Raw genomic sequence first — 225200 nt, forward strand, 5'->3', positions numbered from 1 at the left:
TGGGTGGATCTCTCGTACAGGCTGCCTCATCTGTTGTTGGATTCCAGTCCTACATCCACATTTCCTGTCTTTAACACTTCCTATTGTACTCCTTACATAAAGTCGTAATGAGTCCTAATTTTAAATGCAAAACCACCATGGGTTATGTTCATGGAGAGAATACACTTGTATTCTTCCGTATTACGGAACAGTAGCGTAGCTAAACTCATAATAAAAGCTCTCCTGCCCTATACTAGTCAAAAACCGGTCTCCCGTTGACTACCTCTCGTCATTGAGATAACAAGTCCCAATGAGAGTAACTTTTGAGTAGAATATACTCAGATGCGAAGTGAACTAAGTTAAAATCTTCTCCGACGTGCAGACGTAGAATCGTAGTAAGAGTCTCTTCCAAGAGTGAGAATCAGAATTGGACAACCATCTTCAGGGCTGCTGACAGTGGGATTCGAAACTACTATCTCCCGAGCGCAAACTCAGAGCTGCACGCCCGTAACCCCTACCGCCACCTCGCCCGGTATAATTACATAGAAGTACGGCATGATTATGTAATTAAAAATAATTTAGTATTTGAATACTCACTAAGAAACTAACAGACACTAAAGAGACTGCCAGACTGATGAATGCGCGCGACAAGTGGGTGAATTATAACTCAGTGGCCACGACCTCGGGAAACAATATATACCCCTACTACCCTTCCTCACAGCACAGGCAAAGTCTCAATTACTTGCCGTAGTGCTATACAAATTGGTTAGCGGCGACGAACAGCATTTTGTGCGTATTTCCGTCAATAATTATGTTAATAATTAAAGAAAATAAACGAAGGAATTAGCAGATAAGATAACAAGGTTTGTACAAGCAGCTTTTTAAAATAATTCCTAGTTCCAACTGGCTAAAGTGGAATGAAAATGTAATATGTACTCCACAAAGTGGAGGGGGGAGGGGGCGACTATCCCTCCTCGCCGCACCCCCTAATCGCCGCTACTGTTTGTAGACACGCCAAAGGTGTAGAAAACGAAATCTAATAACTTATTTATTTATACACATGTAGACATTCCACTCGATGGAAGAAATGCATGTATGAAACAAAAACTAGTACTGTTCGGTGAAGTACGCATGTAGAAGGCATACGTCTGTTTGGAGCTTCTGTTGCATTCCGACCAGATTTTCCAGACTAAAATAATGTCTGTGTATTCACCGCTGTTGATCACACTAGCTACTGCCGATATGCAGACAACAAATATCGTGCGGCTGTACCATACACCAGCCTAGAACTATGCGGTCGAAAACGATGTTTACTAATGCAAGGGTTGCATTCGACCGGCAGCGCTGAGTAACATGCTGCGAGTGTGCCTCTGTTACTTATCTCTTCATATTCTGACGTAACCTGCCCGCTGGCAGTAGTTCCCCTGTTAAAAGCAGTTGGTAGAAACCTAAGCCAGTATGTGAAAACGGAAGCCCGTCGGCAACCGCTGGTCGTACTACGGAGATCTCCGAGGCTATTAATTTTATACTTCACTCCCTTTCCATCCCCGCCAAAAGGAGTGCTACGAGCGTCTTACACAACAGTTTATTTTTCCAGATAGTAAGTCATATGTGTATCAATTTCGGTTGGCAGCTCTGCCCAAACGTATATGCATAATCTAGCTGCTGTAGAATCCTGGAGCTGACGTTGCCATGGTTACGGCCGTTCGCTTCCTTATCCGATTCCAAGATCAGGGGTAATATGGTTCCAATTCCTCCATAACGGTTGGTTTTAGGGCCTTAAAACATAGTTTTCGGGCCCGAATGATTTGCCGAGTTTTGTTCTTTGCGTCAAAGGGCTTAAAAAGAGCTTTTTCACGTCCTTGTACGACTAATTCGATTTCACCTATATTAGCCTATTATTTTAATATTTTATATCTCCCCCCGTCGCCCCCCTCGAATTGTTTTGAAAATAAAATACAGCCCATGTTAATCACTGGCATTGTAGCTTTCTATAGGTGAAGTAATTTTTAAAATCGTTTAAGTAGTTTTTGAGTCTATCCGTTACAAACAAATATACAATTTTTTCCTCTTTATAATATTAGTATAGAAGTATAGATTTCATCACTACACATACAGTTGCCGTCAGGAAGGGCATCCAGCCGTAAATCAGGGTCAAATCCACATGTGCGACACAGTTCGCATCCGCAACCCCACAGGTGTGGGCAAAGCGATAGAAGAAGAAGATATTCATTTTAAAAATCACATCTATTTTAAAGCCTGTACCATCTTCATTGTTTGAGATATATGCATCCTCATATAAATAATTCAACTCCTTCATCAATTCTTTTCATACAACCCCCCACCCACCCCACCAACCCTTAAGTGGATTTTCTGAAAATGAATATTTGTATTCTTTTATTTTTAAAGGGGTCTCCAAATATCAATTTTTAGGTCTGTAACATGTTAGGTTTTTGTGATTTATCTTTTTCTTCTATGTAAATAAAATCGTAACGACCGTGTGTCTGTACATTGATTATTTTGGCGAAATTTCCGTACAGTTATCCGTTGCAGGTGTAATAATGACCATCTGCATAATGTTTAGCTTTGGTGTCTGTTTGTCTGTTTGTCTGTCCTTCTATAACTTGAAAACTACGGGATATATTTCCACCAAACTTCATATTTAGAATTCACCCGTCCTTGGGTAGGTTTTAGCGCAAATATCGTTTCTACATCCCTGAACTGAGTGGGGATTTTTACGAAACCGAAACCGTGATTTTGCACTCCCTCAAAGTATACGCAACCGAACTTAATGGAAATCTACCTGCCTTAATGAAAATAATTTCTAAACTTTTTTCTCATGTGCATCATTTCGATACCAGGATTAATAACGGAGATATCATTAACGGACCGTTTTTCGGTACAAGTCCCACCGGACTTAACGCAAGAGTGGGTGCGCGTAAAGCGTATTTCTACAACTTGAAAACTACTCAGATATTTAAACCAAACTTTATATTTAGCATCCACCCCTCCAAGGGTAGGTTTTAAGGTTTATACCATTTCAAATTCCCGGAATGGACTGGGGTTTTATAGGGGACCGAAATGGTGATTTTTGCCCTCCCACAATATATAAAGTACAAGACCAACCTGAATGGAAATCGATCAAACTGTTTGGAAATTAAATTCTAATTTCTTTTTCTCATGTGCATTTTTCAACGAGAGGATTAATAAGGGAGATAACATGAAAGGTCGGTTTTCAGGCTAAGTCTAGCGGACATAGCCCAAAAGGTGTTATACGTGGAGCAGATTCCTTATCTATCTAGATAAATCATATCGTAACGACCGTGTGTCTGTGCATTGACTATTTTGGCGAAATTTTCGTACAGCTTTCCGTTTAAGGGGTAATAATGACCACCTGCATATTTTTAGCTGTAATTTCCTGGAAGTCCTACATTTTACCCCCACCCAAAATCAAGATTGCCTCACAATCTGTCACACGAGCTGAAAAATTGAAATTAAGCAAATTTATACGTTTTAGCCGGTAACCTACGGAAAACTTCCAAGATCTTTAAATGTTTCACTTTTTATGCCGAATAATATCGAAATATACGCAATTTAATGACGTTGCAGACCTTCGTTTCGAGGTATTTCGCGGCTAAACGGTAAGTCCTATCACAAAACGGATGGCACGATCTCCGTTCAATTTCGAGTGATCTACAACTTTGGTCCTGTGATATTTCGTCGTCTCTCTCCCTCTCTCTCCCTTATAGGGTAGATTTGGCTGTATATTTCGATGGTTCGTAAATTTTGTGCTTTTTACACGTGTATTACTTAGTTTGACACACTTATAGGAAAGGTAGAGTCATCGAATTTGGCAAGCACATTGACACGACAAATGGCTATATGCGAACCCAATTTCATGGTTCTAGCTTCCACATAAGTATGTGAAAAATAATATAAAATGATAAAAATGTACCCAAATTTCACCCCATTCAAATATCGTAACTCAATCGAACCCATAAATATGTGAGATACGAGAAAATGTTTAACACCAAACATGTAGAGCGATAAAAGGGACGTCTGAGGGTGCAAACCGTTTGTTGGTATGATGTACCGTTTAGGAGCAGTAAATCTCGAAATGAAGGTTTGCACTTTCAAACGTGCCCATGCTTATCTGTCATCGATATAAATATAATCGCAACGACCGTCTGTCTATACATTGGCTATTTTGGCGAAATTTCCGTACAGTTATCCGTTTCAGTTGTAATAATGACCATCTGCATATGTCTTAACTTTGGTGCCTGTTTGTCGGTTTGATTGTGTGAGTTTTTATAACTTGAAAACTACTGAATATATTTCCACCAAAGGTGATATTGAGAATCCACCTGTCCTTGTGTAGATTTTAGGGCCAATATTATTTCTGTATACCTAAATTTACTGGGGGTTTATCCGAAACCGGAACCATGATTTTGCACTTCCTCAAAATATGCACATCCCAAATTAATCTAAATCTATAATCCTTAATGGAAATCCATTTCTAAAACTTTTGTTCTCATGTGAATTTTTCGACAGGAGGATTAATAAGTGAGATATCATGAACGGTTGGTTTTGCAGGTTAAGTCCAGCGGACGTAGACAAAATGTGTTGTATGTGGAGCAGATTCCTTATCTATCTATATAAATAAAATCGTAACGACTGCGTGTGCCTATACATTGACTATTTTGGTGAAATTTTCGTACAGATACCCATTTGAGGGGTAATAATGATCGTCTGCATATTTTTTGGTTTAATTTCCTGAAAGTCATAATTTTTACCCCCTCACCCAAAATCCAGATAGCACCATAATCTGCCAGACAAGCAAGAAAATTGAAATTTAGCAAAATTATACGCTTCAGCCTGTAACGAACGAAAACTTCACAGATCTTTATTTTTTTAATTTTTTATCCCCGAAGAATATCGAAATATGGAAGCAATTTTAATGATGGTGCAGACCTTCGTTTCGAGGTATTTCGTGGGATAAACGGGAAGTCCTATCACATAATGGATGGCGCAATCTTCCTTGAATTAGGAGTGATCTTCAACCTTGGTCTTATGACTTTTTGTCGTATCTGTATCGCTTATACCTTAGATTCGTCTCTATGTCTCGATTCTAAGTAAATTTGGACTTTTTACCTATATAATTCACACTTTTTAGTCACTTACAGGAAAGATAGTATGATCAAACTCTACACGAACATTGGCCCACCCAGTACCCATATGTGAGCCAAATGCTATGTCACATAATTATCCGAAAAGTAATGCAATGTAAGATAATCTTACACAAATTTCAACCTATTCAACGTTTCTGACTCAATCTGACCCATGAATAGATGAGATGCGAGAAAATATCATAGGACCAGCCACTTAGATCGCTAAATATTGCGCCTTACGGTACAATCATTTGTCAATATGACGTACCGTTTAGCAGCAGTTAATCTGTAAATGAAGGTCTGCAATATTGTAAACATGCATATACTTTCATATGTCCATCTATATACCAGATGGCTCACGGACGCCGTACTTTCTACTTATAACTGTCCCGCATGCACAAGTGATGTGTGGGGTGTCTTCCAACTGCTTTTAACAGGGGAACTACTGCCAGCGGGCAGGTTACGTCAGAATATGAAGAGATAAGTAACAGAGGCACACTCGCAGCATGTTACTCAGCGCTGCCGGTCGAATGCAACCCTTGCATTAGTAAACATCGTTTTCGACCGCATAGTTCTAGGCTGGTGTATGGTACAGCCGCACGATATTTGTTGTCTGCATATCGGCAGTAGCTAGTGTGATCAACAGCGGTGAATACACAGACATTATTTTAGTCTGGAAAATCTGGTCGGAATGCAACAGAAGCTCCAAACAGACGTATGCCTTCTACATGCGTACTTCACCGAACAGTACTAGTTTTTGTTTCATACATGCATTTCTTCCATCGAGTGGAATGTCTACATGTGTATAAATAAATAAGTTATTAGATTTCGTTTTCTACACCTTTGGCGTGTCTACAAACAGTAGCGGCGATTAGGGGGTGCGGCGAGGAGGGATAGTCGCCCCCTCCCCACTCCACTTTGTGGAGTACATATTACATTTTCATTCCACTTTAGCCAGTTGGAACAAGGAATTATTTTAAAAAGCTGCTTGTACAAACCTTGTTATCTTATCTGCTAATTCCTTCGTTTATTTTCTTTAATTATTAACATAATTATTGACGGAAATACGCACAAAATGCTGTTCGTCGCCGCTAACCAATTTGTATAGCACTACGGCAAGTAATTGAGACTTTGCCTGTGCTGTGAGGAAGGGTAGTAGGGGTATATATTGTTTCCCGAGGTCGTGGCCACTGAGTTATAATTCACCCACTTGTCGCGCGCATTCATCAGTCTGGCAGTCTCTTTAGTGTCTGTTAGTTTCTTAGTGAGTATTCAAATACTAAATTATTTTTAATTACATAATCATGCCGTACTTCTATGTAATTATACCGGGCGAGGTGGCGGTAGGGGTTACGGGCGTGCAGCTCTGAGTTTGCGCTCGGGAGATAGTAGTTTCGAATCCCACTGTCAGCAGCCCTGAAGATGGTTGTCTGTGGTTTCCCATTTTCACACCAGGCAAGTGCTGGGGCTGTACCTTATTTAAGGCCACGGTCGCTTCCTTTCCCTGCGTAGCCCTTTTCTGTCTCATCGTCGCCATAAATACTATCTATGTCGGTCCGACGTAAAGCCGATTGTAAAAAAAAAATTATTCAGTTGTAATCGTATTTCAACAGGAGCTAATACCAACGTTCCTAAGTTATTTCTTTGTGTTATATTATTTATTAAGTAAGTGCTCCGTAGTATGTTTGCGAGACCTGGTGAAAATTTTATTATACAGCATTGAATCAAAATCTCAAAAAAAACTATTATTACGAATTGGCCTAATCCACGGGGCTGATTAATTACATTTACTTATAAAAAAGCATAATACAAAGGAAATAATTTAGTCCGGTGAATGTAAAGTTGGTATTCTCTCGCGTTGAAATTACAATCTATATAAATAAAATTGTTCGTGTCTGTTTGTTTGTCTGTCTGTTTGTCTGTTCCACCATCACGTCGAAACGGCTGGATAGATCTCAACCAAACTTCATATTTAGAGTATACTCATCCCGGGGAAGGTTTCGATATGCATATCATTTTAAAATCTTTGAATACACGGGGGTTTTATAGGAAAACCAGAATGGTTTTCCCACCATCACGTCGAAACGGCTGGATAGATCTGAACCAAACTTCATATTTAGAGTACACTCCTCCCGGGGAAGGTTTCGATATGCATATCATTTTAAAATCTTTGAATACACGGGGGTTTATAGGAAAACCAGAATGGGTTTTCCACCATCACGTCGAAACGGCTGGATAGATCTCAACCAAACTTAATATTTAGAGTATACTCATCCCGGGGAAGGTTTCGATATGCATATCATTTGAAAATCTTTGAATACACGGGGGGTTTATAGGAAAACCAGAAAGATTTTCCACCATCACGTCGAAACGGCTGGATAGATCTCAACCAAATTTCATATTTAGAGTATACTCATCCCGAGGAAGGTTTCGATATGCATATCATTTTAAAATCTTTGAATACATGGGGGGTTTATAGGAAAACCAGAATGGTTTTTCCACCATCACGTCGAAACGGCTGGATAGATCTCAACCAAACTTCATATTTAGAGTATACTCCTCCCGGGGAAGGTTTCGATGTGCATTTCATTTTAAAATCTTTGAATACACGGGGGGTTTATAGGAAAACCAGAATGGTTTTTCCACCATCACGTCGAAACGGCTGGATAGATCTCAACCAAACTTCATATTTAGAGTATACTCATCCCGGGGAAGGTTTAGATATGCATATCATTCTAAAATCGTTGAGTACACAGGGAGTTTATAGGAAAACCAGAATGGTTTTTCCACCATCACGTCGAAACGGCTGGATAGATCTCAACCAAATTTCATATTTAGAGTATAATCATCCCGGGGAAGATTTCGATATGCATATCATTTTAAAATCTTTGAATACACGGGGGGTTTATAGGAAAACCAGAATGGTTTTTCCACCATCACGTCGAAACGGCTGGATAGATCTCAACAAACTTCATATTTAGAGTATACTCATCCCGGGGAAGGTTTCGATATGCATATCATTTTAAAATCTTTGAATAGACGGGGGTTTATAGGAAAACCAGAATGGTTTTTCCACCATCACGTCGAAACGGCTCGATAGATCTCAACTAAACTTCATATTTAGAGTATACTCATCCCGGGGAAGGTTTCAATATGCATATCATTTTAAAATCTTTGAATAAACGGGGGGTTTATAGGTAAACCAGAATGGTTTTCCTCCATTTTCTCTTATACTATTGATTTTCTGTAAAATTCGTTTACCGTACGTGAAACGTCTCTTCATTATAAACAACTTTCGTTATGTTCATAATTTACCTTACTCTTTACATGACGGAGAAATTTACAATTTTCTGCTGGTACCATGCTCTGCATTGAGTGACCGACAGACCGACAACGAACCTACAGGTTACCATGGCAACGTCTCTGACTGCATGTCAGCAGGGAAGTAACGTATTGCCATTTTCCTCATCATGCTTTTAAATTCGTGGTTGTTCCTTAGGTAGAAGGCAAGAGAGGCGTCAATCGGCCTATCTGCGGGGTATTGGCGGAATATCGTTGGATGTTATAACCGCCTTCGAATAGATTAAGTAATAACACCATTAGTCATCTTCTTATTATTTGTTTACCTAGGAATCAATGGACCTAAATTTCTCCTCTGTTACCGCTTTATTATATCCATAACTCACACTAGCATAATTTATTGAGGGGCTTTTGATTTTCCAATACATTAACTTGGCATTTACATATTTGTCGTTATCCGGCTGTCCTCAATTATAATCCATTTTCTATTACTTTCAACTTTCTTAACTGTATTATTTTCTTCCTTAATTACGCCGTATGTACGCGAGTGCTACAAACTACTGGATGTATTTCCACCAATACTCATATTTAGAATACACCTGTCCTTGATAGGTTTTAGGGAAAATATTGTTTCTAAATCCCTGAACTGACTGGGGGTTTATACGAAACCGAAACAGTGATTTTGCACTTCCACAAAATATACACAACCAACGTTAATTTAAATCTACCTGCCTTGGTAGAAATTAATTTCTAAACCTTTTTTCTCATGTGCATCATTTCGATACGAGGATTAATAAGGGATATATCATTAACGGACCGTTTTTTTGTACAAGTCCCATCGGACTTAACTCACGAGCGGGTGCGTGTAAAGCGTATTCCTTACAACTTGAAAACTACTGAAGACATTCGAACCAAAATTCATATTTAGCATCCACCTGTCCAAAGGTAGGTTTTAAACGTAAATAACATTTCATGTTCCGGAATGGACTGGCGGTTTATAGGGAACCGAAATGGTGATTTTACTCTTCCACAATATATACAGAACAAGACCAACCTGACTGGAAATCGACCAAACGTGATGGAATTCCACCTCTAAACCTTTTTTCATGTTCATTTTTTCGTCAGGAGGATTAATAAGGGAGATATCATGAATGGTCACTTTTGCAGGTTAAGTCCAGCGGACATAGCTAAAAAGGTGTTTTACATGGAGCAGATTCCTTATCTACATAAATCAAATCGTAACGACTGTGTGCCTCTACACTGACTATTTTGGCGAAATTTTCGTACAGCTTTCCGTTTAAGGGGTAATAATGACCATCTGCATAATTTTTGGTTTAGTTTCCTGAAAGTCCTAATTTTTACCCGCCTCACCCAAAATCCAGATTGCGGCATAATCTGCCAGAAGAAAAAGAAGATAATTGAAATTTGACAAAATTATACGTTTTAGCCTGTAACGAACGGAAAACATCCAAGATCATTAAATTTTTCACTTTTTATCCCCGAAGAATATCGAAATATGCAGGCAATTTTAATGATGGTGCAGACCTTCGGAAATTCCTATCACATAACAGATGGCACAATCTCCGTTCAATTTGGAATGATCTACAACCTTGGTCTTATGACTTTTTGCCGTATCTGTATCCCTTTTACGTTTGATTTTTCTCTATTAATGGATGTTAAGACAATTTGGAATTTTCACATGCATAATTCATACCTTCGATTACTTATATGAAATACAGAATCATCAAACTCTTCACGAAAATTGGCCCACCCAGTAGCCATATATGAGCCAAATGCTATGTATGTAGCTGTCACATAATTATCCGAAAATTAATGTAATGTGAGATAATCTTACAAGAACGTTACCCTGTTCCACGTTTCTAACTCAATCTGACCCAAGAATAGATGACATATCATAGGACCAGCCATTTAGACCACTAAATCCGGCGTGTCTTATGGTGTAATCCTTTGTCGATATGACGTACGTTTAGTAGCAGTTAATCTGTAAATGAAGGTCTTCAATATTGTAAACACGCATATACTTTCGTATGTCGATCTATATATATTCACTGATGTCGATTTGTAGCGATCGAGAAAGGGTGGGTCTGCTATTGTAATCAGTACTCCCCACACCGACTTTGACTGGCAGTATGAAAGGGTTCCTTCTCCAACTCCTGTGTAACTGTCATTAGTAAGGAAGGTCTACAATTGTAATGAATAGTTCACTTCTCGATTTGACTTGCAGAAGGCAAGTGAGCATGCAGTTTTGTTTAAAACTCCCCTACCCGATTGTGTTTGGCAGTAGGCAAGGGTGCCCGCCATTATAAAGAAATGTCCTCATCTAAAATGTGACTGGCATTAGGCATAGTGGCCTGCTATTTTGATGGAAACTCGCCAACTTGGTGTGACTGGCAGTAAGCTGGCTGGAAGTAGGAAAATGGGCCTGGCATTATAATGATAACTGCACAACTCAATTTCGAGTATAGTAGGGTAATTGCCTGCCATTATAATAAAAACTGTAATCTGTCTGGAAGTAGGAAAGGGGGGCTGCCATTTTAACGAAAACTCCCCAAATCGATTCTGTCCGCATAGTAGGCAATGGGGCCTGCAATTATAATGTAAACTTCCCAACTCGATTGTGAATGGCAGTAGGCAAGTGAGCCTGCCGTTATATCACAAATCCATAACAAACACTTTACATTGGAAACAACATACGGGGACCTCCCCATGCTCTTCCTCGGATAACGCTAAGAGACATGCAATTTTAAAACAATCTTATTGACTGCATGCACACTATTTACTTCGATATTCGAATACAATGTAGAATACCGTAGTGAAGCACGGGTACATTCGCTAGTTACAATTAAATATATCTGTTTTTACAATAGACTTTATGTCGCACCGACACAAGTAGAACATATGGGAATGAAAGAACCGTGGCCTTAATTAAGGTACAGCCTCAGCGTTTGCCTGGTATGGAAATGGGATACCACGGAAAACCATCTTCAGTGGTGTCGACAATAGGATTCGAAACCACTATCTCCCGAGTGCAAGCTCACAACTGCGCGCCCGTAACCCCACGACCAGATCGCCCTCTACAATTACATAGATGTACGGCATGATTATGCAATTAATAACTGTACCGGGTGGTACACCTCTACGCCGCACATTCGAATTTTCAGCCTTAAAGTACTCCTCTACAGGAGAAACGGTGAACTTAAAACTGGATCTACTTAAACCTTTCCTCTGAAGATGTCACTGTGTGAATTTCGACGGGTTTTGTTTACTATTTATCAAGAAGTTTAGACATTCTCTCATAGATATCACTGCCTAAACACTGTGATCATGCACCCTGGTGCGAAGTGAAGGAACTTTCTAGAATAAATTTTGTACTCATAAGTTTTTGTCCTTACTAAATTTCGTTCTTTCATTTGTGGGTCGGCAATATTAATCTTTTCTTTCCGCCAGTTTTGAAATTAGCCAATCAATAATTTCTGTAATTAATTTTCAGCCAATCCCGTATTTCTTCATCGATGTTGTGTGTAACTGTATAATGTAGCCAATAAAAGCCTGTGGGTGTGTCTTAATTATTCATGAAAGGTCTCGAAACTTCCCCAAGGGTATAAAAACTACTGATTTTCTTGTCTCTCGGCAACTTCATCAACATCTAACCTAGCGTATGGACGTGTAGCAGGAGGCGGGAAGCGCCTCTTCCATCAGGCAGCAGTTCTTCAGTAAGGTAATGGCCGCTTAACATCTTTATTTCTTGCTAGCTCAGCAGTTTAACCCATGGGAAAGGTCCAAAACCTTTACCATGTAACCCATCTTTACAAATATGTAAATTTCTACCAGTTTATGTAAAAACTTAAGTAAATTTGTAACTGTAATTCGGGGATAGAGAGTGATTTACCCTCTCGAGCTCCCCTTCATATTGGTCTGAGGTGACTACGTTTTGGTAACTGATTTTCTTCTTTTCCTTAATGTTTTAAATTTTGTCCTTATACCAGTCACCTCCATAGTTTGGGAATAGTCCCTGTTTCATCGGCCTAGTGTCTTTTTTTTTTTTTTTTGCTAGGGGCTTTACGTCGCGCCGACACAGATAGGTCTTATGGCGACGATGGGATAGGAAAGGTCTAGGATTTGGAAGGAAGCGGCCGTGGCCTTAATTAAGGTACAGCCCCAGCATTTGCCTGGTGTGAAAATGGGAAACCACGGAAAACCATTTTCAGAGCTGCCGATAGTGGGATTCGAACCTACTATCTCCCGGATGCAAGCTCACAGCCGCGCGCCTCTACGCGCACGGCCAACTCGCCCGGTGCCTAGTGTCTTTTAGGTTTTAAAATTTGTATTTAGGAGTGCAAGTATACGCCTCCATTCTTTTTGGTATTCCGGGCCATTTACTTAACCTGTTCTTTTCCTGCTAAGGCCCAGTAGATTGGGTACAAGATACCCCCGTGTCATTGTTGTAAGTCGTGCCTTGATGGCAATCAATGGTAAAGTCTGATATTGCCTTTAATAGGCGTGAAACACTGAGAGTGTGTTAGCTCTTTTCCAGTGTATAAAAGTACCTCTGGGAGGCTTGAGGTTAAAAGTTGGGAGCAAGTGCTCCAGGTATGAGGGTTTTTCTGCCCTTTGGTAAATATATGTTTGTGAGCTGAGAGCTCAGAAAATGTAAAGGGAGGGCTTAAAGCCCAAGTTCTGTTTATACCACCAATCTTATCTTTTCTAGAGTTAATTTTTGCTACTTGTACCTATTGCATTGTTCTTGTTGTTCAAAAAAAGGAAGAAAAAATATAACCTTGTTACAGTTTTAAATTAACATTGATTTTGGTAGTTAGACCCATTCACCCCGGCACCTTCTTTCACCTCTGCTGATCCACCAAACCGCGGTAACAATAATCATTTAGTATTTGAATACACACTAAGAAACTAACAGACAATAAAGAGACTGCCAGACTGACGAATGCGCGCGGCAAGCGGGTGAATTATAACTCCGTGGCCACGACCTCGGCAAAAATTTGTACCCCTACTACACTTCCTCACAGCACATGCAACGTCTCCACTACTTGCCCTAGCACTATACAATAAAGAAAAGATTTAACATATAAGACAACAAGGCTTGTACAATTAGTTTTTAAAAATAATTCCTAGTTCCAGCTGGCTAAAATGGAATAAATGTCATATTTACTCTACAAAGTGCGGGTGGGAGCGACTGTCCCTCCTCACCCCACCCCCTAACCGCCGCTACTGTTTGTAGCGTTGCCTACGCTATAATACAAGGCCGTGAAATGTAGTAAAGAAAACGGGTGCCATCTTAGTTCACCATTCAACCACTAGGATCGCGTTCTTGCCCCCTACCTTGTGTTCGTATGACCGTGTATGTCTACAAGTAAATTATATCCGAAATAAAAGAGAGCTGAAAGTCGTTTTGAGTATTTACAGTACTTTATTGATAGAGCTGTGCTTCATTGGCTTGGATAGGTCTCAAAAGTTTTAAAACTTTCCTACTCAGGGGCTTCTTATCAAGTTTCAAAACATTCTCACTTCTACTTGAGTGGCTTGAAGCAATGTTGTTTAATAGAGGTCTCAACAAATTTAGGAGTATAAAAAGAGGTAGTTTGTCGTCTTTACACTCTTCACTTAATTTCACTGATGAACCTGGCTTTCAGAACAAAAAGTACACATTTTTAGTAACAGTTGTCGGGGTAAATACTGCACAGCAGAGGTGACAAATTCCGTCATGCACTGTAAAAGAGCCACGAACGATTATTTCGGGTATATGAGGGCTCCTCGATCTTGAAAGCGAATAAGACACAATGTTGGACTTTCACTAGCTAGAGAAGAGATATGTTCTAAACAGCCTTCACAGTTTGTTTGTTCTTCTGCCACACGCAATAAGTATCCTGCTATCATAGCTAGAGAAATACCAGGCATTGTAGCTGTTGAAACTGAAACAAATTAATCATATTTATGTACTAGCGAACACTTAACAATAAAGCATTGTTCCCACAGATCGGATGTAATTTACCTTGCAAGGGTTTAGTAATGATAGACATTATGTGTTCAGGAAGCTGCGGAATTTGCACATCCTAGCGACTTTCATTCCTTCTATATTTTTCATCCATCTGGCACATTCTTGATTATAGTAAACTGGTTCGTACATTGCAGATCATATCTTCATCCCTCAGCTCAACATTGTCATGTTTTGATAAAATGCTCCATAAAACAAATTGTTTCTTTTAAACTGTCCCTGTCTTTAATGCGCTCGGGACAAACCACCTCCATACTCTTCAAACCAGCGATTGTTTCAGGGGAAAATACAATTTTGGCTCTTACTACATTCATTTTCTCCAAATTCGCCTGGTAAACTACTTTTCTGATTAGTTTCTTCACCGGCTTCATAACTGAAGATTTCTGAAGTTTAAAAAGACCTCTCAATTGATCGCAGGTTACGGTATTATTGTTTACAAAAAAGTCTCGTGACAAATATTGGGATTGCACGTTTTTTATGACGTGACTGGGATCAAAACTTAGGAACAGAGACCTAGTTTCATCATCTGGATGTCGTATCTCGTGCGTAATGCTTCCTCCGTATAATGTTTCGAACATCGAAACATTTATCTGGGAATTGTCGGTCACAATTCTGAACACTCTGAAACCACTCTTCAACAGCACTTAACGCATCGAAGGTTATTTTTTCAAGTTGTGAGTCCGTAACGGATGAAGTGAAACAGAAAAACACCGGTATTCTGTAATATGTAGAGAGTCCCTTGAACAAAATGCAGAGTAATTTATTGGCCAACCTATCTTCGATTCCAAGGGCGTCAATTTCAATGTCATTCATTCCAATAAACATATCTAATATCCTGTCATACATTAGTCTCGGGTTTATGGACATTTCATCTATTATAAGGGAACCAACCTTTTCGTTATCGTTAGCTAACGACAGCTTTTCTGCCAGTAATCAGGCTTTAGTTAGCAAAGTTATACCCGTTTCCCCTTTTGAGTATCCAACATACGATTTCAATGTTTTTGGATGAGGAAGATGCAAAATATCGAATGTTCTGAGGAGCCAATAACCCGTTGGCGACCTCGAAGATAACAGCACGAAAATTTTAACTGTAGTCTCCTGGTATTTACATTTCTTTTTTTCCAAAGCTCTGAAGTTGCTCTAACAAAAAGTTTGCTTTCATATTACCTCCCTCAGCTTCCTTCTGAATTTTAGAAACTCGACTTACAAGATTTTCGTGATCCTTCTTTACCTTACTATATTTGCTTCCAAGTCGCGGATTTTTACGCGCAACTTCTTAATAATGGTCACGTGCTTTCTATTTCTTCTGATCTCCTTCCTCAATTTCCTGGTGATGTATTTTGGTACTGTTGGTTTTAGAACGGGAGAAAACTGTGTACCTACTGTTGTGGTGCCTACAGTCATCAGGGCAGATTCTCCAGTATTATCAGGCACAGGAGAATCCGAAGTTCCTCACATTTTCTCTTATTTCTTATATATTCATTTTCACTTTCAGGTTTTTCAAGTTGTCGTTTCTTGGGAGCTTTCCTACATTTTAAAGTGACTTGTTTGTGGTTGGGAAACTTTATTAGCAGGAGGGACTTTATTAGCAGGAGCGTCTTTTTAGATGTACATATACTAAAGTCTTCTTCTCTGAAATGTTTACTGTACACCCTCGATTTTTATGTAGGAACCCAGAGAGATCCCGGTATGTCTCCTCAGCGGATATAGCAACAAGCCACCGTTCTTTTAAAGCACTATTCACTGGAATCTTGTGAAGTGAAATTCCACTACCTTTAATTTCTCGATTTCTCGTGAATGACAATAAGGAACACAACAATAAACCATGATTGAAAGTGCGAGTGCTTATTATCACAAGAATACACACATTCACAACCAACTCAATAAACACGTTTAAGGCGCGAACCTGGTAAACAGGGGGCAAGAAAGCGATCCTAGCGGCCCGGTATTGAACTACAGTGTAACCACTTCGATAGCGTTTTACGGGCTCTATTTCCAGGCCTTGTATTATAACGTAGGCAACGGTTTGTAGACACGCCAAAGATGCAGTAAATGAAATCTAATAACTTATTTAGACACGTGTAGATATTCAACTCGATAAAAGAGATGATTGCATGGAACAAAAACGAATACTGTTCGGCGAAATATGTGTGTAGAAGGCGTACGTCTGTTTGGAGCTTCTGTTGCATTCCGACCAGGTTGCCCAGCTCAAAATAATGTCTATGTATTGACCGCTGCTGTTCACACTAGCCATTGCCGATCTGCAGACAGCAAATATAGTGCGGATGTACCATACACCAGCCTAGAACTATGCGGTCGAAAACGATGTTTACGAATGCAAGGGATGCATTCGACCGGCAGCGCTGAGTAACATGCTGCGAGTGTGACTCTGTTTCTTATCTCTTCATATTCTGTCTTAACCTGCCCGCTGGCAGTAGTTCCCCTGTTAAAATCAGTTGGTAGACACACATCACTTATGCATGCGGGACAGTTATAAGTAGAAAGTACGGCGTCCGTGAACCACCTGGTATATTCATTGATGTCCATTTGTAGCGATCGAGAAAAGGTGTGTCTGCTATTGTAACCAGTACTCCCTACACCGACTTTGACTGCTAGCAGTAGGAATAGGGTCCTTCTCCAACTCCTGTGTAACTGGCATTAGTAAGGAGGGCCTACCATTTTAATGAATAATTCACTTCTCCATTTGTCTTGCAGAAGGCCAGGGATCATGCAGTTTTGTTCCAAAGTCCCCTACCCTATTGTGTTTGGCTCAAGGCCAGGGTGCCCGCCATTATAAACAAATGTTCCAATCTAAAATTTGACTAGCATTAGGCCTGCTATTTTCATGGAAACTCACTAATTCTGTGTGACTAGCAGTAAGCAGTAAAAAGGGCCTATCATTAAAATGATAACTGCACAACTCAATTTTGACTGGTGGTAGGGAAGTTGCCTGCTATTATAATAAAAACTACTCAACTGTAATCTGTCTGAAAGTAGGAAATGGGTGTGCGATTGTAACTAAAACTCCCCAAATCGATTGTGACCGCGCAGTAGGCAATGGGGCCTGCAATTATAATGTAAACTTGACAACTCGATTGTGAATGGCAGTAGGTAAGTGAGCCTACCGTTATCATCACAACTCCGCAACCCTCACTTTACATTGGAAACAACGTATGGGGACCTCCCCATGCTATTTCTCGGAAAGGCTAAGAGACATGCAATTTTAAAACAATCTCATTTACTACACGCACAGTCTTTACGTAGATATCCGTATACAATGTAGAATACCGTAGCGAAGCACGGGAATATTTGCTAGTTGTAAACAATCTCACCGCTGCAGAATCCTGGAGCTGACGTTGCCATGGTTACGGCAGTTCATTACTTTATCCGATTCCTAGAGGAGGGGTAGTGTGGTGCCAATATCTCCGTAACGGTTGGTTTTAGGGCCTTCTTCTTTGCATCAGGGGGATTCAATTGAGCTTTGCCTCGTCCTTATACGACAAATTCGATATTTTGCCTATATTAGCCTATTATTTTTATATAGTCCGACGTGCCCCCCACCTCGAACTCTTTTCAAAATAAAATACAGCCCATGTTACTCACTGGCAATGTACCATGTGAAGTAATTTTTAAAATAGGTTGAGTAGTTTTTGAGTCTATTCGTTACAAACAAACAATTATTTCCTCTTTATAAGAGTATAAGTATAGATTTATTTGAATATCATACACAGTAACATTACATCATACACGTTACCCCGCACTGATCTATGTTACGAGTTCGACTTCTTGGCTGAATAATCAGCGTAGAGGTTCTTGACTCAGAGGGGTCCCGGGTACGATTCCCGGTAGGGTCGTGGATTTTTACATCGCCTCATTGATTCCCGGGATATGGAGACTTTGTGATTGTACCAACACTTTATTCTTCATATTCAGGCTGATTTATATAATGACAAGTGACAGTGATTCGTGAAATCGCTAAGAAGGGAAGTGGCGAACAATATTATTAGTGTAATCGTATATTTTCGTCTTGTGTTCTTGTAAAACTTACTACCTGTTAAAATCTCTCTTTATCTCTCATGATAACGGTAACGGCAACAGAGAGTGTAGAGGGCCGATGACCTTCGATGTTAGGCCCCTTTAAACAACAGGCATCATCATCAGAGATTGTAGAAATAACAGAGAAAGCGAAAAACCTGTCTAGCATTGAGTTTATAACGCAGCTTATACGTAATATGCAATTTTCCTAGTCCGGGTGGACAAAGAAGAAACAGATAAACGATCAAAGAAAAAGAAAGTAGGAGAAAAGACAGTGAAAATACAGTGTGGGTCAATATTATATCATTTATGAGTAATTAAACCCGAACTGCATTCCATCGAACCAGCTAATTTTGCAAACATGTCTAATATCATCAGGAAGAATGTCCGCCTTTGTAGCGTAACAGTTAGTGTCATTAGCTGCCGTCCTCGGGGGCTGTAGGGCTGGTATGTGGTTGAAATGGTACATGCAGCTCACCTCCAATGGAGTGTGCCTGAGAAGAGCTGCACGACCTCGGGATGAGGACACGAGTTTACTTTACTTTATCACAATGCCTTCCCAAAGCTTATATGCAATGTATGTCAAACTGACTGGCCTGCGATGTTCAGCTATATGTCTATCACTCTTTCCTTTGTACACAGGGGCTACTATAGTAACTCTCCATTCATTTGGTATAGCTCCTTAACGCAAACAATAATAAAAAAGTACTAGATATGGTCATATATCCCAACCCATTGTCTTTAGTATACCCCACAGAACTTACCAATTCGAGCCACTTTTCTAGTTTTCAACTTTTGTATCTTATTGTAAATGCCATTGTTATCAGAGGTAAATTTTAATACTTCTTTAGCATTAGTCACCTTCTCTATCTGGACATTATCCTTGTAACCAACAATCTTCACATACTGCTGACTGAATACTTCTGCCTTTCCTCATATGCACATTCTCCTTGTTCATTAATGATTCCTGGAATGTCCTTTTTGGAACCTGTTTCTGCCTTAAACTACCTGCACATACCCTTCCATTCTTCACTAAAATTTGTATTGCCCCCTTTATTCCCAGTCGGCTCAGACGGAGAGCGAGATTCCCAGTCGTGGACCGTTCGCTGTCAGGCTTTACTTATTTTAAAAGGGCAGGTAGGACTTTGTGACTTACGACAATTGAAAAACAAACACTTAATACAACAGGTTTGACTTTTATTACAACTAGCATTTCATATAACACAAAATAACAAAATTTAACTATTTAATCTTGCTGATACTGGTCCTGATTTCTTCTTCTGAGGTTGTCTGATACACTACAACTTCCTTCTCCAATTATAACGAAGCCTGAATTTTACTCCAATGTAAATTAAATAACAATTAGCCCACATCTGGCTTGAATAAAATAATAAAAATTATTATGGGAGACCCCCCCAATACTGGTTAGATTATGAGCAAATTAAAAAATTAAACAACAGTAAGCTATCCCATGCTCTCATAAACTATCTTAAGCTATCGCGATATCATCTACCTTTACACAAGAAAATTCATAAATTTTAATTGAATGAAGAAAATTAATTGATAATGGCGACATTCAACTTTGCAAAACCGAGCGAGTTGGCCGTGCGGCCAGGGGCGCGTGGCTGTGAGCTTGCATCCGGGAGATAGTTGGTTCGAATCCCACTGTCGGCAGCCCTGAAGATGGTTTTCCGTGGCTTCCCATTTTCACAACAAGCAAATGCTGGCTCTGAACCTTAATTAAGGCCACGGCCGCTTCCTTCCAACTCCTAGGCCTTTCTTATCACATCGTCGCCATAAGACCTACCTGTGTCGGTGCGACGTGAAGCCAGTAGCAAAAAAATTTTGTAAGTATTATCATAAATATCACATCATTATCTTTCTTCTTCCTGGACAAATTCCACTAATATTATTTCGTCTTTCTGGTGTGAATTCCACTGAACTAAACTCTTGGAAATATTTCCATTAACGTAATTTTATTAATCGTGTCTATTCAAGACCTTACAAAATTAATTACGTTCACGAGAATTATTATTTCTATGAAAATCCTTCTAAACTGCTTTGAATAATATATAACATTGTTACTCGACACCTTGAAAATGAATTTTACAAGATTTACAATTTTGGTACGTTGCTCATACGATTTTGAAATAATATGCACCTATTCATTTTTAACTGGTACGTTAATGTCAACTTTGCGTAAAATTCAAATAAAATTCACTAAAGGCGTTAATCCTATCAAAATAAGTTATCACAAACAACCCTGAAATAACCTGGGCCCAACATGATGAACACGCGGCCAGGTCAGAACCACACTGCAGTCATTCCACACTCACACGAATGGCACACGATTATTATTTATATATTTACAATCGGATTCTGGAGTTTAAATTTAAGTTTTGAGTTTTATTTTCCTATCCATGGAATATTCAGATGACGGCACCTGATAAAACGTTGCCCTCGACACTTATAGAAATGTGATTGAATCTGGGCAATCACTTGGGAAGAAAAATAGCAGAGTTATCACAGCGTTCAGAAGATTTGGTCGACAAATACCGCGCACATACATATTGGTCAAACGTTAACGACATCGGACATGTGGTTCATAAGTGGGGATAAATCTCATCCACATTATTTAACACGTGCTCCAAATTCACAGAAGGCATGGTTCTCTAGACACATGCTTCACCAAACAAATTTGCACAATCAATCCCTCAGGATTCGCCGTATTCCAGGCTCATAATCCACTAATAGAGCACACATCAAACATAACACAATAATAGCAAATAACATTTACCACTCATGACCATTAAATTTCAGTTTAACACGACCTTCAAATTTATTATTATTATTATTATTATTATTATTATTATTATTATTATTATTATTATTATTATTATTATTATTATCATCATCATCATCATCATCATCTGTTTACACTCCAGGGTCGGCTTTTCCCTCGGACACAGCGAGGGATCCCACCTCTACCGCCTCAAGGGCAGTGTCCTGGAGCTTCAGTCTCTTGGTCGGGTACAACTGAGGAGGATGACCAGTACCTCGCCCAGGCGGCCTCACCTGCTAAGCTGAACAGGGGCCTTGTGGAGGGATGGGAAGATTGGAAAGGATAGGCAAGGAAGAAGGAAGGAAGCGGCCGTGGCCTTATGTTAGGTACCATCCCGGCATTCGCCTGGAGGAGAAGTGGGAAACCACGGAAAACCACTTCCAGGATGGCTGAGGTGGGAATCGAACCCACCTCTACTCAGTTGACCTCCCGAGGCTGAGTGGACCCCGTTCCAGCCCTCATACCACTTTTTCAAATTTCGTGGCAGAGCCGGGAATCGAACCCGGGCCTCCGGGGGTGGCAGATAATCACGCTAACCACTACACCACAGAGGCGGACTTTATTATTATTATTATTATTATTGTTATTATTATTATTATTATTATTATTATTATTATTATTATTATTATTATTATTATTATTATTAATTCTTCCAAACAACTGAATTCGTCACTGAAACTGATGACACTACATTGCATAAATTCCAAAAAATGCGTAAGGTGGAATATACTCTGAAATTTAACATGGCAAATACGACATAATTTCGACCCACACGAGTTCGCATATTTTCACAAAAAAATATATATATATCGGAGAGGTCTAGGATTTTTAAATAGTATTCTAAGCATTCGGAGGGACATTTAGAAGAATATTAGAAGACATCCAGTGACTAATTACGCTAATAGGGTCCAACTAATCATTCACACACAATGTAACAACACTACCATTACCCCTTTAAGGAAGAAGAATGGAAATATTGCCAAAATGCCCTAATCTAACAAAAATACTACCATCAATGAATAGGACCGTACTACTTGTACAAAGGTGAACATAGAAATTTACTTCAATTTCTGATGAAATTAGATCTCGCCGTCGATGAAGGAATCCGATCACATGGTTATCTGCTTAAATGGCGATCTGCGTCCAGTCGTTATCTCCCCCATGGTGGCTACATTTTTAACACTGCATGTTGACAGCAAAGTCCATTTCCAAATTCACGTAGGTCGCTCTTCCAGAAGATTGGTGAGACATCCTGGTGGAGATAATTGAGTATGTAAAGGTCCTCTTCTTTCTTGCCACGATGAGCGCTGAAACTGATACGAAAGCTTTTAGAATGTGGCCACACACACGACCACGTGGAAATATTCGTAGAAAAATGCGTACCTTGTCCTTGAAAATCTACTCACTCGGAGAACGTCGCAATAGGAAGCCACGTCGAAATATCAGCGAGGATAAGAGCGTCGAAGTAGAAGAAAAGCACGTCGAAGTAGAAGAGAACTTTTATTCCTAAAGCACAGGTATTTATCCACTTACACTTGGATGTGTGGCCTTAAATTGCCTCGTAATTGGACATAGTACTTTCACCCGATAGATTCACATAATTCGAGAACGTATTACTTCGAGAACATTCGCCGCGTGATCTGGCTGGTCACATGACTACGACGAGACAGTCAATTGAAAAATCAATACACTGTCCACCCTACCTGTTCAAACCGGTTCTCCGCGCGAAGACACGACTGGGTCAGAATAAACTTGTAAAATATTACACGTCCGCCTCTGTGGTATAGTGGTTAGTGTGATTAGCTGCCACACCTAGAGGCCCGGGTTCGATTCCCGGCTCTGCCACGAAATTTGAAAGGCGGGTCGAGGGCTGGAACGGGGTCCACTCAGCCTCGGGAGGTCAACTGAGTAGAGGAGTTTCGATTCCCTTCTCAGCCATCCTGGAAGCGGCTTTCCGTGGTTTCCCAATTCTCCTTCAGGCAAATGGCGGGATGGTATCTCACTCAAGGCCACGGCCGCTTCCTTCCTTCTTCCTTGTCTATCCCTTCCAAACCTCCCATTCCCCCCCCCCCCCGCCCCAAAACCCCTGTTCAGCATAGCAGGCGAGGCCGCCTGGGCGAGGTAGTTGTCATCCTCCCCAGTTGTATCCCCCGACCCAGAGGACACTGCCCTTGAGGCGGTAGAGGTGAGATCCCTCGCAGAGTCCGAGGAAAAACCGACACTGGAGATTAAACTGATTATCGAACATACTACACCATCCATTTACCACATATAATAAAATGTTCATTATAGGCAATTACGCCAATTATGTTTGCCGTCATCTTATCCTTAGCTGACTTCTTTGCTAGATTCAATTTCCTAATAAGTTCCTTCAATTTCTCCTTACTTCCACAGCCATTTCTAACTCCAATTCATTCCAATCTGCACCTCCACAGTCTCTTTATTTCATCATCATCATCATCATCAGTTTACCCTCCAGGTTCGGTTTCTCCCTCGGACTTAGCGAGGGATCCCACCTCTACCGCCTCAAGGGCAGTGTCCTGGAGCTTCAGACTCTTGGTCTGGGGATACAACTGGGGAGTATGACAAGTACGTCGCCCAGGCGGCCTCACCTGCTATGCTGAACAGGGGCCTTGTGGAGGAATGGGAAGATTGAAAGGGATAGGCAAGGAAGAGGTAAGGAAGCGGCCGTGGCCTTAAGTTAGGTACCATCCCGGCATTCGCCTGGAGGAGAAGTGGGAAACCACGGAAAGCCACTTCTAGGATGGCTGAGGTGGGAATCGAACCCACCTCTACTGAGTTGACCTCCCGAGGCTGAGTGGACCCCGTTCCAGCCCTCGTACCACTTTCCAAATTTCGTGGCAGAGCCGTGAATCGAACCCGGGCCTCCGGGGGTGGCAGCTAATCACGCTAACCACTACACCACAGAGGCGGACTCTTTATTTCTCTGTTACAATAAAAGGAGTCTTTACCATTCTTTACCACCTTTAAAGGTACAAACCTGTTTTAACATTCCTCAACAATTGCTTTAATGCTATCCCAGAGTTTGTTTACATTTTTATTTATCGTTTTCCAGCAATCATAATTACTTTTTTTAAACTCCCTCATGTCTGTTCTACCAACCATATGGCACAGCCTAATTGTCCTACTTTTAAGACCTTACACTCTATCACATTTATTTTTAAGTGCGATCACAAATACCATCTATTACTTCAATTTCTCTATAGAGCTCATCTAGTTTTATCAGCACCACGTCCCTTATATTCTTCCCTCTAGTTGGTTCCATCACTTTCTGAATCGGCTGTCCTCATAATAACTTATTTTTCACTTGTTTGTCATGCTTCCGCCGCCTCTGTGGTGTAGTGGTTAGCGTGATTAGCTGCCACCCCCGGAGGTCCGGGTTCGATTCCCGGCTCTGCCACGAAATTTGAAAAGTGGTACGAGGGCTGGAACGGGGTCCACTCAGCCTCGGGAGGTCAACTGAGTAGAGGCGGGTTCGATTCCCACCTCAGCCATCCTCGAAGTGGTTTTCCGTGGTTTCCCACTTCACCTCCAGGCAAATGCCGGGATGGTACCTATCTTAAGGCCACGGCCGCTTCCTTCCCTCATCCTTGCCTATCCCTTCCAATCTTCCCATCCCCCTACTAGGCCCCTGTTCACTATAGCAGGTGAGGCCGCCTGGGCGAGGTACTGGTCATACTCCCCAGTTGTATCCCCCGACCAAGAGTCTGAAGCTCCAGGACACTGCCCTTGAGGCGGTTAGAGGTGGGATCCCTCGCTCAGTCCGAGGGAAGAGCCGAACCTGGAGGGTAAACAGATGATGATGATGATGATTGTCATGCTTCCTGTCGTTCGCATTACCTTCCAAATTGACATTTAGTAAATTGCGATCTCCCGCTACAATCACATTCCTTACATTCGTTTCCCACATAGCTGATTATCTTATCAAATAGTTCTGAACCAGCGTCAGCGCTTCCTTTCCCGATCTGTACACTCGAAAGACACCAAATTGTCTATTATCTTCGGTCATGATACGCATTAGACTACTAGCAGACAAGCAATGAACAAAATAAAAATATATGTGTCTAGAATTGATCAAACTTAACGCTGTTACCACATAGCCTCTGTGGCGCAATCGGCTAGCGCGTTCGGCTGTTAACCGAAAGGTTGGTGGTTCGAGCCCACCCGGGGGCGGCAACTTTTTAAAGCACAGTGCAACACTAGACGGTCCTAGAACAGATGTTTCACTGCAGAAATATGTGGGCCCCCCTCTGTGGTGTAGTGGTTAGCGTGATTAGCTGCCACCCCCGGAGGTCCGGGTTCGATTCCCGGCTCTGCCACGAAATTTGAAAAGTGGTACGAGGGCTGGAACGGGGTCCACTTAGCCTCGGGAGGTCAACTGAGTAGAGGTGGGTTCGATTCCCACCTCAGCCATCCTGGAAGTGGGATGGTACCTAACTTAAGGCCACGGCCTCTTCCTTGCCTATCCCTTCCAATCTTCCCATCCCTCCACAGCATAGCAGGTGAGGCCGCCTGGGCGAGGTACTGGTCATACTCCCCAGTTGTATCCCCCGACCAAGAGTCTGAAGCTCCAGGACACTGCCCTTGAGGCGGTAGAGGTGGGATCCCTCGCTAAGTCCGAGGGAAAAACCGAACCTGGAGGGTAAACAGATGATGATGATGATGAATATGTGGGCCCCTACGATAGTCCGGACGGCACACCCTGGAAACACCGCAACGTGACGAATGTGTGCATGTCCTTTGTTCTTATCGGTATGGAGATATACAGATGAATACAAGGCATCATCTGATCAGGAGTAGGATAGCGTCACCATGACCATACAATCTTTCCAGTTCTACAAGGATCTGTACTATATTGCAAACAAGGAAAATACTCATAGAGTTGATATTCGTAAATCTTCATAGGAGACAGTTCGAATTAAAGTGAAGTTGCTCCAGTTAGGCTCAACCTACAGGAATCCAGTAAGATATGCCAGATATTTTCGATTCCGGAGGTCAAATCGACTGCATCACTATTTATCTACCGAAGGCTTTTGTTGTGGTTCAAACGCGGCTGAGGTAGACAGATTTTTGAAGGGTGCGATGTCGACATAAAAAAAACTTCTTTTTTCCTTCTTACTTAGTCTGTTCACCGTCCAGGGTTGATTTTGGGGCATATCTCTGTCCAAGGAGATTATAATATCACCTTTTCCCTCGCTTCATGCATAGCAGACCAAGAGAAAATTGAGTGGCAGTGTCCTGGATGTGGGACATTTGGTCGGGGAAGCACCAGTACCTTGTCTTGGCGGTCTCACATGCTATTCTAAACAGGGGCCTTGTGGGGGATGGGAAGATGGGAAGAGATAGGGAAGGAAACGGTGATAGCCTTACGTTCGGTGCCATTCCAACATTTGCCTGGGGGAGAACTGGGAAGCCACAGAAAATCACGTCGAGGATGGCTGAGGTGAGAATCAAACCCCCACTACTCATTTGATCTCCCGAGGCTGAGTGACACCATCCCAGACCTCGTACCGTACCACTTTCCAAGTTTCGTAGCAGAGCCAGGATTCGAACCCGGGCTCCCGGGAATGGCAGCTAATCGCACTAACCACTACACCACAGAGGCGGACAAAGCTCAACAATCAAGAAATAATATTAACAGATAAAATCTAAATAAAATATACAAGATTAGCAACTGCATGTTGTAAATAGTAAATAGGCATACTGTATCGTATCGTATCGTATCGTATCGTATCGTATCGTATCGTATCCTAATCTGTTTACCCTCCAGGATCGGTTTTTCCCTCGGACTCAGCGAGGGATCCCACCTCTACCGCATCAAGGACAGTGTCCTGGACCGAGGCAATGAGACGAGGGATACAACTGGAGAGGATGACCATACCTCGCCCAGGCGGCCGCACATACTATGGTGAACAGGGGCCTTGCGGTGGGATGGGAAGATTGGAAGGGATCGACAAGAAGGAGGGAAAGAAGCGGCCGTGGCCTTAAGTTTGGTTCCATCCCGGCATTCACTTGGAGGAGAATTGGGAAACCACGGAAAACAACTTCTAGGATGGCTGAGGAGGGAATCGAACCCACCTGTACTCAGTTGACTTCCCGAGGCTGAGTGGACCCCCTTCCAGCCCTCGTACCACTTTTCAAATTTCGTGGTAGAGGCGGGAATCGAGCCCGAGCTTCGGGGATGGCAGCTAATCACACCAAATACTACAACACAGACGGGTCCTCTAGTAACTTAATTAAAACTTGCGATAGCAGAGCACTCTCAGAATATAATGTATTAAGTACATGCGACACATGAGCACATAACTGGAAAACGTATACACTGTTAGAGAGATGCTGGCATCATTGAACAAAGAAATGTAGAGGGGTCGACGTACCTTCACAAACCAGTTCTGCCTCTAAACACACCTTAAATATTACACAGGAGTACTGACACGTTCTGAAACACATACACAGTAGTGTATCAGGACCGGGCGCATCAGTAATAATAAAATAACAGTAAGTCCTAATACCGTATGTACATGATATACTGGTACTTGCCGTCACGACGAGGTGGCCGAGTGGTTAAGGCGTTGGACTGCTAATCCAATGTGCTCTGCACGCGTGGGTTCGAATCCCATCCTCGTCGATTGTAGAATTTTGTGTCGAACCACATATGATGCTTTTGAAGTATAAAAGTATAATAGCAAAAAAATGTTTCTAATCGGTGCCGTTAGGGTGCAGACACTACTAGGTGCATAGGTTCTTATTCATTCATATTGATACGTGCTGCCCGCCTCTGCTGTATATTGGTTAGTGTGATTAGTTGCTACCCTCCCTCCCCCATAGGACCGGGTTCTATTCCCGGCTCAGCCACGAGATTTAGAAAGAGGTACTAAGACTGGAACGGGGTCCACTCAGTCTCGAGAGGCAATGCTGCTGGAGACGGGGCTCGATTCCCACTTAAGCTATCCTGGGAGTGGTTTTCATTGGTTTTTCTCCTCTCCTTCAGTCTAATGCCGGTTGGGTACCTAACCGTAGGCCACGGCCGCTTCATTGCCTATCCCTTCCAATCTCCCATCCACCGGCAAGGCCCTTTCAGCATAATAGGTGAGGTCGCCTTGGTCAGGTACTGTTTCTCCTTTCCAGACGTACCTCCGGTGCAAAGTCTCACGCTCCAGGATACTGCATTTGAGGCGGTCCAGGTGGGATCTCTCGTTAAGTAGGAGAGAAAAAGCAACCCTCGGCGTTTAACGGTTTAAGAATGAAATGAGAATCTGGAACAATACTCAATAATCAAAGTAAAAGAACGTTGTTTTGATTGTTTAGTGCTTCAACCAATGTCCTGTATATATTATATTAATATTGTATCTTCTTCTTAATCTGCTTACCCTCCAGGGTTGGTTTTTCCCTCGGACTCAGGGAGGGATCCCAAATCTACCGCATAAAGGGCAGTGAGACATTGAGTCGGGGTATACAACTCCTATGCTGAACAGCAGCCTTGGTGCGGGATGGGATGATTTCAAGGTGGAGACAAGGAAGAGGGAAGGAAGTGCCTGTGGCCTTAAGTTAGGTACCATCCCGGCATTTGCTTGGAGGAGAAGTGGGAAACCACGGAAAACCACTTCCAGGATGGCTGAGGTGGGAATCGAACCCACCTCTACTCAGTTGACCTCCCGAGGCTGAGTGGACCCCGTTCCAGCCCTCGTACCACTTTTCAAATTTCGTGGCAGAGCTGGGAATCGAACCCGTACCTCCGGGGGTGGCAGCTAATCACGCTAACCACTACACCACAGAGGCGGACCGTACATAATATATTTATTTGAATATCATACACAGTAACGTTACATCATATAACGTTACCCCGCATTGAGCTCTGATACGAGTTCGATTTCTCGGCTGAATAGTCAGCGTAGAGGTTCTGGACTCAGGGCGTCCCGGGTACGATTCACGGTCAGGTCGAGGATTTTTACCTCGCCTCATTGATTCCCGGGAGATGGGGACTTTATGATTGTACCAACACCTTATTCTTCATATTCAGGCTGATTTATTTTATGACAAATGACAGTGATACGTGAAATTGCCAAGAAGGGATGTGGCAGAACTGGTTTGTGAAGGTACGTCGACCACTCTACATTATTATTATTATTATTATTATTATTATTATTATTATTATTATTATTATTATTATTATTATTATTATTATTATTATTATTATTATTATTATTATTATTATTATTATTATTATTATTATTGTTCCGAGGTATCTGTGGAACAGCAGAGGTGAAAGAAGGTGCGGGGGTGAACAGGTCTCAGAATACGAAATTAAAGTTAACATAAAATTTAACAAGGTTATATTTTCTTAGCAAAATCAAGAAATAACAAGAATGGCAGGTACAGAGTAGCAAGGTAACAAATGTACAATTACAGTATTCACAGGATTTGGGCTTCGAGCCCCGGACTCACAATTCTTGAGCAATTAGCCCAACTTTACCCAAAAAAAACAAGATTCGACAAAGGGGCAGAAGACCCCAATCATGTTCAGAAGCACTTGCTCCCAATTACAAGGTAAAGCCTCCTCGAGGCACCCAAAATCAATTTCAAAAGAGCGATCCGCTCTCAAAGTTTAAGCCTAACAAAGTCCACACCAAACTCAACTTTCAAGCTGTCCTCCAAGGACATAGACACAGGGGTAAAAGATACCCAACCTACTGAGGCCTATTAAGTGAAGAAACAGAAATATTACATGGCCTCGACAATACCAATTTGAAAGGAGGCGAAGTTGCACTCCTAATACATTTTGTTTAAAACCTACTTGGCACTAGGCCGTTAATGCAAGGGCTAATCCCATACTAAGGAGGTGACTTATATGAGAAGACAATTTACATTACGCTAGACAGGAAGAAACGGTTGAGAAAATAAGTTCACCTCGAAGCAAAATGAGTGGGAGCTCGAGAGGGTTAAGCACTCTCTATCCCAATCAATTTGTAGTTAAAACAGAAAGAATTGATACAGAGTGTCTTTACATTTTTAAAGGAAAGTTACATGGAAAAGGCTTCGGACCTGCCCCGAGAGTTAAACTGCTGAGCTAGCAAGAAGAGAAGTTATTAAAAGGCCATTACCTTGTGGTTGAACTGCTGCCCGAAGAAAGAGGCGCTTCCCGCCCCCTGCTACGTACTTTACACACTGATCGATGTTACAGAAGTGGCGCGGAGACCCGAAAATCAGCAGTTTATATACTCTCGCGGAAAGTTCGAGGCGTTTCAAGAATGAGAAACCCTCCCACAAGAATTTTATTGGTTAGGGTTAAGCAACATATCCAAGTTGAAGAAGATACACCTGATTGGTCATAATTTAATTAAAGAAATTCGCGATTGGCAAAATTCAAACCTGGCGGAAGGAAGGGGTTAATATTGCCAACATAAACAATAATTGAAAGAAATTTGACAAAGAACAAACTTATAAACTCAAAATTTCTTCAAACACATAGTTCTTTCACTTCGCACTAGGGTGCATAATTGTATTTCTTCAGTAGTGCCATCTGGAAGAGAATGTCCACAATTCTTACTACAGGCAAAACAAAAATATATCGAAAACGACCCAGTTCAGAAACTTCAAAATTTACAAGTAGTGACATCTTCTGAGAAACTTGAAAATTTACGCAGTAGATAAAGTTCAGACTTCTTCCAGTAGAGGAGTTTCAACTGGCGCAAAGTTTGAATTAGCGGCATGGAGGTGTACCACCCGGTACAATTATTATTATTATTATTATCATTATTATTATTATTATTATTATTATTATTATTATTATTATTATTATTATTATCGTCAGTATTTCATTTATATATTTTGTCATTTATATTTGTAAGCTGGGAGATCTCCACATATGTAGGTATGAGTAATTTGTTTTGAACAACGAGTGGGAAAACACTGCTATATTGGACTCTGGTAATTTGTATGACTCATGCGGACATCCCTGTGTTTGATGAGATGTACTTGTTGTTGTCGTAGGAATGTTCTATGACGCATGTGAAACACCACAGAGAGTTTGTTTATGTCTTGGGACCAAGAAGTAGTTCAGGGCATGGTCTTGACAAGAGGATCACTCATGATTGGCTTGCAAGGATGAATCTCGGCGAATCATGTGAAAGATGAGGTCTTTATATACTTCGACATCACAGCGGAAAGACAACCACGACTGACACACTGTACGAGAAGGAAGTAGTGCGGACACACGGTACGGGATTGAAGTAGTGCTGATACACGGTACTGGAGTGAGACTGCTGTACTATACTGGACTGGACTTCAAACGTACGTGGAACGTAGTCTTGTTATGTTCGTGGAAAGTGGATGATCGACAAATTGCGGAATGCTTACGCATTAGGTATTGTAGCACTTGTGGCGGCCTGGTATTATATGTTTGGTGAAAGCTATCTCAGACTTTCCATAATTTATGTTCAGGATCGACAAGCGTGTGTTGCTCAAATGTATATTTCTTTACAACAAGTGTTAAAATCAGTGAACACAGTATTCTCAGGTACAGTATCTGTGTGATATTATAAGTGCCGATTATGAGACTCGGCAAGTCGTGTTGATACAGAGAGAGTGAAGGGTATTTATCAGGGGCGGTGCGTGGTATTGTTGCAGGTTTGCACAACTCCCAATAATTTTACGCTTGATTTGTCGTCTTTTCTTCCTATTTTGCAGTTTAATAAACCTAACATGTACTCTAAAATGTGTTAAAACCAAGCACCTTTTATCGTTCGATGTACTAATACTTCGTAACGAACCATTAAGCTCCGCCGTCTTCAAAACAAACTCAGGGGGTTGACTTTCCTACGCCAAACTCCCTAGCGCCCAGCGCGCCGCTATTTAGTTTCAGTAGGGTCAAGCCTAAGCCTGTATACGATGTATAGCATCAGGTAGCAAGCCCGCCAGTATCGGTCCTAGGGAGTTGCATGAGACCAGCAAGTCCCCTATCGAAAAACAACTCCAAATGTCCCCGTTAGATTGCACCACTCTGCAGAGATGACTTCATCCCTGCTTTCTCTCCACTCGCAACGGTAATTTCTTTTCCACGCCACTAGGGTAAGGGTAAGCTGCACCGCACCATTCACAATGTTACCAACATTGGTAATTCATGGGCAATCATAACCTTTTATTAAATCCCAAAATTTGTTTTGAGGATATACTTTCGGAGGAAACGTTTTCTCATCAGCATAACTTCATGTTATGCATTTGCCAACCGTAAAACGAGCTTTGTGCCAACATGTCACATGTTGGTAAACGGCTGGACTATTGCGACATGGAGTTGTTGGTGTTTATGTAGACGTTATGTTTACATTTCTCACGTGCAGGCCTTGGTGTGTTTTCAGGTGATTGAGTATTTTGGTTCTAGATAATTTTTCTGTGCGTTATTATTAAAACTGATGGATTCTAAATTGTGAGTAAGAGTTCGTCACAAAGCTGCCGGTGTTTGTGTAGTTTAGTTTCAACAAATAGTGTATACGGTTTTGGACAAACTGAAACTACGCCATGAACTATCGTCCATCTATTTAGCACAAGAAAGCAAAGCAAAGTCACCTACGTACAGGCCATGAAAGCCCTTGTAGGAGTGGAAGGTAATGGCTTCCACCATTGTTAACCTCGGCACATGATGGGGTAGAGTGGTTAGCTCAACGCCTGGCCACCTTTGCCCCTAGAAATTAACCTGGTACTCATTTTTGGTGTAGGCTGAGTGAACCTCAGGGCCATATGCACGTCCGGAAGTGGAAATCTCGTTTCTTAAAGTTTACTACTTCCTGACGGGGATTCGAACCCACGTCCTTCCGGGCGAACCGAGCACGCCTTTACCGCCTCGGCCAGACAGCCCCTATTTAGCACAAGAATTCAGATCATTGTCGGGTCCTGTTAGTTTAGCAGAGTTTATAATAACCAACAACCTGGAGAGGACGTTCACTGAACTGAGTGCTCGAAACTGCTGAAGTTTAATTTTACAATCCCTATGACGTCTGTCGAAGCAGAAAGATGTTTTTCTACTTTGAATAAAATAAAAACTTCCTTAAGGAACTCTACGGCCCAGGAAAGATTGTCGGCCTTGGCGATGCTTTCTATAGAAAGAGATCTGCTGATGGAAATCGCGGACTTCAATCAACGGGTGACTGACAAGTTTGCATCAATGAAAAACAGGAGGGCGAATTTTCAATTCAAGTCAGATAAGAATAACTGTAGTTATATTCTTATTTCCTGTGTTTTAATTGCTGGATATGTATTTCAATTTTAATATGAATGCAGTTCATTACATACGGATACGAGGGATTCTTGTTATTTCTATTAGATTCTCATTTAAAATTGCAACATTGAACATGTTGGTGCAACACCCAGCCTCAGATACGACCAGCCGCCACTGGTATTTATCTACATATATATGCATTGTTCAACGGACTATCTGCAAATGGTGGCATAGTTCTCGCTTTCGTTTTCCAACTGTTTTCTTTGTTGTTGTTGTTGTTGTTGTTGTTGTTGTTGTAAACATGGAGTCTTCCGGCAATCTTTTGTTTGTGTATTATAAGTGTATTTGGTGTGTTGATGAGGTCCTCATGCACGGATTTGATTGAGAATATAGTTAGACATTTTAGAATCAGTGGTGTTATTGTTGAACCTAGGTGCTGTTCCTACCTATTTAGTCGTTTTCAGAAGGTTAGGTAAGGCCTGAAGCAGATGTACCAGTACGCAGCATTATGTACACGCCCTGGGATGTAAAGAATCATCATGCTCTATCGAAATTCAAGGTATCAATCCTGGTGAACTCTGGCGCCCATACTACGGACATTTCGATTGACTATTTTATTAGATTAATTTATTTTAATTATTTTATTTATTTATATATTTTTATCCATGACATTATTTATCAGTAGTCACAAAAAGTTACAATGTGCTGCACGCCTCTGTGGTATATTGGTTAGTGTGATTAGTTGCTACCCTCTCCCCCCAGAGGACAGGGTTCCATTCCCAGCTCTGCCACGAAATTTAGAAAGAGGTACTAGGACTGGAACGGGGTCCACTCAGCCTCGAGAGGTCATGCTGCTAGACACGGGGCTCGAATCACACTTCAGCTATCCTGGGAGTGTTTTTCATTGGTTTTTCTCTTCTCCTTCAGTCTAATGCCGGTTTGGTACATAATCGTAGGCCACGGCCACTTCATTGCCTATCTCTTCCAATATCCCATCCACCGACATCCGACAAGGCCCTTTCAGCGTAATAGGTGAGGTCGCTTTGGTCAGGTACTGTTTCTCCTTTCCAGACGTACCTCCGGTGCAAAATCTCACGCTCCAGGATACTGCCATTGAGGTGGACAAGGTGATTTCTCTCATTAATTCGGAGCGAAAAAGCAACCCTCCGCGTCAAACGGATTAAGAATGAAATAAGAATCTGGAACAATACTCAATGATCAAAGTAAAAGAACGCTGTTTTGAATTTTTTAATGCTTCACCCAATGTCCTCTACATATTATATTAATATTATATCGTCTTCTTAATCTGCTTACCATCCCGGGTTGGTTTTTTGTTCGGACTCAGGGAGGGATCGCAAATCTACCGCATAAAAGGCAGTGTCCTGGAGCGTGAGACATTGAGTCGGGGGATACAACTAGGGAGAATGACCAGTACCTCGCGCAGGCGGCCTCACCTGCTGTGCTGAACAGGAGCTTTGGTGGGGCGTCGGAAGATTTGAAGGTAGATACAAGGAAGGGAAGGAAGTGCCTGTGACCTTAAGTTAGCTACCATCCCGGCATTTGCTTGGAGGAGAAGTGGGGAAACCACTTCCAGGATGGGTAAAGAATGAATCGATGCCACCTCTACTCAGTGAAACTCCCGAGGCTGAGTGGACCACGTTTTTTTTTTTTTTTTTTTTCGTAATTGTGACGCAATGACGGTGTCAGTCAATATTCTTCCCGTAATATGACAAGTGTCCGCCTCTGTGGTATAGTTGTTAGCGTGATTAGCTGCCACCTTCTGAGGTCCGGGCTCGATTCCCAGCTCTGCCACAAAATTTAATAAGTGGTACGAAGGCTGGAACTGGGCCATTCAGTCTCGGGAGGTCAACTGAGTAGAGTGGAGGTTCGCTTTCCACATCAGCCATCCTCGAAGTAGTTCTTCGTGGTTTCCGACTTCCCCTCCAGGCAAATGCCGGGATGGTACCTAACTTACGGTCACGGCTTCATCCTTCCCTCATCCTTGCCTGTTCCTTCCAGTCACCCCATCCCTCCACAAGCACCTGTTCCGCATAGAACGTTAGGCCACCTGGGCGAGGTCCTGGTCCTCCTTTCAAGTAGTATCCCCGACCCAACATCTTACGCTCCAGGACACTGTCTTCGAGGCAGTGGAGGTGGGGTCCGTCGCTGAGTCCGAGGGAAAAGCTAACCCTGGAGGGTAAACGGATGAAGAAAAAAAGAATATGAAAGGTCTCAACGGTCTAATAAGCGAGTAATACGTACATAATATATTTATTTGAATATCATACACAGTAACGTTACATTATATAACGTTACCCCGCATTGATCTCTGTTACGCGTTCGACTTCTTGGCTGAATAGTCAGCATAGAAGTTCTTGACTCCGAGGGGTCCCGGGTACGATTCACGGCCGGGTCGGGGAATTTTACATCGATTCATTGATTCCCTGGGCATGGGGATTTTGTGATTGTGCCAACACCTTATTCTTCATATTCAGGCTGATTTATTTTATGACAAGTGACAGTGATTCGTGAAACTGCCAAGAAGGGATGTGGCGAACAATATTATTAGTGTAATCGAATTTTTTTTCTTTCACCCTAATTCGTCTTGTGTTCTTGTAAAACTTACAACCTGTTAAAATCTCTCTTTATCTCTCATGATAATGGTAACGGAAACAGAGAGTGTAGAGGGCCGATGACCTTCGATGTTAGGCCCCTTTAAACAAAAAGCATCATCGTCAGAGATTGTAGAATAAGAAAGAAAGCGAAAAACCTGTCTAGCATTGAGTTTATAATGCAGCTTATACGTAATATCCAATTTTCCTCGTCCGGGTGGACAAAGAAAAACAGATAAACGATAAAAGAGAAAGAAATTAAGAGAAGAGACAGCGAGAAAAGAGTGTGGGTCAATATTGTATTCTTTATGAGTAATTAAAACATTTCATCTTCATCACTGGCGCGACAGCTCTTTGGGGCTTGGCCTTCTGAAGACGTTTTTCCCATTCTTTCCTCCAATTCTTGATTCCAATTATCTTTACACCCTCTCTCACCCCTTCTTTCCACCTTAACTTTGGTCTACCAACTTTCCTGATTCCTTCTGGCATTGCTTTAAATATCTTTATCATTCTGTCATAAGCACGCAGCACATGTCCTGCCCTCTCCAACCTTCTGATCTGTATACAGTTAACAATGTTTGGTTCGTTATATAAATGATACAATTCATGATTATATCTTTTTCTCCAGAAACCATTTCCTTCCACTGGTCCAAAAATTTGCTCAAAATCCTTATTTCAAACATACCGAGCTGTCTTCATTAGATTATGAGAGTATCCAGGTCTCACCACCATATGTTAATAGAGGCTTTACTAAAACTTTATACATCACGACTTTAGTTTAGCTTTCCTGAACAGCAGTTAAGACTTGAAATGTTTCTGAGGCAATGACAGCACGTGTTAGCAGACAGTACACGTTTTTGGATTTCAGAACTAACACTGTTCTTGTAATTAACTTCTCATCCAAGGTAGGTAAAGCTACGCGCAACATTTAAATTATACGAGCCAATTTCTATTAATGTAGACCCACTAGGCTAAAATTTCTTGGTTACGGGAATGTACGTAGTTTTTCCTTCATTAATCTGTAAATTCATCTTGCTGCATTCTCGAGGCTTTTGAAAGCTTCTTTCCATGCTCTTGGTGGTCTTACGATTAAATCAATATCATCTGCATATGCCAAAATTTTAACTGATTTTTATACACTAATATGATTCCCCTTGTGTTGATACTCGCGTCTCTAATAACTTCCTCTAAAGCTATATTGAACGAAAACATGATACTGAATCTCTTTGCCTAACTCCGTTCTTGGTCGTTACAGCACTTGATAACATATTCTGGATCTTAATTTGATCCAGAGTGTTTCCCATTGTAGCTTTCAAAAGGGCGATCAATTTCTTATGGATTTCAATCTCTTCCACTGGTACCTAGAGATTACTTCTATCAATGCTGTCATAGGCTTATCTGAAATCAATGAAGAGATGGTGTGTATAAATTCCAAATTCTTTACATTTTTCAACTATGTGGCGGAATGTGAAGATCTGATCATTAGTAGATCTTCCTAGGCGACATCCTCATTTCAAGTAGTAGGCATCTTCCACGTAAAGCACCAATCTGCTAAAGAGAATATTGGAAACTAATTTATAAGCAATAGATAATAATCACCTTTCTTATGTATCGGGCAGAAGATACCTACGTTCCATTCATTAGGGATTGTTTCAGCTACCCATATCTTTGCCACTGCTTAATAAAAGTGGTTAAGAAATCCTTTTCCAGCATTTTTTGTAAGCTTTGATTGTAATGAATCCAATCCCGGGGCTTTGTTATTCTTTCACTTCTTAATGCCAAACTCAACTTCCTCAGTAGTAGGTATCGGTACTTCTATGTCTAATATTCTTGTATTTACAGGAGGTAAGGTTTCTTGGTTTTCACCTGAACGTTCATTCAACAGTTCATCAAAATATTGAGGCCATCTTTCTAGTATTGCTTCCTCACTGCCCAGTTATGTGCCATCTTTATCTCTACACATACTGGTTCTAGGTTGGAAATCCTACGACTTTTATATAATTTCTGGTAGTAATCTCTCACATCATTCATCCCTTTCAACCGTTCCATTTCTTCTAATTCACTCCTCTCATACTGTCTCTCTTTCTTCTTGTGCAATCAATTTTCTTCTCTTCTGACAGTTCTACATTCTACCACTGCTTTTCGGGGGTGGTTTCTCTGTTGCATTCTCTAGTATGCTTTATTTTTCTAAGTTTGCTGTCAGGCTTCATGACTAAATGTTTAGCGTGCTTGCCTTTGGTCACAGGGGTACCGGGTTCGATTCCCGGCAGGGTCGAGCATATTAACCATCTTTGGTTAATTTCTCTGGCACGGGGACTGGGTGTGTGTGTGTCGTCTTCATCATCATTTCATCCTTATCTTGACGCGCAGGTCGCCTAAAAGAGTCAAATAGAAAGACCTGCACCTGGCAAGCCGAACATGTCCTCGGACACTCCCGGCACTAAAAGCCATACGCCATTTCATTTAAGGTTATTGCTCATGCACGATCTTCATCAAACCAATTGCTGTGCAAGAATTTCGCTTCCCTTCCTAAAACTTAATTTGCAGTTTTTAACAGTGTGTCTCTAAGATTCTTCCAGATTTCATCAATACTCTCACTATTAGGCAAATCGGTCAGGGCATCAATAAGCAATCTAGCATATTTGTGAGCAGTTTCGGGCTCCTTCAGCCGAGCACTGTTGAACTTTTTGCATTGGATCCATGTACCTATCTTGGATTAGATATTCGGCTTCTAATAGTTGCTACCACAAGTTAGTGGTCAGAGACAATATTGGCTCCCCTATAACATCTATCATCCATCGAGTTAGAGAAGTATCTTGGATCAATTAGGAGGCGGTCAATTTGTTTAAAAGTACTTCCATCTGGAGACTTTCCTGTCATTTTATGTATCTCCTTGTAATGAAAATTCGTGCTTCCCACTACCATATTTCTCGAGGATGCAAAATGTTTAAGCCTGATTCCATTATTATTAGAAATATCGTGCAGGCTGTATTTTTCAATACAAGGACTGTATTCGTCTTCCTTTCCTATGTAGTATTCAAATCCACGAAGATTATTTTACAGTCTGCTCCTGGGTACTCTAGTTTGCAGAGATCTTTACCCTTTATTTACAATCCTATTTATGTGATTACCCCAATGAAGATCTTTCCTTATATTAACACCTAGATGCTTACAATGATCCCCATATGGAACTTTCATCCCATCACCGCAGTAATAAAAAGTGAGAGGACTTTCCCTATTTGTAAAACTCACAACCTGACATTTAACCCTGTTTATCATCATTACAATAATAGGGTCCAACAAATCATTCATACACAATGTAACAACACTACCATTACTTCTTTAAGAAAAAGAATGAAAAAATTGCCAAATGCTATAATCTATCAGAAATACTACCATCAATTAATAGGACCGTACTACTTGTACAGTCCGCCTCTGTGGTGTAGTGGTTAGCGTGATTAGCTGCCACCCCCGGAGGCCCGGGTTCGATTCCCGGCTCTGCCACGAAATTTGAAAAGTGGTACGAGGGCTGGAAAGGGGTCCACTCAGCCTCGGGAGGTCAACTGAGTAGAGGTGGGTTCGATTCCCACCTCAGCCATCCTGGAAGTGGTTTTCCGTGGTTTCCCACTTCTCCTCCAGGCGAATGCCGGGATGGTACCTAACTTAAGGCCACGGCCGCTTCCTTCCCTCTTCCTTGCCTATCCCTTCCAATCTTCCCATCCCTCCACAGGCCCCTGTTCAGCATAGCAGGTGAGGCCGCCTGGGCGAAGTACTGGTCATACTCCCCAGTTGTATCCCCCGACCAAGAGTCTGAAGCTCCAGGACACTGCCCTTGAGGCGGTAGAGTTGGGATCCCTCGCTAAGTCCGAGGGAAAAACCGAACCTGGAGGGTAAACAGATGATGATGATGATGATGACTACTTGTACATAAATGAACATAGAAATTATTATAAAAAGGTACTTAAAATTCTGATATAATTAGATCTCGCCGTCGATGAAGGAATCTGTTCACATGGTGATCTGTTTACCTGGCGATTAGCGTCCAGTCGTTATCTCCGTCATGTCAGATGTTGCCTACATTGTTAACACTGCATGTTGACAGCAAAGTCCATTTCCGAATTCACGTAGGTCGCACTTCCAGAAGATGGGTGAGTCATCCTGGTGGAGATAATTGAGTATGTAGAGGTCCTCTTCTTTCTTGCCCCGATGAGAGCTGAAAGTGACACGAAAGGTTTTTAGAATGTGATCACACACACGACCACGTGGAAATTATCTTAGAATAATACGTAACTTGTCCTCGAAAATCTACTTCACTCGGGGAACGACGAAATATCAGCGAAGATAAGAGCGTCGAAGGAGGAAAAGAGAACGTTCATTTCTAAAGCACAGGTATTTATCCACTTACACTTGGATGTGTGGCCTTACATTGCGTCGTAATTGGACATCGTACTTTCACCTGATAGGTTCTCATAATTCAAGAACGTATTCCTTCGAGAACATTCGCCACGTGCTATCAATTGGAGCGGCCTTGAGAAATTCCTGGCTGGTCGCATGACTAGGACGAGCCGGTCGATTGAAAAATCAATACACTTCCACCCTACCTGTTCAAACCGGTTCACTGCGCGAAGACAGGACTGGGTTAGACTAAAAATTGTAACATATTACACTCAATGAAAGAATGATACAATCTATTTAGCACTTATAATAAAATAATCATTATAGGCCAAATTTGAAGGGGACAGTATGACTGCCAGTTATGCTTGCCATCATGTCATCCTTAGCTGACTTCTTTGCTAGATTCAATTTCCTTGTATGTTCCTTCAATTTCTCCTTACTTCCAGAGCCATTTCTAACTCTATTTCATTCCAATCTGCACCTCCTTAGTCTCTTTATTTCTCTGTTATAATAAAGTGAGTCTTTACCATTCCTTGCCACATTTAAATGTGCAAATCTGTTTTAACATTCCTCAACAATTGCTTTAAAGCAATCCCAGAGTCTGTTTACCGAGCTCGATAGCTGCAGTCGCTTACGTGCTGCCAGTGTCCATTATTCGGGAGATAGTGGGTACGAACCCCACCGTCGGCAGCCCTGAAGATGGTTTTCCGTGGTTTCCCATTTTCACACCATGCAAATGCTGGGGCTGTACCTTAATTAAGGCCGGGGGCGCTTCCTTCCCACTCGTACACTCCTAGCCCCTTCCTGCCCCATCGTCGCGATAAGACTTATCTATGTCGGTGCGACGTAAAGCAACTTGCAAATAATAGGGGTCTGTTTACATTTTTAATTATCGTTTTCCACCGATCATAGTTACTTTTTAAACTCCCTCATGCCTGTTCTACCAGCCATGTGGTACCTATTAGTCCTACTTTTAAGACCTTCTGAAAACGAAAATGAAAACCTACAACCTGTTTTCCAGTCTTTGACCGGGTCAGGAATGTGATGAATGAACCAGATATAGGCTATTATTACAATGGGGTCGCCACTCCCAAGGTGATATTAATGACTGATAAATGCTATGAAATGAGGATGGAGAGTGTTGCTGGAATGAAAGATGACAGGGAAAACCGGAGTACCCGGAGAAAAACCTGCCCCGCCTGCGCTTTGTCCAGCACAAATCTCACATAAAGTGACCGGGATTTGAACCACGGTACCCAGCGGTGAGAGGCCGACGCGCTGCCGTCTGAGCCACGGAGTCTCACCTTTAAGACCTTCTACTCTACAATATTTATTTTTAACTGCGATCATTAATACCATCAATTACTTCGGTTTCTCTATAGAGCTCGTCTAGTTTTACCAGCACCACGTCCAAATATTTTCCCTGTAGTTGGTTCCATCTCTTTCTGAATCAGCTGTCCTTCTCAAATTAACTTATTTGCCATTCGTTTCTCATGCTTCCTGTCGTTCATATTATCTACCAGATTGACATTTGATAAATTGAGATCTCCCGCTACAATCACATTCCTTTCCATGTCGTTTTCGTTTCCCACACAGCTGATTACCTTATTAAACAGTTCTGAATCAGCGTCAGCGCTTCCCTTTCCCGATCTGTACACTCCAAAGACATCAAGTTGTCTATTATCATTAGGCATGATAAGCATTAGACCACTAACAGACAAGCTTTGAACAAAATGAAAGTGTGCGTGTCAAGAACTGATCATACTTAATGCCATTAGCACGTAGCCTCCGTGGCGCAATCGGCTAGCGCGTTCGGCTGTTAACCGAAAGGTTGGTGGTTCGAGCCCAGTGTCACACTAGATGGTCCAACAACAGATGTTTCACTGCAGAAATATGTAGCCCAGGCCGCCTCTGTGGTGTAGTGGTTAGCGTGATTAGCTGCCACCCCCGGAGGTCCGGGTTCGATTCCCGGCTCGGCCACGAAATTTGAAAAGTGGTACGAGGGCTGGAACGGGGTCCACTCAGCCTCGGAAGGTCAACTGAGTAGAGGTGGGTTCGATTCCCACCTCAGCCATCCTCGAAGTGGTTTTCCGTGGTTCCCCACTTCTCCTCCAGGCAAATGCCGGGATGGTACCTAACTTAAGGCTTCCTCCCCTCATCCTTGCCTATCCCTTCCAATCTTCCCATCCCCCAGCAAGGCCCCTGTTCACGATAGCAGGTGAGGCCGCCTGGGCGAGGTACTGGTCATACTCCCCAGTTGTATCCCCCGACCAAGAGTCTGAAGCTCCAGGACACTGCCCTTGAGGCGGTAGAGGTGGGATCCCTCGCTGAGTCCGAGGGAAAAGCCGAACCTGGAGGGTGAACAGATGTTGATGATGAATATGTAGCCCACTACGATAGGACGGCACACTCTTGAAACACCGCAACGTGGCAGATGTGTGCATGTCCTTGGTTCTTATCGGTATGGGGATATACTGATGAATACAAGGCATCATCTGATTAGGAGCAGGATAGCGTCACCATGACCATACAATCTTTTCCAGTTCTGCAAGTATCTGTACTCCCCTGGTTGTATGGATGGTCCACCTAGGATATATTACAAACAAGGAAAACACTCTTACAGTTGACATACGTAAATCTTCATAGGACACAGTTCGAAATTAAGCGAAGGTGCTCCAGGTAGCCTCAACTTGCAGGAATCCAGTAAGATCATGATCATCATCATCTGTTTACCCTCCAGGTTCGGCTCTTCCCTCGGATTCAGCGAGGGATCCCACCTCTACCGCCTCAAGGGCAGTGTCCTGGAGCTTCAGACTCTTGGTCGGGGATACAACTGGGGAGAATGCCTAGTACCTCGCCCAGGCGGCCTCACCTGCTATGCTGAACAGGGGCCTTGTGGAGGGATGGGAAGATTGGAAGGGATAGGCAAGGAAGAGGGAAGAAAGCGGCCGTGGCCTAAAGTTAGGTACCATTCCTGCATTCGCCTGGAGGAGAAGTGGGAAACCACGGAAAACCACTTCCAGGATGGCTGAGGTGGGAATCGAACCCACCTCTAATCAGTTGACCTCCCGAGGCTGAGTGGACCCCGTTCCAGCCCTCGTACCACTTTTCAAAGTTCGTGGCAGAGCCGGGAATCGAACCCGGACCTCCGGGGGTGGCAGCTAATCACACTAACCACTACACCACAGAGGCGGACATCCAGTAAGATATGCCACATATTTTTGATTCCGGAGGCTTTTGTTAGGGTTCAAACGCGGCTGAGGTAGACGGACTTTTGAACGGTGCGATGTCGACATGTAAAATACTTCTTTCTTTATTTCTTACTTTTTTTCTGCTATTTGCTTTACGTCTAACCGACACAGATATGTTTTATGGCGACGATGAGATAGGAAAGGTCTAGGAATTGGAAGGAATGGGCCGTGGCCTTAATTAAGGTACAGCCCCGGAATTTGACTGGTGTGAAAATGGGAAACCACAGAAAACCATCTTCAGGGCTGCCGACGGTGGGGTTCGTACCCACTATCTCCCGAATAATGGACACTGGCCGCACGTAAGCGACTGCAGCTATCGAGCTCGGTTCCTATCACTCTTAGTGCGTTCAACGTCGAGGGTTGATTTTCCCTCTGGAGCATATCTCTGTCCAAAAAGATTATAATATCACCTTCCGCCTCGCTTGATGCATAGCACACCAAGAAAAACGTTGAGTGGCAGTGTCTAGATGTGGGGCATTTGGTCGGGCATACAACTGGGGGAGCATCAGTACCTTGCCTCGGCGGCCTCACCTGCTATTCCCATCTTGTGGGGGATGGGAAGATGGAAAGGGATAGGGAAGGATGCGGCCATAGCCTTACGTTCGGTGCCATTCCGACATTTGGCTGGGGAAGAACTGGGAAAAACACAGAAAATCTCGTCGAGGATGGCTGAGTAGGGAATCGAACCCACCTGTACTCAGTTGACCTCCCGAGGCTGAGTGGACCCCGGTCCAGCCCTCGTACCACTTTTCAAATTTCGTGGCAGAGACGGGAATCGAGCCCGGGCCTCCGGGGATGGCAGCTAATCACACCAAATACTACACCACAGACGATTCCTCTAGTAACTTAATTAAAACTTGCGATAGCAGACCACTTTCAGGGATGCTGGTATCATTGAAAAAAAAATATAGAGGGGCCGACGTACTTTCACAAACCAGTTCTGCCTCTAAACACACCTTACATATCACACAGCAGTACTGACACGTTCTAGAACACATACACAGTAGTGTATCAGGACCGGGCGCATCAGTAATAATAATAAAATAACCGTAGGTACTAATACCGTATGTAAATGAGATGCTGATAGCCGGCGCCACGAAGAGGTGGCCGAGTGGTTAAGGCGTTGGACTGCTAATCCGATGTGCTCTGCACGCGTGGGTTCAAATCCCATCCTCGTCGAGTGTAGCATTTTATGTCGAACCACATAGGATGCTTTTGAAGTATAATAAAAGTATAATAGCAAAAAAAACGTTTCTAAGCGGTGCCGTTAGGGCGCATCACTACTAACTGCGTACGTTCTTATTATTTCATATTTATATGTGCTGCCCGCATCTGTGGTATATTGGTTAGTGTGATTAGTTGCTACCCTCTCTCCCCCAGAGACCTGGGTTCTATTCCCTGCTCAGCCACGAAATTCAGAAAGAGGTACTAGGACTGGAATGGGGTCCACTCAGCCTCTATATATTCTATTAATACTATATCTTCTTCTTAATCTGCTTACCCTCCAGAGTTGGTTTTTCCCTCGGACTCAGGGAGGGATTCCAAATCTACCGCATAAAGGACAGTGTACTGTAGCGTGAGACATTGAGTCGGGGATACAACTGGGGAGAATGACGAGTACCTCGCCCAGGCGGCCTCACCTGCTATGCTGAATAGGAGCCTTGGTGGGGGATGGGAAAATTTGAAGGTAGAGGCAAGGAAGAGGGAAGGAAGTGCCTGTGGCCTTAACTTAGGTACCATCCCTTCATTTGCTTGGAGGAGAAGTGGGAAACCACCGGAAACCACTTCCAGGATGGCTAAGGAGGGAATAGAACCCACCTCTACTCAGTTGACCTCCCGAGGCTGAATGAACACCGTTCCAGCCCTCGTACCACTTTTCAAATTTCGTGGCAGAGCCGGGGAATCGAGCCCGTGCCTCAGGGGGTGACAGCTAATCACACAAACCACTACACCACAGAGGCGGACCATTAATGATATATTCACGCTACAAAAGGTTGTTTTCGTAATTGAAATTTGCCGTGATGCAATGACGGTGTCAGTCAATATTCTTCCCGTAATATGAAAGGTGTCTGCCTCTGTGGTATAGTTGTTAGCGTGATTAGCTGCCACCCCCTGAGGTCCGGGTTCGAATCCCAGCTCTGCCGCGAAATTTAATAACTGAAACAATGGCTGGAACAGGGTCCATTCAGTCTCGGGTGTTCAACTGAGTAGAGTGGAGGTTCGATTTCCACCTCAACCATCCTCGAAGCAGTTTTTCGTGGTTTCCCACTTCTCTTCCAGGCAAATGCCGGGATGGTACCTAACTTACGGCCACGGCTGTTTCCTTCCCTCATCTTTGCCTGTCCCTTCCAGTATCCCCATCCCTCCACAAGCCCCTGTTCCGCATAGCAGGTTAGGCCACCTGGGCGAGGTCCTGGTCCTCCTTCCAAGTTTTATCCACGACCCAAATCTTACGCTCCAGGACACTGCCTTCGAGGAGGTGGAGGTGGAATCCGTCGCTGAGTCCGAGGGAAAAGCTAACCCTGAAGGGTAAACGGATTAAGAAAGAAGAATATGAAAGGTCTCAACGGCCTAATAACCGAGTAATACGTACATAATATATTTATTAGAATATCATACACAGTATCGTTACATCATATAACGTTACCTCGCATTGATCTCTGTTAGGAGTTCGACTTCTCGGCTGAATAGTCAGCGTAGAGGTTCTTGAATAAGAGGGGTCCCGGGTACGATTCACGGCCGGGTCGGGGATTTTTACCTCGCCTCATTGATTCCCAAGGCATGGAGACTTTGTGATTGTACCAACACTTTATTCTTCATATTCAGGCTGATTTATTTCATGACAAGTGACAATGATTCGTGAAATTGCCAAGAAGGGACCTGGCGAACAATATTATTAGTGTAATCGAAATTCTTTTGATTTCACTCTAATTCGTCTTGTGTTCTTCTAAAACTTACAACCTGTTAATATCTCTCTTTATCTCTCATGATAACGGTAACGGCAACAGAGAGTGTGGAGGGCCGATGACCTTCGATGTTAGGCCCCTTTAAACAACAAGCATCATCATCATTAGAGATTGTAGAAATAACAGAGAAAGCGAAAAACCTGTCTAGCATTGAGTTTATAATGCAGCTTATACGTGATATGCTCTTTTCCTAGTCCGGGTGGACAAAGAAGAAACAGATCAACGATAAAAGAAAAAGAAAGTAAGAGAAGAGACAGTGAAAATACAGTGTGGGACAATATTGTATTCTTTATGAGTAATTAAAACATTTCATCTCCATCACTGGCGCGACAGCTCTTTTGGGGCTTGGCCTTCTGAAGAAGTTTTTCCCATTCTTTTCGCTTAGGTGCACAGCTCCTCCAATTCTTGATTCCAATTATCTTTACACCCCCTCTCACCCCTTCCTTCCACCTTAACTTTGGTCTACCAACTTTCCTGATTCTTTCTGGCACTGTTTTAAATATCTTATTTATCATTCTGTCATTAGCACGCAGCACATGTCCTGCCCACTCCGACCTTCTGATCTGTATACAGTTAACAATGTTTGGTTCGTTATATAAATGATACAATTAATGATTATATCTTTATCTCCAGAAACCATTTCCTTCCACTGGCATAAACATTGCCTCAAAATCCTTATTTCAAACATACCGCGTTGTCTTTCATTAGATTATGAGAGTATCCAGGTCTCACCACCATATGTTAATAGAGGCTTTACTAAAACTTTATGTATCACGACTTTAGTTTAGCTTTCCTGAACAGCAGCTAAGACTTGAAATGATTCTGAGGCAATGACAGCACTTGTTAGCAGACAGTATAAATTTTTGGATTTCAGAACTAACATCGTTCTTGGAATTAACTTCTCATCCAAGGTAGGTAAAGCTACGCGCAACATTAAAGTTATACGAGCCAATTTCTTTGAATGTAGACCTACTAGGGTTAACTTTCTTGGTTACGGGAATGTACGTAGTTTTTCCTTCATTAATCTGTAAATTCATCTTTCTTGCTGCATTCTCGAGGCGTGTGAAAGCTTCCTTCCATGCTCTTGGTGTTCTTACGATTAAATCAATATCATCTGCATATGCCAAAATTTTAACTGATTTTTATACACTAATATGATTCCCCTTGTGTTGATACTCGCGTCTCTAATAACGTCCTCTAAAGCTATATGGAACAAAGACATGATACTGAATCTCTTTGCCTAACTCCGTTCTTGGTCGTTACAGCACTTGATAACATATTCTGGATCTTAATTTTATCCCGAACACTATCCAAGGTAGCTTTCAAATGGGCGATCAATTTCTTATTGATTTCAAACTCTTCCATTGCTACATAGGGATTACTTCTATCAATGCTGTCATCGGCTGATCTGAAGTCAATGAAGAGATGGTGTGTATAAATTCCAAATTCTTTACATTTTTCAAGTATGTGACGGATTGTGAAGATCTGATCAATAGTAGATCATCCTTTTCGACATCCTCATTGATAGTCACCAACCGCACTTTCCACGTAAAACACCAATCCGCTAAAGAATATATTGGAACATATTTTATAAGAAATGGATAATAATCACCTTTCTTATGTATCGGGAAGATGATACCTACGTTCCATTCATTAGGGATTGTTTCTGCTACCCATATCTCAGTCACTAATTTGTGAAAGTGTTAAAGAAATTCTTTTCCAGCATTTTTTCCGAGCTCTGATTATATTAAATCCATTCCCGAGGCATTGTTATTCTTTATCTTCTTAATGCCAAGTTGAACTTCCTCTGTAGTAGGCATCGGTACTTCTATGTCTGATTTTCTTGTATTTACAAGAGGTAAGGTTTCTTGGTTTTCTCCTGGACTTTCATTCAACAGTTCATCAAAATATTGGGCCCTTCTTTCTAGTATTGCTTCCTCACTGCGCAGTATTGTGCCATCTTTATCTCTACACAAACTTGTTCTAGGCTGGAAATCCTTACGACTTTTATTTAACTTCTGATAGAAATGTCTCACATCATTCATCCCTTTCAAACGTTCCATTTCTTTCCTCTCATACTGTCTCTCCTTCTCCTTGTGCAATCTCGTTTCTTCTCTTCTGGAAGTTCTATACCCTACCACCGCTTTTCGGGTGTGGTTCCTCTGTTGCATTCTCTTGTATGCTTCATTTTTTAAAGTTTGTTGTCCGGCTCCACGGCTAAATGGTTAGCGTGCTTGCCTTTGGTCACAGGGGTACCTGGTTCGATTCCGGTGGGGTCGGGCATTTTAAGCATGATTGGTTAATTTCTCTGGCACGAGGACTGGGTGTATGTGTTGTCTTCATCATCATTTCATCCTTATCTTGATGCGCAGGTCGCCTAAAAAAGTCAAATAGAAAGACCTGCACCCGGCGAGCCGAACGTGTCCTCGGACACTCCCGGCACTAAAAGCCATACACCATTTCATTTAAGGTTGTTGCTCGTGCACGATCTTCATCAAACCAATTGTTGTGTCAGACTTTCTCTTCCCTTCCTAAAACGACAATAGCAGATTTTAATAGTGCGTCTTTAAGATTTTTCCAGATTTCATCAATACTCTCAATATTAGGCAAATCGGTCAGGGCCTCAATAAGCCATGTAGCATATTTGAGAGTAGTTTCGGGCTCCTTCAGCCGAGCACTGTTGAACTTTCTTGCATTGGATCCATGTACCTTTCTTGCATTAGATATACGGCTTCTAATAGTTGCTACCACAAGTTAGTGGTCAGAGTCAATATTGGCTCCCCTATAACTTCTATCATCCATCGAGTTTAAGAAGTGTCTTGGATCTATTAGGAGGTGGTCAATTTGGTTAAAAGTACTTCCATCTGGAGACTTACCTGTCATTTTATGTATGTCCTTGTAAAGAAAATTTGTACTTTCCACTACTACTTTTTCCGAGGAAGCAAAATGTATAAGCCTGATTCCATTATTATTAGAAATATCGTGCAGGCTGTATTTTTCAATACAAGGTCTGTGTTCGTCTTCCTTTCCTATTTCGTATTCAAATCCCCGAAGTTTATTTTTCAGTCTGTTCTTGGGCACTCTAGTTTGGGTCTTGCCAGAGACTTATGTGCCCTCTCCTTTACATCCTTACTACAACCACTAAACACCCTCACAACCATATGCAGAGATCTGTCCCCTTTATTTACAATGCCATTTATGCGATTACCAAAATAAAGATCTTTCCTTATATTAACACCTAGATGCTTACAATGATCCCCATAAGGAACTTTCACCCCATCAACGCAGTAATTAAAACTGAGAGGACTTTTCCTATTTGTGAAACTCAAAACCTCACATTTAACCCTATTTATCATCATTACGGTAATAGGGTCCAAAAAAATCATTCATACACAATGTGACAACACTACCAAGACTCCTTTAAGAAAAAGAATGAAAAAATTGCCAAAATGCTCTAATCTATCAGAAATACTACCATCAATTAATAGGACCGTATTACTTGTACTAAGGTGAACACAAAAATTATTATAAAAAAGACCTTAAATTTCTGATGAAATTAGATCTCGCCGACGATGAAGGAATCTGCTCGCATGGTGATCTGTTTACATGGCGATCTGCATCCAGTCGTTATCTCCCCCATGTCAGATGGTGCCTACATTTTTAACACTGCATGTTGACAGCAAAGTCCATTTCCAAATTCACGTAGGTCGCTCTTCCAGAAGATGGGTGAGTCATCCTGGTGGAGATAATTGAGTATGTAAAGGTCCTCTTCTTTCTTGCCTCGATGAGAGCTGAAAGTGACACTAAAGGTTTTTAGAATGCGATCACACACACGACCACGTGGAAATTATCTTAGAATAATACGTAACTTGTCCTCGAAAATCTACTTCACTCGGAGAACGTCGCCATAGAAAGTCATGTCGAAATATCAGCGAAGATAAGAGCGTCGAAGTAGGAGAGAACGTTTATTCCTAAAGCACAGGTATTTATGCATTTACACTTGAAGGTGTGGCCTTACATTGCGTCGTAAATGGACATCGTACTTTCACCTGATAGGTTCTCGAAATTCGAGAACGTATTCCTTCCAGAACATTCGCCACGTGCTATCAATTCTAGCGGGCTTGAGAAATTCCTGGCTGGTCACATGACTACCGACGAGACGGTCGATTGGAAAATCAATACACTGTCCACCCTACCTGTTCAAACCGGTTCTCTGCGCGAAGACACGACTGGGTCAGGATAAACTTATAACATATTACACTCAACGAAAAAATGATGCCATCTATTTACCACTTATAGTAAAATATTCATTATAGGCCAAATTTGGAGGGGACAGTATGACTGCCAATTATGCTTGCCGTCATGTTATCCTTAGCTGACATCTTTGCTAGATTCAATTTCCTAGTAAGGTCCTTCAATTTCTCCTTACTTCCACAGCCATTTCTAACTCCATTTCATTACAATCTGCACCTCCCTAGTCTCATTATTTCTCTGTTATAATAAAGTGAGTCTTTACCATTCCTTACCACCTTTAAAGGTACAAACCTATTTTTAATATTCCTCAACAATTCCTTTAAAGCTATCCCAGAGTTTATTTTCATGTTTATTTATCGTTTTCTACCGATAATAGTTGCTTTTTAAAAACTCCCTCATGTCTGTTCTACTAGCCATTTTGTACCGCTTAATAGTCCTACTTTTAAGACCTTCCACTCTATCACATTTATTTTTATCTGCGATCACTATTACCATCTATTACTTCGGTTTCTCTATAGAGCTCATCTAGTTTTACCAGCACCACGTCCAATATATTCTTCGCTCTAGTTGGTTCCATCACTTTCTGAATCAGCTGTCCTTCCCATATTAACTTATTTTTCACTTGTTTGTCATGCTTCCTGTCATTCGCATTACCTTCCAAATTGATATTTGGTAAATTTCGATCTGCCGCTATAATCACATTTCTTCCCATGTCGTATCCCACATAGCTGATTATCTTATCAAATAGTTCTGAACCAGCGTCAGCGCTTCCCTTTCCCGATCTGTACACTCCAAAGACATCAAACTGTCTATTATCCTCAGGCATGATAAGCATTAGACTAGCAACAGACAAGCAAAGAACAAAATAAAAATATACGTGTTTAGAACTGATCATACTTAACGCCATTAGCACGTAGCCTCCGTGGCGCAATCGGCTAGCGCGTTCGGCTGTTAACCGAAAGGTTGGTGGTTCGAGCCCACCCGGGGGCGGCAACGTTTTAAAGCCCAGTGTCACACTAGACGGTCCTACAATAGATGTTTCACTGCAGAAATATGTGGCCCCCTACGATAGTCAGGACGGCACACCCTGGAAACACTGGAACGTGACAAATGTGTGCATGTCCTTAGTTCTTATCGGTATGGGGATATACTGATGAATACAAGGCATCATCTGATCAGGAGCAGGATAGCGTCACCATGACCATACGATCTTTCCAATTCTACAAGGATCTGTACTATATTGCCAACAAGGAAAATACTCTTCGAGTTGACATACGTAAATCTTCATAGGAGACAGTTCGAATTTAAGTGAAGTTGCTCCAGTTAGGCTGAACTTACAGGAATCCAGTATCGACTGCAACACTATTTATCTAAACAAGGCTTTTGTTAGGGTTCAGACGCGGCTGAGGTAGACGGATTTTTGAAGGGTGCGATGTCGACATGTAAAATATTTCTTCCTTCCTTTCTTACTTCCTTACTTTATTTTTTATTTTATTTTTTTGATATTTGCTTTGTCCGCCTCTGTGGTGTAGTGGTTAGCGTGATTAGCTGCCACCCCCGGAGGCCCGAGTTTGATTCCCGGCTCTGCCACGAAATTTGAAAAGTGGTACGAGGGCTGGAACGGGGTCTACTCAGCCTCGGGAGGTCAACTGAGTAGAGGTGGGTTCGATTCCCACCTCAGCCATCCTCGAAGTGGTTTTCCGTGGTTTCCCACTTCTCCTCCAGGCGAATGCCGGGATGGTACCTAACTTAAGGCCACGGCCGCTTCCTTCCATCTTCCTTGCCTATCCCTTCCAATCTTCCCATCCCTCCACAAGGCCCCTGTTCAGCATAGCAGGTGAGGCCGCCTGGGCGAGGTACTGGTCATACTCCCCAGTTGTATCCCCCGACCAAGAGTCTGAAGCTCCAGGACACTGCCCTTGAGGCGGTAGAGGTGGGATCCCTCGCTAAGTCCGAGGGAAAAACCGAACCTGGAGGGTAAACAGATGATGATGATGATGATGATGATGATGATATTTGCTTTACGTCGCGCCGACACAGATATGTCTTACGGCGTCGATAGGATAGGAAATGCCTAGGAATTGGAAGGAAGTGGCCGTGGCCTTAATTAAGGTACAGCCCAGGCATTTGCCTGGTGTGAAAATGGGAAACCACGGAAAAAACCATCTTCAGGGCTGCTGACAGTGGGGCTCGAACCTACTATCTCCCGATTACTGGATACTGGCCGCACTTAAGCGACTGCAGCTATCGAGCTTGATCTCTTTCTTTCTTGGTCCGTTCGGCGTCCAGGGTTGATTTTTCTTTCTGGAGCATATCTCTGTCCAAAGAGATTATAACATCACCTTCTCTCTCGCTTGATGCATAGCACACCAAGAAAAAGTTGATTGGCAGTGTCCTGGATGTTGTTCAATTTTGCGCAGCCTGGTCAAGCAGGCCCAAATAATACTGTCTTCCTTGCTGGGGAACCACTGAAATGAAATGGCGTATGGCTTTTAGTGCCGGGAATGTCCGGGGACAAGTGAACAGTGTGTTCGGAATGTTGTTGTTGGGGACGGCGTTGACGAAGCACCGAAAACAGTCGATGAGGAATATAAAAGTGCATTAGAAATTATAAACATTCTAAAAAAGGACAATGAGACTCTTAAAGTTGAAAATCAAGAATTAAAAGAAAGACTGCGATCGCTAGAATTTGGGACTGACCATTCTTCGAGTGATATACCAGTACAAGTAACAAACTCGAGCACGTGGTGTCAAGTAGTTCGTGGATGGCCGGCTAAGAAGAAATCTACAACTGAATTTCCGGAAATAAACATCAGAAATAGGTTTTCTGCCCTAAATAATTTAATTCTGGAAGAAAGTGATCGCGCGCGTGAAACCAAATCATCGCGATCCGTTGCCGTGCCGAGTTTAAAATTTAGGCCTAGAATTCAGATTCAAGACCCAGTTAGGCCTAAGTCAGCGAAGGTAGCTGTGTTTGGTGATAGCCAAGGAAGGGGAATTGCGGGAGTGATTAACGACGAGAATATAGCAGCAACCGGAGAAATATATCCAGGAGCTTCTATCAGCAGTGTTGTGGAAAACGTAGAAGAAGCAAGTAGGAACTTTGGGAGCGGTGATGCAGTGCTTATTATCGGTGGGACGAACGACGTAGCTCGCGACGACGCCAAGAATGTAAGATCACAACTTAAACATACACTAGGCAAGCTGACCCACACTAACGTTTTTGTAGTGAACGTGCCCCACAGGCATGATTTGAGTAGAGACTCGTGTGTGAACATTGAAGTGGACAAGGTCAATACAGATATTGTTAAAATTTGTAAACATTTTCGGAATACTCAGGTTATTGAATGCAGCAGTTTTGAGAGATACTGTTATACAATACATGGCCTCCATCTAAACAATTCAGGTAAACGAAAGATAGCAAATATTGTTCTAGATTTTATTAATCTTAAGATATGTACTGTAAAACAGGCAACTCCCTTGAGTTATAATACTGACCAGGAAAACTAGTAGAAAGAGCCAGCTGTACTTCAAGCTGGCTCAGTCAACTAGAAAAAGAAACTCAGGATAGTAAGGAATTTCAAGTTACACAATTGCAACAGTCAAGTTTTAGGGAGGAAGGGGGTCTGAGATTGCTCTTGGTAAACTGTCAAAGTGTAGTAAATAAACAATTAAAATTCGGTACATTGATGGAATCTTATGAGACTGATGTGGTGATAGGAGTGGAATCGTGGTTGAAAGAAGGGGTGGGTAATAGAGAAGTATTTCCAGAAGGGTACACAGTCTATCGTAGAGACCGAGGAGATAAAAAGGGAGGGGGGGTGTTTATTCTGGCGAAGGAAACTTACTGTTCACATGAATGGTTTACCGATGAAAGGGATGAAATATTAGGGATAAAATTAGTTTGTGATAATATGAAGGAGGTGGGAATTATAGGAACATACAGGCCTGGAAGAGAGGAAAGAGACATGGAAATCTTTGAAAAAATAATAGATTATACTCGTAAAAACAATAATAATGATATGGTAATAATTGGGGGAGATCTAAATTTGCCTGAAGTTGAATGGAAAGGAGCTGCAAGTGAAGCCCATGAACAGAAACTGGCAAATAAGTTAATTTGGGAGGGAGGATTTACACAAGTAGTACAAGAACCGACTCGTCTCAATAACTTACTAGATGTATTCTTGGTTAAACCATGGGAAATTGTTGATAAAACTGAGGTAATTGAAAGAATAGGAGACCATAAGGCTGTAATAATGGATGTAGGACTCGTACCAAAAAGGCTTAATAAGAGGGTTACACAAGACAAGGAATTGTACAGAAAAACTAAAGTTGATGAATTTGGGACTTACCTTAAATCACAATTCAGTTGTTGGTTAAGTGAAGGGAGTAACGTGGATACACTTTGGGCTAAATTTAAAGGAATTATTTGGGAAGGAGAGAAGAGATTTGTACCTGTTAAGAAGGGTAAAATGACCTCAGACCCTGTTTATTATACAAGGGAAATTAGAAAATTAAAAAGAAAATGTAGAATAGTAAACAGGAAAATCAAAGAGGGTAGAGAGAGTAGAGAAACTAGAAAACAGCTAATGAGGGAACTGAATAGAGTGAAAAAGGAAGCAAAAGAGAATTATATGCATGGCATACTTCAAGAGGGTAATGACCACAAAGGGAAATGGAAAAAGCTGTATTCATATATCAGGAATCAGAAAGGAAAAGGAATCCAAATTCCTACAATGGTGGGAGAAGGGGGTGAACACTATTTAACAGATACTGAGAAAGCAAACCTACTTAGTAGGGAATTTAGAGATTCGGTAGATGATTGTCAAGAGTTGGAAACCGAAACAGAAGATAGAGAGGGAGAGAGACAGAGGGAAACAAGAAGCTTCTCATTCACAAACGAAGATATTTTCAGAGAAATCCAACTGCTTCAGCAAAGAAAAGCAGCAGGAAGTGATCAAATTACTGGGGAGATATTAAAGACAATGGGGTGGTACATAGTGCCTTATTTAAAATTTCTCTTTGACTATGTCATAAATAATAGTGTAATACCAAAGGAATGGAAGGAATCTATAATAATACCAATTTATAAAGGAAAGGGTGATAAAAGGAAACCAGAGAACTACAGACCAATCAGCCTGACCAGTATAGTTTGTAAAATTCTGGAGAGTTTAATATCGAAGTACATCAGAGGGATATGTGATGATAAAAATTGGTTCATGAAGAGCCAGTATGGATTTAGAAAGAAATTTTCTTGTGAGGCGCAACTGGTGGGATTTCAGCAGGACATATCAGATCAGTTGGATTCAGGAGGTCAGTTAGATTGCATAGCCATAGATCTTTCCAAAGCCTTTGATAGAGTGGAACATGGAATATTATTAAAGAAATTGGAGGGAATAGGATTGGACGTAAGGGTTACACGTTGGATAAAAGCATTTCTAAATTCAAGGGTTCAGAAAGTCAAAGTAGGAAATAATGTATCTCAGGAAGAGAAAGTTTGGAAGGGAATTGCTCAGGGTAGTATAATCGGTCCGTTACTTTTCTTAATATACGCAAATGATTTAGGGAACAATATAACATCAAAAATAAGATTGTATGCAGATGACATAATTGTTTATAGGGAAATAAACAACATTGAGGATTGTTCAGAATTACAAAGGGACCTTGAAAGTATCCAACAATGGGTTCAAGAAAATAATATGAAGGTTAATGGAGGCAAATCAACTGTTACAACTTTTACAAACAGGAGCTTTAAAACTGAATTTGAATATACTTTGGATGAGGTAGTTATCCCAAAAGATGGCAAGTGCAAATACCTAGGTGTGAGATTTGAAAGTAATTTGACTGGAAGGGTCATTTTGATGACATTGTTGGGAAAGCATACAGATCATTACATGTTATAATGAGGCTACTTAAAGGATGCAACAAAGAATTAAAAGAAAAAAGTTACTTGAGTATGGTTCGTCCATTATTAGAATATGCAAACAGTGTTTGGGATCCTCACCAAGAATACCTAATAAAAGAAATAGATAGTGTGCAGAGGAAAGCAGCAAGATTTGTAACAGGGGATTTCAGGAGAAAGAGTAGTGTATCAGAAATGTTAAAGGAACTTGGGTGGGAAACTTTAAGTAAGAGAAGGGAGAAAACTAGACTTATAGGATTATATAGAGCCTATACAGGAGAAGAAGCATGGGGAGATATCCGTGAGAGGCTTCAGTTGGAAAATAATTATATCGGCAGGACTGACCACAAATATAAAATTAGAAGGAATTTTAGCAGAAGCGATTGGGGTAAATTTTCATTCATTGGGAAGGGTGTGAAGGAGTGGAACAGTTTACCAGGGGTACTGTTTGATCCTTTTCCAAAATCTGTACAGATATTCAAGAAGAGAATAAACAGCAACAGAGAAGTGTTAGAGGGCATTCGACCAGTGCAGGTTATTGTAAACAAAAAAATGTGTGTGAATAAATTAATTCCATCCCCTGGTCTAAGGAGTTTGGACAGCCAAAGTAGGGGACTGCCTGTAGGGGTGAAGTACAGTGGGGACTTCGAGGGCCCTGGGACCGCTACGGTAGCTGTGAAGGCCCTTCAGGAACTCTGAAAAGTGGTGGCAAAAGGGGCTCTGGTTATGACGCAGCAGGTCGTTATGCTACTTAGGATCCAGAACGGGTAAAAAAAATTTTTAAAAATTAGTAAATAAATAAATGCAATGTAAATATTAATGTTATACCAGTTGTATAGTATCATTTGAAGTAATTCCACATACTGTATATCAGTTGACTATATTTGTAAGTAGTACAGGAGATATTATAAGTAGAATTTTGTAAACAATATAAATTTATTAAGGATGAGCTGTGTGTTTAATAGAAAACATTGTTAGCGTAAATTGTATAATATTGTATTATAGGAAAAATTTTCTTCTCTTGTTAATTTAATATTTAGTGCTTGACAGTAATGTATTTTAGTGTACCATTTGCCATCGAGGTAGACACCTCATTTGCAAATAAAGAGATTTTGATTTGATTTGATTTGATTTGATTTGAAGTTCGGCTCGCCAGATGCAGGTCTTTTGATTTGACACCATAGGCGACCTGCGCGTCGTGATGAGGATGAAATGATTATGAAGACGGCACATACACCCAGCCCCCGTGCCAGCGAAATTAACCAATTAAGGGAGTCGATCGTGGGACCCCTGTGACCAAAGGCCAGAACGCTAACCATTTAGCCATGAAGCCGGACGTAGAACTACTGAAGATGACCGACAAGTTCATGTATCTGGGATCAGTCATCACAATTGATGGTAATATCGACACAGAAGTCAAGCACCGGACCAGTGTTGGTTGAACGAAATGGCGGTCTCATATTGGTGTTCCATGTGATGTTAGGCAATTTGCAGGGCAAAGTGTACAAAAACCCTATCCTACCTGCCATCATGTAAGGCTCCTGCATGACAATGCTTTTTATTTTATTTTTGTGCGAATAGTCATGTGCGAGAATCTTATGAGTGAAAGCTCTACTATCGAAGAACCGAAGAGAGGCAAAGGGCGTTTTAGTGTAACAAGGAAACTAATTTTTGAGGCTACTATAAGGGAAAGTAAAGTGCCGCTAAATCTAATGGAAGAACGTCGGACGAGCTGACCCTGAGTGAGCTCGAGAGTGCCCGGCCAAGAAAGGAGTAGTCCATTTTCCTGTTTATTAAAAAGGATATTCCGTGTGTTAAATAAACTTAAACATTAGGTGAGTGGTTAGTAATCTTATCAGTTTATGAAATTTTCCGTAGTGTATGGCACAATGCATTTTAGCTTATCCTAAACTTATGTCACGGTATGTTTGTACACCGTAGCAGCACGAGAATCGCAATCAAAGGGAAGAAAGTTAGACCCCACAGTAAGATTCGAAACACACTCCAACCAGACGAAGTGGACCAAGAAAAGAAGTCTATCTACCAGCCTGCAGTACCGTATTATAAGAACAAATACGAACTGGACGACATAGAGAAGGCCAGTTCCAAGCACTACGCCTACCATACACGGACTTCCAAAGCCACATCAAGAAACAGGCTTACAAATAATGGTCAAATCACTGGGCAACAACTCAACTCATCAAGGGCAAGCATTACGCCGCTATCCAGAGAGACATCCCACAGAAACCATGGTTCAATCTACTATCTCTAACTCGCCGCCATATCACATCAATTATCAGAACCATGGTTCAATCTACTATCTCTCACTCGCCGCCATATCACATCAATTATCAGAATGCGACTTGGACACGCATCTTACCCCAGTCATCTGTTCAGACTCAAAGTTATAGACTCTACAAATTGTCCCTCTGACCCCAATCAAGAAGCAGACCTCAACCATACAATTTTAGGATGCACTAGATACAAACTACAAGTAACCAATTTATATCAAACGCTTATACAACTCAAAGTTCCACTTCCCACTTCCGTTTCGTCGTTGTTCAACAGCTATGACATCCGTATATATCAAGCAATAGCCAATTTTTTAAGTGAAGCCAGTTTAACATTGTGATACGTTTGTTCTATAGTCTGTAGTTAAACTGTTCTCATCCAAACAAAGTTCTTGTACCGTGGCTTTCTATCACCAATTAGTCACAATGCCATGAACGGTCCCATGTTGTAAAGATGGTGTTCTTTGACCTTCCTGTTTTCTAAATGTACAGAGCTGGCAGCATGGTCTTACGGACCAAATGCCAAAATGTTAATAATATATATAATAAGTGAGAGGTCTCATGATCGGTGCGAGAGGGACAGTCCCTAAGAAGACGATAGAACTGATGAAGACCTTTAAGATCAGTACCAAGGAGTTCAGCGCTCAGGGGTTCTCCTTTGATACTCAGACACCACTTATACTCGCCAGATTGAGACATAATTTACTTATTTTATTTTTCAATGAATTGTTTGTGTATTCTTTGTCTTGGGCAGCCTCCAAGTGGAGGAAGATTTTGAAAATTAAAAAAATATTATATTCAGGGAGAGAATCGGTTTAGGGTACTTTTCAACCCGAGTATTCTCTCTTACCCCGAAGTATTGCACTGAAAGTATTCGCCAGTGACTATAAAATAGTTAGTATACTGACCAATGAGCAGAGGAGAATACTGAACACTTTTGAATTTGGCAATGTTACTGGAAGTTAAATAAAATGGTTTTCCTGTAATTTGAGAAATAGTAGTCTGATTTCTCAATAGAACTCACGTTATTAAACTTCAAAAGTTGCAACATTGGTTAAGCTTCTCAGGTAGTAGGCCTAAAGCTTAAAATAAATATCGAATTTAAGCAATGTTTTATTAATTTACAGACTTCACTTATTTTTTTTAAGTCACATTCAATTCCTCATTCACATGTTTTCTTTACTTTCCTGATGCGGTGCCACACATTTCACCTCGTGTATGTATTTTTCTGTCAAAATCCACTACAGCATATGATCGAACATAGAAGAAGTGTTCAACAGTGGGTTTTTAATCGCAGCATATAGGAAGAGACGTATCATTCACAATTTCTTTCGTTAAGAAATACGCGTACACAGCAATATACAAAATTCTTGTACTAAGCGCTTGGTTCTGGGCAACCTGAATGTTTTTCCACGTGTACTCAAATATTGAAAAACATCTTCTACACATGCCATCGATGATTATATCCCAAAAACTTTATCATCATCATCATCATCATCTGTTTACCCTCCAGGTTCGGTTTTTCCCTCGGACTCAGCGAGGGATCCCACCTCTACCGCCTCAAGGGCAGTGTCCTGGAGTTTCAGACTCTTGGTTGGGGGATACAACTGGAGAGAATGACCAGTACCTCGCCCAGGCGGCCTCACCTGCTATGCTGAACAGGGGCCTTGCGGGGGATGGGGGAAGATTGGAAGGGATAGACAAGGAAGAGGGAAGGAAGCGGCCGTGGCCTTAAGTTAGGTACCATCCCGGCATTTGCCTGGAGGAGAAGTGAGAAACCACGGAAAACCACTTCCAGGATGGCTGAAATGGGAATCGAACCCACCTCTACTCAGTTGACCTCCCGAAGCTGAGTGGACCTCGTTCCAGCCCTCATACCACTTTTCAAATTTCGTGGCAGAGCCGGGAATCGAACCCGGACCTCCGGGGGTGGCAGCTAATCACGCTAACCACTACACCACAGAGGTGGACCCAAAAACTTTATACGCGCCGAAATAAAGAAAATGAAAAATAAAATACGCTGTCTGACAAAAAAATGGAAGCACCTAGAAGAAATGGTCGGATGTCAATGTAACTTCGTACACGTACACACCAACGGAGGATATGCAAATGATTGTCCAGTTCCGTGGCTAAATGGTTAGCGTGCTGGTCACAGAGGTCCCAGGTTCGATTCCCGGCAGGGTCGGGAATTTTAACCATAATTGGTTAATTTCGCTGGCATGGGGGCTGAGTGTATGTGTCGTCTTCATCATCATTTCATCCTCATCACGAAGCACAGGTCATCTACGGGAGTCAAAGCAAATGACCTGTATCTGGCGAACCGAACTTGTCTTCGGACACTCCCGGCACTAAAAACCATACGCTATTTCATTTCATGCAAATGATTAGAGTTGCAATTCTCTGTGATAAATAGAACGGCCACTAGAGTGGTTTAGTGTCGTTACCAGGCCTGGTAGGGTATATGACGGGCGTGAACAGAGTCAGATACTGGGTGATTACTGACAAGGACACGGAGATGCCGCGTAGTCGTGTGAGGCAGTGTAATCAGCACCTGATAGAGTTTAAAAGAGGCCTCATTTTGGGTCTCCATTTGGCCGGCTGGAAGAATCGTGCAATATCCAGATTTGTGGGGCATTCGGATGTGACAGTGGTCCGATGTTGGACTGCATGGGAACGTAAGGGCAGGCATACTCGTCGTCAAGTTTCCGGTCGACCACGTCTGACCACCACAAGAGAGGATCACCACATTGTGCACCATCTTTTTTTTTTTTTTTTTTTTTTTTTTTTTTGAGAGCGAGTGTATGAGAGTCCCAGGGCGAAAGATATGTCCTTCTACTCATCTATTTCCACGAAGTGCCGATGAGTCAGAAAAACTCCAACACGTACACTGGCGGGGGAGAAGCGATCAGTCATGGAGGGGAAAATTTTCCCCCATGTCAGGGATGAAACCCCCTCTTCAATAAACTGTTAAAAATCTAAATTTGGGGTCAAAGTATTTTAGGAGAAGAAGAATTTAGAGAGGGTGGAAAGCTTCCCTTCTTAACAAACGGGTCTTTTCAGGAGGGCAATTTAATTTAGATTTTTAGTAATTTAGTTATTTACTTCGGAATAGGCCGAAAAGTGCAAAGGTAACAAGACGTAAGTTAGCCAAGAGCCGCGATTTTTGAAACGAGTATTGGGCTTCTTGGTTCTCACGACCTGTTTTAAGAGTAGATTGACTAAGGAGGATTCTAGACTTTGCCATCTTGACTATTTTATTTAGCTCAGATCTAATAAGCAGAATACGAAGTTCGGTTCGTATCATTTTATGCAGGAGTGGGGCTTTTGTCATTCTTAGGAGGGTTTTATTTTGAAAAGACCGCACTTTTGACATGGGAGTTTTTCGTAACGCATTGCAGACCGGGTGCCCTTCACCCCATGCACAGCCCCGTTCCCGGCCACTTTCTAACTACCTCCAAGCTGGAGTGTATGCATTCATATAAATTGTCAGAACTTAACTAGCTTTTGAAGGACTAATGTGTTTTTTCTGGTGGCCTTCCTGAATAGTTGTTGAAATGCAGGTAGGTATTTGTTGAAATCTATTTCGGTTCATAGTTTTCGGAAATATGGGGTTTTCTATTAGGGGATCGGTTGGTCAGTAATTTTTCAGACATGATTTCTTCACCTACCCTATCAATATACACAGAGCAATATATTCTTTTAATTTCCCTGCTAGTGACATTAGTCCACTTTAGTATTTTAGGGGATACGTCATGAGAATGTGAATTCTGCTCATAGTATAAGTTTGTCTGCTCAACTACATACTGAAAAAATTCTTCACCAAACATAAGTCCTGCTACTTGTACTATGTTTCCAGATTCATTAGGATACTGAATATGGCTTAGCTGTGTTGATACTGCTACACGGCTGAAAGCAACGGGAAACTACAGCCTAAAAAACTAGTCCCCCATTCGGATCTCCGAGTGGGGACTACACGAGATGGGGCGATCATCAGGAAGATGGATACTGACATTCTACGAGTCGGAGCGTGGAATGTTAGAAGTTTGAATCGTTGTGGTGGATTAGATAATCTGAAAAGGGAGATGGATAGACTAAAGTTAGATCTAGTTGGTATAAGTGAAGTACGTTGGCAGGATAAACAGGATTTTTGGTCAGGCAACTACCGAATTATCAACACAAAATCAAACAGAGGAAATGCAGGAGTTGGTTTAATAATGAATAAGAAAATAGGGCAGCGGGTAAGCTACTATGACCAGCATAGTGAAAGAATTATTGTCGTCAAGATAGACACCAAACCAATGCCCACCACAATACTGCAGGTCTATATGCCTACTAGCTCAGCGAATGATGAGTAAATCGAAAGAATATATGAAGAGATAGAAGATGTAATACAATATGTAAAAGGTGACGAGAATCTAATTGTGATGGGAGATTGGAATACAGTGGTAGGCCAAGGAAGAGAAGGTAATACAGTAGGAGAATTCGGACCGGGACAAAGGAACGAAAGAGGAAGTCGGCTGGTTGAATTCTGCACTGACCATAATTTAGTCCTTGCCAATACTTGGTTCAAACACCACAAACGACGTCTGTATACGTGGACGAGACCTGGAGACACTGGAGTGTATCAAATAGACTTAATTCTGACTAGGCAGAGATTCAGAAATCAGGTGTTGGATTGCAAAACTTTCCCAGGAGTAGACGTGGACTCTGACCACAACTTGCAGGTCACGAAATGCCATCTGAAACTGAAGAAATTGAAGAAAGGAAAGAATGCAGAAAGATGGGATCTAGACAAGTTTTAAGAAACGAGTGTGAGGGATTGTTTCAAGGAACATGTTGCTCAAGGACTAAATGAAAAGGCTGAAGGAAACACAATGGAGGAAGAGTGGATAGTCATGAAAAATGAAGTCAGTAGGGCTGCTGAAGAAATGTTAGGAAGAAAGAAAAAATCAACTAAGAATCAGAGGATAACTCAGGAGATATTAGACCTGATTGATGAACGACGAAAATACAAGAATGCTAGAAATGAAGAGGACAGAAAAGAATACAGGCGATTAAAGAATGAAGTGGATAGAAAGTGCAAGGTAGCTAAGGAAGAATGGCTGAAGGAGAAGAACAAGGATGTTGAAGGTTGTACGGTTCTAGGAAAGGTAGATGCTGCATACAGGAAAATCAAGGAAACCTTTGGAGAAAGGAAATCTAGGCGTATGAATATTAAGAGCTCAGATGGAAAGCCACTTCTAGGGAAAGAAGACAAAGCAGAAAGATGGCAGGAACATATCCAACAGTTGTATCAAGGTGGAGATGTAGATGATTTGGTTTTGGAACAAGAAGAGGCTGTTGATGCTGATGAAATGGGAGACCCAATTTTGAGGTCAGAGTTTGACAGAGCTGTGAGCGACCTAAATAGGAGCAAAGCACTGGAATTGATGACATTCCCTCTGAATTACTGACTGGCTTAGGAGAAACCGGCATGGCAAGGCTATTCCATTTAGTGTGTAAAATGTATGAGACAGGAGAAGTCCCATCCGATTTTCGTCAGAATGTTGTTATACCTATTCCCAAGAAAGCCGATGCTGACAGGTGTGAAAACTACCGCACCATTAGTTTAGTATCTCATGCCTGCAAGAAGGTGATTGGGATCAGATACCGAGAACGAAGAATTATCTACAATCTGTATAAAAATCAGTCTGCAGTAATAAGAATCGAGGGCTTTCAAAAAGAAGCAGCAATCCAGAAAGGAGTGAGGCAAGGCTGCAGTTCCCCCTCTCCTTTTCATTGTTTACACAGAACAGGCAGTGAAGGAAATCAAAGGGAAATTTGGAAAGGGAATCACAATCCAAGGAGAGAAAACGAAAACCGAGATTTGCTGATGATATTGTTATTTTATCTGAGACTGTAAAAGATCTGGAGAAGCTGCTGAAAGGTATGGACGAAGTCTTGGGTAAGGAGTACAAGATGAAAATAAATAAGTCCAAAACAAAAGTAATGGAGTGCAGTCAAATGAAGGCAAGTGAAGCAGGAAATGTTAAATTAGGAAATGTAGTCTTAAAGGAAGTAAATGAATATTGTTACTTGGGTAGTAAAATAACTAACGATGGCAAAAGTAAGGAGGACATAAAATGCAGATTAGCACAAACAAGGAAGAGCTTTCTTAAGAAAAGAAATTTGCTCACTTCAAACATTAATATAGGAATTAGAAAGATGTTTTTGAAGACTTTCGTGTGGAGCGTGGCATTGTATGGAAGTGAAACATGGACGATAACTAGCTCAGAAAGAAAAAGAATAGAAGCTTTTGAAATGTGGTTTTACAGAAGAATGCTGAAGGTGAGATGGATAGATCGGATCTCAAATGAAAATATACTGAATCGAATTGGCGAGAGGAGATCGATTTGGTTAAATTGGGTAAGAAGAAGGGATAGAATGATAGGACACATCTTAAGACACACAGGACTTGTTCAGTTGTTTTTTGAAGGAAGTGTAGGAGGTAAGAACGGTAAGGGTAGACCAAGATATGAATATGACAGGCAGATTAGAGCAGATGTAGGATGCAATAGTTACGTAGAAATGAAAAGGTTAGCACAGGATAGGTTGGCATGGAGGGTTGCATCAAACCAGTCTATGGACTGATGACTCAAACAACAACACTTGAAACATTTAAGTTAGAAGATATTTCATCCTCAAACTCTAAATATTCAGCATCACTTGGATATTCGGAGCCTGTATCAGCACATAATTTGCGAATAATTTCATCCTTGTCTAAACACGTGCGATCCCTGGGCGCTGCCATCTTGCATGGCTCTTCGAACTTTGTAAACATGTCAGGATATGCAAAGAAAATCTATGATATGAAGAATAATCGAAAAGAAATGTGACTATCGATTGTGTAAAACCATACATAACAGAGTTCTATCACCCTTGACCTCCAAATAGTTCCGGTATATCTCAAAAGATAGCATTAAACTTCAGTCTGCTGTGTCTGCTGCTAACACGAGATAACTCGGGACCGGTCCAAAACGCTCGGCCATGCAAACACGAGTTTTCTCGGGACCGGTCCACATTGTGGTGGCTGTAAGGCTTGTTCTATATTCTGCCTCCAGGTCAAATCATGGTCCATAATTAGACCTAGATATTTAATTTTATTAGACCAAGACAGTGGGACGTTGTTAATAGTCAGATGACCAAGTTTAGGCCGGCGCTTGGTGAAAATAATTGCCTGGGTTTTCGTGGGATTTATTTTCACCTTGTTCCAGACTCGCCATTTCCAGAGCAGTGAGATCCATTTTTGAGCACACTGTAACCCCTTCACATCTGCGCCTGCCATCCTACAACAAGTAATGGAGTCCCTGCAACAACAGTGTCATATGGCACCATTGGTCGGAGATTAGCAGCAGCCGAACTACGGAATTACCGTCCCATCCGTAGGCTGCTGTTAACAACACAACACAAACGGTTGCGTTTGGAGCGGTGCTGTGACCGGGCAGTGGTGGTGGTGATTATTGTTTTAAGAGAAAGTACAACTAGGCAACCATCCTCTATGTAACACTAATCAGAGAGAAAAATGAAAGGGATCCGACATTTCGAAAAATGAAGGTATCAACCAAGGAAAGGCAAGGCTACGAAGGGCATCGAGTGCTCTAATACCGTAGGTGTCGGAAAAGAACAAGAGTTGACCAATTGGGGGGTCTGATAGGATACATGAAAGTGAGGAGCCTGGCACAAGTAAGTGGAAACAATGCTAGTACTCAGCTAAGGGCTCCGTGATCGCAAACCCAAACTCCAAATTTTAGATCCCTTGGGGCCCCTTTTAGTCACCTCTTACGACAGGCAGGGGATACCCTGGGTGTTATTCTGCCGCCCCCAAGGGGGACGTGATCGGGAACCATTGACTGCTCATGAATGTGTTCAGCGATGAATCACGGTTCTCTGCTACCCCAGATGATCATCGTCTGCGAGTATGGCGCCGACCTCGGGAGAGGTCCCATTCTTCCATTTTTTTTTTTTTTTTTGCTAGGGGCTTTACGTCGCACCGACACAGACAGGTCTTATGGCGACGATGGGATAGGAAAGGCCTAGGAGTTGGAAGGAAGCGGCCGTGGCCTTAATTAAGGTACAGACCCAGCATTTGCCTGGTGTGAAAATGGGAAACCACGGAAAACCATCTTCAGGGCTGCCGATAGTGGGATTCGAACCTACTATCTCCCGGATGCAAGCTCACAGCCGCGCGCCTCTACGCGCACGGCCAACTCGCCCGGTTTCAATATTTTGGAGTGGCACAGACCAACAGAGGAGCGTAATTAAGCGCACCGGTATTGGCCCCCAATAAGGCCCCCCTCGGGGGTGCCCAAACAGTAACATATGGCAAGAGGCACAGAGGTAACTCTGACGGCACAACGGTACGTCACGGACATTCTGCGTCCTCATGTATTACCTCTCAAGCGATAGTATCGTGGTGCCGTTTTTAAACAGGATAATGCTCGTCCACACACGGCACGTTTCTCTATAAACTATCTGCGTAATGTTGAGGTACTCCCGTGACCAGCTAGGTCCCCAGACCTGCCCCCGATAGAACATGTGTGGGACCAGCTAGGACGTCAACTCCGATGCAGTGCCAATATCCAGGATATGAAAAACCAGTTACAACAGTTGTGGGCCAGCTTGCCTCAAGAGAGGACACAACGGCCTTATGAAACTCTTCCCAACCGAATCAGTGCATACGTCGAAGCCAGAGGGGGTGCAACTTCATACTGATAATTGGGCTCGTACAATCAAGTTCTTAGTAAATTTGAGTCTATTTTGTAATCACTGAAATGACATCACATACCCTCTCAACACCACATGAAGTTTAATTTCATTTCTTTTTGCTAGTTGCTTTACGACGCATCGACACAGATAGGTCTTACGGAAACGGTGGGATAGGAAAGGCCTAGGAGTTGGAAGGAAGCGGCCGTTGCCTTAATTAAGGTACAGCCCCAGCATTTGCCTGGCGTGAAAATGGGAAACCACGGAGAACGATCTTCAGGGCTGCCGACAGTGGGATTCGAACCCAATATCTCCCGGATGCAAGCTCACAGCCGCGCGCTCCTAACCGCATGGCCAACTCGACCGGTTAATTTAGTTTCCTCCTCCTTCTGGGTCCTTCAGATTTTTTGTTAGGCAGTGTGCTTTCATTGATTTCATGAAATGGCTATATTTTTATCAAGAAGACGATGTTCTTAACATATTAATATATTATTATTGTAGCCCCTTGTGTGTGGGGATAAACACTTCGAATGTTTGTGCGCGACCCTACCTTATCCTAGCTAGCTGCACAGTCCCTATGAGATGCTGTGAATCTCCAGCTAAAAACCCACAACGCCGCGCCAAGACAAGCTCGCTTAAAGCGCATGCGTCAATCAGCAACTTGCATTCCGCTAGGATAATTCTCTTTAGTGCCTAAAAGGAAACCCAGCGCACTAGTGAGAGCTGGACTGCGAGCGGGTCGTCGAAACAACTGTTCGGTACCTTAGCTTGATTTAGCCGTTTCCAGTTCTTTTAACTTGAATAAATGCATTCTAAGGAATAACAGAAAATGTAAATGCGAAATTCTTTGTCCCAGCAGCGCTGGGGTAAATGGGATTGAGTGCACGCCACTCTTACTTAACGTATGTCTTTTAGTGCCGGGAGTGTCAAAGGACAAGTTCAGCTTGCCAGTTGCCGTCTTCTGACTTGACTCCTGTAGGCGACCTGCGCGTCGTGATGAGGATGAAGTGATGATGAAGACGACATATAACCCAATCCCCGTGCCAGCGAAATTAACCAATGATGGTTAAAATTCCCGACCCTGCCGGGAATTGAACCCGGGACCCCTGGGACCAAAGACCAGCACGGTAACCATTTAGCCATGGAGCCGGACCATACCGATGTTATAGACCCTTAACAGCGAGTACAAACCATAGCAGTGCGGCGGGTAGCCTACGTGGCTGTCCGAATGTGAAACTCGACTCCCTTCTAGATGTTTTTATTATTAATAATAATAATGCCCGCCTCTGTGGTGTAGTGGTTAGTGTGATTAGCTGCCACCCCCGGAGGCCCGCGTTCGATTCCCGGCTCTGCCACAAAATTTGAAAAAATGGTACGAGGGCTGGAACGGGGTCCTCTCAGCCTCGGGAGTATAACGGAGTAGAGATGGGTTCGATTCCTAACTCAGCCATCCTGGAAGTGGTTTCCCACTTCTCCTCCAGGCAAATGCCGGGATGATACCTAATTCAAGGCCACGGCCGCTTCCTTCCCTCTTCCTTGTCTATCTCTTCCAATCTTTCCAACCCCACGCAAGGTCCCTGTTCAGCATAGCAGGTGAGGCCGCCTGGGCGAGGCATTGGTCATCCTCCCAAGTTGTATCCCCCGACCCAGAGTCTGAAGCTCCAGGACACTGCCTTGAGGCGCTAGAGGTGGGATCCCTCGCCGAGTCCGAGAGAAAAGCCGAACCTGGAGGATAACCAGATTAATAATAATAATAATAATAATAATAATAATAATAATAATAATAATAATAAACGTATGGCTACCATGTGCAGACATTTCAATTTGACGCTATCTGGGTGTCTGCTCGTCAATTTCGACGTTTCGTTTTACTCTGGGCGTACTAGATGGCAGACCGAGTAAACCGAAACTCTCTTGGGCGTCTATGGCTGAGATTTAATGAATTTTGTCGAGTAAACACCAGAGATCTTTTACATGCCGATATCGTACGGCATGGAGTGTCGAATGGACTTTTTCTCGCCCTTCAAAAATCCGACTACCTCTGCTGGGTCTGAACCCGGTATCTTGGGATGCGGAAGCCAACACTCTACCACTGACCCACAGAGGCAGCTAGATGTTTTTATTTAATAAATATAATCTTAGGATAACGAGGCAAAGGACAAAATCGCTAATAGTATTTGATATATTTAAGCATATGCTGTATTTATAGAAATAATAATTGTACCGTGTGGTACACCTCTACGCCGCACGTTTAAATCTTCCGCCTTAAAGTACTCCTCTACAGGATAAACAGTGAACTTGAAACTGGACCAACTTAAATTTTTCCTCTGAAGATGTCACTGTGTGAATTTCGACTTATTTTTGTTTACTATTTATCAAGAAGTTTGGACATTCTCTCATAGATGTCACTGCCGAAAAAACTACGATCATGCACCCTGGTGCGAAGTGAAGGAACTTTATTTGAAGAAATTTTGTATTTATAAGTTTGTTCGTTACTAAATTTCGTTCATTCAGTTGTGGGTTGGCAATATTCATCTTTCTTTCCGCCAGTTTTGAATTTAGCCAATCCAGAATTTCTGTAATTAATTTCTAACCAATCACTGCCTTCTTCTTCGTTTTGGTGTGTAACTTTAAACTAACCAATAAAAGTGAGAGGGTATGGCTTTATTATTCATGAAAGGTCTCGAACTTTTCCGAGGGTTTATAAACTGCGAATTTTCACGTCTCTTGGCCACTTCATAAACATCTAACTAAGTGTGTGGACGTAAAGCAGTAGGCGGGAAGCGCCTCTTTCATCCGGGAGCAGGTCTTCAATACGGTGGCCATTTAACATCTTTATTTCTTACTAGCTCAGCAGTTTAACCCGCGGGAAAGGTCCGAAACCTTTTACAATGTAACCTCATTTCCTAAATATGTTATTTTCTGCTGGCTTATGTAAAATCTTACTTAAATCTGTAACTGTAATTCGGAGATAGAGAGTGGTTTATCCTCTCGAGCTCCCATTCATTTTGGTTTGAGGTGACTACGTTTTGGTAACTGATTTTCTTCTATTCCTTAATGTTTTAAATTCTTCCTTATACAAGTCACCTCCATAGTTTGGGAATAGCCCCTGTTTCATCGGCCTAGTGCCTTTTAGGCTTGTGTATTTAGGAGTGCAAGTACTCGCCTCCATTCTTTTTGGTATTCCGGGCCATTTACTTAACCTGTTCTTTTCCTGCTAAGGCCCAGTGGATTAGGTGCAAGGTACCCCCGTGTCATTGTTGTAAGTCGTGCCTTGATAGCAATCAATTGTAAAGTCGGATATTGCCTTGAATAGGCGTGAAAACTAAGAGCGTGTTAGCTCTTTTCCAGTGTGTAAAAGTGCCTTTGGGAGGCTGATATTGCAATTTTTGGGAGCAAGTGCTCCATGTGGTAGGGGTTTTCTGCCCCTTTGAACAAATTGTGCTTTTGTAAAACTAGGGGCGTGTAGCCCGAGAGTGTTAAAGTTCTGTAATCTTGGATCTTTCTAATCTTGTTTCCAAATTGTTATTTCACAAAGCGAAATGTTGTTATGGTTTTGTCGTTGATTGATTGTTAAAATTCAAAAATATAACCTTTATTTGAAATTTTAATTTAACTTTGATTCTGTAGTTAGACCCATTCATCCCGGCACCTTCTTTCACCTCTGCTGTTCCACAGAAATCCCGGAACAATAATAATAATAATAACAAACGCAAACCTCATCCTCTGTTGTGCTTGTGCAGTAACAACTTTGTGGTTTGTGTCTGTTTCAGTGGTGCAAGATGGAACTCTGTTTCGCTTGGAGCAAGATGGTTTCTGAAGGAAGAAATTACATAGTAGTAATTGAACCAGGGAGGATCCCCAAGGAGGAAAGGTTGGCTGTTCTTCAGTATCTCATGCAGTTGAGGACGTACCTGGAGTGGCCTGAGGAACCCACAGACTTGGTTCACCAGAACTGTTGGAGTTGCCTTGGGCAAAAGTCTTAGAAATCGCCGACAAAAGCAGTTGAAGCGTGCACATTGTAGAAACCACAGGCAAAATGTCACTGAAGCTTTCCTCAATGACTGTTGGTGGCAGACATAACGAGGAACCTTTTTCTTTCTTTCTATTTTTTTTTTTGAACTGAATATCTCCATAACCATACATTTTACAGGTGAGAGGAAAAGCATATTAAGCATATTATAACTTCAGAATGGATTTTTTTCTTGCTACTTACAACAGGTTGTGAGTTTCTCTAATAGGAAAAGTCCTCTCAGGTTTAATTACTGTGTTGATAGGGGTAATAATATCTCATGGGGATTACTGTAAGTACTTAAGTTTTAATATAAAGAAAGATCTCCATTGGTGTATATAGTCATAAGGGTATTTGAGAGTTGTAGTAAGGATGTAAAGGAGAGAACCTATAAGTCTCCGGTAAGACCACAATTAGAGTATGGTTCCAGTGTATGAGACCCACACCGAGATGTTCTATAAATTTCAAAATTATTTGAAATTAAATAACAAGGATAACCCTTCTAGGGCAGCTATCCCTTGCGGATTTCCTATCTCTCTAGGAAAACAACTGATAGGAAATCTGCCACCTGGGTGACTGCCCTAAATGCAGATCAGTTGTGGCTGATCGATGTTGCAGCGAATTGCAGAAGCATCGGGCGACAAGTACAGCTGTGTCTACATGAAGATGGAGGTCATTTCTGACATCTGTTGTGATGGAAAGTAAATCTCTCAGAGTTTCTACACATTTAAAAGGCAATCGCATCTTCCTATCTGCTGTCAGACGGGATCAGATGAATACCACCCGGTTTATATAAATCACCCTGTACAAGAGATAACATTATTATTGAAAGTATTTGTAGAATGTTATAGAACACTTTCTTTCTTTCTTTCTTTCTTTCTTTCTTTCTTTCTTTCTTTCTTTCTTTCTTTCTTTCTTTCTTTCTTTCTTTCTATCTTAATCCCCCCCCTCCAAGGGTTGGTTTTTCCATCGGACACAACAAGGGACCGGATACAACTGGGGTCGGAGACCATTTACCTCGCCCAGGTGGCCTCACCTGCTATGCTGAACAAGTGCCTCGTCGGGGGATAGGCAAATCGGAAGGGATATACAAGGAAGAGGAAAGAAAGTAGCCGTGGCCTTAAGTTAGGTACCATCCCGGCATTTGCATGGAGGAGAAGTTGAAAACAATGGAAAACCACTTCAAGGATGGCTGAGGTTGTAATCGAACCCCTCTCTACTCATTTGACATCCCGATGCTGAGTGGACCCCGTTCCAGCCCTCGTACCACTTTTCAAATTGCGTGGTAGAGCCGGGAATCGAACCCGGGCCTACGGGGGTGGCAGTTAATCACATTAACCACTGTACCACAAAGGCGGACCTTTATAAAATAGATTACTGTAAATTACATCAGCAGTTTTCATTTTTAGCATTTTGATTCTTTGAACTATTTCTGTATATTCTAAAGCAAAAATTGAAAAGTCATTAAATATCTTACCTGCATAGTCTTCACTTGCTTCAGTTTCCAAGCGTGCACATGTTTCTAAGTGATTTTTTTCATTCTGATGACTTCACCCTCTACTTTATAACTACTTTTTTTTTTGGTCCTCACACCTTGCCCTGATTCCTTTTTAACCTCTTCAAATGAAAGCCGAACAATATCACGTTTTCTACTAGTTATATTTAACTCTTGAGCCTAAAATACTCAAAAGTCAAAGCCCAACAAACAACGTGTCTACACTTTACCACTAAACGTCATTAACTGCTACAGGTCCTTGCTTCGCATTCCGCACCAATATTGAGAATCTTTGAAATGATAATTCAAATTCCAAAAGATTTCCCAGCTTGTGGTTCGTTACACATTAGGCTAATGTTACTGGTTTAATTTGACAGTAGGTAACATAAATAAGTCAAGTTATAGCAAAAAGTAGAATTAATTACCGGTATGTGCCATTAAAAATCAAGATGGTTTATTTAAGAAGTACCTGTAGTTTAAACCATGGTTTATATGCCACTGTTCCGAAGTATACAGTCGTCATAATATATGTTTCGGTAATCCGTAAGCAATATTCCATATTTAACAGTGGTCCAAAGCTAATGCAGTGAGCTCGCAGCTTCGATCAACAGTATTTTGTAGAAAAGGTCAGTTCCGGGACGAAACTATCTTTACCTCGGTCTGTTTTTTTACTAACTTTGCTGTAAAAGAGTAAAAGTTGGGCAGACTCAAGATGTCTTATGAGCTAGAAGTAACAGGCATAAAAATGGCGAGAACGAACGCTGTTACAAATAGGTGGGAACAGTGGCAGGAAAGTATCCAGAACGAGGAGATAAAGACCAAGTTAGGAATGAACTCTGTGGATGAAGCCGTACGCATAAACCGGCTTCGGTGGTGGTGTCATGTGAGGTGAATGGAGGAGGATAAGCTACCTAGGTGAATAATGTAGGTGAGTCATGGAGGGGAAGGGAAATAGACGGAGACCAAGACTACGATGATAAGATTCGGTTTGTAATTATTTAAAGATAATCGGTATAGGACTAAACGAGAACTCAGAGCTAGTTACAAACAGAGAATGTTGGAGGCGTATAGTCAATTCACAGAAGTTTGCAGACTGAACGCTGAAAGGTATGACAGTCTATAATGAAGATGTATGTAACAGTTGTCTCCTTTCTTGCGAGGAAGCTTATCGCGTGCAAATACGTTCGTTCGTTCGTTAGTAATCTGTTTACCCTCCAGGGTTGGTTTTTCTCTCGAACTCAGCGAGGGATCCCACCTCTACCGCCTCAAGGGCAGTGCCCTGGAGATTCAGACTCTGGGTCGGGGATACAACTGGGGAGAATGACCAGTACCTCGCCCAGGCGGCCTCACCTGCTATGCTCAACAGGGGCCTTGTGGAGGGATGGGAAGATTGGATGGGACAGGCAAGGAAGAGGGAAGGAAGCGGCCGTGGCCTTAAGTTAGATACCATCCCGGCATTTGCCGGGAGGAGAAGTGGGAAACCACGGAAAACCACTTCCAGGATGGCTGAGGTGGGAATCGAACCCACCTCAACTCAGTTGACCTCCCGAGGCTGAGTGGACCCCGTTCCAGCCCTCGTACCACTTTTCAAATTTCGTGGCAGAGCCGGGAATCGAACCCGGACCTCCGGGGGTGGCAGCTAACTACGCTAACCACTACACCACAGAGGCGGACGCGTGCAAATACACACATCAAAAAAGGTTTTACATCACTTCGGACTAACTAAAGAGCATTATTTATTGCCCAACAAAACAACAAATATACACCTTTGCTTTCTCGATTTGCATAACTGGATCAGTACCTTTAATACGGTCCCTTACATTTATCAAAGCAAACCCCAGGGCCCAACAGCCCCGAACGACCTTGACTTACTTACCAAGTGACCGCTGTTCTGCCCGAAGGCCTGCAGATTACGAGGTGTCGTGTGGTCGGCACGACGAATCCTCTCGGCAGTTATTCTTGGCCATCTCACCGTTAGATGGCTTCTCAATTGTAATCGCATAGGCTGGGTGGACCTCGAACAGCCCTCAGATCCAACCAAAAAGATCCCTGTTCTGGCCTGGAATCGAACCTGGAGCCTCCGAGCAAGAGGCAGGCACGTTACCCCTACACCGCGGGACCGGTCCTTACATTGATGCATGTCTGAATTCATCTATACTGTCCACTAGTCCACCGAGGTAACATTGATTCAAATTATCTTTCTTTCTTTCTTTCTTTCTTTCCTTCTTAATCTGTTTATCGTCCAGGGTTGGCTTTTCCCTCGGACTTAGCGAGGGATCCCATCTCTACCGCCTCAAGGGCAGTGTCCTGGAGCTTCAGGCTCTTGGTCGGGGATACAACTGGGGAAAATGACCAGTATCTCGCCCAGGCGGCCTCACCTGCTATACTGAGCAGGGGCCTTGGTGAGGGATGGGAAGATTGGAAGGGATAGGCAAGGAAGAGGGAAGGAAGCGGCCGTGGCCTTAAGTTAGGTACCATCCCGGCATTTGCCTGGAGGAGAAGTGGGAAACCACGGAAAACCACTTCCAGGATGGCTGAGGTGGGAATCGAACCCACCTCTACTCAGTTGACCTCCCGAGGCTGAGTGGACCCCGTTCCAGCCCTCGTACCACATTTCAAATTTCGTGGCAGAGCCGGGAATCGAACCCGGGCCTCCGGGGGTGGCAGCTAATCACACTAACCACTACACCACAGAGGCGGACGATTCAAATTATCCCATTATTAAATGGTGACTAGGCGTACATCTCGGAGATGTTCGATAGTGTTCATGCCTGGGCAAAACGCTCACTCTAGTCGAGCGATAACGCGATCGGAAAGGAAGTGATTAACGAGAACCGTACGTTGAATGCGCGCATTATCGTCCGTTAAGACAAATTCTCCTCCAAAATGCTGGGGATAGAGTAACATTATGGGTCGGAGGATGTCGACCCTGTATTACAGCCGTAATATTGTCCTGCCCTACCAGATTTCCTCCCAACATGTTACCGAGGATCGTCATGAACAACGCTTACGTGATATTCATCTGTACCGCACCCCGTGATGTCTAGGCTTGAGAGCCGGTACTCGCCATTGGTGTCACGAGTGACGTTGTGACCCGTGCAGCTGTTTCTCAAATTTTGAGTTAAATACGGGGACCTGTGGCTGCCCGAAGATCATTATTCAGCATTACGTTCAGGGTCTCTCCGAGATGAAATTCGAAGGTAACGGTCATTGACTGCAGTCGTAGCCTTTGAACGACATGTGCGATGCAAATAATCAACAGTTGCTCTCCATGTTCGAATGAACCACACGTTGAGCAACTGCCATTGTTGAGCATCCTTCTTGACATAACGTGAATATGCGTACATGTCGACACTGGACGCCTTGCCATCCTAGACGGTCACTGCAATGGCTAGAACACTCCTCTAATGCTACCACAGTTCATTCTATGTTAAGAAAACAGTATTGTTCTTATTCAACAGGGTTGCCATATCGAACGACTCTGCTCAACACGGCGCCACATAAATGTTTGACATTCAGTATTTAAGTTCTTCTTCTTCTTAATCTGTTTTCCCTCCAGGGTCGGTTCTTCCCTCGGACTCAGCGAGGGATCCCACCTCTACCGCCTCAAGGGCAGTGTTCTAGAGCTTCAGACTCTGGGTCGGGGGATACAACTGAGGAGGATGACCAGTACCTCGCCCAGGCGGCCTCACCTCCTATGATGAACAGGGGCCTTGTGGAGGGATGGGAAGATTGGATGGGACAGGCAAGGAAGCGGCCGTGACCTTAAGTTAGGTACCATCCCGGCATTTGCCTGGAGGAGAAGTGGGAAACCACGGAAAACCACTTCCAGGATGGCTGAGGTGGGAATCGAACTCACCTCTACTCAGTTGACCTCCCGAGGCTGAGTGGACCCCGTTCCAGCCCTCGTACCACTTTTCAAATTTTGTGGCAGAGCCGGGAATCGAACCCGGACCTCAGGGGGTGGCAGCTAATCACGCTAACCACTACACCACAGAGGCGGACCAGTATTTAAGTTCAAGACAAAAAGTGGAAGAAACTAAGCTACAAATTATTTTTATGAACTAAAGGCGACGGGGGATTTACAGGGGCTATTTTTGGTTTGTACAGAATCAGAGGGGAACTACGGCACATATAAAACTTCGGCATTGAAGTGTAAGGCAAACTGCAAAGAAAATAGACAAATTATTTTTATGGGCTCGAGGGGTGAGGGATGCATTTAGCGAGTTTCTCCAGGCAATAAAGAGTAGAAAACAGACGCAACAAATAAATACTGTAGATGACTCTACAAAAGATCACAGTATTACTGTTAAAGAAAGAAATCACACACTTAGGCTTATCCCATAACTCTCAGTCAACACAAGACAATTACGCACTGATTTAAAGCCTAAAACACACAGGTAACAAATAAATACTGTATATGACTTCACTTCAGAAGTGAGCTGCCGGCGGTTCACAGAGTAAGGGACTACAGGAGACTTGTATACTCAAGAACTTTAGTATCTCGTGGCCAGAAACATTCATTTCAGGTAAGAAATCAGTACAGCCCTCAGAACCGCCCAGTACCTAATTACACATTCTCTCTCATTGGTCACATCCATTAGACACGTAACACATGCACACATATGAAGAGTGAAGGGGAGGTGTTGAGAGTGAAGTACGGGATATCTAGCATGAATGAAACACGCGGAACGGAAGGTACTTGCTCCCCGCCTGCCCTCATGTCCCCCATGTCTTGACAACGACGAGAGAGGGGAATGAGGGGAGTCCTTGAAGGCAACAGACGTACTGTGTACATCAACTCATTGAGAGTCAAATTCTCCAGTTTCTTTGTAATTCTTGTGTGTGAAGGCTGGCTGAAATGATAGTGATCTCGACCATGACCTCATTATCATCGCGCTCAACCACTGTAAGAAAGAAAAACCCACATTTTCTTTAATATTGGCTCTATTAAATTAATTTAATACACATGCAAACACTGATAAAAGAAGAATTTTGTGCTAAAATATACACGGATATCAAAATTGAACGCAAGAAATTGAGATGAAAGAAGGTAACTGTTTCATATAAAAATTTAGGGCCTACCCTCTTACTGAAATAATATACCAATCGTTTTTCTTAATATAATTATGGGAAATGGGATAGAAAATAAATGGAACAAAATCACGTATACCGGGCGAGTTGGTCGTGCGGTGAGAGGCGCGCGGCTGTGACCTCGCATCCGGGTGATAGAGGGTTCGAATCCTACTGTCGACAGCCCGGAAGATGGTTTTCCGTGGTTTCCCATTTTCACACCAGGCTAATGCTGAGGCTGTACCTTAATTAAGGCCACATCCACTTCCTTCCAACTCCTAGGCCTTTCCTATCCCATCATCGCCATAAGACCTATTTGTGTCGGTGTGACGTAAAGCCACTAGCAAAAAACTGACGTATAAAAATACAAGACACAAACAGTGCTTGCATTTAAAAGACATGTAAGTGAAGAATATTATTCACAATCCCAAAAATAATGGTAGGTAGTAATAAAAATATATTCTCATAATATCACAGTGAAATATCTTAAAAGAAACAACGGAGTGCATTTTGTAAAAAATTGTAAATAAATAAAATGAACGCTTCCTGCACACGAAAATAATTGTATTTGTTTAATCTTAAACAGTGCACTAGTTATCCATAAAAATAATAATTTTCTAACAATTCAAATGATTGGAGGAAACTGTAAGGGAAAAACGGAAAGAATGATTCTTCATTACTTTGTTAATAGAAGGGTGCTTAGTAAACCGTTCCTATTGAGTTATTGTCAGCGCTGAACAAACAATTAAATGCCACACGTATTGGGGCGGGATTACATCGTGCACATTTTTTCACATGTAAATTACAGTTAATTGTTTTCCCTGATTAGGAGAAGCCAGTATAGCCAGAATATTTAACCATAGAAATATCTTAATCAGATCCCGAGAAAATGGCGTTGGGAATGACCTCTGGGTGCGTAACGGGACAGGCCACACCTCCTGGACGACGAACACATGTGACGTTGCCTTGGTTACTTCTCCTTCATCCTCAGGGTTGGCCAAAATCTTCGCCCAAACGTTACATGTTTCCATTTCCACCCGGAATTCTAGTGATCGCGATTGTACGAGAGCGACACAGAAGACGGAAAATGAAGGAAGGCAACGAAGCGATGGCTGTCTCCGTCATTGTGCTTCCTCCCTACAAATGTATTTATGAAAAAGAAAATGTTATGTAGTAATATTAATAATTGTTTTAATAATACACGGGCAAAATGCTACATCCTTTATATCTAAGTTTCATAATGCCTTACAGTCTGGCTCCATGGCTAAATGGTTAGCGTGCTGGCCTTTGGTCACAGGGGTCCCGGGTTCGATTCCCGGCAGGGTAGGGAATTTTAACCATCATTGGTTAATTTCGCTTGCACGGGGGCTGGGTGTATGTGTCGTCTTCATCATCAGCATAAGCACCAAAACGACGCGCAGGTCGCCTACTGGCGTCAAACAAAAGACCTGAAGCTGTCGAGCCGAACATGTCCTCGGACACTCCCGGCACTAAAAGCCATACACCATTTCAATACATTACAAAGTACAGTACAATATCCCTTAAACATGAGGAATTATGGGTGTCTAAGAGGCGGGGGAGGGGGGGCGTTCACTCCGTGTAGGTCCATAAGAGCAATACTGTTTTCTTAACTTGGTAAGAGCTCTGAAATACTGCCTCACACTTGAGCGTGGTATTCTGCCAGTGGGTTGGGGTATGTGCGGCTGTGAGTATGTTTACAAACATCCTGAGTGTCCTCTTTCCGGTCTGCATAGGTCAGGCCAAGATAACAAGAACAGGCTAGGCAAGAACTCCAAATGCAGATCAATGACGAATGACTGAACACGGTCTATTTCTTTTCATTAGGTACAGATTTTGTATGTACCTTTGTTTGTTAAGAATGGCGTTTGGCCAACCCTGTTGGTATTTATCTCTTTTTCTTCTTATGCTTTTCCTACATCTGTGGGGCCATGGGTGCGAACTGTGTCGCATATGTGCATTTGGTCCTGTTTTACAGCAGGATGCCCTTCCTGACGCAACCCTATGTGGAGGGATGTTTGGTTGGTAGTGTAGTGAGTATGAAGAGGAGAGTGTTGGAACAAACACAAACACCCCATTCCCGAGCCAGAAGAATTAATCGGACGCGATTAAAATCCTCGACCCTTCCACGAATCAAACCCGGGACCCTCTGAACCTAAGGCCTCAACACTGACCATTCAACCAATAAGTCAGATCAAACTGTACCGGGCGGTACACCCCTACGCCGCAGTTCTAAATCTTGCGCCAATAAATCCTCCTCTACAGGAGAAACTCTGAACTTTAAAAACTGGATCAACTCATAAGTTTCTCGGAAGAGGTCACTACCGTAAATTTTGTGATTACGAAGTTGTCAATACTGTGTGGATTTCAACTTGTATTGTTTTCCATTGATCAAGAAGTGTGGACATTCTCTTATATATGTCTCTACTAAAAAACTATGATCATGCACCCTGGTGCAAAGTGAATGAACTTTTTTGAAGATATTTTGTTTTCTCTTTACTAAATTTCGTTCATTTATTTGTGGGTTGGCAATATTAATCTTTTCTTTCCGCCAGTTTTGAATTGAGCCAATCCCGAATTTATGTAATTAATTTTTGACCAATCGTGACTTTCTTCTTCGATTTTGATGTGTAACCTTTAGCTACCCAATCAAATCCTGTGGGTGTGGCTTGTTTTATTCATGAAAGGTCTCGAATTTTCCTCGAGGGTATAAAAACTGCTGATTTTCTTGTCTCTCGGCCACATCATCAACAGTTAACTTAGTGTCTGGACGTGTAGCAGGAGGCGGGAAGCGCCTCTTTCTTCAGGCAGCAGTCTTCAGTTAGGTAATGACCGCTGCTCAGCAGTTCAACCCGCGGGGAAGGTCCGAAACCTTTACCATGTAACCTATCTCTTAAACATGTAGAATTCTGTAAAAACTTCATATATCTTTAACTGTAAATCGTGGATAGAGAGTGCTTTACCCTCTCGAGCTCCCCTTCATTTTGGATTTGAGGTGACTACGTTTTCGTAACCGTTTTTCTACACTTCCTTAATGTGTTAAATTTATTCTGTATACGAGTCACCTACATAGTTTGGGAATAGCCCCTGTTTCATCGGCCTAGTGCCTCTTAGGTTTTAAGAAGTTTCATGTAGGAGTGCAAATTCACGTCTCCATTCATTTTGCATTTTGGGCCATTAACATAACCTATTATTTTTCTACTAAGGCCCAGTAGGTTGGGTACAAGATACCCCTGTTTCTTTGTAAGTGTGCCTTGAGGGCAGTTAATGGTAAAGACTGTTGTGGCCTTTGATAGGTTCAGAAAATTGAGCGAGTCAGCTCTTTTATACGTGGTAAAAGTGCCTCTAGAAGAAGAAGAAGAGGAAGAAGACGTGGTAGGTGCAGACGAATCGGTGGAGACGCAAGATGCTGAAAATGAAGACCTCGATCTCATTACGAATGAAGTACCCCTCAATGTAGGAAAGGTAGAAGAAGTTTCGCCGCAGAGCAGCGCAATAATGGAAATGGCTGCAGTGGAGTGCAATGAATGTTCGGGGAATCATAGAAAATTCTTGGCTTTGTTGGATGCATACTACGGAATTAGGAAGGAGCGTGAGGAACTACTGGAGCAAGTTCCGAAAACGCCACAGGATGGCTCGGAATGAAAGAAAGGGCCACATGAGCGTTAAATATCAGACGCAAAGAAAAAATACAAAAAATAATAGATTTTTCATATTTTTTCTTTGGTGTGTGAGGAAGCAAATGTACCATTCTGTTAATTATAAGAATGGATATTTAACGCTGATAAAATAATGCGCAGCAGGACGCTAACTGCAAAGGCGTGATGCTATACCAAGCGCGGGAACAGGAGGGGATTCCCGAGGCAAGGCGTGGTCATGTGTGACGAAGAAAGAATATGTGAGGAAGAAAGAAAGAGAGATGGGATTTTGTCTGGGGGAGAGACCTGCCATCTTAACAGAGATTTCAGCGGGAACAGACAGGCTCACCACATTACGGAAATTGACCCGTAATTCCTATATTTGAAAGTTTCCCAGGAAAGTAAAAGGATGGAAATCAGTGGCAGAATTTTACGAAGCCATAGGTACATCAAAGTCTATTAATATATAATCGAATAAATAACTAAGTGGGAGGCCGACTACCGTGAGAAAATATTTCGAGGCCACATGTCAATCTCAAGTTGTTTCCCGGGACTTCCCAGCGCGTCGCGTGGGTTCCTGGATTCTATAAGAGCAGAGAAAGGTGGAAGGAGGTATTCAGTCCATGCGCGTCGCGTCTCTGCTGATATTCGCGCCAGAAACCTTGGTCTAAGACAAAGATTGTGACTAATAAGTGTTATGGCGATAATTTGATTCAGTAGCTTCGAGATTTGTAAAATTCCCGGTAGCAATTTAAGTAAATGACAATATGTAGACGTGTGCAGTGAGACCGCGAGTGTTTAAGTATTTGACGCAAAGAGTGCTACCTGTGTAGACTTTCATTATGAGGCGATGAGAGAGGAGTGGCGACGGGCGAAAGAATACCAATAACAATAAGCTAGGATAGTTGGTATTATTCCGGTCAGATGTAGAAGACTAGATGAGTGGAGCAGGAATAGTAAAGTCAGTTTCGAGATTCCAGATATCCAGGACTGATTCCCATGTCAAAGGGAATAAATAGATCGGGAGGTGGTGTGCTGTGAATATACTGAGTATTTCATTTTAGTGAAGAGCGGTGAGGTGTGCAGGAGACTGGTGTTACGAACTACCGTCCACGACCCCAAGAAGACGACCAACGGGCCACCCAGACGGAAGAAGACATCATGAACGTGATACACTGGAAGACTGGACCTAAGGGATCGATCCGGGCCAACGCTGCTGCCATGACTGCTTAAGCATTCGCAGTCAACCCGGACGGTGAGGAAGAGGTCTCCAAGATGATAGATAAGTGAACTATAATTAATATATATGTGTAGGGTCGGGGGGTTGTCATGCAGAAATACGGTGATTAATTTGTAAATATAGTAGGGAATATGATTACGGCCCATTAGGCCATTTATTGAGGTATTTTCTTTATATATTTTAGGGTAAGGCATATACATTTTTATTTTATTTTTATAGAAAGCAAGGATTAAGGTAGCTTAGGTGATAGTGTTGCTGTACACATAGTCGTAGGGAAGCTTAATTACGAGCTTAGATCAATGTTTCTTAGTGCCTGGCATCAGACGATATCTGCTTGTAATGATGGGTTATTAATGATAGTGTACCATTTCTTCATATTGGGAAGGGAATCTGTCAGCATAATGTAGAGCACGCATGCGGCCTGGATTTAATTGTTTACTTCGTGTTTGTATTGAGTTTGATTAACTGTGAGTGTAATGAAACTACACCGTAGGCTATGTCACGAATATTTGCGACCCCTCATATTCTGCTAAGTAAGAGACTGAACCCTAGACTTGAGGGTAGCTGGAACTCGTCGCATGGGTTGACGGCGAGGTTGATGTGAATAACGGAATGTTATACTTCATATGTTACAGTTGAGACCCAGGGCGGTCTGTCACGGGTGTTGGACAGTTAGAAAAATGTAGACGATTCCTCACTCATTTATATGGCTATTTTCGTCATGTGTAGAAGAGGGTAGGAGCAGGGGCAAAGGTCTTTGCATGCTTGGAAACTAGGCTATATTTTTATCTTCTTTTTGTTGTGAGGGTGTTTCACGGTCGAGTCTTGGAGGTCATTCCCCCAGCCTGCACGGCAGGGAGGCTCGACGCCATTTTTAAAAGGAATGTTGGTGGGAGGAATTCTCTCTTGCAGGCGAGACAAGCTGCCACGGCAGTTTCATTCATTCATTCATTCATTCTTTCTTTCTTTCTTTCTTTCTTTCTTTCTATCTTTTTTTTGTTAATTGAGATAGGTAGGAACTGGGCACTAAGGAAACAAGCTTAATCAGTGCTTTTTGTAAATATAACGTTTGTTTAATGGACCTTGGTTCACATCCATAAAATATTATTTCATGCGAGACGGAATTGATATGCCTGTAGTAGTAGGTTCAAACTTACTATTTTGTTGTGTGTATTTCCCAAAATTATGTATGGGGACTTTTTTGTGGCTTTATTTCTGCAGGACAATTTATCACCCTGGCATCATATACTCTATTTGTAGGTACAGCGATGCTGTTCCGTGTAAGGACACATTTGTTTCTTTGGTTCACTTATCGTTTCCCGCACGACATCAGCCAGCTATTGTATATTTTTTGATGTTTATCTTTGGATTTATGATGTGAGCCTTTGGGGCATCCATTTTAGCACTATTAGTGCAATCAATTGTAAAATAAAAGAAAATAAAATATTGGTTTAAGAATACACAATTTTGGCTCAAAATGTTAGTAAATGCGTTTGTGTTCCTCATTTCGTAAGCATACGTATAGAACAATTTTTTTTAAATCTCCCTACTCTCGTTCACAAGAACCCAGTAAACGACCTTCCCTGCCGACTGCAGTTGAGCTGGCGCATCCATCAAATAACAGGTAAGAAGGTAAGATCGATTATGCTGTGTTGTTTATGCCCTATAGGGTACAATACCAGAAGTATTTCTGCCGACGTATCTTACTTCTTTTGAATAAGAAACACAGCGGGCTGTGCTATGTGACATCTCTTCAAAATAACCGACATCCACGACTTACGTTGCGTTTCTGACATAGTCTTCAAACTGTCGGGTACAACTAGACAATTTCACATTGCACCGTCATACATCAAAGTACCTAATTATGACGCGAATACTCTATAACACTGTAAGGAATTATTTCCTTCGTCACCAAAATATCGGTAAACACAAGCAGTGGTCATATGTTATTGAATGTGGGGTCTGATAACGATGTACATCTACCTGTCGAAAGAACTGGAGAAAACTGAAGCATTTTTGATTACACATTCCACTCATGAGTAATGGTGGTTGCATATGTAGCAAGGCGCATCTTGCCTCGTCTCGAGTACGAATAATGCACACCTCCAGTATCCAGGTAGGTGTACCTACTGTAGCCGTCAGTTTCTGTATTTTCAATCGTGTACTTACCACTGCATACAAAGCCAGAATGCGTATCCTTTTTAGTCATGTTATACTGCGTCAAAATAGACCTGGGTAGAAATGAACGCTCTAGTCGCTTGTTGACACGTATTAACGAAATAGAGAAGGTGCGTGGTATGCTATTCGCATACTCGGCGAAAACAGCATTCAGCCCCGGCTACCTGAGCTGTAAATGTCAGTTATACAATGTTATAATATTGCAGTATTTTATTGAGAATCATTCTTAAAGGTCCACCTCTGTGGTGTAGTGGTTAGTGTGATTAGCTGCCACCCCCGGAGGCCCGGGTTCGATTCCCAGCTCTGCCAAGAAATTTGAACAGTCGTCTCTGCCACGAAATTTGAACAGTGGTACGACGGCTGGAACGGAGTCTACTCAGCCTCGGAAGGTCAATTGAGTAGAGGTGGGTTCGATTCCCACCTCAGCCATCGTGGAAGTGGTTTTCCGTGGTTTCCCATTTCTCCTCCAGGCAAATGCCGCGATGGTACCTAACTTAAGGCCACGGCCGCTTCCTTCCCTCTTCCTTGTCTGTCCCTTCCAATCTCCCCCCCCCCCCGCAAGGCTCCTGTTCAGCATAGCAGGTGAGGCCGCCTGGGCGTGGTACTGGTCATGCTGCTCAGTTGTATCCCCCGACCCAGAGTCTGAAGCTCCAGGGCACTGCCCTCGGGGCGGTAGAGGTGTGATCTCTCGCTGACTCCGGGGGAAAAACTGACCCTGGAGAGTAAACAGATTAAGAAGAAGATCATTCTTAAAATGATCATTATAGTCATAATTAATTTAATATAGAGTTATATCAGTAATAAAGAACAATTTAAAATATTGGTTTATTGCTATTATTATTTGATGCTTATAACCTTTGCACATACACCCCTCCCCCATGGTTTGGTGTCTTCTCTAGGAGAAAGCTGCCTGCTTTCAGCATTGTTACAACTGACTGATCTTGTACTCTTGCAGTTTCTGTTTGAAGAGCAATAGATAACATTGAGTTCATACCTCTTATAAATAATTATGCATTTTTTTACTTAGGCTACCACATTTTCTTAATGCGTAGATTATTGGAAAACTCGTTTTGCTAATCCAAGTATCATCTAATAAGTTGCATGGCCTTCACAGAAGCTGGCCACATCATTTCTGGACAGTTTCTTACAAACACAATACCCCACTCCTAGCATCTCTTGACAATGGTTGTGCATGTTGCCTTCTTCAGTTACAAACTGAAGTACTTTATATAGAGCAGGTGTAGGAATTGAATTATGGAATGTAGTGATTATCTTATATATGAATAGATTGATAGCTTTGACTTACTAAAATGAACTGGTTTATGGCACCAATTTGCATTTCTTTACTTCAACATAGTTCTTATTTTCATATTTATTTTCACGGAATATTCTCCTTGAACAAGATAACGGTTAGATTCGACTACATAAAGTGTTAAGTTCCATGGCATCAATGTTCATTTCTAACTCAATTTTCCTTATTACGGAGAAATTGTGATCTCATGACTAAATTTTCAAGTGTGAACTATGGTTCTCTGTTTGAGCCAATCTGCTAGTCTGAGTGAGATTTGAAGAGGTAACCAAGTGATATGTTTGATTTAGTCTAACCATCTCAACTGTGCTCTACCTCCGGATCACTGTCCATTAAACATTTCCTTGAACTATATTTTTTTTCAAGACCGGTATCATTACGGCATTACCACACGGGGGTGCCACCTGGTTTCTGTTTTGCAGGTTTCCCAGTGTGGCCAGGGGACAGTCATTTTATCATGAAGACAAGATGTCTTGGAATTCTCAATTCAGGAGATCAAATGGACTGTATCGCGATTGACCTGTCTAAAGCATTTGATAGGGTGGATAATGGGAGACTACTGGCAAAAATGAGTGCAACTGGACTAGGCAAACGAGTGACTGAATGGGTTGCTATATTTCTAGAAAATAGATCTCAGAGAATTAGAGTAGGCGAAGCTTTATCTGACCCTGTAATAATTAAGAGGGGAATTCCTCAAGGCAGTATTATTGGACTTTTATGTTTTCTTATATATACTAGCTGATGCAGCCGTGCTTCGCTACGGGATTCTCAGGAAGACTGACTTTGTGGTTTTCCTATCTGAAATCAACATAGGTCATTAAAAAAACGTCAGTAGGAAAGTAGCGATTAAATGTTATATAAAATACTCGATCAAATGAAGAACCGCACATTTTCTCACTTTTAACGAACAGTACTACGGTGACGACCTAACAGTCCAAAGTTCCAGAGCTGGAATGTCCGGGCCGCAGAGAGCCGTGAACACTTCTCTGCCATTATTCCGTTAAATATGCACACTGCTCATTCCAATCAGTGCCTTTAGAGTAGGGACTGGATAGCTCGAATGCTATGATGAACCAGTGCGTTACGTAACAGTAATATCAGAAAATGTATGAACCAGAGGAATGGCATGCTAAAGAAGTTATCTAACTACCCAGCTACTTCCCGCCAATATTCAGGCAGGCTGTTTCACTCGGTACGACCGGGCAAGTTGACCGTGTGGTTAGGGGCGCGCAGCTGTGAGCTTGCAACCGGGAGATAGTGGATTCGAACCCCACTGTCGGCAGCCCTGAAGATGGTATTCCGTGGTTTTCCATTTTCACACCCGGAAAATGCTGGGACTGTACCATAATTAAGGTCAAGGCCGCTTCCTTCACACTCGTTGCCCTTTCCTATCCCATCGTCGCCATAAGACCTCTCTGTGTCGGTGCGACGTAAGGCAATTAAAAAAATATTCGATACGCAGCAGTAATCCTATCTATCGAAGATGAGTGGCAACAGAAGACACAAAGCACATCACAACAAACGATGGTCAATGTAATATTACTGTTTTTTTTTTTTTTTTTTTGCTTTACGTCGCGCCGACACAGACAGGTCTTATGGCGACGATGAGGCAGCAAGGGGCTAGGAGTGGGAAGGAAGCGGCCGTGGCCTTAATTAAGGTACAGCCCCAGCATTTGCCTGGTGTGAAAATGGGAAACCACGGAAAACCATCTTCAGGGCTGCCGACAGTGGGGCTCGAACCCACGATCTCCCGAATACTGGATACTGGCCGCACTTAAGCGACTGCAGCTATCGAGCTCGGTAATATTACTGTTGATCAATTTTATGAGCTTTCTATATTGTAGGCCTTCACATTTAGTTTTCTTTCGACTCTGTGATATGAGGTCGTGTTATAAAATTATTTATAGCGTAGACTGTAGTTCCTCATTCTCCGACTGTACATACCGATTTTCGTTAAATTCTGTTTACCCATTTTCTCGTGACTCTGCGCTGATATAGACTTAGTAACAAAAATCCAAATTCATGAATATATCTTTGATCATAGCCGGTACGGTAACAATGTATAAGACATAAATACTCTGAAATTTAATACTACATAACTTTAGTAAGTTGTGTAGTATTTATCAATACGACCACTAATAACATACATATTTGAGAATTAAATTATAGGTCTTCCCCTAAACTGCCATTTCTCTCAGCGTGAATAAAATTATTTATGGCCTAGATTGTAGCAACATACTCCCCTCCCCGAATTTTCATACCTATTTTCATTAAATTCTTTTCAGCCGTTTTCTCGTGATGCGGGTACATACATACATACAGACAGACTGACAGATAGACAGGCAGACAGACATGATGGAAAATTAATAAAGAGTTTACTGCAGCCAATGGCCATTAAAATATGTTTACATGACTAATTACATCAAACAGAATTTGGTTAGTCCCATCTGTCTATTAGTACACGTCATCACATGATATAAGTCGCAAGTTTTCTCGCACAGAACACATATACATTCCTTTCTCGGGGTGTGGAAAGTTTTGTTAGCACTATATACCAGTACAGTACCGTATATAATAATAATTATATTATAATATAATAATAATATTATAATATATAATATTATTATATACGGTACTGTACTGGTATATAGATGATATGAGTAAAGAAGTGGAACCAGAGATAAGGTTTTTTGCAGATGATGTTATTCTGTATAGAGTAATAAATAAGTTAGAAGATTGTGAGCAACTGCAAAATGACCTCGACAACGTTGTGAGATGGACAGTAGGCAATGGTATGATGATAAACGGGGTTAAAAGTCAGGTTGTGAGTTTCACAAATAGGAGAAGTCCTCTCAGTTTTAATTACTGCGTTGATGGGGTTAAAGTTCCTTATGGAGATCACTGTAAGTACCCAGGTGTTAATATAAGAAAAGATCTTCATTGGGGTAATTACATAAATGGCATTGTAAATAAAGGGTGCATATCTCTGCGCATGGTTAGGAGGGTGTTTAGAGGTTGTAGTAAGGATGGAAAGGCTATTTGTTTTCCCGTCGCACTGACATAGCGACGATGGGATAGGAAAGGCTTAAGAATAGGAAGGAAGCGGCCGTGGCCTTAATTAAGGTACAGCCCCAGCATTTGCCTGGTGTGAAAATGGGAAACCACGGAAAATCATCTTCAGGGCTGCCGACGGTGTGGTTCGAACTCACTATCTCCCGGATGCAAGCTCTCAGCTGCACACCCCTAACAGCACGGCCAACTCGCCCGGTTGGATGTAAAGAAGAGGGCATGTAAGTCTCTGGTAAAATCCCAACTAGAGTATGGTTCCAGTGTATGAGAATCTTACCAGGATTACTTGATTCAAGAACTGGAAAATATCCCAAAAAAAAAACAGCTCGACTTGTTCTGGGTGATTTCCAACAAAATAGTAGCGTTACGAAAATGAAGCAAAGTTTGGGCTGGGAAGACTTGGGAGAAAGAAGACGAACTGCTTGACTAAGTGGTATGTTCCAACCTGTAAGCAGAGAGATGGCATCGAATGACATTAGTAGACGAATAAGTTCGAGTTGTGTGTTGAGTATGATGGGGAATTATATTTGGGGATTTCTTGACATAAGTCTACTGGAATACAAACAATAGTTGAAACCACGTCAGTCTGTTTACTTTTAAACCCATAGGGACATTTAACATATTTCATATGGTTTTCTCAATTTAATGTTCTTCGTTTTTTTCTATTAATCCTGACTTCCTTTTTATGTATATACAAATACTTTAAGAGCATATATATCAAATAAAGCTGTTATGACCATACACGAATTACATTTATAATTAAGCATGAACACATTGCTTACAAAAAAATTGTATTGAAATTGTCTCATGATACATGTGAATAATCAACCTCAACAAAGAATAAAAGTCTATATAAGTGCTGTGGTCGACATGCGCGCTTTCTACTGGGATATAACAGTCTCCCACGCTTATTTTGAAGAAGAGAATTTGGTGATCATTTAAGTAACATAGTCCTTAAGGTACTTCGGTGGACGGCGTGTCCTATCTGGCCGGCAGATTAGGTTTGGGGGTGGAGGTCCGTTTTCTTCTGCCTCAAGTCTTCAATTTCGCATGTCTTCTGCCTCGAGTCCTTGGTTACTCCCAGGGATTGGCTCATTCATCCGGTCAGTGAAGATGAAAGGTTGTTTATATTCAGGATGTTCTTCTTGTTGACTTGGGGCTAGTTTCTGATCAGTGATTATTCCCGTCTTCTTCGGAACCTCCGTCCTAAGTATTTGGTCAATATGTCTTTGAGGCTATAACCATCGTCTAGCTGAATCTGGTAATGTAAATGACCATTTTCAATGACTACTCCATACTTCCATGACATTTTATTCACTTCATAGAATTTCACTTGGACTCTGTCTCCCACGCTTAAATTGCGATGTCCATGAGTCTCCTCTTGATTTCTTTCCTGTTTGATTGGTCGAATAACGTCTAGTTTGATCCGTAATGGTCTGTTCAGGTACAATTCTGCTGGTAATTTTCCACAATCTAGAGGGGTGGCACGATATTTCTGAAGGATCTCTCGCACTTTTCTGGATATAGACAAGGGCTCATTCGTCATAATTTTTAGTCGACGTTTTAGCGTCTGGATGTTTCGTTCAGCCATTCCGTTAGTTGCTGGATGTACAGGAGCTGTGAATTTTTGGAATATACCGTGTTCCCTACAGAAGGATTTGAATAGGTCACTTACAAATATTGTAGCGTTATCAGAGACTATCGTTATTGGGAATCCATGAAATGAAAATATTTCTCTTAACAGCTCAATTGTCTTCCCAGATGTCGGAGCTTCTCGAATTACTTTGATTTCTGCCCACCTGGGTATTGCATCAACAATTAGAAGGAAGTAGAAACCTTGAAATGGACCTGCATAATCCATGTGAACGCGGCTCCAGTTTTCTGTAGGGACGTCCCATGGTGAATCGGTGCCTTCACTGGAGAGGATCGAATGTCAGCGCAGGCCTGACATGATTTTATCATTTTCTCAATATCTTTATCGATATTCTTCCAGTAGCAATACCGCCTTGCTAATTGTTTTATTTTTGTAATCCCTATGTGTGTGCTATGCAATTCCTTCAGGACTAATGGCTGGAGCTTTGAAGGAATGACGACTCTTTGACCCTTGAATAAGATTCTATCATCTAGTGTGAATTCATTGTCTATGGATTGAGAAGACATGAGCTCTCCTTTGATTTTTGATAAAAATTCATCGTTTTTTGTTGAAATTCGAATACTGTCAGGATTTAATTCCGTGGTTGCTATTTCAGCGATAGTTGAATAACAGAGTTTATGAACTTCTTCATTGAACACTATATCTTTTGAAATGTGTGACTGATTGATCGCTGCTCTTGACAAGCAGTCAACGTTGGTATGTTCTGAAACTTTCTTATACTCAACTTCATAGTCAAATTCCGAAAGAAATGATGCATATCTTAGCAATCTAGCAGAAATAATAGCTGGTAATCTTGAATTCTGATGGAAGGTTACGTCCAAATAGATACATATAAAATGGTTGACAGCGAACACAATCCAGCTGGCTGCAGTTACGTTCGGCTGAAGACAATGACCTTGAAACAAATATGATAGGCTCTTCAACATCATCAACAATGTGTGACAGAACTCCAGCACTACCTGTAGGACTGGCGTCACAAGCTAGAACCAGTGGTAGATCTGCATTATAAGGTGTCAGCACTCGATCACTTGCAATTTCCTCCTTTATCTGGCAAATGCTGATTCACAAGAACTAGTCCAATGAAACTTCTTATTCTTGCGGCGAAGCTGCCTAAAAGGGTAGGTCATAGTTGAAGTATTTGGAATGAATCTTGAATAATATGTTATCATTCCAAGAAATCTTCGAACATCGTCTGTATTGACCGGACGAGGCATTTCAAGTATTGCTTTAACTTTTGCCGGTGACTTCATGATTTTATTATATTCAATAACATGGCCCAGATATTCGATGCTGGTTTCAAAGAAAGCACACTTCCTTTGATTTAAATGTAAGTCGAACTCTTTGAGCCTTTGAAGGCAGGCAAATAGGTTTTGTTAACATTCTGTTTTTGTAAAGCCATGGATAATAATGTCATCAAAATATGAATGAGTTTTCGATAGTCCAGATAAAACTTTATCTATGATTCTATTAAGTTCGGACGGAGCTGTTTTTATCCCAAAGGAAAGACGATGCATGCGATATGTAGCTCGATGTGTTGATATGGTTTGGATCTTGCTACTCTCTTCATCATCCTGGAGATGAAGATATCCTTTATATATGTCCAGGCGGCAAAGATAACTCGAGTTTCTCAAGCTATTTAGGATGTCATCCACTTACCGAATTGGGTAGTTTGCTGTTATTAATTTGTCATTAACTCCTATCTTGTAATCAACGCAAAGTCGAACTCCGCCATCGGACTTTGGAATCACTACTAGTGGCGAACCCCAATCACTGTAATTGATTTTTGAGATTATCTCACCTGCTTCTAAATCGTCTAATTCTTTTTCTACTTTCTCCCGTAAGGCATTTGGAACGTCACGTTCTTTATGAAATACTGGCTTGGCATCCTTACGGAGCTGAAGAGACACTTTAAAATTTGGCACGCACCCTATCTTTTCTTCGAAAATTTCAGGAAATCTCTCGATTATCTCAGTAATACTATTGACTGACTGGATATCGATATGACTAGTATTTGATTCCGCTTCACGGTCAATTTCTTGAAGATTAATACCAAGGTGACGGATCTATACACGCCCCAGAAGTGTCTCGAAGTCGTCTGGTACTACATATAACTCTTCAGATGAAGTTCTATTCTGATAAGAAACAGTAACGTTAACCTTGCCATCAGGTAAAAATATATTCTTAGTATAAGAACGAAATGCAACCTCTGATTTCTGGAGTTGTATACGTAAGTCAAGAGCTTTGAACCTAGAACGTGATAGCAAGGTAAAACCCGCCCCAGAATCTACTTTAAATCTCTGGGGTATTCCTTCTATAAGAACTGTAACGTAAAATTTCTTCGCATGCGGATAGTCGTGATATTGAAAAAATGTCTATTATATGGCTAACACCAAATGTTTGAGTAATATCTTCTTCCTGAAAAAAATGAGAGCCGATTTTGGAATTCCTTCTCGTTGCTAACAAAGTACTGTACGTATGCACACTTTCTTAATGTGGCCGAGATTCCCACATGAACTGCATTTCAGATTGTTAAAATCAGTCCTACAGTCCTTCGCTAGATGATTGTCTCTACCACAACGTAAACACATATTTTGAATTCCCAATTCCTTGTAGGCCTAGTCAATTTTTATCTGGACTTGTTTGCTGGTGTTACTTGGCTTTGATCATCGTGAGATGCATCCTGCCTTGATTTGTGATTGATTTTTTGAACAGAATCATTATAAGTACCCTTATATAAAGCTGATGGTGATAGTTCCTTGCTGTCTAACTTACATGCTTCAAGAGCGATAGATTTTGTTACAATTTCGTTAAATTCTTGAACATTTGCCTGGAGTAACTGTTCACGAATTGAACTGTCATAAATTCCCTTGATGAATTGTGGTCTTAGAAATACATCTGCAATGCTTACCTTACATTCACATGCAGAATTGAAGACGCAGTCAGTTGTAGCACGCCTTAATATAGCCACACAGTCAGCAATAGGTTGATTTTCAAGCTGGTAAGTGGATAAAAACCTATGCTGGGCTACAAAAACATTCTTCTTAGAACAAAGGTGTTTTTCTAGGCGTTCAATTAAATTGTCATAATCGAAATCACTACGTGTTTTTGGTGCCACTAATGCAGATAATGTGTTATAACTCGTAGATCCAATCGAATTAAGTAGCATCTGAGCGGCGTATTTCTTGTTGGTGAACACATTTTTCAATTGTAGATAGTTTTCAAAACGTTGCCGGTAATTTCGAAAGTTCTCTGCTTGTGGGTTGAAACATTCGAAGGGTGGAATTAGAAATGTATTCGAATTAATAATAGGTTGAGTAGGTTGAAGTGGTGCTTGGCTTCTCAGTTGATCTAGAGTGCCTGTTGACTGGCATTCATTGCCGCCAAAAATTGCCTAAACTGGTCTGCATCCAAGTAGGAATGTTTGAGTTATGTCTCACACAAAATTAATTAAATGTTAGGAATATGATATTTACGTAGTCGCGGTTATATACGTAACACGACAGTCTTATTTCCGTTCAGTCACTAATCGCAGAACATGTTTTTATTCAGACACAATATTATCACTTCCCTCTGAAGTTTAAAAGTTATCCCATCCTCGTCGCCAATTGTTATGACCATACACGAATTACATTTATAACTAGGCCTAAGCATGAACACACTGCTTACAAAAATATTGTATTGAAATTATCTCATGATACATATGAATAATCAACCTCAACAAAGAATAAAACAGTCTATATAAATGCTGTGGTCGACATGCGCGTTTTCTACTGGGATATAACATAAGGCTGTCAAATATATTTCTTTAAACACTTCTGCAATAAGTCTTCTAAAAATAAACAAGAACAGTGTATTGTAATGAAAAATATTCTGGTCCATTTTCGAAATGGAAATATATCCCCTAGTTATGATATATTAGTAATTTTCAATTAAAACTTATTTTACCCGTCCATTTGCATTTTGGGATATTACAAAAGGCTTTGTTTAACTTTTATTGGTCATCCAGAGCAGTCCTTGTGTTAAAAATTTGGGTAAAAATTAATAGAATCCCTGACCGCAAAAGGAAATCAGGACCATTATACCATTCATTTTCCTTCATTTTAGAGCAAAAGGAACCAGTCACACATAGGGAGAACCAAGACACAAACAAAACTTTAAAATGTGTTGCCCAGAGTAATTGTTGGTTTTGTGCTTGCCCAAATTGATCTCCAATCATAGGCCCTGATTTTCAGCATGATCTTCTGGAACATGTCAATAACTTCAGCAAGTAAGGTGGTATCATCCGTATAGTGCAATTACCCTTCTGCCTCCAAGTGACACCCTCCCCTATTAAAGTTTGTCTGATGATAACTTTGTCGTAAGCACTGAATAGTCGGTGAGGCAGAACGCAACCATGCTGCACATCCCTTTTGATCTTGAAGGTTTCTGATCTGTTATTTTCTATTTGTTCAGCTCCAGTGTAGTTATCATTTAATCTTTTCATTAGGGAGACAAGATGTCTTGGAACTTCCATTTCAGTTAACATTCTCCAAAGACTGGCCCATTACACACAGTCAAATATCTTCTTGTAATCAATGAAACACAATAACATAGGTGTGTTGGAACTCATGGGCTTTCCCAATGAGTTAGCAGAAATTGAACATCTGATCTCTTGTTCTTCTACTTTTAACATATCCTGCCTGTTCTACTGGTATCTGGTGCTCTAGACAACTTCAAAACCTGTGTTCAATTATATAAAAGAGAATTTTACTTGCATATTATATGAGTGATATAGTCCGGTAGTTGCTACAAATCTGTGTGGATGTCTGGATCCTTTCTCATGAACTGGAACAAAGATTGAGTGTGTTCAGTCGTCTGGCCAGTTGTCTGATTGCCAAATTTTAGAATAGATATCAAACTTCATCATCACTTAGCACCTGAAGAACTTTGCCATTTATGTAATAAGGGCTAAGTGTTTTATTTGCTTTCAGGTACTGTGTAGTGAGTTCTGATTCTGATTTCAGTATATCTCGTTCTTGATCATGATTCCAAAGATCTACTATGTCTTCCTCCTCTACCTCAGCATGTTCCCTTTCATATAACACAGTACAATACTCAAGCCAACTTTCCATGACTCTGTCTCCCTATTTTCATAATCCATTATATGTTAAGAGAGCTTAATATAATGGATGAGCATTTTATATATATATATAATTCGCTGGGGCCATCAAGGACCACGTTAAGTCTTGTTCCATTTGACACTGAACTTGGCCTTCTTTAGAGCCCAAATTTCCCTCATTCTTTGTGAGTGGGCCTGCTTACGCTCCTCTGTCCAAGGGGCACCGTGTCTTCTCTTCGGTTGCTCGTCTCGGTTTAGCCCGTTTGTCAATATTTTCTTGCGGAAGAGATCTCTGTTAAGGGCGTCTTCACCTGAGATATGTAGCATTTGCAGGTCTTCTTTGGTATTTCTAAACCAGGAAATTGTGGTTTTGGGGTTTGAATCAAAAAAGTGAAAGATTTCTTTAGTTAACTTTCTTCCGTCCATTCTTTTCAGATGACCGTAAAATCGTGCCCGTCTTTTCCTGATTGTGTCGGTAATTTTCTCTATTTTGCTGTAGACTTCCTTGTTGGATCTCTTTTGATGGATTCCATTTTTGTATTTTGATCCCGAGATTCCTCTCACAATTTTGCGTTCTCTTTTCTCCAGTTCTTCAAGGAGTCCTTTGTTGGCATTTAGAGACAGGGTTTCGGCTGCATATAGAACTACTGGCTTCAGAACTGTTTCATAGTGACATGTCTTGGTGTTTTGGGAAAGGCATTTTTTGTTGTAGATTGTGCGGGATGTTTGGTAGGCTATTTCCAGTTTGCGTACTCGCTCCTGAAGTGCTTCTTTGTCCAGTCCATTTTTCATGATGATCTCACCCAGGTATTTGAATTTGTCTACTCGGGTGATGTCCCCGTATTTTGTATGGAGTTTTGGTGGAGCCTCTTTGATGTTAGTCATTACTTCTGTTTTCTCAAACGATATCTGCAAACCAGTTTGTGCGGCAATTTCCTTTAAAATTTCAACTTGAGCTCTAGCGGTTTCTATGTCGTTTGAGAGAACAGCAATATCATCGGCAAATGCTAAGCAGTCTGTTGCGATCCCCTTGGATTTGGTTCCTATTCTCAATGGACTGTAGTTGATTTCCTGTAATCTCACCCGCCAGGTTCTGATAATCTTTTCAAGAACACAGTTGAAGAGTATCGGGGATAGCCCATCACCTTGTCGGACTCCTGTTTTGATGTCAAAGGAATGCGAGAGACATCCGTGGAACTTCACCTTGGATTTTGTACCGGTCAGGGTGGCTCTAATTAATGCCAGCAGTTTCAAATCAACTCCAAATTCATTTAAGATGTTTAGCAGAACTTCCCGGTCAATGGAGTCGTACGCTTTCTTAAAGTCCACAAAGACAGACACATACTGCTTGGACCTTAGTGTACAATATCTGATGATCGTTTTGAGATTTTGGATCGGTTCAGCTGTTGAGCGACCTTTCCTGAACCCTCCTTGGTATTCACCTATTTGATGTTCGACTTGTGCTTCCAAACGCTCCAGGATGGCAAGTGATAGAATTTTGTAAGTCACGGGTAGCAAAGATATTCCTCTGTAGTTGTTGATGTTCTTCATGCTGCCTTTTTTGTGTAGTGGATGGATCAAAGCTATTTTCCAATCTTCGGGTAGGGTCTCCTTGTTCCAAATTTCTTTTATTTGCTTTTGCAAGATATCAAGTGATTCCTCTGGGGCATATTTCCATAGTTCTGCTACTACTGAGTCTTCACCCGGCGCTTTGTTATTTTTGAGACGGGCAATGTGGCGCTTGATTTCATCTCTGTCGGGTGGTCTGGAATCTGGGTACCTGAGTAAGGGTTGCTTGGTCTCAATGGTGCTTTGCGGTTTAGAGCAATTAAGTAAATTCTTGAAGTAATCTGCCAGAATGCTGCAATTTTCTTCATTTGACGTCGCCAGTGTGCCGTCCTTTCGCTCAAAGCATAGAGATGGTGGTTTATAGCCAGTGAGTTTGCGTTTGAAGGCTCTGTAGTACTCTCTGCTTTCATTCTTCCTAAAGTTTTGTTCTATCTTTTCAATGAGAGATTTTTCGTATTTACGTTTCTCAGTTCTGAACACCCTAGCTGCTTGGGCACGTTGGGTTTTGTAGGTTTCCCAATCATTTTCTGATTTCGTAGAGTAGTACTGTTTCCATGCATTGAGTCTTTCTTGGAGGACTGATTCGCAGGTACCATTCCACCAGGCATGCTTTTTGCTTCTCTTGATTTCTGCAACGTCTTTGGCGGCCTCAACAAGGAGACTTTTGGCGTTGTTAAAGTCACAGTCGTTTGGTCTAGCCTTCTCCTGGAACTCCTCGACCCTTTGCCGAAGTTTATCATTGTCGAACCGTGTGATCTGTTTGGTTGTCTTCCTTGTGTTTGCGGGAATTGGTTTGAATTTGATAAGAGACATATAATGATCTGAGGCCACATTGATGCCTTTCTTCACCTTCACATTCATAATCTCAGGGCTGTTTCTCCTGGAGATTGCAACGTGATCAATTTGGAACTCTCCGAGAGCTTGGACGGGAGAACGCCAAGTCATTTGCTTTCTGGGTAGATGGCGAAAGTGGGTCGACATGACCTGCAGGTTGTGATTTTCGCAAATGGACACCAGTCTTTTGCCGTTGGGATTGGTTATTTTGTGAGCAGGGTAATTTCCTATAACTTTCTTGTACTTCTGTTCACGACCTAGTTGGGCATTGAAGTCACCCAAAAGAAGCCTGACATGGTGTTTGGGGATTTTGTTTAATTTTTCATACAGTAGGTCCCAGAAATTATCAACTTCGTCTGGATCAGACTTGTTCTTATCGTTTGTAGGAGCATGTGCGTTAACTAGGGCGTAGGTTTTGTTCGCGCATTTAATTGTGAGTATAGACAATCTGTCATTCACAGGTTCGAAATTTGCAACCGATTTAAGGATCTTGGTTCTAACAGCAAACGCGGTTCCAAGCATCACAGCTCCATTGAGGATTCCTCTTTGCGCTTTGCTCTTGAAAAATCGGTAGCCTTCGGATTCAAAAATCTCTTCATCTGGGTACCTTGTTTCCTGTAGGGCCATTATGGATATCTGATTTTCGTGAAGAGCTTTGGTGAGGGTTTTCAGCTTGCCAGTTTGTGTAAGTGAATTTATGTTGAAAGTTGCTAGAAAGGTTTTAGATTTTGGCCTGAGTTTTTGACTCTTCGGGGTACACCGAGACGCTCCGACTCGTCTCTTGCATGATGTCGAGTCTCCCCCAGAATCCGAACGAGACTCGTGCGCCGTGGCATTCACGACGGGGGATTTATCCGAAGATTTACCCCCTGGGGTATGTTTCTTGGAATGTTGTGCCATCATGCTTTTTGACTTGACTTTGCTTTGGACGGGTACCCATCCTTTTACAACTACGGTTGTTAGCCCTAGAGGTCGCCTCAAGATGTTTTCTGGCTTCTGGTCATTTACCAGTCTTCGCCGTAACCCTGGCAAGGGACCAGTTTTTTTTTTCACGGTGGTATTTTATTTCCCTACTACCCTCTGACTCTGCTGGCAGCAGAGCCAGCGAGCTTCCCCAATTCCAATGGGACGCGCCCGATGGAGGTAACCGGTAAATCCCCACACGGGTGAGCATTTTATATTTTTATTGTAAATTCTAAAAACAATTTTTGAATACTTTTACATTAAATATCACAATAAAAAGAATAGCTGTTCTGCAGACCACTTTCATTAAATATTTTAATGGAGGAAAGTCTATACCACAAAGCTGAGGTTCTGTTATTGAATAATGACAATCAAAATATTGAACTAAGGTACACTTCAGTAGTATAACATTAGGGCCTGCAATGCAAGTGTGCCCAGGGATTAAGGGGATCTATAGACTTACCATAAGTGAATGAGTGAATAATGATTAATTAATTAATTTTACTTGAATGTCATTCTGCATGGGAAAGGTGATAACATGGTGTGCTTGTAGAATGGGTCGAAAAGGACCTTTTTTAAATTTGTAAGTAGAGGTGGTGGTTGTATCTAGCTGGAATTATTATTATTATTATTATTATTATTATTATTATTATTATTATTATTATTATTATTATTGTTGTTGTTGTTGTTGTTGTTGTTGTTGTTGTTGTTGTTGTTGTTGTTGTTGTTGTTGTTGTTGTTGTTGTTGTTGTTGTTGTTGTTGTTATTATTATTATTATTATTATTATTATTATTATTATTATTATTATTATTATTATTATTATTATTATTATTAGTCTAGCACAGCCATCTCTCATAATAGGTGCAGTAAACTCAGTCACAAAGAGCTATGCTAAGTTCGAAAAAGTAACAACAATTAAAATTGGTACAGAAATCTCATGATTTTAATTAGAAAATAACCTTTCCTTCATGTCTAGTGTATCTGATACCATAATAAGTGGTGTATTAATGTGAGTCAGTTTTGAATAAAGCTCTCCTTTCAATTATTTAATGTCAGTCATATCTTGGACAATGTGATGTTTTCTAACTTTCAAACAATTTAAAGTACTCTGCATATTATTTGTGTGTTATAATAAAATGAACTGTGTTATTGATAAGTTTCATGCCATTTTTTGACCAAGCCCTATTTTGTTTTCTCGAGATGGGCCCGTATCATAATTGTTACACCTCTCGTACATCTAGTTTACAGCAAAGAAATAATTACACACTGCAGTAAAATTTTACTGCAACTGGAGAGATAGAAAATAGAAAAAATGGAGAACATAATATTGAACTAAGGTGCACTGCAGTGGTGTAACATTAGGGCCTGCAATGCAAGTGAGCCCGGAGCTGAAGGGACTCCATAGACTTTCCATGATTACACATCCGTACATGTGCCAGAACTAAAATTTAGACTATATGCTTTCTCTATGTACTGTAGACTTTTATTTTAGAGGACATTTAGTACAGCTGTAAGGTTATTTACTACAAGATCCACGAGATATTATTTTAAATACCAGTAGAGGAAGCATTTCTTTCTTTTTCAACTTTTCACTTTGACTGCAAGAAATACACGTTTGGAAGTTAATGTTACTAATGGGGTAGTTAAGGTAAGTAATGGATGATTTTGAAGATAACACAGCTCAAAAAACTTCTTATAGATACAATCAATCTAGTTCAATATGATTTACAGTGCTACTGTTATCTCATGCATTGAGATGCAGTTATTGATAGTCATACAAGCAGTCTGTGTAACTAATTAGAAAGGAGTGAAATGTAAGTTATGTTTTAGGACATTAAATTAAATCCCAAGGCTGTGCAAAAGGATTGTACTGTGACCAAGGTATTGGGTAATGAGATAATAGCTGCCAGTGTTATTTGTGAGTCAATGGAGAAATTCCATACTGGAGACATGAGCCCAAAAGATGAGAAAGACCTGTCCTTGCTAACCATACTCTGACTACTTCTATGGAAGGAAAAAAATCATTTCATCATCATAAATATCAGCAGAGAATTTACAAAAGAAAACCTTCCATCAATCATTTCAAATGTCTGTACCAAATTTATACAATGAACAAGTTAGATACCTAGAGGCTTAAATGGACCATAAAGCATAACAAATACAGAGGTCAAAGATCTGTAACCCCAGCCAACTGCATGTTGGAGTTTTAAAATGAACAGTGATGTTCACTGTGGTTTCAATAGCTTGTAACTATGATCACAAAATCAACATCCACAAAAAATTATAAGCCTTCTTTCATCATAATATAACCAATGATAAAAAGAGGGTCATACACTCTAACTATAAGCATTCTAAATAGTGACTGAACTATGATGGGAACATAGGAGATACGTAGCATTGTAAACCAAAATTAACTCCACAAAATGTTTTATTTCTAGCTATACACTATATTTTCATGGTAAAAGTTAACTTACCCATGTACTGCAGAAATAATTTATCAAATAAATCAAAAGTTGTAAACCAAATAATAATACTTTACAATTACAAAAAAGTATTTTAGTAATGCAAGATATTCAAAACTACATCTGCAAAGAATAACAGCTGAATGAGATACAAAGGTTCACTGTATCCTTAAATCTAAATTAATCTACCAAGCAATGATTGCCAACAATTTATAAATCAATTCTTTTGTTAATATGGTATCTAATAGTACCTAAAGATCAGTATCTTCAAAGAAACAGAGAGGATTTGGAAATTACATTTAGAACTTTATTTCTTACCTGTTGGTAGGTTGCAGGTTGGCAAAGAATTATCTAACTGTTAGCAGTATTGTGCAAGTGCAGTGTAAAAGGAGTTCATACACATTTACTCTCAAAATCAACCATTTTTTTAAAAAAACTGTGATTGTCATCATCCTGTGGTGCGTCTCCTCACTGCAATTGAAGAGGTAGGAAAAGGAAACAAAAAATGGAGAACATATTATACAAATGTGCCAGAACTAAAATTGAAATTAATGTTATTCACTTTCTTTACATACTGTAGCTTTTATTTTAGAGAATATTTAGCACAACTGTAAGTGACCGCCCTAAAGTATTTCTGTCTATTTTGTTTTCCTTATATGATCATATGGGAACGAAAGATACTCTTTGAATATTGTGATCATTCTAAATCTGCATGCACTGGAAACAATACCAGTAATACTACCATGGTTACAAGACCGTGACAACATACTATGCTTTTCCACAGCAGATTGTGACTATAATTATCGACTGCTCAGTTACTTTCCTATGCCTATAACTATTATAATCACAATGGTAATCCAAAAGTGCAGTAAAATTTTCTTGGTCCTGAGCTTCAGCATTTATATGGCTGTCAAACTCTGCACAATTTTCATTTACACAGATATCATCATTACCAACCTAAGAGGAACCATTAATTAAAATTATGCACTTAGAAAGAGAAAGGGCAAATAGCATGCTTTCAAAGACAAGACGCACCGGAAACAATGAACAAAGGATCTAGAGATGACTGGAAAACACAAGACACACCCTTATAATGGGTGAAGCAACAACTGCAGGGCCTACTACAGTATATGCACTGTGGTACTGTTCTCACTGAAGTAACATTGGTATTATCTACGGAGACTCATAAGTAAATCTCCATCTTTCACAAAAGAGATGGGTAATTATAACAATCATTTTCAATGAAGATCAGTTTATAATAAAGAACTGAACACAGTGAGAGGATTGGAATTCGACAAATTAGCACACAATATTCCTTAAGCTGTATCTAGAATGCTTGTTATAAAGGATTATTCTTTAGACATTTTGTCTTATATCAGGAGTGCCATACGATGCTTTCACACCAAAATAAAAGGAAAAATTCCAGCAATCTCATCTCGTTAAGAAATGCATAAAATATTACAACCTGTGACAACACCTTTGCTATCTATTAGCCGAATGCATTGTACATTATCCAGTTTTGCTTGGGGAAATGGATAACAGGGCAGTGTAATGCTTAACATAGGGTCTATTACTATGTACTACAGATCTACAAATAGTCGTCATCCCCACAGCAATTCTTCTAACTGATACTTCTAAGATGAAGGTATCAACATTATTACCATTAAAACATTACATAATACATGGTATCTGAAAAAATAATTTAGTATAAAGAGTGTGATTAAAATAGAAGAAGTCTGTTAAACTGATGAAAGAGGAGGCCATTCTAAACAACCTGTGCAAAGACATTGTCAGCTATTTTTAAATCTAAAACAAACTCTGTGACAAGCTAAGCATGGCTGGAGGGGTTAGAGGTAAAGCAAGGTTGGTAAAGGGAAATTGTTGTGTAATCCAAGCAAGACTTTGCCTGCTGGCAGGGTGATGAGGTGGGAGGAGTCAACTGATAAGAGAATTACCTGATAATTCCTATATAAACACAGAGCTGCTGTTGAAACCTCACATAAAGGATTGGGAAACTTGGTTCAGTAGTATTGTGTAGCCTACCTAGTAAGCATGGAAGTCATTTGTTGACTGACTGACTGACTATTGTTCAGGCACTGAGTAATGCCACTTTTACAGCAACTGCCATAACTAGGGAAAGGTCAGTGCTGTTTAAATCAGGCTGTGTACTGTGTAATTCTCAGTTTAAAGCTGAAACTCATAAAGGTTATTCTTGGTTTTTAATTAATACAGGATAAATCTCATCCAATAATCTGACTGCCGGCCTGAGATGCCCAGTTGGTTAGTCATCTTTCCGAGCCCAAGTTTGCGGTTTCAAATCTGGCTCATGTCAGACGCCTTTTGAAGTGTGTTTTAAAGTTAACAACTTCATGTCATTGGCCTCTAGTACATTAAAGAACTCCTGGGGGACAAAATTACAACACTCCAGCATCTGTTGAGAACTAGCATTTAGGACAAATATAAAACAAATAACACTACTATTACATTGAGCTTAACTGTTTGAGCTCTTCTAAAGCAACAACCTATGCACAATTCTGCACAGAAAGAATTTATTACAGCTATTTCAATGATCAGTGACTTGTTTAATCTTACTTTTTTCACAAACATACAGAAAGTACAAGTGACTCTGCCATACAAAAATCTATATTTTATGGCATATGGAAAGTCCCTATAAAATCATAAAAATTTATGGATATTGGAAAAATGAAATGGTATTAACTCAGTAAAGTGTATAACAAGATTGTTTCAGTAATATGTTGGCAAGACTGCACAACACCAAAATTTCAAAGTTACAGGGCCAAGACTTAAACACGATTGCATAAAAATAGGGGAGTATAAAGAATAGTTGAGCTTTATGGAAAGTTTCATCCCAGTGACTGATGCCCTTTAAACAAATAAACATACAAGTGCATTTAAAAATCAGGTATTTATATTTTATGAATAACTGTTACTACAATTTTCTGATGACAATTCCAAACAGAAGCAAATTAGTAGGAATCAGAAATGAGAAAAGCACAATTGCCCAGCTAATTCCAAATGGAAATACTCATATAGGTTCTCACATCATGATATCATTCCTTATTGAGGCTACAGCACCAAACACACACCTTTGGAGGTCTTTGGGGTCATACACTTCACTCCTTTGTACTAGTTCCTTCATATGGTCCCAGACATAAAAATCAAAGGGAAATCATAGCTTCAGGCCCGTCACTCAACATAAGCATTTTGGCCAATTCACTGGCCTGAGAAAGTTGTATGCAAGTATTCACACACCGGCCAAGAAATGTGAGGGGGCACACCATCATGAAGAAACCACATCTCTCTTCGTATGTGCAGAGGAATGTCATCTAGAGCCCCCAAAAATATTTGGTTAGGAAATGCAAATACTATTGGCCTGTCAAATGTAGTGGGAGTACAAAAGGGCCAATGATTATGTTCCCGATGATTCCTACCCATACATTCAATGACAACCTATGTTGAAATCAACTCTGAACATGATGGGGATTAACTCCACTCCAGATGTGGGTGTTATGGAAATTTAGTACCATTTTATGTGAAACATGATTCACCAGCAGCTAAAATTCTTGAAAGAAAATCCAGTTGTTGCTATTGTTTTCTCAAGAACCACTGACAAAATCCTTGGCTACAGGGAAGATCTGTTGCTTGGAGGTGTTGAACACATTGCATATGGTATGGAAACAACTGCTTCTTGAGTGTTCAGTATACAATATAATGAGATACACCCATTTCACAGGAAATGCCCCTTGTACTCCTGCTAAGCTCCTGCTGGAGCCAGAGGGGTTTGCAGCAAGACAAGGTAAGTGAGTGACAATTGTTGCATAATCCAAGCATGACTTTGCCTCTTGCCAGGGGTGAGGGAGGGAGTCAACCCCGTCCATGATTTCTTACTCAGCTGCAAACACACATTGCCAGCATAATGGGCTCTTCCTCAAAATTAGGCTGTAGTACTCCAGGATGCCTTCAATTTGGACATTGTTCTCTGTGAAGCCATACAGGCCTTTCACTGTCACATCTTGCCTCATTATAATTTAATGAAATGCCACACATCTCATGGTTTGAGAAGCCTCCCGTTTAAAATGTTTGCTATGTTCATGTACAACCTGTAGTAGTCTGATGGCAACAGTATATAACTTTGCGCAGTCATGGGAGAACGCTAGGGAAGGAAATGTTGATGGAACTAACTCACTCCACTTATTTTGGATGTAAGGTGTTGTTTACATCAGGAGGGCAATGAAAGTAACCAATTTGATCTAGGCCATACCAGGAGACATTGAGTAGTGTAAACACATTACCTAAACAGCTTACCATAACCCTAATATTCTCTTGTAAATTAGGGTCCCTACTGTGTACTACATTCATTCATTCATTCATTCATTCATTCATTCATTCATTCATTCATTCATTCATTCATTCATTAAATAAATAAATGTATGTATGTATGTATGTATGTATGTATGTATGTATGTATGTATGTATGTATGTATGTATGTATGTATGTATGTATGTTCCAGCTAACAGTGAAAAAGGAAAGGACTAGGACTGAAAAGAAAGTAGCCATGGCCTTATTAGGGTACATCCGCAGCATTTGCCGGTGTGCAAATTGGATACCATGAACAACCATCTTCAGGCGGCTGTTAGTAGGGCTCAATCATACAATCCCACAATGCAAAGTTTACAGCTACATTTGTAGAAATGCTCTTAATACAATGTTGATTTTCTGGAGGGTTTCCAAGCACCAGTAGGTTTTCAAAAATCAACAAGCATTTTTTTCAATTGTTACCATCTATTCATCACCTTAAATTGTACATTTATGTATTCTACACTATTCTTTAACAAACTTATGAGGGTATACCAAGTCTTACAGGCTTCTGTTGGATGGCAACATTTCTATAAAAATAAAGTTAAATTTCTACACAACTTACATATCTGCCGGTAATTTTAAGACGTATGGATACAAGCACATGTACAGAATAATAGCCAGGCTGTATAGTGCTATTCTTCTCAAGTGTTTGATCCCAAATCACATCATGTTGTAAATATAAGTGCTCAAATATGTCAGCGTTATGCCAATGGATTTAATGGCATGTAAAAGAAATCCTGTCACAAAATTTTGACATCTTAACATCACTGAAAAACAAGAACGTAGTTAGTGTGTTTTAAAACTATTATTATTACAGCTTTTGTGCTGTCTCTGCACAAAAGATTGATCATATGGTTCCTTTAATATATCTTCCCAAATTTCCAGTAATTTATTTATGCTGAGTCATAAGCAATAAGGCTCTGTGTACCTTCAACAGAGGAACTGATATGTAAAAGCATTATCTAACTCAGAGAAGAGAGCACTAACCTCCAGACACAGGCCTACATAGCACAGACCCTTTGAGGGGAAGACAGCATGGGGAAATCAGCTGTGTTGAAAAGGGGAATACAGACTATTGACTTCACAAAAATAATGGCCAATGTTTTGTGATTTCATATATGCTGCACTAATAAAGAAGAGCAACACTTCTTATGATGTTTGGTTAGAATATAATCTTCGACAACCAATTTAATCGACTTCATGTATTTTAATTACACTTTGTTAAAAGGAGGTTGAAGGCAACTGTACTGATTCATATCTGATCGGGCCGATGACCTTCGATGTTAGGCCCCTTTAAACAACAAGCATCATCATCATCATCATATCTGATCACATTTTCAAACTTCAAACACAATGGAGGTAAATTACACATTAAACCCATTGCTACTGTAACAGTTCAAACCCCATTACAAGATGATACCTGTATTATTATTATTATTATTATTATTGCATCTGTATTATTATTACTAATACTGTAACTATTATTATCGTTCAATTCAATTCTGTAATGATTACCTCTTGCTTGATTGTAGTTAATTTGTTATGTATAAATGTGTGTGTAGATTAACATTAAAGACGTGTAAAGTGAGAGTTGCTGTATGATATCAGATGTAGCTGTATTGTGTGAAATAACTTTTGACATTGCAACACATTGTGCAATACTGCTACCGTAACTGTCGAGTCATCGCTCTGTCATTGGATGCATTTAGCGATGAGCTCATATTTGGGAGTTCCTAGAGTGCCCCAGGCAATTTCACAACAACCTGCAACAGTTTAAGTTGGGTGGGCGTGACAACATTGTTATTTTTGGAGATTATGTAGGTGTGTCAGCTAATGGCTACATATACTAGGACCAGTATCTTATAGATTCAGTCATATGGGTGGACAGCTTTGCCATGGAGTGTTGTAGTGAGATGGTAGTGAGGAGTCATTTGGATGAAGGAGTTGAACAGAGAGACTTGCCATGAATTCAGATACAGAGCCTTGCCATATGGACTACTACTAAGATGGTACTAGTCAGTCTGTGAGATGGAGAAGCAACAGTCACATGGATACTTAGTTGTCAGTCACCATATGGATTAAATGTTCAGACTGTGCTTCATATATCTGATCGGTCAAGTTTTTATGTCATTGTGGTAACCGCTGAATAGTGAGTTGTTGCAATTCTGACTAACAGGCTGTTGCAATTCAGACTAACAGTTATCAGTGAATTACTTGTAAAGTTGATTGTGAAGTGTGAATCTAATTTCAAGCCATGCTATATCTCATCAGTGAAACAAAAAGGATACATCACCAAATTAGGCTTGAGATACTGCAGGATAACAATTCAAAGGAATAAATCATAATAACACTCAAAGTGTTGAAGGTACTGTTGGTGAACTAGTGAGGGATAAATTTCTAGTATAATTTATAAACATCTGGTCAAGAGGAATTCAAATTTAATGAATAGTTTCTTTCAGTGTTGTAACGTCATTATTTTGTATTCTCATCTGTTTTATCACAGCAAGTCTTACTATTTTTAGACATAATTTAAAGAATATATTTTCTTGAATATCAAATTATTTATCTTTTGATTTCAATGGCAGAATTAGATAACCTCAAATTTAATGAGGAAACAAAACGACCATCTCCTTTTCCTAGAACCTATATGTTATGCTGTCTAAGTAAGCTTATTACCTCATACCATAGAGATATTCAAGACTCTCATACTATTATTGCTGCACTGAATTGTAGCTGGCGCCCATCAAATATTGCATGTGTAAGTAATCAGGTAAGAACTAAGTGTGAGTACACAGTCTCACGACTGAGTATTTTATGTTAATAAACTTCACAATGATAAAAACAGATAATAATAGTAATGAGATAATTTTCAATTCAGAAAAGATAAGAGAATAAATGTATATTTAATAAATCAGGAATTTACAAATTAACATGCCAAACATGTAAACAAGGATACATAGGACAGTCTGGTAGAAGTTTAGCTATAAGGTACAAAAAAACATCTTAATGCGGTTAAACATAAAAATTAGGCAATGGGAGAACATGATTGAAATGAATCATAAATGTACAGACATTTCCAATGACATGAAATTATTACATTCGGCCAAAAAAGGAAAATTAATTAATGTTTTGGAAAATTTAGATATTTACCTTACACAAAAAAATTTGAATCAAATTTAAATGAGAGAAGTGCAGAAGATCAACTGTACAGACTAGCATATGATCATTTAAGGAGCAAAAAGAAGAAAAGAAGAACTTAAAGATCCTAAATTTATATAGTATTCTCATTCTGTTCAACCAAAAAATTTATGTATTGATCATTTTTATATTCCTTTTTACTCTTTGATATGGTGTATTAGGACAATACTTCTTTAAACTGTAAAACTAAAAGATTGTGATAATGTTTTGTTCTTTGATCTGACCACTGAGGAAGGGAATGGTTGAGATTTCCCGAAACATGTTTGGTTTAATAAGTTTTTCTTTCATTTAATGAGTGTATTGATCAAAGTGGCTTCAAATCAACTATTTTAAATAGATACATTACACATTGAGTATTTTATTTCATGAATATGTTAATATTTTGAAATTTTGATTCAATTTTATATTTTGAAGTAGTGAGTGTAAGTTGCCCTACAGGATGCACAACTAGTCAGAAATTGTTAGGAATGGAGACCAAATATCAGTATCATAAAGAGACTCTTTAATATTACTGCACAAAACTGACAGCAGCATTAGAATTTATTTCAAAAGTTGGAGTCTTCATTTCTGTACACATTCTGTAAACTAATTCTAAAAGGCCCACTGAATTAAAATCTCCATATCCACTAACACAGAAAAAACACAAGGAAACCAATCTACTTATCGAACCATTGCCATCAGGAAACAGTCTGAAAATATCAAATTGCCTATCTACCCAGACAGGATCAAAAGAAGAGTTACAATGCGTGTTTTCCACACTTGAAATCATATTTCATGTGATAGTTTACAAGCTACCAAATGAACATTAATACACATAGCATGTACATCTGGCACATGATTGGTACAGGGCAATGGTATCCTAAATCAATACCATTACCTGCATATAAATATCAAGATCATTACTCCTAGGGAGAATATATACATTAGTATTACCATATTCAATCTCTCTAATTTCATAGCTAGTGTTAAAATAAAAGCATTAGAAGGCAAAAATCTTCTTTAGAGCATTATCTCACATTTTAACAGATGGAGCATAAGAATTGAAAGCGTCTTCACTTAATGATATAAGTATGCTTCTGCCGAATTACGATATACAAATATGTTGCGTCTGGATCACTTGAAGGACAGCCAGTCCAAAATGAATAGCAAGTAAAGACTAGCAGGACAACAGAAAAAACTCTAATGTAGAGCCACTCGCATCATACTTAAGGCACAGCGTACGCGAGAACGTATTCATCGGCAAGAGAAGTCCTCTGACCAACGTGTATCTTGGAGACATGCCTGTTAAGATGTGCTCGCTGAGTAAATGACTTGCCGCAAGTCGAACAAATATGAGGCTTCTCACCAGTATGAGATAACATATGAGTATTCAGATTAGAACGCAATGCAAAAGACCTGCCACAAGTGGGACATGAATGAGGTCTTTCCCCAGTATGTGTTAATTTATGACTGCTTAACCCACCGGTTTCTCGGAAGGTCTTGCCACATATTTCACAAATATGAGGTTTCTCCCCTTTGTGCATTAGCAAATGTCTTTTAAGGTGTGAAGTGTGCGCAAAAGCTTTACCACACAATGTGCAGGAGTGAGGTTTCTCCCCAGTATGTGTTCTCATGTGGACAGTTAAGTTAGATCGCACAGCAAACTCTTTACCACATACCACACATGAATGAGGGTTTACTCCAGTATGTGTTAGCATATGAGTGGCCCTATTAGATCTAGATGTAAAGCATTTTCCGCATTCTGTACAGGCGTACGGTTTCTCTCCTGTATGAGTCAGCATATGACTGGCAAGAGCTCGCCTCTCTCGGAACGTCTTCCCACATTCATCACAACAATGAGGTTTCTTTTCAGAATGTATTAAGGTATGAGAGTTTAAGTTTCTACGGCTATTAAATACCTTTCCGCAAACTACACAAGAGAACAAAACGTCATGTGAATTAAAAACTGTGGACGGTTGCGTTTGGCCTTCATGAGCAGCCATGTGTTTTTTTAAATACGATCCCTTAACGAACGTTTTACCACAGAAATGGCAACTCCATGTCACACCATTATTTACAGGCTTCCGTTTCTTTTTATCATCGCGGGAAGACCGACTTCCAGCATTCTTGCTGGGTCTCTTAACTTGGAAATTGGTCGAGTCGGTCACAACACGAACTGTGGTGGAAAATGCTGTAGACTGGACCCTGTGAATGAAAAGTGAATATTGACTGATCTTTATGGATATTCATAAAAAAGGAGGTATTTATTTATCGTAAGCAGGCAGTGTCGAAGATGATCGACTCCCCCAAGTGGAGATTTCCATTTGACGCCCATAGACGATCTTCGCGTCTGGATGGGGGATTATGATGAGCTAGGCAGAGGGTGAGATCCGGTGTTGGCACAAAGGCTATTCCTGTAGAATAACACCAAGCAGTCCGCTCAAGTATTAACATCGCCATCCTATGGACAAATCATCAACAGCATCACATGCTCTCACTCCATATGAATACTCATTCGGGACAAACATTTCAGGTTTTCTTTGGGAATCAACATCTATATCATACTCTGGAGTGGCTCAGAATTGCATCCAGGCTTTTGGCAATAATCTAGTGATTTAGAGATTCTATTCCACCAACTCTCCCACCCTGGCGGCAAACATTCTGATGACGAATTTGTTTTCCACCACCGGGATTCAAACCAGCCAACCTGTGTCAGACCATGCCTTAACAATCATGAGCACAGGTTAGCTGAAGGACTTGATACATTCAGTTTGCAGCAAGTCTTTAACTACTGTACAACAGGACATCATGTACTTGCCTTATTATACTCCAAGAGAGTCAGTTCATAACATACCTTGGACATATATTACGGCAATGTATACACCTCTACTGCTCTGATGCATACATACTCAATTACGCATTCATTGCAGGAAAAACTTTTTCTCAGAAACAATTGAAATTATAAGATATAACAGACCAGATGTAAGGCTTTTCAGGCGTTTGCTCTATTAACCAGCATTACCTCCATGGGGACTTAGAATTTTCCATTATAGATATACTCGTACTGATGAATTGAATTATATTTTGATAATAATTAAAATTAAGTCTGGTAAAGTAATAAATGCAAGGAATATGCAATATCATACACTCATTCTTTTGAGTGCTGATACCAAAAAAATGGAATTATTTTATAAAAGCTATATATTTTTAATTGTTTACAAAACAACTTTATCCCCTTCAAAATACTCTCCATTACAACTAATACATTTATCCCACCAGTGCTCCCACTTTTTGAAACATTTTTTCTTATCATTTTAGAAATGGTTGACAGCTCCTCCCTTGTTTTTTCCTTGGCCTCTTCAATGTTGTCAAATCGGTGTCCTTCCATGCCCCTTTCCATGCGTGGAAATAAGAAAAAGTCACACGGAGCCAGGTTAGGCATGGGGCAGCGAAACCATGCCATTTTTTGCCAAAAAATGCCTAACAGAGATGGCTGTGCGTGCAGCTGCACTTCCGTGGTGGACAAACCAACCTCCTGTCCTTTTTGACAAACATTGATGCACAATCTTCTTAAAATTTTGCAAAAAAAAAAAAGTGTGCATGTTGTTCACTTAAACTTGCCATCATATAAAAGAAACAAGAACAAAAGAGCACTAGCAAAATCAATCACTGCAGATGAAGAAAACAAGCCAGGTCGACAACACAGGTGACATTGAACTGGCAATGAGTTGCGCTATGCACGCCTGGTGGCAGAAATGCGTACAACACAAGCTTCACTCACGGCAATGTTATTCCAGTTATTTTTGGGTACCCCCTCGTGAATTTGTTCAAGATAGAAAACACACTGAAGCATTTGCACTATATTGCCAGCAAAGAGTTTAAAGTACACCTTGGATGGTCAGAAGACAAATGGATAATTCAGAAGATGAAAGCAGATGTCTCTTGAGGCACTTTTTATAAGATTACAGTTGCCATATTTTGGATATATTATGTGCAGGCCTAATTCCTTTGAAAATATTATTATGTAAGGAAAAGTGGAACTCAGAGACAAGGGCAGACAGCATTAAAGTGGATGGTATTCATCACATATACAATGAACGTCACTGGAAGAATTGAAAGGATTCGTGGAAACAGAAATATCTGGACACACACCCATCCACGCTGTTACCAAGATTCATCGTCTACTTGCGAGCACCTAATATATATACATGTATGAAAAATATGGGTTGGGACAGGTATGGAACTGTCGCGCTGGGCCTTGGGTGATGTCGCACAACACTGATTTTCATTCCAAACTAATTTACCCGACTGGTCACCTAGCGATATGAATGGCTAATGGCTAATTATATAGCCTGAATATGCATGAATATATCACTCCCCTCAGTATCATTCCGTACCACTCGGCATGTGCACTTATGTAAGTCATACGATTCCATGCTCTGATAAGTTGTGAACTTGAAGTAAATGAGAATTTTCATGGCAGAGTTCAATCCCATTTGAATTCCTCTTTCTAACGAAACCAAACATAGTAAAGTTTCAAAGCATTTGGTCATTTTCAAAAATTCATATCCCATGTACATTCTGCCCTATGTATACTGCAAATTCTGTGCACAAGTGATACACTAAAAACGAATCAGAATTAAGAGATTATAAAATTTTTCACTCTTGTATAACATTGTCCCGAAGGATCATAGAGAAAGCATTGTAGTACCAGAAGCTTGGGCTCAGAGAGGAATAACATGGTTATAATGTATTGATTGTGTACTCCGGTCAAGTGTATTTTTGAAGAGAACTCAAAGAGGAAATAAAGATGTTTCAGTATAATGTTCAGATGAATTTATGTAAAATCAAATGCATGCAGGTGCCAAACATGAAAGTGATAAAACAAAAATAACATCGACAAGAGGTGGCTGCAACTTGTTGAAATTTCTAATATTCTTATACCGGACTCGTCAATAATTCATGAGCTAAATGATCTTACCTAAATAAGAACTCAAGAGTCAATAGTATCTGCACAAGGAAAAGGATTATCTCATAACAGCATTTACATTCATTAATATGTGAATCCTGTGTTTCTGTGTTACTAGTTGTGAAGTGAAACTCACTGTCTGGTGTCAGTTCCTCCTGGTTTGTGCAAGTACTCAATGGTCCTAATTCCTGTTGATTTCTTTGGATTAATTAACACTGGTCCATCAGATATACATTATTTCAAAGCTTATCTATGCTTGCGATACTAGTCACAGGACATATAAAATCTTGAGTAGGCCTACACTTACCACACACTGCCCCACCTGGAATCTCACAATTACTTTAATTGTGTAAAATAATTTGTATCTTCCCTTAAGGCCATATAGTCATCCGTAGTACAATATGAGATCCAGTTAACATATGCTACAATGATGTTTATCACCCAGTACCTTACATACATCAGCTGCACTCACACATAGTACTCATTCTTGTTAATTTTTAGCTCTTCCTCTTCATAATTAACATCCCAAGTGGGCTTGAATAAGGCTGCAATGGCTATATAAGATATTGATTGTTACATTTTCATGTGTAAGTTGTGCATAAAATGTTTGAATGTTTATAATTCTTTAATTACTCAAATCTTGGTACCATCTGATAGTATCGTCCCCCCTCTAGCAAACTAACAAAACTGCAAATTGTCAAAAATTTAGGAGAGCTGAAAGAAGTTGTGATTATCCATGTCAAACAAATAATTATATTTAATGACACAGAACGAGTTGCAGATGTGAGACTTTGTCAGAGCGTAGACATTATATCAATAATAAAATCTAGACCAAAACTTCAGAACTACAGATTCCCTACTTTGTCACTTTTGCTAGTTTGCCATAGTGGGGAAGGTATGTTATTTACTACTACAACCTATATGTTGACAGCTCCACATATTGTTAGGAAGGAATTCAACAGAATATTACTAGTCTACAGAATCCATTGAAGAAACAACAACATTCCAAATTGTTCTACAAAATGATTTGTTTGTTGTTGCTTGTTATTTAAAGGGGCATAACATCTAGGTCATTGGCCAGGAAATGATTCTGTAATGTAGATGTCCTCATAATAGTCATTCAATATTGACCTGCTGCTTGTTGTTTTAAGGGGCCTAACATCGAAGGTCATCAGCCCCATTCAATATTGAGATATTGCCAAGTACCTTAATAGCTTTATCTTCTAAAGCTGATTTTTCTCAAATAATATACCATTCCTTAATGATAAAAATAGGTGGACAGAAATATCAGGTCTTAAGATTTAAATCTATGGAGCCAATCATTTTTGTTGTACAAAAATTAATGGTGTACATTTGGTTCAGTTAATAAGTACACATGAAGGCAAGGTGAAAGGCAATAGATTCTCTTGAATTAAAATTGAAAGAGATGCTGGAAGCACGTGAATGAAGACAATGATCGATTCTTTGATAATATTTGAATTAAAATTCAATATTAATACAATTAATCCAAATTATTTTACTGGATCTTATAGAGAATTTCATGCAAAGTCTACACAGCAATACATTGAATATAAGAGTAAAAATTTCAGACAGTTTGGTAATACTCAATAAATCCCTATGTAAGTCACTAAGATCATGCTACTGAGCTCGATAGCTACAGCTGCTTAAGTGCGGTCAGTATCCAGTATTTGGAAGATAGTGGGTTCGAGCCCCACTGTCAGCAGCCCTGAATATGGTGTTCCGTGGTTTCCGATTTTCACACCAGGCAAATGCTGGTGCTATACTTTAATTAAGGCCATGGCCGCTTCCTTTCCATTCTTAGTCCTTTCCTGTTCCATCGACGCCATAAGGCCTATCTGTGTAGGTGCGAGGTAAACCAACTTGTAAAAATAAAATATCATGCTGTTGTACCATGTCAGTCAGGTTCCGATTTCACTGTAGCAGGAACTGTAAAAATTACTGGAAGTATAAATGGAATCAACCAAGGGAAAATAACAATGCACCATTGTTCAACCTATTAATGCTTAAGAATGGAGACAATGTATGTAACAAAAGCCCAATTTAGAGGGCAATGAAAAAGTTACTGCATGATTACTACTTCGTTGATGTGATTACCCTAATGGTCTTCCCTTAAATTAACACCTAAGTACTTACAGCGACTCCGGTGAGGTACTTTCAACCCATTGACACAGTAATTAAAACTGAGAGGACTTTTCCTCTAGGTGAAACTTACAACCTGACTTCTTATCCAATTTTCCATCATACCATTGTCTGCTACCCATCGCACTACATTGCTGAAGACTTTCTGCAGTCATTTATTACTAGGGCTCGGACTTCTAGGTAAATACATTTTTTGCTAGTACTTACGATTTCCATACTCACAGAAAAGACAAACTGAGACCTCTGGATTAAAAATGCCAAGTTTCGTATCACATAAAAACATAATTTTGATTTTTTTATCTAAATAAATATTTTTGATAAAGTAAATATTACATATTTTTGCCATGAAAATGTCGAAAAATGAATATTTTGAATGTTTTTAAGTTCCGCCACATTTCAACGTTCCTGTTATGATACAACTGCTGTTATCCTTCCAGCCAGTGCAGCAATATATCTTGGTACCATCTGATAGTATCGTCCCCCCTCTAGCAAACTAACGAAACTGCAAATTGTCAAAAATTTATCATTATTGGGACTTCCTATCTCGGGAATCCCCAATTTCACATGTATCTCTGGTCCACTGCTTTGCCATTGTGCCAGTCGGTTAATTTGTTTCCAGTAATCAAAACTGATGCTTGTGGTTCAGAATGGGAAAAGTAAAGAGTACCAACGCTGCACGTTTATGACAATATGTAAGTGAATTCAAAGATATATTCAGAACTGATAACAAAATTATTTTCTGTAAGGCATATGGAAAGAACATGGTTGCAAAACAAAATTCTCAAGTCAATCAACACTTTAGTAGATATAAGCATATAGCTGCAGTGAACCAACTAAACAGATCTTCTTGGTGAATCTTTAGCTTCTTTCCCTCTTCTTCAGAACTGTCACATTTTGCTACATATTCCAGATATATGCAATGCATTCTGCAAATATCCTGCTTTCAAAACTCAGAAATCCAGTATTTAGGGGCTTTCTTCAGAAATATACAAATATGGATCCTCCAGACGAATCAACATTATGTAGGTAGTACAGTAATTACAATTCTTTCAAGGTCCACCTATTCAATACTATGTCGTTTTACTGTGATTCAATCACATGTCAAATGGTACTAGTTTCGGCATCTACGTGCCATCATCAGCCTTAAGTACAAATTAAACAATTATATACATGTTGGCAGCCCTGAAGGTGGTTTACCGTGGTTTCCCATTTTCACACCAGGCAAATGCTGGGGCTGTACCTTAATTCAGGCCACGGCCGCTTCCTTCCCATTCTTCGACCTTTCCTGACCCATCGCTGGCACAAGACCTATCTGTGTCGGTGTGATTTAAAGCAAATAGCAAAAAAATATTTTCTTTTAGCGTGTGAAGAAATTTCTAGAGCGAATCACACAACTGTAGTATGTCTCTTCAATGATGCTATGCATATTCTCTGGCCGGAAGGTGTGATATATGATGTGTTGTTATTGGTTACTGACGCTGCTCATTATATGGTTAAAGCTAGAGTGGAACATTCAGTGAGCCACCCTAAAATGATCCACGTTACGTTTTTAGCACATGCTGTGCATCATCTGTGAAACAATTCATATACTTTATTCAAATGTGGATAAATTGATTGCTAACACAAAGAAGTATTTGTAAAATCACCAAGCAGTATAGGACTATTTAAAAACACGGTGCCCAATATTCCACTCCCTCCAGCCCCGGTCATTACCCATTGGGGTTACTGGGGTGGACGGCGTTAATTATTATGCAATGAATTTTGAACAGGTTTATTCAGTGATTAATGAACTTGATAGAGAAAATGTATCTTCAATTGCAATACTGCAGGACACATTTCAAACTCCGAGTGAACCACATGCACTTCAAACTGATTTAGCCTTCATTAGTGCAAATTTCTGTTTTCCCTTGCACTGCATTACTGAGTTGGGGAAAAAAGTCTACTGTTGGCAGAATCATTTAAAGAAATCAACAAAACTGAAATCAAACTTAATGACATCTGTGGTTCAAAACCAAGTAAAATTAAAGATAAATTTCTTTAATGCCTAAATAACAATATACAGTTACACATGATATGAAAAATTTCAGATACTTTAACCCTTTTCACTGGAATGTCGAGTTCTGCTCGACACACTCTACTTCAAAAATCGGATGTCGACACAGGATATCTCACCGCTTGAAAACTCGAATGTCGAGCCAGTCTGCCAAATGCCTATGCAGAAAGGTAGCTGCATGTGTCCTGAACTCTCTTGTCAAACTTCGGAACATCTACAAGTAATCTTTCTCCCAGTACAGCTAGATATTCCATAGAGTGTATATAGCCCAACTCTCGCTCCGCACCAGTCCAACTGTCATGGCATGAACAAGTAGATCGTGTCAGTTACGGAAGGATAAAAGTATGCATATTCCCTATAGAAACATTGAGCCTAAGGAACTAAATGGCGATAATGATTTATCAGACATTTCTGAGTTTAGAGCTGGTGAATCAAGCATTGAACAATTCATAGATGATGAAAGTGATACAAATACAAATATTAATGCAAGTGCTATGCTATGGCAGAATGTTTCGAATGATGATAGCGGGCCAATTGAATATCCTTTCTCCAAACAAACAGGGTTACGGAATGCCAATCTACCAGTTGACGCAAGACCACTGGAATATTTTAGATTGTTTTTTAACAAAAATGTTATTGAGGGTATAGCCAATTAAAATATAAATACACTGAGGAGAAAATTCGTAAACTGGCACCTACAATGAAGCCTCGGTCTACATGGATGAAATGGACAAAGGTGACATTTACTGAAAGTTTAGTGTTTATTGGTGTTATTCTCAACATGGGACTTGTCAGTTTACGTACTTACAAGACTACTTCCCCCAGCAATGGCTAACACATGTGCCATTTCTGCAATGTTTTTATGCAAGATAGATTTATGCAGATTTTTTGGATGTTATATGTGGGTCTCAAATAATCCGGCTCTGCACCCTGGTGTCTGTTTCAAAAGTGATACGAAAAACACTGAAAAACTATAAAACTCAGTAAGACTTAAGCATAAGTATATTCATAAATTATTTATACTGTTTCCTGTGTTCATAAGCAATAAAAAAGTTTCAAATATTTTTGACACAAATGAACGTGAGTGAGCTGAATATAACATTTCTCAACCAATGAGTGGGAAGTGTTAATGGGGAAGAATGTGGAAAACTTTGAGCAGATGAAACATCTAAGTGTCAGTGACATTGCATGTTACAAATATGCAAGGCTAACATCCTGTGATGTTGAATGTACATTTTCAAGATACATGAAAATTGTCACAGCTTTAAGATGCCAAATTAAACCCCTAATTTTGTGGTTCACTGCAACAGTTCTTTGCTTGCAGACTAGTGCAACAGGTGAGTACATTTTAAATTTTTATTTAGATAATTGAAAAAGAAATTTAATTCTATGGAACATATTTTTTACATTTTAAGCACATAAAAATAAATATTTTTCAATATATAAGCACCTAAAAGTCCGAATTAGTCTATACAGTATAACATCATCGACACAAAGCCTTATATATGATTCCCGTTCTTTACTCCTATCATTTATATACATAAGAAAACAAAAATATCCAAAATTACTGGTGCGCAGCACCCCCCTCTTAAGCATTACATGATCAGATAACCTACTCTAATTTTCTGAGTTCTGTTTTCTAGAAATTTAGCCACCACATTCAATCACTCTTTTGTCTAGTCCATGAGCCCTCATTTTTGTCATGATTTACCCTATCAATAGCCTTGGATAGGTCAATAGCATTACAGTCAATTTGACATCTGGAATCTAAAATATCTGCTATATCTTGCTGGAATCCTACAAGTTGAGCCTCGCTGGAATAACCTTTCTGAAAGCCAAACTTCAGCACTAATGAGATACCTGTAGTCAGGTGTCATAACACACGAGATATGAAATGGTGGCTACAGTTCATTTTAAGATATTAAATTAGATGTTTTATTATGTGGAGCTTGCAGAACGATGCAGAGATTTTGTAAATAATAAAACAATACTTTGAAAAACTGCAGGTATGAAGGCTCCATTCTTGAAATAATATTGCAGGAATGTCTCATCCTTGACTGTGGTGAAACATATGACCTTGCAGCAGCAAAATGTTCTTTAAGAAGGGACCATCCCAACTGATCACCCACCTGATCAAACAATGATACTTGAAGTTGGTGACAAAAGTAAAGGTTATTCATCAGACTGCATTGCACCTCAGCATCATCTCCTTGTCCTGAGTTCTTGCCCCATTTCACAGACATCAACACAGATCTAAAAATGTTACACATCAAACATAAAAGCAAATCTTAGAACATTACAGAAGCTATCAACCATAGTGATCACAAGCATTTTAAAAATTTCCTTGCCTTCATCCTATTTATCAATCAATAAATTTCTTCAATATATGCAAAGAATTTGGATATTTATTGACTATCTCCCTTGGTAAATTATTCCAATCGCTAACTCCTCTTCCTATAAATGCATATTTTCTCCAATTTGTCCTCTTGAATTTCAGCTTTAACTTCATATTGTGATCTTTCCTACTCTTAAAAACACCACTCACACTTATTCGTCTACTAAAGTCATTCCATGTCATCTCTCCATTGACAGCTCGCAACATTCCACTTATTACAAGTAATGAATTTCATCTTGGTCCGTGGTGGAATTATTATATATAACTATTTCCAACTTGTACCTTTACACAACTTTAAAAATCTTACAATTTCTCTTAGATTAAAATAACATTAATTTATGTCCAAATTAATTGGTACAGGTTTTATTTTTCATAGAAAACATCTTCAGCCATGATCTTGATTGACAGATAAATATGCACAAAAACACAGGTTACATATCGAGTGACAGTTCAAATATGCATAAAAATACAGGTTACATAAGTAAAACACAATTAACAACTCATACTAAAAACAACTTGTCCTTGACAAGATTACAGAAATGTCTAAAGAGCTTTTGGTTCTATCTTCATTGTCACTATTTGACATCTTTTGTTATTCATAAAATACCACATGAAAAAATATCCCAAGATAAAAGGATCTTAAAGTTTCTTGATGAATAAATGAAATAGCAGTGAACAATGCAAATATTTTTAACATTCAACACTTGACGTTAATGGAAAGAGGGAAATTTTTTGTCAGATGAAGTGGACTGGTTTTGCGCGAGATGGAAAGCAACTCCCGATGACGTTGCATCCAAATCACCAAACACCCCTTACGGCTGATTCACAACAGGCCTCCTACTGCGCTTAGAGCTGCTTTCCTCCCAGCAGGTTTATTTATCACTAAGAATAATGTCTTACACGATACTCTTTACTTCAATTCTGTATTTTTATTTCATCAAACTCATTAACTTACAAACATTTACCTCTAACACACACAATACATTACAAGATGAAAATCCAGCACTTCTGCTCCCCTCTCCAATGAACAGATTCAATGTCCACAACATTTCCCTCATCACCCCTACATTCCTTCTCGAGGGAACATAGTTATTGCCTACAGAATTTCCCTTCAACTCTCTACTTAGATACCAGGACCAGAACAAAGAAACAGGCTTCAGTCTAAATGTAGCTGCTGAAGGTAACAATTTCTGTTTTGCTCTTTTGACCCCTATCTACTTTTCTTATAAGTTTTAATTTTTCACTGAGCGACTCAGAAGAAAAGTGTCTTTTGACAATTTTTAACTCTAAGTCAGGTGATAAAAAGAAAAAAAAAAGGAAGCCCACGTAGAACTTATATCTTTACTTGAAGTATATTTATTTGCTTTTAAAATTTGAACAAAACAATGAATCAGTACAATCTGGCTTGACACAACTTAAATTTTCGTAATGTGCCATATAAAGTAAGTGCACACAAATTTCACTTGTAGGGTACTTTAACTCACACTTTGGAAACAGTCTTCAAGTATGCAGCAAAAAGAAATACCATCAGCTGGACTTACAGTACAGCTACTTGCTATGTCGAGAGCAGCGTGGTATATTTCATGTAAAACAACCATTTACAGTACGGTATTGACTAAAACAATCCCTCGCTTGCAGCACTGAGTCAAACAATCTGTATCAACAATAAAAGATGAAGGGGTCATTACTGCAATGATTATTATTTGACAAAATAGTAATTATCAATAATTTTGCATTTTAAAAAACTTTCACTTACGGGACCAGCGCAATACTCTGAATTGCAATGTATCTTTATTTTGAATTTAGAAATTCAAATTACTTGTAAAAATTAATCTAGCATCCACAGACTTAGAGTATCTCAGATGTTCTTTTGAATTAACAAGGTTTACTCTTTTGTGTTCAAATACATATTTTTTTGGGATTCTGTTTTTCTTTTTTTTTCACAAACTCTACACAATAAATCCATATGTTAAAAATACAGCAAAACTAAACTCCACAATAGAAACAATATAAATAAGAACTTTATTGCAGTCAATGGTCAGATTAATACACATATAAACGTTTAACACTTAACTGTAAGCAGACCTTCACTCTTCACTGCAAAACCGAGTGAGCATGTCCTGTCTTCGTTTACACCACATCACATGATATCTAACACACTGTTCTCCACAAAGCAAGCAGATGTACTGTAGGTCTGCCTGATAGTACAATAGAAGTCTATTAAGCGAGAATTCATAATGGCAAAACATTTACTCGCTATAACAGATTGTCGTTATATCAGAATTTTTGTAAATGTTGGGGGGGGGGGACCTCACACACATTAAAATCAATATGAAACAGCAACCAGTTTGTTCAAAATTTGTGTTTTTGCAGATTTCTATACTACAGCTTACTCGTTAGTTATTTTTCTAATTCTGGGACAAAGTGGATGCATTTACTCAATTTCATTCTGAAAAATTGGGAGGAAATAGTAAACAGGAAATATTATGAACCTGAGGTAACTGATATAAATGAAAAAGAGATGTAGGAGCCAAAGGGTTAACCAATTGGCAAAAAGAAGGATTGGCATAGAATTGAAAAATTGAAATTCAGTATTGGTTTTAGCAATATTTAAAACATCACTGTAGGTAGTAATAGAGTCTATGTAATCATGAACCGGTTCAGTGGGCAGTTGATGACGCCGCACAAATTGTAAACTCAATTTCTGACGTACCTCGTAAGGTAGAAAATAATTGTGAAGGGCAGTTCGAAGTTGAACCCAATCAGTAAAAGTCAACATATTCTCAAGCCAAAAATTAGTGAGATAACCCATTGTTTGAAAAGATAAAAGACCAACTAATTGTGGAAATGAATTTAAATTAACATTTAAAAACTTACAAACAAAAAATAACCATGTGACTAGAGAACGAGATTCAGTATTAGTCAACTGACGTACTTGAGAAAGAAACTGCTTAACAATTTATAAATTAAGGGAAGAATCCACTGAACTAATATGCTGGGTATATGGATAAGTGAAGAGATCATGGAAAGGTGGCATAGGGTGAAAAGACGATTCCGGTTTTTGCGAAATGGGAGAAGAAATGTCAAGATGAGGCACACATCCATTAGAATTACAAATTTCCGGGAAAATAGATAAACTGTCACCAAAAGATATTAAGTCATTTGGCAAGGAAATATTACGGCATGGAGGTAGAGAAGAAAAAAATTACTTCCGGTTGACAACGGAGAATTATCCGAAAAATATGCCATAGTAGTAATCAAAAATCAAGAAAAGAGAAAAAATGATATAGAAGAAACATACTGCAGGCCTCAAACAACCAATAGCAAAAAGGAGAAGAAAGAGGAAGAAGAAGAAATAATATAGTACGAACGTAAGAAGAAAAAAAGAAGATATTTAGAGGCCAGAATTAATAATGGTAGAAATCATCTGCGATTATATTTTCAAACTCGGAAGTCTAAAACCCATGACCGTGCCATGCTTTGTCATTCAGAGAGCCGATCCATTGTTCAACAGCAGAATATCAGAAAAGTGCTGGAAACCCAGAGGGGTGCGTGGTAGGTATAGAAATATGAAAATGTAAAGGAAATGACAAAATACACACTAATCTCAACAACAAAAGATAACATGTGTTTTAAAAGAAAACAGGCATTAACAAAATCAATAGCATTGGGAACGAAAGAAGAACAAGTATCAAAGCGAGAATTGGATGTTCATAAAAAGCTGATTAAATCGACCATAATCAAATAAAAGGCAAGTGTATTAAATAAAGCAATTCCTGCCAGCGGAGATGCATGCAAGAAAATATTACCTTAAAACAATAAGTAGGGAACAGGGAAAGGGCAAGTAAGAGGAGGGAGGTCAAATCCTGCATCAGTATTTATGTCAATTTAAGCAAAAGAAAAGAAATGGAACACTGTTCTATGTTTAAGATTTGGTGTACTAATATAGAAAACAAAACCTTGTCCACATGTCGTCGCACTATAACTTCCACAAAATTAAATTTTAAAAGAATGGGAATTAAGTTCTCACTATAGAAGAATGAACATGATATTAGATATTTTTTTTTAATGAAAAAGAGTTAAAGTTAAAGCCTGAAGGGCAAAACGGGAAACAAGCTCCTAATGTTCAATGCTTCAAACAACCATAACAATTCGCTCACCCAACATCACACGATGCACAAATCCAGTTGGTCGGTATTAAAATGAAGGTGCTCAACACATGGACGTCTGCCTAAGGCCCTGCACACCAGACGGCTATCAAAGCCAAACTTACTTGAGAGGGAAACAATTGGCATATTTATAGGAGCACAGATGGAATGTCCTCGGAACAGTGGAAGCATGGAGCAGGTTCAAGAAAGTTCAATGACGTCAGTAGTCACGTCAGAGAAGCCGATGGAAGCTCAACGTGCTTAGTAGGTAGCTGGGAGGCAAAGATGGCAGTTGTACGAGTGTTGAGCAGGTAAAGAATTATTTTTCTTGCTATTTTAGGAAGCACGTTACACACTGCAATGGCTTCCATGGCAAATGTTTCAGTTTTCTTATTCATTCAGCATCACCTAACCTAACTTAACCTTATATGTATCATGAAAACTTATTTCAAGTGCCAGTATAGTAAAGATAATCCTTTTGCTACAAATTTACATGGGAATACCATTTCCAAAATTTAACCAGACGCGAGAAAATACAGTGAAACCTCATTAGTGCATTCCTCATTAAGACAATTTCTTGCTTAGCATGTTGTAAATTCAAAGTCTCGGTTCACAACATATTAAATCTAAATAAAAATACCTCACTTCTTGCATCAAAAAGTTTCATCATACCACTTAGTACGATTGCATTTTTCCTAGCTGTGAAAATGTTCTTCGTCATTCCTTGTTAAAAGAATGTGATTTCCAACACAGATTAGAGCCCTCGCCACAGGAGACAGATCAGGGAAAGTTGCGCAAAAACGGGAAATGGCCTTGAATTCCTGAACTCTACAGCGTAAATTACACATTCGGGAAGCAAGCCATTAGCCTCAGGGAAGTTCAGTTTTGCTCTCCGGTTTTAACTGATATTGTTGAATAACCCAGTAAGCCTGTTTGTGCTTATATTTCACACTCCTTTCAGAAATTAGAACTTTATTCTATGTTGAGTGATATAGTGAAGGGAAGCAAATATTTGCCGCATGATACATTACCTACGAATTAGGAACATAATATATAGTGTGAAGTTGACTAGTGTGGCACATATTTATCTTGTGACAGCTCAGTTACAAATAGAGAAAAAGCTTGAAATCATTTGCAAAATTAAAATGCAGAAAGTGGACAGACATCCGCATCTTTCAATAGTGGCACGTTCAAGAAGGCGGTTGTACGAGAGTGTTGAGCAGCTTCACACCTTTTGAGTTTCAACTCAAATCGATCGAAGTGTTGTCACATTCAAGATGATGTCAATGTCATTCTCTTACACATGACCAAGTTTAACCTCCAAATAATTCATAGTCAAAAAGTGTGAACAGAAAACAATGTTTAATAACCCACTGGTCCGAAATATAGGGCTTCAGCTGATGTTTAAAGAATGTGATATGCGATAATTCACTGATACTTTCATGGACCCCAGTGCAAATGCTTTTATATTTTGTTGTCTGGTGTTTTACATACCTTTTAATTCACAGTCGTTATTTAATAAAACCCCAGTGGAAAAAGTTTCATATTTGTTCTCTCATCTATTTCACGCCTTTTAACAATCTCCTTTTTAGAAACAGTACGGTACAGAGAATATATCTTTTACTGTACCCATACAAACATGACGTAAACGTAAAATGCACATTGATACATTAATAAAAACAACCTTTCCAATACATAGTAATTAGATTATTCTGGCTGATGATACTCACAAAGTATGAGCGAAACATATCTTTAAAAAAACCATTACTATGTATTGGAAAGGTGGTTTTTATTAATGTATCAACTTCTCATTCTGAATTCCAATACGGCTCAACAATGAGATTCACAACTTTCAAAATAAAATGCACGTGTCGGAAAAAATACATATCAAGTGTTTAGGCCTACATATCCACTGTTGGATAGGTTTTATTTGTGTATTCAATAGTACATGTTCTCGCTTAACAGACTTTTTTCCTTGTTCCCTGCAGAAACATCCTAACAATGTTTTCTCAATAAACTAACCACCAAAATCAGTCATCCAATCTGCGCCATACTTTGAGGTGTATTACATTCTTACTTAATTAGCACATATCATTAAAATTAAGCGATAATTTATTCCAGCCTTTATTTCTACCAAGTTAACTACTGCTATCGGCCATATTTTTTACGCATTTAGTATGGAAACATGTTCTCTTTCATTTAGAATTGTTTAAGAACACAAGTCGACAAGCATTACTAATCAACTGCGACATCGTCTTCGAGTTTGAATGTCGATGAGGGCATTCGCTGGTACACATACCAAGAAAACCATACTGAGGATCATCGATCACATTCAATATAATCACTGGAGTGCATAAATATTGCCAACAGAAAAAAATAACATACACTTAATCGCTCGTAATAACAGATGCATCAGTGATAGGGTTCTCGCTTTAACCGAAGGATAATACACAGTTTAATATAGAAATCTTCAAGGGACTAAAAAAAAGTAAGTCATTACTACAGAGTTCTCACTATAAGCTGTACTCACTATAGCAGACTTCTATTGTATTTCTTTTTGCTGCACATTTTATGGTGAAAACCATGCACCAAAAATCTTATTATATGTTGTAGATTGTATAATGCCTTAGCTCAGTCAGATGAAAGCATTGTGTCAATGGCGTAAAAGTTGCCCCATATCCCTTTCTTTACATTTCTGTAAGCAGTCACATCCAGGTGTGATGCGAAGCAATAGGTTTAGTCCCAAGTCTTCAACAAAATATGATTCTCTAGCTAGGAGATATAGTATTTGGGATGGTATTTAAGGCTTTCTTGAGATAAATTTTATCCTCTCTAGATCTGCCGGTTCTTTTGAGGTGTATCCATATATTTTTTAATCCGTAAGATTCGTAAGGTGCTATTTCTACACAAAACAGTTCGACTGCTGTCTTGAGGGACAACTTATGAATCTGTTTTATGTCACTTGTTGCTTTCACTCAAGTGTTCAGTCTGTCTCATGTGTATTGTAAAAATATTTCCTAGTATCTGCAAAGTTATCCCAAGATACTTTAAATGAGTTACCGATGGGAGAAATCCGTCTTCATAGTACAACTTTTCCGCATTTCCCATCTTTCTGGAATATCACCATAACGCTCTTGTCCTTGCTCAAGCATCATTCATTATCTTCAGCCCAGTCTACCAATTTGTTGAAAGTGAATATGAGATCTTTCATACTTGTTGAAGCCAGTACCATATCGCCTGAATATATAAGTATATAAGCTGATTTTGTCCATCAATATCGCTTCTACAATGTCCACTGTGGTGATGTTAAACAGCAGGTACACCATTAGTTTGTTTTATCGGCTTGGACTTTGAGATGTTATCACAAATCTCCAAACAATTCCAGCTGAAAATATTCCATATTATTCTGGTCAGGCAGTGCTCTTCGCCTATTAATTTCTCCAGTTTTGTCAATAGGATTATTCTGTTTATTGTGTCCAAAGCCTTGCTGTAGTCCATGAATACTGCGTGAAGTTTTCCACTGGGTGATGCTAAAGCCTTCTCTATTCCGTCTGAAGATACTGGATAGGTTGTGTGGTGGATCCACCTCTCCAGAATACAAACTGCTCATCAGGACTCTGCATTTCTTCATCCTCTGTCAGACGTCCACATATCAGCTTCATTAGAAATTTGAAGAACACATTTTCAAGGGCTATTCCTCTGCAGATGTTTGGGTCGCTGGTGTCTACTTTTCCATTGTAAAAGATTTTAATTGTAGATCTCCTCCAGGTGTTCAGAATGTACCCAAGTCTAATGCACTCACTTGAAAGAGACTATTCCCTCTTTAAGAATGGGAGCGGCACTTTTAAGGTGTTTATTACAGATTAGATCAGGACCACATGCCCTGTTATTTTTCATACATTTATCACAGTCATTACCTCTTCTTCTGTGAACAACCTTGGATGTTCTATCACAATGAAGTTTCCTGATGGGCATGTTTCCCTGTCTTGAACATATGATGAATTCTCCTCCCAGATCTCCATTGGGATACTCCTTGGGAATCTGGGTTGACTAGGGTTTAAAGCCAAGTAGGGGTTCTCTTCTGCTTATTTTACAAGTTCTCTTTCTTCATTCTCTTGGTTATGTCCTTGTATTGTCTCCTGTTTTTGCTGTAAACCTCAAGGTTCCCTTTCGAGGAATCTTTTAACCCTCCAATTCCCAGTGAATGTTTTTTTTTTAATAGAATTTAAATTATTTTTAAGTGATACATGTTTTTTGAGGTATCTTCAGAAGCAATACAGAAATTAAAGTTAGTATATTTATTATTTAAGCCTGTTTGAGGGCTGACACCTATAGGTGACACCGAGAATTATAACAGGTTAACATTTGATTTTTGACAATTTGGCTTTTTAAAAGTATATCTGCATTTAAGTGATATGGAAGAAGGAAATCATTAAAAATGGCAGGAATAAGGGTGAACAATTACAAAATACTTGCATCTTCTTTTCCTGTATTGAATTCATACCAACAATCGATGTGTAAAACAACATTATTCTTATACAATTTCAATAAAGAAAAGTCCATTTTTTTCTTTGAGAACAGTCTCTTCTTGTATTTTCCTCCAAATCACCAGCACTTCGAACTCCAGAAAAAATGGGGGTTGCGAATGAGGAGCCACATAAGTAGTTCTTCTGTGGTGGCTTGCCATACTTTCCACAATATGTCTGAACAATTGCTCTTCGAAGGTGACAATATATGATTTTTCTTTTCCCCCCATATTCCAGTCTTTTCATAATTTGCTCCACATTCAGACAAGCACTATCTAAGGAGAAATCAAATTTGCTCTCAGTTCAACCTGAAGACTGTCCACATTTTGGTTATTGCAATCCACCCCATCCCCAGTTAGTAATATGGTGATAGACTGAGTGTGCAGTTTTGTTGCAACGTGGGTAGGTTCATGTCAAAAATAGTGCATAGCTGCCAACTTTTAGAAATCAAAAATAGGAAGATTTTTTTAATTCTTGGATTTCATCACATATATTGTGCCATGGTCTAAGTGAAAAAAGGACAGGATAAAAGGCATAGATACCTACAGTTACAACGTGAATTGACCATTAAATTTAAAATCTTAATCTAAAAAACATAAAATGGTTACAAGAAAATGGACCTAACCACTCTCATTTATGACACATACATACGAATAGTAATACAGTCGAACCTCGATATCTCAAACCTCCATTACTCGAATTTTAAGTATCTCAAAGTTACTTCTATTTTCCGACCATTTGTCCTATTCTTCACCTGTATTGATTTCTCTATTACTCGAAATTCGGTTACACAAATTTCTCGATTTCTCGAAGCAAACATGTCCTCCCGTGAAGCAAAAATACTCTGTAACTCGAATTTTGTGCAACATTAACTGTGCAATATGGCATTTGTGGTTTGTGAGGAACAGTTAACAAGTAAAGAAAGGGTTACAGTGAAGCTGGGAACTAATATGACGGGAACTGAAAAACTCGAACTTCTAGTGATCAGAAAATCGGCAAAGCCTCGCTGTTTCTCAGGTGTCAATTAATCACTGGACACATACAAAAGCAAGCCCAGAAGTCGTGGGTGACAAGCTCCATTTACGGAACCCAGCTGCGTGGTATTGACGAGAAGTTTCAACGTGAAGGGAGGAAAGGTTAACCGCAGCAAACAGAAGAGACTAACAGATTTTTCTCCAAAGGTGTCAACGGAGCTATATTTCTTGTTTCACTATTGTATGTACTGTATCCTGTCTTCTAAAAAGTTACTATAATAAGTGTTATATTGAAGTGATGCCGTAAAGTAGAGTTTCTTTGTATATTTGTAAGACTGTTAAAATAATGTTTTCAGTAAAAGACCGTAGATATATGTTTCAATTATGTGCTATACATGCTCCAAACTGTGTTCTCTATATCCCAAAATTTCGATAACTCGAAATAAAATTTATCTTCCAAGGTGATTCTACATATCGAGGTTCCATTGTATCAAATACAGTGGAGACAATACGCGACACTCTGCGAGATATCGAGGGACAGTGATTACAGCTCTCTCTAGCGGAGTGACCTGAGAGTTACTGATTCTGTCATAAGAGCACGTGTATTTGTTTGTGAAGCTTTTGGCGTTATTTATGTGTTTGCATTAAGTTGACATAAGGAAATAGTAGCGTGTCTCATTCCTTTATCTTCTTCTTCTTCGTTTTGCCTTATGACTGAGGCATCATGAGTATCATAATATTCAGCCCTCTATCCGATGAACCATTCTCCACCATTCTTCCCTATCTAAAGCTTTCAATGTGGTTACTCTGAGAGAGAACTCTGTAGGGACCGTTCACCATGTCAATCCGTCGCGTTGGTACTCGTCCATGTTGTCTGGTTCCCTGGACTTTGCCCTCAACAATCAGCTTTTGAAGACTACTATCTCAGCCCATTATATGTCCAAAGTAGCGTACAATCCACTGAGAGACCTTACACGATAGACAAACTTTTATCTGAAGTTGGTTCAGGATGGATGTGTTCGTGCGATGAGCTGTCCAAAGAATCCTTGATATTTTCCTCCAGCACCACATTTCAAAGCTTTCTATTCGTTCACAATCACGTTTGAGGATGGTCCACGTCTCTGCGCCATACAAGAAGACTGAGAAGACTAGAGATTCAACGAGCTTCTTTTTTGTATTGATGGTGATGTTATTATCTTTCCAGATCTTCCGCAAACGGATCATCGCTACCTTTGCTATTTCAATTCTTCACTTTATTTCATCTTTGGAACCACCAGAATTGGATAGTAAGGAGTCTAGATATACATACTGATATACAACTTCACACCCTATAATCTGTTTGATATGTGGACTGTTGTCGTTCTTACGATCAATAATCATGGCTGGTTTTCTGTCGATTTATGCGTAATCCAATTTCTATGCTTGCTTCCTCTACTCTCTTGATCAGCTCTGTCAACTCCTTCTCAGACGATGCTATCAAGGTGGTGTCATCAGCAAATCTCAAGTTGTTGATCTTGCATCCCCCAATGGAAAACCCTTTGTCCCAGCCATCTAATGCAGTTCTCATTGCATATTCACCATAGAGATTGAAAAGTAACGGTGACAGGATACATCCTGGCGAACTCCAGGCCTTGTATGAAACTGTTGAGACTGTTTGTTTTGAATCTTCACAGTGGCTGTATTTTCCTTATACAAGGACTTGAGGAGATCAATCAAATGGAGTGGCAAACCCATGTCATCCAAAATTTTCCAAGGATGATTCCATTTGACAGTATAGAAGGCCTTTTGGTAATCAATAAAGCACAGGTATACTGAAACACTGAATTCTCTAGCCTTTTCCATGATTTGTCTTAGGCTTAAGATCTGTTCTCGAGTGCCTTTCCCTTTCATGAATCCAGTCTGGACTTCAGGAATTTGATACTCTAGGAATGCCCGGAGTCTCTTGTGCAAGATATGAAGCATAACTTTACTGGCAGGTGAAATCAAACCAATTAAGCGATAATTTCCAAATTTTTTCCTCGATCCTTTCTTGTGGATTGGGACAAAGATTGACTGTACCCATTCCTCGGGCCATCTTCCATAATGCCATATTGCTTGACAGATTTTCAACAGCATCTCAATTCCAGCATCATCTATAGCTCTCAAGACTTCTGCACTTATTCCATCAGGTCCACGTGCTTTTCCAGTTCTCAGCATTTTCAAAGCCATTTCTACTTCATCTCGGAGGATGTCAGGTTCAGGATCTGACTGTATGTCTATCTTCACTTGGTCTTGTGCATTACATTGTTCACTGTACAGATCCTGGTAGTACAATCTCCATGTTTCCAGAACATTCTCCATATCCACAACATCATCACCCTGTGAGTTCTGTATATTTCAGGAATATGGCTTGAATTCTCGAGTGATTATTCTAATTTTGTTAAAAAGATCCTTGCTATGATTTTGATTTGCATGGTCTTCAATCTCAAAACAAATGTTACTAAGGAAATTATTCTTATCTCTTCTACAAGAAGACTGAATCCTTCTATCAAGATCACATTTGCTCTCTTTTTTCTTTAGTGTTAATGCCAGATTTTTTAATGCACCTTCCTTCTTCTACAAGCTGAAGGGTCAAGTCAGAGATCCACTGTTGCCTTCTAGTATTTGGTACTCAAGATTCATTCAAAGAGGACTCTATCCAGTTTTTAGTCACATTCCACAGCCCTTCTGCAATTGTTACTGGATCCTGTAATATGGAGGCTCTTCGTGCCAATGATTCCTTGAATGATGACATATTAACTACTTGTGGTATCCTGTGTGATTTTTAACTGGTGTTTGAAGTTTTATTCTTATTTCTGTTCTAAGAAGCTGATGATCGCAGCCACATACTGCACCTGGACAAGTTTTGGTGTCCATTACAGAAGACCTCCATCTTGAACTGATCAAGATATAGTCAATCTGATTTTTATATTGACCATCAGGCGAAGTCCATGTGCCGTATGTGATGCTTGAAGACGATATTAGTTATAGTGAACCTGTTTTGAATTGCAAACTCAAGAAGCCTGTTTCCCCGTTCATTTCTTTCTCCAATTCCATATCTTCCCACCGATGTTCTGACATGCTCATCACGTTGTGTTGAACCAATTTTGGCATTGAAGTCTCCCATAACAATAGTTATTTCTCTGCTTGGAAAAGCTGAAACAGTAGCATCAAGATCTTGATAGAAGCGGTCAATTATTTCATCACACGCATCCGCTGTTGGGGCATAAACCTGAATGATGTTGATTGAAAGTGGCTTGCATTTGAGACTTAGTGTTATAATGCGATCATTAACAGGCTTATATCCTTTCACTAGGCCATTCAGTTTGTCACTGATCACAACTGCGACACCATTACTCCTTTTTTCTTCATTTCCAGAAAAGTAAATCCAATGATTACCACTTCTAAAATGGCCATTGTTTTTCCAATGAGTTTCACTTAGCCCAGCCGCTCCTATATTATACCTTTCCAGCTCTTGTATTATCAGGAGAAGTTTTCCTGAAGCTAAAAGTCCTCTCACATTCCAAGTAGTCACATTCTGCTTTGTTCTTCCAGGCGGAAATTTCACATATGCAGCTTGGTTGCCTACATGCACATGCCCAGTAGCACATTTCACGCTCTACAGCCTGGAACCGCAAAAGCGCCGGTTGTCAGCTGGATCGCATGACGAATTAGATCCATTTAAAGCAGCTATCATGATAGTGTTCGTGGGAATAATAGTGTAGTAAGGTCCCTCTCTCTTCCACACTGCAGTACCACAACCGAAAAACCAGTCATTCTGGTGACACTTGAGGCTCCCTGCTCTTGACCCATCTCGAGCATGAATTGCTCTGTGCATCAAGTCGATACTGATGGTGCTGCTGCCCGACATCAGGTTTTCAGTGGATTCCAGTGGCATTTCCTCCACTGAGGGAACACCGCCCTTCCTCAAGGAGCTCATCCGCCCGAAGCCGTTGGCTCCGTGAGGGTGTCAGGTTATTTCTCGCCGCCTAACACTCGGCATGGAGTCGCTGGCTGTACGGTCTACTCCATACCGTCAAAAATATGTCCATTGTAATGGTGTCAACAGGTGTAGACTCTAGTTCCTTGGCAACGTCGATAAGAGCATGCATAGTTTCCGTCATTGTCATAGTTTCCATGGCATTAATGGCAGATAGAACAAAATGGCTGACACTTAGGGCAATGCAAATATAGTAAATAATTATATCGAGTGTCACTCTTAGCAATGTTGTCTATGGATTGAGGGCAAAACAAGATGACTATCGCCTATGGCATAAAACACAGTAGACGTACGTTAAAAATCAATATCAAATGATCACATATTCACTAGACAACACACACACAGTAAATATATGCCACAGTGTCATAAATACTGCCAGGAAGCCGCTAAGACAGCACAGTTCCCTTTATATATAGATATTTGATGCTCTTACACCACACTAGATCTTGCATTTGGCAGCCATATATCTCCTCTCAATATGAGTGGAAAGATATGTGCTGTGTTTGGCTGCAATAACTATGAAGTGCAGAAGGATTCATGGTCTTTCTTCTGTTTCCCCCGTGACAAAAAAATGTAAGTAAATATTGTGTTTGTATATATATTCTTCCAGTTAAAAAGAGATTTTTATAATACTTCCTAAACTTCTGACCTGCGCAACCCACATTTTAACTTGCTCAAAATATAATAAGCTTATTTTATTGTATAGTGCAGCAGTTAACCTTCAATACTGATGTGGTGTTGTAGGTGTGATCTGTGGGTTTGATTTAATTCAGGAAAATACATATGCATATGTGTGTGGCTAGTTGTGTTCCAAGTTACCCCATTTGGAATGCCATTATGCGTTATCAAGCACTGAAGAAAATATGGGTGATTTAAGAAATGTACATATTTTGTTGAAACAATATGATGATGCAAATTTGCTGTACTCTAATGTAATGGCATCATGGCAAGTATTGCTTATAGGGAAAGTTTGAATGTTTTTGAGGCTAAATTTATAGATTTTCTTTGTTAGTAGGCTTCAAGTTAAAAGGAAAATTGTCCGGCTCTTAAATGTCAATTCATTGAATCATGTGTGTAAGGAATGTGCCGATTTTTTTGTTGACAAGTGTTTTAATGTGATGATACAATGCTTTTGAATGAGAAAAAAGAAAAATCTAGCCGTGAACGTTCAGGCAGGAATGCTAAAGCTAAAAAGGTAATGCATAAATGCAGTCCATTTCACATCTTGATTATATGTCTAATTTCAGTCTTTAAATAATAACCTGTTAAATAATTCTTCATTCATTTATGCAGAATTGCTTTAGCAACTTTGAAGTTAATATCTTGGTAACACTTTCTTTCTAGACGTAATTCATTTATCCACTTCTGTATATACATTTCCATTGATATTTGAATTTAGCGCAAATTTTCAGATCACACCACCAGGTGCGCCACTTGCGACTAAATCAGGAAGTGTTGCGTATTGTCTCTACTGTATTTGACTGTATTTATACCACACTGAAACATGCAAAAATGCATCAGTTTCCTTTATTACACTGTTAATGAACAGAAATTTAATTTTATAGTTACCTGAACACTTGGAAATGACATTTGTTATGTCTTTTGGCCATAACGTGAAGAGAAAATAGCAGAAACTGTCACCGACACAATTTCATGAAATTCATGCAACTCATTAAAATTATGAAGTAAGAATGAACCAAAAAGCACTGAAATACACGAAACCACAAAATACCAAACAGATCGTTATGTCTCATACATACGACTTTGACACGGCGGAAAGCACAGAAACGCTAGGAAAAACATGTGGCCTACGTTAATAATGTGAGAACCACACATTACAAAACTCATTCTTTCGTCCTGATTAACTGAGTCGCTAGCCTCTCTTGCTTGAAGGACGATTGCCGTCCTGAATCCCCAGCCACAAAGCACATATGCTGCTGTAGCGAGCAGGAAACAAGATACACGAAGGCGACGGACGATACACTCGCGAAATATAACATCAAATAAATATGCTTGAAAATGAGGTTGGGTAAATTACACAAGCACATATGAATTTATCTTTTATCCTAGGGGAAGATTATTGACCATACTGGAGGTTATACTGGTCAAAACTAGGAAGAATTAAAAATAAATCGGAAAATCGGAAGATGAGTTAAAAAACGGAAAGCTTCCAGGTAAATCGGAAGGGTTGCAGGTATGATAGTGTCTGTAAATAGAAGCTCAAAACAACGCACAGGGGACAAGTCCAATTCATTCCAGTCTCCAGTAATCTCTTCCTAGTCACCTCTCTCTGATTTATGAGTAAAGGTCTGCTCATCATCCTATCATTTCCACGTAACATATTTCTGTGGCTGAACTTTATTTATGTCATTTCCCAGGTTATGATGAAGTTCAGTTTGTCATTGGGATTATCTGATAGTGTTTCCTTCCTAATATTACTTGTGAAATTCCAGAACTAATACATTCGAAACATTTTCTGGTGGTTTTGGTGTCTCCTCATCTGTGTCCACTGTAGATGTTACATTTATTTTTACTGTTGCAGTCAATAAGATTCGTCACTACCCTTCTCAAGAAGTCTGGTGGCCAACTTCCAGAGGAATAAGAGTGATATCAGTCAGAGATTCACTACTAATACAAAGGTCTTCATAGAGAAGTTCAAAAATATCATGCCGTTCCAAACTGTTGAGTGAGAAACAAAAATTAAAGTTTCATTAATTGAAAGGCCCAGTGTCACCTACAGGTGACACCTTGATTTTCACAATGAATATGATCTACTTATAATTTTTTCACTAATTTTGAATGTGATACATTAGTAGTATAAACTAAAATATTGTGTAATAATTGAAATATACCCTCACCTTTTACAGTTGTACCAACTCTTACAATGAGAGCTAGAAGCAGAACTTCCTCTGTTGCTTGCAGACATGTTTCATTTCCAACTGTCACTAAAGGTATAACACTGCTTTATTGTTCATTTCCTGTTACTAACATTCCATACTGTTGTACAAAGTCCTTGAGATGCTTAACACCTAAGTGAATTATGATCAACATTTTTTATGCATTTCAAATAGCTATGCTGGACATACTGGGAACTGATGGGTTAATACATGATGCAGTGCTGTTAGGGCCACCTTGCAGGCTTTGAAACAGTCTTCTTTCCATGTCACTAATTGTACAGGATATGTTGCATACAGGATAAGCTGTTCAATTTCATTTGTTGTTCCATCAAGGTCACCCACTGAAATTAGTTTCACAATGGCCTGGTTGTCTGGGAGTTTTATCAATGCTGTATATATTTCTCCTCAATAACTTCACATGCAAATTTTCCACTTGAAAATCCTCTGTTTCCAATCAGAAAACAGTTATAATAGGAAGGTGTTTCCTCACTGAATCTCTTATCATTATTAGCACATTGTCTGTTTTATGTAGAATTAAGAATGGTGCTAGTTTAGCTTTAATCAAGCATGTTATCCTCCCTTTAAGTCTTCTGTGAGATCTCTGTTTCACTTGTATATTAAACACAATAACGTAATAATGCCCAATAATGGAATTATATTAAATGTATATGCATAGTTCGCTGTACACCCTGCTGTCAACATTGTTTCTGTAAATACTACATCATGACATCATGCACCGCAAAAGTTTTGTCTGGTACAATATTTGTGGTGCTCTTTAGACCTTCCAAATTCCACAGAACTGTTTTTCAAGTCCCTGATCTATCTTTTGTGTGAGGAAAATTCACTGCTTTCTTCCAAATCAACTCCTCTGTTGTACAGGCTAATATAACCATGGAGCTTGCTGCTCAACAGAATATGTAATTCTGATATACTGTCTCCTTCTCTACTCCACAGTTACTGACAATTCATGTGTTTACATAAAATCAAACTCAAAAGTATAACAGACATACTATTTTAGAACAGAAACTCAGAGGGGAAGGTGGCATGTTGGAAAGAGAAAAGAGACTGCCACTATGCTGTGTTTAACAGCCCATGAGATGGCTCAGATATTCTATGTATATATATTGTACCAGGAAGGCATAGGCCCTGGCACATATAAGTTATAAAATCTTTATTCATGAGCGAACGGCCAAGTTACGACGCACGAACAGCTGTGCGAGAGAATGTTCTCGTCCCTACTGCACTGCGTGAGGAAGACAGCATGAGTGGGTCAAGGTCGAGTGACGTCAGCACTACTTGTAGCTCACCTCCCCGCAGAAACGTCTCGAAATTATCTTTTAAACTTCTCAATGACTGGACCAATAAATATGAGACTAACACCAAATTGTAGCTCACATTTTAAAAGTACAACACTGCAAATTTGAGACTAATCTGTCCAATGGTTTCAAAGATATGATGAGTTGAAGTTTGGGAAGTTATATCTCCCCTCCATCACCTGACTCAGAGTGCGGCTCCCAGCCGGATATAAATAGGTCGGCGAACCGAGGGTATAGTAAGTGTATCTTAAACTCTACGATCATGACAAGACGTCAGTATCCTCCGTCCCGCTTCACGAGAAACATAAAAGTTACACTCTAGGACTTTGAAATTGTGCGAAGACATCGCAAGTGAAGTTTCAGCCGTGTCGAGGTATGCGAAATGTTATAAAATTTTATCCGACTAAACAATCATTGTATAAGATTTACGAGTGTCCTAACTAAATGAATTTACGATAGAGACTGTGCATTGAAGTGTTATTAGGAAGTCAAGTGTTTAGTTTACCAGTTGACGGTATTCTGAACTTTGTCAATCTCTCATAATTTTGAACCTTGTCCTTGACAGTAACAGCATACTAGGTCATTGTGTGTGATAAACTGAACTTCCAATTTATGACAATTTAAGTGATTCTGAGATGCATTTCTCGTATATTAGCACGATTATAAACTGTGTGAAATACTATTCCACTAAATATTCAACAAATAACAGGACTAAATGTGACTATTTCTTCACATATTTTCTCGAACTTTCGATTATGACCATGAGAAACTAACTGAATGTTAAGGACTTTTTATGGCAATATTAGGTCATACAAACCCGTGTCATGCAAATTCAGTTATAAAAACTTAATCTATGAACATTAATATTCCAGAGACTGTTATAGGAGTGATATTAATGGCATTTTCTCAAGTGTTTCATGAACTGTGATGATTATTCTACGATTGATCCTAAGACATAATCAGTGACTATTGTGAACTGTGACAGTGTTCAATTTTTATTCTATAAACTGTGAGTGAAAGACTGTGTTTTACATTTTTGAAAATGACTGTAGGTCATTACTGCATTAACTTGACTTATGAATCATACTATAGCATAGACTGTGATATTCTGAGTCACGTATTTAACATCGTAAAACAAAAGTGAGAATACGAACTATGCATTAAGACTTGTGTCAGTGTAAAATACCAATCTTCATGATAATTAAGAGTTCTACAACCCATTATATTGTGCCAATTGAACTTCCCGTGTTTCAACATTTCTCTTTCAAAAGAACATCGGAAATCTTGGTGAAGTGTCGTGATATTACACTGTGTAGAACCTGATTTCGACGAGGGATAATAACGTGGTGTCTTCAATGAATGGACGTGTCACGCTGCTGGTGATGAGTTCGAGTCTTGGCTGCATGCTGCAGAAAGTTCCCGTCACCAAGCCGCAGGACAGTACTTCATCAATCCTTCTAAGCAGAACACAGGTGATATCAGTGTTTTTCATCTATTTTTGAGTGAGTAATTCCACGTAGACACTAACTGACTTTTAACAAAGCACTCAATCATTTATAGTGCTACAATCATCAACAGAAAAGTGCTTCATGTGAATTTTACTATTCTTAATAATTCCGGAAGACTCCATGTCTTGTTTTGAACTGTAGATTTCTCTTTAAGATCTTTTATAAATTGAAGTAATATCACTTAGACAAACTACAGGGTTTGCCATAAAGCAAGTGCACTATTTTATTTTCTTAAAAAATCAATTTAGATGAACTGTAGGAGTAAACAGCAAGTGATTGAAAACTTTTACTTGAACTATCAGATTATTAATGGAAGTGTATGTTAATATTTTGTTTAAAAATCTTATAAAAACTGTAGGTTTGCATCACAAGTGATGGACTTGGTTTTTATGCAATTTGGTTAAATGAAGTACTATGTGCAAAGTGTTATTTTGGAATTTAAAGCTACATAAGAGATCCTCTATTATTCGCTCTGCGAAACTATCCTTCTCTGTACCTGCTCCAATAAGTAACTGCTCACTACCTGAGATCCTTCCCATGCTCTGGCCCCATAATCGTTTCCCGGTACAATGTGAGTGTGTATGTGTGTGTGTGTATATATATATATATATATTCAAATAATAACCGTACCCTAATTTTAAGAAGAGAAATTTTGAAAAAAAATGTTTTTGTAGCTATAGGCTATAGCTTTGTAAAATATTAGTAGACTTAGAGTAGAAATCCATTATAGCAATAAATCATAACAGCAAAATATGTATTCACTAAAGCAGATTGTTGTTATACTTGATCTTTCAGAAAAATAAGAAAAGATACAAAAAAGAATATTAAAATCAATATGAAACGATAATCAATTAGTTCTCTAAACTTAAGTTTTTGCAGAACTTCCATACTCCGATCTACTCGTTAGTCATATTGTAATTCAGATATTATATGAATGTGTTTGTTCAATTTAATTCCTAAAAAATTGTAACTGTACCATTCCAGAGGCTCCTGTTGCAAACATTTCATTTTTCATACTCAAACAGCATTACCTGACCTAACCTAAGCATACACGTATCATAAAAAACGTACCTCAGGCCCCAGCAGAGTAATGATCACGTTTCCACTACAAATTTACATGGGAAACAACCTTTCTGAAGTCTAAACAGATGTCAGAATATATAACCTAACTTCTGAAATCAGGAATTATCATACTTTGATTTCATTTCAGAACCTAATATTTAAATTTTTCTAGAGAGTTAACAACTGCAATTGGCCACATTATATAGCCTATACACTTACTGCAAAAACACATTCTCCCCTTTCATTTCAAACATGCATGTCCGTTTACACCAGTCAGAGCCGTGAGTCAACGAGTGGTGATCGATCATCTATATGTATAAAATAAGAATTTTGTCTGTACATTGCTCAGAATTTAAATAGGACGGTATTTTGTATCGGTCGTGTCCATAGTAGCAAGGAAATTCACTTTTTAATTTTCCGTAATGTCTGTCTGTCCGTATGTATGTACACGCATCACGAGAAAACGGCTGAAGAGAATTTAATGAAAATTGGTATGCAAAGTCGGGAAATACGTCGCTACAATCTAGCCCATAAACAATCTTATTCACGCTGAAAGAAATGGTAGTTTAGGGGAAGGCCAAAAATTTAATTTCTCAAATATTAATGTTATTAGTGGTCCTATTTTAATGAAAATCGGTATGCAAAGACAGGAAATAAGTTGCTACAATCTACGCTATAAATAATCTTATTCACACTGAAAAAAATGGTAGTTTAGGGGAAAGCCTAAATTTAAATTCGCAAATTTTTATGTTATTAGTGGTCCTATCATAATGAAAATCGGTATGCAAAGTCGGGAAATAAGTCGCTACAATCTAGGTTATAAATAATTTTATTCACGCTGAGTGGAATGGTAGTTTAGGGAAAGGTCTAAAATTTAATTATTAAATATTTGTGTTATTAGTGGTCCTATCGACAAATACTACCTTACTAAAGTCATATAGTATTAAATTTACAATCATTTATGTCTTATACATTTTTACCTACTGGCTACAATAACATATATATTCATGAATTTGGATTTTTGTTGTAAAGTCCATATACCGAACTCGATAGCTGCAGTCGCTTAAGTGCAGCCAGTATCCAGTAATCGGGAATAGTGGGTTCGAACCCCACTGTCGGGAGCCCTGAAGATGGTTTTCCGTGGTTTCCCATTTTCACACCAGGCAAATGCAAATGCGATGTAAAGCAGATAGCAAAAAAAAAAAGCTATGTCCATATCAGCGCCAAGTCACGAGACAATGGGTAGACAGAATTTAATGGAAATCGTTATATAAAGTCGGGGAATAAGGAACTACAGTCTAGGCTATAATTATTTTAAGACGCCCTAATATCACAGAGTCGAAAGAAAACTAAACGTGAAGGCCTACAATACAGAAAGCTCATAACATTGAACAACAATAACATTACAGTACAATGTCCATTGCTTGTTCTGATGTGCTTTGTGTCTTCTGTTGCCAATCATGTCTGGTAGATGGGGTTACTGCTGTATACCGAGTATTTTTTGTATTTGCTTTACGTCACACCGACACAGATAGGTATTATGGTGACGATGGGATAGGAAAGGGATAAGAGTGGAAACGAAGCGGCCCTGGTGTTAATTACGGTACAGCCCCAGCCTTTGCCTGGTGTGAAAATGGGAGACAACGGAATACCATCTTCAGGGCTGAGGACAGTGGTTTTCGAACCCACCACCTCCCAAATGCAAACTCACCGCTGCGCGCCCTTAACCGCACGGCCAACTCGCCCGGTCATACCGAGTATAACAGCGTATAACAGAGTATAACAGAATATTGGCGGGAAGTAGTTGGGGAGTTAGATTACTTTCTTCTTAAGCATGCCATTCCTCTGGTTCATACATTTTCTGATACTACTGGTACGTAACAAACAGGTTCATCATCGCATTCGAGCTATTCAATCCCTACCCTGAGACACTGATTGGAATGAGCAGTGTGTATATTTAACGGAACAATGGCAGAGGAGTGTTCATGGCTGTCTGCGGCCTGGTCGTCCCAGCAATGGAACTTGGGACTGTTAGGTCGGCATCATAGTACTGTTCGTTAAAAGTGAGAAAATGTGCGGTTTTTCGTTTGAGCGAGTATTTTATATGGTAACATTGCTTTTAATCCCTACATTCCTACTGATGTTGTTGTAATGGCCTAAGTTAACTAACTGTAGTTAAGAAAACCACAAAGACAGTCTTTCTTAGAATCCCGTGGCGAAGCACAGGTACATCAGCTAGTATTCAATATTGTAAATGCTGCAGTGTATAAATACAGATGACTGAAAAACAATGCATGCTAAATCACTCGCTATAGTATAGTAAATATACCTAATCTGTATTACCAATCTAGGACTTAAATAAAAGTTTTCTGGTGCTACAAGATAATAACTCTGTGAAAATTTAGAATACTTTCTTCAAAATTGGCTGGGAGACATTGTGCAGTACTAGTTTCCCTACGAAAATTGAAGATATCTCGTTCAGAAACAAGCATGAACCATCCACGGCTAGCCTTAAACTTGTCAGTTTTAACTCTCTCGCTTTTGCTATACATACAACCACAATATTTTTCACTTGCAACTGCTTACACAAACTATTTTTTCAGTCACATATCTGCTTATCCTGTTTTTGATATCTGGAAACTTTACTTTCAAACTGCAAAATGCAAGGTAGTTAATGCTTCTCCATTCAAGATGGGCTTTATTTTTCCTCCAATCACTATAGAATTCTTATCCACATTGTATTTCCTTCCTGCAATGAGATTAATGTGGAGCTTTTCTTTAGCCATGAACAACCTATAACAAGATCTTCCACTGGCCATCCTAAACATGCAATATTACTTAGGCTGACATCACATAAATCACATGATATGTACACGACACACTTCTCAGGTATGTCAACAGAGTGGGCAAAAAATTTCAAGATTTCTGTATATCAGGAGTGCTGTAAGGACCTTGATAGAGATAATACCTGCACCCCAAATTTCTTCCAAAATTTGAAATAATCTGCAGGGATTATTTGCGTATATATTGTATAAGGGTTGGAATACTTGCGATCTGCTGGTCTCTTGCCATCACTGGCAGTAGCAAGTGACAAGTGCAAGCATTTTACATTTTTAGCTGAGATAAAATTAGAATAGCACATTTACGCCCTGAAATGTGTATATCAAAATAACAAGGGAAAGAGAAAAAATATATCACACTATAGGCTTAAAAGCCAAAAAGAGACACCGAGTTTCATAAATGCACCAAAGGCTAAAATGTGCAACGTAAAAATTGGCCCTGCCATTCTCAGATATCCCAAATATATATCAATCTCTATATCACTCTTTCATATACACAAAGAGGCATTCTACGATACATTTTAAGTTACCATTAGAATAGTTTTGTAAGGGTAATTACTTACTTGTACTTATTTAATGCAGCCGCAGTGTAATCTAATACTTTATCCTGAACACTTTTCTTTGGAACCTATAAGAAAAACAAATAACAGTTATATTTAACTGGGATTAATTTACTTAAGTCATATAAACAACAAACCATCCTAACAAGAATATGACACTGTATGGACACCAAGCTACATACAAGATAAGTTCATCCAAAAGAATGAATACAGTTATGTCGACATGCTAACAATCAAAAATAGTACAATTACTGTGCATAAATTTCAAGAATCTAGAACCAGTGACTTCTTCTGCATGTATGATGCAATTATTTCATGGGAATGGATGCAGGCATCATATGACTTGCAACATGTGGTGACCCGATTCTCAGTGCACGGTTTTCACCACAAAGTATGTAGGGAAATGAGTTTTCAACCAGACTTTCAGTGCATATGCCGGTTTTTTGAGAAACAATGTGATATCAATGCCGTGAGGTGTGAGAAAAGACTGAAGTCCCTTACAGAGTTTAGTTAGAAAGATTGATAAAAAATAAAATAATTATTCCTTTAATTGAAATGTTATATATATCCACCATTCAATACTGATCTGTGAGTCTCATGCTCTGAAACATGTTCTAATATATGTATTTATATCTTATTAAGTAATGAGTGGTAGAAATATAAAACATTCCTATTAAAGGAATAATTATTTGATTAGTTAAAGTCAATATGGAACAAACATGATATTCATCAATTGCAGCGAGATTGATATCAAAATATACTTTTGCACATTTGTGTGCTATCCCTAATATTATTATTAAACAACCAGGAAGATCATCACTTGACCCAAAACAGTGACTGCTCTTCTTCTAGTTTCTAGAACTTTTAAAAAAAGAACTTAGTAAGTACATCAAGAACAGGTTTTGCACAATGAAGTGACAACCATGCAATGAGTGAGTACTCTTTGCTGTATCCGTGTATCGCTGAGTGGCAGTGATACAGCCACACAATAGATTTCTTTATTACAGTAGAGGTCAAGAAAATCAGGGCTGACCACTCTACTCCACTTTGTACTGAGATTAATGTTAAAACTGGGAAAGACTTATCTTGTACCCCTCCAGGATCCAACTCATTGGCTGAATGGTCAGCATATTGGCCTCCGGTTCACAGAGCTTAAGGCTTAATTCTCAGCCAGGTCAGAGATGGTTAATTCCCTTGGCTTGGGAACTGGGTGTTTGTGCTATCCCCATATCCCTGTAACTCATACACTGCATACAACACTATCCTCTTATCACAATAATGCAGTTTCCTGTACAGAGCAGATGCCACCCATTCTCATCGGAGAGTCTGCACCAGGCTAGCAACAGCCACATGAAAATAATTAAAGTAATTCCACCAGTGGCCTTCACAGTCTGTAAGGAGATTGTTTCGCTTTAATAATTTCAAAAGAAAACAGAGACGGGCTGATGTCTGCATGTTACCACCTGGCCTTTATGACAGTCATTCTACTCAGTACAAGTTCCTTGTGAAAGATAAAACTTTGACCAATGGCACAATACTCTATCCTTCCAAGGTTCCATGTGGTAAACTTTCACATAGAAATAAGTTATGTTTTGGAAGAAACTATCTTATGATATACTAACAATTTGTTGGTTGTTTCGATCCACTTTTTCAATACAAATTACAGTTTGTGTTGCTAAGTTGTAATGTTACAACACTAATTTACCGGGACATGTTTCGCTTTTATTCACAAGCATCATCAGCCTATACAATTGCCTCAAGGTTTGTCATATTTGGATTGTTGTTACAAATTTCATTACATTGAATGTAAATCTAATTTCAGTGATAATAATATTTAAAACACAAGAATAATATACACATTAAAAATTATGACAATATGATTTGCAGTGTTAAAATGGAGTAACTCTTAATTCTAAAACACATTGACGTCCAAAACACAGTTTTTACAATTTGAAAATTTGGCTAAAAATTGTTTGCAATGTTAAAATAAAATTGATTCAACTATAATTGGGCATTAAAATTTGAGTCATAAATATAAATATTGGATGTTAATATACAGGAGCCTTAGTTTCTGAAGTGCGTTGGTTTCTAGAATACAATAACATTTCAGTATTGAGAATTTTAGTTAAGAATTGTGCTGTCTAAATAATGTTATTTAAAAAGACTGTAATTTTGCATTATGCGTGATTAGTCATGATGATAATCTAGAATTGAAGTCTTGGGTTCATTGGAAAATGGCTTCTAGGTTTGATGAGGCTTGCTGCTGCAGTTTGGCAATTTGATCAGAGGAAGTATTGACATATTTAATTCTTGTTTGTAGCGACCAGACTCTCCGTTGGAAGTTGATTGTTTTGATGTAAGTTATGGTTAAAAGGGGCTTCAATCCAAATTTTGAGTATCTGATTATGTTTCTTTTGATTTATAGAATGGAAGAAGCATCCCTTTGTCTGCTGCTCCAGAATCTTGTGGACCTTATTGCGAACAGACAATAGTCACAGAAACGCAACAATGGGATAGGAAAAGGCTAGGAGTGGAAATGAAGAGGCTGTGGCCTTAACACATTGTTGTCTGGGCGCGTTCTACTCCATTCCTTCCTGTAGACTGGCAACAGAAGCACACTTTGCATGAGAAGTAGAATGAAATATAAATACCTGTAACATCTGTAAATGGTTCTAGGACTCTGTTTTCATCCTTATTTGTCCATCCATCAACCTCACTGTCACTACTATCACTGGCATCTTCACTCGTATTATTGTCACCATCAACAGACTCGTCTGAACTGAATGTTGCACTTTCATTTCCGTGCATATATTTTGATGTTGACGGACACACATCTTCCCAATCACTAGGGACTTAGATAAACTATCAGCATGCAATTCTCCAAATATTTCATCTTTCGAGCTGTTTTTGCTACGGCCATGCCATTCTGATATCTGACAATACACTCGGTCACGCTGTACTGAGTGTTATGAAACCACAATTCCTGTGTTGAAAGCATTATCAAGGAAAGAATACATCTATCTAAATTCCAATCAACAAAGACTTTAGTTTGTAAACAACACAAAATATTTTGATTAATAAACAGCGGAGACAATAAAATCGCACAAGAATGAAGCAATGTGAGAAAACGTTAATTTACGTAGCTGGTTGCCCGCACACCAATACGAAACTACGTTAACGTAGCCCGTTATTAATATGTTAATCAAGGTATGGCCTCAGCATTTGCCTGGTGTGAAATTGGGAAACCATGGAAAATCATCTTCAGGGCTGCGGACAGAGGGGTTCGAACCTGCTATCTCCTGAATGCGAGACTTGAGGTAAAGAGGCAGTTACAGGGAAACCCTGTAATTTGCCACCATTTCAGCCAGGTGGCACTGACCCTTTTTTGGATGCCCATTAAGGTGTTACAGTCAGATGTGAGATGCAAATCACGGTAGTGAAAATCTGACACTTAGCAATTTTACAGCCATGAATGGGTAATGTTCCTTTTGTTCGCTCTCCACACTCAGGATATTCTGGTTTTATGCTCCGACAGAATCCATATTCAACAAGGTGGTATTTCCATACCTGGACTAACCGGACAAATGTAGGTCTTGGTTCGGATACCACCATGACACTGTCAGCGTACACAGTCCAGGGACGCAGTGCCCGTAAATCCCTGGCAACTGTCTCATGCAAAGAATGAAAAGTAAAGGCGACCAGGCAGAACTCTGATGAACATCCACATGAATATAGAATTAACAGCTGACATTAATGACAAAGAAGCTGAATTGACCTGACATGCCATTGGTACATCACAAGATCTTAAAGCATATCAAATGAGATCATGAGGCACTTTATTATTGGCCTTCTCAAGTACCAGAAATGCCATAAGTATTGTTTGCTTCTTTTCATGGTATCTTTCCATCAGAAAGCAGGCAGCATGAATGGTACCAGTTGTTCTGCAGCCCTCGACAAAACCACATTGATTAGATGTGATACCTACTATTTTACAGAGGAGGGTGTCCAGTATCCACTCGAAGATTTTCATGGTATGGCTTGATAAAGGAATCATTCTATAGTTTAAGCATTCATTGAAGTCACCTTTTCCTTTCAAAATTGGAGCTGTAATGCCCATAAACCATGCTGATGGTACATGGATTTCCCTAATCATTCTGCTGAATAAGGCAGTCAGGAAAACTGCTCCTTCATTCCCCAGAAGTTTTCAGATCTCAGCTAGTGTATCATTAGGACCTTTTGCTATTCCAATTTTCACTTTGGCAATAGCACTGGCCATTTCTGCCACAGTGATGACGGGTTCTTCTCCAGGGATAGCTGTTTCAGTAAGGACTGGAGAATGTGGGTTTCCCACATTGCAGATTTCTTTAAAGCTTTTGCCATTGATTTAAAATATCAGTTGATTCACGCAGCAGTTTCTAATCTACATTTGGGGCCCCTTTAAACAACAAGCATCCTTATCATCACTAATCTACATTATGTACTGTTTGAGATGTCCTATATTTTGTGTAGAATAGTGGCATGGCTGGGCTAGTTTGTAGATTTTATATCTGCCCTCCTGGCTGTCATATTCATCAAAGTGGTCCTTTTCATGTGAGGCCTTTTCTGCTGCAACCTTTCATTTTGCAGTTTTCTTCAGTTCATGCTATTGCTGATAATCAGTAGGTAGAAGTGATCCCAACCGATCTTTATATGCAGCCTTCTTTGCCTTAATTGTTCACTGAATCTCTTAATCCCCCCACCAAATCTGCTTCCCAATATATGCTTAAGCAGGTTTTGTGGTTCTGAGGATTCTTGTGGCACATCTGTATACGGTATGTTTGCAGCCATTATCCCAACAATCTGTCACGTTCTGGTCATAGCTGTCATTAAGAGATCATGTAGCAGATATCAGCTCAGATTTGTGTTTAGGCTGTTGCCACCACTTAACATGTTGTGATATCATTTTGTATACCGGTCTTATGTTCAAGCACATCCTTAAGTCACGAACTAGCAAGTGATGCTGTGTGATATTAGAGGATCGGTCACAAGCTTGTGATCAAATCCGTGTATAAGCCAATAATCTGTGTACTGTACCCTCCACTGCTATACATTATATGATAAAATGATCTTTTCTTAAAGAAAGTGTTAGTTAGAACCAAGTCAAATGCCTTTTTCAAGTTCCAAAATGCAAAGTCCATCTTCTTTTCAAAAATCATATCCATGACCTCTATCAATCCTGAAAAAGTCATCCCACAGATTCCGTATGGGACTATCAGGTCGCCATCTAAAAAAAGAAAAAAGCATCTCATCATCACCAAAGATATGCAGATGAGCTTCAAGGCTGTCTAGAAGCCATTCTTGTTGCCTTCAGTACACTTAGTTTGAGGCGCATAAAAGAACATGGCCCACAGTGTGTGATCAGCAGTGTTGATTCTAATTGAAATGAGTCAGCCAGACATTCATGCACCTTCAGTACCATTATTACAAAGCTTTTTATTAACAATAGAAAATTTTAAATCTATCTCCATTGTTCCGAGCCCATTTGGTTTCCTGTATGCTATGTCTGTGTCCCAGTTTCTCATAACATCGGCCAGCTCTCCCCCTCAACCTGCTCAACTACCAATGTTCAAGGTAATATGTCAGATTTATTGTTGTGGATGGTGGACTGTCTGTAGTCTGCCTTGTCCATGAACAGATAGCCCTAAATGGTCATTTCTGTTGATGGGGTATGTAATGTAATCTAAATACTGAGTAAGCAGGGTCTTATCTGGACTTGAATTTTAAATCATGGATTCTAACCAAGTTTATTGTCAACCTAATTAAAATATCCGAGGACCAACTGAAACAATATCTGGGGAACATCCCAAGAAACTGCAACAACAGTTGTGAATACGGAGCAAACCAGTAAGATGCAACCGAGGGTCATCTAATAAAACCCATATTTAGTAATCAGAAGATAAGTCCTTTCGTTTCAATGAGAGCAACATTTTCTCTACGAGAAAGTAATGGGTTAGCATGGGTCTGGAGAAAACTATTTACTTATCTATTGGTTTCAGTAACAATTGATTTTACAAGTGATATATTAAAATGTATAACAAAATAACCTCCCCTACGGTCTGATACCTTCACGTGGTGGGGAGGCTTGCGTACCTCAGTGATCCCAAGAGCGATGCCGGTGGGAGCTTCGGCTCTTGGTAGGGTCACCCTTGCCGGTAAGGTTGAGGGTGAGGGGCCAGATTAAATGATTGACCTTCAGCTGTAGGCCCTGAAGGAAGAAAATCTTTGTCTTAGGGAGTAAGGAATGAGAACACCATCAGTCCTGAAGTTGCAGCATGGCAGGGGTAGAGGTCAAAAGAGTGCAACCCCCTCACTGCCCTATAGGCACTGTGGGCCCATATCTCACATGCCCAAAATAACTGAATCCGATGGCAACGTAGCGAGGAAAGAGGATTATTAGATTTGGAACATGGAATATACAAGGAACAGCTGGAAAGGAAAATGAAATAGTGGCAGAATTCGAGAGAGCAAGACTTGTAGTGCTGGCTGGCACTGACAGAGACAAAATAGAAAGGGCAAGAGGTGGATACAATGGTGAATGATCATGTACTCATTTATAGTGGAGTTAGCAACAGACTGAGGACCAAATCAGGAGTAGCACTACTGGTCCACAAGAACTTCGAAACAAGATTCAAGAATGGAAATTCCACACGTATAGGATTCTCACAGTCAGCATACGATTAGATCTCAAGATAGAGCTGATGACATTCATTGCGGTTTACGGAGTGAACAACAATGGAAGAATGGAGGAGAAGGATAGGTTCCATGAAGAGTTCCAGATTGTGGGGCACAACACTCGAGGGGAAATTACTGTATTAGGAGATCTCAATGGCAAAGTCGGAAACCAGCCACGGGAGTGGCAGAGCAGTTGGCCAGCATGGTGAACACGTGGTTAATAACAATGGTGAGAGGATTGTTGATTTCTGCATTGCCAATAATCTCGTTGCAGTGAACACCATGTTCCCACATAAGATGATACATATGTACATGAGGGAGGAACCCAGCCGAGATGAGCGCTCTATCATAGATTATGTGTTAGTGAAGAGAGATCACCTCCAGAAGGTGACAGATTGTCAAGTTTACCGTGGCTACAAAATAGGAAGTGACCATTTTCTCTTGATAACAACAATGGAAACTACAGCAAAAGGTAAAGAGGAAAACACCTAAGAACAACAAGCAAGAAGAGATTAAGGTGCACAAGTTTCGAGAGAACAAGGGGGTATAGGAGCAGATCACAAAGGAATTGGAGGAGTGTCAGAGGATAGAGGAGAGGATCAAGGAAATGGACCTGGAGTGTTCAAGAAGATACTACTAGAAGTGGAAAGTAAAGTATGTGGAACAACAAAGGTGGGATAGTACAAGAAAAGAACAAGCTGGTGGAATGATGACATCAAGAAAGAAGTAAGAAAGAAAAAGGAAATATGGAAGAAATACTTAAGAAGCAAGGATGCTGAGGACCATGAGATGAATAAGGAACAAAGAAGAAAGGTTAAAGACCTAGCAAAAATAGCGAAAAGTCAGTCTTGGGAAGAATTCGGACAAAGAATGGAGAAAAATTATAAAGAGAAGTAGAAGCTGTTCTATACAGCACTGAAAAACAGGAAAAACAATGCCCCCTGAAGTTTATAAAAGATAAGGAAGGGAAAATCTTAACAGAAGAGAAAGAAATAATGGAGAGATGGAAAGAATATTTTAATGTTTTACTGAATGGAAATGAGAATGAAGACAGCCCATGGTCAAGTGAGGAAAGAGGGGAGACGGGGAGAGAAGGAGAACAGGAAGAAGGGAAGACTTAAGGATAAATGAAATGCAGTTGGCTATTAAACAACTCAAGAATGGAAAGGCCCAATGCCATGACGGAATCTCCCCAGAAATAATTAAGAACTTGGGAAAGAAAGCAGAAGACTTTCTATTCAAGATTATGGTGGAAGCCTGGAGAACAAAAAAGGTGCCTAGTGATTGGGAGGTAGCAGCCATCATCCCCATCTTTAAGAAAGGAGACAATCGAGAATGCAGTAATCATCATGGCATATCCTTGTTATCAGTGCCTAGGAAGGTCTTCTCAAAGATCCTGGAGACTAGATTAAGGAGGTAGAGGTTAAACTTGAAGAAGCCCAGTGTGGCTTACGTCCAAACAGAAGCATGCAAGATCTCATATTTACTGTTAGGATGGCCAGTGCAAAGCTACTGGAGAAGAAAAAGACCCTTCATGCTGCCTTTATTGACCTGAAACAGGCATTTGACAGAGTCCCGAGATCCAAACTCTGGAAAGTCCTAAAGGAGTTTGGAGTTAGCATGTCACTGCAGTTCAATCATGAAACTGTATAAGAACTGTTGGAATTATGTGCCGACAGGAAACGTGAAGTCTGCAAAGTTCACTACGAGACAAGGAGTCCGGCAAGGCTGCAGTCTTAGCCCTCTTCTATTCATCGTGTACCTCAACCAAATTATGAGAGAATCAAGAAATTGACAGTAGGAAATTACCTCGTGCGGCCAGTACAATTTTCTGACCTGGCGTTTGCTGATGACCTGATTGTTGTTGCCTCCAGCAAACAAAACCTACAACACAACATCAATGTATGGATGGAGGAGCCTAAGAAGAAAAAGGTATGGAGGTGAATGTGGAGAAGACAAAGAATATGGTTATCAGCAGGAATGAGGAGAGACACAGTATAATGTTCGATACTAAACCATTAGAGCAAGTCACCACGTTCTAGTATCTCGACTCAATCATCAGCTCAGATGGGAAGATGGAGGAGGAAATAACAGAAAGAACAGAAACAGCAGGGCGTTTGTTTAATGCCATCCGAACAAACTTCCTCAACAAGAAGGAGATCTCAAAGGGCACAAAGTTAGCCATTTACAAATCTACCTTTGTACTCACATTGACCTATGGCTACGAATCCTGGGCGCTAACAGAAAGAACCAAGAGCAGAATCCAGGCGGCAGAGATGAGATACCTCCGGAAAGTAGAGGACAAAACCAGGAGGTACAGGATCTGGAATACAGCCATCCGGAAAGTATCGAATATGAAGCCACTAGAGAAAACCGTCCAAGAATATCAATTGAGATGGTTTGGCCACGTCCACCAAATGTCGACAGAACACTTGCCTAGGTTAATAAGGGAGGTGAGAGTGGAAGGAAGGAAGGCTCGAGGAAGACCACGGAAGACATGGGAGGAGGGGATTAGAGAAGCACTGCAGGTGAGGGCACTCTCTGTACGAGAGGCCATTGCCATTACCGGAGATAGGAGTAGATGGAGATCTCGCATATCCTCACCACCTCATGGTACAAGAGGACCGGAGTGAGTGAGTGAGTGAGTGAGTGAGTGAGTGAGTGAGTGAGTGAGTGAGTGAGTGAGTGAGTTTAAAGAAATAAGATAATGATGCACAATTATGCAACTATCATATAAAATAATATTAATACAATAGACATACTGTTAACCTATTACAAAAAGCTATTAAAGAGAAATACAATCACCTGAATTTCACATCCTTCATCGACCTTTTCTGAAGATTCATCCTCTGCAGCTGGGTCATCTAATATCAAATCTGGTTCCACTTTAATCACTTCTGGCTTTTCAGAGGGCAGCTGCAAATCTGGCTCCTAAAAAATTATAGTGATATAATCAATCATCAAAAATTACACTCATACTAAAAAAAAATTTTTGATAAATGTATACCTTATCTTCATGATCTTCTTCATCTGAAGAGTCATCATCTGCAGATTCATCGCCAAACACAAGATCTGGTTCGACCTTAATCACCTCTGCACTGTCCGATGGCAACTCGACTTCAGAGTCCTAGAGAATGATATAGAAATGTATTAATGAAAACACAAAAATATTAGCACGTAAAATTTAAAAGTAGCTTACAAAAAAGAATGGACAAATAAAAAATAACATGCCATATTTTCTCATTTGAAATGCATTATCTGATTATTTAATTATTGTAGAACTTCATTGTATAACATGTACCATATTTACCTACAATTAAACACCATATTTTCTTTGTTTTTATAGCCACAAGAATTAGGCAGGGGTGTTACAATATGTGAGAACCTCCTATTTCAAATGGCAAACATCTGACTTTCAGGCCTACGTAATAGTGAATGGTGAACACATGACTCAAGTCTAGTGCATTATTCTTATCCCACAGTTTTGTTCTTCTTCTGTTCTTGTGCTATGACTGAGTCACTAGTCAGTATTTATTGTCACTGTTGAATCTATATATATAAAAGAACGTCCTGACTGACTGATTCATCATCGCCGAGCCAAAACTACTGGACATAAAGAAATGAAATTTTGAGGATACATTAATATTACAATGTAAGTGCTCGCTAAGGGAGGATTTTTGTATATTCTGTCGCTAAGGGGGTGAATTTTTTAAATGAGTGTATCAATATCTCAAAACTTTAAAAGTTTACAGATGTAAAAATTGGTATTTAGAATCTCCTTTAAAAATAAAGAAACATATGTTTTGTTTTCAGAAAATCCCAATAGGAGGGGTGAAAAAGGGTGTAAAATGGATTGAATGCCTTTAATGAGGATACTTATATCTCAGGAACTGAAGATATTACAGACCTGAAAATTAGTATTTGGAAACTACTTTAGAAATGAAGAAACACATATTTTTTTTTTGAAAATCTAATTATTGGGGGTTAAATAGGAGGGACAAATGGGGTGAATTTTTTGAAAGACAATATCTACAGTATATCTCAGAAACGTGAAATGTTACAGACGTAAAAAATGGTATTTGAAATCTCCCGTAAAAGTAAAGAAACACAGGTGATTTTTTTGGAAACTCCTCTTAAGGGGAACTAAAAAGGGGGGTGAAATTTTAAAATGAGCATGTCTACAGTATATCTCAAAAACTTAACATGTTACAGAAGTGAAAAACTGTATTTTTAATCTCTATTAAAAATAAGGAAAGATGTATTTTTTGTTTTCGGAAAAACCATTTCGGTGGTGGGTAAAAATGACTGAAAATTGGGTTGAATTCTTTTCATTGGGATATTGATATCTCAAAAACTGAAGATGTTACAGACGCAAAAATTGGCATTTGGAATCTTCTTTAAAATTAAACAGTATTTTTTGTTTTCGGAAATCTATTTAAAAGAGGGGGGAGAATTGAAAACTTTGTTGAATTATTTGTATGAAGATGCTATTATCTCAAAAATGAAAGATGTTGCAGACGTGAAAATTGGTGTTTGCAATCTGCTTTAATTTCGGAAATAGTGGTGAAAGAATTGAAAAATTATTGAATTAATTGATGAGGATACTTACATCTAATAAAAACTAAAGTTGTTACAGACATGAAAATTGGTATTTGGATCTCCTTTAATAAACAAAGAAAAATGCATTTTTGGTGGAAAATCATCTTGAGGGTGGGGGAAAAGGAGTTGAATTCATTTTATGACACATATCTCAAAAACTGAAGATGTTATAGTCGTGATAATTGGTATGTAGAAGATCCTTTACTAATAAAGAAAAAAGTTTTTTTCAGAAAATTCACTTAACAGGAGGGGGGAGAGTGTGAAAAATAAAGTTAATTATTTTTATAGGGATACTTATATCTCAAAACTGAAGGTAACAGACGTGAACATTGGTATTTGGAATCTCCTTTAAACATAAAGAAACACGCCTTCTCTTTTTTGGGGGGGGGGGTAAATCAACTTAACGGTGGTGGGGTGAAAAAGGAGTTGAGACCAACTGATTTTACTGTTCATAATGTACTTGATTCTGATCATAAACCGATCATTTTTCATCTTTCCGGGTTTTGTTTTCAAGAGCCACTTTTCCTTTGGAGAACTTAAAGTTAGATTACAGTAGATTAGGGGTTCGTTTTCAAGAGCCACTTTTCCTTTGGAGAACTTAAAGTTAGATTACAGTAGATTCTCCAGGCATATAAATAAAAATTTAAACACATTTGAAATAAACGATAGGAATGATATTGACCATGCAATTTTTCACCTCTATAAAAAGGTCAATAATGCATAGAAGTATATCATTTGTATCGCCAGAAATCCTGTGCACTTGCCTATGCACGACAATGGTACTGGTCACATTGTCAGCAATGATAATGAGAGCAGATGTAATTTACCACCAAGTAGTGGTCTTGCATCTTGCTGTGGAATCCATAATAATAATAATAATAATAATAATAATAATAATAATAATAATAATTTTAAAAATATTATTTTGGACCGTCGTCCAAATGTGCGGCCCACGCTGGAAATGGGCCCTGGCCGGGTGATGACTACGAATGCAGTCCAGCTGTGGGTTCAGTACCGCCAACACACCCAAGACAACACCACGCTGGATCTCCTCAAGGATTTGATCCATATTAAAATTGCTTATAGGAGAGGAACTTTGCCGTAATCTCTCAGAAAACAAGTCAGATTGCAAATTTTGGCAGATTCTCTCAGAAAACAAGTCAGATTGTGAATTTCGGTGGATTATATTCAATTATAAATTTCAGTACAATACCGTAGCAAAGCAAGGGTATCTTGCTAGTTGATAATATTATTTAATAATGATAATAAGGCTAGCATTATGCTTCTGTATTTTGTTGCCCATCTTATTGTCAGAGATTATATGCTTTATTTCAGACTTTCTTCCAGATGAAAGTTCACCGCATGGCCAACTTGTGCGGTACTTACATATGTAGATTGCCCTTCACTGTTTTTTTGTATCAACACATATCGCCAGCTCTCACCATCAACATATGGTATACCACTTTGATGCTATATCTCTTTAAGCACAGGCACTAAAACTTTGTTTTAGAGACACTTTCGCTTACACAAATACATGCTATTGGTCTAAGCCTTGAAATCAGGCCATAGATTACCAAAAGTTGCCATGAGATACAGAAGACTAAGTACATGTACTAGATCAGTACACTAGCACAAGAGTTGTATAAGTATTAGCAAGTAAACTAGAACACTGTTCTGTTCATCAATAATTAATCTGGATCACGTCCTCCCGGCGTATGTGTAGACATACTCATCCCCACTCCATCTCGATATGTCCAAGCTTGTTCTGGCGTGTCCAATCATGAGCAAAAGATTTCCCTCACTATGGTACCCATGTGGGTATATCCCAACAACACCCAAACTCATCACTTTGGGTCCATGGGGCAGACTTCAGGATGTAGCTATGGGGCAGACTTCAGGATATCCACGTCTCACACTTTGATTCTCCGTATGACTCACCAAATTTTCTCTGAATGTTTCTCCAAACCTGGAAATAGCTGTGTGTTTCCCAACTGCCTGTAAAACATAAACTACTAGTATCTAACATGGAGACCTTCTAGCTTCAAATATTCCTACATTAATACACCAATATAATAATAATAGTAGTAGCAGTATTTTTTTACTCATTTTGTTCTTTACATATTTACAGGACTCTGTTTCTTATGTACATAACTCTTCTAATAACATTATTACTAGAGAAAAATTAATCTTGTAACTAAACCACATATATTACAGAAGTAGGAGTATTATTATTAACATATTAATACTTAACATAAATTGAACTTATAACTATCTCCTGCACACATTAAATAAATTATTATTATTATTATTATTATTATTATCATTGTGCATAAAAAATCACACCAACCTCAACAGAGTCGAGTAGATATCGGTAAAATACCACGTAAGGTGAAACCTTGTGTGTGGTAATTTAGAATATTAATAACATAGAGAGAAATATATTTTAAATGATGCTTGAAGTACGAGTATGGATATGAGTGAATGATGGATATGATCAACAGCACATGGTGGAGCATCAAATAGAAATTGAATATGGTGACGTGATATTCTCATTTAGTTATTTCTTCAATAACAGGTTTATTATCCCTGACAAAGGATTTAAGACACTTCAGACTCATTTTCTGACTTAATGAAGTAGTTTGTAAAGAACCAGAAAGGACATTAAAGAATTTTGGAATGAAGTACAAGAAACTGCACTTTGTTATGCTAAGTTTGGGTTTGTATAACATATAACGGTGGTACATCTTACTGCGTGTTCAATATTCCAGTTGAATGTTCTCAATAATATTTTTGTTTTTGTTAATATATTTGTATATTTCAAGGGCACAGAGCTGCTTTACATTAAACATATTTGCTTCAGCATATAATTGACTACTTGAGTATAATCTTCCTTTCTGGTACATTATTCGTAATATAAGGTTTTGAACAACCTGTATTTTATTGATTACATTTTTGTAGGCTCCTCCCCCATGCTAATATTCCGTAACTAAGAATAGACTGAACTAAAGCATAAACCTCTCTAAACAATTTCATACTGGATATGTATTTTAAACTGTGAAATATATAAACAGTTCTTCTGATTTTCTTTCTTAAATCGGTAATGTGACTTTTCCATTTCATGTTCGAATCAATTAATAATCCCAAATACTTAACATTACCTACTTTATAAATTATATAGCAGTTATAATTAAATTTACAGTTGATGTTGTGTACAGTTAATTCATTAAAATGGTTCCGTGTATCTGTTACTGAAAAATTCATAAATTCTGTCTTTTTAATATTTAAAAATAATTCATTATTATCTAACCATGCTTTAACTTTAAGCAGTGCTCGAGTTGCTCTCTGTCTGATGAGATTCCAGCTATCACCCTGTACATAAATGACTGTATCATCTGCATATGGTATGATGTGCGTATGTTCAGCATTTGCTATTGTTTTCTCTAGATCATTAATAAATATAATAAACAATAGTGGACCTAATACTGTGCCTTGTGGGACACCCTTTATTATCTTCATCGGTGTGCTTAGAGATTGATTAATTTTGACATACTGTACTCGATCTGTCAAGTAACTCTCAAGCAAATCCAGCACATTACCCCTAAAGTCGTATTTTTCCAATTTCTGGAGGAACAAGCGATGTGACACACTATCGAAGACAGGCAGAGATGGAGATCAATGATCCACAATCCAATCCAAGATCAAATTGGACAGGATATTATTATGATGATGATTATGATGAAGATTATTGTTGTTGTTATAAGTAAACAATGAATATAAAGGAGAGAACTGACCCAAATAATACTCTGCATTTTAAAGCCTCAAACATGTGAGCTAAGAATTTCAAACAGAGGAACAAGATTGCTTTTCAGAAAATGACCCAATAAATTACCAAACAATTGGTTGAAGATGTTGTTGATATTGAACAAAGAGCTCACAGATTTGTGAGAGAAGTCTGATCTATTACTGAGAAAAATATCATCTCCAGAAAAAGTAATGAATGCAGATCAACTCAGATTTGATAGCGCTGGAAGAACTCTCATGATGAAGGAAAGAAAGCAGGTTTTTTGGTGCTGTTGCATCCAAAGTGGCAACCACACACTCTTGCATTATAGCAATGGATGGCACACTGCTGCCCCATTTGTACATCTCTGCATTGGAACCCACCAACCAATTTCCCTCTAAAATGAATATCCATTTATGAAACATCAAGGCATTTGTAAGCACATCAGCTTACATGACCAAGGAGTAGAAGATTTTTCTACAACAGACATTGTGGCCACATATACAGGACAAAGATTTTTACTAGCAGTTTAACATAGTATTAATACATCAAAGGTTTTCGGTGATGCAAGGAAGGGAAAGAACTAACAATGGGAGGGCAGAAACCATGGCCTTAATTAAGGTACAGCCCCAGCCTTTGTCTGCTGTGAAAATGAGAAACCACGTAAAGCCATCTTTGGAGCTACCCACAGTGGGATTCAAACCCACTACAAAGACTGCACTGTTCCTCTGGTTGACTCTTGGACAGCAATTAGATATGACAAACTTTACAACACTATAGTTCTCCACAGTGTTGACTTTATCAAGAAGGTAATTCCATCAAAATATATTGGCACAGTGCAACCAGCTGATCTGTTCTTCTTTCAGTCATAAATAATTATGATAAATTTATTACAGACACACTGATGGTATCTTCTAATATCAACAGTTTTTGTCAAGATAATTTTCTTCATCTTCAATATTTTGTGCTTTACAGCTTCTTGACAGCAAGATTTGCAAACTTGGACCAATATGCTCTTTTTCAAACTGGTTACACCAAAGATTATCATGGTTCATTTCCTATACCATTGGAGTATTGTTTTAAAGGTGGATTAAAGAAAGAGCATTTCTGAGAAAATTGTAACCAATCTGCTTCCATCAAATATGCTCACTGCAAGAAAGGTACATGCATGGACCATGCTTTGATAGTTGACTTTCAAGTTCACTGCCAGTAATTCTCAAGTCAGGTAAGCAAACTATTACAGTTGTCCGACTTACAGAATATGTCATATTATTGGCTATCCTTCCCAAAATAATCCATTAGATTTTTAAAAATGTTTATTTGCTTCATATTGATATATTTCTATTCTAACTTTGAAAGCCTGCAGCCCTGGTTCTTATAGCCCATAGCACTCACTATACAATATGTATTCATGTCTTCCCCTATGAAATGCACTATATGCAAATTTAATATCAGTGATAATATACTGGACCCTTCCCTCATCAGCATCTTTGTCTACCATGAAAATTAATGTTCTGTCTCTATCTCTTTCAGTCCTACAACACAGAATGCAACAGAAAAGATGATGATGGAATAGTTCTTTCATCTGCTAATTGGCAGGGGATATCATTCACCACTTCATCCAGACTGTATTTATCTTGGTATTAACCCTTTCCGCTCGTGTGTCGACCTGAGGTCGACAGCCGTCACTTACCGTTATAGCTCGTGTGTTGACCCTGAGTCAACACAATGTTTTGCCCCTCGTTGCTAGGTTACCTGGCATGCCAGGACTTTTGTACTTCGTTTCGTAAGTGCTGGTCCCTTCCAGAAATCAAAAGAAACCAAATAGGAGTGTTTTAGTTTCTCTTTGCTCAGCAAAACTGCTCCGTTTCCTTGATATTGGAAAGCAGTCGCGTGAAGCAACATGGCGGCACACAGTCTGACCAAAGCTGAGATTCTGCTGATTTTGACGATAGTAACCATGAAAGTGCTGAAAATTTACAATATGGCGATGAAAGTGATATATCCATTAGTGATTCAAGTGATGATATTGATAACAGCGTTGCAAGAAATCATGGAGGAGGCGACAGTACTATGACTCGTCACAGTCACACAGTGCTGACTTCAAATATACCTTGGAGATCGTGGAGAATGGGTGATGCAAGATTACCCAAATTTCCTTACAGGTTACTCAGTGGATTCATAAATTGTGGCAATAGACCTAAAATAGAACTAGAGTACTGGCAGCTATTTTTTTACTGATCAGTTGCTAACCTCTATTGTCCATGAGACAAACAAATTTGCTGAAATGAAAATACAGCAAAATACTCCACTTCAGAAGAAATCTATCTGGTTTTCTTGGAAAGCTGTGACTTTAGAAGATCTGAAGGCATTTTTTGGTTTAATTATCAACATGGGGATGAACAGTAAGGCAGAAATGCAGGATTATTTTAGTGAAGACCGGTTGGATAAGCAGGTGTTCTACAAAGATGTGTTCTCTAGTGACAGATTTCTACAGATATTCTGGAATTTCCATCTTTCTTCCCCTGATGCTGATAAGACAGGCTTAGAATCTAGAGGTTCAAAGGTCAGAAATATAGTGTCATACCTGGACACAAAATTCAGGGAACACTTCATTCCAGGAAAGAATCTGAGTGTTGATGAAAGCACTGTAAGCTTCAAGGGTCGTGTCATGTTCAAGTGTTATAATAAGCAGAAACCAAGAAAGTGGGGACTCTGTATTTATGTACTGTCAGACTCGAGTACTGGATACGTATGTGTGATTACAATCACTTGTTAGGCCAGATTTACCCTTCACCTGCAGGTCAGTTATTCATTTGGTTACAAAAGTTTTGCAAGCCACCAATGAAACTGGCTTTCATGTCTTTACGGACCAGTTCTATACCAGTTAAGACCTTGCAGCTGAGCTACTGAAACTAAAGGTCAATATTACAGGCAACATAACGGTAAATAGGAGAGGTCTGCCATTACAAGTGAGAAAAGCTGCAACAAAGAGAATGAAACAACATGACATTATTGCACTCCGAACAGAAAACACTTCATGCTTGGTTTGGAAGGACAAGTGAATTATTGCTATGCTGTCCACTTTCTATGACAATTCCACTTGGCCTGTGCAAAGGTGCCGGGGAAATTGTAAGTTAGAGAAACCTACTGTCATATGTGCTTATAATCAATACGTGGGGGCATTGATATTTCTGACCACTATGCTAGCTCATAGCCATTCACATGTAAGTCAGTGAAGTGGTGGAGAAAAATGATCTTCTGGCTTCTGGAGATCACAATAGTGAATGCCTTCCTACTCATCAAAGAAGGTAACAATGGAATGACCCATCTGAAGTTCAGGAAAACTTGGCAAGACAACTTGTAGGAAATGTGTGGAATACACAGAGCAGGAAAAGAGGAAGACCTTCTTCAACAGATGAAGAAGTGAGGCTGAATGTTATGCTGCACCTGCTATACCCCCATCCCAAAGGAAAAACTAAGGATTGCAAGGTTTGCAGTGACAGAAAAGTTGTTGGAGGGAGGCAAGAGACAGTCCACTTCTGTAAAACCTATGAGAAGCAACCAGGACTCCATCCAGGCATTTGCTTTGAACGCTTCCACACACTCAAGACATACCGTTAAGAAAGTGAAAAACATTATTTTGTGTCATGTAAATACCATATATTCATTAATTTTGTAGTTCCTTCCTGTATATATTGTTACAAACAGTACTGAATAAAAGGTTTTAAAATATGAAGAACGCTGTCAGAAATAAATACGAGTGGGGAGAAATTATGACTTACAAATAATTTGAGTGGAAAGGGTTAATTTTTTCAACTTATTAAAAGATGTATTATCCACCTTTTTAAAACAATACAATTCGTGATATATTAGATCACTAAATCAACAAACACAGTAAAATTGTAGAGATTGTAGTACATGTTCCATCCTCTTCTATGAGACATCTTCAAGCTGTATAAGTCACAGGACTAAGAACACATAATAAACATTAACGCTGGTCTAAGAGGGGAATTGTGATCACTCTATGTTCTTAACATACAGGTAACTATTTGTTTATCCATGTCTTATTAAAATGTGGTACAATACACTGTACTTTTGGTCATTTAAATGCACTGAGAAAACCCTCTAAATTCAACTAGATTAAAATGCTCAATTCACATTAAAAAGCTCTTATCGATTGTGCGTTTTGATGACAATTTGATGGAATACAACATTACACGCTGCACTGATATTATGCTATGATACAAGACGGCCATTGTTAGACACAAGATTTTACAACTGTCACTCACGGTAGTTCATCATCATCATCAACAACTTGGAGTGTTCCAATTTCTTACAAGCCTGGCATTATATATTCGCTTTTCCTACTGTTGACTTATAGCCAATATTGCACCAGCTGAACAGAAACGGTGGCAGGGGCGTCTCATGTTAAGGATCACGGAAGCATGTAAACACCCTGGTAATCCCAAACAATTACAACTTACACGACATTGTATGATAACGTGATTTTTGTACGCTGATAACACATTCACATAGTTTTAAGCGAAGGTTCATTTCCCGTTCCCATTTGAATCCAACGCCACACCAGCTAATCACAACCCCGTTTTTAACTATAAAGGTGGCCGTAATGCTTGAAGGGGCAATGCTGGGGGTATAGCGAATACGAGCACAATTTTCTGTGTGATCACAGTCCGCTGGTCCACTTCAAATGCCTTTTCCTACAGCTGGTCTGCTTCAAATGCCTTTTCCTAAAGTTCTTCTCAAATCTAAAAGATGGCACAAGGAATCACGTAGTCCATGGTAGTGGGTAAGGGACAGGGCGAGGGCTGCTACGAAGGCGAATCAAATATAAACAGGAATTTGAATGTACTGCTGCTGTGAGTAATAATTCTGAGGCAGAGCTTTGCCAGGATGTTGGTGGAGGTGTCTGAAGAAACGGTTTGCACGTGCAAACGATGGTGGAGAGCTGGGCTGCTTCAGTACACCATGAGTGAGCAAGAGGTGCACATGTCTGTTGCGCAAAACATCATTACCAAATTTCTCGCAAAAGAGGGCACCAAACGTTCTGAAACTTTGAGATGGCTCCGCGCACAGTTTGGGGAAGAAACACTTTCGCAGACTCGAGTGTATGAGTGGGCTAAAAAATTTGTGGCAGGAAGAGAAGCTGTGGAAAATTAACCTCATGAAAGGAGACCACGGACAAGCATCACTGCAGACAACATTGTTGCCATTCGTGACATTATTAGTGAAGATCGGCAAATAAAAATTTTGCAAATTATTTCAGCCATAAGAATAAGTTACGGAAGTGTTCAAACCATCATCAAAGATGAACTCCATTTCAGAAAATTGTTTGCCAGGTGGGTTCCTCATCTCCTCAACTAGGAACAAAAATCTTTACATCAGGAAGTTTGTTAGAGACTCCTGCGTTGCTACGAGGAGGGAAGAGAGGATTTATTGCATCGTATTGTCACTTGTGATGAAACTTGGCTGCATCATTATACACCCCAGAGTCAAAGCAAGCAAACATGGAGTGGAGGCGAAGAGACGAAGCAGGTTCGGTCAAGATCAAAACACGTCCACCTGCTGGAAAAGTGCTTACAACCGTTTTCTGGGACTCCACAGGCGTTTTGTTGGTGGATTTTCTTCACGAACAAAGGATAATTAATGCAGCTTATTACTGTCACCTTTTGGATGATGCAAAAGCTGTGTATCACAACAAGAATGTCATTCTCCATGAAAGTGCAAGGCCGCATACTGCTGCTTTAATGCAGGAAAAACTGGACGAAATTCACTGGACACCTCTGGAACACCCTCCGTACAGTGCAGATTTATCACCCTGTGACTACCATTTGTTTGGACCATTCAAACAATACCTAGGAGGACAGCGGTTCGATGATGATGCAAGCATAGAAGAGTTTGTGCACAACTGGCTCCACACATGTTCCTCTTCTTTCTATCAGGATGGCGATGGAGAAAATGTGTATCAATGGCAGGACACTATGCAGAAACGTGATCTCTATATGTGTATTTAATTTTGGTTGATGCAATAAACTTTAAAAAATAATTCCTGTTTATCTTTAATCTGCCCTCATACCACGGAGTAGTTAACTGTCAGTCGCAGATGTAGCATAATAATTGCTTAATGAATCAAAGAGGCTTTTAGCTAACTGCTTGCTAACAAAATAGATTTGTACCTTCAGCTTGCGTAGTTGAAAATATTAAGTACAATTCCTACTACTATGTTGGCAACCCTACAGTAGGATAGGAGTTTATAATCCTTGAAATGCAGGAGATAATTACTTTACAGCAATATTACTGGCATGTAAGTTATTTTTAAATTTCGGGTGTGGACTTCATACAGTATAACCCCGATTTTGCGTGACCTCAATCTAACGTAAACCCACATTTAACGGAAGAAATTTCCAGTCCCGAAAATTATTCCATCAGAGCAATGCAATTTTATATTCGATTTAACGTAATTCACAATAGGGCAAAACCTGCATTTAGCATTGAGGAAATGTTAAAATTCTCAAATATTTATTTCTATTCATTTTGGTTATGCGACATTAAGAACCTACGAAAAAATGACATAAGCTTGCTAAGGATGATTCAAGGCAGAAGAGGAATTTAGAATGTAGCCACTTAGGGCTAAAGTGAGATGTCGGACTCAGATACACATCCGACCGCAGCTGCTGCAGCAGAAGAGAACCCCGTTTTAATGACAATGTTATTATAACCTTAGAAATTTCCTATATTAATCTGTGCAATATCCTTCGGTTATAATGAGAACCCTTTTACTGATTCATCCATTATTACGGGCAAATTCAGGCGTGTTAATTTTAATTAGTTATCAATATTCGTGCACTCCACTCCAGCGTTTATATTGAATGCGACTGATCATCGTCCATATCGATTCCTCGCTACACACGAGCGAGTCGATCTTCAGCGAGCATGAAGTCTCTTCAAAACTCCGATTCATGTAAACAAACATCGGGATAATATGTTTTCACAACAAGTGCAATGCCAGCAGTTGTTAACTCCTTAGAAATAAAGGCTGAAGTAAACAATTGCTTAATTTTAATACTATGCACTGAAATAAAATAAGAATGTGGTACTTGTTCTCAAGGTACAGTGGTGTGCATAACTAATATCAGAGGTTAGGTTATGTACTTTCTCGTCTTGTTAAATTTCAAAAAGGCTATTCCCATGTAAATTTATAGTGAAAATGTTATCCTTATTCTACAGGGAGCTTGAAATATGTTTTCATAATACATGCGTGGTAAACCTAGGTTAGGTGACGCCATTTGAAAAAAGAAAATGGAAATGTTAGTCACAAGCCTCTGTAGTGATGCTATTACAATTTTTAAGAATGAAACTGAATATTCATGTTCAGACTATTGGAATTAGACAATATGTACTAATGAGTAAGCCGCTGCTTGGAAAACATCCGAAAAAAATGTTCAAACAAACCGATTGCTGTTTTATACCTATTTGAATGTGTTTTTTGTATGAATTTGGTATCTTTCCCAATTTTCATGGAAAATCATATATAATGTTATAAGAACAATCTTATACTGAAGCGGTTTTGCATTCAATGACAAAAATCTGTCAAAATAAAGCACAAACTGTAACTATAGTACAGTGTGTAGGGTACATATCTTGTTTTATTGCTGTCACTGTGTAATAATAATGCATTATGATACAATTTATGTTAATACAGGCAAAGATCTCTAGACAATCTACGCTTTCTACTGAAACCTCGATTTAAGGTAAACTCCCACTTAAGGTTAAAAAAATCAGGTCCCTGTAAAAACGTTAAATAGGGAATCTACTGTATTTATATTCATGTCCGTTTATTCTATAATATTACCGACAACACAATATACACTAAAGGGGCTAAGTGGGCTGCCATCAAGATATTTTAAACTGAGGAGTAACTTCTACATAGTTTTTTAATCTACTGTCAGCTCTGTGCGCACACCCAAAGATCTTTAACATGCAATAACAAAGGAAGGTACGGCTGAGCCAGAGTAAATGTCAACTGAGACAAAGAAAGTTATCAGAAGCTCCTGCTGCGGCCTGGATGTAGCTTCCTGGCACTGAATAAATCAGCTGCACTCAACAAGTAAGGTAGTCTGGGACAATGAGTTTTCAAACTTCTAGCTAGCTGAATCAGGTTATGTGCAAAAACAGGTCAACAAAAGTAATACAGATATGATATAGGCTTTTGGGATACGCTGTGTCAAGAAAATAAGGTGAAATTCTTTACGTTTCGCAGAGACCTTTGTTCTGCATCATCAGAAGAAAATCTTGACTGTCCACAAGAAAGGCTTCTCAAACAATGAGCCTTTCTCGTGGACAGTCGAGATTTTTATTTACTTGACACAGCATAAGCCCAAAAGCCTATAACATGTCTATAAGTACGAGCCGTGAAAGCATCAATGGCAAAAGTAATACAGTTATTCCAGCCCATACCAGGAGACACTGTGCACTGTGAACATTATTCTCACCAGAGATTGATTTGGGCTGATCAACAGAATCCCCCGTAATACACAGTTGTTCTTTGAACAAGCTAATGTGGAATATTGTCATAATGTAGGCCTATGTAATTTCAATGTTACAAGTTACAGGACTGTTATTAACCCTTTTGCCTTCAAGCTCTCAGCTGATGGATATATGAAAACTGTCAGCTATATTTACCCCACTATGCATACACTTCTTTTACAATTACATGGAAGCACACCAATAAGATATCAACATGAAAGTTTGTAAACTTATAGAGTATACATCACTTTTTATGGTGCACACTGCACAAGTTTGTGATTGATATTACTACAAAGATTATATTATTGTTTACTAGCATGGTAAATATCAAGATTCTATGTGCATTAAATTGTGTAAAGTGATGTAACACTGAAAAAAGTCAGCCATTTTTGCATAAAATTTACATTTTTTACTGGAGATGCTGGATTATTATCACTGTTATCTACATTTTCTGATTCGAACAAAGAAACATCATCACTTGAATAATTGTCAAGATATCATTGTCCGCTAAATGAACTCTTTTCTCCATGTCGCACGCGATAAATAACTAGACCTAACTCCAATGATTTATATCTGACTATATCTAACACTTCACTAATAATATGCACCTAATTACCTAAGAAAACTACTTAAATAATGAACTAGCAAATTAACTAAATACAGTAAAACCTCGTTAATTAGAAGTTGTTGGGACTCAAAAATAGGACTTAGAATTACATGATTTCGAATTAACCGCCAATTTTTAATTCAGAAGTGCCAACCCTTGCCGCCTTACAAAATATTCTAAGGCCTGTTACTGCATGCAGTTAACCTTGATTCAGAGTTTAAACCTTTCAAATGCCATTTAAAAAAAAACTAATTCCAAAATGCATCCAGGAAGGTGCATTTAGAGTATTCAAATAATGCACTTGGATAACTTACTGACAAACATAACCTCTTTAATGAAGGAAAGAAAGAAAAAAAGCACGATTCAAAGGCAAGGAGAAATCTATGCTGGCTCCCATGTGCGAGTGCTTTATTCATTGGACTACTGTACTGTATGCATTTTAGATGACCTGTACTTGCACAGAAAGTACCCAATGCCCTTAAAACATCGTGGCTAATCGAACTTTCCTATGACGAGGGGAGAAATTCTCTCCCTTCTGCATGAAAACACAATACAGTCACTCTATCTTTGTACAATTTCTTGCCATTGCACTTCTCTCGTACTTCACAAATGTAAACACTTGCCGTGTCACAAAGAATTCTAAGACTCATTAATGCATGCAATCACCTTGATTCGCAGTTTAAACCTTTCAAATGCCATGGAAAAAACTATTTCCAAAATGTATCCAACAAGGTGCATTTACAATGTTCAAATAATGCACTTGGATCAATCACTGACAAACATAACCTCATGCAATGAAAGAAAAAACCACACGATTCAAAGACGAGGATAAATTATGCTGGCTCCCCTGTGTAAATGCATTATTTTTTGGATTACTCTACCGTTTGCATTTTTATATGCACTGTACTTGCTCGGAAAGTGCCCGGGTGGCTTATCGAACTTTACTACGACGAGGGAAGGAATTCTCTCGCTTCCGTGTGCATTGCAACACAATACAATGACCCCACCCCTGTACGATTTCCCGGCTGGCACTTTCTCCTTTAAAACCATAAGACCGTTTAGGCTCGGCATTAAAAGAAAGCAATGCAGTTTCATCGGCAATGACAATATTGTTCGGCGCCTACAGATTGATTATATGAGTCACGCTTTTTCGTCAACTGTCGGCATTGCCAGTGTTCGTGGATTCTGTTTCTCCGCACACTGCCTGCTGCGCGATGTCACGGCATTCCTTAAAAAGTTTAATAAAAAAGAATTCCGATTTCACACAAACTTAGCAATTATGAAGCACACTGTAGACATACCGAAGTGTGTGAAAGTGCAGAAAGCTATCCCTGCACGTTCCGGAAGACGCATTCTATCATAACACAGATAAATTCTGAATTTAAATTACTCTGTAACATACTATTGTTTTAAAATGTTTTAAAATGTAAAATGTTTTAAAATATAAAAGGTAAATGTAAAAGTCTGAATTTTGGTAATGGGGCCAACGTTGTACTTCGAATTATGAATTATCCGTATTTCGAATTAAACAATTTAAATAACGTGCAAAACCGTATCTCATGTTTCCGGGAGTGAGAGCTTCTTCGAATTAGACAGGATTTTAAATTAACCCATTTTGAAATGCCTATGATGCTGCTTAATTTCACTGCATAATCAGTATCATCAACAAAAACAGAGAGAAATGTTTGCATGTTTGCCACCAACCACGGCGTAAACAAGACACCGAACTCCAGTGAGCACGTGATTTAAACGATGGATCGTTACCATGTCAGTTTTTGCACAAACTGTGAGTACTGATAGATCGTTACCTTGAAAGCATGAGGGTTAAAGTAAATAACAGAAATATGATTTAGTCACAAAATATTATGGTATTGGAAAATCTTTCACAACCAGAGTTTTTAAAGGGAAAAATGTAATTATATTCATGTTTTAATCACCCAGAATAAAATTCAATAAAATCAAATAGCATTTGAATTGTTTACATAATAAAAGTCAAAAAGTGAACTTACTACTCCTGAAGATTCTTCTTCTCCAGTCTTTGGTGCCCATTCTGGCTCACTTTTGATTAATTTTTTTTCTTCCATATTTTTCAATAACCTGTAAGGAAAACAGAAATATATGAGCAGTCAAAATGCATTTGACTTACTATAAATCAAGATAAAATAAATAATAATATTTTGAGCCCAAATTTTTAGACTGTAATAGTTTAGAATGCAAGCTCAATGGACATGAAGTAAGATCAGCAAAAACATAAGGGGTGTGGCCCATTAGAACACATACAATTTATTCGATTCTCCCTTCATAAACCCAGAGCGGGCTAGACAATACTTGCCACTCGCTTAAGTAAGTTTGTATTCTAATCTATTACATCCTAAGAATCTAATATTGTTATCGGTTTTACATCCCACTAACTACTTGCTTCATATCAACCTGCAAAACCCACTGAAATGCACACACCCACCAATCCTACGAGCAACACTTTCATACTATTCATGTCAGGGACTGACTGCATAATAGCAATAATAGCCCTGCCCATACCTCAGTCACTTTCATATTGTAAAAGCCAAGATCAAGATTAAATCAGGTCAATCAAAGTAACAAATTTGTTCAATCCCATAACAGAAGACAGTGCATAGATTATAACCATTAAGTCTCACCAGAGATGGATCTGGATTAATGGAAAGAGTAAGTGTTCACATTTTGCAAACACAAAGTGCCAGTTTAAGAAGGAGAAGCGCTATCAAGAGTGAGAATATGAAACTCTCCCTAGTTGTCGCAAAAATAATGTCATCACAGTTGGAAGAGAGCGAGAACTGTCTCAGAGAAGTAATAATGCCAGCCTAAGTTTGAGTTGTATGATTACCATACACAGGTGGAGGTGAGAATATGGAACAAAAATAGGTACCGACCCAACTGAGAGGTAGTGATTGTGGAACAGGTTCAAAATACATTAACACAGCTACTGCACAAATCCTTAGGGCCACATCCCCTTTAAGAAAGCCTACACCATGAAGTCTGTGCGTAAGCCTGTGTATTTGATAACCTGTCTGCTGAGGGTCTATCAGCTGAGGAACGCCTATTCTTGATTGGCCTCGGAGTATAACATAATCATGATAAAAATTAAGTTCCTGGAAGGGAACCATAATTTAATTTCACTGACTAAAAACACAAATGTATTCACGCTCTTTAGGCATTTCCAATTGAGAAATGACAAGCATTTTGCCTCAGTGTGACAGAGAACTCTTCAGTTGAATTGCCAGAGTAGGAACTTAATTTCTGATATAAAAACCAGAGGCAAACATTTTGCACACATAAGTACACATCTCCCCTAGTACACCGTAACTGCATTGCCCTGCAAAGGAAGGAGAGTTGTCGCCAACATCTTAAAAAAGACGTAGCAATCCAACTGACGAGTCTGTTACCACACTGGAGGCGGGGGGGGGGGGGGGGTTAGGAGGGGGGACTGGTAATTTCACAAATGAAAAGGCCAAAAGAGCTTGTAAATAATGTCCATTCAATTGCTAATATATTTTAGGGCAAGCTGGGATCTCAGAATTCTGTTCCATGTACTGGAAGCCAACAACTAGGAGATATTCCATTTGGTAACCTTCAAATGTCACTGACTTCAGCCAGGATCGAACGTGTCATCTTGAGAACAGGAAGACGGCGACTAAGTGACTGTACCACTGAAGTCAGTCCTTGGAGTTGAGTCAGGCTATATACCGGTAAGAGTTATCTAAATTACTTGAGAGGTTTCTGTCCTTGTATTAATTTCTAATGTTCTCTTTCCTAGCCTCCTTGTAACAGTAATTATAGATTTTACATCCCATTAACTAAAACAATTTTAGGAGATGCCAATGTGTTGGAAGCTTGTCCCACAAGAGATCTTTTCCATACCAGTAAATCTATCAACATATTACGCCATGCCCATGTCCAAGTAGGCATTCGCATAAATTCCTGGTAGCTTCTCAGGGTAAGACATTAACCTCGTCATTAAAAATATTATAATATCGCAGGTTCCACTGAAGAGTAAAGGCATGTCCAATAAAATATTAATCAACCCTCAAACTCTGCCGGTGGACTTCATCATTCGTTGTATATCATTAATAAATACTAACAACCATGGTTATATTATCTTCTGGCTATGTATCTAGACCTACATTTGAAATAATGATTCAAAAAATACTTCTTACACTAATTTATTAGCATGCTAATTTTGGGTAAAAGAGAATAAAATTGAATTAAATTTGTAGAGAAAAGAAAATGGATATTTGATAATTAATCATCCCATCTACACTGATTTTTGTTGTTAACATAGCTGAAATGGGATCTTCCCTGTTCATACATACACTATTTGTCAATAAATGCTTCATTGAATTAATTAAATCCATCATTTGCCTTCCAAATTTGTGATTCAGCTCAACCAATGGAAAGCTAAAGTTTAACCATGTCGATAACATGAATAGTAATATAATGTTCTAAACTGCTTGGTAAAATTGATAATTGGTCATGGGATTATTCTTATACAAGGTCATTTCCTTTATTTTATATGGGTAAGAATAATTTTTCATATTTGGGGCTTCGTATGTAACTTACGAGATGCGAGAAATTCAACAAGTTTCCTTATTGTGGCTAATAACTATTACCACACTCTAAAATATCATCATAATTAGAAATATTAACTAGACATTGCTATATCAACTCATTCACAACAGTGGAAATCATATATATATATATATATATATAGTCAATCAGTGCTTTTCATAAAATAATCTATCAATATTAACTGAGAAATTGTGCCAATTATTTTATGTCCTACCATTAATCATGAGTAATCTAATTTCATATACCACTATGCCAATAATTCAATGTAATTTAATTCCACAATCTACATTTACTTGGGAGATATTAATTCTCTGTAGGACGATAATTCTTAATCTCCCTACATCTACACCAATAAGTATCTGAAGCTCAATAACTACACATAATCTGTTGCATTATGTCACAAACTTCCTCCATATAACCTCACAACGAAACAAACATTACATCGCAATATTCTCATAATCGCATTATTCACATCCATCTATTCTTATTAATCCTTTTACATATATAATCTCATTTCGCTTCCTTTAAATATCATCTTTGTTACGGTCCAATATTCCCTCGACGATATATTCTTCATAATAAACACATATTCCAAGTATCATTCATTTCTTCGTATTAATTAAGTTATTACGGCCATGTCTGTCGATCTAGCTTCCTCTAAAACTCGACTACGCTCTGCAATTCATGTATTCTTCTCAATATCTCCCAGTTCATAGCTAACTAAACTTTCCAATGTATATTGGTACGTTAAAATCGATGTACACACATCACATACGTTGACATAACCTGATCATTTCATTTTTGAGTATATCTGTTACTTAAATTAGCACTCACTCACGGTTAAATGCTTAGGACCTACCACTAACATTTATAGTTTGGCACATAGGATTCATTTATAGGAAATATTCCACTGATATAAATTAACTTTAACAAATACTACTAATATTTTTATATAGGAAGCTTATCTTATATCTCGTCTCGTCTCTAGCAGCTGCTGGCTTCTGCTTGCATAATACGATCACCTCGAATGTAACGTAATTGTACAATATAAATATCCACCTCAATAATTCAATTAGTTTTTTCTATTATATCAAACTCCATAAACAAGCGCATGAACAGAAGTTTCTCTATATAACTGGATTCCACCTCTGGATACATCACGGCTGATTTCTCGGCATGGCAGTATTGGTCCTAGTTATGGTGGCCAGGGCAATCTTCTCCCCATCAGTTTAGGCAGCTTTCATCATGTTGCAGGCGTCCATGAAAGTAGAAAACGATATTATATGGGCAGAGTAAATAACTGATTCCTTCATCTTAAGCCTCTTATAGGTATATATATATATTGCACCCGTCAGTCGAGCGGTCAGTGCAATGTTCTCCCGGTAACTCGGTTTCTTCTCAGGGTATTCTATCTATCGCTCATAAAATCTCAGATTTTATATGTGTTTGTTTTTAACGTGGTTTCGGAAGAGACTCAGTCTGCTGAGACACGCATCATGGGGGAACCCATTCACTCAAGTAAGGACCTGCAGCCGAAAACCTCAAAAAGAATCTCTCTCTCTTTTGTCAAATTCATCAGTTACTTATATCTACTAAACTTACTAGCTAACTTACAAACTAGATGTTACCCAAAAGGAATTCATAACACAGACACTTTCTAAAAGAATAGTATAAGAAAATTTATTGGAATAAAATCATGTTCAATGTAAAGTTAATGTGAATTCTGGGTAGTATTATCTTAATAACATTTATATATAAAGGATTAGAGTCAGCGCTGGCTCAAATAAAAGTAAAATAAGTAAGATTTTAAATTATTTACACTCATTCTCATTCAATGTTCAAGTTCATATTGGTTATTTACTTCTATATTCGTAGCCATGTTCCGAAGTGTATTTGATTTACTCTAATTATATTTAAGAGATCACTGAGCAATCACGGTCTCCATATAAATACTCAATGTGAATACTGTCACGATAATTATTATAATTATTCTTACCGCATTTAAGTCAATTCACTGTGATAAAAATGGATGGTTTGCTAAATTGAAACGTAATAAAAATTAAATGGGATAAAGTCAGATTGCGAATGTAAATCTGATCATATCTTTGCGTATGTATCTCCTAAACAAACTCTTGCGTGAGTATGAAATCGTAAAACTGCTCTCCAAATTTTCCATTCATAAATCTGAACTCTGATTATTTGGTCCTTCATCTTGAATACGCATAAATAACAACTTACGGGCTAAGACAATACCTTCCTAGAGCCTACGACATATGGCTCCTAACTAACCATTTTCCTATTCTTTATATTTTAAACACTTCAACTCAAATCATATCTGCGTGAAAAGAAATGGACATCTATCTAACTGTTTAGGTAATTTCTGATCCACACACTCCTCCACCAACGGCTCAATGTGCTTTAGCTATCTCCTATTACTCAATATCTCTCATGTGTACGAGCTACTCAACTCGTATGGTCAGAACAGAACGAAATTAATACGTATTATATTGAAATGTCACCGCACCAAAGAATATCACATGTGTACTTAGTCATGAGCCTAGTTAAACCGTATGTTAAAGAACTCTCTTGTATTCGCTACATGCCATTTACCAATGTCAGACAAAAACTGTCACGATTCACAATTCTACCATAATACATGTCAATCTTACCTTAAAATGGGTCATCTGTGCGATGTTCACTCTTTTGATATACTCTTTCCATATGACACAGAAACTCGCCTCATGTTAATCCAACGCAACGTTTCCTCAGCGAATTGCAATTTTTTCTCATACAGCAGAACATAAACAAACATCTTCATTTCAAATATTCCTTAATATACTCCGAGAAATAACCATATTTTAACACCATTCCAATATACATTATCACTCCACTGGCATACTTATTGCCGTACACACATCGCTGATTACTCTTAAAGCTATATGCCAAACATTTTAGAATTGCCTTATTATAAATGCATTTTAATAACCTCTTATCTTTTAACAGCAGTTGGAGTTCAATGCCCTCTTTCTATAAAGAAAGGAATATGTAACTTAACTATATTCATCTGTGTCGCACAGGTAAATTCGTGACGTAATCATTGTACAAGTAATATGAGATTAATCGAAGTTTCACTAGTTGTACAGACTCATTGCTATTAGATCTTCACAAGTAACACTTCTTTCATTTACACACGCTAGTTTCTACTGTATGTATGCAAGTGCGGTAGCATGTATGTGATAATAATAGAATTCTAATTCTACAATGCCATCTTATCTTATAGCCTTAAATATCTCACACTTCACTTTATGATTCACACACGTTCTTAATTAATTCATAAATATCCCCAATTAATCAGCACATGCCGAAGTTAGAGTGAGGGTGTTGATTGCAAGAAACTACTCTACTAAAAAATGTAAAGACTTAGCTCGTCAGATGTTATGTTTGGTCTGGTTGTCGCTCCATTCCTTGGTTGTGGTTAGACACTGTTAGGATCTGGATCTCCAGTTGGACAACGTCTTCCCGGTCATCGACTGGTCATATGGCTGGCCGGTCCATTCCTCATCGGTTGGTCTTCTGGCTGGCCGGTCCATTCCTCATCGGCTGGTCATCTGGCTGGCCGGTCCATTCCTCATCGGCTGGTCATCTGGCTGGCCGGTCCATTCCTCATCGGCTGGTCACCTGGCTGGCCGGTCCATTCCTCATCGGCTGGTCATCTGGCTGGCCGGTGCCTATCCCCAGTTCAGTCCATCATGTAGATTTAGCAAGCAGTCATCATTCCAAATCTGCAGACAGCGTAGAAAATTCCTTTTGCGGAGCAATCAGTCATGATATATTCCATTGTTCTACTGCTTATTCTTAATGACAAAATTTTCTTCAGTTGGGATAAGTTCACCGTATAGCCTATATATATTAATTTATAACAACAGGGGTAACTTTCTTCCCATACGAAATTATCGGTCCTCCGATATAGTGAGTCCTTCTTCGCCAATCGCAGAGTGGTTGCTCACCGGATCCAAGTCAGATGTATCTCACCGCGATTTACTTATTTTTATAATATCTCGTCTCTTTTATAATGTACGCCGGTGAATTATTTTGTCAGATTTTATCGTCGATCATAAAATAGTCAATATCTTCTTCAGTAGTTTAGGATAATCTTCAGATGTAAAGCTTAGCTTGTACTTGCGTCTTTCTTCTGCCGTTGAAATTTTTTAGAGTATATTTTCTTTAACAATTAGTCCGCTGCTATATTTTTTTATAAAACAATCCAACTGAGCCTCTACTGTCCTGCAGTGTCTTCCAAATCAGTCCGTTCCGTGACGTGCATGGTCTCCTATATACCGTATTAATGAGAAGTTCATTGCCTTAATAGATCGCATGGGCCATACCTTCCTACGCCGCCATTTTGTAAATGGTCTACGAGATGCGAACGGGCACGTTTAATCCCCCGTCACGAAGAAAATATATTGGTCACGATATATTTTCTCATTGATAACTTTAATCTCAAATGTGACTTTGCATCTCGTATATATTCTTTGCCATTCCGATACTGGGTATTCGATTATCGAATATCCGCAGATTGATATCGATTCTGTCTTAGTTGCACTAGTTTGTTTACTTCACCCATGACCGTGTACACAACAGTTGATTTTCTTCATTCCTTCCAGTCCTAATAAAGATATTTAATCATTCCTCCTGGCGCATTTTTCGTTTATTGGTTCTGGGCTTTGTTGTTTCTTAAGTTCTGATTTCATAGGCTCATTTTCTTGAAAGTAGAGCTTGATGTTGCATGCATTGTGTATGTTACGGTATTTGCCATTTAAACTTGCTATTTCATAAGCATTATTTCCAAGCACGCGCTCGATTCTGTAGGGGCCATTGTATAGCGGCAGAAATTTAGCACATATTTTTGCTGGTGCATTTGATATTGGAGCAGTTTTGACTAGAACTAGATCTCCTTGCTTGAAAGGTGCATGGAACTGCTTATTCCGTACTCTTCTTAATCGTTTTTGGGATTGATCCTTGAGCCTCTGTTGGATCTTTAGAGTTATTTCTTGGGGATCTGGCTTCTTCTCTAGCTGCATAGTAAAAATGCTGTCCCAAGTTCTCTGAGGATGAACATTTTTATGGGCTACACTAGGAATCTGGGCAATTGACTGGTTAACGGTATTGTTCAAACTTTCTGCTATGATGTCGAGCATATCTATCCATTTCCAGTGTTGTTGACTGCAATATATTCTCCCGAATTTAGCGATCTCCTTCATATACCTCTCCACGGGATTCGCTGCTGGATGACGAACTGAGCATAACGTATGCTTGATGCCCTCATTTCTCATTCGTTCACGGAACATAGTTGAGGTAAATTGTGTTCCCCTATCAGTGAGGATCCTCTCAGGTTTTCCCATCTCAAGAAATGTCTTATTAACGAGGCCGTGTATAACTTGTTTGGTATTGGCTCTCTGGATGGCTTGCAATGAAATATATTTAGAGAATATGTCGATAACCACTAGTATATATTTCTTTCCCTCGATCTTTAACCACTCGTTCTCTTCAAGTGTGTCATTAAGTTGGATCCTTTCTACGGTTCTATTTCCATCATTTTCTACTACCGGGAATCGAACTTCACATCTTTCCATGTCAACTGTCATCCTAGAACTTATCATGAAGTCTATCCCAAATATGACGTATTTTATTTTTTTCATAACCATGAACGGGTGCTCGAATTCGTATTTTCCGATCTTTATACTTAAGTAAGCTTGTATCTTGCACTCTACTGACTTGTCTGGAATGATACCTCGGATTTTTACGCCAGATACAGGTATGGTCGGTATCTCTATTTTCTGGCTTAGCTCTTGGAATAAGGTATGTGACATTACACTTATGCTGGCTCCAGAGTCCACTAAACAGTACAGCCTGATGTCCAACACTCTCACGACTATTACTGGTAACTTGAATTTAGGTTGGGTTTCGTGACAGGTATCCTCTCTAATTAAGTCCTCGGGCTGGATGTCCCAGTGATCTATCTGAGCTACTACCCAACTGCGAATTTTGACAATATTTTCCAACGGTTCATTATTTAGTTTCCTGATTTGTTAATTCGCCATCGGCGTTTTTTTCCGCTCAGATGGCTGGGAGTTGTCTGTGTTCCCTTGGCTCTCAGGCTCCTTCCAGCCTTCTTCTTGTCTCCTTCGTTTATAATTTTGGAGCTCGAGACTTTCTGCGCCTTCGAGGTCGCCGTTTATATCCTTGTTTCTGATGGCTTCCTCCCATCGGCTCCTGTTTTGTCTCTGCTCCCTGAGCTCTTGGACATATCATATATTCTCTTCGTTCTGATTATATTGGGCTGGTCCTCTCCTCTCATTGTATCGCCTCCTGTTCCTGTGATATGGTCGACTTCTATTGTTCCCATATCGAGTATTATTCCTGTACTGAAAACTATTTCTATTTCCTATTTGCCCACATCTTCCATGCTGCTCTCCACTGTACTGGCAATAACATCTCCTCGATTCCTTATCTTGGGCTCTGATACAATTTTCCGCCCTAATCTCATCAGCCTTATCTACTCTGCGGTTGGTGATTTCGGGACTAATTGTATTAATTGCCTCTATTTGTCTAAGATTTCTGGGGTTCCTCTCTATTAAACACGTTGACGTTAGGTCAATCTGTCTCAATCGTCTCTCCATGTCAATGGCAGTTTGTATGTCAGAGGCCGCTAGTAATCTCTGTACTTCAAGTGGCAATTGCCTCTGAATGGTTTTAATCGCCTCCAGTTCGCTAGGCGGAGAATCCAAGTCTTGAAATCGATGGAACTGGAACGAAAAGAAATCGCTGTAGCGAGTTTGGCCAGCAGTTGAGAACTTCCTCGAGTACAGCTCTAATCTTAGCTGTTGTTGGATCTCAGGATCCCAGAACTTTCTCAGGAAGGCTACCTTAAACTCATCATAGTTGTGGAAGGTATACTTGAAAGCCTGGAACCAAATGTTTGGGTTCCCGTCCAGATGTTTTTCAATAATGCGCAATTTCTTTTCTTCTTGAATCTTTCCTTCTTTAAAATATTCCTCAATGTCCCTAAGGAATTGCTTCGGTGAGGTCTTAGCCGAGCCGTCGAAATGTTTCGGGCGGTCATCGTAGTTTTTAATGATATAATTATTGTGCTTCCCTCACTCTGGTTACTTCCGTTTAACATTTCGATATCTCTCCTAGTTGGGTCGCTGAAGGTGCGTTCTCTCTCTCACTAATTTGTACTTCGATTGCTCTTTGCCTATCGCTAGAGCTTGAAGCCATAGATTTCGCCGTGTGCGTTTCCACCTTCATCTCCTGTATTTCCCTTCTAATCTGTTTCATCTCTTCTTCTATCCTCTCGATTTTCCGTTCCGATTCAACCTTGTTGTCTTCTACCTTCTGTTTCAATTCGTCTATTTTCTGAGCTACTTTGCTTGCAGCTTGGTCATATTTCTCATCTAAGTCTTGTTGTCTTAGATTTCATCCTTGCATGCCAGTTGTTATATCATTTATCTTCTCTTCTTCCAATTTTCTGATGATTTCTTGGCTCTCTGTTACCTTTTCATTTATCTTATTTATTTCCTCGTGCATCTCTCTATTTCTATTTTCCACGGATTCGGTCAACCTAGTCTGCATATTTTGAATTTCGTTCTTAACTTCATAAATTTCCGACCGTGTTTTCGCGGTTTCTTCAGTCGCTTCTTCTTGTTTCTTGCTTAACTCATCGATCATCCCTATGTGTTCATCTTCTATTTTCCTAACGAATTCTTCTAAAGATTCCTTCTGTTTCAGATGATCCTCTCTTCTTTCCTCTCTCATCTCAACGATGCATCTCTGGAATCTTGATTCCCGTTCCTGTTCTTTCTCTTCTTGCTTCTGTTGCCATTCTTCTTGTTTCTTATGCAACTTGCATCAATTCATAATTTTCTTTCCTTCTATCTTCGCGTTGTTCTTGTTGCCATTCTTCTTGTTTCTTTTTTGTTCCTTTTGAAATTCCCTAAACCATTCTTGTTGTTTTCGTTCCTTTTCTGTCCGTCTTCTTTCCTTCTCTTCTTTCTCCATCTGCCTTTCTTCTTCCAACTTTCTCTCTTTCTCTTCACATTCCTGTTTCTCCTTCTGTCTTTCTTCTTCCAGCTTCCTCTCTTTCTCTTCACGTTCCTGTTTCTCCTTCTGTCTTTCTTCTGCCAGCTTCCTCTCTTTCTCTTTACGTTCCTGTTTCTCCTTCTGTCTTTATTCTTCCCGTCTTTTCAAATATTCTTGGAACCATAATGGAGCTCCATCCTGTTTTTCTTGTGCTCTTCTCATTTCCTCTTCCTGTTCCCTTCTCGTCTGTACTCTTCCTTGTGTTGCCATCTTTTGTCGAGTTCAATATATTCGGTACGATCTCTCTAAATTTCTAATCAGTTCTCTATTTTGCTAAAAATTCCTCTAATTTGCCTAACAGTTCTCTAAGTTCATAGAATATCACATATAATATCACACAAACAACAATTTCTTAGTCTACTAAGTTCAAAACAGTTCAAAGTTTGCACCTTATGCACTAGTTTAAAGTTTTTCTTATGCATTGAATGATAATATAGATGGACCTTCCTGAGATCGGCACCATCCCACCAGATAGACCATCGAGAACCGGACCACGAGTTCAGATTTATGATTTTGATCTCATTTCGGAACATGTTACGAGAGAAAAAAATAAAATTCCGCTATGCGGCATCCAATATTTACATATATGGCCATCAGCCTTTACCATAGTTAAAGTCAACTAAGTGTCAATTCATATATACTTAAAATCACCCTAACCTTCATTATTGTCGTTAAAAGAGAGCAATCATCTAATAAATAACAATAATTCCTTATCATTATCTATTCCTACTGATAGACTTGCATCTATATCCACCTTCCATCTTCTTTTCCTAGTATCATTCCTATCATGTGTCCATTAACTGCTACATTCCTGGGAATTCTCCTTGTTACGTCATTCCTTCATTATAACATCTCATGATCGGGTAAGTTTCCCCTTAAAGAACCATAATACACAGTTCGCTTCTGTATAACTTTCCCACGGTGTCTTTCTCTTCAACAGGTCCTACGATGTGGCAGCAATTCAATAAATTAATCAATACAATGGTGACTCTTTTTCTTTGCCCGATACCTACATTTCGAGCTTCACACTGGACTGCCAATTAAGTAGTGTGGGTTATCGGACCATTTCTTACTCTCCCGCGGTGTCTTTCTCTTCGTCGGGCTTGACATTGTGGTACCAATTAATATTGCCTTAGGCGGTCCTTTACTTGACGTTCCCGCGGTGTCTTTCTCTTCTTGCTTCACGTTGGAGCGCCAATTAACTTGCACCCGTCAGTCGAGCGGTCAGTGCAATGTTCTCCCGGTAACTCGGTTTCTTCTCAGGGTATTCTATCTATCGCTCATAAAATCTCAGATTTTATATGTGTTTGTTTTTAACGTGGTTTCGGAAGAGACTCGGTCTGCTGAGACACGCATCATGGGGGAACCCATTCACTCAAGTAAGGACCTGCGGCCGAAAACCTCAAAAAGAATCTCTCTCTCTTTTGTCAAATTCATCAGTTACTTATATCTACTAAACTTACTAGCTAACTTACAAACTAGCTGTTACCCAAAAGGAATTCATAACACAGACACTTTCTAAAAGAATAGTATAAGAAAATTTATTGGAATAAAATCATGTTCAATGTAAAGTTAATGTGAATTCTGGGTAGTATTATCTTAATAACATTTATGTATAAAGGATTAGAGTCAGCGCTGGCTCAAATAAAAGTAAAATAAGTAAGATTTTAAATTATTTACACTCATTCTCATTCAATGTTCAAGTTCATATTGGTTATTTACTTCTATATTCGTAGCCATGTTCCGAAGTGTATTTGATTTACTCTAATTATATTTAAGAGATCACTGAGCAATCACGGTCTCCATATAAATACTCGATGTGAATACTGTCACGATAATTATATTTATTCTTACCGCATTTAAGTCAATTCACTGTGATAAAAATGGATGGTTTGCTAAATTGAAACGAAATAAAAATTAAATGGGATAAAGTCAGATTGCGAATGTAAATCTGATCATATCTTTGCGTATGTATCTCCTAAACAAACTCTTGCGTGAGTATGAAATCGTAAAACTGCTCTCCAAATTTTCCATTCATAAATCTGAACTCTGATTATTTGGTCCTTCATCTTGAATACGCATAAATAACAACTTACAGGCTAAGACAATACCTTCCTAGAGCCTACGACATATGGCTCCTAACTAACCATTTTCCTATTCTTTATATTTTAAACACTTCAACTCAAATCATATCTGCGTGAAAAGAAATGGACATCTATCTAAGTGTTTAGGTAGTTTCCGATCCACACAATCCTCCACCAACGGCTCAATGTGCTTTAGCTATCTCCTATTACTCAATATCTCTCAGGTGTACGAGCTACTCAACTCGTACGGTCAGTACAGAATGAAATTAATACGTATTATATTGAAATGTCACCGCACCAAAGAATATCACATGTGTACTTAGTCATGAGCCTAGTTAAACCGTATGTTAAAGAACTCTCTTGTATCCGCTACATGCCATTTACCAATGTCAGACAAAAACTGTCACGATTCACAATTCTACCATAATACATGTCAATCTTACCTTAAAATGGGTCATCTGCGCGATGTTCACCCTTTTGATATACTCTTTCCATATGACACAGAAACTCACCTCATGTTAATCTAACGCAACGTTTCCTCGGCGAATTGCAATTCTTTCTCATACCGCAGAACATAAACAAACATCATTTCAAATATTCCTTAATATACTCCGAGAAATAACCATATTTTAACACCATTCCAATATACATTATCATTCCACTGGCATACTTATTGCCGTACGCACATCGCCGATTACTCTTAAAGCTATATGCCAAACATTTTAGAATTGCCTTATTGTAAACGCATTTTTATAACCTCTTTTCTTTTAACAGCAGTTGGAGTTCAATGCCCTCTTTCTATAAAGAAAGGAATACGTAACTTTACTATATTCATCTGTGTCGCGCAGGTAAATTCGTGACGTAATCATTGTACAAGTAATACGAGATTAATCGAAGTTTCACTAGTTGTATAGACTCATTGCTATTAGATCTTCACAAGAACACTTCTTTCATTTACACATGCTAGTTTCTACTGTATGTATGCAAGTGCGGTAGCATGTATATGATATACACTGACTGACAGAGCAAATGCAACACCAAGAAGGAGTGGTCAGAACTTTATGCCAATTGCAGGGTAGACTGACGTCACTGAGGTATGCTCATGATGTGAAATGCGTCGCTGTGCTGCGCACGTAGCGAACGATAAATGGGACACGGTGTTGGCGAATGGCCCACTTCGTACCGTGATTTCTCAGCCGACAGTCATTGTAGAACGTGTTGTCGTGTGCCACAGGACACGTGTATAGCTACGAATGCCAGGCCGCCGTCAACGGAGGCATTTCCAGCAGACAGACGACTTTACGAGGGGTATGGTGATCGGGCTGAGAAGGGCGGGTTGGTCGCTTCGTCAAATCGCAGCCGATACCCATAGGGATGTGTCCACGGTGCAGCGCCTGTGGCGAAGATGGTTGGCGCAGGGACATGTGGCACGTGCGAGGGGTCCAGGCGCAGCCCGAGTGACGTCAGCACGCGAGGATCGGCGCATCCGCCGCCAAGCGGTGGCAGCCCCGCACGCCACGTCAACCGCCATTCTTCAGCATGTGCAAAACACCCTGGCTGTTCCAATATCGACCAGAACAATTTCCCGTCGATTGGTTGAAGGAGGCCTGCACTCCCGGCGTCCGCTCAGAAGACCACCATTGACTCCACAGCATAGACGTGCACGCCTGGCATGGTGCCGGGCTAGAGCGACTTGGATGAGGGATGAGGGAATGGCGGAACGTCGTTTTCTCCGATGAGTCACGCTTCTGTTCTGTCAGTGATAGTCACCGCAGACGAGTGTGGCGTCGGCGTGGAGAAAGGTCAAATCCGGCAGTAACTGTGGAGCGCCCTACCGCTAGACAACGCGGCATCATGGTTCGGGGCGCTATTGCGTATGATTCCACGTCACCTCTAGTGCGTATTCAAGGCACGTTAAATGCCCACCGCTACGTGCAGCATGTGCTGCGGCCGGTGGCACTCCCGTACCTTCAGGGGCTGCCCAATGCTCTGTTTCAGCAGGATAATGCCCGCCCACACACTGCTCGCATCTCCCAACAGGCTCTACGAGGTGTACAGATGCTTCCGTGGCCAGCGTACTCTCCGGATCTCTCACCAATCGAACACGTGTGGGATCTCATTGGACGCCGTTTGCAAACTCTGCCCCAGCCTCGTGCGGACGACCAACTGTGGCAAATGGTTGACAGAGAATGGAGAACCATCCCTCAGGACACCATCCGCACTCTTATTGACTCTGTACCTCGACGTGTTTCTGCGTGCATCGCCGCTCACGGTGGTCCTACATCCTACTGAGTCGATGCCGTGCGCATTGTGTAACCTGCATATCGGTTTGAAATAAACATCAGTTATTCGTCCGTGCCGTCTCTGTTTTTTCCCCAACTTTCATCCCTTTCGAACCACTCCTTCTTGGTGTTGCTTTTGCTCTGTCAGTCAGTGTAATAGAATTCTAATTCTACAATGCCATCTTATCTTATAGCCTTAAATATCTCACACTTCACTTTATGATTCACACACGTTCTTAATTAATTCATAAATATCACCAATTAATCAGCACATGCCGAAGTTAGAGTGAGGGTGTTGATTGCAAGAAACTACTCTACTAAAAAATGTAAAGACTTAGCTCGTCAGATGTTATGTTTGGTCTGGTTGTCGCTCCATTCCTTGGTTGTGGTTAGACCCTGTTAGGATATGGATCTCCGGTTGGACAACGTCTTCCCGGTCATCGACTGGTCATATGGCTGGCTGGTCCATTCCTCATCGGCTGGTCTTCTGGCTGGCTGGTCCATTCCTCATCGGCTGGTCTTCTGGCTGGCCGGTCCATTCCTCATCGGCTGGTCATCTGGCTGGCCGGTCCATTCCTCATCGGCTGGTCATCTGGCTGGCCGGTCCATTCCTCATCGGCGGGTCATCTGGCTGGCCGGTGCCTATCCCCAGTTCAGTCCATCATGTAGATTTAGCAAGCAGTCATCATTCCAAATCTGCAGACAGCGTAGAAAATTCCTTTTGCGGAGCAATCAGTCATGATATATTCCATTGTTCTACTGCTTATTCTTAATGACGAAATTTTCTTCAGTTGGGATAAGTTCTCCGTATATATATATTAATTTATAACAACATGGGTAACTTTCTTCCCATACGAAATTATCGGTCCTCCGATATAGTGAGTCCTTTTTCGCCAATCGCAGAGTGGTTGCTCACCGGATCCAAGTCAGATGTATCTCACCGCGATTTACTTATTTTTATAATATCTCGTCTCTTTCATAATGTACGCCGGTGAATTATTTTGTCAGATTTTATCGTCGATCGTAAAATAGTCAATATCTTCTTCAGAAGTTCAGGATAATCTTCAGATGTAAAGCTTAGCATGTACTTGCGTCTTTCTTTTGCCGTTGAAATTTTTTAGAGTATATTTTTTATAAAACAATCCAACTGAGCCTTTACTGTCCTGCAGTGTCTTCCAAATCAGTCCGTTCCGTGACGTGCATGGTCTCCTATATACCGTATTAATGAGAAGTTCATTGCCTTAATAGATCGCATGGACCATACCTTCCTACGCCGCCATTTTGTAAATGGTCTACGAGATACGAAGGGGCACAATATATATATATATATATTAGTGTTTTCTTTATATCTCGAAACTGCGCTTATATCTTTACTCAAACGTGGCTTATTTTATTAAATATATCTTTTCCTTCAGGATGATGGCTGCTTCTAGTTATTATTCTAAATATTCTTGACTATAATCGGTCACTTGTAGTACAGGAATCCGCCCTTTCTCGTTTGCTTGCAGCGAATTGAATATCACTTCTCTCTAATAATTTTGAATTATTAGATACTCGATTCTCTCCACAACTTGACTTGGTCAGTAGTTACGTATGTGTGAATCCTTCACAAATATTGATATATTTCCTTCACAGTTTTCTTGCCATCCGCTGAATGAATATATTTTCGTGCTTCTAAGTGGATTTCTTTTAAATGCGATCTTCTTTCTCAAGGTATTAAGAATTAATTGATTTCAATTATTTTTCAAAACAATACTTGTTCCATCTTGGAACTCTTTTGCGAGGTCTATATGACTCTGTGCCTTCTGTGATTGATTTGCACCTCGGTGATACTTCATATGCATTTGTGCTGCATGAAGCTGCTGCGCGCCATCTTGTCCGCTTCTTTTTCGTGCATACGATCACCTCGAATGTAACGTAATTGTACAATATAAATATCCACCTCAATAATTCAATTAGTTTTTTCTATTATATCAAACTCCATAAACAAGCGCATGAACAGAAGTTTCTAACATCAAGATAAGTATGGTGAAACAGGCAGAAGAATGGGGCTTGCAGTGTCACATGCAGTACACTGTGCATGGACGATTCATTAATCGATTGAGCATTGGGTTACCATATGTTCCCTTTCTTGTGGACATGCCCTCAGTTTCAGCAGCAGAAAAATTAAAAATCACTTTCGAGGAGCCTCCGTGGCTCAGGCGGCAGCGCACTGGTCTCTCACCACTGGGTTCCATTGTTCAAATCCCGGTCACTCCATGTGAGATTTGTGCTGGATTGGAGGCATGACAGATTTTTCCCTGGGTACTTCAGTTTTCCCTGTCATCTTTCATTCCAGCAACACACACCAACATCATTTCATTTCATCTGTCAGTCATTAAACATTGCTCCAGAGGAGTGCAACAGGCTTCAGTAGCCGGCACAATTTCTATCCTTGCCGCTAGATTGTCTCTTCATTCATTCATTCATTCATTCCACTCCTGACCTGGTCAGATGACTGGACTCAGGCTGTGGATTTTCATTTTCACTTCAAGACCAAGTCATGCATGTTGTCTTTCATGAGAATGACAGCAGACTGGCAGGATTGTACATAAATGCCCATACAGTTGTGGCATTTTTCTATGTTAAGTAAATAATACACTCTAGTAGAGAGTGACCTTGTAATTTTCACTGAACTAGCAATATAATTTATTGAATCTTCTTCCAGAAGTTCCCCAGCGGCAAGTAATGTGATACCTGCTTACATCCATACAGAGTGTGTGTGTTCTATATAAAATAGAATATAAAATCATCGCAATTGGAACATCATCTCACAGAGGTTACCCATTTTCCCATTATACAAATCAGTTGAAACTTGAAATATGTATCATTATGAAATAATACAAGTATTTAAAAGTATACTGTGAAAATACAATGCACATTAACAACTTATGTATATATCTTGTACTACAACCTGTGACAATAAAGTTTGGTGAATGAAGTCAGAACGGTCAATCCGGCAACACTGGCAACACACAACACTGCACCTGCGTAGCAGCAGGTTTTAACCACCAGCTCCCAACATTGTTCAGTTGAGCATCGTGTGTGAGCTGTGCAAGACCTGTTTGACACAGTGCGTGTTTAGTGCATTGGTTCTGAACGGCGAACAGAAACATGAACGACCAAAAGATCAATGTATAGTTTTGTTTTAAGCTTGGCAAGACACCGAAAGAAATGCATGCAATACTAGTACGTGTTTATGAAGATCAAGCACTGTCCTTGAAGTGTCTGTGCGAGTGGTTCGCCCGTTTTCGAGAAGGCCGGGAAAGTGTTTCTGACAACCCCTGTAGCGGAAGATCAGTGACCACCGTCAGTGATGAAAACAAAGAAGGTGAGGACATTCATTATGAATGATCAGCGATTAACTGTGTGCATGACAGCGGATGAACTGCAGATTAACTGTGAATCCGTGCGACAAATCGTTACCCAGAAGTTGGGGAAGAAGAAAACGTGTTCTCATCTTGTGCCACATCACTTGACTGACGATCAGAAACAGGCAAGTTTAGAGGCTTCACAGGATTTTGTCGAAACGGCGGATGCGACAGCAAATTTCTTGAACTGTATTGTCACTGAGGATGAAACCTGGTGTCTCAGGTACAACCCTGAAATGAAACGGCAAAGCATGGAACGGCGCTCTCCGGGATCCCCTCGTCGGAAAAAGGTCAGAGCCGAAAAGTTAGACATCAAAACGATGCTCATCCCCTTTTTCAATAATCTGATCCGCAAGGAATTTCTACCTGAGGGAATGACGCTGAATGCTGCACAGTACATTGAATTTTGACCCGTTTCATGAAACGTCTATGCAGGGTATGACCCCAGAACAAGGTTCATGGTTTTTTGTCCATGACAACGCTCGCCCAACACAGCCAATATTGTCAAAAAGTTCATGGCAAAAAAGGGGGTGGAGCAACTTGAACATCCCCATACTCGCCAGATCTCAATCCTCCAGACTTCTTCCTATTCCCAACAAACTTGCTTTGAAAGGAAAGAGATTTGACGTTATTCCTGACATCCTTCGAAACATGATGAAGTTTATGAACACCATCCCAAGGAAGCCTTCTTACAAAGTTTCCAGAACATGTATCACCGATCTCAGCAATGCATAGTTATGGGAGGGGACTATTTTGAGGGACAGTATGGTCACTGTAAAGCATTGTTCATCTATGTTGATAGTACAGGACTCTTCACCAAACTATATTGTCACAGGTTGTATTTTGTGTTATATTTATTCATAAAAGGTGGATCCATTCCTACTTTATTAACTTGTTGATGTTTTATTTTGACACTACCTATCAAGCAGTCTGTATTTTACATCCAAACTTATGGCCATGACCCCAATAGAGCACCATTCAAAATTCCCATCTGCATTGAAATACCAAGAAGGGGTTTGCTGTTTTATGGATGAACATTCGGAAATATTTCCATAATTTTGTTTGTGAAGTATTTTGGCTTAATTTATATTTACAATGTCACATAATAAATTTGCAGAATACTATATATATATATAATAATAAAGCATACCATTTCTTGTGATAAGTTACTAAATACTAGCAAAATTAATTACATACAATGGGCATCGACAGATTTAAAACATTGCATAATGGTCCATTCAATGAACAGAGAGAATGTCCTCATTTTAGCATTTCATATGATAACCCCAGCGGATCTTGTTCAACCAAGCGATGCTTTAAGCGTACACGAACAGGTTTTGCTGTCATTCAATTGGGTTAATCATTCATAATGCAAGGTAAATAATCAGTCACACAAGAAGAATGGAGTACACTGAAGTACAGTGCATAGCAAAACTCTCTCCATAGTAAACTCAGAGGCACAATGAGTGCGCTTAAGCTGGCAACAATAAGACAACGGAGCAATAATCCTCTGCCTCCAGCAGGTACTATCCTTGAATAAAATAGCATGCCAGTTTAGTGCAGAAGTTGTTTTAAACAAGGGACTGTGCTTTTGAGGTCAATATATTGACGAATGAAATGAGAGTGTTGTTAGTGGAGTATGTCTTTCATGAAGAAATTTCATAAATTTTTTTTTTAATTTGGTGTGCCCTAATCATGACAGAGTGAGAGATTTAACTAATAAATTTAATTTATAATTTAATTTAGTATATGTCAATTAAGTTTACTGGGATCCATTACCAACACAACCAAGTGTGCGAACATACTCACCTCACTGTGGAGTGTTTTACCATGGACTGTATATGTACTGCTGCTCTGCAAAGAGTTTGATGGGGGAAAAAGCAGAGAAGAAGCTATCGGGTGAGTTTTAATTAATTTTGTCAGGTAAACATCACATGTATCATCAGAGAGTCTTAACAAGCAATATCATATGATATGGAGTGTCGAATGGACATTTCTCCACTTCTCAAAAATCCGACTACCTCTGCCGAGTTTGAGCCCATGATCTTACTATCCCAAAGGCTGACACTCTACCACTGAAACATAGGGAGTGCTAAGTGGCCATATAACACGTGTGATCATCTTTTTTTAATGCTGGTGCTTTGAGATAGAGAGAAGTGTTTATATTTCATATTATTCCACAGTGTTAAGACTATATTTCATAAGGCTGATGAGAATTTTCATACATGTACTATATATGTGTATTCATATCTTGTGTCTAGTAAATGGCAGTCAAATGCAGAGTTCTGTTTCATGTTCCAAGTACTCTGATGTGTTCTGTATAGTCTATCTTGTTTTAAATTTTGACCAAATTGTCCAATAAGAATTCAGGGCTTTTGAGTTCTCAAACACCAGGTAACATGCAATATGTGAACTGGATGTTGTTTTGTAAGTACAATTCTGTTCATATGTTTGGTCCTTGTTCTGAATGTTTTCTTGAACCCTAATTTTCTGAGGTTTTGGGAAAGTGATACAGTGTGAACTGAAATATGATAATGTAACACATATTACTTTGTTCAGATTTTTTGATGTGCTGTGTTGTTATTAAAGCCTGTGCAACATAAAGTGGAATACCATGTGTGTAGCCTACCTTGCAACTCCAGTGAGATATTGCCAATGAAGGTTATCATGTGTCAGTCTATTCATACAGCTTACAGATTAGAACTTCAATGATTATATGATATTTTATATTTATTCAAAGATAAAATACATTAAATACAACCATCAAAGAAGCACGATGCTGCCTTCCATTTCCTAGTAAGCCTAAATGTAGTTCTGTACTTGTAAGCTTATAGAAGAATAGAATATTAAAAATATCCTGATATAAGGAATATATGTCAGTTGATCATGCAGAACAGAATATAGACTATTCACAGTCCAACAGATCTACACAACTATAATCTCATAACTTAACAAATGATGAACTACAGAAAACCTTCCTCAGAATCAGGAAAATACTAATTTCCAAAAAAAAAATGATAATTTGATACTTACAAAGCTGTCACCATCACACAGATGATAAATCACCATTCTTGTTTTACATTGGCATTCCTGGTTTATTGAGTGATCAAAAGTAAACAAATGAAAATAAGAATGCATGGCATAGAGAAAACTTCCAGTTGGATCATCTGGGGTGAATCTGACATGCTGATAGAATACAGTACTGCAGTATGTCGTAGGTAATGCTGAGTATAATAATCTGCCTAACAGTTTGTTTGTCAATGACAAAAAGAAAGTGTTCATTCCATCTCAAACCTAAAGATTTTTCATTCAATCGAGATTCATCATGAGAACATAATGTGGGATTTAAATTTGAAAGTGCTCCAGTGATGAAACAATCAATCAATCAATCAATCAATCAATCAATCAATCAACATTGACCTGCATTTTGCTCAAGTAGCAGAATTCCTATTTGTTTTCCTAGTCTTTTCTTAAATGATTGCAAAGAAATTGGAAATTTATTGAACATCTCCCTTGGTAAATTATTCCAATCCCTAACTCCCTACTTATAAACAACTATTTACCCCAATTTGTTCTCTTCAATTCCAACTTTATCTTCATATTGTGATCTTTCCTACTTTTAAAAACACCACTCAAACTTATTCATTTACTAATGTCATTCCAAGCCATCTCTCCAATGACAGTTCGGAACATACCAGTTAGTTGAGAAACTTGTCTCTTTTCTCCCAAGTCTTAGAAGCCCAAATTTTGCCACATTTCTGTAATGCTACCCTTGTGTCAGAAATCACCCAAAACAAATCGAGCTGCTTTTCATGGAGTGCAACTCTCTCAACATGGGGAAGGTTCAACATCAGATCATGTTAACAAAAGAAACCAAAAGCAAATTTCAGTATCACCATTTCAAAATACCATCGATCGTAGGCAAAAAAGAACTAAAACTAATTGCATAATAAGGTAGGCTACTCTGATATTTCATACTGCGGAACATTACCAAAGATATTGCTCTACGGACTGCGCTCCTCTTATTAGAAAAGTTTTTATAATAGAAGCAGCTTCATGTGCAGTCACACACTGTGTACTGGCTTCTTTTAGAATGGAAAAAGCTGTAAGGACTTGAAATCAATTAGCGTATCTCTGTAATGACAGCTCTTGTAAGTTTTTGTTTCTAACTTTGGAATCAAAGAAAAGATCATTGAATTTACTACACTTAAAAGTAAAAGAGATGGAAAAACATACCTCATGAATAAAATAACGAGAAGTGATGAGTTCATCAAATTCATGGCTTTGTTGGCAGAAAACATTAAAAAGGGTACAAACTTTGGTGTTGTTAGACAGGAAGAAGAGATACATTTCTCTTCAAACAAGAAGGAAAATTCACAGACAGTTAATTGCTTTTGGTTGTGATGAATATGTTCCTAGCAATAGAAACCAGACAGCAGTTAATTTTGAAGGCATTGCTTATAAGATATTACATTATTTTAATTACACATTAATTTAATTATTTATAATTAGAACAGAGATGCTGAAGGAATTCTGCTCATTTGGAAAGGTGAGAAATGAAGAAACCTGAGTCATGCTAAATCATGTTGAATGATATTACTGTTAGCCATCAAATGAACAGTGGACATATATGATAGTTATCATATCAACAGATCAATAAGGGTGCAAGAGTTCCTTTGATGATCCTATATTTCTCCTTTGGTTGAAGATTTTAATCATTCAGCCGAAGTTAATCAAGGATCTAAAGAAAGTTCTTCAGTTCAAAGACATTTCCTCTGTAAAAGTCGGAAAAATGTATGACTGTAAATATTATACTGTGGCTGTCAAATACTTACTTATTGAATTGGAAGAACTACTATTTTCATTTAATTCCACCACTAATGCCATTTTCAATGCATACAAAAAGTACTTTATTAAGTGGACACAATACGGGGAGTCCAGTCCTAATTTAAAAGGGAAACGTTTGTCAAACAAGACAGAAGAAATGATCAAAATTCTGTCAGAATATTAGAAACTATAACAGATTTAAAGGAGATTTCAGAGATACACAGTTTGAAGAATTTCTCAATTAGAGCATTATGAGGACATGTACCGGTACACAAGGAAGAATTTCTCAATTAGAGCATTACGAGGACATGTACTGGTACACAAGGAAGAATTTTTCAATTAAAGCATTATGAGGGCATGTACCGGTACACAAGACAATGGAGCTGTAGCACCGGTGCATTGGAATGTGGGTTAAATCGCCACTCAAGACCATTTTGTAGGCTACTATTTTATCACTACAAATAACAGTAGCAGTGGCTGGGAACTACAAGTGGGAGAGAGGGGACAAAATTTATAGATAACAAAAAGTACTGGTAGTCTGGGGGATATTGTTGGGGGTAAACAACAAATTGAAAAAATAGCTTCAACAATGATAAGTTTTTATGCTCCTACTTCCTCTTCTTCTACCGCTCTTCTCACAACTCCTGGGGTTGCGGGTACGAATTGTGTCGCATATGTGGATTTGGACCATTTTTATGGCCGGACGCCCTTCCAAACAGCCAACCCTATATGAAGAGATGTAATCACGCTGCGCATGTCTCCACTACTTGCTGCAGCGTTGTACGAATCGGTTAGCCGTGTCAAATTACATTTTGTGCGATTTTCCGAGATTCCATTCAGTTACTAATAGGTTTGTTCGTTTGTCTGTTTGTTTGTTTTTCTACAGATATATTTATAATGTTCAAAGTGTTATATTTTGTGCTTCGACAGACTGAAGAACATAAAAGTTACATTAATTGAGTCGACGCTGAGAAAGAATTACTTCCATCTTAACAAAAAAATATGTTGTATTGTTTTTTGCTTTCTACCATCTAGGAGATCCGCTGTCCCCATCAAGGACGGAATGAAAACGTATGTTGTTGCAGTAGTAGTAGTAGTAGTAGTAGTAGTAGTAGTAGTATTCATCAGCAGATCAATCAATCACTACTGATCTGCATTTAGGGCAATCGCCCAGGTAGCAGATTTTCCTAGCCTTTTCTTAAACGATTGCACAGAAATTGGAAATTTATTGAACATCTCCCTTGGTAAGTTATTCCAGTCCCTAACTCTCTTTCCTATAAACGAATATTTCCCCCAATTTGTCCTCTTAAATTCCAACTTGATCTTCAAATTGTGATCTTTCCTCCTTTTAAAGACACCACTCAAACTTACTCGTCTACTGATGTCATTTCGCGCCATCTCTCCACCGACAGCTTGGAACATACCACTTATGAAAAATGCACCGGTTGGTACACCTGTACGCCGCATATTTGAATGTTCCGCCTTAACTTACCTCTCTACTGGAGAAACCCTGAACTTTAACAACTGAACTAACTCTACTGTTTATCAGAAGATGTCACTGTGTGTTTTTGATTTGCTTTTGTTTTTCATTAATCAAGAAGTGTGGACATTCTCTAACAGATGTCTCTACCAAAAACTATGATAATGCGCTCTGGTGTGAAGGAATGAACTTTCTTGGAGAAATTTTGTATTCATAAGTTTTGTCTTTACTAAATTTTGTTCTGTCATTTGTGGGTTGGCAATATTAATCCTTTCCTTCCGCCTGTTTTGAATGTAGCCAATCAGGAATTTCTGTAATTAATTTTTGGCCAATCGGGGCTTTCTTCTTCAATTTTGTATGTAACTGTGTACTATAGCCAATAAAAGTTTGAGGGCGGGTTGTTATCATTCATGAAAGGTCTCAAGCTTTCCATGAGGGTATAAAAACTGCTGATTTTCTTGTCTCCGGTCCACTCGTATAACATCTTTCTCTGTGTGTGAATATGTAGCAGGGGGCGGGAAGCGCCTTGTTCTTCAAGCAGCAGCTCTTCAACAAGGTAATGGCCTTTTAACATCATTATTTCTTGCTAGCTCAGCAGTTTAACTCGCGGGGATGGTTCAAAACCTTTAATATGTAACCTATATCTTTAAATATGTAAGCCTTTTCTGTCCTTGTAAAAACTTCACATAACTTGAACTGTAATTCGGGGATAGAGAGTGCTTTACCCTCTCGAGCTCCCCTTCATTTTGAAGTTGAGGTGACTATGTTTTCATAACCGTTTCTTCTCTTCCTTAATGTGTTAAAGTTTTCTCATACAAGTCACCTCCCTAGCTTGGGATTAGCCCCTGTGTAATTGGCCAAGAGCCACTTAGGTTTTAAAATGTGTATTTAGGAGTGCAAGTTCGCGCCTCCAGTCCTCTCTGTACTTTGGGCCAGTAACTTACCCTGTTGTTTTTTCTTCATTGCGAAGGCCCTGTAGGTTGGGTACAAGTTACCCCTGTTTATTTATAAGTGTGCCTTGTGGGCAGTTTTTAGTAAAGTCCGTTTATGGCCTCTTAATCGGCTTGAAAGATTGAGAGCGGGTCAACTCTTTCCGGTATTTTGAAGAGGTGCCTCGGGGAGGCGTGACATTTTGATTGCTGGGAGCTAGTGCTCCCAGTAATTAGGGGCGTTCTGCCCTTTGGTATCTTGTGGTTGTGAGCTGTGAGCTCAAGGATCGATGTAGCTCAGAAATTGTAAAGACCCTGTAACTTGTGCTTTCTTTTGTAAAGTTGCATTGTACCTGATTTTCTTTGTTATTTCACTTGGTGAAAATTGTTAAATGTTGTTATCTGTTGGAAATATAACCTTTATTTAAATTTTAATTTCATCTTTAAGGCTTGTAGTTAGACCCATTCCGGCCCGCACCTTCTTTCACCTCTGCCTTCCACGGATGACTCCGTAACAAAAAATATCAGAAATGCAGTACAACTCAATATTTAAGTTAAAGTTAAATCCTCATTAAAATAAGAATTGATACATGTGTCACCCTTTCCTATGGGGCATCATCAGCCGTAACATTACCTCAAACCATATCAGTTACCTGATCTAAAATATACTACTAAATAAAACTACTAAATTTTGTTCTGCATAATAACTATTTTACCTTCAGAAACAAGATATACAAACAGGAAGGTCTGGCTATGGGAGATCCTATCTCAGGAATACTCTGCGAGATTTACATGGATAACCTTGAGAATAGTAAAATAATAGAAAACATTAATGGACTGTGTCTTTGGCTGCCCTATGTCAATGACACGTTGGCAATAATTGACAAAAGATGTAACAAAAGTGAAAATATACTAACCTATTTAAACAGATAAATGTATCAAGTTCACTAAGGAGGACGAAGACCATAATTCAATCAATTTTCTCGATATCACAATCACAAGAACTTCTAACAAATTTGACTTTCAAATCTATAGGAAATCCTCTTTTACTCCCACAACCATAAAACAAAATTCTCTACCCCCACAGTCATATAAACAAGCTTCATTTTACAGTTTAGTGTACAGAGCGTTAAAAATTCCTCTTTCAACCACTGATCTAAAGCAGGAAATAAATACCATAAAAGAAACAGCCAGCTTCAATGGATACAATCCCTCAATCATAAATAAAATAATCAACAAAGTGAAATTAAAACTAGCCCCAATAGAAACAAGCAAATCAAAATATACAACCTTTACCTACCCCAATTCAATCATACGTCAAATTGCCAATCCTTTAAAAAAGCATGAAATTAAAATTGCCTTTAAAACTCAAAACTCTAATCAAAAGTTGTTTTACAACGACAACACGATAAATTCTGACAGCAACAAATATTCCGGTTCTGGCATTTACAGACTTAAATGTGCAGAGTGCAATTTTTCTTATATCGGTCAGACCGGAAGAAGTTTCACAACCAGATATGCCGAGCATTTTAATGCCCAGAAACATTATTAAATACTCAGCAATGAGTAATCATATGAAGGACACGGGACACAGTTTCACCACAATCGAACAAGATCTCCAAATTTTAAAAAGAATTGAAAAAGGCAAACTCATGACCAAGTGTGAGAATTTGTGCATTTTTTGGACCAGAAATACAACATAAATAAAAACCTAAATGATCCAATAGATAATAAAAGCCCCCTATATGACCAAATAATAATCTTGTTTAATAAATTTAACCTTCAAGACAAAATTTTTTTTTAAGTTTTTAAGATTTTAAGAAAAAATCAATAAGCACTCCCACTAAGCCGATAAACACATTACACCCCTCCTCCTCTCCAAAGCAAACAACTCCTCCCCATGTGCCAACCACAAGCCCATAGCCCCGCCTTCTCAAACTTACAATACGAGGAGCAGAACGTTGGCAACTGCCAGTATTCCAAAAACCTCTCACACGACAAGATAACAATCCAGCAATATAAAAGGTAAGCAATAACACTACAGACTCAAAGTTTACACGTAAATCCTCCCTTCTTTCAATTTAATTTATTATAGATTTCTCCTTCCTTTCAGAGTTTGCACACATTGGACAGCATAATATTCAACTTATACCAAAGTTTGACAACCCCCTTTTCAACTAGTAAATCAAATATTTGAACACTCTAACAACAGTGAAGCACACCATCAACATAGAATATTGTTCAACAGAAGATGATGATCCAATGACACTTCAACAGTTCTCATAATTTGTTAATTAATTGTTCAACATAGTTCCTCAAGTAGAACTACGACATGAAAACAACATCCTTTTATGCCAGGCACACTAATCAACTGAGAATATTGCCCTACATTTTTTTTTTTTTTTTTTTTTTTTTGCTAGGGGCTTTACGTCGCACCAACACAGATAGGTCTTATGGCGACGATGGGATAGGAAAGGCCTAGGAGTTGGAAGGAAGTGGCTGTGGCCTTAATTAAGGTACAGCCCCAGCATTTGCCTGGTGTGAAAATGGGAAACCACGGAAAACCATCTTCAGGGCTGCCGATAGTGGGATTCGAACCTACTATCTCCCGGATGCAAGCTCATAGCCGCGCGCCTCTACGCGCCCTACAATAGAAGATGGTCTAATGATATTTCAAAAGCCTCATGAAGTTGTCTCTAATAATCTGTTCAACATAGATGCTCAAGTAGAACTACGACATAAATATAATGTCTTTCTGGGCCAGTTACAAACTATAAACTTAGAATTTATTCGATATATTTTAAATAAGACTATATCAAGCACACATGCCAAGGTCCAATATTGCATAAAAATGGCAGTGTTAGAATTCATTTCCTTACTATTTTTTATATAATCAATTTTATCTTTGTTCTCTATTTACTTTCATCCTTTTGTAAACAATATTTTATACTTTCATTCATATTTAACATTGACCATGGCTCAAGGCCATCAACATTATTAATTCCACTTGTATCTAAATCAAGTTACTCACGTAATGATAGCTTTTTTAACGTATTCAATTTTGTAGTATATTTTAGATCAGGTACCTGATATGGTTTGAGGTAATGCTACGGCTGATGATGCCCCATAGGAAAGGGTGAAATACGTACCAATTCTTATTTTTATGAGGATTTAACTCTAACATATTGAGTTGTATTGAATACGTGGAAGAAAAAAAAATTCTCATATTTTCTCTTATTTTAAATACAGATTCGCTATTATTTTCATTACTTGCAACATACCACTTAGTCAAGCAGCTCATCACCTTTCTTCCAAGTCCTCCCAGTCCAAACTTTGCAACATTTTTGAAATGCTACTCTTTTGTCGGAAATCACCCAGAACAAATCGAGCTGCTTTTCTTTGGATTTTTTCAGTTCTTGAATCAAACAATCCTGGTGAGGGTCCCATACACAGAAACCATAATCTAGTGCCTTCTTCAGTGTTCTATATGGCAGATAATAATACAAAAACCTCGTCGCCATAAGACCTATCTGTGTCGGAGCGACGTAAAGCCCCTAGCAAAAAAAAAAAAATTATAATACAAAAACCTAGTATTTTCGCACCTCTACTCCTTCCTTGTACCCTAATGGACATATTTAACAGCATATGACGGCGCCTACGAGTGAACTGGCGATAGCCGGCTTGTGTACCGTAACCGGAACTTTCACCCCATCAACGCAGTAATTAAAACTGAGAGGACTCTTCCTATTTGTGAAACTCACAACCTGACTTTTAACCCAGTTTATCATCATACCATTGCCTACTGTCCATCTCACAACATTATCGAGGTCATACTGCAGTTGCTCACAGAGAGAAGGCTAGCAAAACCGGCTGAATGCATTCACTGAAATAGACGACTGACAAAAAATATATTCATCACGACCTGGAAACACCGAAATAGCAACTCTTCCCATTCGAGTTTGGTTTACAGTCTCAAAGATTAAAATACTAATAGTTATATCACATGTCAAGATATTTAATTAAAATATTTCCAGAGCCGCACATCGACACTGTCGACTCACATCGAAATAATAAAGGTAGAGTTTATTTCTCTAACTTGTAACTTATTCGATTTAGAAACTCTCTGTGTTGTCTAATCTAAGCTGAACTTATATGACATCAAACGAAGGTGGAAGAAAAACTAAGAATGGTCAAAATGCAAGTGGATCCGAAAATCGGCGCGGAGTACAGCGGAGAACGAAGTCCGCCTGAACATCTTCTACAGCTTAACCTCAAGCATTTCAAGAAGCCCACTTCAAAAGCAATTTTCCACTACTGGTCCAATAAAAATATCTTTAAAAAGGAGAGGAAGGGGATTTTTGCCTACTTTAACAAGTATTCAAACAATAATCTAACTTAATTGCTTCAGGCAGCTGTAAAATATGTCCCTATAGTAAAAAGTTATACATTAAAAACACTCAATGCCTCCACAGTGACGTAGGGTAATAAAATTAGACGATTAATTACTTACCTCTAGACGTCATTTATAGTTCCCTACCTATTGCCCTTGATAATTACTCTATGTGATGAAAAACAATTTATTAAATGACCTGGAAAACACCAGCATTACAACTTTTCCCATTCTAGTAGCGCACGTACAGTTAATGAAATGGGTCGAACAAACCTGAGTGATGAAAGATACAGATCCCACAAAATAACAATTATTAGGGACTTAAAAATTTACTTACGTTATGTACCTCGTGCAAAATAATCACAAAATAATCACAAATACAACTAACAACATGCAATACCAAACTAATGAAAATCGAGAACCAATTCATATAAAACCTATTCCGCTAGATGGCAAGCTCATCGGAATGACATTCTCCTCTCGTTCAATTAGCCCTTTTTATTTTATTTTCATATAGAAATTGCTTTTGCTCCGATCTAATTCTTTACAATAGCTAATTAACTTATAAAATAATTTTCACATACTATTCAGCTTCGCCTTTGTAATTATTATAGGAGGATAACACTCAACGTGCATAGGCATATAGGAAAGATAAATTATCTTAATTGCATAGTTTAAGGTACTGTTCTTCTGGAGCACAGCTCTGCGTGATACCGTTGGCAAATTTTTCCACACATTTCACAAACACTGTAATAACACTCATTGTAACAATACCCAGCATGTACTTAATATATACGGGTATGTAACTGTGTACTACAAAATAAGTTGAAATTCTTGTTGCTATTGTATTGTTAATACATTCAAACCCACACAAGCATTACTTAGGTGGGATTCACTGTTGTTTATTGTCATGTAAAACAAATACCCATAGCTAGGAATAAAATGAAGTCTACTACTACGTAGACTACTGTATGAGAAATGTGTAATATAATACATAGAAATGAACACAATCTCAACTTAGTGTAACATTTCTGTCTGCATTATTAGTGGGTGGTGGCGATTGTTGTTTTAAGAGGAAGTACAACTAGGCAACCATCCTCTATACAACACTAATCAGAGAGAAAAAATGAAAGGGGTACGACACTTCAAAAATTAAGATATCAGCCAAAGAAAGACAAGGGCCACGAAGGGCGTGAAAATGAAAGACTCCCCAGCATTCGTACCGTAGACGTAATATCGTACCGCCGGGGTCGGGAAAGAAGAGTTGACCAAGGAAGGTCGGATAGAATAGATGAAAGTGAGGAGCCTAACACAAGTAAGGTGGAAGCAATGCCAGGAATCACCTAAGGACCTCTGGTCGCCAGCCCACGCTCCCAAGTTTAGAGCCCCTGGTCCCCCTTTCAGTCGCCTCTTACGACAGGCAGGGGATATCGTCGGTGTTATTCTACCGCCCCCACCCACAGGGGGATCTGCGTTATTAACCGATACCGGGATATATAAATGTGAACTCTCCTCTATAGGCACCGATACCGTAGTAGTGGAGTGACGAATGTTAATTACCAGTATTAAAACAACGATCAAAACCAGTGGCGCCGACTTTAGGGGTGGGGTGTGTCTAAGATGTATTCTTCCCCCCCCCCCCCCCACAAATGATCTTAGTAGGGGCACAGTGACACAGCCCCCGCCTCAGCAATCATCCTCCTAGATGTTAAGTGCCCTTAAAACGTTGAATTCGGCAGTCTTCGGAGCCCCGGGTCAAGATTACAGTGTGACAGGATTTAAAAAGTCCCAAGTCTGGTTCTCTCGGGTCTGCTGCAGGATGGGTTGAGCTGCACTGATGGGATTATATCCAAAGAACTCTCGCCAACTGGTTTGCAAAGAGAGGGTTGACGGGGGACGGGGGGAGTTGAGGGTACTTCCCTTGAAACGTTGGTTGAGCGATGAACTCACGGGCTCTCTGCTGACGGGTGACTCGAGTTGACTGGCAGGTATGACAGCTATCTGAGGACTCGCTGGAGTTTCCGCAGAAGTATTCAGTGCAATTAATTAACATGCAATTGGGACCTTTCCCATCAACCCTCCATAGCCCATAGGACCATGTGACGGCGAAAATTACCCCGAATGGGTCATGGTTACATGGGACCACGCGCCACAGAGGTCGATAGTCAAGGGAACTTTTTTGCCTAGAGACAAATGTCATCTCATCTGGATTCCCAAATATAATCCAAATTGATGAGCTAACAAATGCCCTTACGACAATGCGAGGGTCCAACGCACCTCCTCCGTTCCGAGATATGAACACCGGCCTCCCAGGGCCATAAAATCTAACTTACAGGCATAAGTGAACGGAGGAAACTAGGATGCATTTTCCTGGCAAATGATAAGCATAAAACTTAAAGGAATTTGATGACTCTTGTTATAATCACATAAACAAATGCGTGAAAAACCCTGGATAATTAGAAATATATTTAATCCTGACAAATCATTTTGATTAAATAAAGTCTTGGAGATCCGTCTCCCGTTGTAAATCTAACTAAATATTTAAAATAAGAATTTTGTCATTGTTCAGAATTTAAAAAGAATGGTATTTCTGTATCAGTCGTGCCCACAGTAACAGAGAAATGCACATTTTATTTTACCGTAATTTCTGTCTGTCTGTCTGTCTGTCTGTCTGTCTGTCTGTCTGTCTGTCTGTCTGTCTGTCTGTCTGTCTGTCTGTCTGTCTGTCTGTCTGTCTGTCTGTCTGTCTGTCTGTCTGTCTGTATGTACACGCATTACGAGGAAACGGCTGAAGAGAATTTAATGAAAATCGGTATGCAAAGTCGGAGAATAAGTCGCTACAATCTAGGCCATTTTATTCACGCTGACTGAAATGGTAGTTTAGGGTAAGGCCTACAATTTAATTCTCAAATAATTATGTTATTAGTGGTCTATCTTAATGAAAATCGGTATAAAATGTCGCGGAATAAGTCTCTATAATCTAGGACATAAGTGATTTTACTCACGCTGAGTGAAATGGTACCGGTAGTTTAGGGCAAGGCCTAAAATTTAGTTCCCAAATATTTGTTATTAACGGTAGTATCTTAACGAAAATTGGTAGGGGAAATCGAGGAATCAGTCGCTATAATCTAGGGCCCTAAATAATTGTATTCACGATGAGAAAAATGATGGTTTAAGGCAGAGATGGCGAAACTTTTCCAACTAGTGTGCCATTTGAAGACAGTTTTTTATTCTCAGATGTCTACTGTGTCACTTGTTATTTTCGTTTGTAATGACCACCTTCCCCCACCCACCACCACCACCACCACCACCACCACCACCACCATCACCACCACCGACTTCCATCCCTAATTCAAAATTGTGTTTCCTGTTATTACTTGTGCCTACATGTATACATTGTAAAATAATACATTTTTTGCATGTTTCGTGGTCGTATTTTGCCAGTATCGCAAAAATACTTACACTAGTAGCCATATCATTTATGTTAGGTTCACTTCTTATTTTCAATAACATACGAGAAGCACTTAGATCTGAAGCAAACCGGTTTCTAACTGTTGACTTCGCAACATTCATTGTAGAAAACAGCTGCTCGCAGGCGTAAGCTGGCCCAAACAAGATAACTAGCAAGTTCCTTCATGACCCAAAACATTTGTGGCAGGCTGTTCCACTGTTCAAGTATAATATTCTCCGGTTTCTGAGAGAATATTCACCATCAACAGCACACTCGATTTTTACCATTGCTTCACCAAGGTGTACGAATTTTTTTACCCATGCACTGGTTTCTTGAAATTCAGTTAACTCCATTTCTAAATTATCAATATCTAACCCCTCCAAAAAAATGACATTAGGCCTAATATCACTCATTTGTGTAATATGAAGTTTGGAAATAAAGTGCGACATTTTCTCCAAATCTCGAAATTGGGATAATCTCTTGGCAACTATTTGTCTTACTAAATTGAAAACAATAAACAGTTTCTCACCAAAAATAATTACGCGATGCTGGCAACCACATACATGCCAAACTTCACTAATCGACCTATGTAGATTAGCGAACGGCTCGTTCTCCGCGTCTGACGTTTATTTCACTTGGCTTTCGGACCTATTAATGTTGCAGTGTTGCCATAATACACGTCCGAATGGAAGTAGAATTTATATTTTCAGTATTTATTGCTTAAACCTGAAACACTATGACGATACGATGCACGAGATACATGCAGTCTATAGTATAAGACGTACATAAAAATATTACGGTAATATGTGCATGTGGTGTGCCACCAAAATCGTGTTCGCGTGTCACTAGGTGACACGCGTGGCATAGGTTAGCCATCCCTGGTTTAGGGGAAGGCCTACAATGGAATTATCAAATATTTATGTTATTAATGGTCCAGTTGTAATGAAAATCGGTATGCAAAGTCGGGGAATAAGTCGCTAAAATCTAGGCCATAAATAATTTTATTCACGCTTAATGAAATGGCAGTTTAGGAGAAGGCCTAAAATTTAATTATCAGATAATTATATTATTAGTGGTCGTAACGATAAATACTACATAACTAAAGTTATATGGTATTATATTTCCGATCACTTATGCCTCATACATTGTTACCATACCGGCTATGATCAGAGATATTTATGAATTTGGATTTTTGTTACTAAATTCATATCAGCGCCGAGTCACGAGAAAATGGGTAAACCGGATATAATGAAAATCGGTATGTAAAGTTGGAGAATAAGGAACTACAGTCTACGCTACAAATAATTTTATAAGACGCCCTAATATCACAGAGTCTAAAGAAAACTAAATGTAAAGTCCTACAATATAGAAAGCTCATAAAATTGATCAAAATAGCATTACATTGACCACTGTTTGTTGTGATGTGCTTTGTCTTCTGTTGCCACTCATCTCCGATGGACAGGATTACTGCTGCGTACTCAGATTTGTTTAAAATTTGCCTTACGTCGCACCGACACAGTAAGGTCTTATGGCGACGATGGGATACGAAAGGGCTATGAGTGTGAAAGAAGCGGCCTTAGCCTTAATTAAGGTATACCCCCAGCATTTGCCTGGTATGAAAAAGGGAACTATCAGATTGTTAATGGAAGTGTGTGTTAATATTATGTTTAAAAATCTTAGAAAAACTGTAGGTTTGCATCACAAGTGATGGACTTGATTTTTACGCAATTTGGTGCAAAGTGTTATTTTGGAATTTAAACTTATATAAGAGATCCTAGCTGAACTGTATGGTTTTTATCTCAGAAAATTGATATTCATTTTGGACATTTTTAACATCAAGTGGTTGTCTCAGAATATAACTGCGCCGATATTTCATTTTTGCATTTTGAAAAGATTGACTGAAAATTTAATTTTGACAATTCAACTGCAGGGTGATTTACATGAAAATATCAATAAATATTGTCAAAAAGATTTTACCATATATTATTCGCCCTGCGAAAATATCCTTCTCTGTAGCTGCTCCAATAAGTAACTGCACACTACCTGAGATCCTTCCCATGATCTGGCCCCATAATCATTTCCCAGTACAATAGATACAAAATTACGCACTCACGACACAGTCTAGTTATAAGCACTGCCCACGTTGCATGTTATTAATATGAAAATCATTAGAACGGACGCTCCTACAAACACGCCCCCATGGTCCACTACAACGCTGGTAACGGTACCTACTAGTAGGCAAGTGTTTCTCACACTGTTACATTTAAAATACTAATTTTCAATTCTAAAACGAACTGGATACTCGTACTTGTGGCGGCATCGGAAAGATTGAACTCTCCCCACATACAGAACGCACCCTTGCGCACGATGCAACATTGCATCAGGGTATAGCTTCCAAAACTAGCGTCATTCGGCGGCGTGGAGTGATCATGAGCATCACGTCTCTTTGTGTCTCGTTGGTGTAATCAATGTAACCTATCTCACATGCAAAGGTGTACCAAAACTGTATGTGGTGTAAATAAACCTATTATCCATGAGGGCTGATTTATTTATGGACGATGTGGAGCCGCCTACAACCAAGACTCCATAAATGGTGACCCCGATGCAAGTGAGGTAACCTTCTTGGGCTATCGGCTCTCAAAGGACGGTACAAACCCTCCACCAGAGAGAATCCAGTCTCTCCTGAAATACCCTTTACCGAAGACTGTCCAGGACCTCCGCCGGGCATGGTCAACTTCTACAGACGTTTCCTACCACATGCGGCTGAATTGCAGGCGCCATTGGTGAACGTCCTAGCCTATTCTAAGCTTAAAGGTTCCAAACCTTCCCCTGGACTCCAGAATTGCAACGTGCTTATCCACGAATGCAAAGAAAGCCTAGCGCAAACCACTCAACTCGCTCATCCATTGCCAGATGCGCCTCTAGGTCTCTTTATCGATGCATCAAATATTCAAGTTGGAGCATGTTTGCAACAGAAAGATGGACACCATTGGCAGCCCCTAGCATTTTTCAGTAAGAACCTTTCAGCGCGTCAAACAACATGGCCGGCATATTACAGGGAACTGTTAGCTGTGTACGAGGCTGTCCGGCATTTCCGCTATATACTGGAAGCACAACACTGCACCATTTCCTTTCTATTTTACACCAATTATTCACCAGCCGCATTTTAACAATTAAATCAACCCAACATCAAATTGACAGCCGGCATACTTCACAGGGTTTACCACAGGGATCCATACTGAGTGGAATCTTGTTTTCTCTCTATATGAAGGATCTAGAATCTATTGTAACGCCGTATGCCCGGATATTAGCTTTTGCCGATGATTATGTCATTTATTGTTCACATCATAACATTGACAATTGCAGAAACACAATATCCCACGTTCTGAGTCTTGTTTTTCGGTGGTTAATGTCTCATGGCCTTCATCTTTCCTTACCTAAGTGTGCGGCAATGGTTTTCACTAACAAAAGAGTTTTTCATAAAAGTCCTATTATTTTCGATGATTACAGCATTCCCTTCGTCCCTCAACATTTATATCTAGGCATATACATAGATCAAAGATTAACATGGAATCATCAAATTCAGCGGTTAACTCGACAGTCAGATCGCTATATCAACATTTTGAAAACAGTAACGAAACGTACGTGGGGTGCTGATGCCTTGTCAGCGTTACAGCTATACCGAGCTACCATTCGCTCTAACTTAGATTATAGTGCACACATAATAGATTTAGCTTCCAAACAAAATCTATTAACATTAGATCGAATACAATTTTCCGCTTTACGTATAAGTGTTGGTACTCTCAAAACAACACCGACTAACGCTCTGTTAGCTGAAGCCACAGAAGAGCCTCTTCATATTCGACGGTTAAAAATTGCGAAAAAAATTTCTGCTAAAGCACATCAGTAGATCGACCTCTATTATATTTCCTAAATTGAAATTACTATATGAATACTACCAACAGTGTCCCCCAAAAAATCACCGATATCCTGCAATATATACGGCATACGTTGAAATGCAAAATATTCACGATTCCATTCTACGAACACCGCGTATCATCATGTATTCATACATTTATGACATTATCGTATTCCGTCCATCCATAATTATAGCTTCTTCTTGTCCAACTACCCAATATTCACGTGAAATTAACTCGCAAACTCTTCCTCATAAGAGATTTAAAGGGTTATTACATTCCCAAGATTATCATATATTTACCGATGGGGCAAAATCGACTACTGGCGTAGGGACAGCATTTTTTGATCCCCAAACACACACAAGTTTTAAATATCCGTTCCCGAATAGCCTAACTATATTTACAGCGAAACTCTATGCAATATACCAAGCTCTTTTATATGTTCAACGACTGAGTTCCCGAAAAATAAATGTTTTTAGCGATTCCCAAAGTGTGCTTCAGGCTCTGCAATCTTTTTCACAAATTTACAATATGTATGTATACGAGGTTAAATAACTCCTTTTTCAACTCGAGAAGTCTGGCTTTTCTATAACGTTACTTTGGATAAAAGGACATAGTAATCACGTAGGTAATGATACAGCCGATTTAGCAGCCAAAGAGGCAAGTACTGATATCGCACATTTATTGCAAATTAAAATCCCGGTTTCCGATTTCTTCTCACGTATTAAAAGGGAGGCTCATCAAGCGTGGAATACACTATGGCGACTTTCTGCCGGTACGAAGGGACATCACTATTATCAATTGCAGCCTACCATTCCGAAACAACCATGGTTTGTCAATGGTAGGCTACGTACACGCGACGCCATATTATTAATATTATAATATTACGCTTTAATCATTCGCTAACCCCTGTTTATCAACATCGGTTTCACATAGCAAATAGCCCATCTTGTTCTTGTGGATACAATAATGGAGACAGTGATCATTTATTTTTTCAATGTCCCCAATATGCGTCTCAACAGAGACTCTTAATGCTGAAATTAATCAGTTTTCACGTACCTTTGCCCACGCGAGTTTCAGTCTTGCTATTTCAACCTTCACCACAAATCATCACTATTCTTAACGATTATCTTGATTCCACTCAATTACGATTGTAATTACGCTATAGACATTCAGTTGTTTCACGAATGCATGGAAGTGACACTTCTATAAGTTGCAAGGGCGTTCCCCACATCCCTTTTTGTGGGTCATATAGCGTTTCCTTCTATTACATGCTATCAAGTATTTTATGTTTCTAAAGACTACTAGTGATGCGTGTGTAACATCAAAGTGAATTAAGCGCAATATTAAGAATGGCTTGTGACTGGGAAACAGAACATTCAATCCCAACCAATCTCCTCAATAAAGAAAGAAAAGAAATTTTAGGAGTGCCGAAGGTGAGTCTCGAATCCAGCTTCTCTACTAGAAACCATGAGCATGTGAGGTATAACATTATTGGTCCCGTGATTCATAATCACAAGATTAAGATTCATGTAAAACTGCAAACTCGACGGCTTTGATTACGTATTTGTTTCCATTATGATATTTCATGTCTTACTAGAATATCTACCCGTTCTTCGCACGGGAATTGGTAATCGATTACACTGCGAAGATACATGTCTGTATTCAAATGTTTAATACGGCATGTTAAACTGATACTTTTCCAAGAGAGCACGTGGCAGTAACGTGAAGTACGCTAAAGCTGAGCAAAGTGGAGACAGAATGGAGTAGATCACAAAGTTTATTTAATGACAAGCAGTGGTACCCGTGCTTCGCAACGGTATTCTGCATTGTATACGAATATTGAAGTAAATACTGTACATGCAGTAAATAAGATTGTTTTAAAATTGCATATCTCTTAGCGTTATCCGAGAAACAGCAAAGAGAGGTCCCATACGTTGTTTCCAATGTAAAGTGTTTGTTACGGATTTGTGTTGATAATGGCAGGCTTACTTGCCTATTGCCATTCGCAATCGAGTTGGGAGTTTTACATTATAATTGCAGGCCCTATTGCGTACTGCGCGGTTACAATCGATTTGGAAAGTTTTCGTTACAATGGTGGACCCCTTTCCTACTTCCAGACGTATTACAGTTGAGGAGTTTTTATTATAATGGCAGGAAACTTCCCTACTACCAGTCAAAATTGAGTTGTGCAGTTATCATTATAATGACAGGCCCCTTTTCCAACTATAGGTCAGCTTACTGCCAGTCACACCAAGTTGGTGAGTTTCCATCAAAATAGCAGGCCAGTATGCCAAATGCCAGTAACAATCTAGGTGGGTGCATTTGTTTATAATTGCGGGAACGCTTGCCTATTGCCAACCACAATCGGGTAAGGGGAGTTTTGAACAAAACTGCACACTCCCTTGTCTTCTGCAAGTCAAATCGAGAAGTGAACTATAGTATTCATTACAATGGTAGGCCTGCCTTATCAATGCCAATTACACAGGAATTGGAGAAGGACCCCATTCCTACTGCCAGTCAAAGTCGGTGTGGGGAGTACACATTACAATAGCAGACGCACCCTTTCTCGATCGCTACAAAATCGACATTAGTGAATATATATAGATCGACACACGAAAGTATGTGCTTGTTTACAATATGGCAGACCTTCATTTACAGATTAACTGCTGCTAAACGGTACATCATATCAAGAAAGAATTGTACCATGAGACGCCGGATTTAGCGGCCTAAATTGCTGGTCTTATGATATCTCATCTATTCATGGGTCAGATTGAGTTAGAAACGTGGAACAGGGTAAAATTTGTGTAAGATTATCTCACATTGCATTGCTTTTCGGATAATTAAGTGACAGCTACATACATAGCATTTGGCTCACATATGGCTACTGGGTGGGCCAATTTTCGGCTATATTTTGATTATTCTATCTTTCCTCTAAGTGATGGAAAGTATGAATTATGTATGTGAAAAGTCTAAATTTACTTAACATCGAGAAAAAGAGAAAAATCAAACGTAAAAGGGATAGAGATACAACAAAAAGTCGTAAAACCAAGATTGTAGATCACTCCGAATTGAACGGGGATTGTGCCATCCGTTATGTGATAATACTTCCCGAAGGTCTGCACCATCAGTAAAATTGCCTCCATATTTCGATATTCTTCGGGGATAAAAAGGGAAAAATTTAAAGATCTTGGAAGTTTTCCGTCCGTTACAGGCTAAAACGTATAATTTTGCCAAATTTCAATATTCTTCTTCGACTGGCAGATTATGCCGCAATCTGAATTTTCGGTGAGGGGTGTAAAAATTAGGACTTTCAAGTAATTAAACAAAAAAATATGCAGATGATCATTATTTCCCCTTAAACGTGCAGCTGTATGAAAATTTCGCCAAAATAGTCAATGTACAGGCACACAGTCGTTTCGATTTTATTTACATAGATAGATAAGGAATCTTCTCCACGTACAACACCTTTTGGGCTATATCCGCTGGACTTAACCTGAAAAACGGACCGTTTATGATATCTCCCTTATTAATCCTCCTGTCGAAAAAATGCACATGAAAAAAGTTTTAGAAATGGATTTCCATCAAGTTTGGTCGATTTCCATTCAGGTTGGTCTTGTACTGTATATATCGTGAAAGAGTAAAATCACCATTTCAGTTCCCTATAAACCGCCAGTCCATTCCGGGAACATGAAATGTTATTGACCATTAACACCTACCGTTGGACAGGTGGATGTTAATGTAAAGTTTGACTCAAATATCTTCAGTAGTTTTCAAGTTGTAAAAAATACGCTTTACACGCACTCGCTCTTAAGTGAAGTCTGGTGGGACTTGTACCGGAAAACGGTCCGTTAATGATATCTCCCTTATTAATCCTCGTATTGAAATGATGCAGATGAGGAAAAAGGCTTAGAAATTAATTTCCATTAAGGCAGGTAAATTTACATTAGGTTCGGTTTTGTGTATTTTGTGGGAATGCAAAATCACGGTTTCGGTTTCGTATAATCCCCCAGTCAGTTCAGGGATTTAGAAACAATATTTGCCCTAAAACCTACCCAAGGATAGGTGGATTCTAAATATCAAGTTTGGTGGAAATATATCTAGTAGTTTCCAAGTTATAGACAAACAGACAAACAAACAAACAAACAAACAGACAGACACCAAAACTGAATATGTGCAGATGGTCATTATTACACCTGAAACGGATAACTGTACGGAAATTTCGCCAAAATAGTCAATTTACAGACACACTCAAGAAGTGCAGATCTTTATTTCGATAGTTACTGCTTTGAAACTACGACGTATCTACAAACGGACTTCACCATCAGACGCCTCTTTCAGTGCTATACATGGTTGGTCCTATGACATCTTCTCGTATCTCATATATTTATGGGTTAGATTGAGTTAGAGTCATTGAATGGGGTGATATTTTGTACAGTTTTCAAATACTACTTTATATTTTTGATACTCATGTGACAGCTAGAATCATAAAATTTGGCTAACACATGGCCACTGGTCATGTCAATGTGCGTGCCGAATGTCGTGATTCTATCTTTCCTATAAGTGTGCCAAATGATAACATATACGTGTAAAAGTACAACATCAACTTGAAATCGAGAAATACAGCTCTATTTAACTTATTAGGGATAGAAATACAACGAAAAGTCAGGGGACAAAAGTTGTAGATCTCTCCAAAATGAAACGCCATTTGCTTTCTGACTTGTGATACGACTTATGATTAGCTACCAATTACCCCCGAAACGAAGGCCTACACCGTCGTTAAAATTGCATTCATATTTCGGAATTTTCCTGGGCCAAAGTTATACATTTGCATAGTTTAGAATATTTCCTAAAAGAAAAGTGTGTCCAGCTTTCGGGATTAGCACTCGCATACATACGTGGTAATTAAGGGAGAAAATAATACAGTTTAGTAAGTTGAAATTAATAGAAAATGGATTATAACTGGGAACATCCGGATGACGACAAATATGTAAATACCAAGTGAATGTATTGGAAAATCAAATGCTCCTCGATAAATTATGCCGGTGTGTGTTATGGATATAACAAAGCGATAATCGGAGAGAAATTTAGGCGCAGGTATTCTTAGGTAATCAGATGAGAAGATGAATATTTGTGTTATTACTTAAGCTATTCGAAGACGGTTATAACCTCCAATGATATTCCGCCAATATCCCGCAGAATGACCGATTGACGACTCTCTTGCTTTCTACCCAAGGAACAACTGCGAATTTAAAGGAATGATGAGGAAAATGGCAATACGTTACTTCCCTGCTGGCAAGCAGTCAGAGACGTTGCCATGGTAACCCATATATTCGTTGTCGGTCTGTCGGTCACTCAGTGCAGAGTATGGTATCAGCAGAAAATAGTAAATTTCTCCGTCATTTGAAGAGTAAGGTAAATTATGAACATAACGAAAGTTGTTTTTAATGAAGAGACCTTTCACATACGGTCCACAGAGTTTACAGAAAATCAATAGTACAAGAGAAAATGGAGGAAAACCGTTGTGGTTTTCCTATAAAACCCCTGTCAATTCAAAGATTTTGAAATGATACGCATATCGAAACCTTCCCCGGGATGAGTATACTCTAAATATGAAGTTTGGTTGAGATCTACCCAGCCGCTTCGACGTGATGGTGGAACAGACAAACAGACAAACAGACACGAAAAGTAAAAACCACCGATTCGGTCTTGAGTTGACCTAAAACGGATAAATATTAGAAAATTTGGCAAAACAGAAGGAATTACAGACAGCGGACCCCCTACAACTTTATATATATTTTCTTATGCTCGAGACCCTAAATGGCTAATACAGCTCAAGGTTTATAATATAATTTAGATTTTAAATATCTCTGTCTTCTGTAAATGAAATTAAAGGATGCTGTCAAAACCTATTTAAACGTCTTCAAAGAATCCGAAACATTTTCGTAGGTTTTTAAATTGGAAGGAAATTCTTATTAACGTTTGAATATACGAGGGCTGTATATTATAAAGTAGTGACAACGTTGTCCAGACACTCACAGGAGATTGCGCATGCGCAAATAGGAAATGGGGGCGATCAAACCAAACGGCGCTGTTGTCGATGTGTAGTGTGCATTTGACGGGCGTCCTATTGGGAGTGTTGGTGCTGTGTGACGTTGAACTGAGGAGTGTAGATTTCACCGCTCTAAAGCATGTTTTCAAAGGTTGATCAGCGCTCGTGGATTAAAATCGAAGTTGCCCGTGACAAAAATGAATCCGAATATTATCGAGGAATAACTGAAGCCTGTGACGAGAATGCGTTACCGTATAGGATGGCTGCACGATGTGTCAAGACGTTTCGTGCGGATTTGCACCGCGCACCCTCCGTACTCAAAAGACTTAAGTCCTTGTGACTTCGACCTGTTTCTAAAGTTGAAGGAACCCCGCTGAGGCCACCAATTTCATGACGTGGCAACTCTACTCCGCGCAGTAGGGCGCTCCGTCGCTGTCATCAACAGAGAACACCTTGCCGACAGTCCTCAACGGCTTCTAGACTTTTGGTATACTTTGTGGGTGATTACATTGAAAGAATGTAATGCAATTGTACTTGTTAGTTCATTAAATATCGCGTTCTATCAATATTGCCATTACTTTGTTCACAGCCCTCGTATTATTCTTTTATAGGTTTAAATTTTAAGACTCACTAACGGTAGCAATTCCACTTAATAGTGCTGAAGATCAAACTACGCCTACTATATATCGCTTAAGTAAGTTGTGAATTAATTTAATTATGAGGTGTGATTGAGATTTCACATTTTTTCAGTACACTCTGGTGGCCACTTCGTGTCTAAAGCGGTGATCAATCGGTCTTTAACGCTGTTCCTGGGTTCAAACCTGGTGACTACATATAGTATTTGTACTGCATAAAGCAGAGATAGCACTGGTATTCACCGGGAGCTCCGATTTCCCCATATTCCTTCCATTCTAGTGATGCTCCATTTATTCATTAAGCATCCTCTCGGAGATGCATGACAAGCCTTCATCTTATTCCCGGTATTTTTCCCATCTTAAGTGAGGCCTGCTATTTTGCATTTCGTCCTCCATTTTTCCCGGTCTTCAGAATCTGCAAGATCTGCAGCTCTCCTGCCCTCCCTTAGACAGTCCCTCCACCGTTTTACAGGTCGGCCTCGAGGCCATTGTCCATCTGGACTGAGAGTAAGTGCTCGCTTCGCGATAGATTCTGGGTCAGGTCTGGCCACATGACCACACCACCGGAATTTTGCATCTCTTATTTCGTCGGGAATCGGGGCAACTATATGAGTGTGTCTGACCCCTTAGTTCTTAGTGTGGTCTTGTCACGTAACTCCCGGGTTCCATGTGAGCACGCACATCGCCGTTACGTGCAGGATCTGCTCGTGTCTTCTTCGATTTGAGACACAGGGGTACTTACTGTGACAAGGGACACCACTCATGATCTGGCGTTACTTCCACCAGAAGGCTTTCACTCGAGCTCGAACGTCTACAATTGTGTCACCGTCAGCTGCCATGCGGAAGCCAATATTACGGAACTCAGATATCTTCGGTAGTGGAATGTTGTCGACCAATACCGTCCCATTTGTCTGGATGCTGCACTCCAGCAACTCTGTTTATCGATTTGAGACACAGGGGTATTTGCTGTGACAAAACACACCGCCCATGACTTGGCGTCATTTTAACCAGAAGACTTTTACTAGAGCTCGAGCGTCTACAAGTATGTCATCGTCAGCTATCATGTCGGGGCCAATATCCCGGAACGCAGGTCTTCGGTAGTGAAATGTTGTCGAGCAATATTGTCCCATTTGCTTGGGTGCTGCACTCCAGGAACTCTGCTTTTGCGATTTTTAGCCGCAATACAAATGTTTTCAGCTTTGTTTTCAACTGGGTGACCAACTCATTAAGCCTATTTCGGGAGTCACTGATCAGCTGGTCAGCATAACGTCATATGCATAGAGAAGGGTCCATGGATGCAGTGCCTGCAAGTCCACGGTTACTCTATCCATGCATAGGACAAACAGGAGTTGTGACAGGGCAGATCCTTGATGAACACTCAGTCGAATGCCAAATAGTGCTGTGACGCCAGTTACACAGCGGAAATAGTTTATAGAATTGTGGTAGAGGACCTGAACCCAACGGACATATTTCTCTGGGACACTACACCATGAATACCAGAAGAGTTCATGAGGAACCCGGTCAAATACCTTTTCCTAAATATAAAATGGCCATATGGACGTTCTTCTCTTCCCTCTGTGTCTCTCTGACGACAGCTGGATAGCATGGATAGCATCCGCTTTCTGCGGATGCTTTAACGAAGCCACGTTGGTTTGGTGAAACATTACTCATTCTTTTATTCGTTCGTCAATCGCCCGCTCGAAGATTTTCATGGTGTGGCAGAAAGAACGGAGACGAATTGGGCGATAGTTGGCGCAGATATTAACATCACCGTTGTCTTTCCATATACTGGTCTTCCGGGATGGTAGTATGTTAATGTCCTCAATGTATTTGTTGAATAATTCAGTTCCACCTTGCTAATCTCCTTCCATACTGCAAGAGGAATGTCATTAGGTCCTTTTGCTTTGCTGCTTTTTATTCCACAACGGAGCCACACACAAATAACAGATCGTAAGCTGATTAAGATTTAAAGTGCATTAAAAGGTGTTTTTCTAAATGCAATTACAGGCACATAAGTAAATTTTGTTCCATTGAGTCATTGAAATTGTAGTTCAGGTTTCGAGACCTTTCAAATATATAACTATGCAGTGGTGGATGGAAATGCACTCTGCCCTGGATTGGCTGGTGGGATAGCTCGATGTGGGAATTTCTCATTACAAATGACAGTGAAGTGTTCATGCCAGTGTCAATGTAGGATTTCTGAAGGGGCTATCTGTGTTTGTCCTTGATTTAGATGATATGACCAATTCTTCAGTGGCATAATGACGAGATCTGGTGATCCTATAGGTAGTATTGGTCCCTCCAGGTTAATATAATTGTTCAAATACATGACGAAAGTAGTTGTCCTTGGCGATTGCCACTATATCGTTTGGTGATATATATGAGCTCACGATAGCGGACCAGATCCATGTCCGCTCTTGTTGGTGTTTTTCTTGAATCCCTGTGCGCTGGACATCGACATACCACTACCAGACGTGTTTGTCCACGAAACAATTTCCTGGATTTGTCAGTCCTACTCTGTCTTCCGTACTTGATCGAATTCGCGCCGCGATCATACCGCATGTGCACTTCCCAAGGGGATCAGTATTCAGGAGGGGAAGGATGGTGTCCATTAGCACTGTTGCTTTGACGTGAAGCTTCCACCACTTGATGCGTTCTGTCGTGGTGAGAGTTCAGACAGTTGGGCAAAAGTGAAGCTGAAATACAAGAACCAGGTGTATTCCCTGAGGAGTGATGTTGTCTGATGGTATCACTTAACAATCCATTAATAGCCTAAGATCCTCTCAACCATCCAGTAATCGATTTGCGACTTGTGAAGACCAATGCTCTATGTGATAATGTTGTATAGACGTTTGTTGAAGAGTTCATTTCCTTTTGCCAAGTAGCACTCCAAGGCGTGTTCACCAGCTTCATTATTCACGCCAAACCAGACCCACCGTGCACTCATTCGTAACAATCAATCGAGCAGCGAACATGGCTGTTGAGATCTCTATCGCTGTCGACAATAGACTGGATATATGACTCCAGTTCTGTTCAAAACCCAGCTTGTTCCTCTAATAGGCATCCAACCAGTGCTGTATAACAAGAGACAATGCGTACTATTGTTGACACGGTGACAACTCGGATGTCAATCAAGCGAGCGTATATACGATCTAATTAGGTGATGTTATTTCACAAACTTTCAGAAATGGCAATTGACACATCATTTCGGCAGGATGTTGTGCCATTGTACAAGAGCTTGCATCCTTCTTCAATGTCATAGGTTTTCTTTCACTCCTTTCCACTTTGTCTGCTGCATACATGCAATGTTTACCCGTCGTAGCTTGGGTGATCAGGCCAACTCGTAGCTGCGTTCAGTAATTGGCTTCCTTGGTCAACTCTTGTTCTTTTCCGACCCCGACGGTATTGCAACATTCGAGGCCAAAGGAGTCTTTAATTTTCACGCTTTCGTGCCCCTTGTATTTCTTTGACTGATATATTCAGTTTTCGAAATGTCGGATCCATTCCACATTTTACCTCTGATTAGTATCAATAGAGGATGGTTGCCTAGTTGTGCTTCCTCTTACAACAGTAATTACCACCACCACCACCACCACCACCACCACCACCACCATCACCATCATTATCTCATTGTTGATCGTCCTAAATTGGGGACATATGCTTCGCTTCTTTAACCTGCTCCGACCTTGGGCAGGTAGGCCTCGCACATTCTCACAACGATCGGGCGGCATCGGATGGCTGAAGGCTACAAAGAAAGTCCTCGCCATTCCGTTTGGAACGATGAAGATAAAGTTGGAATTCAAGAGGACAAACTGGTGCAAATATTTTTTTTTTTTTGCTAGGGGCTTTAACGTCGCACCGACACAGATAGATCTTATGGCGACGATGGGATAGGAAAGGCATAGGAGTTGGAAGGAAGCGGCCGTGGCCTTAACTAAGGTACAGCCCCAGCATTTGCCTGGTGTGAAAATGGGAAACCACGGAAAACCATTTTCAGGGCTGCCGATAGTGGGATTCGAACCTACTATCTCCCGGTGCAAATATTCATTTATAAGAAGGTGAGTTAGGGATTGGAATAACTTACCAAGGGAGATGTTCAATAAATTTCCAATTTCTTTGGAAATCATTTAGGAAAAGGCTAGGAAAGCAACAGATAGGGAATCTGCCACCTGGGCGACTACCCTAAATGCAGATCAGTATTGATTGATTGATTGATTGATTGATTGATTGATTGATTGATTGATTGATTGATTGATTGATTGATTGATTGATTGATTGATTGATTGATGTCAACATATTAGAGCTCCCTGGTGGTATATATGAAGTCTGCCCGACAAAACTGATTAAAAACTTGCGATCTGGCGGAGTAAAACTGAATGTCGAAATAGACACGCTGACTGCTTACTTGGCGTTACCTCAATATGCCGACTCCTGGTGGCTGGGGTCCTTCAATTATTATTTTACTTGAAATTTGCCACTAAGGCCAATACATCTATTTGCAAATAAAACATACATATTTACTAATTAACTGATTTACTTTCCGTTGTCTAAGAAGCACTTTCAAAGTGTAAGGTTAATTATATTTTGGGATTACTCCGGACCCCTCCTCCTGCCAAATGTTCATACCGACTCGGGCTGATGATCGTTGAAGTCTCCCCACCAAAATGCTCCCTGGATTCGCCGCTGGATAGCAGCAAGACTCCAATTTTGCGATTTACTTTATTTTCTCCTTTCTCTGCGCGTTTTGTGTATTCCTTGAAAGTCTGTTGTGAACTTGCTGCTTGCTAACAAGTTAGATGTCCTGATCTCTTCGGGAGCCTTTGGGGGCTATTTTAACGTTCCATCGTTTCAAGCTGTGAGATATTGGGCGACCCACTTACGACACCCGGTTTATTTATTTTCTTCTTTATCAGGATGGGTCTGCAAGTAAAGTTATATTTTGATCTCTAATTTCTTTTCTACTATTCATTATCATTTCCGTGGTGTCTGGCATGTAACAATGGAGTCTGTTTATGCGACCTAGCCTTGACTTATTTACATATTGATTTAAGTCTTGTCATTTCGCTAGTATTTCGACTATCCCTTCTTTATGCCACTTTGAACTATTTTCATTATGTTGTGTTGGTTATAGCCCGATATCTTTCCTTGCAGTGCGGGGTACGTATGGTTTTTGTTGTGTGGGTGTGTGGCCGTTTGGAAGGTAAGGGTTTTTATTTCGGTGGTATTTTCGCTCTCTAGGTCACGAATTTTTCTGCATTTACGGTATTAGTCCCCCATTCTAATAATTATCTCTGTCGAGTGCCTTGAGTTAGAACATCACTTTACCCTTCGAGGCGAATTGATGGGGGTGATGATGTTGAATTGATGTGTGATAACGGTGATTTCTGGGACGGTATATTTTGGTTATGTACATGTCCTTGGAGAGACATTGGTAAAACTTCAGACCTTGTCACGCAAGTTTGTATCATAGTAATCATGGCTGACGGTGGGCGAATGGACACTGCCATTGGTTGAAGGCTAGTCCAGTGAAAAGTCGTTCCCATAATTCAATACAGACAGAAGTTATGACCAACTTACGCAATGAAAAGACCTAAGAGTGAGGCAATGTCAAAGAATAACCATATGAAACAAATAAGAGTAAGAATATCTGGCTATGTTGAACTATGGTAGTGACATTTCATAGGGCAAATTTTCAGGCGATGCAGAGTCCATTCGTGCCAACGCCAGCCACGATTATATACCAACGTGATGAAATAGTTGAGACGTTTCGATGCAGTAATTACGATTCTAAACACTTGATACCATAGATAGCGCTGGTTAAATATGAATACGAAATAGAGGTTTAAATCCGCGCGACTTGTGATTGAATATAAAAAAGAAATAGAGGCCTAATTATTAGTAGTACGCAGCGTTCCCGACACCGGAAGAAAAAATCACAAGGAAATGTAACGTGAATGATAAACAATGTATAATAGAGAAGAAGAATGTATGTAAGTGGAACCAACCTTAATGTAGTGGAGGTTAGGCGACGACACGAAAAAACAACACGATTGAACTTCTCATTCACTAATAATTTGACGTGACGGCCACACCATTCACATACTCTGCTATTTGAAATCAAATTGTGACGTACATAGAATTCAAGTAAATCATTGAAGTTGTTCTTGTAATTCGCTGAAAAACTTGTTACATTAATAACCCATCCATCGTAAGATGCCATGTCAATATAATTAGATATGTTTTCTGTATCAACAATGGCCAGATGCACTGGATGCGCTATGTACGAAGAAAGAAGTAGTAGGCTTTGCTTCTATCAATCCTATCATTTCGTGACCAGTAAGCGACATAGAATGCCGTGGTGTATTAATGTGAAGAGAAACGTCATTGTGGTCCAGGGCTAAGTCGTGCGAGTCGTCTGCGAGAAAAATAAGCATAGTCCAGGGCTAACCTGACGTAACCTAACCTAACCGCGAGTCGTCTGCGAGAAAAATAAATAACCTAACCTAACCTAACCTAACCTGCGATAAAATTAAACATAGTCCTAACCTAACCTAACCTAACCTATGTGAAAACAAATGTAATTGTAATCCAGGGCTCAACAAATGTAATTGTGGTCCAGGGCTCAGTACCATTTAGTTCCTAAGTACAGTGGTTGGCAGCATCGGCGAGTCGTGCAAGTCGTCTGCGAGAAAAATAAACATAGGACAGTCATACCGCGCGTAGATATTGCCGATGCAAGTGGTAACCATGGTACTAATGTTGCGTGACATAGACTGAAGTTCTAATGAGACATTGATTGCACGAGATGAGTTTTGGGGCTGCCATTATATTATATACCTGGGATTTATCAGAGCATTTGACTGGATCACATTTATATTTCATATTTCTTATTTATGTCAATCGCCTCCTTATTATTTTTTTTATATTTGATCTGAGAGTATTTCTTTTTCTGGCTCTCTATTTGTTGGTTTTACCTTTTATGTTATGCGATACACCATAGCAACCGGGTGGAGTGCCTCCCTTTTACTGTATTTTTGCTGCATTCACCTTATTGGTATTTGAACCGCGCATGTCATTCCGTTTTATCTATTTGCGTTTGATCCAGCTTTCACTTTCCCCTTATCTTTACGACGATACGTAATCTCAGATCTTATGATATAATGCATTGTTAGTGTGGCGTTCTTTAAGTCCGCTTAACGGGCTAATGTGATTGATATACCTCGGGACTATATGTCGGAATTCGTGATGACAACTGGGTTTATCAGCCTCCGTACTGCCTGTTTTGTTCGGAGCGAAATAGAATGTTGTTGCTGTTTATTTTGGGTGAACATTATGCGCATGGGCGCATCGATGTATTTGAATGGCCGTGTGGATCCCATGCTTTGTACTGAGTATCCGCAAGTAAGATTGCTTTTTGACGACTCCAATTTTCCATTGCTCTAATTTCTCACCTTTGTGTATCTTTTTAATTTTTGGCCCTATTTTATTTTCTTCAATTTTAATAAACCCTGTCTGTTTGCTACTTCCGTTGTTTAGTAGCTTGACTTGCCCCAGCTAGAATTTTCCTTTCTCAAGTAGCGGGTTTAAATTCAGGCAGTGTTATATGTCTACTTTGGTTGAAATTCCTGAACCTATAATAGCACTCCGTTCTCTATCACCGTGATCTCTGTCTCTGCTTAGATTTAGGTTTTGTATTTGTTCCTCGAGTGTTTTGACCGGCGTGTTCTGTGTTTTATAGGGTAGGATTCGTTGCAAATGGTAGCAGACGTGCGAGGTTTCAACCACAGTATCCTACCGGGAAAAGACCTTTCGGTGAGATAAATTTGAACCTGCTCAACTGGGATTCACCCTCCCTTTTTTCTGGTTGTCTGCTGTGTATAGATTACTTCGTGGTACCTATATTAGACTAAGGGAATTCGTAAAGGTCCAAATCGACAAATTTTGACGATTTCAATTATTTTACATGTTATGAATGTGTGAATCAATCTGTTTAATGTGGCATTTGTGTCATTCAAATATTTGAATATTTACTATATTAAATCATTTATTTAATATATTGGTGCACTTCTACTTCAAGACACGTTTTGTGCAATGTATCACTGATTTACACATATCTCAGGGACTATTCACTCTAGAAGCTTTATCTGTCCCTGTAATAATTAAGAGGGGAATTCCTCAAGGCAGTATTATTGGACCTTTATGTTTCCTTGTATATATCAATGATATGTGTAAAGAAGTGAAATCAGAGATAAGGCATTTCGCAGATGATGTTATTCTGTACAGAGTAATAAATAAGTTAAAAGATTGTGAGCAACTGCAACGTGACCTCGATAATGTTGTGAGATGGACAGTAGGCAATGGTATGATGATAAACGGGGATAAAAGTCGGGTTGTGAGTTTCACAAATAGGAAAAGTCCTCTTAGTTTTAATTACTGCGTTGATGGGGTGAAAGTTTCCTTGGGGACCATTGTAAGTACCTAGGTATTAATGTAAGGAAAGATCTTCATTGGGGTAATCACACAAATATGATTGTAAATAAAGGGTACAGATCTCTGCACATGGTTGTGAGGGTGTTTAGGGGTTGTAGTAAAGATGTAAAGAAGAGAGCATATATGTCTCTGGTCAGACCCCAACTAGAGTATGGTTCCAGTGTATGGGACATTCACTAGGATCACTTGATTCAAACATTGGAAAAAATCCAAAGAAAAGCAGCCCGATTTGTTCTGGGCGATTTTCGACAAAAGAGTAGCGTTACAAAAATGTTGCAAAGTTTGGGCTGGGAAGACTTGGGAGAAAGGAGACGAGCTGCTCTACTAAGTTGTATGTTCCGAGCTGTCAGTGGAGAGATGGCGTGGGAGGACATCAGTAGACGAATAAGTTTGAGTGGTGTCTTTAAAAGTAGGACAGATCAGGATATGAAGATAAAGTTGGAATTCAAGCGGACAAATTGGGGCAAATATTCGTTTATAGGAAGGGGAGTTAGGGATTGGAATAACTTACCAAGGGATATGTTCAATAATTTTCCAATTTCTTCACATTCATTTAAGAAAAGACTAGGAAAAAACGACAGATAGGGAATCTGCCATCTGGGCGACTGCCCTAAATGCAGATCAGTAGTGATTGATTGTTTGGCGTGCTTTGAAGAGAAATATA

At 39.6% G+C, this 225200-nt stretch overlaps 1 protein-coding gene and 4 non-coding genes across 5 annotated transcripts; 4 read left to right on the plus strand and 1 right to left on the minus strand.

Annotated features, from left to right (window-relative positions):
* Window positions 1–25475: 25475 nt before the first annotated feature.
* On the plus strand, window positions 25476–25549 carry TRNAN-GUU (transfer RNA asparagine (anticodon GUU)). Its single transcript has one exon. It is a non-coding gene; the product is annotated as a tRNA-Asn (tRNA).
* Window positions 25550–27922: 2373 nt separating this feature from the next.
* TRNAS-GCU (transfer RNA serine (anticodon GCU)) lies at window positions 27923–28004 on the plus strand. The gene has a single exon. It is a non-coding gene; the product is annotated as a tRNA-Ser (tRNA).
* A 16938-nt stretch (window positions 28005–44942) lies between these two features.
* Window positions 44943–45024, plus strand: TRNAS-GCU (transfer RNA serine (anticodon GCU)). Its single transcript has one exon. It is a non-coding gene; the product is annotated as a tRNA-Ser (tRNA).
* Window positions 45025–51981: 6957 nt separating this feature from the next.
* On the plus strand, window positions 51982–52055 carry TRNAN-GUU (transfer RNA asparagine (anticodon GUU)). Its single transcript has one exon. It is a non-coding gene; the product is annotated as a tRNA-Asn (tRNA).
* A 54333-nt stretch (window positions 52056–106388) lies between these two features.
* Window positions 106389–202429, minus strand: LOC137501297 (uncharacterized). The gene is made up of 8 exons (XM_068228279.1): window positions 202329–202429; window positions 171852–171939; window positions 155316–155435; window positions 155114–155239; window positions 145601–145665; window positions 121430–121606; window positions 112250–112376; window positions 106389–106526 (listed from the first exon to the last, which is right to left on the minus strand). The coding sequence occupies exons 2-8, from the start codon at window positions 171924–171926 to the stop codon at window positions 106389–106391; spliced, it is 828 nt and encodes a 275-aa protein (XP_068084380.1). The 5' UTR covers window positions 171927–171939; window positions 202329–202429.
* Between the last annotated feature and the right edge of the window lie 22771 nt (window positions 202430–225200).

The sequence above is a fragment of the Anabrus simplex genome, chromosome 6 (genome assembly GCF_040414725.1).
Source record: "Anabrus simplex isolate iqAnaSimp1 chromosome 6, ASM4041472v1, whole genome shotgun sequence".
Classification (NCBI taxonomy): domain Eukaryota; kingdom Metazoa; phylum Arthropoda; class Insecta; order Orthoptera; family Tettigoniidae; genus Anabrus; species Anabrus simplex.

Excerpts from the sequence above, each read along its gene's own strand:
- LOC137501297 (XM_068228279.1), bottom strand. The coding sequence starts at position 171,926 with ATGGAAGAAAAAAAATTAATCAAAAGTGAGCCAGAATGGGCACCAAAG. Across the intron at positions 155,436-171,851 it reads AAGAAGAATCTTCAGGAGTA|GACTCTGAAGTCGAGTTGCC; the intron begins GTAAGTTCACTT and ends ATCATTCTCTAG. Across the intron at positions 155,240-155,315 it reads AAGAAGATCATGAAGATAAG|GAGCCAGATTTGCAGCTGCC; the intron begins GTATACATTTAT and ends ATAATTTTTTAG.